At 41.8% G+C, this 288,358-nt stretch overlaps 6 protein-coding genes across 8 annotated transcripts; 2 read left to right on the forward strand and 4 right to left on the reverse strand.

Annotated features, from left to right (window-relative positions):
• Positions 1–29,343: 29,343 nt before the first annotated feature.
• adra2a (adrenoceptor alpha 2A) lies at positions 29,344–31,885 on the reverse strand. Its single transcript, XM_055646956.1, has one exon. It carries the CDS (start codon positions 31,594–31,596, stop codon positions 30,337–30,339), a length of 1,260 nt encoding a protein of 419 aa, XP_055502931.1. The 5' UTR covers positions 31,597–31,885; the 3' UTR covers positions 29,344–30,336.
• Positions 31,886–60,383: 28,498 nt separating this feature from the next.
• shoc2 (SHOC2 leucine rich repeat scaffold protein) lies at positions 60,384–136,720 on the reverse strand. Of its 2 annotated transcripts, none has more exons than XM_055646957.1 (9): positions 136,269–136,720; positions 104,547–105,478; positions 99,428–99,565; positions 80,786–80,916; positions 80,090–80,278; positions 78,612–78,734; positions 76,723–76,860; positions 69,167–69,284; positions 60,384–65,279 (listed from the first exon to the last, which is right to left on the reverse strand). In XM_055646957.1, exons 2-9 carry the CDS (start codon positions 105,232–105,234, stop codon positions 65,071–65,073), a joined length of 1,734 nt encoding a protein of 577 aa, XP_055502932.1. In that variant the 5' UTR covers positions 105,235–105,478; positions 136,269–136,720; the 3' UTR covers positions 60,384–65,070. The 2 variants fall into 2 exon arrangements, with proteins under 2 accessions (XP_055502932.1, XP_055502933.1); XM_055646958.1 differs by lacking the exon at positions 136,269–136,720 and adding an exon at positions 111,582–111,646.
• Positions 115,195–118,963, forward strand: timm8a (translocase of inner mitochondrial membrane 8 homolog A (yeast)). The gene is given in 1 exon segment (XM_055646959.1): positions 115,195–118,963. A coding segment is annotated over 1 exon segment (258 nt). The 5' UTR covers positions 115,195–117,217; the 3' UTR covers positions 117,476–118,963.
• A 12,161-nt stretch (positions 136,721–148,881) lies between the features above and the next one.
• bbip1 (BBSome interacting protein 1) lies at positions 148,882–152,762 on the forward strand. 2 transcript variants are annotated; one of them, XM_055646962.1, is made up of 3 exons: positions 148,882–149,027; positions 149,774–149,859; positions 152,497–152,762. In XM_055646962.1, exons 2-3 carry the CDS (start codon positions 149,814–149,816, stop codon positions 152,649–152,651), a joined length of 201 nt encoding a protein of 66 aa, XP_055502937.1. In that variant the 5' UTR covers positions 148,882–149,027; positions 149,774–149,813; the 3' UTR covers positions 152,652–152,762. The 2 variants fall into 2 exon arrangements, with proteins under 2 accessions (XP_055502937.1, XP_055502938.1); XM_055646963.1 differs by lacking the exon at positions 148,882–149,027 and adding an exon at positions 149,097–149,135.
• A 1,812-nt stretch (positions 152,763–154,574) lies between these two features.
• On the reverse strand, positions 154,575–183,699 carry pdcd4b (programmed cell death 4b). Its single transcript, XM_055646960.1, has 11 exons — positions 183,292–183,699; positions 175,164–175,460; positions 169,784–169,878; positions 166,393–166,506; positions 164,356–164,577; positions 161,937–162,034; positions 161,603–161,717; positions 158,893–159,000; positions 156,166–156,273; positions 155,626–155,765; positions 154,575–155,179 (listed from the first exon to the last, which is right to left on the reverse strand). Exons 1-11 carry the CDS (start codon positions 183,335–183,337, stop codon positions 155,131–155,133), a joined length of 1,392 nt encoding a protein of 463 aa, XP_055502935.1. The 5' UTR covers positions 183,338–183,699; the 3' UTR covers positions 154,575–155,130.
• Positions 183,700–201,169: 17,470 nt separating this feature from the next.
• rbm20 (RNA binding motif protein 20) lies at positions 201,170–258,499 on the reverse strand. The gene is made up of 14 exons (XM_055647464.1): positions 258,321–258,499; positions 248,977–250,174; positions 245,034–245,095; positions 243,033–243,118; positions 241,400–241,476; positions 234,647–234,793; positions 233,165–233,296; positions 230,018–230,097; positions 226,247–226,931; positions 223,186–223,284; positions 221,093–221,738; positions 215,754–215,873; positions 214,042–214,163; positions 201,170–201,787 (listed from the first exon to the last, which is right to left on the reverse strand). The coding sequence occupies exons 1-14, from the start codon at positions 258,497–258,499 to the stop codon at positions 201,665–201,667; spliced, it is 3,756 nt and encodes a 1,251-aa protein (XP_055503439.1). The 3' UTR covers positions 201,170–201,664.
• Between the last annotated feature and the right edge of the window lie 29,859 nt (positions 258,500–288,358).

Genomic DNA, 288,358 nt, shown 5'->3' on the forward strand with positions numbered 1-288,358 from the left:
TCCCAAAGACGTGCAGGTCTGTAAGTTAATAAGCCCCTGTAAATTGCCCCTAATGTGTGGTCAGTGGATGTGAAAATGTGGTATTGTAGAATTAGTGTGAATGTGTGATCAATGGCCGGCATGGACTCGGCGGGCCGAAGGGCCTGTTCCAGGTTGTATGGCTCTATGACTCTATAAGAACCAAAGTTTTCTTGATTTCAAATGTCATTCAGGACAGGCTCAAGTTTGGGATCCATCACAAGAGCTGTGAAATTTCAGTCAGTCAAATAAATTTAGCATACATATGTAGTGTTGGGTGTGATGACCAGGAAATGAACAAATCATTGATAAACCCCAGCTGGTACGATAATCTCCTTTAGGGAATTAAATTTTCCCGCTCAACCTGGTGTGGCCTGATATACTATTCAAACGCCATTGGAATGTAGTTAACACTAAACTGCCCCTGAAATGACCCACTAGTAACACAATTTGAGGGTAATAGGAATGGGCAGAACATGTCACATACTGTTTGTCTCTTTAGACTTAAGAGATACAGTGTGGAAACAGGCCCTTCGACACAAGAGGTCTGCACCGACCAGTGATCACCCCATATACACTAGCACTATCTTACACATTAGGGGTAATTTACAATTCAATGGAAGCCAAAAACCCTACAAACCTGTATGTCTTTGTAGTGTGTGAGGAAACCGGAGGAGCACCTGGAGAAAACTGTGACCCGTAGTCGCAGGGAGAACGTACAAACTCCGTACAGACAGCACCCATAGTCAGAATCAAATCCAGTTCTCTGGCGCAATAAGGCAGCAACTCTACCGCTGCGTCACCATGCCGCCCAATGAGGTGGATGAATAATTTCACAAATTAATATAAATAGTCCTTAAGAAAATTGTTCCACATTGTCCCTAAAAGACATTACTTTTTAAATATGGAAGAATATTCTTGCATGTATTATTTTTTTATTTTTAAACAAGTGAAACAACACAGCTCTCTGAGGCTTAGCATCACATTAACCATGGGCAATGAGACCGAGGCTGGGTTATAACAAAAGAATTTACATTAATGCCACTTAATCTCACCAGTAAGTAGTGGAAAAAGAATTGTTCCATTTTGTTAAACTAGATTACAACATATCGGCAACAAGTGCCACACTATATATGGAGTTGTGAAGCAGAGATAATAATAAACTTTATTACGGACTCGAGGTCCAGACAAGGGGCAAATTACATAAAAAATGCGTTGCATATTAAAATATATATCATAAAGTACATATAAATCTTAGTATATGACTTACAAAAGCATCATAAATTTTATTTAAAAATAACACAATACATGAGTTAAAAATCCAGATTAAAATAAGATAGGCCAGCCAGCTCTTCAATTGTGCTGTGCCATTCAATGGTTTATCCATTCTTGGTCTCAACACCACTTTTCAGTTCTCTCTATCTCTCTCTCTTTCCTTATCCCGTGATTTCCGCTGCTATTCACTTCCTAGGAGTTTAGTTTGGAGATACAGGGTGGAAACAGGCCCTTCAGACCACTGAGTCCACGCCGACCAATGATCACCACATATATTAGCACTATCCTCCACACTATGGACAATTTACAATTTTACCAAAGCCAATTAGCCTACAAACCTGTACATCTTCGGAATGTGGGATGAAACTGGAGCACCCTGAAAAAATCCACAGAGAAAACATACAAACTCTGTACAGACTGCACCCGTAGCCAGAATCAAACCCAGGTCTCTGGCGCTGTAAGGCAGCAACTCTATCACTAGGCCACTATGCCGCCCCTACCTTGAATATATACAGTTATCTCACCACAGCTTTCTGGAATAGAAAATTACAGTCCTGGCACTCTGAAGAATAAATTTCTCCTAATATCAACTTTAACTGGGTTCGGAAATGTTTCGGAAATATGACCTTTAGTTCTAAATACCCCTAATAATCTCCCACATCCTTCTTGTCAGTAACCCTCAGAAACTTTGTGTTAAAATAAGAATACCTGTAGTTTTTCTGAACCCCACTGGGTTTAGTCTAAGTTGGTTTATCTCACTTTAAAAAGCAACCCCTTGACCCCATAGACACACCTCACAAACCTTCTCTGCGCTCCCTCCTTTGCAAGCACATCTATGTAACTAAAAGTCTCATCTTGACCACTTCCTGTCTGTGCTGTATATTGATTTTAGAAAAAACGTTACCCTGTATCGCTGTGAATATTTGGCCATCTTACTCACAGTCCTCCTCCATTGAGGCAGCCCTATGGATTTTCCCCATCGATGTAAAATAAAAAAGTTATGAGTGTTTAAAAAACATTGAGATCAGCGGATTGGTCCTCTCTCCTGTTAATCACCATGATATGGTAACATCCCTTCCAGGGGGCAGAACTATAAAACCCCAGATGCCTGGATGTGAGTCAGTCACTTTGGAAGATTGCGAGGGAGAAGCCACGACTGTCATTCTAAACTGTGAATCAACTGAACTGTGAGTCTCTGCAATGTACTTTTCCCATGAGTTATTTGGCCTGCTGCCCTGCCTGTGCTTGAAACTGCAATGCTTAAGTGGAAATGAAATGAAATGACAATGCCATTAGTTGTTTGGTCTGCTGCCCTGCCTGTGTTTGAAACTGCAATGCTTAATTGGAAATGAAATGAAATGACAGTGCCACAAGTTGTTTGGCCTGCTGCCCTGCCTGTGCTTGAAACTGCAATGCTTTGTTAGGTTTGACTGTGTTTGGAAGGAATAAATGCTTTATTAGGTCCGACTGTGTTTGGAAGGAATAAATGCTTTATTAGGTCTGACTGTGTTTGGAAGGAATACATGCTTTATTAGATCTGACTGTGTTTGGAAGGAATAAATGCTTTATTAGATATGACTGTGTTTGGAAGAAATAAATGCTTTATTAAGTCTGACTATGTTTGGAAGGAATACATGCTTTATTAGGTCCGACTGTGTTTAGTCCAAAAGTCCCGCTCATTCCGCAACTTCCGCTTAGTGGACAGGCCGCGCTGATTGCGTAATTTCCGGTGAGTGCAGAGGTCGCATGCGTGCGTGTGTGCGTGTGTGCGCGCTGGCCTGTACTCTGCTTGAAATGCTGTGAGATTGGATTTGCTGACCTGCACTCCGCTTGAAGTGCGGTGTGATTGGATTTGCTGTCCTGCACTCTACTTGAAATGCTGTGAGATTGGATTTGCTGGCCTGCACTCCGCTTGAAGTGCTGTGAGATTGGATTTGCTGGCCTGCACTCCACTTGAAGTGCTGTGAGATTGGATTTGCTGTCCTGAACTCCGCTTGAAATGCTGTGAAATTGAATTTCGGGCCTGCACTGAATGATGACTTTTGAGGTAAATTCTCAGATTTTCTTTGTTAAAATTTGACCGCTCAATCTCTCTATATTAAAATTGTCTCTTATTTTTTATCAACAGCAAAGAGGCATCAAAAGGCAGTATGCAGCAGAACACAACAAGAGACACAACAAGAAAGAACTGAACTTAATAAATCTCATCTTTAAGATTTAAATTGTTGTTATATTTTAAGAGTCATTCACATATTTTAAGTCATTCAAACTTTAATAAATCCTTTTTACACTTGCCATGCCTGTGTGTTCTTCATCACAATGGGAACCTAATAGGCAGGAATGGCTGCGCTGTCGGAGAGCCACTAATAGTGCTAAGGGGGAGAGGTTGAGGAGAGATGGACAGAATGCGTAAGGAGAGGGGAATGGCAAGGAGTGGGGGGTGTAGGGAGGAGGGGTGACTGAGCGAACTGCCACCACACCAACCGTGAGTGACTGGCATGCCAGCCCACCAGCCATGAGTGAGTGTGAACTGCCAGCCCACCAGCCATGGCTCACTGCACTGCAAGTCCAAGAATCCCCAATGTCCATACTAACCCTCTGGAAACCAGTCCCTTCCGCCCACAACACCCATGACTTAGTCCAGAGACTGCCACGCAAGGATAGACCATCCTTCTTCATTGCTGATCTGCAAGGAAAGAGAAAATCTAAAATGGTCCACTATCCCTCCCCTCTCTCACAAAGTCCTGTCCCTGTTTTGGGCAGAATTTCGACAGTTTCTGAGCTACTAGCGCTCCAGAGATCCACGCCAGGATAGACTATGCCTCCTTCATTGCTGTGATCTGCAAGGAAAGATGAAAATGGCTAAAATTGGTTCTCCACTATCCCTCCCTTCTCTCTCACAGAGTCTGGTACCTGTTTTGTGCAGAATTTTGAGCAGTTTCTGAGCTGCCAGTCCACCAGGCCTGAGTTACTCAACTGCCAGCCTGCCAGGCCTGAGTGACTGAGCTGCCAGGCCTCAGAGATTGAGCTGCTTGCCCAAGAATCCATTCGGCCCACAATGTCCATACTAACCCTCTGGAAACCAGTCCCATTGGCCCACAACACCCATGCTAATGCTCCAGAAAGCCCCCCCCCCCCCCTCCCCCCCACTGGCCAGCAATATTGGAATTGGTGGAGAGGTAGAATATGCGTTGGGGAACCTGACCTCTCACGTAACGCTGGGACACAACGGGTCCTGCTTAGTCTAATCCTTCCATAGATGTGTGGACCTGAATTGTGTTGATTCTTCATGTATCATCTCACCAGCATCCTTAAATTTGGATGAAAACTTTCCTACTTTTATATTTCATGCCACTTGCAATAAAGACCAATATTTCATTAGCCTTTCTAATTACTTGCTGTATCTTCAATTACCAACCCTCATGTTTCAGATGCTGCCTGGCCTACTGTGTTCCTCCAGCACTTTGCGTTTGACTGAAGATTCCAGCATCTGCAGATCCTTGTATCTACATACTTAGCTTGCTAAACTAGACAAATGACTACAGGTAAACTTTGTAGATTGCATGCCTGTACATTGTCAATCAGCCTAACATCGTAAACGAACATAAAATGCTGGAGAAACTTAGCGGGTCAGGCACCATCTCTGGAGAACATGGACAGGTGGCACAGTAGGTAGAACTGTTGCTTCACAGCGATGGAGACCCGGGTTCGATCATAGCCTCCTGAGCTGTCAGTGTGGAGTTTTTACGTTCTCCCTGTGACCAGCATCTGCAGTTCCTTGTATCTACAGCCTAACATCATGGCTCGCGTACAATACATGTAACTATAGGTTGCATTTCCAGGTCCTACAAGCCAGCTACCTTTGTAGTGTAACATTTTACAGACTCGCACCATTTAAGTAATACATTTCTTCTTCATTTGTCCTTACAATATATGGATAACCTCACATTGTAAGGACGAATGAACAAGAAAATTAATACTTAAATGGGTAACCTAATGTTGTATCCCCAGGAGTCAAGTTCATGCTCACCTAATCTATCCACATCCTTCTTGCAGTATTAAAGTGTCCTTCTCACAACCTGCTAACTCAGCTACGATTAGTATCGTCAGCACATACCGTCTCTTCATCCAAGTCATCAGTATAGGTTACAAATAGCTGCGGCCCCAGCATTGATCTCAGTGGCACCCACACTAGTCACTGTCTGCCAACCCAGCCTGCAGGTGCAACCAAAGCCAAATTCATTACATTTATCGATCGGAGAATGGTGATGGTGGCAACACTAATGTCACTGAATTATAGGATTGGAGAATATTACTGAACAGAAACATTTTTATTTGCCCCATTATGTTTGTGTCAGCTCCTCAAACCAGTTCCACTCCCCTGCTCGCTATCTGTAGAACTGGCAATGTTATTTTTCCTTTTCAGGTCTGGATTAACTTTCCCCTTGGATAGTTCTAGCTGAAAATTTCTCTCCACAACACAACACAAATCATTACAAGTTGGTCAAGGAAATAAAATTCCCCTTACCCTCCTACTGGTTCCTTAAATCCACACCTTCTGCTTTGCAACCTGTTCATCATCATTTTTTAATTTTAAAAGGAAAATTACTTGCTATTCTCCTGAAGCACGGGCATTAAATAGATTCTCTGAAAACTGAACAAACATGTTTTAGACATTCTGAAAACTTTCCAATTCATTAAGAATGGCTTTCCTAAGTTTCCACTAAATCAGCAGCTTCTCATTTCCATTGAACACTGGCCAAAATTTGCAATTTTTTTTTTACAAAGTTAATTTCAACAAATGGATATAATTGTTCTTGGGAAGAGTGGTGAATTTGTTAAGATAAAAGCACAATGACTTAATGTAGAAACAAAGAACTGCAGATGCAGGTCTACAAAAAAGGACACAAATGCTGGAGTAACAGCAGGTCAGGCAGCATCTCTGGAGAACATGGATGAATGACGTTTCGGGTCAGGAGCTTTCACCACACTACGATTTAATGTGGTGTTATCCTGGACAAAACAATTCTCTTTCTTCATTAATGCCATAGATACCAGCATTAAATAACATTGATTTCAATCGTCCAGCTTAATTTGGGTATAATTGTGCATACTTGCTGCTTATTTGTAGTTTAGTTTAGTTTAGGTTAGTTTAGTTTAGTTTAGTTAAGAGATACAATGTGGAAATGGACCCTTCGGCCCAATGAAACCAAGTTGACAATGGATCACCTGTTGACACTAGTTCTATGTTATCCCACTTTCGCATCCTACATTATACTGTGTGCAGTGTACTGTAGGTATACATAGTACATGTAGTTCCACGTATTATGGGAAGTGATTGATATTCAGATCCTCTGCTTGGTGATTTGAATAAACTTGAAAGGTACGTTTCCATTTGTAAATAGAGTTTGGGGAAGATGGATACAGGTTATGTATGCTAACTCCTCAAGTTGTTTAACAAGGCAGCTCGAAACAAAGGCAATGATTACCCACGGGCTTGTAGATTATGGATCAATTTTCTTCTAAATAGCATCTCTCAGAAAACTGCAACACTGTTCCACGAACAGCCTCCAGAAATCACCACAAGGAGATCAACTCAGAATTTATTCAATCTCAGGATTTGCGCATTGCTGGGAGGCAATGTTTTAGCTTCTGTCGCTAATAGAACTTGAACTGATTGGCTTGCCCGGTCATTTGTGCAGGCAATTAAAAGTTAATTTAATGAATCGAGGTCACCTACAGACCAACTAGAAAAGGACAACAGATTTCCTTATCAAAAGGGCATTAATGAACGGAATGGTTTGTATGTCAATTTAGTTTAATTTAGTCTGGTTTAGTTAAATTAAGTTTAGAGATACGGCGTGGAAACTATCCCTTTGGTGATCACACCGTACGTTAGATCTATCCTACTGACTGGAATCAATTTATAGAAGCCAATTAACTTACAAACCTGCACGTCTTTGGAGTGTGGGAGTAAACCGGAACACCTGGAGATAACCCATGCAGTCACAGGGAGAACGTACAAACTCCGTACAGACGCACCTGTGGTCAGGATCGAGCACGGTTCTCTGGCACTGTAAGGCAGCAACTCTACCGCTATGCCTCATTACTGCCCTAATCTTGCTCAATGTTTGTTACTGAATAGCTTTCTTTTAATTCTAGCATTTATTTAATTAACTGAAAGCAAATTTTTAAGATGGAGTTTGAACCATGTTGTTCGCTGGATCATGTCTAGGCTTGCTACGTTTCCAATCCTAAAACGATATTCCACCATAACTTTCTTATCTGGTTTCAACTCAAAATGTAATTGATTCTGAGAAAATCATTTTTTTCAGCTTGTACTGGGGACGAGACACTCAGTAGAAAAGTACAAATTAGACTTCAACCTTCCTGCAGAGAGGAACATCATGAATGAAATCAGCTCCCTCAATAAAATATCTAGTGAGCTACAGCAAGTGTATTTGCATGAGGGGAATGGAACTATTTAATTTCACTTTCAGCCTAGATATTCTGTATTTATCTGAATACTAACTATCTCAGTGGATTAAGCTCCATTCATCCTCATATTAGGTGCTGCAACACAGCGTGAAGTTTGCTCAGATCCCAAATCATCACAGTTTGTCATTTTAGCTTTATACATTTCAATAGTAAGTTCAGTCACTTTAGTTTAGTTTAGTTTGAGTTTGGTCTCCAATGAGGTAAACTATCTCCATGGAGACCCTCGGACTATCTTTGATCGGACTTTACTGGCTTTAACTTGCACTAAACATTATTCACATTATTCCCTGTGTCATGCATCTGTACACTGTGGCTGGCTCGATTGTAATCCAGTATTGCCTTTCTGCTGACTGGTTGGCACGCAACACAAGCTTTTCACTGTACCTCGGTACACGTGACGATAAACTAAACTCAAACTCAGTTTGGCGATACAGGATGGAAATGGGGCCCTTCAGCCCACCAAGTCCACACCCACCAGCGATCCCCGTACACTAACACTATCCTACACACTAGGGACAATTGACAATTTTACCGAAGCCAATTAATCTACAACCTACATGTCTTTGGAGTGTGGGAGGAGGCCGGAGTACCCGGGAAAAACGTACACAGGTCATGGGGAGAATGTTCAAACTCCTTACAGCACCCATAGTCAGGTTTGGACCCGAGTCTCTGGCTCTGTAAGGCAGCAACTCTACCTCTGTGCCACTGTGCCGCCTCACTGCCATTTAAGCTATTGGGGTAAATATGAATCCAGTTTACATCCAGATTTACAGCCAAAGGGACGGAACTTACATTTATATTCACCGTGGGAATGTATAAAGCTAATATAACAAACTGAATTGGGTTGATTTGGGATTTGTTCAAACTTCACACTGTGTTGCATTACTATGGGGATGGATGTGGGGAGAATAAATTGGGATTCATGCATATGGTTACTTCATGGTACCCATTGACTGGGTGGAACAAAGAGCTTGCTTCCAAAAATAAAACACAAGGAGCTGGAGTAACTCAGCGGGTCAGGCACCATCTGTGAAGGGAATGGGTAGGTGACATATTGGTTGGGGTGCTTCTTCTGACTGATCCTATCTCCATGCTCTATGTGTCTATAATTCTCTGACCTGCAAAACAAGTAAGCAAGCCGCTGAGGACAATGGTCTTTTGGTTGAATGTCATGGGTCAAATAAACTTTAATGCAATGATGAGGTTAGGTTCGTTTTTATCATTTAAAAATAAATTGGATAGTTATATGGACGGGAAAGGAATGGAAGGGTATGGTCTGAGCGCAGGTATATGGGACAAGGGGAGAATAAGTGTTCGGCACGGACTAGAAGGGTCGAGATGGCTTGTTTCCATGCTGTAATTGTTACATGGTTATATGGTTATATATGGTTATATGGTTATGTGAAGCCTGCAGTTGAAATATTAAATTGAATAACAAGAGCTATTCAACTGCGGCACAGTGGTGCAACTGATAGTCACTGCCTCACAACACCAGAGACCCAGGTTTGACCCTGACCTTAGGTGCTGTCTGTGCAGAATTTGCACGTTCTCCCTGGGACCATGTGGGTTTCCTCCCGGTGCTCCGGTTTCCTCCCACATCCCATAGACGTACAGGTTTGTAGATGGCGCAATTTGTAGACGGCATGGTGGGGCAGCGGAAGAGTTGCTGCCTTACAGCAAATACAGCGCCAGAGCCCCGAGATCGATCCTGACTACGGATGCTATCTGTACGGAGTTTGTACATTCTCCCCACATGATCTGCGTGGGTTTTCTCCGAGATCTTCGGTTTCCTCCCACACTCCAAAGATCAGGTTTGTAGGTTAATTGGCTTGGTAAATGTAAAAGATTGGCCCCAGTGGGTGTAGGATAGTGTTAATGTGCAGGGATTGCTAGTTGACGCGGACACGGTGGGTCGAAGGGCCTGTTTCCACGCTGTATCTCTAAACTAAACTAAACTAAAAATTAATTGGCTTTGATAAAAATTATAAATTGGTGTAGGATAGTGTTAGTGTATGGGTGATTGCTGGTTGGCGTGGACTCAATGGACCGAAAGGTTTGTTTCCACATAATATTTCTAAGGGCTAAAGTCTAAAAAGCTAGTGTGAACAGGTGATGAATGGTCGTTGAGGACTCGATGAATTGAAGGGCCTGTTTCCATGCTGTATCTCTAAACTGTATCTCTAAACTAAATTGGTTGCAATCTTGTATTTGAGTTGGTAGGATGTGGGTTGAAATCTCACTCCAGAGACTCTATGTGTAGGAAGGAACTGCAGATGCTGGTTTAAATCAAAGGTAGACACAAAAAGCTGGAGTAACTCAGCGGGTCAGGCAGCATCTCTGGAAAAAGGAATGGGTGACATTTCGGGTCGAGATCCTTTTTCAGACCCGAAACGTCACCTATTAATTTTCTCTAGAGATGCTGCCTGACCCACTGAGATTCTCCAGCTTTTTGTATCTATCTTCCAGAGACTCTATGCTGACTCTCCACCTAGGTAAAGAGGGAGAGTTGTGCAGGTGATGGTTCTGCTGTTTGGGTGAAACATTAAATTGAAGCCTTGTCGATTCTCACAGATGATGGTACAGACTCGATAGCTGTGTTTCAAAGTAAACCGGGAGCAGTTACTCCCAGACCCCTTGTCAGTGCTTATCTCTCAACTAGCATGTTTTGCAGAAAGATTGTTCCCGATGTTAGGGAAGTCCAGGACAAGGGGTCACAGCTTAAGGATAAGGGGGAAATCCTTTAAAACCGAGATGAGAAGAACTTTTTTCACACAGAGAGTGCTGAATCTCTGGAACTCTCTGCCACAGAGGGTAGTTGAGGCCAGTTCATTGGCTATATTTAAGAGGGAGTTAGATGTGGCCCTTGTGGCTAAGGGGATTAGGGGGTATGGAGAGAAGGCAGGTACGGGATACTGAGTTGGATGATCAGCCTTGATCATATTGAATGGCGGTGCAGGCTCGAAGGGCCGAATGGCCTACTCCTGCACCTAATTTCTATGTTTCTATGTAGCATCACTGGAGGAGAATATCAAATCATTGCTGCTTGTGCAAAATGAGTGATGAAGATTGGCTTCTGTATCTCCTCCTGTTAGGCTGTCCTGAGGTTGTAAGAGATGCTACATAAATACAGATCTCCCTTTGGATGATGCATTCTTGCTCCTATTCAACACTCAATATTGAAGCCATTTAATCATAGCAGTTAAGTTTAGTTTAGAGATATCGTGCAGAAGCAGGCCCTTCGGCCCACCGAGTCCACTCCACACCAACCGGCGATCCCCGTACATCAGCACTATTGTGGCGCGGCGATGAGCCCGAAATGAAGGCAAGGAGCCGGGTATTTCGGGAGGAATTTTATTAGTTGTTGTTCTCTTGTCCAGTCGGGTCTGCAAGAGAGTGGTCGCGTCTAAACCCCTGCCCTTTTTCCCTGTAGCTAAGGGCCGCCCCGGGACTAATCCATTCCCGTGCCAAGAGGTTCGATAGTGGAATGGCCCGACCCTTGGGAGTCACCACACTATCCTACAATCTAGAGACAATTTACTATTTTTATCGAAACCGACAAACCTGTACGTATTTTGGGGTGTGGGAGGAAACCAGAGCTCACACTGTCACATGGAGAACTTACAAACTCCGTGTAGACAGCACCTGTAGTCAGGATTGAACCCGGGTCGCTGGCGCTGTAAGGCAGCAACTCTATCGCTGCGCCACTGTGTCACTCTAAAGTAAGTAATACTACTTTGATCACCAATGGTTAAAGAAAATGAGAGTAGAATATACAGCATTGAATCCTAATTACTTTTTGATAAGCAACGTTCTAAATGTGGATATTTCACCTCGCTGGTAAATGCCCTACATTCATGATAGCTTCACTCGCCTTACAGTGGCTTATCATTCTCTATCCACAGATGTTTACATGGACAGGATCAGAGGGCACCAGTAAAGCACTGACAGACTGCAACAATGACAATGAATATTCATAGTCAGAAATAACAGATTCAGTTCTGCATTTATCTGAGTTTCATCACAGCTGGGTATCAACTCCAGTGCTAAGCTTCCCCTGTTAAAATGGGACCTGCTGCGAGGAAATGCTCCCTTATTGTCCCTCTGATGTGCAATAAAATGGTCCTGTTTCTGATTCCAACGTGTCCGGGATGTGAAAACAACTTATGATTTATGAAATGACAGATCATGATTAGTAACTGTAGTCAGGGGTTTTGGGGAGAAGGCAGGAGTATGGGGTTCGAGAGGGAAAGATAGATCTGCCATGATTGAACGGGCCGAATGGCCCAAATCTGCTCCTATAACATATGAACATGAAATAAAATGCAATACGAATGAGGTTCAAGATCAGCTGTTCAACAGGATGGAAGAGAAAGTCAGAACAAGACCCCTCTCCCATCACAATATTACATCCAATTTTTATCCATCCACTCATTCAACATTATTTAGTTTTGTTTTACTTTAGTTTTAGTTTAGAGATACAGCTTGGATTCTGGCCTTACAGCCCACCAAGTGCACGCCGACCCTAATCACCTGTTTACTGAGGGTCTATGTACCTCCTCCCTCGCCTCCATCCTGGGACCCCAGTGTTCCCACCAGGTGAGACAGAGGTTCAGGTGCACCTCTGTTAACTTTTACTACTCCACGTGGTGTTCCCGATGTAACCCCTGTACATCGGCAAGACCAAGCGAGCGTTTCACCCAGAACGTGCACTCAGTCTGCCAAGGCCAACTAGATCTCCTGCTGCTCACCATTTTAACTCCCCTTCACATTCCCATACTGGCCTTTCTGTCATAGGCCTCCTCTATCACCAGAGTGAAGCCACATGCAAACTGAAGGAACAGCACCTCATATTCTGCTCGGGTAGCCTATGGTATGAATATTGAATTCTCAAATTTCAGGTAACCTCTAACAACCCCTACTCTCCCTTCCCTTTCTTCCCCACCACCCCTCCTCCCCAGTACCCCACCTGACCCCCTCATTCACCCACATTCCTTTCCTCTTGTTTTGCAATTCGTAACTTCAATCATTTTGTCTCACACCTACACTGTTTTAATCTCTGGTCTTTGTTCCATCCATCTGCCCCTCAAAACTAAATCTTCACCTGTGTTCTCCTATTACCTGCCATGCTTTGTGCTGCCTCTTCTCTCTCCCAGCTTTCTTTCCCCTCCCTCAGTCTGAAGAAGGGTCTCAACCTGAAACGTTGCCTATCCACGTTCTGCGGAGTTGCTACCTGAACCATTGAGTGCCATTTTGAAACTGGGAACAATATATATCCTACACCCAGCATTACCAAAGAACATGATATTTGGTCCTAATCACCTTGCTGTTGGCTATTATGTTTCCTTGCATCTTCACATGTAGTTATTTAGCAGCAAAGTGCTGTGTAAAGTGCAGGAGGGTGATTATTGTCTGGGTTGACTGGTTGCCTCTGGATTTTACAGTCTTCTGTCAAGTGCACAGCTGCCAGCGCCTCCCCATGGCTAAAAGCTCTATAGCAGGTGTCTGACAATGGATCTGACAGCCATCAAGACCATGCCTTACTGCTCACCAGCTGACAACGCTGTCACAGAGATTAAACAGAGACACTGATTGCAAACACCGTCTGTGCAGAAGTTCTAGTCAAAATACTTGTGAGAATAACTAGCTGCCTATATTTCCCAGCAAATTCCGTTCCTCTGTCCACACTTGGATGCTACTCTGCGTTCCATTGTTAGAGGGGAAGACAGCACAGCAGCAATCTCGCACCTTGCCTTCTCACTCTGAAACTTCTGCCATTGATTCAAAAATATAACAAATTATTTCGAGATGGAAATGTGCGCTGCACAATACCCACCAAAAACAAAGAAAAGATCTGAATTAGACCAGTGACAAGCCCAAACAGTGAGCTGCGTCTGAAGAAGGGTCATAATTCAGAAGTGAAAGGAGCAGAATTAGGACATTCAGCCCATCAAGTCTACTCTGCCATTCAATCACGGCTGATCTATCTTTCCCTCTCAACCCAATTCTCCTGCCTTTGCCCCATTATCCCTTACACCCATACTCATCAAAGATCTGTCAATCCTGACTGGGTCGGAGGATCTGTTCCCACACAGTCTCTCTAAACTAAACTAAACTAAACTAAAATAAGAAAGAACTGTAGGGTGTTTAATTATCATATGGATCAGTACCAAAACAATGAAATCCTTTAGGACAGCTTTAAGGACTTGTCCCACTTTCACGACCTAATTCACGATCTTTTTTACTCGTGGACATTTTTCATCATGCTGGAAAAACGCCCCGACCTACTTGATGCCACGAGAACCTACGATTAGCATCACGGCCTGCTACGACCTACCTACAACCTCCTACGCCCTCCTACGACCTTGTGCGATCATGCTGCGATTATGAGTCAAGGGCAAACTCGGCAGAGGTCGTGAATTAGGTTGTGAAAGTAGGACAGGCCCTTTACAGACATATTAATAGTGCAGACTGAAGAACGTAGAGCAAACTAAACAAAGTCCATTGTAGATCGTAGCTGAGGTGAGTTTGTTGTTAGGGCTGTGCAGGGTGGTTCCATTGATGATGGGAAGAAGCTGTTCTTCAACACAGAGATCACTGTTCTCAGGCTCCCTCACCTTATTCCTGATGGTAGCCACGAGATGAGAACATGACCAGGAAGTTGTGGGTTATTGATGACATTGGCTACGTCCAGTGGTTCCTATAGCATTTTGTTTTTTTCTGGACAAAACTATCCTCTTCCGACACTGATTTCAATATGCCACATATACCAGCATAAAATAAATTTGATTTCAAACATCCAGCTTAATTCAAGTATAATAGAAACATAGAAACATAGACAAATATTTGCAGGAGTAGGCCATTCGGCCTTCAAGCCAGCACTGCCATTGAATATGATCATAGCTGATCATCTAAAATCAGTTCCTGCTTTTTCCCCATATCCCTTGATTCCTTTTGCCCTTAGAGCTAAATCTAACTCTCTCTTGAAAACATCTAGTGAATTCCACAGATTCACAACTCTCTTGGTGAAGAAGTTTTTCCTCATCTCAGTCCTAAATGGCCTACCCCTTATTCTTAAAGTGTGACCACTGGTTCTGGACTCCGCCAACATCGGGAACATTTTTCATGCATCTAGCCTGTCCAATCCTTTAAGAATTTTATATGTTTCTATGAGATCCTCTCATCCTTCTAAATTCCAATGAATACAAACATAGTCGACCCATTCTTTCATCATATGTCAGTCCCGCCATCCCGGGAATTAACCTGGTGAACCTACGTTGCACTCCCTCAATAGCAAGAATGTCCTTCCTCATATTAGGAGACTACATTGCACACAATACTCCAGGTGCAGTCTCACCAGGGCCATGTACAACTGCAGTAGGACCTCTTTGCTCCTAAACTCAAATCGTGTCCACATTTAATTCCCTTGTCTAAATCGTTAATATATATTGTAAATAACTGTGCGGCACTTGCTACTTCTTTGACTTCAGTCTGAAGAAGGGTCTCTACCCGAAACGTCATCCATTCCCTCTCGCAAGAGATCTTCCCGTCCCGCTGAGTTACTTTAGCATTTTGTGTCTATCTTCAGTGTAAACAGCATATGCAGTTTCTTCCTACACATTATTCATAGTTTAGTTTCATTCAGAGATACAGCGTGGAAACAGGTCTTTAGGCCCATCATGTCCAAGCTTATTGACATTAGTTCTATGTTATCCCACTTTCGCATCCTACACTGTACTGTATGTAGTGTAGTGTATATGTATACATAGTACATGTTGTCCCATGTATGATGGGAAGTGATTGATGTTCAGATCAGCTCCTTGGTGAATCCACTAAACTTGAAAGGTACTTGTCACTTTGTATATAAAGCTTAGGTAAGATGGAGGCACAGAGTCTGAAAAAGTGTCAGCCATTCCTTCTCTCCAGCTGCCTGTGCTGCTGAGTTACTCCACAGCATTTTGTGTCTGTCTTAAGTCAGATGGATACAGGTTGTGTTTTCCCCAAACTGTAAACAGTTACATACTGTAAGTACATCACATCTACATGAAGAAGTTTACAATCCAGCATAACTTTGCTAAAACCTTATTGGCCACAAGTACTGCTACATTGATGGTTTCCGTAAACCTCTTAAATTTGGAAAACAATTCTGCTTTTTGAAAAATTAACTCCCTCGCCAACGTTTCCCTTTAACCTTATTCTATTCGCACAAGGTTCCCGTGCTTTAGATATGGTCATTTATAATGAAGAACAGTGAGTTGACCAGTATTAATATATTTCATTATTAAAACGTTCTTCATTTGCAAAGCTGTGAAAACACGATGACAAAATGTCAAGCAGCCAATGCTGACTGGAAAGCAAATATCAATTGTATCTGAAGCCTGGAGTCAATAACTGACTGTAAGGCATCACAATAGAGAGAGTTTGCTGGTCAGTGAAAAGGAAAATTGGACAGAGAGTATTCTGGGCACTTGATCAAATATTGCTTGTACTATACCACCACCAGGGCTTAAAATAGCTATATTTTCAATCAGAGTAATTATTGTTCCCACGTCAGCAGAAGCAGGCACGGGATGTAGACAGTATGCACCACCAGGAATGTGGAACTCAGCATCTCCTCCCTCCTTCATCGGAAATCTCCAATCCTTAATGGGAAACGTAACAAAGGTGCTAACAACTTCGATATCTTGTTCTAACAGCTGCCGTTTGTAAATGGAATATTCATTGTGAAGCCACAAAATGCTGAGGTAAGCAGCACAGTCAAACAAGAGCGGAAGGAATATTATTTTTCACTTTGGTCCAATTTATTCCCATGAAGCTTTCACCCAACTTTAAGCAAAATATTTGATCATTTCCACTAAAATAAATAAAGATGATCTTTTAAGCTTCTGGGTCAGGAACATGCACAGAATCTTTTGCATGGAGTAGGGGAATCAAGAACCAAAAAACATAGGTTTAAGGTGAGGAGGGAAAGATTTAATGGGATCCTGAGGGGTAACTTTTTTACACAAAGGGTGGTGGTTATATGGAATGAGCTGTTTACAGAAGACAATTAACCTACAAACCAGCATGTCTTTTGAATGTGGGAGGAAATCAGAGCACCCAGGAAAAAAACGCATCTGTTCCCAGGATGAGACGTTCCACACCAGGGCATCGGAAATGTCCTCGCTCTTCAGGGAATGGGGATTCCCCTCCTCCACCATAGATGAGGCTCGCACCAGGGTCTCGTCCATACCCCGCAACACTGCTCTCTCTCCCCATCCCCGCACTCGCAACAAGGGCAGAGTCCCCCTAGTCCTCACCTTTCACCTCACCAGCCAGCAAATACAACAAATAATCCTCCACCATTTCCGCCACCTCCAACATGACCCCACCACTCGCCACATCCTCCAACCTCATCTACTGCATCCGCTGCTCTAGATGTCAGCTGATTTACATCAGTGAGACTAAGCGGAGGTTGGGCGATCGTTTCGCCGAACACCTCCGCTCAGTCCGCAATAACCTACCTGAACTCCCGGTGGCTCAGCACTTCAACTCCCCCTCCCATTCCCAATCCGACCTGTCTGTCCTGGGTCTACTCCATTGCCAGAGTGAGCAACACCAGAAATTGGAGGAACAGCACCTCATATTCCGCCTGGGTTGCTTGCGCCCGATGGCATGAACATTGAATTCTCCCAATTTTGCTAGCCCTTGCTGTCTCCTCCCCTTCCTTAACCCTCGAGCTGTCCCCTCCCATCCCCTCGCCCTCGGGTTCCTCCTCCTCACTTTTTCCTTCCTTCTCCCCCCCCCACCCACCATCAGTCTGAAGAAGGGTTTTGGCCCGAAACGTCACCTATTTCTTTCGCTCCATAGATGCTGCTGCACCCGCTGAGTTTCTCCAGCATTTTTGTGTACCTTCGATCTTCCAGCAACTGCAGTTCCTTCTTTAACACAATGTCTGTGCCCAACCTGATGCACATGATCTATATATTCATCCATGCCCTAAATATCCATTCATGTGACTAACTGCCTCAAAAACATCACTAGTGTTCCTACCTCCAGCTAGGTGTTCTAGGCACTCACCACCCTCTGTGTAAAGAACTTGTCTCTCATATTGCTCATATTTCCTTCCAATTTTGCCCCTCTCACCTTAAAGCTATGCCCTCTAGTCTATGGGGAAAGTTTCTGATTGTTCACTCTATCAATGTTTCTCAGGCCTGATGGACCTGGACAACATTCAAGCATGGAAAGAAGGGTGGCAACTATCACCTATTTGCCACCATAGAACAGTAGCAATATCATAGAAGCATTTTTGTTGGATGTAGGACACTACCTAGAAAATCATCTGGGCTCCTCTGACTGCACTTTCCACAACCACTATAAAGTCCAATGCTGTAGGCACACGGAAACATCACCACCTGCAGGTTCTCCAAATAGTCAAAGACTTGGGCGGCACGGTGGCATAACGTAGAGATGCTGCCTTACAGCACCAGACACATGGGTTTGATCAAGACTACGGGTGCTGTCTGTATGGAGTTTGTATACTCTCTCTGTGACTGCGTGGGGTTTTTCCTGGGTGCTCTGATTTCCTCCCACATTCAAAAGACATGCTGTTTGTAGGTTAATTGTCTTCTGTAAATTGCCCCTGGTGTGCAGGATGTGAAACTGTGATAACATACAACCAGTGTACCGGTCGGTGATCATTGGTCGACGTGGACTTGGTTGGCCAAAGGGCCTGTTTCCATGCTGTATCTCTAAACTAAATAATGCCAAATCTCCCACTATCAAAGTCCAGACATCATGGGGACAGCATTGTCCTATGGATTGTTGGGCCAACCAGACTAACAATATAGCACCATCAGCATGGCAGAGTCAGCATATTTGGTGGCAGGCGTTTCACCTCCTGGCCCTGCTCCAGAAGGTCACGATTCACCACCTGAAAGTTACAAACTCGCATGAGTGGACCCAAACAATGCTCAAGAACATTTTGCGTCGTCTGTCACCCAGGGTAGGGGAAACAAAAGCTAGAGAATATATGTTTAAGGTGAGAGGAGCAAGAATTAATGCGAATCTGAAAGTCAACGTTTTCACTCAGCAGGATGCGGGTATATGGGAACACAGAGGAGGTAGTTGGGGCAGATACTTTAACAGCATTTAAAAGACACTTAGACAGCACATAGATAGGAAGGTTTTGATAGAGCATCTTGGTTGGCATGGGAAAGTCAGGCTGAAAGGCCTGTTTCCATGGTTAATGACTCTGTGATTCTGTGACTATGACAATCACAGGATGATAACATTATCACTTCTAAGTTTTCATTCAAGTCTCACATTGGCCTGACACCAGCATACATCAACATTTTACATTTTTCTCTGTACTGGGTCCTGGAATTCCCCACCCAGCTTCGTGAAACCACAATAATTAATGAACCACAACATTTCAAGAAGAAAATCCATCTCCATAAAGTTCTCAGGCTTCTGCCATTTTCTGTATGTGTTTTTTATTGTACATCACATCATACCCAGAGTCAGACCTGTGCAGAGATGTTTCAATCTGCCTACTTTTGGACACTTCAAAAATATACACATTGGATACAAGTGTCCTTCATGTGAATGGTGTTTAATGGGGGGGGAGGTCTCCCTCTCCTTCCAGGTGTCTTGCATTGGATACCTTCAACCAAGCATACACTAAACCCCAAGAAAATTCATGGCCTTGCAGAAGTTAAACCGATCAGTCTTCACCATCCTTCCAAGCAATCAATCAGATTACACTGATATCATTTTTGATCATGATTACATTTCTGCAAGCATGATTATGAACTGTCTTGGATGCACTAAGGACTTTGGGCTTTAGCAGTAATATTGGGGTTTTTTAAATATATTTTTCATTTAATATATGTAGAGAATGCTATGTGTTACTGGCTTGTTATGCTGCTGTAAATAAGAATGTCATTGTTCTGTTGCCCATCCATAAGACAATCAAACACTAGTGATATTTCAAAACCATCCCGTATTCACCTACAAATAAAAGTTTGGATCAGAATAAACAAACAGAACAAATTAAAAATCCCACCTTGTTTTTCAGTCAGTCTGATATAAACGGAAGGGCATGTTACAGTCGTAATCGAAGTGCATGTTATTTTACGATTATTCAGTGGCCACACTTTGAAACTTCAATTACCACTTCGCACCACAGTGGTAATTGAGTGAGGGTTTAAGCCTTGATAAACATATTATGAGTTTGTGGACAGGCTAACTGCTTTCCCTCGTGTTCATTCCTTAAACTACTCCATCCCCTAAACCCTCAAGGAATCCCACAAAACTTTCAAATTTTCGAACTTTCCAAATGATTCCTAATCCGTGCCCAATCCTCAGCCACATAGTACCTTTCAACCTTTGGTTGCATTGTCTGCTTTACTTTAGACTTTAGAGATACAACATGGAAATAGGCCCTTCGGCTCATCGGGTCCTCATCGATCAGTCCTCACCCCATACACTAACACTATTCTGCATACTAGGGGCAATTTACACTTTTTTTAACCAAAACCGATTAACCTACAAACCTGTACGTCTATGGAGTTTGGGAGGAAACCGGAGCACCCGGAGAAAACCCACGTGGTCACAGGGAGAACATATAAACTCCGTACAGCCCTTTGTGCTGATTGATTCAATGGCACTAAGGCTCATTAATAAATGTCAGAGTAACACTGAAAGGGGAATATTATTTCTAAGTAATGACAGTAACATGCTACTGGGATGAATGACAGAAAGATGATGTGATTAGTGCCACGGAACTTCAAAGGCTCTGGATAATTTATAATCTTGAAAATTGGCAAAGGAAATGTACAACAGAAAAATATTCAATGTTTAATTTGTCACAGTCATTCCGGAAGTAAGATAATAGCATTGTAAATCCCAAACCAATTCTGAAGCTTCGAACCAAACAAAATACATCAACTGAAAAGTTCCCCAAAATCCTCATCTTCAGAGCTTAAATCTTTTGTTTTAACTGCAAAAACACCCTGATGTTATATAAAAGTGTGCATGAGTCATTCGGAGCAAAACAGAAGATAGATAGGAAAGCAGTGAGTGAGATACCTGGTCACAATAAGGAGAGGAAACACACAAGATAAACATTCAGTTGTTTTGAGCAATACAGGAGGTTTTCATGACCAACAAAATTATTTTTTAACAATTAATGGGGCGTTCCTCAAATCTTCATTGACCTCTGTAATTGTGTCCATCCTTTGTAGATGTCCTCTCTTCATTCTCTACTGTGCTTCTCTGTGTGGATTCATTGTTGAACCATTGTTGTCCATTCCAAGGTAACCCAAAGGAGTCAGCTAACTGACTTGTGCACTATTTTTGCTGTAAAGCCAATGACATGTTCGGCTCCAATGAATGATTTGTAACCAAGTATTTAACATCCAAAAATATCGTCATTGCTAAACAAGCTTACTGGTCCCAAAAGACAAACTTAATGTGTAGGGAGGAACTGCAAATGCTGGTTTATACCAAAGATAGCAACAAAATGCTGGGGTAACTCCGTGGGTCCAGTAGCATCTCTGGAGAAAAAAGGACAGCTGTATCTCTAAGGTAAACTAAACTAAAAGGAACACAAAGTGCTGAAGTAACTCAGCAGGTCAGGAAGCATCTCTGAAGAAAGGTCCGTACCCAAAACGTCACCTATCCATGTTCTCCAGCGAAGCTGTCTGACACGCTGAGTTACTTCCAGTCCTTTTGTGTAATCCAGCATCTGCAGTTCCTTGTCTCTAAACTAAACTAAATTTTGCATTGGTTTTTAGTTTAGTTTAAAGATACAACACGGAAATAGGCCCCTCGGCCCGATCTGCGATCCCCACACATTAGCACCATCCTACACACACTAGCGACAATTTACATTTATACAATGCCAATTAGCCTACAAACATGTACGTCTTTGAAATGTGGGAGGAAACCGAAGATCTCGGAGAAAACCCACGCAGGTCACGGGAAGACGTACAAACACCGTACAGACAGCACCCGTAGTCGGGATCGCACCCGGGTCTCTGGCACTGCAAGCGCTGTAAGGCAGCAACTCTACCACTGCGCCACCGTACTGCCAAGGATCTTGTTATGTTGGATTGCATTTTTCCCACCTCTTAGGTCATTGGAAAGCAATAGGTTCAAAAGACACTTGTTCCAAAATGAAGAAAGTTACATTTGGCCCAAAAATAAAATTCCGAGGACTATAAACAATTTTTTTTAAACCATTTATTTGTGATAATCCCATATCATCCCCACAATTAGCTCATAATAGCAGCGGACAAGGCAATGGAGCTTTATTGGTTGGTGAAAACATGCATACACAGAGCTACATTCCCACTATACCTTCCTGATATTAGCAGGAAGTTTTCCTGTATTATAATATTTAGTTCCTTATAGACACAGCGGTAGAGTTGCTGTTTTACAGCGCCGGAGACACAGGTTCGATCCTGACTACAGGTGCTGTCTGTATGGAGTTTATACCTTTCCCCTGTGACCACGTGGGTTTTCTCCGGATGCTCCGGTTTCCTCCCACACTCCAAAGACGTACAGCTTTGTGGGTTTATTGGCTTCTGTAAATTGTCTCTTGTGTATACTGGGTGATCGCTGGCCGGCATGGGCTCGGTGGGCCGAAAGGCCTGTTTCCACGCTGTATCTCTAAACTAAACTAAATTTTAGTTTACAATGAAAACACTCTGATGAAAACATTCTAGAACAGAAGAATGTTGCGTCCCTCAAACAAATGAAGAAATACATGAGGCTGGCACCTTAGATCTGGCTCCATTACTCTGCTTTCCTGTTAGTTACTATACACAGGGACACCAACTTTACCAGGTGTTTTTCATCAATCATTGTCTATCGAAGTCGCCCAGCTTCTAACATCTTTTCATCGCCCAACATGCCTCAGTTACGATACCTATCAGGGATCTCTGTGTAGCGTGTAGCTCCTGTGGAATACATCACACATATCTTTCACATTTGTTCACACAGACTATTACACACAGTGCAGAAAAAAAACAAACCTTAACAAATAATTCAAGAGCTTGTAAATCAAATCTCACACGTTTAGTCAGGGAAAGATAAGACAAGAGGGAAAGAAATAATTCATCTGGATGAAATAGAATAGGCCAGGTTACATCTGCTAGAGAGGCAAACTACACTGTGTAGATCATAAGAAATGACAATGGTATTATCATTGCACACATCTATTAGCAAAACCATTTCAGTATACGATTGAAAAACCAAGAAAAGCCTATGTTACAGCCATCTGCAGATAAAAGGTTGGCAAGAATATGTTTTTGGAATAAGATTGGAATAAGACTGGATAAAGACTGTGCACAGTTCCAAATAGGGATATTTGATGAATGGTTAAAAATTGTCTGTCTATAAACATTCTTGTCTCTTTGCCTCATCGGGCTTTATGTAAAATGCCTCCCAATCTATTGTTAAATCTGGTTTCAAGCAGCTTCTCTTTCCTGCCAAACAGCTTAGTCTATTTCTGATCAGTTACCTTCCACAATGTTTCATCTCCCAGCAAAGCCAAAGTTTAGTTTAGTTTAGAGATACAGCGCGGAAACAGGCCCTTCAGCCCTCCGAGTCCGCACCGACCAGCAATCCCCGCAAATTAACACTATCCTACACTCACGATAGTTTTTACATTTATACTAAGCCAATGAACCTACAAACCTGTGCGTCTTTGGAGTGTGGGAGGAAACCAACGTTCTCAGAGAAAACCCACGCAGGTCACGGGAAGATCATACAAACGCTGTACATACAGCACCCATAGCCAGGATTGAACCCGGGTCTCTGGCACTGTAAGCGCTGTAAGGCAGCAACTCTACTGCTGCGCCACCGTGCCACCCACAAAGTAGGTTCTCCCCGTGACTGTGTGGGTTTTCTCCGGGTGCTCCGGTTTCCTCCTACACTCGAAAGACGTACAGATTTGTAGGTTAATTGGCTTTGGTAAAAATTGTAAATTGTCACTAATGTGTAGGGTCGTGTTAGTGTGTGGGGATTATTGGTCGGCGTAAACTCGTTGGGCCGAAGCGTCTGTTTCCGCGCTATCTATCATACTAAACTAAACTAAACTAAACATGGTTGATCTCTCATCTACACCCTCTAACATCTGCTCCTCTTTGCTGCAATCTTTTGATTTACGCTTGAAATTTACAGCACAAAGAACGACCATTCAGCCCATTGACTCTATGCAAGTCCAAAACGTATTTATGGTCTCTACACTATTTCTACTCTGGTATCTATGCCAGTTCTACTTCTCAGTTTCTGTCGATAGCCCTGTAGATTAAGCTAAGTGGTTCATTGCTGACAAGGGCCTTTTGTTCTGGAACTGCTGAAAATCTATATTCTGCATTCTGATATTTTTCTTTTCACCCTACCTGTTGCATGGTTTGATTGTTTTCCAACATAATATTATCGGGTTTGATTGAATAGCACGCAAACAAAAGGTTTTCACTGTTGCTCGGTACACGTGACAGTAAAGCAAACCAACCCAAAGGTGATGTTTTAAATGTGATAATGGCTTTTAGTTTCCACTGCATTTTGTGTGAATTCCCATCCTCACCATTGTTTTGGTGATAACAATCTTGTCCATTCCCCCTTCACCCCCAATCTGTAACCGGATCAAATCTCAATTTTAATTCTCTACCTGGTGAAATATGCTTTCCTAATCAACCTGTCCTAATAAATGCTTTGCCCTTTAAACCCATTCATTGCAAAGTAAACATTCACAGCCCAACTAATCTCTTCTCATAAATACGAATCAACAGCCTAGCATCTACATCATGAAATTTTGACTGCACCTTCTCAGATAGAATCACAGATAGAATCACTCTGATGTGGCCTAACTAATGTTTTACACAGTTCCACATTCCCTCTGTTTTTGTATTGGTAAAGAGACAAGAAATACAGAGAGTTCCACATTCCCTCTCTGTTTTTGTATTGGTAAAGAGTTTTCCTCTCACTTTTTTACCATTTATCCTGCTACCCTCAGGGATGTGCTGCATAATCACCGTGTTTCTATAAATACAATGAACCGTTTCTCTCTATTTGTACCCCAGCGGTATGAAAATTTACTTCTCTAACTTCAAGTAACTCTTGCTTTCCCTCTCTCTCCATCCCTCCCCTTCCCAGTTCTCTAACCAGCCTTACTATCTCCGACTACATTTTATCTCTGCTTTGTTGTTACCTCCTTCCAACAATGATCCTTGATCTCATTCCCTTTGTCCTGTTTTCACACCTTACACTTCCTTATCTATGTACCTCACTCTCCCCTGACATCAGTCTGAGACATCACCCATTCCTTTTCTCCAGAGATGCTGCTTGTCCCGCTGAGTTACTCCAGCATTTTGCATCTATCCGATTTAAACCAGCAACTGCAGTTCCTTCCTACACATCTGACTATTGGTTTGCTCACTTTTCCCAAGTGCATTCCCTTCGTTCAAGTGGGTGGAACAGTGCCACAGCTGGTAGAGCTGCTGCCATAGCACCAGACAAGGTTCGATCCTGACCTCGAGCACTGTCTGTGCGGAGGTTGCACGTTCTCCCTGGGACTGCATGGGGTTTCTCCGGATGTTCCAGTTCCCTCCCACAACCCAAAGACATGCAGGTTTGTAAGTCAATTGGTCTCTGTAATTTGCCCCTAGTCTTTAGGGAGCGGATGAGAAAGAGGGATAACATAAGTAATCGATGGTCAGTAGGGACTCGATGGGCTGATAGGCCTGTTTCCGTGCTGTATCTCAAAACCAAACACTTCTCTGAAATGAACACTACTTGCCACCTGTTTGCCCCATGTAACCAATCTATTGATTCTGTGTGCAGCCTACAACATTCGTCCTTATTGTCACTGCACTGCCAATTGTTTAACTACTTGCACACATTTGCACACATCTTAATCATAGCTCCTGAATTTAGATCCAATTTGTTGAGTTCGCCACAGCTCCACAGAAAGCAAGATATTTTGTATTCAGCTCTTTGGAACTGAAGCCACCATCAATCGTTGCTGTTAGAGTCATACAACATAGAAACAGGCCCTTCTTCCTGCTAACTCAAAGGCCTGCTTTTATGCTTCACGAATCTAAAACAGGCCCTCCATCAGGCTAACACATCCACGCCGACCAAGATTCCCCCATCTAAGGTGGCAGCGCAGTGCAGCAGTAGAGTTGCTGCCTTACAGAGCCAGAGACCCGGGTTCAATCCCGACTACTGGTGCAGTGTGTATGGAGTTTGTACATTCTCCCTGTGACTGCATGGGGTTTCTCCACTTTTATGTTTATTCAGTCACATGGGTCCTCATCACAAAGCCTTGTTAAACTAAATCAAATGTACCACAGTGTGACCCGTCATTTGTAAGTCAGGCACAACGTTCTTTTAACAAATCAATTTATCTTCCACTTAGAGGTGGCATTGATTGATTGATTGTAAGATACAGTATAGAAATAGGCCCTTCAGCGCACAGAGTCCATGTTGACCATTAATCACTCGTTCACATGAGTTCTATGTTATCCTACTTTCTCACCCACTTCTACGTACGGGGGACAAGTTACAGAGGCCAATTAACTTGAATGGTGTCAGGTTAGGAAAAGGGGAAGTACAACGAGACCTGGGTGTCCTTGTACATCAGTCACTGAAAGTAAGCATGGAAGTACAACCGGCAGTGAAGAAACATAATGGCATGTTGGCCTACTTAACGAGAGATATTGAGTACAGGAGCAAAGAGGTACTTCTGCAGTTGTACAGAGCCCTGGTGAGACCACACCTGGAGTATTGTGTACAGTTTTGATCTCCTAATTTGAGGAAGGATATTCTTGCTATTGAGGGAGTGCAGCGTAGTTTCATGAGGTTAATTCCCGGGATGGCGGGACTGCCATATGATGAAAGAATGGAGGGACTGGGTTTGTATTCACTGGAATTTAGGATGAGATGGGGATCTTATAGAAACATATAAAATTATTAAGGGATTGGACACGCTAGATGCAGGACACATTTTCCCGATGTTGGGAGAGTCCAGAACTAGGGGCCGCAGTTTAAGAATAAGGGGTAGGTTATTTAGAACTGAGATGAGGAAAAGCTTTTTCACACAGAGAGTTGTGACTTTGTGGAATTCTCTGCCTTAGAAGGCAGTGAAGGTCGATTCACTGGATTCATTCAAAAGAGAGTTAGATAGAACACTTAGAGAGTTAGATAGAGCCTGGAGGGCCCATTCCTGCTCTCCAGAGACGCTGCCTGTCCCGCTGAGTTACGCCAGCATTTTGTGTCTGTCTTTGGTATAAACCACCATCTGCAGTTCCTTCCTGTACAAGACAGACATTTCCACTGGTTCTGCTTAAGTAACAGCAGGGAATCCTTCATTTGGTCTCCTTCATTTGCCATCACCCCACATATATAAAATAGTAATTCACCTCTTTGATAGGATCTTGGTATTCACAAGTAGCTTCGTGTTTTTAGTTTTAATACAACTAATTGAATTGGAATGAATAAGTGCTTGAATAAACTTTCAAGAACACGGTGCATCAAAATACAAACAGGGCTCCTCTTGAGTGCTCAGTCTAAACTTGTATATATAACATTAAAACACTGCTTCCAAATTGAAGCTACTTTTTTGTACAATTCGCACACATTTAAAAAACACAAAGTGCTGGAGTAACTCAGCGGATCAGGCAGAATCTCTGGAGGACATGGATAGGTGACGTTTCAGGCTGGGACAATCCGAAACGCCGCCAATCCATGTTGCCCACAAGATGCTGCCTAACTCACTGAGCTACTCCAGCATTGCGAGTTCTATACAAAAAGGGTGCCGACCCAAATCATCGTCTGTCAATGTTGTTCAGAAAAGCTGCCTGACCTAGAGTTACTCCAGCACTTTCAGTTTTAATCTTAATATTACAGCTGCTTGGGAGCAAACAGAACTATTTTATTACATTAAAGTAGGGGAGAAATCTCAAACTCTCTGCAAAGGCAATGGATGTTATGCCTATTGTAGCTTTCAAGGCTAGGGTCAATGGATCAATAGGCAGGACATCACTAAGATCAGGTAATGGTCTGTCATAGAGGTCAGTCTTGATCTAATAGGTTGATGGGCTGAATGACCAGGTTGGGAACATTTGAACAGGTCAGCAGAGTAGTGCAGCAGTAGAGTTACTGCCTTACAGTGCAAGAAACCAGAGTTTGATCCCAACTACGGGTGCTGTCTGTATGGAATTTGTACATTCTCCCTGTGACTGTGTGTGTCTATATGGAGTTTGCACATTCTCCATGGGACTGCGTGGGTTTCCTCCAGGTGCTCTAGTTTCCTCCCACACTCAAAAGACGTGCAGGTTTGTAGGTTAATTGGCTAATGTAAATGTTCCCCCTTATGTAGGATAGAACTAATATATGAATTACCATGGGTTGGCATGGACAAAGGGCCTGTTCCATGCTGAATGTCTAAACTAAACTAAACTATACACGTGGACACAAAGGACTGGAGTTAGCACTCAGGCAGGTCAGCAGGTCATGCAGGGTGACGTTTTGGGTCTGGACCCTTCTTCTGACATACTTTGTTTCTATCTTCGGCATGAACCAGCATCTGCAGTTAGTTTCTAAACATGTGGACATTTCTACCCTCTGTTACAAGGTTAATTCTCATCACCACTCTGATTCATCATCACATTTTTCCATCTTTAGCCACATTGTACATCTTCAGTCGTTCAAGGTACTGGGTGTCACAGGCAAGGCCATCCCCAAGTCCTCAGCACCTCCCCTGTCACCTACCTGCCTGGCCTGCAAATCCTCCTCAAGACTGTATTCACTCTAGCATCTTGGCTAGCTGTCCATTCCACCAGCAGACCTACAAATGTTCAGACCTGTCTGTCTGTGTGTGAGGGAGACTTGAGAAAATGTAAACTTGTTTGTTAATCTCAGATGAAAGGCAGGGTTGAACTCAATTCTTATTTCGCAGGTCACAACAAAATGTCAGAATGAAAGACATAGAGGGACGTAACTACATTTGCAACCAAGATAGATACAAAATGTTGGAGTAACTCAGCGAGGCAGACAGCATTTTTGGAGAAAAGGAATAGTGACATTTTGTGTCAAGACTCTCAGTCTGAAGAAGGGTCTTGACCTGTCAAGTCACTTGTTCCTTTTCTTCAGCGATGCCGCCTGACCCGTTGAGTTACACCAGGATTTTGTGTCTATCTTCGGTGTAAATCAGCATCTGCAGTTCCTTACAACACAACAAAATGTTCAACATTGATCTCTCAAAGCAGGGCAGTGTCCAAATTCAAAGATAGACACAAAATGCTGGAGTAACTTAGCAGGTCAGGCAGCATCTCTGGAGAAAGGGAATAGGTCATGATTTGGGTTGGAACCCTTTTCCAGATTGAAAGATAGAGTGTGGGGAGGGGGGGCAGGGGGTGATGCTGGATGTGAGAAAAGACCCAGAACTTGGGTATCTTCAGCATTTTGTGTCTATCTTCGGAATAAACTCGTATCTGCAGTTCCTACCAACGCACAATGTCTTAATTCAGTTATTTCATAGCATGGGTGACAAAACACGTTACATTGATACCAGTTGGTTTAATTCCATATAAGAGCAAGATTAAATCACATCATCAGCTGTTAAATGAACACCTGGGTTTTACAATTGTGCTCTGGTTGCAGATCTTTGAACACCCTCCCTCTTCCGGCTGTGAAACACTCCATGAAGCCAGCCTCGCGAAACCACTTAGTCTCATAGCTCCTTTTGCGACGGGGTCCAACCGATAACACCATTTCCCTCTGAGGTGCCAATGGTTAGAGGCGCGAGGTCGATCAAGCTAGTCTGGTGACTAATGATGATATAAGCATTAACGCTGTTCGATTTCCAAATAACTATCGTCTTGTGCGTGTTTGAATCTGACAAGTCGCCAAAAACAATCAATGCGACACCGCCGCTTCTGGTCGGGACTTTGCAGGGGATAAAATATTGGCCAGGTTTTAAGCAGAATTTGTCAGAATCTACCGCTAAATGGATAAAGTTTGTTGATCGTCTAAAGCGGATGCGGATGCATTTTTAGACGGCGAGGTATGTTTTAACCAACATTAATCAACAAGTTGGCTTATCTTGTGCATATAAGCCTGTAATCAGAAGTCCTCGCTACGGCTTTTACATTGATAGCAATTTTGATAGCAAAAGTTCGGCGAATTAAAGCGTCGATTCTGTTTCCTATCGCCAGAGTGACTGGCTGTCCTGAGTCACCTTGCGACAAGGGAAACAGTGAAGCTGAGAAGGGTGGGTTCAGAAGGGAGAAAACGGGGGTGACATTTACAGATAATCCAATTCCCAAACTTGGCCGGAGCTCCGAGATCACTTGTCTAATTCTATCTGGCCAAACAAGTCTCGCACGCAGTGAACTTCCCACACCCCCAGCAACACCCACTGGGATGATAGAGACTTTAATGCAAAAATAACAAAAAAAACAACATTCCTTTTTATTCTTTGCATTCATAAATATACAAAGTTAAACGTGGGCGGCAGGGTGCAAAAAATAAGACCCTCAATCTCCGCTTCACTCTTCAGACTTTCTGCGCCTTCCTTGTCCTGCACAAGATCTTTTTGAAAGCCTTCCTGAAGTCGTGGTTGAAGATGGTGTAGATGAGCGGGTTGAGAGAACTGTTACAGTACCCAAACCAGAAGAAGAATTTGAAGAGCGTCTTGGGCGGGCGGCAGCTGTCGGGGCAGATGGCGGTGAGGGAGTAGGTAAAGAAGAAAGGGAACCAGCACATGACGAACACCCCGATCACCACGGACAGCACGAAGGTGAACCTCTTCTCGCGGTTGTGTCTGCCCTTCCAGCGGCCCGCCTTGGGACTACTACCGTCCTCCAGCTTGTGCAGACCGCTCACCACCTTGCCCTGCACCGTGTGCGCCACTCCCGTAGCCTTGGGCCGGACCTCCAGCTTGGACTTGGCTGGGCAGTGGTGGTCGGAGGACGAGGATTCATCGTGCTCCAGCCCGTTGGCTTCTGCCGCTTGGCTGGGACACGCTCTGCTGGTGCCGTTCCTCCTGTCGCAGTTGGGCGAGGGTGAGGGACGGAGCCCGTTGTGCCTGGCGTTCTTGCCGGGCTGTTTCTGCCTGGTCCTCGACTTGGCGATCTGGTAGATCCTCACGTACACCAGGATCATGATAACGCAAGGGGCGAAGAAGGAACCGATGCAAGAGGAGATGATGTACCATTCATCGTCGTTGATCTCACACTGGGGGTTGTCCCGGAGGCCTGTCTCCTTGCCGATGGAGATAAGCGGGGGGAAGGAGATGACGGCGGCGATCACCCACACCGTGACGATGATGCATTTGATCCTCCTGGGGGTGCGCTTCAGGTTGTACTCGATGGCTTGGGTGATGGACCAGTATCTGTCCAGGCTGATGGCGCACAGGTGCACGATAGACGAGGTGCAGAACAACACGTCCAAGGCCAAGTAGATCTCGCACCAAACTCTGCCAAAGTACCAGAAATCCATCAGCTCCTTGGCCAGAGAGAAAGGCATGACCAGAGTGGCGACCAGGATGTCGGCGGACGCCAGTGACACCAGGAAGAGGTTCTGCGGAGCCCTCAGTCCTCTGCTGGTGAACACGGCGATCACGACCAGCACGTTGCCGAAGATGGTGGCCATGATGATGAAGGCGACCACCGAGGTCAGGGTGACTGCCGCCTGCACCGAGTAGGAGTGGACATCGTGGGGAGTGGTGTCGTTGCAGCTCCAATTACACGGGGTGACTACCGGCCCCGCCATCGCAGCCTTCACCGACCCATGCACTCCCTGTAACTTCAGCATCAATCACAGCGGCGGCGCCTTGGACTCGCAAGGCGACTTAGCCCCGTGCATCGTCGGCGGCTTTACCTGCAAAGCGGGCGGGCGGGCAGTCCCCAGCGAAAAGGTGCGCTTGGAGTGTGAGCACAGGACAGGTAGAGTCGGAGCTGGAAGACAGAGGGGGACAGCGAGCGCCAGCAACAGGGAGCAGCTGAGCCGAGCACAAACACAAGATAAGAGAGCAAGCCCTTCGCCTGAGCAGCCGTCCGCCTTCCCTTTATATAAACCAAGCGGCGTGAGGCGGTGCAGGACACTTCATCGTCAGGGCACCACGTGGGCTCTGTGTCGGCTTCAAAGGCGGAAAGTTGGGCGGAGGGGGGGGCGAATCTTCCGCTGGTACTTGGAGTCCCTCAGTCAGTGAGTCAGTTATCGATTGAGAGAGAGCGGGGGGGGGGAGGGGGGGGGGGGGAGGGGGGGGGGGGGTGGGGGGGGGGGGGGGGGGGGGGGGGGGAGGAGAGGATGAGAGGCAGAGAGAGAGAGATGGAGAAGAGAGAGGAGGGAACCGAGAATTAAGGGGAGAAAAGGGAAATAAAGGGCGAAACAGTAGTGGCCCCGCTGCCAACTCTTAGGCAACTCGCTAATCCCCGAGACGACCTCAAAGTTACAGCAGCCTCCCAGTCCCCTTAATTTCATCAGAGTTTTGTTGAATAACGTCAAGTGCGAAACTGTCGCCTATAACTCCGTCCATGGTTACTCGCACCCAACTATATGTGGAAACAAATAACCGCAGAAGCTAGTGGACAAGCTTCACAAAAGGACACAAAGTGCCGGAGTAACTCAGCAGGCCAGGCAGCTTCACTGGAGAACATGGATACGTTTCAGGAGAACGCCTGAAATGTCGTTGTATGTATTTACAATGACAATAAAGTGTATTATTATTATTATTATTATTATTATTATTATTAGTGATGTTTCGGGGTCGGGGGCTTTCTTCAGCAGCCGTGTGTTGGCACAGAGGACGCTTACAGCAAATCGGGAGTAGCAGAGTAACCGGGAGAAAGGCAATCGCTTCTATTTATCAAGATTAAAATAGTGGAGCTGTAACAACATTAGCGTGTATTGACACGGCAGGAAGTCTGTGGTCTCGGCAGCGCTACAATAAACCACTGTGCCCGTTCCCTCCGAGAAATTATAATGTGGGCCCGCGATTGTAAACGATAGCAAAACCTAATTTTGGTTTGAGAAGGCTAATTTATATCCTGCAAATATTCTGAACCACGGAAGATGGACACACAATGATGGAGTAACACAGCAGGTGAGGCAGCATCTCTGGAGAAAAGGAATAGATGACGTTTCGGGTCGAGACCCATCTTCAGACTGAAGAAGGGTCTCGACCCGAGACGTCACCTATCCATGTTCTCCGGAGATGCTGCCTGATGCGCTGAATTACTGCAGCTTCCTGTGTCCATCTTCGGTTTAAACCAGCATCTACAGTTCCTTCTTACACAAATATTCTGAACCAGTCTGAAGAAGGGTCCCGACCCGGAACGTGACCTATCCATGCTCCCCAGAAATGCTGCCGGACCCGCTGAGTTACTCCAACACTTTGTGCCTTTCATTTGTAAACCAGCACCTACAGTTCTTTGTTATTGTAATATTATCTGTCAGAGCGGCAGCTTGCATTGTGTGTCTGTAATAATGTAGAGGGGGGCGCATTGTTAACCCGGTGTTTCATTAGAATGGATAGGCGAGGATAGTTAGCTGAGTTAGAAAAATAGAAAATAGGTGCAGGAGGAGGCCATTCGGCCCTTCGATCCAACACCGCTATTCATTGTGATCATGGCTGATCGTCCCCAATCAATAATCCGTGCCTGCCTTCTCCCCATATCCCTTGATTCCACTAGCCCCTAGAGCTCTATCTAACTCTCTCTTAAATCCATCCAGTGATTTGGCCTCCACTGCCCTCTGTGACAGGGAATTCCACAAATTCACAACTCTCTGGGTGAAAACGTTTTTTCTCATCTCAGTCTTAAATGGCCTCCCCTTTATTATAAGACTGGCCCCTGGTTCTGGACTCGCCCAACATTGGGAACATTTTTCCTGCATCTAGCTTGTCCAGTCCTTTTATAATTTTATATGTTTCTATAAGATCCTCTTAGTTGTGCGGGGCAATTTTTTTTAACACACACAGGGGGTGGTGGGTGCCTGGTTCGCGCTGCCAGGGGGTGGTGGTGGAGGCAGATACGATAGTGGCGTTTAAGAGGCTATGGATCATGTGTAAGCAGAGGAGATAAGTTTAACTTGGCATCATATTGGGCACCGACATTGTGGGCCGAAGGGCCTGGTCCAGTGCTGCACGGTTCTATGTTTCACACAACCTGATTATAGTGCAACTTGCGACTATAAATGGACACGTCCTAACGACAACTGAGCAAATGTTCCATCGATTTCCAGCTAGTTGTCTATTTATCCGTATCCCAGGAAAGCAGGCGGAAACTAAGCTGTGATAAACCACGAGGAAATGACTGGCGTTCTTCTCTTCTTGGGAATGTGTAGGAAGGAACTGCAGATGCTGATTCAAACCGGAGATAGGCACAAAAAGTTGGAGTAAATCAGCGGGTCAGGCAGCATCTCTGGAGAAATGGAATGCGTAAACGTTTCGGGTGGAGACCCTTCTTCAGACTGTGTTCACGGACGCAGGGTGAAGACGTTTTTGCCCCCCCCCCCCCCCCCCCCCCCCCTCCCCCCCCCCCCTCCCCCTTTGTAAGGCGCTAGTTCGTCGCTGGAGATCGACTCTTCGGATTTACAGCGAACGCACGTTTTCAGGCGACTCGAGTCTGTTCAATGAGAAACGTCATTCAGGTCTCATGCTAAACAAACCACTCAATCCAGATGCCGGAGCGACTCAGCAGGTCGGGCAGCATCTCTGGAGGGAGTGCGATGGAGGGCGTTTCGAACATGTCTAAACCCCGAACATTGCCCCCATAGATGTCGCTTGATCCGCTGAGTTCCTCCAGCAGGGTTTTAATTGCTCGGGATCCCAGCGTCTGCAGTCCCAGAAATACGTCCTGTCCACATTTTATATTTATACTGGAAATAATTGCATTTGAAATCCCCCAAGTCTGCATTAGCAGCCTCCCATCCGCGGCGCAGCCCCAGTGGTAAAACGTTGCAATGACAACACATCAAAATGTGTCAATTTATCTATAGCCACTTCAACGATTAAACTGCCAACCAAAGTATCTTTGTTGCCAACCGCTTAGATGGAAGGGCGCACCGTTTGGCGGCGGCTACAAGGTAGGTGGCGCAGCAAGTAGTGTAGAAGAGGGGGGGTTACAAAATCAGACTGGGCAGGTCTGTGGCAGATGACGTTCAGTGAGGATAAAAGTGAAGTACTCCCATCTGGACTTTTAAACTATGGAAAGCACGGCAGATGATGTGGAGATGTTGAGAGGTTCTTCTACAGAAATTAAAGAAAGTGAATGGACAGTTATATAAATTGATATTTTAATGGCGGGGATTGAAATATTCTTGATTAGTGAGGTTGTCGGGGGTATGCGGAGATGGCAGGAGAATGGGGTTAAGGAGGAAAGATAGAGCAGCCACGATTGAATGGCGAATTAGGCTTGATGGGCCGAATAGCCTAATTCTGCTCCTAGAATTTATGAACTTATACCACCATCCCTAAGACCCCAGAAATGAAACTTAAGTTCAGGAGGGCTGGAATGTAAGGATGGGCTTTATCGAATAGTTGATCAAGTGTCTGGATGAATCGGAATTTCATCAGTTCTTGGCCCTGCTTGGATATTCATGACAGTTCCAATTGAAAGAGTTGAGCTTTGAGAATAACTTGCATTGACAGGATACACCCTTCTAATGCGAAAATTGAGATTCTGTAATTTAGATGAATAAAAGATTTATCAAAAGGTGGATAGAGGTTTCATTGAATAAACAGGGGCGGCACAGTAGCGCAGCTGTGGAGTTGCTGCCTTGCAGCACCACAGACATGGGTTCGATCCAGACTACGAGTGCAATCTGTAGGGCGTATGTACGTTCTCCCCGTGACCTCGTGGGTTCTTTCCCGGGTGCTCCGGTTTCCTCCCACACTCCAAATACCTACAGGTTTGTGGGTTATTGGCTTCAGTAAGTAGTAAAAATTGTGTGTAGGACCGTGTTAATGTACAGGGTGATCGCTGGTCAGCACGGAATGGTTGGGCCGAAGATGCTGTTTCCCTGCTGTATCGCTAAAATCTAAAGGGGGCAAATCCTTAACGTTAGACCGAAGGCAGCAGTGAATTGAACTGCATCTTCAAAAGAAATGGGGTAGAGGACGCTTTGAAAACAATTAGAAAATGCTGGATACAGTATTTTTTTTATTTTTTATTTCCGTGACCCAACATCAGCAGTTTCAATAAAATCATTTCCAGAGAAAACCTTGAGTTCACTTCCTCAAACAGTGGCATTAATTGAAAGTTCCAAAAGCGAGACTGAGATTTTTCTTATGATTTTCTGGGCAATTATTTCCTAGAGATTGACTAACATAATACAATTTGAGGCAGATGACAGTAGCATGGACACAAGGTTATCCATTCACCTATGAATGGATAACCCCCAAAAAATGCAGATCCAACAACTCTTAAAATTAAAGCAGGAAATGCTGGGAATATCAAACAGGTCAAGCAGCATCCGTGGAGGGAGAAATGGAACGTTTTGGTTGGGGGGGGGGGGGGGGGGGGGGGTGTGTGTGTGTGTGTGTGTGTGGGTGGTGTGTGTGTGTGTGGTGTGTTGTGTGTGTGTGTGTGTGTGTGTGTGTGTGTGTGTGTGTGTGTGTGTGTGTATATATATATATATACAGACTGGACTTTTTTCTCGTTTATCATATTGTTTACAGTGTACTATGTTTAAATTTTCTGTTGTGCTGCAGCAAGTAAGAATGTCATTGTTCTATCTGGGATATCTATTATTATATTAAAGTCTGTGGCTGCCGGCGTCCGTCCGGCTGCCTGTCTGCCTTTTGATTCGTTTCCATCGTGTGATGTCACAATGCCCAATGCTCACATTTGTCCAATCGGGATGGATCATTTACATATGCCTTTGCACCAGCCCCAGCCCCAGCCAGATTCCCACCCCGCAACCGTGCTTTGGAGGAACAGACCCAATAGACCCAGGTGGTTAGTGTGACGTGTGACACCACAGACCCCCCCCACCCCGCAAACTTGCATTAGGGAAACAGACCCAACGGGTCTGCACTTGGTCTAGTATGACAATAAAACTCTCTTGACTTGACTCTTGTAATGAGCAGTTATTGACCTGAAATGTTAACTCTGCTGCCTGACCTGCTGAGAGTTTCCAGCATTGTCTACTTTCATTACAGTTTGGCCCTGACACTGGAGAAAGACAGGGCATCCTTGCAGGGTTGGATGGCCTGTTCTTGACCATTGATTCCAACAATAACAAGTGTTAATAAGAACACTATGGAAAATGCATGTAGTAAATTGACAATATTTGCCCGCAGAAGGCGCACAGTGAATCTGCAAGTATGCTTTTTGGGAATGATTTTCTGTATCGTGGTTAGACCAAACCTGTTGCGGATTTGTATGCACCAGAAAATGCAGCCACATTCTTTACCAAGGTATAATGCTCAATTTTTGGGCCACATTCAGCAAACAATGCTGCACTCTTGCACTTTCTTACATAGAGAGCATAACATTAAGAAAAAAGGGGAAAAGTTTAAAGTGCAGGGCAAGATTTTTTTTTATACGGAGGATGGAATGTGCTGCCAGGGGTGGTGGTGGAGTCAGATACGATTGCAGTATTTAAGAGGCTGTTCATGGCTAAATGGATATGTGATGATGGAGGGTTATAGATCATGTTGAAGTGGAGGAGATTAGTTCAATGGATAGTGGTACTTCATTGCATGTATACCTAGGTACAGTGACATTCATTTTTTGCATACAATTCAGTAAAAGAAAATCTCATTGTACATAAGTACAATCATATATAATTACAAGAGAACAAGAATAGTAGATTACATTGAAGTAGTGCACAAGAATCACCATGTTTCTGGTGCCATCTTGCATCCGTCAAGTTTAACATAACGTCATGTTTGGCACACATTGTGGGCCAAAGGGCATGTTTCTGTGCTATGCTGCTCTATGTCCTATGTTCAGTTTATTTTTTTAAATTTCACTAGACCTTAAAGTCTGATCTCAGAATAAATGTTTCATTATGAGGTGCAACCATCCTAATTCATTCAGTGTTTCATACCAAGGTTATTACATTCTTAAGAACCATACAACCTTGTAATAACTGAATTAATAATCCCACACACCAGTAGTATTACTGCTTCACTGCTACATCTATCAACCGTATTTGCAAACTTCTAATTATCTGCAACATACTGCAAAGCTAATATCATTGCTACCTTTGGATTTTGTAATTCAGAAGGATTATAGATTTTATTGGTAATAATATGAGTTTTATATCAGGCACTACTTTCTTCCTATAAGGAAAATAACCAATCGTAGCATTACGGCCAAATGTGCAGAAATCTGACACATAAACAGAAAGTGTTAGAAATAATAGATCTCACAGCATTCACACAGAGCAAATCAGCATTAAAATTTCTGATCAAAATTGAGTTGACAGAACTGTTAAAAACAAGGAACTTAAGATGCTGGTTTACAAGCTTCTTCAGACTCAACGACTGTAGATGTTAAGTCTAAGATGGGTCCTGACCAGAAACGTCACCCATCCATGTTCACCAGAGATGCTGCTGCCCGCTGAGTTACTCCCACACTTTCTGTCTTTTTTTTTTAACATAATTCTTGTTTATCTTTGTATAAATGCTACATGACCTATTGCATCCACTGCTCTAGGTGTCAGCTGCTTTACATTGGTGAGACCAAGCGTAGGCTTGGCGATCGCTTCCCCAACACCTCCACTCGGTTCGCAATAACCAACCTGATCTTCCAGTGGTTCAGCACTTCAACTCCCCCTCCCATTCCGAATCCGACCTTTCTGTCCTGGGCTTCCTCCATGGCCAGGGTGAGGCCCACTGTAAATTGGAGGAACAGCGCCTCATATTGTGTTAAATAGTTTACATGTGGTATAAACATCCACTTCTCCAATTTCAGGTAGTCCCTGCTTCTCCTTCCTTCCCCTCCCAAGCTCTCCCACAGGCTGTCTCGCTTCTTCCCCCAACACCTCCACTCCCCCCGCAATAACCAACCTGATCTTCCAGTGGTTCAGCACTTCAACTCGCCATTTCCCATTCCATAATGCGACCCGCTGAATTTCTACAGCATTTTTATCTACCTTCGATTTTCCAGCATCTGTAGTTCCTTCTTAAACATGTTGAGTATTTCCGGTATTTTTTGTTTTTAGTCCAATCAAGATCTGGCTCTAATACATGCACTCGTCAATATATTCCTATAGAATCTTAGGATAACTCTTGGTATGGAAAGGCTCAATTGAATCTATAATGTTGGGGCAGCACAATGGCAAAGCTGCTGCCTCACAGTGCCACAGATCTGGATTCAATTCTGACCAAGGGTGCTGTCTGTGTGGAGCTCACACATTCTTCCTGTGGCCACGTGGGTTTCCTCCAGCTGCTCTGGTTTCCTTCCACTTCCAAAAAACACGCAGGTTTGTAAACATAGAAACATAGAAATTAGGTGCAGGAGTAGGCCATTCGGCCCTTCGAGCCTGCACCGCCATTCAATATGATCATGGTTGATCATCCACTCAGTATCCCGTACCTGCTCTCCATACCCCCTGATCCCCTTAGCCACAACGGCCACATCTAACTCCCTCTTAAATATAGCCAATGAACTGGCCTCAACTACCCTCTGTGGCAGAGAGTTCCAGAGATTCACCACTCTCTGTGTGAAAAAAGTTCTTCTCATCTCGGGTTTAAAGGAGTTTCCCCTTTATCCTTAAGCTGTGACCCCTTGTCCTGGACTTCCCTAAAATCGGGAACAATCTTCCTTCATCTTGCCTGTCCAACCCCTTAAGAATTTTGTAAGTTTCTATAAGATCCCCTCTCAATCTTCTAAATTCTAGAGAGTATAAACCAAGTCTATCCAGTCTTGACATCCCAGGAATCAGTCTGGTGAACCGTCTCTGCACTAGCCTCTATGGCAATAATGTCCTTCCTCAGATTTGGAGCCAAAAACTGTACGCAATACTCCAGGTGTGGTCTCACCAAGACCCTGTACAACTGCAGTAGAACCTCTCTGCTCCTATACTCAAATCCTTTTGCAATGAAAGCTAACATACCATTCGCTTTCTTTGTAGGTTGATAGGCCTCTGTAAATTTCCCTGTGTATGTAGGCAGCGGATATGAAAGTGGGATAACATAGACTAGTATTTGATGGTCGTCGTAGACTCGGTGGAATGAAGGGCATTTTCCATGCTGTGTCGTTCAATCAATTATCTCCCAATATACATATCCCATCTGGTCAATGGTCCTGCAAATGGTTCTCTCAGAATCTTGCCTGATTCCCTTTTGAAGGCATTCACTGATCCTTTATTCCACTATGAATCACCAGTGCTAAGAACTCAAGATAAAAATCACCATCATAGAACTTTGGAATCAATACTCACACAACTGCACGGTTTCTGTATGACCTCCAATAAAGTGTTTTGCGGCATTGAACTGCATAGTAGCAGAATACCACAAAGGCCTGTGAAGCCAGTAAAATTAACTAAACTGAAAGTCAAATATTCACCAATTCGCTGGGGAAAATTTCAAATGTAAATGTGTGGAAATCACAGAATAATAAAGTCAGCTTTAGGTCAAGGCATTTGTGTGAAAAATGGACCGTGATTCTTCAAAGGACACTTGTTCCTAAGCACCATTCTAGCCTCGCCGCTACCATGTGAAAATGAACTCGGCGTCACAGAATGTAGAAGGGTGCAGCACTGGAACAGGCCCTTCAGCCCACAATGTTGATGCTGTGCATGATGCCCAATTCAACTCATCTCCTCTGCCTGCACATAGAAACATAGAAAATAGGTGCAGGAGTAGGCCATTCGGCCCTTAGAGCCTGCACCGCCATTCAATATGATCATGGCTGATCATGATCCATATTCCTCCATTCCCTGCATATCCATATGACTATCTAAAAGCCACTTAAACGCCACTATCGTATCTTCCTTCACAGCCACCGTCCCTGGTAGTGTGTTCCAGCCACCCACGACCTTCTGTGTAAAATAAACTTGCCAAGCCCATCTCCGTTAAACTTTGCCCCTCTCATCTTAAAGCAACAATCGTTGCCATCTCAATGGGTAGTAGCAGGAGACAGCCAAGTGGTGCATCTGAAATGCTGGCAGTTTATTACAACAATTCACATTTTATGTGGCGAGTCTTTAATGGCCTGATGAGCCTACTTGGAGAACATGGGCATGGTGAGAGTAAACTCATGCACTTATGTTCATAAGCTTCTCCCCCCCCCCCACCCCCCATCAGTCTGAAGAAGGGTTTTGGCCCGAAACATTGCCTATTTCCTTCGCTTCATAGATGCTGCTGCACCCGCTGAGTTTCTCCAGCAATTTTGTGTACCTTCGATCTTCCAGCATCTGCAGTTCCTTCTTGAACACTTATGTTCATGCCTGTTTAAATGTGCTCCATTTGGTCACTGCTGTACTCGATGAAGCATTGAATTGTGGGCTGACTGTATAAGATACAGAAAGGATGATGGAAAATCATGTATTAAAACAGTGAAGACTGCGTTAAACACACCTGACATCATGGAAACCATTTAGAAATCTCAGGCTCTGCTTTGAAGTGAACAGTACAAGTGACGGGTATTAAAAGTGAACATTAAAATTGCAAGTGGTGGATATCTGAAGTTCAAAAAGAAATTGCGAAGAATACTCAGCAGGTCAGACGCCTCTGTGGAGACAGAAGCAAAATCAAAGAATCAATGTTTCAGGTTGACCATTGGCCAGGTCTTCACTAACCCAGTTTACCGTGCTACGTATGCTGCCATATTTCTGCATAGCAAACTCACTGAAAAGTAAAAACAATCTAGAAAACAGAAATAGACATAAAGTGCCAGAGTAACTCAGCAGGTCTGCAGCATTTCTCGAGGAACAGGATAGGTGATGTTTTGGGTAGGGATCTTACCTCAGACTGAAAGTAGCATGAGGGGGAGGGGGAGGGGGAGGGGGAGGGGAGAGATGGAGGTGAGAATAGACCAGGACTAATCAGGGCTGGTAGCAAATGACCACGGGCAGGGAGGTGCTCTGGTAGGCCCAATGTTGGCTAGGGAAGGTGTGATCGGTAGTTAGGTCAAGACTTAGGTAGTTATTTAGTTAGTTTAGTTTATTGTCACGTGTACCGGGGTACAATTAAAAGCTTTATGTTGCATGCGATCCAGTCAGTGGAAAGACTATACGTAATTATAATCGAGCTGCCTGCAGTATACAGATACAGGATAAAGTGAATAATGTTTAATGCAAGATACAGTCCAGTAACATCCGATTAATGATAGTCCGAGGATCTCCAATGAGGGAGATGGTAGCTCAGGGCCGCTATCTATTTGGTGATAGGGTGGTTAAGTTTCGTTTAATTTTAGTTTAGAGATACAGCGCAGAAACAGACCCTTCAGCCCATCGAGTCCGCACCGACCAGCACATTAACACTACCCTACACACACACTAGGGACAATTTTACATTTTTACCAAGCCAATTAACCCATGTCTTTGGAGTGTGGAAGGAAACCGAAGACTGCGGATAAAACCCACGCAGGTCACGGCAGAACATACAAACTCCGTACACACAGCACCTGTAATCAGGGTCGATCCCAGGTCTGGCGCTGTAAGGTAATGGCTCTATCGCTGCGCCACCGTGCCGCACAAGAGATAACAGCTGGGAAGAAACTGCCCCTGAATCTGGAGGTGTGCAGAATTAGAGGGATATAATGTGTTGAACTGTGGAACTGGTTAAAGGGGCAAGGGGGAGGGGAGGAGATTGTTAGGAGAAGTTACTTACAATTAGAGAATTCAACGTTGGGTTGTAAACTAGTGGAAATGTATATTAAAAAAACACAGGCAATGTTAGAAGTACTCAGCAGTTCAGGCCGTCTCTGGCGCTGTGAGGCAGCAACTCTACCGCGGCACCACCGTGCCGCCCTAGTCTTCTTTTCTGTTCTGGAGAAGGGTCTCCGTTCTGAACCGTTGACTCTGTTCCTCTTCCCCCAGGTGCAGCCTGGCCTGCTGAGCATATCCAGCATTTGCTGCAAGCGTCAATTTGTCCGGGGATTTCAGCACCGCGGACAGAGCGAGCCCATGCTGCCCCCTGGTGACAGGCGGCGCCAGTGCAATCACGGCCGGGTGCGCCCTTGTGCCATCCAGCGGCCACAGCCTCGCACACCCATCACTCGCTTCGACCTTATCGAAGAGATTGAGTTACTGACAACTCAATTGTCACTCATTGTCGCCTTCTCAATACAAAAAAAAACAGTGGTCGGAAGTGCCCGTTAGGCTCCAAGCACAATGAAAATAACAAAATGGGATAATGTGTGCACATCCTGTGAATTAAAAGGCCATTTGTTTAAATCTGTAAAATTAACTGGATTGTTTTACCTAGTGGGATAAATTAGATTTCGTCTTAAGGAGGATGGATGGATGTTTTATTTTCGGGGTCATTCCATCACCGCTTCCTTTAAAATGCTCGGCTACCTGGAAAACATATTTAATTCAACTAGTCACATCACCCAGTACAAACACTGACCTGAGAAGACGTCATTTGTTTGAATTAAGAGACCTGCCGTCTCCTGTTATTAGCTTTCTTTTAAATCTGTTTTATTAAACAAAAACAAACAGCTCTTACAATATCCAGAGGCCGCGCATTGTCTCCGATTCACAGTTGAGAGAGTTGCGGAAGTGCATTCTCTCGCAGTTCAGGAAACAAGAGAGTGGACGATGATGTATAGATCAGAACATTATCTGGTACCTGGTATCGGTTTATTATCTTCACGTGTACCGAGATACAGTGAAAAACGTGTTTTCCAGATAAATTATACTGTACGTGAGTACAATCTAGCCATACATCAGTAAAAGTCAAGTATGCTTAATTGTCATATGTACCGACAACGGAACAATGAAGTTCTTACTTGTAGTAAGTAGCATGACAATCCAATAAACACACTACTCATAGTTAATATAATAAACAACACAATACATTAAGCCCCCCAATAATAGTGCACGAAGCCCGTCGTCCCTAGTGCAACCAACACAGTTTATAATTCATTGTTTACTTAGTAAGTAGAACAGGTAACGCAAAGTGAAAAATACCAGATTGTAGAATACAGTGTTGCAGCATTATAGCGTTAGGTGGAACAAATGTACCGACTCCCAGCTTAAATGTGTCATTTTCCACATTTGCAAGCAACGTGGAATGAGGCAATTCGGCCCATCGCGTCGATACCACCTCCTTTGGAAAATAGCCCTGACCCGAAATGTTGTCTGCCCATTCCCTCCAAGGGGGCTGTCTGACCCGCTGAGTTCCACTAGCAGTTTGTGTGTGTGTGTGGGGGGGGGGGGGTTAATTCAAAATTCCAGTATCTACAGTCCCTTATTTCCTTGTTACTTTGCCATTTATTCCACCCACTATCCACATCCAGAGAAGGCGGGCTCAAGTGTAGGAATAAAGAACTGCAATTGCTGGTTTATACACAAAATGCTAGAGTGATGACAATATCACCTCCCTTCAACCCCAACACAAGACAGCTGCAAAAAACAAAGCGCTGGAGGATCTCAGCGGGTCAGACAGCACATGTGGAGGGAAATGGACAGAACCTTTGGGTCGAGACCATTCTGAAAGAGGAGAGCGGAGTTGATCAGTATAAGCAGATGACGGTGGGGTGGGGAAGGAGCTGGCATGTTAAAGGTGGATCCATGTGAGGAAGGGTCAGTTGCGGGTGGATGGGGGAAGAGGGGTAAAGACAATAGAAGGAGGGACATGGTCGACAGCAGTAACTAGGAGCTGTGGGTGGAGAGGGAGGAAGATTTGGAGACCAGATACAAGAGGTGGGATGGGTAGATGGGAACAGTGGGGAGGAGATACGATGGGAGAAATGTGTGGGAGATGGGCAGATGGAGTGAGTGGGGAAGAATCAATGTGGATAGAGGGACAAAGAAGAAATAGGGTGACCCAAAATTAGAACATTCAATGTTTGTGCCACCAGGTTGAAGACTACTCAGATGGTTAACCAGCATCTGCAGTTTTTTTTTTCTACTTCCACAACTGATTGAATGTGCTGCAGCTGGTGAAGTAGCAGGAGTGGTGCCACTTACACAATTACAGGATATCTTTGAGATAATGAGGATAAGTTCAGTATGTCAGATCCTTTATTGCAAAATTAAAAATATATATCCAGGACCCCAGATACCTTGCATGCACTTCCGTAGTATAGATTTAGGTTTTGAGATACAGCGCGGAAATAGGCCCTTCGACCCACCAAATTCACACCAACCAGCGATCCCCGTACACTAGCACTATCCTGCACACAAGGGACAATTTACAAACCTCTTTGCCTTTGGAGTGTGGAAGGAAATGGAAGAAAACCCACGCAGTCACGGGGAAAACATAAAAACTCCGTACAGACAGCACCCGTAGTCAGGATCGAATCCAGGTCTCTGGAGCTGCAAGGCAGAAATTCTCCCACTGCACTACTGTGCTGGCCCATAGTTCCAAGGATTTTTTTCTGCAGCCATTTGGAGAGGGCTTCACTTCAGTTGAAAACCTCGTGAAAGACTGAACCTCTGACAAGTGTCCCCTCATTGTTGCGTTAAACTTCACTCTGAATCTTTGCGCTCGTGTCTGGATTTAACCACAATCTTTTGAGTCAGAAGCAAGCAATCAATGTCCATCACAAGGCCAACCTGTTTTCTGAGACCAATACTAACTGTCCATGTTAATTGAATTATGATATCACAACTTTTATCATTAACATGAATATTGGAACTTTTAAAGGATGCCATTCAGCACGGACACGGGTCCTTCAGCCCAACATGCCTATGCCAATCAAGATGCCTCATTTATGCTTGTCCCACCTACTTGCGTTTGGCCCACACACCTCCAAACCTTTCCTCTCTGTATTACTATGCAAAACCTTTATGTAAATATGATACAATGTGTAAAAAAGTGTCAGAGTTTATATAATGTGTAGATATTAGGTATTTAAAATAAGACAAGTGTAATATCTCATTAATATGATACAAATGTACAAATTGTTTATACTTTTTTATTTTGACAGACTGAACATTTTCCCATGTACCTCAGCATATCCTGCAATTGTGTAAATGGTGTGTTCTCCTGCTTTGACATTAGCTGGAGAGTAGGTGTCACACGTTGCTTTGTACAAGCATCGATACATTGGGTATTTTCATAGAAATAGAAAAGAGGTGCAGGAGTAGGCCATTCGGCCCTTCGAGCCAGCACCGCCATTCAATACGATCATGGCTGATCATCCAAAATCAGTACCCCATTCATGCATTTCCCCCCATAATCCCTTGATTCGGTTAGCCTTAAGAGCTAACTCTAACTCTCTCTTGAAAACATCCAGTGAATTAGCCTCCACTGCTTTCTGTGGTAGAGAATTCTGCAGATTCACAACTTCCTTCACTGTTCAGTAAAACAGCTCGTCCCCCGGAGACCAAAGGCTGGGAGGATGGAGCCGGCGAAGACCGATGCAACTGGCGAGCAACAAGGCCAGTAGGAGAGGAGAGAGAACCAGGGTCTGGCCTACTCTACCCTGGAGGTTGGCTGTAGGATGCACCCCGCAGGGAACAAAGGTGAACAGGATGAGGAGAGGGACGTGGCGTCCAAGGAAGGAGATGGTTGGAGGGCCACAACAGCCTGGGATTTGCCTGGAACATGCACAGGTCATAAGAACTAGAGCGTAGACTTTGAAAATTATGCCAAAACATGACGCCTCTTACACGCAGGCTCAGTAGACTATTTCTGTACAGTTGCTTATTGGGAAACAGGAATATGACAATACTCTATTTTATGAAAAAGAAAATCATTGTTTTAGCACTTTGCACGTGACAATAAAAGCTCTGTTGAGATGCAGTAATGGTGTCTATTATTATCCTCAGTGAAACAAAAATGATCACATCCCCAAACCGTATCAGTCTGCCACCATTTAATGCCATTGAGAGATACAAGAACTGTCAGCCATCAAGTAACCAACTACTGGCAGGAAACCTCAACACAGACGATAGAAACAAGCCATTAATTTGTCCTTCATGGATCCAAGGGATTCTGAGGGAGAGGGAGGAATGTAATGGGAACAGGCTGGTGTCAAAAGAACAATTAAAGGAATGATGAGGGTGAATGTCTTCCTATTACCATTCTCCGAAAATTAGCACACTCACTGAGTTTGAGCAAGTTTAGTTTATTGTCGCGTGTACCGGGGTACAATGAAAAGCTTTTTGTGGCGTGCTAATCAGTGAGCAGAAAGGCAATACATGATTACAATCGAGCCACCCACAGCGTACTGATACACGACAAAGGGAACAAAGTGAATAATGTTTAGTGCAAGGCACCAAGACCAGATGGCATTAATACTGATTGAAAAGAAATAATTATGACTCCGGCAAATGATCAAAACGACATCCATCAGATTCTGAATTTCACATTTGGTAGAAATGCTATCCACATTCAAGAATGTTCAAGTCAGTGAAAATGTCCATTTCTGAATGGATCCCAAAGGGTGAATACCGTACTCTCCCTGATTGCTCCCAAAGATTTATGGGCTTAATGACATTTGACGTAAGGCTCCTAGTAAATGGTGATCCTTAAACTCTTAAGGAAAATGACGGCAGGATAGAGATATATTTTCTTCCCCAACATGCCAAGTGTTATAGGACAATTAAATGCAGGTGATTTAAGAGAAATGTTTTCACTGATTGCTCTCAGGCTGTGGTATGCACGAGTGGAGTTACTGACTGAATCATCTCCATTTAGAAGCACGTTTGGAAATAATTAATGGGATATGGGATTATGGTGTCTAAGTACCATGGTTACATATCTGTTGTGCTGCTGCAAGAACAAATTAATTTTGTTTCATTTCAGGACATATGATAATAAAACACACTTGACTTACTTACCGAATAGTGAAAGGCCTGGATAGAGTGGATGTGGAGAGGGTGTTTCTACTAGTGGAAGCATCTAGGATCAGAGGCCATACCCTCAGAATAAAAGGATGCACCTTTAGAAAGGTGATAAGGAGGGATTTCTTTAATCAGAGGGTGGTGAACCTGTGGAATTAATTGCCACAGACGGCTGTGGAGGCCAAGTCAATGGGTATTTTTAAGGCGGAGATTGACAGATTCTTGATTGGTGCTGGTGTTAGGGGTTATAGGGAGAATGCAGGAGCATTAGAGGGAAAGATATTTCAGCCATGAATGAATGGCAGAGTAGAATTGATGGGCCGAGTGGCCTAATTCTGCTCCGATAACCTGGCTCTCAAGGCCACAAGCAATTACCTGCATAAACAGATATAGTTTCTCTGTAAAATTATACATAGTCGTCTAGAATTTTGAAGACAGTTGATTACGTACACACAAGATGTGAAAGAAAATGAAAGTATGTGTTTGAAAATCATTGCCCAGCAATGCACGGCCTCAAATCCATCTCACCCTCTGCCCCACTGCTTTTCAATTCTGGCTACATTGCTCTCGGTGTCCAAAATGGCTTCAGTTCAGCAGTGCAATACTTCACAAGGTAATTATGGATGAGGCAGCTGTTCTGCCAATTATGGTTCATCCACCCAGAAGCCCTAATAGTAAGTAATAGTCAATTTATTCTCAAAAGATTTAAGGTTGTCCAGTTCCACGGCTCTATCTGTGAGTCTGTTCCATACATTTACCATTCATTAGAAAATCTTCCTGTTATGTGCTTGAATATTTGACCTCTCCAAATGAAAGGTCAGTCTAAAGTGATTTTGCCAATTCCTCAAAAGATTGGAATCTCCATTCAGAATTGATGGATAGGTCATCGTTGTGGATTCTTTGCAACCACCTCCTTAATGATTTACTCCTTTCTCATTACGAGTTTATCACCAATCTTAAGAAGGGTCGTGATCCGAAACATCATCTATCCATGTCCCCCACAGAAGCTCCAGCATTTGGTGTTTTACTCAAGATTCCAGCATCTGCAGTTTCTTGTATCCATATCTCCTTAAAATTTGATGATGCCTGACCAAAGTCTATAGATTTGATGGCAACTTCCTTGGACTTTCTGTCCTCTGCTTTAGCCTCACAATACACTATGTTTTGGCAACATATTGGTTTCACTAATTGCTGCATTGTGTGATATAACCTACTGTACACAACATGGAAATAACCCATAAACCCAAACATCTTTGGGATGTGGGAGGAAACCGGAGCATCCAGAAGAAACCTCACACAGTCACAGGGGGAATAGGCAAACTCCACACAGACAGCACCTGAGATAAGGGTCGAACCCGGGCGTCTGGTGCTGAGGCACCAGCTGTGAAGCTGTGAGGTGAGTTAAAGGATTAATAGTAAAAATTCTATTAACTGCAGACGTATCATCAGCCGACTCCTCATGCACTCTTTCTAATTAAATTCCAGTGCAAAAAATCCTCAGAGGCAGTACATTTCGAGAATAGAAAACTGGAAATATCTAGAGCTTTAAAAGAAACCTTTAAAATAAAGTTTAGTTTTAGTTGAATTTAGAGATACAGCGCAGAAACAGGCCCTTCAGCCCACCAAGTTCGCAGTGACCAGCGATCCCCACACACAAACACTATCCTACACACTCTAGGGACAATTTACAATTTTACCAAGACAATAAGCCTACAAACCTGTACGTCTTTGGAGTATGGGAGCTGGGAGAAAACCGGTGCACCCGGAGAAAACCCACCCGATCACGGGGAGAACGTACCAACTCTGTACAGACAATCCGCAGTCAGGATCAAATCCGCTCGTGCCGTAAGGCAGCAACTCTACAGGGCCTCTCCCACTTATGTGTCCTTGGCACGCAAATTCCACGACCTTGTGGTCGCATTGAGGTGCACGGGCATCGTATGGCAGCGCGGGGCCAGTCCAACTGAGAAGCGCGGAGGGGTATGGAGTTGTGCGCGACATCGTGTGTGCCCTCCGAAATTTTTGTAGCGAACGAAATCTTCGCGCGCCAACGGCCTGTCGCGGAACTGACGGCCAAAGTGGGACAGGCCCAAGACTCTGGCCCGACGCAACGTCTCACTTTCAACAGCAGCAGAAGCAGGCAATCACCAAACTCAGCCTGGGGCTCACGGCCGTTACGGTCCGGATCCGCCCCCACTTCTACTCCCAGAGCAGTGCCAAGAAAATTGAAGATGGGCACAAAATGTTGGAGTAACTCAGCGGGACCGGCAGCATCTCTGGAGAGAATCAATGGGTGACGTTTCGGGTAAAGACCCTTCTTTTCAAACTGAAGAAGAGTCTCGACATGAAACGTCACCCATTGCTTCTCTCCAGAGATGCTGCCCGTCCCACTGAGTTACTCCAGTTTTGTGTGCATCTTCAAATGACGTCACGCGCTCCAGACGACTGTGCGTACCAAAGGCGTACGCATGAAATCGCGCGCGACCTTTGTGGGACCGTCGCGGCTCAACATGACCACGAGGTCGCGTAATTTGCGTGCCAAGGACACGCAAGTGGGACAGGCCCTTACTGCTGCACCACCGTGCCACCCTAAGTAGTCTTCTTACTTGCTGTAAAACACTGCCTGGCTTATTATATTTTTCCATTCAATTTGCATTTAATGATTTTTTAAATATTCATGTTTTCGCGGTGAAATAATATATTTTGAACAAAATCAAAGGAGTTTTGCTTTGCATCTGTATTACTGGACTGCAGGAGCAGGACATCTGCTTGAACAGAAAGAATGATGCAAGTCACGTTCATCATATCTCTCAGGCTCTAATGACTTACTCGATTCTATCTACAAGCTTCTCACCACAGGAACTTCCCTTGTGGAACCTGCAAGGAAAATTAGTTTGGATCACATGTAAACCCTTTTGGGTATCATTAGGAACTGCATCACTTCTGCTTAACATGATCGCCAAAACAGTCAATACCCTTGGTAGATAATAAACATGCCACTCATCTCAGCTGGCTCATACATTAAAAATAACTTAATCCAGAGAACATACCATAGCTTCCTCTGAAATGTTGGAAAATTTGCAGTTAATTGCTCTGTGGGGAGATTAATAAAACACCTATAGATTAATAAAAACATTAGTTAAATTTGATTTGTATAAGAAGGAACTGCAGATGCTGGTTTACACCGAAGATAGACACAAAATGTTGGAGTAACTCAGCGGGTCAGACAGCAACTCTGTAGAAAAGGAATAGGTGACATTTCTGGTCAGAACCCTTCTCGACCCAAAACATCACATATTTACTGTATTTTCTCCAGAGATGCTGCCTGAACTGCTGAGTTAAGTTTGATTGTTGCTCTTACGGGTGAAGATTTGAGTTAACCTGTGAATATTACTAATTTATTCTTTGCTATGTAATGTTTTACAATTTACATTTGTAATTTCTTACGAATTCTGTTAAGTTTTACCTTGACAGAAAAAAAGTCCACCATCTGTAACTAACACTGTAGCTGTATCTAAAATCTAAGCAAACATAAATTATATATTGAATTAATAGAAATATTCATTTCAATGATTCAGTGATACATTGTCACATGTACCTAGGAACAGTGAAATTCTTTGTTTTTGCATACAACACACAAAGTACACGGCAAGTATCTGGCACCAACAAAGTTATGAAAGTACTCATGAGTCCGGGTGGTCTGTCTTTGTTCTAGGCGAATCTGCCGGGTTCCTCTGTTCTTGGAGGCCCGATCGCCTCTCCATGGCCCGTCCTCAGCCCTCTCATGGTTCACCAGCGAACCATCCCTCTCTTCTCCGGTCCTTCAGCCTTCATGCCCCGGGGGACACGTCCCGCAGCCAACCTTGTATATCATCTAATAGTCAAGATCTGCCAGTCAGCACCAACACACTGAATGCCGGAATAACAGAATTCTACTGGACTTAAATTTGGCTGTTGAAACTAAACTTCACAGAATGCTGAATTAATCCTTTTTTTCCCCCCATCAACCCTCTCATAATTCCATTCTTGATCTCATTCAATGTTTCTCCCACTGATAACTATTAACTAAGCATTACAGCCCTAGTGTATACGATTGCTTGCTGTTGCTTTAATACTGGTCGTACAGCCTGAATGAGAACTAGGTAGACATGGGCAACTAATCTTTGGGCAACATGGTGGCACAGCTGGTATAGCCTCAGCACCAGAGACCCAGGCCTGATCCTGATCCTGATCTTGGCTGCTGTCTGTGCAGTGCTTGCACATTTTTCCTGAAACCGCGTGGGTTCCATCCGCATGCTCCGGTTTCTTCCCACATGCCAAAGACATTTGGGTTTGTAAGTTACTTGGCCTCTGTAAATTGCCCCTGGTGTGCAGGGAGTGAAATGACAAAATGGGGTAACAGAACTAGTGTGAGTGGGTGATCGGTGGTCAGTGTGGACCGAACAGCCTGCTTCCATGCTCTATATCTAAAGGGTAAAATCATACAACACAGCAATTAATTAGTGCATTATAAAAACCAAGCAAAGGACTGCAAATCCATGGAAGTTGTCATAAAACATAGGATTTGGTCAGACGTCATCAACACTTGTGAAAAGATTAAAGAGGCAGAGACCCAAGGAACTGCAGTTGCTGGAATCTTGAGCAAAACAAAGTGCTGGAGTATCTCAGCAAGTCAGGCAGCATCTATGGAGATTTCAGAGAGGTGCAGGTGATGTTGCAGGTCACCATCCATCCCAAAGATGTGCAGATTTGTAGGTTAATTAGTTTCCGTTTAAAAAAACAGAGACTAATTAAACAGAAACTGTCCATAGTTTGTACGGGATATGAGATGACAGTACTTCTGTGAACGAGTGAACCATGGTCAGCGTGGACTCGATAGGCCAAAGGGCCCAATTCCATGCTGCATCTTTAAACTAAACAACAGATGAACAGAGAGTAAGCAAGCAGCTTTGACCTTGTGATTTACATGGGCTACAACTTGTTGCCCCATTTCTCAGATCATTGGACAGCATCACACCTTCCACAATTTCTCCCATCACCTTACTCAACAATTATAACTGTGCCAGTTGTGTTCCTGGGTAAGGGTCCTCATCCGTGGTATAAAAAAAAAAACCCATCCACCAATGTAGGGAAAGCCATTATTTTCTTACCTTGCATCTTGGGGGCCTATATTTAGTATTTGCCATGACTAGAATCTCTTTAAATGGTGCATGTATATTTTTCATGATGTAACATGCAATGTTGTAAACACTAACACTAATGATTTAAGCACGATAGGAACAATCCTGGGGATACGTTCCAGCTTTGCGTGATGACAAAGATAGTTAAACAGACAAGAAAATCAATCTATTTCCAAGAAAGGGAGCAATTGCTAAATCAGATTAGTTTCTCATCGATCCAGCTTCCATGCCTTGTTTTGAAGTGCGTCTATGTTCTAAAAGAATAATTTTATTTTACAAAAGGCAAGTTTATTATTTTAAGACATATGTTTATTTCTTATCCCAAGATTGTGAATAAAGTTTGTGAAGCCTATCACTTTGCTTTTACAAAATTCAGGTTAGTCTGTGTGGAGTTTACATGGTCTCCCAATGACTGCATAATGCCCCACAACCTCAACCCCCCATGCGCAGTTTCCTCTCCCTTTAGCTCTGATGTGCTGATTTGTGGATGTACATTCCCCCAAATGTACATAAGAGGCAGGAGAGTGTTGATGCGAATGGCCCACAGGTAAATAAGTGAAAGCCAGCATGGACTTGATGAACTGAATGGCCTCATACATCACAAGGAAATATTAAGTATTTCAATGAGATGAGTTTTGATAAATTTTGTTCCATTCCCCAAACAATTCTTGATAAATTTCATTTTCCTCTTACCCGTTTGATTACAGTTTGGTTTCCCGCAGGATTTTGTGTTCCCATTTGATGCACTTGAATCACTTTGCTTCTGGAAATGCTATTTGCTTTAAAAATCTCAGCTGAAATGTAAATACCTCTGTGATACAACTGACTCAATCATTCTGCTCGACTGCTCATGATCAAAGTGTGAAGTAGGTCAGAGTTACAAGGCATAAGGATGTGGCAGGCAGAACTATAAACAGATTCATCAAACGTGCAGATTAGGAGGTTTTTATGTCTTTGAAATACAAGTGAACACAATATCAAATATTTTCCCTTTGTACTCAAATCCTCATGCAATAAAGGCCAATAATATTGTTAGCTTTTCACATTACTTGCTATACCTCCACATTAGCTTTCCACGATGCATGAACAAGGAGATCAAAATGACTCTGAATTCCAAAAGCTTTCAATCACTCACCATTATTTAAAAAAAACATTTACCATATTTTTAATCAAAATGTCTAATTATTCTCCATTATATTCCACGTACTTGCCCATTCTCTTAACATATCTATGTCCTCCTGAAACCTCCATAGTCTCACACTCCACACTGCCATCTAAATTTGAATCATTAGCAAACTTCCTGAAATTTAAATTTTGTTGGTACAGAAAGAGGCCGATCTATTCCGAAATGGAGGAGAGTGATAAATGCCAGGGAATAGACCAGCTGCTTCAAGACATGGTACCTCTGTAATACTGGCAAGACAGATTTGAACACATTCTAGCTGAGGCTTTACAGCACCCATTAACTATCCAAACCTTCAATACAACATCAAAAAAGGTTTCATATTGCATCCATATTGTGACTGCAAATTCATCCAAGCACACGCCAACACTGGAAAATAATTAACCATCAATTACACCTAGTTTACCCCGATATTATCCTTGACCCGAGACTGACGACACAAAGATCAAGATATGCAACAGCCATCTCTGGAAAGTGGCATACTTCTTGTGAGTTTGATGTGCTTAAGGTCTTTGAATTTCATTTCACCATAGTTTAGTTTGTTGTAACATGTACCGAGATAGTGTAAAGGTTTTGTTTGCATGCTGCCCAATCAAAAAAAGATTATACGTAAATATAATCAAACAACCACAATGCAAAGGTAAAGAGTAAAACATTTAGTGCAAAGATGTAACATTGAAGTCCGATAATGTCCGACTAAAAAAAGCTCAAAGGTCTCCAATACGGTACTGCACTTCAGCATATGAGCAGATCGTTCAGTTGCCCGAATCCAACTGGGAAGGAACTGTTCCCGAATCTGGAGGCACGTGTTTTAAACCTTTGTACCTGATGCCTGATGGGAGAGGGTTAAAGTGGGAGTGATCGGTGTGAGACTAGTCCCGGATTATGCTGGTGGCCCTGCAGAGGTGTGGATGGAGTCGATGGAGGGAGATTAGTTTGTGAAGGCTGTGCACCTGGATGGAATAATTCAGCATACACCAGACTCACAGATGCCTCATTAACAATGCACATCTCCACTGAAGCTCTCCAATCGACTAGTTTTCCATTGGGAGAGTTATATGGCTAGTAAGACTTGCTCATTATTTTATTTTAAAGCATTGTTTGAACATGATGTACTGATATTTATCTCATAAAGTTGTACATAGAACAGTACAGGACAAGAACTTTATCCCACAATGTTTGTGTCAAACATGACGCCAAGACCATAATTTACCTCCTGCACATAACCCATATTCCTCCATATTCATGCTTATCAGTCTTTTAAATGCCACTAACGCATCTGCTTCACCCACCACCCCTGACAGTGCATCCTAGGCACTCACCACCCTCTGTAAAAAAAACACATCTCCTTTAAACTTTGCCGCTAGAAGTTAACAACAATTAGCATACCCATTTAGTTATTGTTAAATATCAACCAGGATAGATGAAAGTCGTAATTAGCGAGAGGCAGTTTGAATGCAAAGATGAATACCTTTTAGTATTTTTAGCATTTTAGTGGGATATGTTTCTTGTTTCAATTTTGCTAAATCAATGATGAACTGTTGCATCTTTAGTTTGTGAGATACTAATCTCACTCTACCCATACTAATCTAATTTCTACCCATTTGTGCGAGTTTATGAATCAACTATCAGATAAAGCTAAATCATGTTAGTTTAGTTTTTAGAGATACAGCACAGAAACGGACCCAATGGTATAGTCTACACCGACCAGCGATCCCGTACACACTATCACTATCCTACACACTAGGGACAATTTAATTTTTTTAATCCAAAGCCAAATTAATCTACGAACCTGTACACTTTTGCAATATGGGAGGAAACTTGAGCATCCTATGCGGTCACAGGGAGAGCGTACAAACTCCGTACAGACAGCACACGTGGTCAGGATCAAACCTGGGTCTCTGACATTGTAAGGCAACACCTCTACCGCAGTGCCAGTGTGCTGCCGGTGTCAGGTAAGGTAATGGGGCTGACTCAGTTTTTACATTTTTCTAGGTTAAATGAAATATTTGCCTCAGGACAAAAAAAGTGATTTTCATATTATTAGAGCTTGATGGTTTTTCAGTTAATTCAATCAATTTCACACTTGCTAAAATAATAACTCCAGGCATGATCAACTCCTAGGTTCTACAATTATATTTGGTTTAAGGAATATGATCTGGCAATGCGATTACATACTTCAACAGAAATTCAAGCCAGTTCTTATAAAAGCATGGCGTTAGTAAGCCAGAGAAACATCAAGTGTATCAACCCAAAACATCATGCATTCCTTCTCTCCAGAGATGCTGCCTGTCCCGCTGAGTAACTCCAGCATTTTGTGTCTATCTTCAGTGTAAACCAGCATCTGCAGTTCTTTGCTACACAAACATCCGCAACACAGGTTGGTTACTAGTCTACTTCACTGGTGGAGATTTCATCACTCCAATCAGTCACAGTCTCAGTAATTTTATGAAGGATCAAAAAGATATTCTGAAGTGCCAGATTTTTATCCAGGTTTACAAAGGAGCGCCGAGATTACGTTTTTTAAATTCTTGGAGAAATCATGACATCTTTGGAGGTAACACCTCAAACACTCTGGATTAATAAAAAATAGCACTTTCCATGTTGCCCTGACAAAGTGTTTTAACTCATCTTGCAAAATAAATCAAGTCAGCCCACTTCCATCTGTCAGCATCTTGCCATAAGCTCTTAACGCTGACACTCAACAAGCAATATCAAACCTGCGCAAATTTTGCAATTCTTAACCACTGGGAACCATCTTAATATATTTTACAAGAATATAAACCTAATTAACCAGGAAGGAGAATTGTATCTCATGTGTTATACATGTACTCGGGTTTAAACAGATATTCTAAACCAAATGGGCCCTTACAACAAAGATAGACACAAAGTCTATCTCGGCGGGTCAGGCAGCATCTCTGGCGAAAAAGGATGGGTCATGTTTTAGGTTCTTCAGGCCCTTCCAACTATTGTTTATAAGCGAGAGTTTCTGTGATTTACAAATTCAAAGCATTTCTTGCACAAATGCTTGAAGACCTACAATTCATGATCAAAATAAACATTTCATTAGTCAGGGCAGGCTTAATTAAAATACAAATAGTTGTAGTTACAATATGGAAAATGTAAAGCAGCCTTTAATGTTTAATATCATCAGAATTAATGTGTGTGTGTGTACATATATGTGGGTGTGCGTGCACATCTGTCAATCACTATTGTGTGCCGTGTACAATTGTGCATGTGGTTTGCGGTTTTTGTGAGACATTTTGTGCAACATTTATTGCCCATCCCCAATTGCTCTCCAGGTGGTGGTAGTGAGTCAACACCTTGAAATGCTACATTACAGTACACCCACGGTGCTGTTAAGCAGGAATCCCAGGATTTCTATCCATCAATGAAGGAAGACCAAAGATATATCCCAGTCAGGATGGTGCGTGACCTAGTGGTGACTTTACCATGTGTCTGCAAGGTTTGTTCTCTTGACGGTAGAGTGTACAAGTTTGCAATGCTATCAGAAAAGCGTGGGTAAGTAACTGCAATAGATTTTGCAGCTCTATATACTGCTAGTGGAAGGAATGTCATGAGAAAATAACCTTCCTAATCTACACTCACAAACATTTGAGCTATAATCAAGATCAATGATAATAATCAAGAAATATTTAGAATGTGAAAATGTCAAGTTAATTTATAAATGGTACCACTCTTATCTGATACGCGGGTGGGGGAGGGGAGTTGAATCACATGGGGGATTGGATTGGCGAGAGTTCACCAATGAGATAGTGAAATGTTTTGTTTGAATTTAAAATGTTCACATTACAACCATGAAAAAATATATTTTTGTACATTAAATGATTTTCATGTGCAGAGGTTTTAGCTACATGCCACAATTTTGCTAAATGCCTTTAAAATCTTGTTAACACTTACATCTACTGCTTTGGAGCTGCATTTAAAAAAAAATAAAGTGAAGTTACTTGATAGCTTCATTGAAAATAAAAATGTCCCAAACCCGTGAGCTGTGATCTGTCCAAAGATCTGGGAGACTAAACATAGTAAAGGCCATCAGATTAGTTTCAAGGGAGGAATGAAAAGAATGTAGTAAATTGGCCAGATCCCCAATTTATAACAGCAGCTGGCAAAGGAATAATAATTTTTTTTAAAGGAAAAAAATCTAAATTACTTCTGCAAGGTATGTAACTTAACAATTTAAAAGGTACTTCCATATGCAAGGAATAAATCAATACAAATCATTGTTACCAAATTGAAATGATTTCCATGTGCGTTGCAAAATTATGTCCTTGTGCATTTGAGGTGGCTTGGATGGGACAGTGGCACAGCAGTATATTGCCTTCCAGCTCCAGAGATCTGGGTGCCCTAGTGAGACCACACCTGGAGTATTGTGTGCAGTTTTGGTCTCCAAATTTGAGGAAGGACATTCTTGCTATTGGGGGAGTGCAGTGTAGGTTCAGGAGGTTAATTCCCAATATGTTGATAGAATGGAGCGACTGGGCTTGTATACACTGGAATTTAGAAGGATGAGCAAGGATCTTATTGAAACATAAGATTATTAAGGGATTGGACATGCTAGAGGCAGGAAACGTGTTCCCAATGTTGGGGGAAGTCCAGAAACAGGGGCCAGAGTTTAGGAATAAGGGGTAGTCCATTTTAAACGGAGATGAGGAAAAACTTTTTCACCCAGTCGTGAATCTGTGGAATTCTCTGCCTCAGAAGGCAATGGAGGCCAATTCTCTGGATGCTTTCAAGAGAGTTAGATAGAGCTCTTAAAGATAGCAGAGTCAAGGTATATGGGGAGAAGGCAGGACCGGGATACTGATTGTGGATGATCAGTCATGATAACAGTGAATGGCGGTGCTGTCTCGAAGGGCCGAATGACCTACTCCTGCACCTATTGTCTAATTGACCTCCGTAAATTGCCCTAGTGTGTTGAATGCTAAACTGGGAATAAGTGGTCGGTACAGATTTGGTGGGTTGGCCGACCTGTTTCCAAGCTGTATCACTAAACACAAACTGACTTGCTATTTCCTTGCTATAAATTAAATCTAAAGGCATGATTTTTTTGATATATTGCATGTTATGTAAATATTTTAGCTGCACAGCATAGATGTCATCAACAAAATATTCACCAGGAATTCTTTGGTTTGGTGACTGGAGTCCATGATCAAATTTTATTTCAACATTCAACAGGATGAGGTTACCATTAGCATTTGTAGTTTATCCATGAATTGGATATGCACTTGAGTCAATCATTACACAAGGTTGTGATGAGGATTATGTTTGCAGCAGGTCTTCTATTCTTAAACATTGAAGAGAAATTATACACATCTCTCACGCAGACTCGCATTGAGGTTTTTAACCCAAGGCTAGTGAATTGTATACGTGGTCATGTTTTCCAAAATTAATGTCACATCTTTTTAGCTATTTCCGATTATCCCATCCATTTTGATGGCAGTCAAGCAGATACAAACACAAATATTGTTTAGTTACGAAATAACTAAACTGGGGCTTGTAAGTTAATTGGCCTCTGTAAATTGCCTTAGTGTGCAGGGGGTGGATGAGAAACTGTGATATTATCCAACTAAAGTGAATGGGTGATCAGCGTGGGCTTGTTGGACCTAAGGGCCTGGTTCCATACTTTATCTCTGAACTAAACATTAATCACTTGCGAGGGGAGGGTGTTGGGTTAAGCCATATTCTGAAAGTGAATCTTTCAAAAGATTTGTAAGAGATCTGGCCAGATAAGTGCAAGTAGTCATTAAACATGATCTATATTTTGAAACTAACTTCAATGATCCTTCACAAAGTCATATTGAAGCACATTAAACCAATGATGCACAGAGGGCACACATTTGCATGTAGCCTCACCATAGCAACATTCTGTTCCACATGAGCACGATGATATGTGCAATAGAATCGGCCTTCTACATTCAAAAGTGCACAAAGGCTTTACTTCAAGTAGCTGCACCTTAACAGGAATTCAGGTAGGTCACATTCTAAAAGATAGAGAGGGGAAAATTAATCAGGATTTTTAGGAGCATGTTCAGTAATTAAGTTTTAATTAAATTCATTTATAGAATGCGTAAAACACTACTGCATGAAAATAATTTCTTGGCTGCTGTCTTTAAATGGGAATGTTTATGTTTTAATATTTAGTTAAAGTGGTAGAGTTGGGAAAAATAAAAGTTAACCCTCTTTTTTTTAAACTGAGAAAAGTGAATGAATTTATAGAATTAGGAAACAGTATGCAGCATTTCAAATATTCAGAATGTTCCCATTTTTTCAGAACACTTAACACATTGTAGAATAAGTGAAGTTTCAGTAAATAGTTTAATATTGTTTACACCTGAAACAATGGCAACACATTTAAATGTCAATTGCTGTGTGCAAAATGAAATAGCAAATCAGATACACAATTATCACCTGTGATACTTGTCTTAATATTCTTACCTGAACAGAAATATTAACGGTCTTACGTTACAATGGAAGTGAACGCTCCTTCCAAAAACAGCAGCCAAAAGTCACCCCCTTCCCACACCCATGGGTCAAAGTTAATTGTACAGTTAAGCCTTTAAAAAGTCATGCAACAGTTGCAAAAGACTCAACAACAGCTAATTTACAAATTTACTATTTATAATGAATGCACGGATACACTGAATGACTTTTATAAAAACAAAACAAAAGGCAATTTTTTTTAATATATATATATAGACATAAATGACAATTGTTTTAAAAATATTTGTTAACCGGTTTGTACATTCGTTATTTTGGTGAGTGGATCTAATGGTCTGATTGCACTGCCAAATAAAATATTTGTGCTATCTGGTAAATGGCTGCCATAGAAGATTGGCAAAAAAATAAACAAACCATTATTTAAAGACTTACTGGTTAAATTAGCCAATTTAGTTTCTCCAGAACCTACAAGGGCTGACGCAGAAGAATTGAAAATAAGCTATTTGCTGCCACCAGTGATATGCATGTATAAAATTATTGATATAAATTGCAATTAAATTCAAAATGCATCTTGGATGATCTTTGACTTTGCAACAATACAAGTCCAAATGTTGTAATTTAGAAAGTACAGATAGAGCTTTAAAGGGCCTGCCCCACTGTACTAGATAATTCAAGAGTTCTCCCGAGTTTAAAAAAATCAAACTAGGGGTAAGTACGTAGAATGTAAGTAGCGGCTACGTTGGAGCTCGTGAATGTCTTGTAGCTGCTCGTAATGCTAACGGCAGGTACTCGGGAAACGTGGTAACTCGTGAAGTTTTTTCAGCACTGTGAAAAATGTCCACGAGAGCCCAGAGTACCTACGAACGGCTATTACCGTAATTCTCTGAGTTTGAATCAGGGGAAACTCAGGTGAACTCTAGAATTACCTCGTACAGTGGGACAGGCCCTTAAGTAGTGCACGAGTGATAAAGCTGTAGTAGATAACAGTTACTTCCAAGGAAGCAACAATTCAATGTGATGATGACTTACTTAAGGAAAAAAAAAATCCAATCTTTTCAGATGGCTGGATATGACTCACTAAATTAGAGTTTTTCATCAGTCTAACCTAAAATCTGAGTGAAATAATGAATTTTGCAACTAATCCAATTAAATGACTGTATGAATACTTTTGTAGCTTAATTTAGCAACATTTTAAAAACATTCAGGTAATGGCATAAGGTACAAAAATAATTGCCACTTTAGCTTTCAGTAATGCTTTCAATAGTTCAGTAACTATATTAAGATTAATGATTGCACTGCTCCTCAATGCATTTCCTCACTGAAATCCCCAAATTAGCTTTTTTTATTGATCTGTAGCCAAAATGCAAATTAGAAGGGAATTTCCAAATCTAATTTACAGTACCAGTGAATACAATAAAGTGAATACTGCAAATTTAAAACACCACTCTAAGGCTGAAAACCTGGAGTTATGTTGTTATTTAAAACAGAAGAACAGCGAGTTTTAGACTTCACTATGCATTTGAAAACATAGATACAAAGGCTATTTTTTTTGTAACTTCTAATCAATGTGTAAAAGCCGATTATGCTCTATACCTAGACAAATATAAAGTCAGACACAGCATTGGAGAAAAATGAAACCGGAGACATTACAGAAACACCTCAGAATTTAGATAAAAACTGACATTTAGCACATGAACCGAGTTTTGTTGTGGTATATATTAATACAATTAGCAGTGCCATATATTAATACAGTTAGCACCCCACAGTTGTTGGAATAACCACATTCACACCTAATTTTGAAGTTTTGCTATTCAATACAGTTGAATGCACTTTGCTTTGATGTCTGCTTTTTACTTTTCCTCACGTTTTAATTACAAGAACTTTATATTTTAACATACCTTGAATACCAAGATTTGATACGCAGAATAGATAGGATCAAAGTTAAAATTTGGTTACATCAGGAAGTGGCCTTGATCACATTCAAAGTACAAATCAGTGATTGTAAAAAATGTTTGCACTGCAAAACAGATTGCACAATGCAGCCCAGTCAACACATGCTGGAGAGTACGGATTATGTCAAAATAACTGGTTATTAAAGGTTACACTGGCAGCAAAGTGCAATCATCTAAAGAATGCTGCTTCAATATCATTTTGCGACCTGGATTTCTTTATCACTAATTTAGGATATGTTTGAGTTGCAGGTTAAAAAAGTAATCGCAGATAATCAGGCAATATATCACTGCAAAAGACAAGTTTTTCAACAGATTACTTGTTGGATAGGTTTACAAGCTTCACAATTAAGCGTAAAGTTTATTCCATGGTTGCTACAGTGCCGAATAACCATAATACATCCATCCCTTGGTTTACAGACTTCAATTTCTACTTTGTAAATTTGCAGGAAATGGAAACCAGTTGAAAGAGATATAACAACACAAATTCCGCCGATGTGCAGAATAAGCTCATGGTGGTTTTGTGCAAGGCTCCGAGCAAGTATTCTCCAACAAAGGACCAGGACCAATCACAAAAACAGCAAAATGTAGACAAATGACAATTTGTTATTAACGTGCACTATCGTACGGCTAGGAGATATAGAAGTGGTTTCATTTCAGTGCAGGTTCTGAGTTTTGTCATCTTTTGAGAGGGAACTGAAAAATTCCATTATTTTTACTTCAGTAATTAAATTTAAACCTTAAAAATACAGTATTATGAGAGATGAGTGCAATCAGATGATGTAATAGCCTTCATGTAATCAAAAAGATCCTGATCCTGATTTGGGGATGATCAGCCATGATCACATTGAATGGCGGTGCTGGCTCAAAGGGCCGAATGGCCTACTCCTGCACCTATTGTCTATTACATGCAGTGATATGTACCTGCACCAGCCTGTAAAAGCAACTGGCAATAGACTGAACAAAGACTGAATCAACTGTGTCCAACTGGGGAGCATTCCTCAAGTGAATACTGAACAGATTGACTGGCTTATATCAATACTATGTGCATCTCATTCATAGGATGGTTCCTACAAACAATGACATTTTTGGTGGATTTACTGCACTCGCATTCACATTGATAAACTAACAATAAACTGCCTGGACTCAATCAGCCCATGCATACAGTTTGGAAAAATACATGCAGCAGCAAAAAAGTACTCTTATAGCCCTCCGCACACAGGTTCATGTGCAGATACAACATGAAGGACACATTCAAAACAATACTGAACCTTGGATTGCCTGAACAAACTTTACACTGATCACTATCTGCTTGAAAGCTGTAAAGATATAGGATGCAAGGTGGTTTGGTCACAGGGTTTGGGAAATAAAATATAATATATATTGCCCGTCTATGGTCCAATATGTTTCAGATTGTATATGGGGAAAAATTTACTCTACGAGTCATTCCCATGGATGATTTAAGAAAACATGAGCAATGTCTGGGATCATCCCTATGCTTTACTCTTAAGCTATTTGCACCATCATTGGAAGAAAATGAAATAATGGGCAACAGACTTTAAAAAGCCATAATCCTGTGCATTCTACATAGACTACAGTATGGGCAAGCTATGAAGCAATGCAGTGTTCGACCAGAGTATCTGTATTGTACAAATATTGCCTGTCAGCTTCATACCATTGCTCAAAGCAACTGGAAAACCCGGACACTATGAAGGAACTAATCAAGAATATACAGAATTTAAGGACAATATTTTACTCCCAGAAAAATCATTTAAGTAGTCTCTTACATATATACAAAACATCTGCGTGGGGAGAAAAGATATTTAAACCTTCTCTGCATTTTTGTCTCTCTTTGGTTTAATTGTTCTTCCCACCATTGGCTTTTGCATGCTATCTCGTGTTCTCTAACTTTTATGTTCTAGAATACCTTGCAATTTTCTTCCCTTTTAAAAAAAAAAAAAAAAACACCTTTTCTAACTTTTTCAAATCTTCCCTTCAACCCCAATATTTTCACGTCTTTGCTTTCAATCAAAAATAGACTTGGACACACTGGAGAATGACAGGCCTGAAGCACTTACAGGCTTTTGCAATTATGACCATCGTTTACCCTCTGGTGACAAAAATCAAAGATGCAAGATAAAACAAGAATGTAATTGGCACCTACACACTCAGAGGAGAATTCCTGAGGGCTTATGCCTGCCATTTTGAGTATGGTAATTGTAAAGAAAATAATATACTGTGTATTAAATACCCAGAATAGCATCTCAATAATATACTGTGTATTAAATACCCAGAATAGCATCTCAATAATATACTGTGTATTAAATACCCAGAGTAGCATCTTCAATGCATACTTTTAAAATTATTTATGATTTTGCAAGATCCACTCCCACCCCCACCCACAAAAAAAAACGGTACTTCTCACCTGAAACCTCAGCCCAGCACGGTAAATTTTTACAGGTTTTTTAAAAATTCTAAATGGCTACAATTCCTCTATTACCAGAAACACATACTGCAGTCTTAGTAAAATTGCTTTACATATAGTGACAATAACGCAATTTATATTTTGTACAGTGTATTAAACATTTTGATTCGGTCAAACCATGGCACGATAGGGGCCCTGCATCTTCAAGAACTGGATGATGAAGGACGGGCCGCCAGCTACAATCTGTGGTGGGAGATGGCTGAGTGGGCAGTTCTCAATGCTCATGATGGACAACTTGCTGCAGAGTGCCAGCTCAAAGGGAAGGCTGTGTAAGTTCGGATTATCATTTAAATACAATTCTTCCAGATTTTCCAGTGTACCTACAAAAATATCCAAAGGTTCAATTAATAGAATATTTAGCATTGGATGAGCAACTTATACAATTGTTATATTGTACAGACTTGTAAACAATTACCCTCATGTGCTCTAGACCCAGGTTGTCAGAGAAAATTAACCAGGCTTCAGCTCTTCACCTGAAAAATCACCTATCCATGTTCTTCAGAGATACTGCCTGACTTGCTGAGTTACTCCGGCATTTTGTCTTTCTTTGGTAAACCAGCATCTACAGTTCCTTGTTATTACATTTCAGTTCTTTATCATTTGTTTCAGTCACAATGTTATTATTACCAGCAAATTTAAACAATGTTAAGATACATCTTCACAGTATGCATGAACGAATTCGTAGGAATAACTAAAATAAAGGCTTTATGTTACTATGTTAAAGTGAATGGAGTATCAGAAACAAATTTCTATAAATGCAGAGAAATGTAAAATACATAATCTAACAAAATATTAGTATGTTTTCCACTTATCACATAGTCATAGTTCATATTTGGCAAGTTTAATCCAAAATGGCTTATCTATTATTGGCCGGTGATCATTACAGAGAGGATTCTCTTGAACTACGAAAGGTGTACAGTAGAGAGCATATTGACTGGTTGCATCGGCCTGGTTTGGCAACTTGAACGATCAGGAGCAAAGAAGACTGCAAAGAGTTGTGAGCACTGCCCAGTCCATCACAGGTTCTGGCCTACCACCATCAAAAGGATTTACCGGAGTCGCTGCCTCTAAAAGGCAGCTAGCATCCGAAACTCACACCACCCTGGCCACACCCTGGCCACACACTCATTTCACCCCTTGCCATCAGGAAGACAGTACAGGAGCCCGTAAACTAATGTCCAGGTTCAGGAACAGCTTCTTCCCTACAGCGATCAATCTATTAAACACTAAAACCTCAAATAAGCTCTGAACTACATAGACTATTATTGTTATTATTGCACTATTATTGTATTTGTTTTTTTATATGTACTCTGCTTTGTTTTTTTATACACCTGCGTGCATATGTGAGTATGTGATATACATATATATACACTTGGAATATCATGTACAGTTCTGGTCGCCACACCAGAAACGACGTGGAGGTTTTGGAGAGCGTGCAGAAGGGGTTTACTTGGATGTTGTGCGGAATGGGGTGTTCAATGGTTCTTTATTGTATACACTGTACAGTGAAATTCTTGCACGAGGAGTCGAACAAACTTAGATTGTTTTCTCTGGAGCATCAGAGGCTGCGAGGTGACCCATTGGAAGTATATAAAGTATACAAAATTATGAGGGATATAGATTGAGGGAAAAAAGACTGTTTATCTACCCAGAGTGAAAATGTCAAATACTAGAGAGCACAGGTTTAAAGTGAGAGGAGTAAAGTTGAACAGATATGGGAGGTGATTTATTTTTTAAACAGGCTGATGGGTGCCTCGAATGCACTGCCAGGGAGATATAGCTGCAACATTAACAGTCAAGCCACAGAGAGATACAGATCAAGTGCTGGCAGCTAGAATTAGTTTACATTGGCATAATTGTCGCTGTACATGTGGTGGGCCTTAGACCTGTTCCTCTTTCTATTTAAAATATATATTTTTTTAATTTAGACAAAATCAGTACTTAATGCAGGTTTGCTGTTGTCCTATGCATTTTTTTTTTTTTAATCATTGGCCAAGGCAACAAAAAAGTAATTGGGTTAACGAAACCAAAACTTTCACATACGTGTCTCGGGATTTTAAACTAAACAAATAAATGCTGATAACATCTGCAGCCTGCAGCTTGCACAGTCAGAAGTGTGGAGGCACAAGAGATCGGAGATGGTGAAAGAGCAAAAAACAAAATCAGGGGAGGAACTCAACAGGCCAGGCAGCATCTATGGAGGAAAATGGGAAAGGGCCAGAGTATGTTTCTGGTCAGACCAAGGGTCCAGTAGGGGACAGAGTTGGGTGATGAGCAAGAGGCAGCTCCAAATTTCCAATTTCCACACCCGCCATTCCTATCTACCTACCATCTTCTCCTAGTCTGGTTCTTCTGGCATGTGTTCTGGTTTCACATTTACACATCTACTTTTCTTATGCCATCCCTACTACCTGCCGAGGGAATTCATCTCAGCTATCTGACGGGAGTCTCCATCTCTCCCCATGCAGATGTCAAGCTCACTCCGAATGAACTGTACTCCTCCCCCCCCAAATAGCCTGGAGACAAAACACCCCAAAGCCCCTTGTTCATCATAGCTGGGGACTTCAATTAAGCCAACATCATGAGGGTACTACCAAAATACCATCAGCATGTTTCTTGTCCCGCCAGGGGCCAGAACACCCTCAACCACCGCTGCACATCCGTAAAGACCTCTACCGTTCCATACCCCAGCCACATTTCGAGAAATCTGGCCATCTAGCTGTGCTTCACTGGCTGCCTACAAACAAAAAACTGAACAGGAAGATCTGGTACAGAGAGTTGTTCAGTACTGGTCTGAGGAGACGGATGACATTCCACACGACTGTTTTGTGTCAGTGGACCAGGCCAACCTGAATGAGTATTTCACTGCCTTGACTGACTTTATCTGCAAATGGGTAGAGTATGTGACGAAGACAATAATCCAAGTGTTCCCCAACCGGAAACCATAGATGAGCCATGAGGTACACGCCCAGGTGAAGGCTAAGTACACTGTAGACGGCTTGATTGTAATCATTTTTTGTTGATTGGATAGCATGCAACAAAAAGCTTTTCACTGTACCTCAGTCCACACGACAATAATAAAATAACAAATTAGATTTCACCATCTGCTTTTTATCTTCTCCACATCACCACCAACCTTTGCAAACTACTTCCTTACATGGATGAACCTTCGTGCCAGCTCTTACCCCACCCTTTCCCCTCAACTCTTCTTGAGCAAGGATCCTGACCCAAAACATTGTCTATTTCCCTCCAACTGCCAAGCGTGGTTAGATGAGGTAGATTGTCTGTATATTGGTATAATGCAGCAGTAGAGTTGCTGCCTTACAGCGCCAGAGACCTAGGTTCAATCCTGACTATATGTCCCGTCCGTACAGAGTTTGTATTTTCTCCCCGTGACTACGTATTTTTCCCCCAGTGCTCTGGTTTCCTCTCACACTCCAAAGACACATAGGTTTGTACGTTAATTTGGCTTTGGTAAACATTGTAAATTGTCCCTAGTGTGTCGGATAGTGTTAGTGTACGGGGATCGCTGGCCGGCGTGGACTCCATGGGCCGAAGGGCCCATTTCCGCACTGTATCTCTAAACTAAACTAACATGGCAAGCTCTGACCTGCCATAAACTCGTACGAGAAATTTGGGAGGTGTAATCTCTGTAGCTTGGATTCTGATAATCCCAGAGTCCAAAGCTATCTGCTGGCTACAGTGATGCTGCGATATGTGGCTTCCTCTGGGAAAGTGCCATTAATTACATTCCCCAACTACCCAGGGTGAATTATAAAGAAATGAAAAAATAAAATCACTTTAGGGCAACAAATCTGGAAGGCGAGAAATTATTGGGGCAGAATAAAGCCGATGGTATGATGCATCATACCAACATTGCACACTGCTGACTGAGATGATCAGTAGTGGGAAATTAGCTCTCTGGTAGCACATTTTGGAAGCTTAAGGTCAACATTTAAAACAGACCAAAATGAAATGCATTATGGTTATATTTCTACTTGCTAACCCAGGGTTCAAGCAACATCTCCGGAGAGAAGGAATGAGTGATGTTTCGGGTCGAGACCCTTCTTCAGGTTTCAGACCCTTCAGATTCAGACAAAACCCATTCCTTCTCTCCAGCGATGCTGCCTGTCCTGCTGAGTTGCTCCGGCATTCTGTGTCCATCTTCAAGATTATGGAGATGTGCACCATAGGTTGAAAAACTTACCGATCTCTTCAGGTAAATGAGTAAGCAAGTTCTCCCCTAGGCCCAGGTGAGTCAGACTGGTTAGGTGACCAATTCCCCTGGGGAGGGTAGTCAGCTGATTGTTGGTTAAAACCAGTTTCTGTAGGGAAAGAAAGGTTTAATATATGTATATAAAACCAAAATGAACACTCAGATCAAATACATCAGGAACAGCAAGTACAAAGGTAAAAACCTCTCCACAATGCAAGGCATCTTACCCCAATATTGATAGTTAGTGTCAGTCACACACCACACAAACAGGCCTTTGACCCAACTGGAGACCTCTCCCATCCTTGTAGTGGTCCAAATATCTTTTAAATGTTTCTATTGCACCTGCCTAAACCGCTTCATCTGGTAGATCATTCGATACATACAGCCTTCAGAGTGAAAAGGTGGCCATTCAGATTTCTATTAATCTTTTACCCTATCACTTTAAACCTATGCCCTCTAGTTCTTGATTCCACAATACTGGGATGATGACATATTTAAGCTCATCGTGATTTTGTGCACCTCTGTAAGATAATCCCTCAGTCCTACACTCCAGTGAACAAAGTTCGAGAATACCCTGCCTCTCCCGATAACTCAGTTCCTTGAGTCCTAACAAAATCCTCTTAAATCTTTCCTGCAATCGTCAGAGCTTAATGACATTGTTCCAATAACAGAGTGACCAACACTGACCACAATACTCTAAGTATGGCCTAACCAATGTCTTGTACAACAGTGATATCCCAGCTTTTATACTCAATGCCTTGAATGAAGGCTAATGTCCAAAAGCCTTCTTCACCTCCTTGGCTACCTGAGAATCACACTAAGAGCCTCAATGTCTCTTGATTATTATTGATTTACATTCGTAGATTCGTAATTGGTTGTGATGCAAACAAAAATGGAAAGGACCATAGGCAAATTAAAATAAACTTGTGCTAAAATCACCCTACCATAAATACTTTGAAGTAAATCTGAACTTAAGTGGTATCAACCTTTTACACAAAATGCTGCCATATACAGTGCCCTCCATAATGTTTGGGACAAAGACCCGCCATTTATTTATTTGCCTCTGTACTTCACAATTTGAGATTTGTCATAGAAAAAAATTACATGTGGTTAAAGTGCACATTGTCGGATTTTATTAAAGGCCATTTTTAAACATTTTGGTTTCACCATTTGGAAATTACAGCAGTGTTTATACATAGTCCCCTCATTTCAGCGCACCATAATGTTTGGGACACGTGGCCTCACAGGTGTTTGTAATTGCTCAGGTGTGTTTAATTGCCACTTTAATGCAGGTATAAGAGAGCTCTCAGCACCTCGTCTTTCCTCCAGTCTTTCCACCACCTTTAGAAACTTTAATTGCTGTTTATCAACACAAGGACCAAAGTTGTGCCAATCAAAGAATCATATGAGACTAAGAAACAATGTCAGTTATAACAATTAAATCATTATGAAACTGAGAAAAATCAATGAAGCCATTATGAGACTGAGAAACAAGAATAAAACTGTTATAGACATCAGCCAAACCTTCAGCTTACCAAAATCATTGGTTTGGATTGGAACATCATTAAGAAGAAAGCGAGCACTGGTGAGCTTACTAATCACAAAGGGACTGGCAGGCCAAGGAAGACCTCCACAGCTGATGAAAGAAGAATTCTCTCTTTAATAAAGAAAAATCCTCCAAACACCTGTCCGACAGATCAGAAACACTCTTCAGGAGTCAGGTGTGGATTTGCCAATGACCAATGTCCGCAGAGGACTTAATGAACAGAAATACAAAGGCTACACTGTAAGATGCAAACCACAGGTTAGCTGCAAAAATAGTATGACCGGGTTACAGTTTGCAAAGAAGTACTTAAAAGAGTAACCACAGTTCTGGCAAAAGGTCTTGTGGATAGATGAGACGAAGATTAACTGGTATCAGAGTGATGGCAAGAGCAAAGTATGGAGGAGAGAAGGAACTGCCCAAGATCCAAAGCATACCACCTCATCTGTGAAACACAGTGGTAGCGGTGTTAAGGCCTGGCATGTATGGCTCACTTATCTTCATTGATGATACAACTGCTGATGGTAGTAACAGAATTAATTTTTAAGTGTATAGACACATCCCATCTGCTCAAGTTCAAACAAATGCCTCAAAACTCATTAGCCAGCAGTTCATTCTATAGCAAGACATGATCCCAAACATACTGCTAAAGGAACAAAGGAGTTGTTCAAAGCTAAAAAATGGTCAATTCTTGTGTGGCCAAGTCAATCACCCAATCCAAACCCAATTGAGCATGCCTTTTAATGCTGAAGAGAAAACCGAAGGGGACTAGCCCCCAAAACAAGCACAAGCTAAAGATGGCTGCAATACAGGCCTGGCAGAGCATCACCAGAAAAGACACCCAGCAACTGGTGATGTCCATGAATCAGACTTCAAGCAGTCATTGCATGCAAAGGATATGCAACAAAATACTAAGCATGACTACTTTCATTTACATTTACATTGCTGTCCCAAACATCATGGTGCCCTGAAATGGGGGGGCTATGTATAAACAATGTTGTAATTTCTACATGGTGAAACCAAAATCTATAAAAATGACTTTTATTAAAATCTGACAATGTGATTTTTCTGTTACAAATCTCAAATTGTGGAGTACAGAGGCAAATAAATAAATGATGGATCTTTGTCACAAACATTATGGGGGGGGCACTGTATGACTATGACTCTTTACGTAAAAGGAGAAATGCTCACATTTTTTAAAACTACCTTCAACTACAAGGAAAGGGGCAGAGAAGGGGCAGTGCTGGACCTCCTGTTAGGAAATGAGACGGGTCAGGTGGCAGAGGTATGCGTTGGGGAACAATTCGGGACCAGTGATCACAATACCATTAGTTTCAATATAATTATGGAGAGGGTCAGAACTGGACCTAGGGTTGAGATTTTTGATTGGAGAAAGGCTAACTTTGATGAGATGCGAAAGGATTTAAAAGGAGTAAATTGGGACAGTTTGTTTTATGGGAAAGATGTGGAAGAGAAATGGAGGACATTTAAAGGTGAAATTTTAAGAGTACAGAATCTTTATGTCCCTGTTCAGTTGAAAGGAAATAGTAAAAATTGGAAAGAGCCATGGTTTTCAAGGGAAATTGGACACTTGGTTCGGAAAAAGAGAGAGATCTACAATAATTATAGGCAGCATGGAGTAAATGAGGTGCTTGAGGAGTATAAAGAATGCAAAAAGAATCTCAAGAAAGAAATTAGAAAAGCTAAAAGAAGATATGAGGTTGCTTTGGCAAGTAAGGTGAAAGTAAATCCAAAGGGTTTCTACAGCTATATTAATAGCAAAAGGATAACGAGGGCTAAAGTTCATCCATTAGAGAGTCAGAGTGGACAGCTATCTGCAGAGTCAAAAGAGATGGGGGAGATATTGAACAATTTATTTTCTTCGGTATTCACTAAGGAGAAGGATATCGAATTATGTGAGGCAAGGGAAACAAGTAGAGTAGCTATGGAAACTATGAGGATCAAAGAAGAGGCAGTACTGACACTTTTGAGAAATATAAAAGTGGATAAGTCTCCAGGTCCGGGCAGGATATTCCCTAGGACATTGAGGGAAGTTAGTGCAGAAATAGCAGGGGCTATGACAGAAATATTTCAAATGTCATTAGAATCGGGAATAGTGCCGGAGGATTGGCGTACTGCGCATGTTGTTCCATTGTTTAAAAAGGGGTCTAAGAGTAAACCTAGCAATTATAGACCTGTTAGTTTGACGTCAGTGGTGGGCAAATTAATGGAAAGGATACTTAGAGATAATATATATAAGCATCTGGATAAACAGGGTCTGATTAGGAACAGTCAACATGGATTTGTGCCTGGAAGGTCATGTTTGACTAATCTTCTTGAATATTTTGAAGAGGTTACTCGGGAAATTGATGAGGGTAAAGCAGTGGATGTTGTATATATGGACTTCAGTAAGGCCTTTGACAAGGTTCCTCACGGAAGGTTGGTTAAGAAGGTTCAATGGTTGGGGATTAATGGAGGAGTAGCAAGATGGATTCAACAGTGGCTGAATGGGAGATGCCAGAGAGTAATGGTGGATGGTTGTTTGTCAGGTTGGAGGCCAGTGACTAGTGGGGTGCCACAGGGATCTGTGTTGGGTCCACTGTTGTTTGTCATGTACATCAATGATCTGGATGATGGTGTGGTAAATTGGATTAGTAAGTATGCAGATGATACTAAGATAGGTGGGGTTGTGGATAATGAAGTAGATTTTCAAAGTCTACAGAGAGATTTATGCCAGTTGGAAGAGTGGGCTGAAAGATGGCAGATGGAGTTTAATGCTGATAAGTGTGAGGTGCTACATCTTGGCAGGACAAATCAAAATAGGACGTACATGGTAAATGGTAGGGAATTGAAGAATGCAGGTGAACAGAGGGATCTGGGAATAACTGTGCACAGTTCCCTGAAAGTGGAATCTCATGTAGATAGGGTAAAGAAAGCTTTTGGTGTGCTGGCCTTTATAAATCAGAGCATTGAGTATAGAAGTTGGGATGTAATATTAAAATTGTACAAGGCATTGGTGAGGCCAATTTTGGAGTATGGTGTACAATTTTGGTCGCCTAATTATAGGAAGGATGTCAACAAAATAGAGAGTACAGAGGAGATTTACTAGAATGTTGCCTGGGTTTCAGCAACTAAGTTACAGAGAAAGGTTGAACAAGTTAGGGCTTTATTCTTTGGAGCGCAGAAGGTTAAGGGGGGGGGGACTTGTAGAGGTCTTTAAAATGATGAGAGGGATAGACAGAGTTGACGTGGATAAGCTTTTCCCACTGACTGTAGGGAAGATTCAAACAAGGGGACATGACTTGAGAATTAAGGGACAGAAGTTTAGGGGTAACATGAGGGGGAACTTCTTTACTCAGAGTGGGGGCTGTGTGGACTGAGCTTCCAGTGAAGGTGGTGGAGGCAGGTTCGTTTTTATCATTTAAAAATAAATTGGATAGTTATATGGACGGGAAAGGAATGGAGGGTTATGGTCTGAACGCAGGTGTATGGGACTAGGGGAGAATACGTGTTCGGCACGGACTAGAAGGGTCGAGATGGCCTGTTTCCATGCTGTAATTGTTATATGGTTATATGGAAAGGGACTAAGAGTTGGAAAATGGGATTATTCCAACCAACTTCTACAGGGCTGGCATAAAAACGTTTGTTTCAAAAGGGAGACTCCTGCACAGTAAATTTGAGACTTTTGCAAATCTGGAGTATTTGCAAACTTCTGAAACAAGTTTTGCAGGCCGAGTAACTACACTGTTGTGTTTCTGTATGATTGTACGTTTAACCACACTGCACTTTGACACAATTCTTTAGGGAAAAAGCCAAACCCAATTGATATGTCACAAGTTGTGAAAAAACCCAGCATTACTTGAGCAATAGCGCAGGGTTTTGTTTGAGGTCAGAAACTAGAACACTGCAAGGAATAGGGAACCATCTTCTTCTATGCAAACATTCTGATGATATATGCTACATGCATAAAATAAATTATCTAAAGCTTCAGACCCTAAAGTTCTGTTGCCTTTATACTGCAAGTGAAAAAAGCATAATATTGCTGCAACAAATCCTTGTTTATTGCCACAGAATCTCACAAATTACAACGCAAAGAGAATGTCCAAACCACGACGTGTTGGTATTAACCACCACAAAAGCAGTCTAATTCTATAAAGTCCCCTTTCATCATTTCTCTTCCTTAAAGTTAGCTGGCTAACCTAGTTTCAAATGTAGGCACCAACTAAAGTAAATATATTCCATAACATGGCAGCTTTATCTTCTGCTTTTCATTGTAACCTCTTCTTTATTTGGCGGCTTGTTGGTAACACTGGCATTTGATCAAGGAGGCTGTGAGCTCAAATCCAGATTTAGAAACTCTCAATCAATCTAGTCTAGTGCTTCAGAGTAATAATACTCAAGGTGCACTGCAGAGGGAAAAGATAGCCATTTGGTCTTGTTAAAAATTCTGCCCTTTGTTGCTGGTGTATCACATACAGCTTGTTAAATATGGATGGATGTATTTTCTAGTGACCATGTCCTTTTTTTCATCTGTTTTGGGACTATGTCGTCCGGTATATGAACATGGTTTTCCAACTACATAAAAAACGGCCTCCACTACAAAAATGTCTTATGCAGTTAGACACCAAAATAAACTCCTGCTGTAAAAAGATTATTCACTTTAATTTAATTTACTTAAGGCCAATAGGGCAAATTTTAATGCATAAAGGAACGTTCCTGTGACAATCACACGTTTAAAGTGCTGGGACAATGCTTAAATGACCCAAATTCTGTAAATTTAGTGCAGATAAGATGGAACTTCTAAATGTATTACAAACATTTATCACAATCCTCACGAGGATAAAAGAGAGTTGTTAATTTAAAATTCAGCTTATTTGGTGAAGGATATCTTTACGCCATTTGCAACATTCAAGTAGAAAGGAATCAAGGAAGAAAGGATGTTTTCAGCATCAAGGCTGTGGCATTTTGTTCTCCACCATGCCTGTATAGCAACCATTGAACTGAATTCTCTTAATATACTTCAAACGATTGCAACTTCAAACAGCTCACCCTTTAAGTAAATGCATTTAGATTATAAACTCAGCTTTGAATTGATATTTTCATGATTCTCAGGTCTTACCAACCTGATTCATCCCGACACTAGGTGAGGTGAGCCACACAATAGAATTGAACAATCGCTAAGGATTTTGTACGATATTTTTTGCAATTTTTTAACTATGCTTTTATTAAAGATAACAACATTAACCAGTGTCCGTATAGCATTTAAATAATTCAGCTGTTACCTATGTGACCTATCAATCATTTTAAAAGTTAACTCACGTTTATTAACTTTATTTTAAATCATTGATTTTTTTTTAATGCATTTATCAACTGTCTTCATTTTTGATTACATTTATACATTGTTTTCTATTAATACATGTATTCTATAATGAGCAAAGTTAAAAAAAACAAATGTTCTAAATTTACATATAACGCAGCAGACTGATCAAGGATTATATACACTTTTAAAGTCATCAGATAATTGAATTTTCTTTGCATTTATCAACTGTACTCAATTTACTTTGCACGATAGATGTAAATGAATTAAACCATGCAAAATAGTGCAGAAACGCTATTATTGTTCACTCTAAATTGTAGCAAGGGATGACAAAAAATATTATTGCCATGCGCTTCAAATAGGATGGGAGAAAAATTGGCATTTGGTGGTGGGAGAGGGTGTGTCACCTGAAAATTCCAATACCAACTGCAGCAAAAGCAACATTGGAAAATCCAGAAGTAATACTTAATGTGGCTTGCTAGTCAATTAGACAATTATGTGCATGCAATTTATTTATTTTTTAAACACCATTGGTTCCCATCTGTAATTCTCCAAGGACCGAAGATATAAAACAAACTTAAGATAGCCTGTGCATTTTATTATAACTTGAGAATACAATACAAACAAAATATTAATGGAAGACAGCCTAGTTTATATTGGATTAAAGATCAAATTCAAATCACTTACTTGCAGATCCTTAAGATAAGCAATTTCATTTGGAAGAGATTCAAGTTTATTTTCTTCCAAGTCCAACTCTCTGAGTTTTCGTAGGTGTCCAATGCCATGAGGCAGTTTTCGAAGGAGGTTATTTGATAAAATAAGAACCTAAATGGAAATCAGTATGATGGTAAATTTATTCCCCTAAATATCTAATGGCTTTCATATTTGATTATTAAAAATGCACCAAATCTTGAGCAAACCTCAAGTCAGAGAATAAATACAATTTGGCAGATTCAACTCTACACAAAGTCACTTTCTGGGGAAAGGAGATTGATTAGGATAGAAGTAACAAACTAATAGCATGAGAAGGGCATGCCACATTAGAATGCAGGGGCAATGATGAGACAATAGCAGAATACAGCAATAGAGCTGGAAACCTAGTTGTGAAGACAGAATCATTTAGAGTTTTAAACAGCTTTTAGGGAACCCAGAAATTGAACAATAGGATTGATAAGAGTTGGGAAAAGAGTCAGCTTTCTTTCAAATTTTTATGCTTTTATGTTCCATTCTATTCACAAAAATAATTCACTGTACTAAATATCTCTACACGCTGATAATTTAATACAAGGATCCAAGGTCTTTGTCACATTTAGCAATGTTTGATTTTTCATCACATTAAGGATTTTGGATGTGACCTAAGGATTGAGCAGTAAATTCATACATTCATGTCGGGAAAGATATGGTTTGCTTGTGTGTATAGAAACCAAACAAAACAGGCTGTGGACTTCACAGTTTAGTTCACTTCTCTTCAAGTTGGTTCAGTGTCAAACTCTCACCCTAGGCCAAATTTGTTAACTATTCCTACTTTCTCATTGGCAAAGGATTAAAAAAAAATGCTATATTTTACTTCCAGGAAACAGATAGATACAACAAAACAAAATCCCACATGTTAACCTTTATAAAATTGAAATAGAGGCTCGACGTTTACTAAATTTGATGAAAGAATGGAGCAACTGGGCTTGTATACGCTGGAATTTAGGATGAGAGGGGATCTTATGGAAACATACAAAATTATTAAGGGACCACAGTTTTAAGAATAAGGGGTAGGTCATTTAGAACTGAGATGAGGAAAAACATTTTCACACAGAGAGATGTGCATTTATGGAATTCTCTGCCTCAGAAGGCAGTGGAGGCCGATTCACTGGATGAATTCAAAAGAGAGTTAGATAGAGCTCTTAGGGCTAGCAGAATCAAGGGATATGGGGAGAAAACAGGAACGGAGTACTGATTGTGGATGATCAGTATGATCACATTGAATAGCTGTGCTGGCTTGAAGGGTCGAATGGCCTACGCCTGCACCTTTTGTCTATGTATATTACGTATATGACATGCTTAGGTGTTTTTCGTTTTCATTTCACAACCAAACTCCTCAAATTCTATTTTTCTTGAGCAAGTGAATTGCCTGAAATCCTGGATAACTATTTAAAACTATTTATTGTATACACCAAGTCACTCCTTACAGGAAAAAAAGTTTAAACTTACAAATTTCCCAGCGTATAAGCCGCAAGGCAGGTTTGAAAGATTTAAGAATAATTTAAAAAATAATTTGTTTAGATTTCCTTACATACCAGCAAACCACAACGTTCGTCTCCATGAATGTATAAATTTAGCGTAAAACCCAGTTGGTATCTCAGTTCCAAACAAAATCCTTTCTTTGTGTAGCTAATGAACTGAGAACTACACTTCGAAAGCAATAATCATGAGAAATAAAACACTCATTATTTACTGTTCTCCTGCAATAAACCCCATCAATTAATTTGTATGCCTCTGTAGGTGTGCAGAATGAACAAATGGGCATGTGAGCTTTTGCAATCAAAACCAGAAAACTAACAGGGTTGTATGGTCAGGTTTCTTACCTCCAGTGAAACCAGGCCTAAAACATCTTCTGGAATTTTTGTGAGTTGGTTAGTGGCAAGGTTCAGCTCCACCATACTTATCCATGTTCCAAAATCCAATGGAAGTGAAGTTAGCTGATTGTCCTATAGCGTATAGAAAATGAGTTAGTTCTTCAATTATCGCTTGGTTGTTTTAGATCTGAAATCCCATTTCTTCCTTTCTGTAATTACTGGTTAAAAATTGAGCATTTTCCCATTGCCTACAACTGTGATTATATGTGCCAATTAGTAATTAAATTAGGACAGTAGAAAAGTGATCACTCCACTATTCAATAAATCACTATTAAATAAATTTTCATTTGCATCCCAGAATTGAAAAATACTGCAGAATTATTTTAAAAATTATTACTAAAAACGTATCTGCCTCCAATGGCAATATTTCAACACGATTCGAGACATGACTATGTCCTGAACAAGTTTCCTGCCAATTATTTAAGTGAGATTGACCAATTGCAAAATGCATAAATGGAACAATGGAAGGACACAGAAACTTGCTTTAACACCTAAAGTAGGTATTTCCATAATTACATTGAAAACTCTTACCTGCTGACAAAATGATATGTAGTTGAATATCACCTATCAGCATCAATTAGTAGAAACCACATCATTGATGATAAATCAATTACCTTAATTTATGTGCATAAAACACATCATCAAGATCCCTAAAAGTAGTGTGCAAGGTGATTAATTAACAGGGTATAATGATGGGAAAAGGAAATCTTGCTTCAGGCAAATTTAAAAGTCAGAGCATTAAGAATTTCTTACATTAGTGAGAAGGCCTAAAATGATGCTGAACTATAAATTGTTGTCAAAGAACTAGCACAAGGCTAGCCACCAGCCAATTTTCAACAACCATAGAATACATTGTACACGTCACCTAATTTTTAAAAGTTCTACAATAAGTCTGTAAATTTTTAAAACCTATTTAAGAAACTATTTCCATAATATGAAACTCCTAAATAAAAGGTGATCTATTATGAACTGCAATAATTATAGAGTGTGGAAACAGGCCCGTTGGCACAACTTTCCCACACTGACCAACATGTCCCATCTGCACCTCTCCCACCTGCCTGTGTTTGTCCCATATCCCTCTAAACATGTCCTATCAATGTACCTGGATAATTGTTTCTAAAACATTGCAATTGTCCCCGCCTCAACCACCAGCTCATTCCATATACCCACCATCCTTTGTGTGGAAAAAAATACCTCTCAGGTTCTCGATTCCCCTGCTCTGAAGACTCTGTGCGTCTACCCGCTCTATTCCCCTCATGATTTAATTCTGCATAAGGAAGCCTCAACATGAATATGGCAGCAACTGTAAGTTTTTAAAATCAAAATGCCAGGCAACATTTCTCAGAGCAAATGTACTGAACTCTGACAGAATCCAGTCGTAGAAATTGTTTGAGCTTCATCCTGTAACTAAAAACGTTACCACCTACCTTCATATTCAGCTTACTCAACACTTTAGCTCTAGAGAAGATCCCAAAAGGTATTTTGTTGATGCGATTATGTTCCATGTTGAGAGAATAGATAGTTGAAAACTGTAACGGTCCACCAACCGGATATGACTGGAAGCAATTCCTTGCTAATGTTAAACTGGTCAAGTTTGCAAGGCTTGAAAGAAGACCCTGTGTGAGAGTGGGAACATTTAAATCCTCCATTTCTAAAATTAATATATACATATAGGATATTAAATATTAATGACAATTAATCATTCATTATAGTCAAGAAAAAAATCATTTTAATAACACTTTGCAATTATAGATTTCTTAAGTGAAGTTCATGGAATTGAAGCCAACAGACCAATTAACGCAAAAGATCAAATAAATTAATGATACAAATATTTAATGTCAGATAGTGTGTCAGGAGCACATGCAGCTAACTGGTTTAAGGATACTGAGAATCTCTGTAGTATAAAACAAAATTAACAAGATCAGAACCGCAAAAACATTTTATTTTTTTATTTGCTACAGAAGTATCAGCCTCAAGGCGACCGTAACCATTTGCAGAGCCAGCTTCTATTTAAGAAAAAAACCCATCTGGACCTATTTAAGTGCCCAATTTTTATAAGGTTTATCAGCCAACTGCACTTAAATTTTAGACAAAAGGCAGCAACTCTTAGCAAGACAACTTACCTCAGGTAATGTTGAAATATTATTGTTCTCCAAGTTAAGCTCATCCAGTTCACTACACCTTGCCAAAGATCTGGGTACAGCTGACAGTCTGTTGTACCTCAGTCCCAAACGACTCAAACTAGACAGATTACCTGCAGAGAATATTGAATAATGAACATTACTGAGGGGAAACAACAGTTTACAATATTTAGCGTCTTTAAAATGTTTAAAATTTACGTACTGAATTCAAATTACAATATTACTATACCAGTTTGAACTATGCTCCTTGTAATCACATCAATTCAGAAGTTATTCACTGTAGCACTTGTATTTATTTAGTACTTTCACAAAATAGTATCCACAATCTGGTAGAACACTCATTCGTTATTGGTCCTGGAGGCTGACACTCACGGGTAAACCTATAAATGACATTCATTTATACAGCATAATGCTATACTGGGAACTTGCCACAAATCCACACCCTCCCCATGGCTGCACCTGCTACAGGGCATTAATCCCAGCTTTCCCTTTTATCATGGCTGGAATGTGGCATGGATTCCTGCTCTTGCTGCTGCATCTAGTAGCTAACATGAATCCCTGTCTTCCTCTTTGTTGCACACTCCTGTACCTGTCCCTGGGACAAATCACTGCCTTACCCACTTTCTCTCATGCAGTAAAAATAAAGTGTTTCTGGCTCTGAAGCGGAAGACAGTCTGCGAGGGTCGTATAGTTTAAAGCAACTGTTTAGCAAGATAATAGGACTTTGCGCTATACTCCAGCAACCAATCACTAAGAGTTGAGGCATTTCTGGGGACCCTCAGCATCTGCTCTGTGAGATAACAGACCACATGGTTACTTTGTTCTCTCTCATTGCCTCCTGCTGGAAATGTTGGATGCTGCTCTCTCCAGCCTGGAGACATCTCTATGATGGCTTTTGGCCATTGAGCTTGTTACCACGGTAAAATCTCTAGTCTGGGGAAGGGATGCAGAACCTAACGAAGAGGGGGTAACAGCAGTCTTTGCGTCAGTATTCCACACTGAGCAATTCATTGTTGAGAAACTATCGGGTGAAAGGACGGGGATCTGCATCAGGTTCATGGCACAGCTGCTGACAGGGCAGGAATTCTTGCTAGGTTTCCAGCACAGCAGTATTATCAGTAATCACTCTCTATATAATTCAATAATGACCCCTTAACCACTGTTCCAATCAGCACTTTAATTCCCGGGAATACATCTGGAGTACTCTGCAAGATACCAGTGTCTGCCAATATCGATCTAACATTTGTCTTGCAGAATCTGTGCTTTAAAATAACTCTCCAAGATTTCTCCTTACAAGCTCAACAGTTCACTCATCCTTAGACATGAAACGATCTATGTTTTAAAGATTTACAATCTTATTCATCTATATTGCTTAATATGCAGCAATTTCTCACGAGTCACTCAACAAGAATACTCAGTGCCAAAACCAAGTATATATGCAAACCAATTTCAAAAACTTCGTTTTCTAACTTCAACGTTACAAACATCTAATTTATTACATGATTCTTCAACAAACCCAACAATTCACTGACTAAAATGCTGGAGTAACTCAGCGGGTCAGACAACATCTCTGGAGAAAAGGATTCTCCTTTTGGGTTCTGATCCGAAACGTCACCCATACCTTTTCTCCATCCTGAGGACAACTGTGGACGGCCCTATTTAGTTCTGGCCTTTTCTCACCACCCGTTTCCGCCCACCTCTATCTTTCAGTATGAAAGGTTCAGACCCAAAATGTTACCTATGCCTTTTCTCCAGAGATCCTGCCTGATCTGCTGAGTTACTCCAGCATAGTGTCAATCTTTGATGTAAAGCAGCATCTACAGATGATTCCTACACAATTCACTGACCAAGGTGGTTGAAAGACTGTGAAAGACCAGCACTTTCCACACTCCAAAATTCCCCACATTTTCAAAGCTGCCGCCACTTCCTATGATTGTGTATCCCAAAAAACACACTATATGCAATTTCACATTCCAACCAGTACAGTCATGCACCGAGTCCCAACACAATTCCCTATAAGCGAGTTCGGTATTCCGAAAAACGCAAGGAATCATGGGATTTGTCAAAGGTCGTCAGTTATAATGGTAAATAGATCTCAGCGCTACAGATAAAGTGAGCATACCTTTGGTCCGATTTTTTGTCTTTTTTCAGTGGGAGACCGGGCTAGACCTGCAAGCGCTCACTGGTCAACACCCCCCCCCCACCCACTCGAGACGTCCGGACCAATGGGACACCTGCCAGCAGCCCCAGACCCACAGATCCTCAGCCAGCGCCAACTCCAGCCCAACCCTGCTCCAGCTCCAGAGAAAGCCGTTCCCCAATTGGCCGCTACGGCAAAAAGTGCCAGTTCACCCACGGCCTCAGCCGCTACCCCAAGTACAAGCCGTACCTTGCACACCACCGGCTTCTGCCCCTACAGTACCCGCTGCCACTTCATCCAGAACCCCGAGGAGGAGCGAGGGCTCCGGCCTCTGCTGCGCCAGAGCGCCAGCCTGGGCTCAACCTCCTTGGAGTTGGAGCTGGCCCGGACTCTTGGCTTGGGGCTGGGCAAGAGAGGGGGAGGAGGTTGCTGCTGCCGTCAGCACCACCATCACCAACAGTACCCACAGCTCCAGCGGGCGCCCGGCCTTCCTTGGCCGGCAGGAGCCCGTCCGCAGACTCTCTCTCCGACCAGGACGACCCCTGCAGCAGCAGCGGCTCCAAGTTGCCCATCTTCAGCAGGATCCCAGTGTTGGACTGAGGGGAGGGGGGGGGGGTGGAGGGCTGTGGAGGGCTGCCGAGGCCAACCAGGCAGGATATGCAGAGCCGAGCTGGAGCCAGCGGCTGCAAGTCCGGGGCCGGACAGGGACGGGACACCAGGGAGGGGGACGGGAACGGCCCAACAGCAACTCAACAGCGACGGAGAGCCGACCCCGACTACGGACGAAACGCAAGCCTGCACACAATGCAGCACCACCGTTGCCAAGACTGTTTTATAGCTAGTGACCTATGACTTGAGCATGCGCAGTCAGAAAACCCAACTCGCTTATTCACAAATGCACGGTAATTAAATAATTTTAAATGGTTTAAGCTTAACCTAAAGAGCTTAAGGCGTGGATGACTAACCCAGGCAATGCAAACATGTTCTGTTTCTACAAGACCAAATCTAACCAACAGTTAAAAACAGCACCAGAAACTAAACCTCACAGATGGATTCTGATATAAACCAAAAAATGTTCTATTGGCATCTGCATAATTGCTGAGCTAGATTTTGCAACAATGGCAGCAATATTTGATTATTTTGATGTACTTGAATGCACCACTCTCTTTGATAATGACTCAAGCTCAAATGACACAAAATGAAGGCACAAGGATAATATGATTACGATGGGTCCAAATATTTAATTGGCCACTGCCAATCCAGTCAATATTAAACACACATCAATAAACTATTCATATCCATTTAAAAATACATATATTCAAGGAAGAAAGTTAAGCCATAATGAATATATTACTTGAGACAGGAATAAATTAAACTTTAAATAGTAAAGGCCCACAGCACTGAAGATCTTTTAAATTAAAAATGAAAATGGTATGACCTTCAATTTTTTGTCAACATTCAAGTTCCAAACACTAATGCTTTGGCAGATTACCAGATAGATAAGAAATAGGATCAGAAGTTTTGTCCCCTACCGATTACAGGCTAACTCTAAAGCCAACTATTATGATCACTGCCCATTTAAAGTTTGTTATTTGGCAGAGCTGAAAATGAACCCGATAATAAAAATGTTAAGTGGTTTTAAAACAGAATATGTTGGGCATTCATTAAAATGCTATTTATTATAGCAATGACTATTGGTAGAGCAACTGGTAGTTCTGTTATATCAAACTATCCATGCAAGAGTGTAAATGGAGTTTTACTATTGTACATACTTCGTTCTATTTTCCAGATTTTTTACAACTGCACTATTTTTATATGTACTTACAACCTAGAGCAGTGATAGAGGTGCTTAGTTGCGGATATATCAACCAAAATTAGATTTTAGATATCTGTGAAAGAGTACATTTGACCATTTCCTGTTTACACAATGTTTTAAATTGTTGTAGAAACATTCTCCTCTCTCCCCCCCCCCCTCCTTCCACAGATGACGCCTAACCCATTGAGTTACTTCAGCATTTAAGGTTACACAAAAAAGCTGGAGAAACTCAGCGGGTGCAGCAGCATCTATGGAGCGAAGGAAATAGGCAACGTTTCGGGCCGAAACCCTTCTTCAGACGGAATTACTTCAGCATTTGTGCTTTGCTCAAGATTCCAGCATCCTTTTGTCAAGCATTTCTGACACATTCATTTATGTAGCATGACACTTCAATGCAAGCATTTAACCCACATTTCTATCTACCTCTGAACCAAGGTGTCAGTTAAGAGTCAACCACATTGCTGTGTTTTGAGTAGTTAACAGACCTTCCCTGAAGAATACGCAAATCAGTAGAGTTTGCAAATCTAGAAGTTTCACAATTGCAAATAGAGGTAGACTGCTTGCTTAATTGCCCCCCCCGCCCGCCCCCGTAGTCAGGATCAAACCCGGGTCTCTGGCGCTGAAATGCAGCAACTCTACTGCTGCACCACTGTGCTGCCCTTGAGGCCCAATCTCCAGCTACTAATTCATTAATTTAACCAAGCTATTGATTAAATTCCACCAGTCAAAGTCAATTATAGACTGACATACCAGGCAGAAATTAGGGAGTTCCACTTTGCAAGTGCAATCTTTCAGGTAAGGTAGTAACTTAAGGCTCTGATCCTCCTACTGTTGAATCAACTTGTATGTCATTGAAAGTCAGTTACCCGAGTTATTATACAGGAAACAAATGTCTTGCCATTTTGTACACAAATACTTAGGTTTTGGATTTGGATGATCAAATGGTGTTGCACATTCTATCGAATCAGAGATGCGAGGGAAACACTGCACAATAGGATCACCAGCACCATGTGGTAAAAATGCTTATTGTACACCAGGCACTTCATCAAACACCAGCAGGCACAAAGGATACAGGAACCACTCGAGAAAACAATGTGTTTACTAATAATGCCTTCTTTCTGTGAAACCATTTCAAATGTTCAAAGAAAGCCACATCTCATCAGTGTTGGTGAAAAACAGTTCAGTATGGAGTCCAAGAACAGAAAATCCCAACAGGTCATTTATGTATGATCTAGTTTGCAAAACACAGTGAAAGAATATTTGGGAAGAATTTAGTAGACCATGACTCTATTAATTTATTTCATTGACAGTAATGGCCACAGCGTCCACGGCATAATCCTTGGGGCCTTGGGTGCATCTTCATACCATCTTTATCATACTACCAACATATTGAATTTGATAATCACAATAGATTGAAATCTGAACGTCCATAAAACAGCGAAATCTTAATCCCCCATTCTTGCTTGGTCACATAGGCCAGTGCTTCTTAAACTGGTGAATGGTTAACCCAAGGGCAAATGAAATTGTTTTGGGGTGAATGAAACTAGAGCGGTGAATGAAGGGTGAATGACTTAATTTATTCAGATATTTATATATTTTTTTCTATACTTCAAAAGGGTATTGCCATTAAAGTGGTTAGTAGGCTCTTATTGGTTTTAATGGCAGCGGAGCTGGAAATTTAATGTTTTTTTCTCTCTACCCATGGTTTTTTACATATTTTTAGGATGTTGAAAACGTTGAATAAAATAAACACTTAAGAAATGAGTTAACTCATGTTCTTTGCGCATGTGACAGAATAAATTATATATAAAATTATACACAAGTGAGAATAAGACGAAAATTACCAAAAAAACATAAGAAAATTTAGTCGAGGGTGAATGAAATTTTGTGAGAAAGACGCAAGGGTGAATGACACTGAAATAGTTTAAGAAGCACTGACAGAGGCTAGCATATCCCAAATTTAAAATTACTCTGAAGACAGTGAGCCTATCCTGCAGTAATCCGATTGGATTAAAATCCAGGCATGAAATCAATGAAAGTGCAGAATTAAACAATCATCAGGAGTCATCATCTTCAGCCTCCATGGTGGCAAAGACTTGCTTGCATGTGCAAAAGACAATGTTGAGGCGTTTTAGTTTAGTTCAGAGATATAGCGTGGAAACATACCCTTCCGCCCATCGGATCCACACCAACCAATGATGACCTGATTACACTAGTTCTATCCTATACACTAGGGATAATTTACAGAGGCTAATTAACCTAGAAACCGGCATGTCTTTTGAGTGTGTGAGGAAACTGGAGCACCCAGAGAAAACCCACGTGGTCACAGGGAGAACATACAAAATCTGTACAGACAGCACCCGAAGTCAGGATCAAACCTGGGTCTCTGCGGCCTTAAGCAGGAACTCTACTCCTGCACCGCTGTGAGCATTTATGACTATCTACAGTTGGAAATGCCCTTGGTCTCCACAATCGCAGAATGAAAAAAATAAAAAAAATAAAAAATCATTTAATTTGAATCACTCGGCTTGATATCAAAGCTGAGGTCAGTGGAAAGCCAAGGCCTTGAACACCACCCTGCCAACCAAGCTGTTCGTGTACAGGTATTTCAAGCAAAAAATTATGCCCAATCAAGTGGAGGGACGCAGTCCTAAAAAACAGGAAAACCACAAATTTGCCAATTCCCACCAGTTCTCTAGTTTAGAGGAACACGAGGGGTCGTAAATCTACTAAGTTATAACAGGACTGGAATAATTTTAGGAAGGAGGCTCACAACGACAATGGATTCCTGGACCATGGTTTACAGCAAAAAGACATTTCAAACATAGAACAGAACAGCAATAGCCTCTTCAGCCCACAATGTCTGTGATGCCAAGACCAACCTATTTGTCTGTGCGCAATCCATATCCCTCTATTCCCTGCACTAAGTCTCTTAAATGCTACTATCACATCTGCTGTAACCTCCACACCAGGCAGCACGTTCGAGCCACTCATTACCCGGTGTAAAGGTAAACTTGCCCCACATATCTCCTTTAAACTTTGTCCCTCTTGCCTTAAAAGCTATGCCCTCTAGCATTTGATATTTCCAACCTGAGAAAAAGGTTCTGACTGCCTACCCCATCAGTGCGTAATTTTTATACACTTCTATCAGGTCTCTCTTCAACCTCCAGATAAAACAATCAAAATCTGGCCAAACTCTCCTTGTTGCTCATACCCCCAGTCCAAGCATAATTCTGGTAAACCACCTCAGCACCCGTTTCAAAGCCTCCACATCCTTCCTGTATTGAGACAACCAGAATTACACACAATACTCCACATGTAGCCTAACCAAAGTCCTACAAAGCTGCATTTTTAAACACAGCGATGACAAAAAAAAACTTACGAGTGGTATACTTCTGGAATTCTCTACCATTAAAAAAACAAATTGATGTTTAATATTTAATGAGTTAGTAATGGTTCTTAGAGGTTACAGCGACCAAGGAACAGGATATTAAATTTGTATGATTGGTTTTAACCATAACGAATGATGGAGCAAACGTGAAGAGCCGAAAACAACTGCTTCTGTGCTATGTAATTTAATTCCCATTCAGTATCAATTTGAAAACAAAATCGTAAATTTGAAATAAAAATAGAAATGGTGGAAGTACCCAACAAAGTTAGGCAGCACAAGTAGAAAGAGAAGTACTTAAAATTTCCAGACCACGAGCTTTCATCAGATTAGTAGCAATGTAAAGTTAGATTTACACATTAACCATTCCTCTCTACAGCACTCACTAGAAACAAATAAATTGCATTTCATGTAGGGCTCTTGAACTTATACCACCAACCATTCTGTTCAAAGATGGTTTCAAGGTGAAATGCAATATACTAACTCAGTAATCCAATGTTTATTATAAATATAAATCAAAATCAGAGGATATTTTACTTTTAACCGGTAATCTATTCCAAAAAACTGAACATCTGAAAATAAACGTTTACATTTCAATTCCCCTCGCCTCGTACCCAAGCCAATTTTAGATAATTTCAATTAACCGTTTGTATAGTTTGCCCTCAAATTGAGATTTCAGAGACAACACAAACTAGCTGACAGATTGAATAATGTCAAGTACGCAGGTGATCTCAATACTGGCAGCCGGTTGCACTCAAAAGCACCTAATAAAAGGAGTGATAATCAAGGCCTGTTAAATGAATCCAAAGCTTAAGTCGATAAATTGTAGCGTCATAAAGTGAAAATGTGGAAACAGGCCCTTCGGCGCAACTCGCCCACACCGGCCAACAATGTCCCAGCTACACTAGTCCCACTTGCCTGCGCTTGGTCCATATGCCTCCAAACCGGTCCTATCCATGTACCTGTCTAATTGTTTACAAACGTTGGGATAGTCCCAGCCTTAATTACCTCCTCTGGCAGCTTGTTCCATACACCCACTACCCCTTGTGTGAAAAAGTTACCTTTAGGATTCCTACTAAATCTTTTTCCCTTCACCTTGAACCTATGTCCTCTGGTCCTCGATTCCCCTACTCTCGGCAAAAGTGTGCATCTACCCGATCTATTCTCATGATTTTGTACACCTCCATAAGATCGCCCCTCATCCTCCTGCGCTCAATGGAATAGACCTAGCTTACTCAACCTCTCCATATAGCTCACACCCTCTACTCCTGGCAACATCCTCGTAAATCTTTTCTGAACCCTTTCAAGCTTGATAATATCTTTCCTATAACATGGTGCCCAGAACTGAACACAATATTCTAAATTTGGTCTCACCAACATCTTATACAACTGCAACATGACTTCCCAACTTCTATACACAATACTCTGGCTGATGAAGCCCAAAATGCTGAAAGCCTTTTTGACCACCTTATCTACCTGCGACTCAATCTTCAAGGAATCATGCACTCGTACTCCTAGATCCCTCTGCTCTACAAAACTACCCAGAGGTCTATAATTTACTGTGTAGGTCCTGCCCTTGTTCGACCAAAATGCAACACCTCACACTTTTCTGTATTAAATTCCATCAACCATTCCTCCGCCCACCTGGCCAATCGATCCAGATCCTGCTACAATCGTTCACAACCATCTTCACTATCTGCAAAACCACTAACTTTTATATAATCAGCAAATTGATAGCAATAGTAATCCTCTTTTGAACGTCAGTTGGCTCTCATTTCAACAACCTATTCATATCAATTTAAAAGCAAACTATAGCCTACAAGCGTAGATGTTTAAATCCTAGAGTGTGGAATAATTTCCAAACTAAATCTATGTAAAATCTAAGTAGTTTCAAATATTGAATACCATATTATAGAATTTTAGAAGAATGGAAATCAAAATGACTTTGTGTTTGTCATTTGATGAAAACTGCCCACAATTCATCTTGAAATAATAACTTCGGGGTAATTTGTAAAAAAATGTTTTTATTAAATTAAATCAATTTAAGTTGTGTACAGAAAGCTTAAATTTTGGTGGCATTCAAAATTCAGGCAATTATTGTTAATCTCTTTCAATGCCAATAATTGAACAACAAACTGCAATATTGTCAGTATATTCCTACATAACACTGCAGTTGAGAAAAGCTACAATACAATGAGAGCAAGGGCAAAAAAGTCCTATCATAATGTGGCAAGTAATTCTAGGATAAATATGCTAGTAAATATGCTGGTTGCCTTGCCAACAGTCTGTCTGTCCTTTCTTCTTTCTGGTATTTTTTAGTATGTGTTAAAAAGTATGTTTTAGTGTTCTTTAGTTTGTTTCTATGTGTGGGGGGGTGGGGATTGGGGGGAAACCTTTTTTTAAACCTCTTACCTCGATGGAGATGCGATTTTTTTTCCGTAGCATATCTCCGTCCCCACTGCGGCCTAACATCATGGAGTGACGCAGCCTTTCCGGGCGCTCCAAGCCGCAGGAGTCTGCAGGACTTGCGGAGCTTGCAATCCCTTTGCCGGGGATCGAAGTTCCAACCGCAGGTCCTGTGGACTAACATCGTGAAGCCCGTGGTCTCGGGTAAGAAGTGGCCGACTCTGGAGCTCCATGATGCGGAGTATCAACCACCCCGACGCGGGAGTTTCGATCGTCGGCTGCGGGGGCTTTGGTCCCGATTGCGGATGGTTTGACTGCCCCGACAGCGGGAGAACAAGAGGAAGAATTTTGAACTTTATTGCCTTCCATCACAGAGGAATGTGAAATCCACTGTGATGGATGTTTATGTGAACTTTTATATGGCTGTGTTTCTCGTTGCTTTTCAGTTAGTATGACTGTATGGTAACTCAAATTTCACTGTACCTTAATTGGTACATGTGACAATAAACTGACCTTGAAACCTTGTAATGCAGGTGGATATGTTATACAAGCCTAGGCGGTTATGTGAAAACATGCCTACTCTGTCATCTGCAAAAAATGTTAGAAACACTTTTACAAAGTCCCTCCGCCCTATTGGAACTGGCTGATATTATGCAGCAAAGCTGCTGATTTAGAAATGCAAGGCAAAGTAGATATAGCTTTGTATAAATTAATTCACTACTTAGATTGCTTATTTTGGCACGAGATATATTAATTCAATGATTAGATATGTTAAGGCACGCCCTTCAATTAGAAGTGTCTAATTTTTATCTGTCTAACATATACTTTTTTTTATCTTGCTTCACACTGTATGTTATATATTTATATGTCTATCTATCTACCTATCTATAATATATATAGCATTTCCACACATACCCATTTAGAATGGCAATCAAAATATACCCGATTTATACACAAGCAATGACCTTTTCTCACTGCCACCATTGGGTGCGAGCAGGCACATGCCATGAGTAATTACTCAGGTATAGGCACTGGGCAATCAGTCCACCTTTAAAAAAGTTTTTTTTTTTTTAAAACACGCATGCACAGAAAATCGTAAAACCGCGCATGCGCAGATCGGTCGTGTTGGCAGTCAGATGACTTAAAAAAAAATCTTTTAAAAACACGCATGCACAGATTGGTCTCCTCTCCTGTGGGAATGCGCAGCACTTTGCACGCAGTCAGGATTACAGCTGCCTTTATTGCCTGTTGTAAGTGAAAGCTTAAAGCAGCGCCCACGGCACACGAGTTGAACATAGTTACGGGTATGGCGGATGCAAGGCACGGGAGAATTAAGTGCCTGTCCAACTTACGCGACCTTTGGTAGATCACCCATCTATGCCAACTTCTTTTCTGCTGATCCCTCGATTCCACTTAAGATTAAACTCACATCTGCATTGATGATTTCCCACTCCTTGCTGTTAGACTTTGGCCATTTCACCAACGGCTTACGTCCTTGCATGTTCTCCACTTTACAATGTGCCTGGTTGCGTCTTGGACTGTTGCCTGAAACTTCTGCCACATCCCGTAGGGTGCTGATGCTCTGCGGACTGTGGATTTCTTCCTGCCGCTGAGTTTCATCCGACTGATTTGACCTTCCTCTTGGTCAATGCAGGGCCCTTGGTTGGGGATTTTCATGCATTTCTTCCGTCCCTAATGAATTTTGAGACCACAAGTTGATGTTACTTTAGTCCAGCCACACCTGCAGGTCTGAAGAACATGTCCAGCTGCTCGTTTTTCAAGAGTTTTGCCACTTACCTGATTCAATGTCGTGTACATTCCAAGGTTTGTTACCGGGTGGTCAGTCGATGAGTCATCTCGCAGACTCTGGGGGTATTCTTCTCTTTGAACTTTTTGTAGCCAAGTGAGGGGATCTCTTGTGCCCTAACAAGGTGACGGAGCCAGCTGTTAAGGGTAGCTAGCCCATAACAGCCCAGTTGGGGTCTATTTGCTCCGGTCAGCTGTCTCTCCAAGCTGTCACACGGTCTTTCCCTTGTCGCCAGCTGCACTTTCACAGCAGTCACTGGCTTTTCCTCCAGAAGGTCAGTAGAGCTAATAGGACTTCATGTTTCAATCCCTTTAATAAGTCGGCACTCTTGCTATTTGCAGTGGAATTGGAGTGGTGAAAGGTAGGGTAGGTACGTCATCGGGGTCATCAGGTGGGCACCCTCTTACTTTGACGTTTCATTGATAAACCCACAACATCTCCAGAGGGCTCAACGGTGATACCTGGCGTACCAGTTACACCTACCTCAATTCCATACCCTCCTGTCTTGAAAATTCAGCGGCGACTAAAAGAAGGCTCTTTGGGTGACTAGGAGACCTCTCACAACCATACAGGCGACCCCTGGCGACATGTCGCAGGGTGTCATAAGGGGGCATGTTGCCAGGGGTCGCCTGTATGGTCGTGACATGTCACCAGGGGGTTGCCTGTATGGCCGTGAGAGGTCTACTAGTCACCCAAATAGTCGTAGCGTCTTTCTGGTCGCTGCTGAAATTTCACCATGTTGAATAGTTTCAGCGACCTATGACGAGTGCCGGCAGTTGCCGGAAAGGTCGCGCAAGTGGGACAGGCCCTTTATGCCTACCTAAGATCGATTATTCAAAATAATAACCGTTTAATAATAAATATTTATTAAACTTCATGTCCGTTATTTGACTTTTCGGCAGAGCGGCCTTTCAGAGAGTTGGCGTTTCGGCATAGCGGCCTTTCGGTGAGTTTGCTTTTCATCGTCCCACCCTTTGTTTCGTACGCTTTCAGTTATTTGGCTTTTCGGCTTCCTTTTCGTTCGGTTATTTGGCTTCCATTTCTTTGCTTCGGCTTCTCGTCCTTCGACATCACGTCCGCACACGCTCCGGCCCACTGGGTCTACGCCGACCAGCAATCCCTGCACATTAACACTTTCCTGCACCCACTAGGGAGAATTTTTAATGTGAGAATGAGAATTTTTACATTTACCAAGCCAATTAACCTACAAGCCTGTATGTCTTTGGAGTGTGGGAGGAAACTGAAGTTCTCGGAGAAAACCCACGCAGGTCACCGAGAGAACGTACAAATTCCGTACAGACAGCACCCGTAGTCGGGAACGAACATGGGTCTCCAGCGCTGCATTCGCTGTAAGGCAGCAAATCTACCGCTGCACCACTGTGACTGCCCTTTATTAAACCAAATAAGAGTAGAAATATAATTTGTTATTGTTCCTGCTGTTCCTGCACACTTTCTCTAGCAAAGAGACTATTTTTAGATAGATTCAAATTAAAGCTTATTTAATAGGGTTAATTTCACTTGACTATTATAACAAAGAGGAATTGTTCTTCTATGCAAATTTGCAAGGGCCTCTTAACTATTTGAAAATGCACCCAGGTAATGGGAAAGGTTTTTGATGAAAAGGAAGCCTATTTAAAAAAAATATATTGTGCACTACTTCTGAAAAAGATAAGACAGCTTGTCAAGAAATGGGAAGCAATATCTATCCCGTTGGAAACAACTCCAGGCCGGAGCTGTAACACATTGAGATAGAAGATATTACCTGTATTTGTCATTTTGTACAAGTGTGTCAGGAACACCAACACATTTATTATAATTACCAGACACAGGAGGCTGACATCTGGTTCATCAGCTCCCATGGGATTACATCTTTGCGATGTGGGAGGGAATCGGAGCACACTGAGGAAATACTTGCGATGATGCGGAGTATGCAAGTTGTGCATGCAGTACCTGAATGTAGTATTGAGCCCAAATTCCTGAAGCCGTTAGGCAGCACCAACATCTGCAGCACTGTTTGAGCAACAACTTGCAATGATATAGCAGCTTTTGAACAAGTCCCAATTGTCTTCAAAGGAGTATTAGCAGGAGCACACTAAAGCACCAAATAAGACATTAAGAATGGCAACAAAACACTTGGACCGTAAGAAATATTGTGGAACACTAATGCACTGGAGTGAGATTAACCAAGGCTAATGTAGAATTCAAAACACGTCAAGGCTTGTAGATTAGCCGAAATACTGCATCGCCGTAGCAATAAGGGCCTGTCCCACTGACGCGGCTGTCTTCGACCTTCAAGCTCGAGGGCACTCGCCTGGAAAACCATCAGCGATGAAACCACGAGCTAGATCAACCGACTGCACACACAAACAAACACATCGCAAAGGCGGGGGCCAGGGAAAGCGGGGGAGCCCCGTCTGAAATTCGCACCCGCGATGAACACGAAGGTAAAAGACAGCCACTTTGCAAGTTTGAGTCGAGGGCAAACTCTTTGTTGCAGTGGGGCAGCCCCTTTAGTTGTGTTTAGTTTTGAGATACAGCATGGAAAAAGGCTCTTCGGCCCAAGCCGACCATCTGTTTACACTAGTTCTATGTTATCCCACTTTCTAATCCATGCCGCACACTGTCTGGGGGAAATTTACAGAGGCCAATTAACTTACAAACCTGCAATCCTTTGGGATGTGGAAGGAAACCCACAGTCACAGGGAGAATGTGTAAACCCCACACAGACAACTGTCGAGGTCCGAAATGAACCTGGGTCTCTGAAACTGCGAGGCAGTAGCTCTACCAGCTTCACCCTCTTTGCCTGTGTGTAAAGAATTATTAATGCTAAAAAAAAAAAAAAAACCTGTGGCTGTTGATTACCAGTAATTATGAAAAACCCTCGTAAATTAATCAGGTGGTATCAATAGCAGCAAATAAATACTGCGGGGGGGGGGGGGGGGGGGGGGGGGCGGGGGGGGGGGGGGGGGGGGGGGGGGGGGGGGGGGGGGTGGGGGTGTCAGTGCTCTCAAAAACACCTAGAAATTCTCTATCAACATAGGTACTACTGCCAGTAATGCAGTCTCAGCAATTATGCTAACAGATCTGAATATTGAATTAAATGCAAAGCTCTGAAAATAGAGTCTCTGGGAATGAAATTGTGCGTTGATTTAACATGTCTTATGATCAATTATGGTCATGGATTAATTTATATTACAAGGCAAGGCATTTCACTGCCAGGGATAGAAATTCTTCTCAATACACAATGAAAAAATTCTAGCAAAGCTACAATAAACTCTTCCTCTGTAGTCTCTCTTATTTTTATATTACAGATGTTCTGAAATGAATTTAACAAAGGTTAAAGGATGGTAGTCAGACAAGTTGATTAAATTAGTTTCCATTTAAGAGCCAGTCATCAACGCAGATTACAGGCTTTTATCCCATCTGTCAGTGCTGGATTTGAACACAAGTCCCAGAGGTGAAAAGGTAAGTGATCGACTGTAATACCACAGCAACATATGCTGAATTGGAGCATGAACAAAGAAGAAAAAACTGCAGGTTGATTTTCCACAAGCTTGGCCCAGGACTGCATTCAAAAGCAAAATGCTGGAAATACATTGCAAGTCACATAGAATCTGCAAAGGGAAAGGAATTCTACATTAGCCTTGGTTAATCTCACTTCAGTGCATTAATGCACATTTGCACTACAAATCAGATTAGAAATCAGAGAAATAAAGAAAAATTTGAAAATAAGTGGGTGAAAATATGGTAATGATAAGAATGAAAGCACATTGCTGGGGAAAACAAAACTAAAGGAATTCACAATTGGAACGTTAAATAATGCTTTACACTAAAGATTTTTTTTTTTAATTAAATTTTTATCATTAACAGAGTATGGATATCATCAGCCATACCAGCATTTAATATCCATCCCTACTTTGTCCACAATTCAGGGCACAGTTAAGTAATACTTTGATAGGCATGATTAGTCACATATTTACCAGATTGGACAGGGATGGCTCATTTCCTTTCGTAAAGCAAATCAGAGAAACAAAAGATTCGTAATGATCATCAATTACTTTTATAGTTAGCAGAATGGAGACCAATTTCATAATGTTTTCAATTCATTACTCAATTTTAAATTGCCTGGCAGACAGTAGAATTCAAGCTCAAGTTTTTCAACCAAATCGTCCAGAAATCTTCCAGCTATTCCAATAATATAACAGACACACCACAGCACCCAACCAAGTGTCATATTAGTAATCCTGGCACAGTTATGTGCTTTGCTACTTTATAAATCTTTTGCAAAAAAAATCACCATGAAATGCACCAGGAAACAAAATCCTTAAATTAGTTCTTTGTAAATAACTTAAGTTACTTCAAAAGCTACAAATTTTTAAAACAATTACTAAACAGCCAAGCACAATTTACATTGATCAAGTACACCAAAATTAATGTTAAATCTGGTATTCTGAAACATGCAGTCTTTTACTAAACCTATAGAAATCTACTTATTTGCAAGTTATTTTCATTTTTACACACAAGGTTTTGGAAATCAAACAATGAATGAAATCTGTGGGATTTATCACTAGAGTTATAAAAAAAAAAGTGGCAGAATTTAAAACCATGTATAGATCTTGAACCAGGAGATCTTCAAACTTAATCTTAATCGAGAGCAGAATATGGGAATTGCAGAAGCTCAATTCCCATTTCAGTCAAACCAATGAAAGATATCATGATCAACATTTGGCAAAGTTATGACAAATTATCACATCCACTAACGTTGGACAATCTAATGCAGAATGTAATTTGCATAATAATAATTTTCTTAACTCAAAGACTAAGCTTTAGCTGAAAATACATTTGGTATTAATTCCACTCAATTACATTATTACAAAAATATTTGGTCTATAATCCCGACATCAAATCAGGTTTGAAACCAACTATATGAGGGATGTCCTGTATTGTAATATGCCTAGTACATAAAGCTTAATCTTTTTTCATGAAAACACATTTACCCCAATATTTTTGCAGAATGCTACTGAGACAAAGTTCCTGGAAGCCATCTTTTGCCATGTTCAGACACAAGAGATTGGCACACAAGAAAATCTAGAGCAAGAATGCTAAGAGCATCAATTTGCAAGGATAGCAGCATTTTCTGAAAGTTGTTTTCACTGCTAAATAACGTGTGCCACCCAGTCTCCAGGCTGCTACTATTAACTAATAAGTATTATTTAACCTGCTTGAAAGTAAAGCACAAGAAGATAGAAACTCAAACACAGAATTTCACATGGAACTGAAGCCAGGTATACGGTTTCTAATTCAGGCAAGATGCTGTCAGAGCATATATTATCATCCTGGAGGAATATATCAAGTCATTAAAGAATCCAAGGTAAAATTAGCCAAATTATAATGTTGGTAAAATACTCAACTAAAATGAAAAACTTCAAAAAGAGTTTTAAATGTGGCCTTAATGACTAAGTATCAAGCATTTAGATGAGTCAATGAGTCAAAGGTAATAGTTTAATGTTTTTAGTAAGCAAATAAAGTTTGCAGATTTGTGGTGGAGGACCATGCAATTTTATAAAATGACACTGGCTAAATTGCAAAGCTCTTTCAGGCTGAATAATGCTCCTAAAGCTTTTACTGTGCATATAGTCATGAATTAGCATTGGAATGTGTTTAACTTCAAGATATTTCAATAACCTAAATTTCAATATTTCAATAACCGGATTACAATCCAGATACAGAAATGATTTGATTTGAAAGAGAAGTTAGACAAAAATGCTGGAGAAACTCAGTGGGTGAGGCAGCATCTATGGAGCGAAGGAATAGGTGACGTTGTGGGTCGAGACCCTTCTTCAGACTGATGTGGGGGTGGAGGGAAGAGGCGGAGACAGTAGGCTGTGTGATTTGAAAGAGACATTGTTGTTCAATAAGGGTTTGAGTAAGGCATATTATTTCAGTTTCACTACCATTTTGAGACAGTGCCATTATTAAGGACAGAAATCTAAGAACCAAGACATCCCAACCGTCTTTTCCTTGCTGTAACTTACAATGTTCCCCAGCAGTTTCTGAGAAATGCATAGGCTAAACAAAAATGTCCACATTTCAAACAAATTGCAAACTAGTGGGACGATAATAATAAAAAACTCTTTAGGCTTCTTGCATCCATAGTTTAGGGTAGCACTCCCAGCAAACATGATCATCAATTTTCCACTTCATCAAATAATTTGTATTCAGGGATTCCAAGTGGAAAGCCAAATACGTTAAAATAAGTGCTAGGGACTTAAAATGATAGAAGACTAATTTGTTTTTTTTTTTAAATATTATTAGACTCCAGGCTTTTCAGACATCATTTTCGAAGTGTATTGTATATTTCCATCCGTTTTTTTATCCATCCGTTTTTACTATTGGGCTAGTTCAAACTGGCAAAGAAACACCAGCATTCTGCCACTTGCAATGATCCCGAAATGTGACTCCTTTCCATTGCTGAATTCTACATGGAGTCCTGACAGCAGAGCCTGAAGTTATTGGCAATGAAATTAGCTCAACAATCCTACAGCCGCAAAACTTGCCAAAGAGCAGTAACCTTATTCCACATTTAGACTGGAGTAAGAAACAAACGTTCAGTTACTTGATTTATTTTAATGCTTTTAACATGCATTTTAATTTTATTTAAGAAAATTTTGGGTTTAGACAATTAGACAAAATAGTTTTCATAATTTAATAGAAACTGGTAGTTTCCCTACATTTCACTGTTCAACTCTGGATTGAGTGGTGTGGCTGTAGACAATTGGAACTGTGTATCCATACAAAGTTAGCATGAGCATGAGGAAGGCAATGTGAAGAGTTTAGATAACAATCCAAAATACTTCAGTAGTTTTAGGGAATGAATGACCACTGCAGTACAGCCCAATTTTCTGTGAAATCGACTGAATAGTTCATCTCAGATATGCAGAATTCAACAAATTATTGGAATCTAAACAGTACGTTTTGAAAGCCTTCAGGATTTTATATCTTAAAATTATTTAACTGTGGAGGAAAATAAGTCTGCAGAGCAATGGAAACGATTCCCAACTCCTTACCTATAGTTTCAGGCAGATCAAGCAGTTCATTGTGTTGCAAGTCAAGATTTGTGATTTGTGTGCAATTGCCGATCTCCGTCGGCAGGTGTTCAAGCTGATTGTGAGCCACATCCAGTGTTATGAGGTTACAGAGCTCACCTGTCAAAAAAAAGATGGTCAAATATTTTATTACAAACAGATTCACCATGATCAATAAAACCAGACCAAGACTTAGACCACCAGGTAGACTATTGCCCAAGGTAATTTTGAGATCATCCTGGGCATTTTGTCCTTATGGAATATCTAGCCATGAAGAGGTTCAGAGCAGAGTGTTTGTTCGGAAATCTGATATCAAATAAAGTGTCTTACTCGGGGCAGATTGAAGTTAGTTCATCTATCCTGCCAAAAGGAGGTTATACTGGAGGAGGCCAACATAATATTGGATCTATTTTTTATGAGGATAATTATGACACATTGATAATACTGTTCCTGCAGTGCTAATGGGTAGTTCTTTTAATGAACCTCTTTGCAAAAACAAAATAGCTGCCACATTTCCCTGTGTTGCTGTTAGCAGCCCATCTACTTACATCAGTGTGGTTAGAAAAGAAAGTTCTGTTGAGTCCAATCAATACGTTAATCATTTACAGTGTGATCCAACATCGGATGTGGAAAATGATATAATTAATCCTCAAGGTAGAACGCAAAGTGCTGGAGTAATTCAGTGGGTCAGGCACCGTTACTGGAGGACATAGATAGGTGACATTTCGGGTCGAGACCCTTTTTCAGATGGTTATCCATGTCATGACGCAAATACAATAAACGCCAAAGTATATACCGAGGCCTCAATGGAGTCTAACCCAGCCCAATCGTCCTAACTTTTGTTACGAGATCTGATCAGCTGGGATTGTTCTCTCCGTACTGTAAGAGGCTGAAGGGTAACTTTAGATTATTATAAAATTAAGGGAATGCACAGTGTAGATAGTCAGTTTTTTTTCCCCAAGAAGAGGCGAATCTAAAACTGGGGGACAAATTTAAGGTTAGAGCGAAAATATTTAAAGATGATCTGAGGGGCAAGGTTTTCATACAAAAGATGTTGGGTATGTGGAACTAGGTGCTTCCGGTGGTGGTAGAAATAGGTACAATCTCAGCATTTAAAAAGGATTTGGACAGCTAAATTGATTGAAAAAGAGAACAAAAATGGGACAAATGTGGAAAAGTAGAATTAGCGTAGATAGACATCTCGCTCAGCACAAACCAGTTGGCCAATGGGTCTGTTTTCATGCTGCACAACTGTGAATATTTTCAATCTAACTTCAAATCCTCCCTAAATACCACTTTTACCATGTCTTCAGCCACCTATTATTTATGCTCCGTATTTTCTCCTCCACCATACATTCTAAACAAGTCACTCTTAGACATCTTGCTGATAATGGCAGTCAATTCTTAGCATAAGCCTATTCCCCACTGAAGTCATTTTTTTTCTGTATTAGGAGTCAGAGGCTTAAATGTAAAATACTTATAGCAGTCATCAAAAAGTTAATGCCTCAAGGGCAGTCCCACATTGAATCATTTCACCCAACTGCCTTTGTTTTTGTTAATGTGGACAGCACGGGTGTTACATTGGAATCTCCCATGTCTGTGTGTGCTCTGTCCAATATCAGTGTAGTTGTACGAAAGTATCAATGAACGAATTAATAGTCCACATTTACTTGACTGAAGAACATGTGATACTCTACGGTTATAATTGACAAAGTTTATTCTAATGTCCAATCTCAAAGACTTCCATCAAATCAGTGATCTCAAGTTAAAGAAATTCAAACACCCTCCTGTGTCCAGATCACATGCATGGTGTAGCGCAAGTCACAGAAAGTAAATAAAAAGGGTGAAAGCTTAAATTCAGTTCACAGACAACCCCCACCGTCAACTTCCTTAGAAGATCACTGCAATTATCAGCAAATTTTGTGATGCCCCTAAGAAAGGAATCATTGCTGAATCTGGTTCAGAGGACTGTGATATTGGGGCATAGAGTTCATAGTAGTATAATGATTAGATTGTTCTTTCCCCTTAAATTGACCAATCTGGAATGGGAGTTATCTGAATAAGATATGAGGGGTCTCAAAGGTATGAGGGGTGATCGAGCCTGGGTTAATTGGAACCCAAGTTAGCAGTCAATGCTGTAATGGAAGCATTTCAAGCAGAGACTTGAGAAATAATCAGGTATATTCCCAGGTAGACACAAAATGCTGGAGTAACTCAGTGGGACAAGAAGCATCTCTGGAGAAAAGGAATGGGTGACGTTTCAGGTCGAGACCCTTCTTCCTGTCGAGCAAGCTTGCGATCCTTTGTGGAGTCCATGTAGGAAAGGAAGCGTTTGTTGAGGGCGTGGATCTGGCGTTGAATGAAGTGCAATTGGAGTCGGTTGCAGGTGTGGTTGAGTGATGCCTGGAGTAGTGGGAGAGTCATAGCGAGGGCCCGCTGGTGCCAGTGCATTGCAGCCAGTGTAGAACCCAGGGCACGGAATGAGAACTTGTGAAAAATGGCAGATCGACTACCGGAACCTGTAGTTCATGTTGGGTCCGAACCAAGAAGAATGGTCTCAACCCAAAACGTCAACCATCCTTCTCTCCAGAGATGTTGCCTGTCCCGCTGAGTTACTCCAGCATTTTGTGTCTACCTTCAATTTATCTGCAGTTCTTTCCTACAAAAAAAAGTATATTCCCCTGCAGAATAAAGTTGGACAACCCATCGCCTGACACAAAAAAAACAGCAGAAGGCGAGGCGTGACATGTTGCAGTCACATTTAGGAAAGGAACCTCTCCAAATCGTTGGACAACTTTCCCATAATAATAACCTATAATAAACAACAAGATGTTCAGTGTATTTAAAAAAACAAAGTTGAGATGGGAACTGGCGCAAATTTTCTTGAGGAAAATGAACCACAGTGGATATCAAAGACTAAGAGTGTTTAACATCGGGCAAAGGTCGACAAATAGCTCACTGTCCTTGGTCTCTGGATGCTTGCAGACATCCATCATGTCTTAGTCTGCTTTTAGTTTTTTATGCAATGCTCAAATCTGTGTGAATCCTTCTTTGACAAAACTTAACCCCCCCTTCCCCCCACCAAGCTCAGACGATAATCACTTATTCAATATTTAGTCTTTAACAGAGTCCACGAGCTCTTGTGATCAGAAATGGCACTCCCATTTAAGATCGCAAGTGACATCCGAGTTCCACCCAGGTCTGTTCCTCGTGGTAATTCAGACGTTATTTGGCATTACCTTCCTCAGATAATCCGGACCCCATTTTTCAGGCTTATCTGACCCTTTGAACAACCCCTTGTAAATCTGTAATTCCACTAACTATTGATCATATAGATTTATCCAGACAAATCATTGCTCTCGATCTTTCTGAATAGACAGCACAGTGCTTTGAGGCAGACATGCATAAGCTCAGTTCTGTAGATTCCCCTTAGATGACTACAAAACCCACCATCTTTTTGTAGTGAAGCATCAGCACACAACTTACATATTCGTTATAGCACTGTTATCATAAAATGTGGGAGGCAAAGTTAAGGGATATTTAACTTACCTTGATAAATCTCATTGTTAAGAATACAATACACAACAATTCACAAATAACATTACAAATTGTTACATTAGAGAGAAAATATTTACATTTAACAAACCCTTAGAAGGTGCATGATCAATTAATCAGCATCTCTCCCAGAGATTCCCAGACCTGAATGCAATATGGCTTGTTTTGAACGGTGATTGGCCCGAAATATAAATGTGTCACAGGTGCTGCTTTGCCTGCTGAGTATTTCCAATGTTCCCCATTATTTAATCTGTAGCTCTGCAAATTATTGTAAACCACCATAACTTGTAAATATTCACTAATAACTGAGGTGTAGTATTCACTAATGACTGATAGGTGACAGGGTGTGATAAGTTGACAGATTAGAAAATAAAGCACCTGTCAAGAAAGTGAGATCAAAATGAGATAAACCAAGGAACTGCAAATGCTGGTTAACGAAAAAGACAAAGTGCTGCAATAACACTTTAAACAATTCCTTGTAAATCCGTATTTCAGGCAGGCAGCATCTCTGGAGATCATGGATATCCATGTTCAGTGGTCTCCGTGGATGGTGAATATCCATGTTCTTCAGACATTCTGACTGACTACAGCACTATCTTTTTTTAAGCTGCTAAAACATACTTAAGTAATTATATTACTTTGATCTATTAACAGATATAGTATGCCAACATTGCAAAGTTTCATTAATTATGCTGTTTAATCAGAAGTAGTCCTAATTTGCTATGCAATGATCAAATAAATCCTGCCACAAAAGCTATCACAGATTGGTAATAAAATTATAATTGCCCAATCTCTAGGAAGAGAGCATAATGGAATTAAAGTAGCGATTAGTGTTTTACAATCCCATTTCATTATCAATCGTCTGTGAATCTATCAAAAAGCACCCATCATATTTTTAATGTAATGGGGATAATTGAAGAATCTTGCTGATATTGCTCTTTCCTTTCTCACAACAATTCTAAGAATACATATGAATATAGTACTGAATGAATGAGGCATTAACTTACCTCAGGATCATAAAGGGATACCACAAATTTAGTGGTATCCAAAGCAACGGCTTCATTAAGACAGTAAAGCAAAATAATATTGGACATCTGGTAGCATTTACAAGCATTTGTCCATTTGCGAGATCCAGGCGATGAATGTCTCGATTTTCATTTCATTTGAAACCTTATTTACTACACTGTGGTCAAACACCAGCCCGTTCAACATTATTTGTTGTCAAAGAATTGCATTACAGTCTATCCAGATCTGCACAATTTGGCATGTTTGCAATCAGAAGCGCATTGCAATCAGAAGCGCATTACAATGAACATCCCAGAACGCTGCTTAGAATGAAAAATTGAATTTGCATTGATTTTCAAAATGTCACCATAACATCTATAGCTAATATGCATTAAAAATGTTACTCTAATTTGTATGTGTAATCTAAACATAAAAACGCACCAATAAAGTATGAAACAGAAAATATTGAAATGTCACTAACATTTTCAGTGAACCTTCAAGAAAATGATGCTCAATTGTACTGGATGTGCATTAGACTTACCTATTTCTGCAGGGAGCTGTTTAATTTTGTTCTCTCGGATACTCAGCATTGTAAGTTTGGATAGGTTTTTAATGTCCTTCTCCACAGTAGTTATGCGATTAAACCGTAGGTAAAGAGTGGTAAGGGAAACCAGCTTGTACACTACTGCAGGGATTTCTCGAAGTTTGTTATGCCGCAAATCAAGCATTCGTAGCTCCTTCAAATTATCAAGAGAGTCAGGCAAACTTGTAAGCGAATTTTCACTCAGTGCCAGGGTGACCAAGTTCACAAGACATCCCAGTTCGACTGGCAAACACTGCAACTTGTTACTATACAAATAAAGCTCAGTTAATTGGGTCAATTCTTTGACTGATGTTGGAAGCACGTGAATTGATCTTTTAGCCAAGTCCAAACGCATTGCATTCTCCTCACGACACTTGTTTAACTCTTTAACCACTTCAGCATTGGTAGATTTTTTACGTCCCGGTGCTGGATTTGGCCGTTTTATTGTATTGTCCACTTGGAATTGCACACCTGGTTGCCCTCCACTAGATTCCTTCTTTCCTTCTTTGGCATCTTTCCCTTTGGTTTTGGACTCTCTCTCTTTCCCATCTTTTCCAAAGCCACCAGAAGCTTTTCCATCCTTTCCCAATGAAACTTTAGGGTCCTTTTCTTTGCTGTCCTTTTCTTTTCCTAATGTACTACTCATAATGGCTGCAAAATCAGTAGCCAAGTTGATAATATTTTTGAAAACAAACGGTGGAACAATTTCTCTTCTTCAAAGGTTAAAGGTTATGTTCTAGGACACAAAGTAAAACGAAGAAAGTCTGATATGACACCAAACTGCACATCTGTCATTAAAGGACATATCCAGTTTTAATCAGGAATGGAGATGCAGTCCACTTGTTCAACATCCTTACTCTGTTGTATCATTTACGTCAGCAGAAATATTCCTGCAAAAAAAGATAAAATATTGTTAAAATTACATCCAGTAAATTAACTGCCTATGAAGCAATTTCTTAAATCCTTCCAACCAGGAATACCCAAACCAAAATATTATTTTCATTACAAATCAGGATTCAAAGACTAGAATTGCTCAATGACCAACTACAAATCAATGGTTTTAGGTTTAACCATCTGCAGCATCACATGTACTAGCTGAAATCAGTACAAATGAACACGAGAGGTTTATTTGTTTTTTTTTTTTACACACAAAGGATGGTGGGCATATGAAACAAGCTGCCAGAGGAGGTAGTTGTGGCAGGTACTATTGCAACGTTTTAAGAAACATTCGGACATACATGGATAGAATAGGTTTACAGGGATATGGGCCAAACGCAGGCAGGTGGGATTAGTGTAAATGGGACATATTGGTCTGTTTCAGCAAGTTGGGCCAAAGAGCCTGTTTCCATTCCGTATAACTTTGAATCAGAGAAAGTGAGTGGAGAAGATGGGACAGAGGCTGGGAGTTAGAGAAAAATCGTTGAGATAGTGGCAGGCCAATTTTCTCCCTTTACTGTGTCGCAAATAAAACTAGCTCTAAATGAGATTTTGGGTCGAGGGCGTAGTTAAAAACACATAAATGCAAGCAGATGATAGGCTTAATGAATTAATCACCCAAGGTGGAATATAGTAGCTTTTGACATTGTATTCTTTAGCTTTTGCAACTAAAAAAAAAAAAGTAAGAATACGTGCCACGTATTCTTACTCTTTCCCTCATTCAGTTATTCTATTATTGCACTATTCCTTTTGCATTACTTCAGGTGGCACGACAATCTTTGGATCATTCTACTGTTTGCATTAATTGTTGTATCTATCATTACCGTGTATAATGTCTACTATAGAAACTTCATGTTAACAAATAATTTTCTGGGGGTTCTTTCATACGCTGGTTGTCCATATGCCAGAAGCTGGAGAACCTGAGAATGGACTGCATCAGGGCAGAAAAGCTTGCGATTTATATTGGAATAGCAGGAAGTTTGTTACTGTTATACGAAAAGTTGGTAATTTTCCAATTCGTAGCTGTGTAAAAAACAGCATCATGGTCAGATCTGTTTACAGCACAACATGTGGACATGCATTTTTGCCATTAATTTTCTCCATGATTGCAAGAGGAATAAATGTTGTTAGCCTGAGTTAGAGATTCTGGGATTTTATTCCTCCGCTTCCAAGCAAGGTGACGTGTAATACTGCTTTCAATTTTTTTACAATTCAAAACTTCACCTAGGGTGATTTAATTGCATCATCAATCTACATAATATACTTTCAGGCAATTAAAAAATACCAGTTACCAGGTCCTGAATTGGTATAAAAATAATTAATTCCTAAAATCAAAAATAAATGCACAGGTTGACGAGTCCAATAGTTTAAAAAATTGCAGGACTTTTCCTTCCCAGGAAGCATTAATGGTAAAACGTTAGCATTTGATTATACCTCAAGACATACAAATCCAGCTGAACATGTTATTTCATGTTCAAAACAGCCTACCTTATCAAACTTTTAACACCAATTGAAACCAGTCTGACTGAATGCACATTCAGGTGCCACAACTATAAATTTGAACACTGCAAATTTTGCAGATTTTCATCACAGACTATGATTAATTCCATTATATCGCTATGCACTACTGTGAGCAGAGCTTGCCATTCTAGGAGGCATTCCATCCCCCGCTTCCTTTTCCCAGCTTCGGGGATAATTTCATCAAATACCAAAAAACAAAAATAAACACTCTGAATGTCAGAGAAGCCAAGGAAGCAGTGGAATTTACAAATACTGCAAACAATCCAAATATCGCAGAGTTTGCTTGCCATTTGTTAAATCAGAATCCATTGACAAAAATGTCTCATATATACTTACCTTGGTGAGGATATATATACACAACAGATAATCCTCCAACATTTTCGTCACCTCCAACGGGATCCCACCACTGGCCACATCTTCCAATCTCCTCCCCTTTCGGCTTTCCGCAGAGAACGCTCCCTCCATAACTTCCTGGTCAATTCATCCCTTCCCACCCAAACCACTCCCACCCCTGGCACCTTCCCTTGCAACCGCAGGAAATGCTACACTTGTCGCCTTACCTCCCCCCTTCAACAACATCCAAGCACCCAAGCAGTCTTTCCAGGTGAGGCAGAGGTTCACCTGCACCTCCTCCAAACTCAACTCCCCCTCCCATTCCATATCCGACCTTTCTGTCCTGAGCCTCCTCCATGGTCAGAGCAAGTCCCACCGCAAATTGGAGAAGCAGCACCTCATATTTTGCTTGGGTAGTTTACACCCCAGCGGTATGAACATTGACTTCTCCAATTTCAGGTAGTCCTTGCTTTCTTCCTCCTTTCCCTCCCCAGCTCTCCCACAACCCACTGTCTCCACCTCTTCCTTTCTTCTTTCTGCCCCCCCCCCCCCACATCAGTCCGAGGAAGGATCTCAACCCAAAACGTCACCTATTTCCTTCGCTCCATAGATGCCGCCTCACCCGCTGAGTTTCTCCAGCATTTTTGTCTATCTTCGATTTTTCCAGCATCTGCAGTTCTACTTGCCTTGGTCACTTTACGTGACAGTAATAGTAAATCTGTTGGTCACCGATCCTATAAACTTAATCCATGTCCTTACCAACCTTGGTTCACTTACATGATATTAAATCAACTGAATGCACTGCACTAGTCAAATCAAATGCATGGCAATTTTGCATGCCAACTCAACACAAAATCATTTATCATTCAGTTGCCTGCAGAATGAAATGTCTGCAAGAGTAACTCCAGCTGTTAGTGTTTAACAGCCGTCAGGTAGCAGCTAGAGAACTCAACTAAGGACACCAATATAAATGTTGCTCAGTGCAAAATAGTTTAAAGTTACTGCTTAAAAATACCACAGTTGAGGATTTACTGAGAGACGTTATCTAAATATACAAAGGTACACGAATATACCTTTGTATATTTAGATAACATCTTTCAGTAAATCCTATATTAAAACAGCAGTGTCACATTTCATTTTTAAAACATTGAATGTGAGGGGTGGGGTAGGTTAGAAGATACTAGACAAGATATAACCAGTTGTTGCGGCAGAGGGAAGTATTAGAGTGATACAGTGTGGAAACAGGCCCTTCGGCCCAACTTGCCCACACCAGCCAACAATGTCCCAGCCACACTAGTCATCTTGCTTGGTTCATATCCCTCCAATCCCATCCTATCCATGTATCATCTAACTGTTTCTTAAACAATGGGATAGTCCCAGCCTCAACTACCTCCTCTTGCAGCTTGTTCCATACACCCACCACACTTTGTGTGAAAAGGTTATCCCTCAGATTCCTATTACATTTTTTCCCCTTCACTTTGAACCTATATCCTCTGGTCCTCGATTCCCCTACTCTGGGCAAGAATCTGTGCATCTACCCGATCTATTCCTCTCATGATTTTGTACACCTCATCCTTCTACGCTCCATGGAATAGAGACATAGAAACATAGAAAATAGGTGCAGGAGTAGGCCATTCGGCCCTTCGAGCCTGCACCGCCATTCAATATGATCATGGCTGATCATCGAACTCAGTATCCTGTACCTGCCTTCTCTCCATACCACCTGATCCCTTTAGCTACAATGGCCACATCTAACTTCCTCTTAAATATAGCCAATGAACTGGCCTCTCCCTATAGCTCACACCCTCTAGTCCTCGTAAAGCTTGGGGAAAGAGTAGAAAGTGACAAGAGAAGGAAGAAGAGGGCACTCTCTCGACAATGTCACTATGTTTAGGTTACCAATGATATCAAGCAGAGATGGAAGAACAGAGACCACGCAAAACTTAACATCACGCTTTAATAACTGCAGTGCCACCTCAAAACTTTTTGAAGAGCAGCATTCTAACCAAATCTCATTTCAGGTCAAGCATTCACTCAGCAGTAACGACTTACAAACCAGATTCACCAAAAGTTATTGAAACAAAGGATGAGGATATATTATGAAATTAATCATAATGGAAGATTTAAGACTTGAAACAACTCCTTAGTTAAAAAAAAAGTGAAAAGTGCTACATTGTTTCCTTTTCAAATTATAACGCACTTTTATAGACTGCTAGATTAAAATCAGAATTGTATCTCATGTGTATTATTTGCTTATATAAGGTACTGCAGATGCTAGTTTACAAAAAAAACTCCACAAAATAGACGGATAGGCGACTTGTGTTAGGACCCTTCTTCAGAGATACAAGGAAGTGCAGAATTTCTCAAGAAGGGTCCCAGCCAAAAATGTCACCTATCTATATTTTGCAAAGATGCTGCCTGATCTGCTGAGTGACTCTGGAATTTTGTCCTCTTTGCTGATGACCAAGGAGGACAGGCATAATATATAAAAACAAAATTATTTTAATAACACTCAGTGATATTACCAGGATTTTTTAGAGCATGTATATGTCCACAAAGCAGGTAACTATTCTGGAAGGTTAAAGCGCATGGAATCCAAGGAGAACTAGCAACTGGGTGGAAAATTGGCTTAACGGAAGGAAGTAGAGGGTAATCAGACTTTACCTGCACTATACATTACTCCCTTTATCCTGTATGTACATTGTGGACGGCTAGATTGTAATCAAGTATAGTTTTTCTGCTGACTGGAAAGCACGCAACAAAAAGCTTGTCACTGTTCCTCAGTACATGCATCAAAACACTAAACCAGTGGTACCCAACCTTTTTAAGCTCATGGCCCCCTTGGGATCTTTTAATTTTTCTGTGGTCCCCCCCCCTGACATTATTAGCGGAAAAAAAGTATTTCAATATTATAATACCTTCCATAAAAACATCAGTGTCTATTAATTGCACATATATTCTCTTTTATTCTATTCCACAAACATCAAAAATATTTAAACTACATAGATTTAAATTTATTAGAACTGAAATTTAGGAGCCAACAGGGTGGTAGCTCTGTGGCCCCCTTCATTGAACCTGTGGACCCCTAAATCCCAATATTTTTCTGTGGCCCCCCCTGAAATTTGCCATGGCTCCATATGGCCCCATGTTGAGAATCACTGCACTAAACTAACCAAATAGAACAAGTTAAACTAGAATTTGAAGCTGCTACTCTCTCCACCGCTGACCCACAAAAGAAAAATGACATGTGGCACCCAGACTTCCCCTTTCTAAACTCAAGTTGCTTGGTCTTGTTAACTTTGAGCAAGAGGTTGTTGTTTTAGCACCACTCAACCAGGTGTTCCATCTCTTTCCTGTATACCAACTCAACACAACCCATGATTTGGCCAAGCACAGCGATGTCATCGAGTTTATAAATGGCATTGGAGCAGTGTTTAGCCATACAGTCATATGTTTAAAGAGATGAGAGCAGGTGGCTAAGCCCTGAAGTGCTTCTGTGTAGATGGCCAGCAAGGAGGGGATGCTACTGATACTCACTGATTCCGGTCTGCCGATGAGCAAGTGAACGATCCAGTTGCTAAAGTTGCCCACATTCATTTTGAATGGAAGAAAGTTTTACAGAATGCCAAAGGTAGACAAAAATGCTGGAGACTCAGCGGGTGAGACAGCAACTATGGAGCGAAGGAATAGGTGACATTTCGAGTCGAGACCCTTCTTCTGCATGATGTGTGGGGGGGGGGGGGGGGGGGGTGGGCGGGAAGAAGAAAGGAAGAGCCGGTGACAGTAGGCTGTGGGAGAGCTGGGAAGGGGAGCGGAAGGAGGGAGAAAGCAAGGACTAGCTGAAATTGGAGAAGTCAATGTTCATACCTGGGTGTTTCATTTATTTTTAAGCCAATGGCGGGGTCTGCGTGTATTCAGTGTTATTGAAAGAGAATATGCTTATTACCACATCAGAACAGTTAAAAGGTCATTACCACAGAGCTGAAACTTTCCCGGCATTCTTCAAAGCTTTAACTGCTCACAAGCATTCAGTCAGTGCGGCAAATTATACCAATACAATCAGAGCCATTACTATGTTCCGTGTTTTAATTAAAGTGTAAAATGTTAATTTACATCTTTCTAAAATGCACAAACTGCTTAAAATCTTACATTCTTCACACAAATTAGTAAATCAAATAAATAGTGCTGATAGATCAGAAGTACCTTTGATGTTACAATGTTTAAACAGCAACTTTTCCATTTCAGCCTGGGTCCATTTTTAGGACATCTGTTTATCAAGGGAGCAATTAGTAATTATTTATTAATTAAAATATTTACATAACCATTGCTATAAACCAAAATAGAAAAAGCAATAAATAGCCCCTGAACAACATGAATGAAAAAAACATTACATTGGAGGAGGGGGAGACTGATGCCATCATTCAAATAAAAACCAAGCACTTACAGTAATACGGTTCAAGATATTACACTTCATGGTCCTATCTGTCCAAAGACAAGATGCAAATACAGCAGCTTTTATCTGGACATACTGACTCAAATCCAAAGTGTGAAACTAGAACTGAAATGCAACAAGGATAATGCTACTTTTCTGTAAAGCCATTAGGGTTGTACTTAAATGTTGAGCAAACTAATAAATGTATCAGCATAACAGAAATGCATAACATAGGTTTTAAGTACAATTATATTTTTGGTTATTCATGAAATATTGGAATCAGCAAGTCATAGAGGAAAATGTCATAATCATTTTGGTCCGAGGCTTTTAAAGCATAGTATGCTGCTAAGAGCTTTGTGATGGGCCCCCAACTGAAAACTTAACTTTTTAGCCTCCGAACAACACTGCATGTGCAGCTGGTGGCATTGCCACTGGTATTCAAAATTATACCCCGCAACATGAAGGGGGGAATCAAGAGCACTGGACAATGCTCTAATCTCCTACCTTATTATTCATTCTGCACACCAGTTTATAAGATTGACGCCACCATTAATCATCTCCAAGACTCAGGAAGTTATCACTGGTTATGCAAGGAATTGCTTCCTTGCAATGCAATGCTCTGAAGAGCAAATCAAGTGCACCATAACAGAATACATACATTTTCCTGCCCATTTCTGTGCTGTACATCCAATGCAATTCCATGCATTATGTGCTTCCCCCAGCATTCTGCAGATTTTCTGCACAAAAATGGTTGAGCAAAAGCTTTCATCTTTATTCGAAATTCACTAATGTTAAAAAAAAACACATGCAGATCTACAACTTTAACACAAAAACGTTGAAGTCAATTAATGCCGATTTATAAGCATCAAGATCCTTTACTTCTATCACTGAACCTTGGGATTATATGTGTTTAAAGCATATTTTCAAAATTCATCAAACATTATGCAGGCAGGATTATTTTCTCCCCCACTTTTCAATTTAAGCCACGAAATGTAGTTGGAACTCTGAAGTCATGGAAAGTTATAAAACCCCTGAAGGAATGAACATGCCCAATTATTGGAACAGACTAGAGAAGACCTTGAACACAGTACAGACCTTTAGGAATACCTATGTTCATGCTCCTGTCTCTGATAATTGGATCTAATAGATCAGATGCCCTCGTGTTGACACGAGAACCTACTGAGAGATTTATTTCAATGTATGACATAGCTGGCCTGCAAATACGAAAACTATTTTCTAAATATGGCAAAGGTGCAAGTTGTTTGACCTCAACACTACAAACATCAAATATTTCTCTTTCCTCGCCTGATACCATATAACCATATAACAATTACAGCACGGGAACAGGCCATCTCAGCCCTACAAGTCCGCGCCAAACAACTTTTTTTTCCCTTAGTCCCACCTGCCTGCACTCATACCATAACCCTCCATTCCCTTCTCATCCATATGCCTATCCAATTTATCTTTAAATGATACCAATGAACCTGCCTACACCACTTCCACTGGAAGCTCATTCCACACCACTACCACTCTCTGAGTAAAGAAGTTCCCCCTCATGTTACCCCTAAACTTCTGTCCCTTAATTCTGAAGTCATGTCCTCTTGTTTGAATCTTCCCCATTCTCAAAGGGAAAAGCTTGTCCACATTGACTCTGTCTATCCCTCTCATCATTTTAAAGACCTCTATCAAGTCCCCCCTTAACCTTCTGCGCTCCAGAGAATAAAGACCTAACTTATTCAACCTATCTCTGTAACTTAGTTGTTGAAACCCAGGCAACATTCTAGTAAATCTCCTCTGTACCCTCTCTATTTTGTTGACATCCTTCCTATAATTGGGCGACCAAAATTGTACACCATACTCCAGATTTGGTCTCACCAATGCCTTGTACAATTTTAACATTACATCCCAGCTTCTATACTCAATGCTCTGATTTATAAAGGCTAGCATACCAAAAGCTTTCTTTACCATCCTATCTATATGAGATTCCACCTTCAAGGAACTATGCACGATACCCTTTGGTTCTTTTCACCTCTAGACTTTGTTACTATCTCTACCCATCGACCAAGCACCTCCCTCGCGTGCATACTCCTATCACTTACCAGGTTGTGGCCTACTCCTGCAGCTCATGTTGTAGATACTGCACTGGCGCCTCCTCATCCTCCCCAGACCCCACCTTGGAAGTTGTTGGCGACACAGGGGAGGTCGAGACATCCGCGAAGGGGACAAGGCGATGGCCGACAGGAAGAAGCGATAGCTAGTGAGAGGGGAGGGAGCCCCACGGTGACCGTGCACATCCAGTCGGTGGCAGAGCCCTGAAGAAAGTGCTGTCAGCCAGGGGCTACAACGAGTCACAACAACAGCCGTTGTGTTGGGGAAGGGCTCGCTGGTGCACCAGAAGTTGTTCCCCACATCTCCCTCATTCTCATCCACCTTCCTTCCCAGTGTTGCACCAACCATGGCAATAGGGGGAAAAGCATAGAGAACAAGCAATACTTTCATATCCATGAAGCAGACGGGAAGCCCCCCCCACCCACCTGTTGCAATAACACGGGTCATTCAGGAAACAGGACCATCAGTTTTGAAATATTTACTTAAGCGCAAGCTTACGTAACTCACGTATTACACAAGTCAGGGAGCGCCTGTTGTGCTGCTCCTGAGATGTTGGTATTAGAATCACCACTGACATGTTGAACAGGTACAAATGTCAACTCAAAATAAACAGTAGACAGTACTAGCGATAATAATTAGTTACAAGGTGGAGTGCGGGAGATACATAAGGAAGATCCAATTTAATGCAGACAAATGAGATGCGATTCATTTATATTAAGAAAGCAAACAAACCATCCTCTCAGCAGTCCCCAGTTTCAAGGATCACTGATTTCAAAGGTATCAAAGGTATTTTATTGGTCACATTCACATATACCCAGGTGTAATGAAGTGAAATGCTTTTTGCCATTTTGCAGCACACAAAAAAAAACAGACGTAACACTAATGAGAGTCTTAAACAATTTTCAGTGCATCTGTGCATTCTGATGTGTCTTTTGTGGAATCTGCAGACTGCCACAGGGTTGGTCAGATGTACAAAATATTTCTTAAGTCTTCAACATTAAAGTAGGTGCAGGAGAGAAGAGACTCAAGAGTGAAAAAACACATTTATGAAGATAGACACAAAAAGCTGGAGTAACTCAGCAGGACAGGCAGCATCTCTAGAGAGAAGGAACACATTGATGAAGTTGGCAGAACAAGTTGAGAAGGCGTTTTTTCTTTAAAAAGCACCAGAGTCTGAAGAAGGTTCCAACCCGAAACATCGCCCATCCATTTCTTCCAAAGATGCCATCTGACCCACTGAGTTACTCCAGTAGTCTTTTTTTAAATTTTTTTTAAACAGCATCTGGACCAACATTAAGGTGGTACAGTTGCCAGCACCAGAGATCTGGGTTTGATCCTGATTATAGGTACTGTCTGTACAGAGTTTACACATTCTCCGTGTGACTACGTGGGCTTTCTCTGGATGCTCCCGTTTCCTCCCACATTTCAGAGACGTGCAGTTTTTAGGTTAATTGGCTTCTGTAAATTGCCCCTAATGTGTAGGATGCAAAATTGGGATAACATAGAACTAGTGCATGGGTGATCATTGGTTGGCACAGACTCAGTGGACAGAAGGCCCTGTTAAAATTGCTTTATCTCTAAAACTAAAACAAGTTCCTTGTGTCTACCAAAGGAAAATTATCTCATTAACAAAGTCATATAGAACAAAAGCCAGCTGAAACTTTATAAACAAGTACTTAGGCTGCAGCTTCTGTACCCTACATGAACGATGTTAGTGCCTTCACTAGATGTAAAGAAAGCTTTCCGGATTGGTAGATGGGAAACATGATTTTAATTCCATGGTGGAGCTTCAATGGTCACTCAAAAACTACAGGAAAATTTGGTAACTACATTTTTAAAATCTAAGATATTAAAACAATTCTCCAATAATTTATATTTGGATGTAACATTCTTTAATTCCAAATGTCAAGGCTGTAGGAAAGTATATACTCATGCTCATGAGATTTGGTATCGGGATCACCACTCCTGACACGAGACTTGAACAAGTATAGAGGACATAACTTCAAGGCACTTACCCAAAATAAATAACATTTATATATTTCAAAATGAATCCTCAATTACACTGATTATAATTAAACTCAGGGAAGTTTCTTTCCGAGGTGTAAGCTGCCCAAGCGAAATACGAGTTGCTGTTCCTTCAATTTGTGCTGGGCCTCACTGGACAATGGAGGTGGCCCAAGACAGAAAGGTCAGTGTGGGAATGGGAGGGGGAGTTAAAGTGTTTAGCAACCGGGAGATCAGGTAGGTTTAGGTGAACATGGGTTTGGGAGGGGTAGACAAAATAATCTACGTGTATGAATACCAAGAGGTAACAACTGTAGTCAATATGCACAGATGAAAGAGGAAATGGATGTGGCGGGTTGAGGATTGCATACCAATAACAGAAGGCTGCTTTATTGTGGATGGTTTCAAGCTTGGAACATTATTAGAGCTACACTCAACAAACTAAGCAGAGAGTATTCAATCACACTCCTAACTTATGCCTAGAAGTTAATTACTCACTGCAGGATACCCAGCCTCCAACCTGTACTTGGCATAACTGTATTTACATGATTAGCCCACAGTTCTTATAAAATATTAAGTAAAGAAAAAAGGCAACAAATAACCTCGGAAAATTATGAGAGGAAGCAGTTCGAAGAATTTTGAAATCACCAATTGCATCACAATTCCTGACCCAATCTACTGGCAAAATTGCATTCAACTTTCAGGTTATTTTTTATCACAATGCAATTTGAACAAATGGCCTCTTTACTTCAAGAACATGACAATGGAAAGAGTGAACAGGAGATTTACAAGGCTGTTGTCTAGAGGATTTAAATTATGGGGAGAGTTTGGATTGGCTGTACTTGTTTTCCATGGAGTACAAAAAAAACACTAACCTGATAGAGGTGAACAAAGTCATGACAAGCTTATATAGCTCACATAGTTGGAATCTATTTTACAACGGTAGAGGTAACAAAAGCAAGAGGATATATGTTCAAGGTGAGAGGAAGAAGTTTGAGATTTGATAGAGATCCAAGGAGAAAGTTTTGGTTGACATTTAAAAAGCATTCCTAGCAGACATTGTGGAACTAGATAAAATTACTAGGTTTAGAAGATATTGATTTAGTCGGATACTTAAATAGGCAAGGAAAGGACACAGAGCTAGTCTTAGTGTAGGTGTACTGTTAGTGTAGCTAGTATTTCCTCACAACCACCCATCAACCTTGCTTTATGCAACTGCAGAATTAGATTTAACAGGTCATAGCCGCGGCAGAGAGTGGGAGCAGGGCCAGAGCGGCGGCGGGAGAGAGCAGGGATGGAGGCCCCGGGGATGGCGGCCGACCCGCACCTGCAGCAGTTCATCAAGGTGGAGAGTCAGAAACACAAGTTCCAGCAGATGATGCACAGACTGACCGAGCTGTGCTGAGACAAACCAGGCCCACGTCTAGACAGCAAGACGGAGACCTGTCTGGTCAACTGTGTGGAGCGCTTCATCGACAGCAGCAAGTTCATCCTCAACTGCCTGGAGCATACCCAGAAGAGCAAGATGCCTTCAAAGAGCTTGAGCGACTGATGTAGGGCATGTAGAGGCACAGCTGGCAAGGCCAGATGTTGGCACTGCCCTCTAGCACGGAGCGGGGCAGGCAGTGGCGAGACAGATGTGGTAGCAGCTGCCGGAGCTCTGCCATGGACTGGGCAGCAAGAACCATTACACTGCTTACACACGCGTAATGGGGACATGACTGGACAAGTGTCCTGCCGTTCAGCATGTGGACCTTGTGAATAAAATCGTGCACAGATCATGTCAATGGAAAAAAAAAGAAAAAAAGTTTGCAATCAATGCATTGGTGTGACAGATGCACACCGATGCCACAGAAAGCATAGCTTGGTTTGGGAACAGCTCTACCCAAGTTGGCTAGAAATTGCAGAAAGTTGTAGAATTAACCAGTCAATCAGATGAGACTTCCCACCATTGACTCCATCTACACTTCACTCTGCCTCAGAAAAGCAGCCAACATAAATTGTTGGCCCATCCCAGCCATTCCTCCTTCTCAATGCAGATGCAGAAGCTTGAAAGCTCTCATCGCTAGGCTCAGGAACAGCTTCTTCTCCTCTATTGATCAGCCATGATCATATTGAATGGCGGTGCAGGCTCGAAGGGCCGAATGGCCTACTCCTGCACCTAATTTCTATGTTTCTATTATCACACCTGAACAATCTTTCCATAAGCTAAGGTACTGTCGATTCACCTCAACCATATTGAAGCCATTGGACTTTGTCTAAGGAACTGATGTGCTACAATGCTGCACACTGTATCTTCTATTTTATATATTCTACACTCTGTACCTTCCCCTTTGCTCTATCTATTGTATTTGAGTTTGAATGGATTGAATCTATGTATGGTATATCTGATATAACATATCTGATGGCAAGCACAACAAGGCTTTTCACAGTACCTCATTACATGTAACAATAATAAGCCTAACAAATGCTGCACTGTGGCACAGCGGTAGACTTGCTGTCTTACAGCACCGGAGATCCGAGGTAGATCCCAACTACGGGTGCTGTCTGTACGGAGATTGTACGTTCTCCCCGTGACTGCGTGGGTTTTCTACGAGATCTACGGTTTCCTCCCAAACTGCAAAGACGTACAGGTATGTAGGTTAATTGGCTTGGTGTATGTGTAAATTGTCCCTAGTGTATGTAAGATACTGTTAATGTGAGGGGATCGCTGGTCTTGCACACTCGGTTGGCTGAAGGGCCAGTTTCTGCACCGTATCTCTAAAACTAAATTCCTTCACTCATTACAAACAGAAATAACATGCATGATAAGTTGTGATTCGTTCTGTGGCATTGTGTATCTTCTGTGGAAACCGAGCAATTTGCTATTGCAAGATAAAAGTTGTAGTAAATCCTACAAATAGGCTTAGTAAAATTCATATATCTTTTATAGATTTCCAAAAAAGCCCATAATTTAAAATAATGAAGCAACAAATATACTCTTCCAACAAAATTTGTGATTCATGAACAAAGTAAATTGTGCTTAAGTATTAAAAAATTTTTGAATCCTAAATATACTGTTTGCCATTTCCATCTTGAACTAGATGGTTTCAACTTATTTGGTGTAGAAACAACATACCAGTAGACCAACAACTAATTGGCAATATTTCAACTATTCAAACCTATTTATAATTTGATCTTAACATGACAGAGTCTGCAGAAACTCATTACAAAAATGTTAACCATTCCTTGTAATTCTTGGCCTTTGCAAATCTATGTCACCCAACATCCTACCAACCTTTTAGAAAAATCACTTATGAAATGAAACAAGATGCTTCAAAGAACATTGTGCAAAGCATGTTCATTGAATAAAATCACCCTCAGTCAAGTTTATCAATTTGTTACACCGATGGCAGATCCACTTTTTCAACTTTCATTTCATTAGGCACAATCATCACAAACCAGGCGAGATGTCAATACTCAAGTCCCCACTATGGCTGAAATGGCTGAATGAAAAGAATGCTCACAAGCGGTCCAAAACTGCAAACATTAAGGACCCGCCTACCAACTGGATTGGCGCAGCCTTTCCAACTGGGGACTGGCCAGAGCTTCAGTGGCGGCGCAGCGCTGAATTACCATCGCGGAGCAGGACGATGCCTTGCTGGGGATCGCCTGTGTTGGAGTTCCGGAGTGTTGGGCCTGCTAACTTTAACACCGTGGAGCTGTGGTTTGCGGAGCTTCTAGCCGCTGACTTTAACATCGCGGAGGCCTGGGACCCATTGCCGGGGGTCGCCAGTGTTGAATCTCCGCCTAGCTCGGCCTATAGACTTTGGAAACTCCACGCCGCTGAGTGTGTTCCGATCCGTTCCGACGCCGGAGCTCCGATCATCCCGTCGAGAGGGCCTGAACATCGGGCCGTCCATAGCGGCGACTGCGGAGGGTTCAAAGGCCCCGACCACGGGTGAACAGAGAGGAAGATGACTGAACTTTATTGCCTTCCCTCACAGTGGGAAACGTTGATTCCGCTGTGGGGGATGTTCATGTTAAACTCTTTTACGTATTGTGTTCTTTTTATCTGTATGGCTGTATGGTAACTCAAATCTCACTGTACCAATTGATGCATGTGACAATAAATGTAACGAACTTGAACTAAAAATTGTTTATGAATGTTAAAATGTTAAACGGATTGCTTTGCTTCAAAACAACCTGCATTCAATTTTATTCCAGATGTATAGAAAGGCCTTACTGAATCAAATTTTAAATACGCTTTTCCAAATCTTTATTTTGCTAATCAAGGAACAACCCAAAAAGCAATTTTGCCCAAGGTTAAGATTCTGCAATATTAGGTTTCTACTCCACTTCTTGGCATTGGCCATCAGTGCTGTGGCCGTACCTGCTTCATCACATACTAAATCTGACTGTTCCAATCACCAGGTACAGAAGGGGGAGCAAAACAGGAGGATATACGGCAGCAGCTACTGCTATCGGAAGACCATTATTGTGGGACCTAGACTGGGGTCAGTAAGCATCTTAAGTAAGAGTGAATGCAATGGATTTGAGGTATTTGCCATCTCCACCCCCCAACAAAGCCAGTTAAAGCACTGATAGGACTACACCTGAATGTTGGGGCCATGTTCCACCCCGCCAGAAACATGGATCCACACCATTACCTTGCTTTGTCTATCCTTGGAGAATGGTGGCTGACAGGTGAGGGAGGACAGGAGCTTCCACTCAATGGAAGCCACAAGGTCTCAACACAAAAAGTCACCTATCCCTTTTCTTCAGAGATGCTGTCTGACCCACTGAGTTACTCCAGGTTTTTGTGTCTATCATTCTTAGAAAGAATGAAATATAGTACAAATATATAAAAAGAGTTGATGTTGCTTACGCTATTTCTCCCTGAAACAAATATACCCGATGACTATGAAGCAGGGCTCTCACTTAACTTTTTTTCCCTGTTGCCAGCCAGGCAACCTAGGCAGCTTTTTAGGTTGCCAAATGACAGTTTAGGTGGTCATTGAAGATTGCTTGCATTTAAGACGGCTTGCACCGAGTGCAATAATATGCTCGGACGAAGGGCGGGGTTACGTCGGAATTATGCTCAATGAAGCATTCACATATTACTTCTGCTTGAAATAAAGTCACAAACTAAACATATTCTCCAATCAAGACATGATATATACCACAATGACATGCAGCAAAATTATAATACAGTATCTCAACTCTTTTTACACATTGCAATTAATGCAATTTCTATTATTTCTTTCCACTTCCAAACAAAAATGTGGTTGGAATATTCAGCGTATAATCAACCTGTGTCAATAAAACCTGGACCATGGTAACATAAATGTTTAACCATGCACACTACAGATTGACGCAAGCATGTTTTCTGTGAATGACCGAAAATTATCATGTCATGGCCATAGCATGGGTCGTTATTGCTATTGTACAGAAACACTCACTTCTCACATAATTTATCCACAACAAAATATACAGGCTGCAAGGAAATTTCTAAGGGCATATTATGATAATAGCTGTCAAAACCAACTATACCGATCTGACAGGTTAAACATTATACTAATTGGCAAGAGATGGTCAAAGGACATAACTGCAGCAAATGTTCTTTTGGGAATATGTTTAAAGGTCAAAACACCACATTACCGGGCATTCAGATTAGATGTATGTGCTGTGAACAGCAATGAAGAAACCCAGTTTATATGCACCAGATTTAAAAAAATTTTTGATAAAGGCTGTTTCCATCATTCCCACTTCAGAATTAACATTAAAATTTCAACTGAAATATCTCCTGACCACATTTGTGATGTATATGACCGACTATAGAAGTAAAACCTGGATAAATCCAACGTATAGTTGTGAATGTTGCTCATTAAATATCTACAGTACTGATACTCCATATTAAGAGCATTGATTTGCCGTTAAAATGAATTCTGTAATAACATGTCAACAGTAGCAGTGACAATCGAACACTGCGGTTTTAATGTTTCAAGAGCACAATTTAATTAGTCCATCTTTATGGATTAAAATAAATAATAACATTGGGAATTATAACATATTTGATTGCATTCCGTTATCAAACATAGTCAATGTTCGCTCTGAAGACATTTTCAGCAGAACAGGGTCGGGAGGTGGGGGGGTGGTGGTGTGAATCAGTGTGGGATGGATGGATTGGTTGGGGGGGGGGGGGGGGGGGGGTTGAAAAGGCAATTTGGGAATTAGAGCAGCCTCATTATGGATTGAGGCAGGGGAAGTAGGGCGTGTTGGTTGGAGTAGGTAAAATTGTGAGGGGAGAGCGTGGGGGATGTCAGAGGAGTTGAATGGGGTGATCAGTACGGGATGGACGGAGGGGGGATCTGTGCAGGATGTATGGTGGGATCAATACAGGATGGATGGGGTGGATAAGTATAGAATGAATGGGGGGGGGGAAATCAGAACAGGATGAATGGAGGTAGACAAAAATGCTGGAGAATCTCAGCGGGTGAGGCAGCATCTATGGAGCGAAGGAAATAGGCAATGTTTCGGGTCGAGACCCTTCTTCAGATTGATTCCCCCATTCTTCGTGTTGAAAACTTTGCAGCGACCATAATGAGGCTGCAACTAATTCGCAGAATGCGGGAACTCCTCACAACCATGAAGGCAACTCCTCGCGAACATATGGTGACCATGTGGCGACTGCATAGTCTCCTGCAGTCGCGTAAAAGGGACAGGCCCATAAAGGTCCCTCAGAGTTGATAATTGTCTCTCAAGGAATTTTACATGTGGGTGCAAAGATGGCTGATCCGATTGATCGGGACTTACAGACTTCACTGCACGAGAGAACATATTTTCAAATAGGACGTTCATCCAGTCCATAAATGTGTTTTACTGTTACTGCTTTTCCGTTTGCCATTCCCATTGTACAAGTCCTTGCAATGGGCTTTAGATCTATCTTGTATATCATTCACCCACAAGGTGGCGGCGACACTGTTGATAGTTTGCCTTCAATGTCACATCTGCGAATTGCACATGCACAGTGAAATTATTTTCTTACAAACATATCCGGTCGAATATCACCATACTACCCTCGATTAGCAATTGTTCAGAAAAAGCCTACTGAGCCTGCATGCAAGAGGCGCCATGCTTGGCGCTATTTTACAAATCCAATCCTCACTCAATTGTTATGAGCGGTGCCAGATTCCAGCAAAGCCCAGGGTTCTGTGGGCCTCCAGCCATCGCTGTCCCTGAAGAAGTCCTCAAGATGCTTCCTTTGCATGCCTGGATCATATGCTGCAGCAAAGCTTGGAGAAGTAGGTTTGTTTTGGTAATTTGGAATGTGGCACAAGATAATTAATTCAAAGTTGTTGAAGGATCGCCTCTGTAATGCTTGTCATATCTTCTTGCAGAGGATGCTGCTGGATTTTGTTCTGTTATGCTCAAGGATTTTTTCCATGAAGCATGGTTGATACTTCTCCTGTACCTTGAGGCACTTCCTATGATATCATCCACATCACAGCTCCATGGCTTGGGACTGCCTCCAGACAACTGGATTACCCAACATATGGCACTGAACTGTTAATGACAGATTTGGAAAAAGGGGCTAAAAATCAAAGTTTATTTAATTTATATTTTAGTAATGGAAACATTATCAGAAATAAAAATTTTGGTGCATTGTAAATCCAATAACCATTAATGCTCAAAACATCCTACTTCCACATTCAATCCACTTACACAGATTGCATTATGTGTCAATTTTCGTGAAAGGCATTCAAATCAAATTTGAGTTCCTTTTACACAAATTTATTCATGACCAGCTTTTAAAGCAAGCCTGTTGAGTTAATTTCTTGAACCGTAGCAGTTCTTGTTGCAAAAGTACTCCCAAATAGTACCAGACAGACGGGAGTTCCAGAAATTTGCCTTAGCAACAAAAGAACAGCATTTATGTTCACTCTCAGGATAGTCCGAGATTATGCAAGAAATTTGGAGAGGTGACACTCCCATGAAACTGCTTCCCTTGTATTTTAGGCTATGGAAATTGCAACTTTAGAAAATGAAGTTGAAGCAGCTTTGTCAAGTTCTTGCAATGGTACCTCGGTATTTCAAGGTGCTGGCTATGAATCCAACAGACCAAGCTGCTGGGTTTTGTATAGTGCCAAGTTCTTTGTTGGAGCTGCAATCTTCTGCACTCGGTCAACTGGAGTTGATGCAAAGGTTTTGAAAAGTTACTTGTTACAGAAGATCCAGTCACTGGTCTACTCTTACTACCTAAATATGATGTTCTTCCATTAAAAGAAAACTATTAAATGCCTTCCTTCTTCCCTTTAATCCCATCCAAATATCTCCAGGGTGTAAATGTACTGGATTAGACAATGTTAATGTCACTTAACCAACTAATAAGTTTCTGTTAAACATTGCATAATAACTTGCCTTTTATCCCCGACCCATTTTCTGCCAAGGTCATGCTGCACAAAGAGAAACTACATTTTCTGAAGAATGTCTTTAAGTATTAAGGGCCTGTCCCACTTAGGCGATTTTTTCGGCGACTGTCAGTCGTAGCAGGTGGCTGAAAAAGCGGTGACTGGACCCACCCACGACAAGCTACCACCTAGTTGTCATCAAGCTACGGGAAGCTACCAACAACTGGCAACCCATTAGGGTGTCCACCTACGACCACACAGACGACAACCTATGACAACCAAAGTCAACCTATGTCCACCCGCGACAAGCTACGACCCTGTCGGCGACAACTAAAGATAATTCAGTCGCTGGTACCTGTCGCCGGTTGACGTAGGTAGTCGCCAATGGAATTCACTGAAGTCAGCACCCGGCGACAACCAACATCACCTGGCGACAGCCTGCATCAACCTGGTGACAACCTACAACAGGAGAAGACAAACTACCTCAAGCCCACAGTCGCCGAAAAGTTTTGAACATTTCAAAATCCAGTGGAAACCAGAAATATGTTACAACTCTTTAGGCAACTTGAGGAGACTACCCACAACCATACAGGCATCACACCGCGACCATATGGCGATAGCCTACTAACCTGTAGTCGCCGAAGGAATCGCGTAAGTGGTACAGGCCCTTTAGGCACCATTTTTGACCTCTTGATGAATGAAGGGCTTTTCGATGAAACAACCAAGGTTAGTTACTTAGGATGTAATAGGAAAGAACTACAGATGTTGGTGTATACCAAAGATAGACAAAGTGCTGGAGCAACTCAGTGGGTCAGACCGCATCGCTGGAGAAAACGGATAGCATTTTCAGTCTGAAGAAGGGTCCCAACCCAAAATGTCACCTATCCTTTTTCTCCAGAGATGTTGCCTGACCCACTGAGTTATTCCAGCACTGTGCCTATCGTTAGTTGCTTAGGAAATTGACCGTGAGGCCAAGGTGATTAGCCTCCAAAGATATGACAGCCAGTTGCATTATATTTCGTGGTTGTTCAATAATACTGTTTTGTATATTTTAAAAGAAACATATCCTAGAAGGGTATAAATAACGTGGTTGTGAACTGCAGAAAATAAATTACTATTTCAACTTCCAAACAACGTACAACTGCATATACTCTGTTTTTATTTTACATCTCAATTTACTTCAACTAAATGATAAAGTTTGACATAGAACTACACCATAGATATGAACAGATTTTCAAAAAAATTTGTCAAAGTGGCTTTAAGAAGCATCTCAATAGGAGAAAAGGAGGGAGAGAGTAAAGAGGTTTAGGGAAGGAATTCAAAAATTATAGGCAAAATTACATATGGAGTAAAAATGTAATTCAGTGTTGACCAAAAAGTCATAAATTGAGATGCCACGGCATCTTGCAAGGTTACAAAGGTGCAGGAGTGTAAAGAGTTAAGGTCGACCATCAAGAGATTTGAATCAGGGTGAAAATTATATCTTTCTCAACCAGGAACCAAATGTAGGCCACCAAACACAGACATGAAGAGTGAACGGGAAAGTACAAGTTAGGGCATGAGCCACAGAGTTTTGTATAACCTCGAGCATTAGGGTGGAATGTCAGCCAAAAGTGCATTAGAATACAAGTGCATTAAAATGAAGGTAGCAAAAATGTTGGGTGAGTATTACCACGAGCCAGAGTGAAGCCAAGAGATTTTAGGAAGGCACGTCTTGGTTCTATCAAGGATGTGTGGTCTGCAGCTCTTCTCATGAAGGCACACATCTAATAACCAACGTCTTAAAAAAAGTGTTACATTCTTCTCTTTGGATGCTTGCCATGCTTAAATTGATTACCAAGCCTCCTGCAGCACACCAATATACAGGCTACAAAAATCAAGTCAAGTCAAGAGAGTTTATTGTCATGTGTCCCAGATGGGACAATGAAATTCTTGCATCACAGTCAATTAAGTACTTTTACAGCGTTGAAGATGAGAGAGACTATCAATGTAAAATCCCCCCTCGGTGTACAGGGAGAAAAACACAGGCTCCAGTTTATTAAAAGCATCCACGCCCAAGCTGTTTACAAATGCAACATTTAATCTTATATTTAGAGATTTCCACAATCATACATATATACTGATTTCCTGCCATGCTGACAAAACCCCACTGCAAACTAAAATTTCTGGGTCAATTTGTGATAACATCTTTTGAGACTTTCCTCGGTAAAGCATTTGAGGTCAAATGCCAATTTATCTAGCAAAGTTTTACTCTAAATACTTGTTAACACTAGGATGGATCAGCATGTCAGCATATAACATTTCATCATTTTATAAAGAAAGGATTTTGCTGCACTGTGATCATTAAAATTAAGCCCCAAGGTTAGAGAGGTAAAAGGATACTTAACAAATATTAGCGGGATCAGATACTACAATAAGGGCATCTAGTTATACAAATGGTTTATTTCATTGTAATACATGCACAATGCATGTCTGAAGAAGGGTCTCGACCCGAAACGTCATCCATTCCTTCTTTCCAGAGATGCTGCTTATCCCGCTGAGTTACTCCAGCATTTTTGTCTACCTTCGATTTCAAGCAGCATCTGCAGTTCTTTCATACACATCTGACCCGTGTCATTTTCCCCAATGACAACAAATTTGTGACAAATTAGACTTCTACATGACCTTAAAGGCTTGGATCCTATTCTACTGGTCACCAGTGTCAGATTGTTACTGTACTTAGAAAACCAAAACAGAGTTAACAAACAGTTTTATGTAGACAATGCCATTCCCACAAAAATATAGTTGCAGTATTCATGCAGTTACAATTATTTCGAATTACATCCTCGATTTTATGGATTTTTACAAATTTACAGCTACTCAAAATTAAATCTTCACAGCATTAAGTCAGATTTTTGTACATTTTCTACACATTTTTAATTATCCATGAATACATTGCCCAAGTAACTCCACTTGGAATTAGATTACAATCAATTATGATCAAACCGAACAGCAGTGGTAACAGGGGACTGTGGCCTACATTAATTCAGTAAAAATGCTAAAGGAACTCAGCAGGTCAGGCAGCATCTGTGGAGATGTCTGGAGGATTGGAGTGGCAGGCTAACCTGAGATTAGATGAGTCAATGTCCATGCCATTGGGTTGTTCGCTACTCAAGCAGAACATAAGGTGCTGGCAGGTGGTCTCACTCCAACAACAGAGACTGGGGAAAGAAAGTTTGGTATGGGATTGGGAAAATATATTAAAATGGCTAACAACTGGGAACTCCAGCAGGCCCAGGCATAGTGGTCTACACTTGGTATCAATGATGTAGAGGAGGCCACAAGATGGACACAAGATTTTCTTGTGGACTTTGTATATGAACCTAATATTGCTGGACTATTGTACTGGCATGCTCTACATCAAACCCAATAAATTTTAGCGTCGGGCTAAACACTTCCTGGATGAGTTTCCACTCTGCACCTCATTATTTTTACCAGAAACAACAGATCTGCACTTCATACCAGTTCAAATAATACAATACAAAATGGTGCAAATAGCAGAATACAAAATTGTATTTTGCTGAGTGGTTTACACATTTCTAATGGGCAGGAATAATAATAAACATTTCACACACCTACTATTATAGTTCACCAAAATCGTAATGACAACACAGAAAAGCACTTTCAACTTACAAATATGTTTTGGATGTTTAAAGCATTAGCACATTACTGAAAGCTCAATTTGTGTAATACATTACACAGAAACGTGCACTTCAAAAGCTTTAAGTTGAAAGGTTTTGTTAATCAATACTGTTCCAGTACAATACATTTTCCATCAAGCCACAATCAGATAATGACAGAAAGTTACTTTAGAACCATTTTAAATCTTCACCTGCTTATATGCACTAGCAAGCCAAACTGTAGTTCAAGGAAAACGTTTGTATTTTAACCTCTCACCTCAAATCAGTACCTTTATGAAATGTCCAGACGGCCTAGACCATTAGACTTCTACAAAAAAACTGTTACAAATCAACTCTGAGGCAGCCTGACAATGCAACGTAAATCTTCCAATTTGTTTCAAATAGCAATCTCAACCGACCAAGAACATTGTGATGGATGGTGTAAGCAGAGAAAAACTTACATTGTTAAGACATTAAAAAAATGTAGACTTTGCTCTGAAAATCAGTTATGTTGAACATAATCTACGTGTGATTGATTGCTGGCACTAAACTGAAAAAGTGTTCCACTCGCCAAGACTGATAACATTCAATGAACAAAAAAAAAACACCCAATGTTTTTAAATGCGATAGACAAAATGTTTGGACGAACATTTCAGGAGCATATTACATTGGTTAGGAAATATTGTAGGTCCCAACTTACTGTAGTCAATTCCTTTTAAATTCTGGTAATAATTATTTGCCAGCACACAAGTGCATGCAACAAATTCACCTGCTCACAATGGCAATGCTTGCATTATATGCAGATTACACATTTTAGATATTTTTGCTCACAAGCACAAATACACAATGCATTTAGGTTATAAATTCTGGAGTTTGTAGATATACTCTTTAATACTGCAGGAAAATGTAGACATATCTAATAAGATTGATAGCCAATATAGAAGTGGTTGGCCTAAATTCAAAGATATCAGGAAACCACATCTTTAACACTAAAAACTGTCCAACAACTAGAATGAATTGACATTTTTAATTGAATAGTTTGCATATTCTACACCAAATTGTTTTCCAGGGATATTCCTTAAAATAATCTAATTTCACCAGGTAGACAAAAAAGCTGGAGAAACTCAGCGGGTGAAGCAGCATCTATGGAGCGAAGGAAATAGGCAACGTTTCGGGTCGAGACCCTTCTTCAGACTCACCAGGATCACTCTACATCCTACCACAACTAGGTTCCAAACCCGAGTCAACAAGCTGCTCTTGAAGCAAGGAGAGGGAGACTCCATAGAAATCATGGCAACATTTGACCAAATAAACATAAGAAACCATTGTAAAACTAGTTAATGGTCAAAAAGGAAAACACTTCAGTGGTTAAAGTCATACCTCAAAGGAAGAGGATTGCAGGTACTAGAGGTCAACTCTCACACCTTCAAACCATCAACACAGAAGCTACTCAGGGCAGTGGCTTTACTCCTTTTATGATCAAAGTGAGATGCTTACTGCTAATGGAACAATGTTAAATTTCATTTGCAACTCCTCAGTAAACGAAGCAGCTTTTACCTGCACACAGCAAGACCTAAACACGTTCAGACATGATAAACAAGTAAAACTTGTGCCATGAAATTAATCCGGGCAAGTGAGATGTTTGAACTTTGGCAGGTTATGGGGGATATAAGTACAGAGTTTATGGCAGGACTCTGAAGAGCATTGATGTAGAGAAGAATCTTGGGGTCTCAGATTCAGATTCAGATTAAGATTCAATTTTAATTGTCATTGTCAGTGTACAGTACAGAGACAACGAAATGCATTTAGCATCTCCCTGGAAGAGCGACATAGCAAACGATTTGAATAAATAATAATAAGTGTCCGGGGGGAGGGGTGGTGATTGGCAGTCACCGAGGTACGTTGTTGAGTAGAGTGACAGCCGCCGGAAAGAAGCTGTTCCTCGACCTGCTGGTTCGGCAACGGAGAGACCTGTAGCACCTCCCGGATGGTAGGAGGGTAAACAGTCCATGGTTGGGGTGTCTAAGTCATTACTTACCAAAAGTAGCAACACCAGTAGATAGAGTGGTAAAGAAGGCATATGATATGCTTGCCTTCATTACTCAGGGCATTGCATACAAGCTGCAGGATGTAATGCTGCAGTTTTATACAATCTATCTTTATTATTACGGACCTCTTTATAACAGATTTTGGTTATAGCGGACAGCGTACTCACAGTAATCAGACACCACAGTCTCTTTAATAACATATCCTCTGGTAACACTATGGAGAGGCATTTAATTGACAAGCCATTACTTTGATCAACACTTGTGCAATGATGCAATTAAACAATGTTTAGCATCTTTATCAGTAACAAAAATATATTTTTAGCTGTTAAAAAGAACTTTGTATTTGAAAACAAGTAATTTCGCAGAGTGACTGCTAGATGATTGGAGCAAATTCCTTACTCAGTTATAGTGGACAATTGACAATAACGGGCATGGTGCGTGCCTGGAACATGCTGCCAGGGATAGTGATGGAAGCAGATGTGTTAGTGGCATTTAAGCTATGAGATGAGTACATGAATATGCAAGGTATGGAGGGATATGAATCATGTGCAGTCAGAAGAGATTCCCATTCCTGTGCTGTATTCTTCCATCTTCTAAAAATGCTTGTCAATGACATCCCCAACAAGATGATATCTAACCAGCCACTCTCGACATTCAATGACCCATTCTATCAGCACACTTGGAGTGACCACTGGCTAGAACCAGACACGCAAATGTCATGGCTAAATAAGCAGGTCAGAGGCAGTTGTCCTACAACATGAGAATTATCACCAGGACTATCCACCATCTACAAGGCTCAAGTCAGATCCAAGATGGAATATTCTCCCTTTGCTTGGATGAGTGCAGCTCCTAAAAATCTCAGGAAGCTGAATATCATCTAGGACAACGCAACCTGCTTCACTGACACACCATCACATCAATAAATATTTGTTTTCTCCATGTGCAAGAAGCAATTTGCCAGGTCAGGAGGAAAAAGGACATTTTAAGTAAAAACTCTTGATTAGACTGATGAAGGGTATCCCAATCATTATTACCAAATCATATTTACCCACAATTATTTTACAAATATGCCCTGTAAATTACAAATTTACAATTACAAAAATGCCCTGTCACTGTATGTCATGTTGTCACTTGCAGGCGGAGCACAAAGGTAAATTCCTTGTATGTGAATAATTGGCCAATAAACTTATTCATTCAATAAAACATTAGTGGCATAGCACATAGAGGTTCAATGTAAACTATTTAGCATACTGCTATAGACATGAAACATTTCTTCTTTAACGCAAATTGACCAATTTCCCAAAAGTCGGATTTCTAGGTGTCTCTCTCCCCCTCCATCCTAATGTGGGAACTAGTGAAAAAATCTGTCATTAGCTGCAAACATGAATAACAGCGGTGATATTCTGAATAGGGTGTTTGATGTCCATGCACATCATTTTGGCTACCAAACAAGTATTGAGTTTCAAAGCATCAACCACGAGAAAAAGAGTTTCACAGAGTTATTTGAATACAAGACTTCACATACATTTGGAACCTTTTACACAAGTAAACAACCAATATTTCAGGGGAATGATCAGGCAAGCAGCTATTGGAGAGATACCCAAATGTTTAGTTAATGTGCCAACTTTTAAGCAGTGTCTTAAAGGAAAGGAATGCAGAGGTGCTTGGTTTAAAGAAAGGAATTCCAAAGTATTACATTATGTTGCCTGATGGAATTACCATCAATAGTCAGAAAAATACAATGATTCAAGGACATTTCAGGATCAGGTAGGGGACAATACACGAGACAAGTTAAACAGATTCAAAGAGTTTGTTGAACTATCTGCCTACCAAGATCAGCAAGAAAAGATGCAATGGGTGATAAGCTGGTTTGTATGGGATAACAGGAGGCAGGCTTAAAAATCACAGAGGATGAGAAATTCATCAACAGAGCATTCAAAGTCAATCAGATCTCAAGGCAACAATGCCAGGTTTGCAATTTTAGCAGCAGGGTGTTGGGTAGAGAATGTGTAGGTGAGTACAAAAATAACAACCAGCGCCAGCATTTAATATGTTGGAAAATAAACTACAGTCTAACCTTGGCTAAACAGAAAACAAACATTCAGATACTGCAAGACCACAGCAAAATGAAAATGAACAGCATACACATACAAGTCCCAAAGGGAAGAGAGGTTTCAGATACCCTGGAATATTGGTGATGCTCATTTACATTTGCCCATGTTAAGCTTGTATCCCTCGACTTCCTTCCAATCCAAGTGCTTGTCCAAATGCCTTTTACACATTGTCATTGCATCTGCCTTCACCATCTCATTTCACAGCTTGTTCCAAATATTCACTACCCAGTGAAAATTTTAACCACGGGGCTCCTTTAAATTTCTCCCCTCTCACATCAAATCTGGGCTCTCAGGTTCCATACTTCTCTTGGAAAATAGATTAAGGACTATCTAACCCCCTTAATTTTGTAATCCTCGTGATCACCCCTCTGCTTTCTACATTCCAGTGAGAATATTCCCTCCAATCCTACCACTCCTTCTAACTCAAGTGTTTCATTCCAGGCAATGGTCTGGTGAATCCTTTCTGCTCTCATTGCTACCATTTCCTTCCGCTCGTGTGGAAAACAAAACTGTACACAATACACTCTAACCAACGTTTTGTACAACTGCAACATGTTCCAATGCTTTTACTCAATGCCTGGGTCTAGGAAAGGATGTATACCAAATGCCTTTCTCATATCCTCATCAACTGATCATCACTTTCAGGGAAAATATGAACATGCACCCCAAACTTTTTCTGCACATCAATGCTCCCAAGGTCCATGCCAATTACTCTTTATGCCGTAACAAAATTTGACCTCCCAACGTTCATTATCTCACACTTGTCTGGATTAAATTCCATCTGCCATTACTCCAACCAATCTTTCTACTAATCAATGTCCTACTGTATCTTTAAACAACTTTCTTTATCTAATTTTTGCATCATTTGCAAACTTAGTCGTCATACTCCCTCTATCTCCTAGCTCCAATCCGTTTTCCACTTTTAACAAATATCCAGTCAGGAAAAAACACTCATCCATCATTACCCCCTGCCACCTATCAATTTTGGATCCAGTTCAATACATCTCAGATCCCTGTGCCTTTACCTTCTCAACCAATGTGCATAAGTAGAGCATTGTCAAAAGCTTAAAGTCCACACGGACAACATCTATCGCTCTACCTTCACCAGTTTCCTTGTTTTTCTCCTCCGAAAACGCATGGTTGACCTGCTACAGTCCCAGCTCCGGTTGTTACTGTTTAGGACTTTGGACAGGGTCAGTTGGGTACAGAAGCTGGATCAAATCTAATTAACCAAACACGAGTTGAGTACAGTGAAAAGAGCAATTTGAGATATTGCTGGCAAAGGAGTGCTGGCAATAACTGAGATACCTTGAGAAAGACCATGGTCAAGTAGAGTTTTGGCAAGAGTGCAGGGCTTGATGGATAACAGACAGATCTGATGACAGATGGTTAAATCTGCTGTGCATCGGATATGCTCAAAGCTTCACCACATTTAATGAGAGAAAATGGGGTAAATTCCTAGGGAATTAACAGGCCTGAAAAGTAAAAATCTCATTGTATGTTTTGAAGGCAAGGCAATGAATGGAAGAGACCAGCAGTTGCAGAAATAATATGGCAAATAGGTGAAAGACAAAGTAGGTGGCACATTTAAAAAATGCAATCATAATTATTTACACAAATTAAGTTCGAGAGGTCTAACGACAGACACAAATTGCTGGAGTAACTCAGCGGGTCAGGCAGCATCTCTGGAGAAAAAGGATCAGTGACGTTGCGGGTCGGAGCCCTTCTTCAGACTGAAGGTCTGGCAGACCACCTCAGACAAAGGAGGTCTGCCAGAATCAAGTGATAAAGGATACAAGGAAGTGAAAAGTGTCATAGAGACCATGGAAGCATAAAGACTATGTAACTTGTCAAAATAGAAGAATGTATCTCATTACAAATACAAGAGTTTAAAGAAAGGTAGTTCAGAAATAACTGTAGCAATGAAAGAAAACAAGGCAAATTGAGAGAGATTGAAACTGTATTGGGTAAGAAATGAAAGTATATTAGTATATAGCAGGAAGAAAAATGAGATCAAGCAGGGAAAGGACTGTGAGATGCATGGAGGTCACTTGAATGTGCAAGAGCAATATATACTTGAGAGCTTGTTGGGAGGCATAGTGAAATTGAATACTAATGACATAATTTGGCAACCTGCAGACTAAACTAGTTTCAAAGATGCAAAGTCAATCCAATCATCCGTCTGAAGAAGGGTTTTGGCCCGAAACGTTACCTATTTCCTTCGCTCCATAGATGCTGCTGCACCCGCTGAGTTACTCCAGCATTTTTGTGTACCTCCAATCATCCAGGATAAGGCTATAGATGACAACTATTGTTTGCCCATGGAAAATACTTTATGTATTTATGGCAGGTGGGACTAAGGGAAAATAATTGTTCGACATGGACTTGTAGGGCCGAGATGGCCTGTTTCCGTGCTGTAATTGTTATATGGTTATATGTAGGGAAATGCATAAGTGGTCGTCATTGTACATCTGCTGCAGTCATGGATGGGTAGAGTGAATGATATTGCATTGGATTATTATTTCCAACCAACTAATTTTCAACCAGTAATACTATGATGACAAAAGTCCAGTGTTATGTACATTGCCCAAAATATTTTGTACAAATCAAATGAAGGGCACACGCAACTTCACTGAACACGCAATTAAAATGAAATGTTCTCCTCTTCCAGCTTACCATATAAAATTAAATGTTTTACAATTATCTTCCAAATATCTGATATAATTAATAAATTATAGCATTCTTATTTTAAATTTCTGTATGTTTTTAAAAAATAAAAGTGCTTGGCAATTTATTAAACATAAAACGAATTCTGGCACTTTACAAACCCTGAACTTTGCAAGTCATTCTGTCCTTGAATTCACCATGATCATGCAAAGGTAGGTAGGACCACCTGGATTCCCACAAGCAGTCCTTCCAGAACTACAACACTGAAAAAAAAAACCTCACTATGTCAGACTACATCTCTGCATAAAGGAATAGTTAATGCCTCTTGCAAAGAGATCAGACACAAGAACTGTTACTTTCGATTTTCCAGCATCTGCAGTTCCTGCTTAAACAAGAACTGTTAGCACTGTTTCGCCCTCCATAGATGCAGGCTACCTTACCCAAGTATATCCCGCATTTACTACTATTTCACACATTGAGCACGTGTATTACTTTGCTTTCGCAGATTCTAAAACTATTTTTAAAAGACAGCAGCAGTTCACTATTACAATAATGCACAGAATATGGGGGGGGGGGGGATGACTATAACATGTAGACATAAAATGCTGAAGCAACTCAGCGGGTCAGGCATATGGGTTGTTCATTTGAAATATATATCTCAAAACACAATTATCTTAGTGTTACACGTTGCATTTTAACCAGCCTTAATACATGCTCCAAATAAGTCCGATTATTTAATAGATTTAGTTCCATAATTATTTATATATGTAGTTCTGCCTGCTAGATCTCGACAATAGTATAGAAACAAACATATTTCAACATTTCTGTCCACCCAAGTCTGCATTGGTATTATTAGTCACGTATATTAAATGGTCTAGTGAAAAGTGTAGCGCAATTTACAATGCCTTCCAGACCTTCAGATTTACAAAATAAATCATGTTTTCTCTCTAGTATATCTGATTAAAAAATTATCCTCATTCGAAAAACCCTAACCCCTCCTCCTCCCAAACCAAAATGCTTCACGTTTAAACAATGCTTACACGCTAACATTTAAGAGCCTTCTTGTTTACAAATACAGTTTCAAAACTCTTAAAAATACGTCTTCAAAAATAGTCTCACTTCTTTCGTCGTTCACGGCTAGGGAGTAGGGAGGAGACTTTAGTTCTTGTATTTCTCCCCCGCCCCCTTTTTCCCTTTTGCTGCTGAATAAACACATTACAAAATGCCCTGCCAAACGAGTTACCTCAGTGCCTGCAGAATCTGCGCAGACTTGACGCGAAAAGGGAAACCCATCGTATTTTTTTCCCCCAAAATAAATATATATTACAACAATGTGCATTTCCGCTTTTTTACGGTTCCCACAACAGAGTCGCCCTCACACCAAACAACGCCCATCGCAGCCAGCTGGCCATCCCGCCCCGACCGACCGACCGGCCATCCCGCAGTGGGTGCATTCGCTGCCTTTACCTGCTCCAAGCGAGTGGCGAGCTTTTCTCTCTCTCTGTCTCTCGCTCCCCCACTCGCCGGCTGCTCCCTCGTCCCTCTTGCTCTTCTTCCCCGAGGTCCAGGCCCCGTTGACAGCCCGGGCAGCCGTAGGACAACAACGGCCCCCTATCAGCCTCCCCGCCGCCGCCGCCGCCGCCGCCGCCCAGCTCCCTCTCGCTCCGGTCTATTCCGGCCCGGTCTGGTCCGCTCCGCTCTACCCAACGCTAAAGTCTCGGCTTCGACGGCCGCCCGTAAACAGGAGTCTGTGTATTGATGATATATTTGTATTGTAACAACGAGGCCCTGGCGGAGGCAGTGTCCGTGTGAGTGAGTGAAAGTGAGACACAGACCCAACCAGCCAGCGCCCGGCCCTGTGCCGCCTCTCGCACTGCGCTGCGCTGAGGGGCGACGCGGCGACACTCAGACGCTGCACCTCCCCAGCCCTCCGCACCGCCGCCATGGCGTCACCGATCCCCATTAGCTCATCGCGCACCGAGCGCGCCCCCGCCCGCCCGCCCGCCACAGCGTCGGGGTCGCGCTTTGGGAGATTTCTCGTGTCTGCCCTTCTGTTGTTACAGAAAACCTCAGCTATGGAGGTTCGCTTGGGCAGCTTACATCCCGGGTCTCGACTCGAAACGCCACCCATTCCTTCTCTCCAGAGATGCTGCCTGTCCTGCTGAGTTACTCCAGCATTTTGTGTCTATCTTAAACCCCAAGCAATAAGAATATTGACTTCTCTAACTTCAAGTAACCCTTGCCTTCCCTCACTCTCCACCTTCCCCTATGCCCGTTCTCCGACCAGTCTGAATGTCCCCCCATCACATTTTATCTCCGTTTGCTTTGTTGTCAACTTTTCCTAGCTAACAATGATCTATTCTACAATTTCCTTGACCTCTATCCCTTTTGATGTCTCGTTTTCACGCCTTACCCTTATCTCTGTGTCTCCCTCTACCCTCAATCTGAAGGGTCAAGACCCAAAACTTCACCCATTCCTTCTATCCATGGATGCTGCATGTCCCGCTGAGTTACTCCAGCATTTTGTGTCTATGGGTAACCTTGGTTCTGTAATGTGGATGCCATGGATTGAATAGTTTCGTATCAGTTTTGAAAAATTGGATCCACTCCCATAAGAATTTTGTTAAAGGTGAGGTGGAGCATAGCCTGAAGAAAGAACAAGAAAAGTGTTGGGTTTAGGAGAAGCTTGCTTTTCAGTAAGTATTTCTGAATCCAATGCTTCCTTTATCAGTTCTGATATTATGCGCTTGCAATTATTGAAAGATGTATTGTATGCAGTGGTACTGAACCTTACTGACCCAAACAGCATCTCAGTTTTGTTTTTTTAGTTTAGTTTTAGAGACATAGTGTGGAAACAGGCCCTTCGTCACACCACGTCCACACCAACCATCGATCACCCCATACACTGGTTCTACCCTACACATGAAGGAGAATTTACAGAAGCCAATTAATCTACTGACCTGCACATCTTTGGAGTGTGGGAGGAAACCAGAGCACCTGGAGAAAACCCACGTGGTCACAGGGCAAACGCGCAAACTCTCTACAGACAGCATATGTAGTCAGGATTGAATCCTGGTCTGCGGCACTGTAAGGCAGCAAATCTACTGCTGAGCCACTGTGCCACCCTGTGTAATTCCCTCTCATATATGCTAACCTGGCAAAAGGTGATCAACAGCTTTAAAGGAAAGGGTTGGCAAAGATCCAGATAAGCAAAAAACTCAAGGACTTCCCTGACTGTAAACCTGTGCTGTATCTGGGGCCAGTTACAAAAATGCTCTATTTTAACATTAAGAAATGATGTATTCTAACTAACTTTAAGCATTTTTGTTCCTCACAATTTCATATTGTGATTAAAAATCAGCAAAGTAGCATTTGGATTTTCAGTCGATCATTCTTCCAAAAGTATCTCCAAGGTGAAAAACTCACCCAAAACTGTTCCCATGGACATTAATCTGACATGCACTGTGGTGAAGCAGTTGATGGTGCTGCTTCATATCCTCGGGGTCCTGGGTCCAGTGCTGACCTTGGCTGCTCTCTTGGTGGTTTACATATTCTCCCCTTGAGCATGTGGGTTTCTGATGAGTGCCCAGGTATTCCCTCACATCCCAAGAATAAGTGGATAGGGGAATGGGATTGCACCGCTGGAGGTCAGCATGCACTCAATGTGCCAAAAAGCAATTAAAAAAACAAATAAAGAAATAAGCTTTATTCAGAATAATAAATATATACAAAACAAGAACTGGTCAAAAATCTTCTGACCTTCCCAGACACTATACTTACATTCATCATCGTCGTATCATAGTGTTCACAGAAATATAATTATATCCATCACCTTTGGCACACATGTGGCCCCCTGAGGTGATATCCCTTCCCTCGTTTGAGGGGCAACTCCACTATGCCTGTCCCCCAAAGTCCAAAGTGGAAGAACCCTAAACTGTGGTCCACCCACACAGAGCCTTGGCGTTGGCTGCACCAGGCTTCAGTGAGTCCCTCAGCATGTATTCCCGCAGACTGGAGCAGGCCAGTCAGCAACATTTTGACAGTGTTGTACTGAGTAAGCAGCACAGAGGGTGATGAGTCTGGAATAAGCTTTAGACTTTGCTTTACTTTAGAGATACATAAATTGCACACCAACCAGCTTTACACCAACATTATCCTACACACTAGGGACAATTTACAGTTTTACCAAAACCAATTAACCTACAAACCAGTGCGTCTTTGGATTGTGGGGGTGTAGAAGAAATTAATTTAGAGGGAAATTAATGGAAAATGAAAAGCAGAAACTTTACAGATTTGCTTCGAGATTTTATTGCATAACATCATGTAGAGATGGCTGCAGTAAAACTGCTCACCAGTTCTCACTGAGCATGTCTTCCCAGTAATGGGAGAGGTCCTGTTCTAGAGATTATAAAAATATCTGTAAGGGGCCTGACACCCTCCCTTTCCATGTTCACAAGAGCTGTTATCACATTTTCCCATGACTTATTTTGCCATTCTAGATTAACCAATTTAAATGCTTGAGCCTGTCGGGGCAGCAAACAATTTACTAAAGTTTGACCAGCTAGAGGCCAATTTTCAGCTACGGCCACTCTGACATGTTCCTCCCACTTACTCTTAAATCGGGCTATAAAATCAGGGATCGTCTCGTCTTTGTGTTGCAAGCATCGCACCACCTTCCCAATGTCACTATGTTTTCTCACTCCCCTCATTATAGCCTCCTTTCCTCTGTGGGCTAACCAGTGAGTGAGGGACTCATTTCCCTGAGCCTGTTGATCATCATATTGCTGCCACTTGCTTTGGTATTATAGGCACAAGTCCCTTGTTTCCCTCTTTCTGCTTAATACCTTTCTCCTGCTCTGGGGGCTGGTGTCTTTTCTCCATCCCTGCTATTTCCTTATTATCTCCATCAATTTTAAAGTTATACACAGCACTCCAACCATCACTAATAACACTACCATTGCAAATATTAATTGTGCTCCCATCTCGCCAAATCATTTATTTTTTAGTGTTAAGTATGACAGAGCTAGCTTATACCTTCCCCCATCCAGCCAATCTCCATTTAAGTGATCAGCTAGATTACCATAAAGATTTACAGGACATTGGTCATCATCTCCGTTCTTTTTTATTACCACATCTGCTGCCGATCCCAGTGGAACAATGGGATCTCCTACCTAAAAGTATTTTAGTCTTTTTTATCACCTTAGCAATATTCTTTCTTATCTGCATCTTTCCCTCCTGGACCACCTATTTCTTTTCCTCAGGCCTCCCTCCATCAGTAGGATCAGATTTTTCCGATCGACTACTGTTGTCTCCCATATTCTTCTCTCAAGTCTGTAAAAAAGTTAGGTTTACACAGACAATATCTTGTAATATTCTATTCACAGTTTGCGCGCACCGCTCCATTCGCAAATCTTGAAGTCACCTATCAATTTTGATAGCGTTGTCTAGCACCTGCTTCAATTTATCCTACGTCCAGCGTAAGTTAATTATCTTCTCCACTATTTGCCTCACCCCACAGGCCTCGTTGCTAAGCGCGAGTCACCAGCCAATTAAGCTAGGTGGCCTGGGGGTTCTCCCTTCTTTCTGGGAAACCCCCCTGTCCCTCTTTCTGTAGGGACTATTTTATTATTCCCTTTTATTTCCCCTAGTATTTGTTCAAATCCCGTTACAATTGCAATCCTGCCGACTACGGCAAATTCTGTGGAAGATATTAATTTAGAGGGAAATTAATGGAAAATGAAAAGCGGAGACGTTGCAGATTTGCTTTGAGATTTTATTGCATGATATTATGGAGAGATGGCTGCAGTGAAACTGCTCACCAGTTCTCTGACTTCACAGCAGAATTAGCCGACCGTTATACTGTGCAGTAAACAACTTTTGGTTTTCGTTAGATACAGCTATACGAAAATATATAATCTACTACATGGGTACCAATTATTTCACGTCATAACATACTTTTCACTTAAGTTAATCTTATTCAACAACAGATGGTTAATACAAGTCAAACACAATACAAGGGCATTTTGACATTATTCTGTCTCAACTTTCAGGTGGCCCATGCCACCACCCCCTCTCCGAGCCAATCATAAGCCTCCCATCTACTGTGGTAGGGGGCATGGGTGATTTACTATAACTCCTCACAGAAAATTAAAACAAGCTTTGTTATCTCCCCTACTATTTCATGTTTACATTTACCATCCACACTTCAACACATTCCCAGACAAGAGGTAAAACGCCTAATCTTAAGGGCCTGTCCCACTTGGGCGTCATTTACATGATATCATTTACGCGTCACGATGCACGACATGGTGTGCATAATGCGCGGATGGCGTGTGGTGACGCGCGGTCGCGCGCGGTGCCCCAGGATTTTGGGATTCACAAAATCTTTGCGCGCCACCTGCGCAAATGACTCCCAAGTGGGACAGGCCCTTTACTTTGCCGATTCCCACAAACTTCTTCTGCACCTGGTCAGGCGAGAGCTTCCAATTGTCACATCAAAAACACCCTTTCGTTACCTTGTTCAATTCCAATCAAAATTAAATAAGGAAGGATATTAATTTTTCTTCCACAGAGAGGAAACCAGAGCACCTGGAAAAACCCACACAGATCATGGGAGGAACATACAAATTCCATACCAACTGACAGCATCTGAGATCAGGATTGAATCTGGATCTCTGGCACTGTACGGCAGCAACTCCACCGCTGTGCCACTGTGTCACTGCTGATGGAGAAAGTGGTGACAGCAGACACCATTACAATATTTAAAAGGCGTTGGATGGGTACATGTGTGGAGAGATATGGAACTAACACAGACAAATGGGATTAGCCAAGATATGCATCATGGTCAGGCTGGGCAAGGTAGACAGAAAAGGTCTAATCCACTGTTTTATGATTCTATAATAAAATCTCTCACCATTTCACAGGCATATTATCCTCTCCCACCAACCCCATCCCTCCCACACAAACTTTTCAAACTCGAGTGCTTTTCCCTCCTTACCTTCCAACCTACTCTCCTTCCAATATCCATCCCTTTTCTTGCCACCAGCCATTGTTCCCACCATCCCCTTAATTTATCCTGGCACCTGTTTCCTGTAGCTGTCGTTCTTCAAACCAGAACACTTCCTACCCTCCGCATCTACCATCTCAGGTTACAGAAGGCAAGCATCTTCTCCCACCACCCTCTCCCCCAAGTCAATCATCAGAATTGGTTTAATTTGGTTTAAAGATACAGCGCAGAAATAGGCCCTTCGGCCCACCAAGCCAGCGCCGACCAATGATCCCTGTACATGAGCACTATCCTACACACTATAGACAATTTACAATTCTTACTGAAGCCAATTAACCTACAAACCTGTAGGTCTTGGGAGTTTCGGAGGAAACTGGAGATCCAGGAAAAAAAACCCACGCAGTCAAGGGCAGAATTCCCTGCCACAGAGGGCAGTGGAGGCCAAGTCACTGGATGAATTTAAGAGAGAGTTAGATAGAGCACTAGGGGCTAGTGGAGTCAAGCGATATGGGAAGAAGGCAGGCACAGGTTATTGATAGGGGACGATCATCTATGATCACAATGAATGGCAGTGCTGGCTCGAAGGGCCGAATGGCCTCCTATTTTCTATGTTTCTAGAATGTACAAACTCCACACAGATAAGCAGCCGTAGCAGCTCCTGTGTTTCTAAATTCTAAACCCTCATTGTTTTCTGAAGCCATCAACTGTAGTTGCACTTTATGACAAATTAACGATGAAGTTTTCCCTTCCTGGGGACAAGCCAGGCAGAGGACAGGTGCTGCTCAGGTGATGTTAATGGGTTAGGCTGCAGACAGGGAGCAAATAATGGCTCATTCCTATTTGCAACTGGCTAACACCCACCACTATCCATTCAGATCTAAACTACACCTAGAAGGAAAACTATCAGACTGTCTATGTTCACATGTAAATAAAGTGGTGCTGACAGATTGCCAGTGTGGTGCTTTACATGGGACTCGAAATGAAAAGAAACTCAGAAAGGAAAAAGCAAACAAAAATCAGAGAAAGAAGCATTTCTGAGTCCAAACAACTTTTGTCCCAGGTGATGGCTCAGAAATAAAACCAATTTTAAAAAGGTACTTATCTAACCCACACAACTCTTCAAGACAGACACAAAGTACTGGAGTAACTCAATTGGTCTAGCATCTCTACCCGACCCGCTGAGTTACTCCAGCACTTTTTGTCTATCATTGGTATAAACCAGCATTTGCAGTTCCTTTCTTCACAATTCTTCAATCCTTTTGTCTCACACCTTCTGTCTTTTCATCTCTGGTCTTTTCTGCCTATCGAATAAACCTCCTCACCTGTATCAGCCTACTACCTGCCATGCTTTGTCCTACCCCTCCACTCTTCCAGCTTTTCATCCCCCTTACAATCAGTCTGAAGAAGGAGTCCCTACCCGAAATGACACTTATTCATGCCAGCAACTGTCCATTAATTGTCACCCACTATATTGTATTCCCAAAATATCTTAAAACAAATTTTCTTTTTTGGTAACACCCATTTCACTCAATATTGCTATTTTCAAAAATAATGTAAAAGAAGAGCAACTACAACATCAGGAGTAAGGATGGAGTGCATGTTGAAAGAAGTCTGTCCTATATTTTTGAAGTGCATTGTTGGTACCACTTTTTGCAATCTTGCTTTTGCTCCATTGCCCTATGCTGGGAATCATTGCCAAGGAGTTAAGAATTTGAAGAAATATTTGTATTTATGCTTTTTTAATGTACCATCCCTCTTGCTCCTATTTTGAGGTGACATCAAGTGACAGGAACATGATTGATATGTGTAGAAAGGAACAGCAGATGCTGGTTTAAACCAAAGATAGACACAAAAAGCTGGAGTAACTCAGCGGGTCAGCCAACATCTCTGGAGAAAAATAACGTGCGTTTTGGGTCGAGACCTTCTTCAAAAGGGCCTGAACAAGGATCTCGACCTGAAAGGTCACCTATTCCTTTTCTCCAGAGATGCTGTCTGACCCGCTGAGTTACTCCAGCTTTTTGTGTCTATCTTAGAGACATGATTGATATACCACCTAGAGGATAAGGACAACATTCATACCTAAAGCTCAACTCAGCTATCAATGGCATTTTAGATTTAATAATGATTCAAGCGACGAGAATGATTCTGCTTGAAATTCAGATGCTAAAATGATTCATTTATTGTGTTAGTTGTATGCATAGTATTAACTGCTAGCAGCGAATTATGCCAAAATCTCTATGTAGTTTCATAAAAACAGATAGCTCGAGAAGAGAGTTAATGTTTCATATTAATTCTAGAAGAATAAACACTTAATAATGAACAGTTTTCAGAAAGGCATGGGAGGTGATGGGAGGGGGTCGGTTAGAAAAATAAAGCTTTACAATTGAGTGGAAAACAAGAATGATTAAATGTCATAATGGAGGTAAATGGAGGTAAATAATAATGGATGATTAATAGGGAAAGTAATGAAACATTATATTGATCCATTAAAGCTGTAAATGCAAACACAAGAAATACCAATTTCTGCTGTTGCAAAAGTGCAGACAATCCATTTGGTACTTTAAAACTCCATTTGACAACTAGATTCTTTCTTTATCGTGAATCATATTTATTTTATTAGAGAAAGAAATCTCATGCGAGAGCAAATTGTATGATTGAATGTAAATGGGCCTTATTAAAAGTTCATAAAATAGCTACATTTACAGACTGAAAAGAGGTCAGGAGCTCCCCCTGCTGGCAATGATACTTTGCAGCGTTGTGCTCTGTGTACTGGTAAAGTTAAGTTTCATTTCAATGCCTAAATTATGCAAGCCAGACTTTCTGCCAGAATTTTTTAAATGTGCCAAAAATGGGTAAAATGGACAAAACTAAGCAGCATTTAGCAGATTATCTAAATTTTATTTTAGAAGCAACCGGTAGAGTTGCTGCCTTAACGCTTGGTACCCGGGTTCGACCCTGACCACGGGTGTTTGGGTATGCGGAGTTTGCACGTTCTCCCTGTGATCGCATGGGTTTCCTCCCACATCCCAAAGGCATGCAGGTTTGTAGGTTGACACAAAGTGCTGGAGTAACTCAGTGTGATGTAGACGGTACTTAGGAAATGCAAAAATCAACGATATCAAGGAAATATGGGGCACACAATAGGCCATTGTTGGGTGTGGGATAGGTGTTGTTTCAGGTCGGTTCCCTTCTTCAGACAATTTCAATGCAGCATCGGTTGAAACATTGTAGGAAACATGAAAAAACCAAGAGCTCGATGAGGTCAGTGTGGCGGTGGACAGTCAGTGTTGAAATCGAGAAGCCAGCTTAACTATACTGCTGAGTTCCCTCAGGTTGCAAGATCTTGGAAGTAATCTGTCTATAAATAGATAAATCTCTTATTCTATAGAGCGAAGGGGGAGAATTACATGGTGGTTATTATAACTGCTGGAGTTAAACAGTGATGCATTCAGCAAAGCTAAGCCCAATTTGCAAGAGCTGCAGTGTGGAGTAATATTATAGAACTGCACAGCACAGAAATAGGCCCTTTGAACCACCTTGTCCATGCCAACCAAATTGGCACATTCATATTTGCTTGCCTTTAGCTCACAGTCTCCAAACCTTTCTTAATATCTCCAAATGTGTTTTAAAAGTCATAACTGTATTGAGGTTCTACAGCTTCCTCTGTCAGCTCATTCCAATTACGGACTGTCCTCTGAGGTCCCTTTTAAATATCTCCCCTCTTACCTGAAGCATGCGCTCTCTAGTTTTAGAATCCTCTGCACGCAGAAAAGTCCTGTGAGCCTTCACTTTATCTATGCCCCACATTATATTGTATACCTCAGGTAAGGCCACCCTTCAGCCTCCGAAGAAGAAAAAGCCCAGCCTATCCAACATCTCCCTTTAACAAGCCTGCAAGTGAATGTTTTATCAATGTTTTATTGTCATATGTCCAGAAATGGAACAATGTAAAGATTTCTGCTTGCAGCAGCACAACAGATATGTAAACAAAGTACTCTGTAAACACTATAAACAAAAAAAACTTTTCTCTTATATGATATATATCCAGATGCACACACATGCACATGTGTATATACACACCCACACACACAAACACACACGTACACATAACTTATAATGACGTCCTTCCTCCAGCTGGACAACCAGAACTGCAGAATTGATCTAATTGCTTCTCCAGTTATCAAAGATATCAAAGGGTTAATGCCACACAATTCTGGTTGTAACAAGAATTTCTGTTGAAGGAGCAGCCAAGTTGGCAACAAGATTGATAAAATAAACAGTGATTATGGGAACCTATGTGGTTGAACAGGTCCTTCTATTCATGGGCTGGACTGGCTCTGGCTTGTAATTTTAAAATAACTGCCTTTAAAAACACACTCACATAGTTTCACAAGATTCCAAAGCACGATGCTCCTGTGGGATCATGCCAGACGTGCCTGAAGGCTCAATTTCAGCATAGACAGGGAGAGGCTATGGGAGAGAGTGTGGGAAGCAGAGAGTGTGGTGAAATGGTGAAGAGGGGAGTGATTCTAGGAGGGAGGATGGGAGTGGTGGAAGGAGTGGGAGAGTGCATTCAATTTTAAAGTGCAGATTCTTGGCGTATAAATTGTCCAACAATTTGGGATGAGCATAGAGTGATACAGTGTGGAAACAGGTTTTTCGGCCCAACTTGCCCACACCGGCCAACATATCCCAGCTACATTAGCCCCACCTGCCTGTGCTTGGTCCATATCCATCAAATCTGTCCTATCCATGTACCTGTCTAACTGGTTCTTCAACGTTGGGATAGTCCCTGCCTCAACTACCTCATCTGGCAGTTTGTTCCATACACCCACCACCCTTTGTGTGAAAGAGTTACCCCTCGATTCCTATTTAATATTTTCCCCTTCACCTTGAACCTATGCCCTCTGGTCCTCGATTCCCCTACTCTGGGCAAGAGACTCTGTGCAACTACCTGATCTATTCCTCTCATGATTTTGTACACAAAAGCAGAAAAGATATCCTGTGGGTTGCAAAAGACCATCACCATTAGGAACACAAGGGATAGACACAAAGTGATGGAGTAACTCAGCGGGTCAGGCAGGATCTCTGGAGCACCTGAGGTAAACCCACATAATCACTGGGAGAACTTACAGGTCGTACACAAACATCAACCATGGTCAGGATCAAACCCAAGTCACTGGAGCTGTGAGGCTACACAACTGTTGTCACTGAGTTACGCAAATTTCCTTTATTTATTCATTCATCTAAACTGTTTTTTCCCCTCTTTTATTTATTTCAGTTTATAACCTTACTCTAATGTCACTGTAGTGTCTTTCTGTTAAAGCTCTTTCTTTCACAGTATTTAAATCTCATCTGTGGATGACCAAGATCCCAAAAAACATTAATTGCCGTTAAATTCCAGACTCTTCTTTATTCCAAAGGAAACAAGCGACAGCCAAGATAATATTTCCTTGCAACAATTATTCTTAAACCCTCTGCATCCTCTCCAATGCTATCACATTAAAAAAAATAGGATAATGACTAGAATCATTCACGTCGCTCAGTTATGATCTATAACAATAAAAGTGGGAACAGCACATCTGTGTTCTTAACTACCTTGTCTGTCTACAATGCACTGCAATCAGCACTTAGTTTAAGTGGGATAATTAATACAGGCCATAAACTAGGTATGTTACAATACTTACCTTCAGCGGCGCTGCAATTCTGCCACTGGCCATGTGCGCGATTTTGGCGCGTTTGAGGGGGGGAGGGGGGTTAAAACGCGTTTTTTTTTCCGACCTGGTTCTGAATTATATTTGTTGGAGTGCAAGATGTTGCTAAAGAATCGTTCCGACGGCAGTTCTGTGTGCCTATAAAAAAAAAATTTGCACGACAAGTTAATCGCTGGAGTGATTTTAAAATCAGCTTCTGAAGCCGTCAATGCCGATAACGGGGACGGATTTTATGTAGGGGACAGGTAAAAGAAAGTAGTTTATTTTTATGTATTAAAGTGTTTCTTAAGATGTATTTAATTCACATTTTAAGTTGTGAAACGGTGATTTAGTCCCCGAACGAACCGGCAGTGTATTTGCTGCCGATATGGGGACTAAATCAATGCAACCTCAACGTTCCAAATGGTCCCGTACCAGAAAATCCCACTCGCAAGCTGATTGAAATGGCCATTAATTTACAGGTATTAAACATTAAATTCCTTCCATTTGGCCTATAAACCCATGACAATGAAATTTAAAAATTATGTTATATTCTGAATGTTATTTGGACACTTAGGCTATTTAAAAATGTTAATCTATTCTTAAGAAATGGATAGATGTTTAGATCTAGTAATTGAATTTTGTAATTAGCTACACTTAGGTAACTAACTAACTATATGCTTTAATTTCAAGTCATCTAAGTAAGATTGTTTCATATTTGTTTCAGAATGCTTCAATCTATAATAACTGAAAATTTATTTCAGTTCTCTTAAATTTTAAGAAAGTTATGGGCTTTTAAATGTTCTCGATCACAGCTTTTGTGTTAAGGCAATGAAAAAGCAATAGGGAACAAGATGCCAATTTCCGAGTATGAAAATGGCCATAACTTTTTTAATACTGAAGATATGAAAGTGAATTAGATGTCAAATTAAACTTCTTTTTATGCGTTATCTGATGGGATAAATTAAAGACTTGATTTTTAAAATCTCAAAATTTTGTAACATTGCTACATAAACACTGAGGCAATACAGAACAACAGAACATACACGGATCACACATACTATAAAACTACAAAGAAAGAAGGGGCAGACAGACTGTTGGCGAGGCAGCCACCCGGTGGGTTATTTATTTATTTAAGTATAATTTATCAACTGAATTAAAGGTGCCTAATATGGTTCAAGAATTCCTTTAGTTGAGACTCCAGGACCACCCTGGATGGGTCACGGTGGGTCCCCGGACATAAAGTGAAACAAGGAGCAGGCTCCGGATGACGTAATGCCTCGCCGTCACGTACAAAGATCGCTAATAGCTGTAAGATCTTTGGACACGTATTTTGTGACGCTGCCCGCGGCGTTACGTATGGCGGAACGCGATGAGGTCACGGTTGACGCAGCGGGAGCGCTCTGGTGCTCCGCGCGTCATCAGTGGTGACATCACCAGGGGCCGCGCGGCCACTGCCGGCCTCGTCCGTCTGTCCGCACGCGCGCACTCGGGGCCAAAGATCATAGTTGGAGACGGCAGCCTCGGGTAAAACGTGCTGGCTGCAACACTCTCGTCATGGCGGCAGACTTTCTCCATGGCAACCGTTGCTGCCTCTCCCATATTATGTCTTCAGCTGCCTTTCGGATTCCATAGGTTCCCCTGCAACCTCTCCATACTCTATCCTCTTGCAGCCTATCCCCCTCTCCATGATGTGTCCTCCTGCAGCCTCCCCCCCCCCCCCCTCCCCTTCATACTGTGTCCTGCAGTCTCTAACGCCCTATATTATGTCCTCCTGCAGTCTTCCTTCCCCACATTATCCTCCCGTCGCCACTCCCTCCCCTCATTATATCAACCTACTGCCTCTTCCCCCTCATCAGGTCTTCCTACAGCTTCTCCTTTCCTTTCTCATGATATTTCTAATTATATTCTCTCTTTATATCCTGTAAAGTTCTTCCCCATTATGATCTCCCACAAACTCTCCCCACTCTCCTCTTCAGCCTGTCCTCACACAGCATCTCCCCATTCCCCTCACATTATATCCTCCCATAACCTCTCCCCACATTATCTTCTGTTTTGTCCTCACAGACTGTCCATTCTCCTCTCCACATTATCTTTCTCCATTCCCCATTATCTCAGTTCCCTGTTTTGTTCGCCCACAGCCTTTCCCCTCCCCACATTGTCTCCCCATTCTCCGTTCCACATTGTTCTACCACTTCTCCCTTCCCTATGGCAATTTAAGCTGTTACAGTAAATAAGACATAAATATTTGTGTTATGTTTTTGTATTTTCAGGAAATTAAACATTGTAGATAAATTGTGAACGGGGTTAACAATGCCTGAAGTAAAGTCCATATTTCGAGAAGTCCTTCCTAAACAAGGTACATCTTTGTTTAACTTTACTATGTACTTGTTTTGGATTGATACTTTGTTAGCTGAAAATCCACAGTACTGACAACTTCCATCTTAAGATCAAAATCTAGAGGGAACTTAGTAAATCATGCACATTTTTGTTATGCAGAATGTTGTGCAAAAATGTTAGTAAACCAGCTTCTTCTTCTTATCGTGTCCACACACAAGATTAGTTGTTTAGCCAGAGCTGAATACATTTCTCAGCATCTGCATACAATGGTGTCTGCCTTGCGCTTCTTGTGCGTGGTGGTGGAAAGATTGGTAAAATCAGAGCCGCGACGTGAACTCTCTTTCCTTGACCTCAGTAAACCAGCTGATAGAGATCAAAAACGTTTTAACAGATAGGGTAGTTACTGAAGGCCAAATCTGAAAAACCCTAAACCAGTTGGAACTAACTTACGTTGTTTGAATAAATTTTTTAAAACTGGCTGAGAATTGCTGTTTTGGATGGTGCGCAGATCCAAAAAAAAGTAAATGGTCTACTTGTATTGACATTTTAGAGGAGAATAACTTGCTACTTCATCCCTACTTTTTTTCCTCCCCCATTTGGGGATGTATTGGGATGCACGTGCCATGAGTGGTTCTTCTAGTCAGAGTGATACAGTGTGGAAACAGACCATTCGGCCCAACTTGCACACACCCGCCAATGTGTCCCAGCTACACTAGTCCCACATGCCCAAGTTTGGTCCATATCCCTCCAAACCTGTCCTACTCATGACCCTGTCTGTTTGTTAAATTTTGGGATAGTCCCAGCCTCAACTACCTCCTCTGGCAGCTTGTTCCATACACCCACTACCCATTTGTGTGAAAAAGCTACCCCTCAGATTCCTATTAAATCTTTTCCCTCATGTCCTCGATTCACCTACTCTGGGCTTAGAAATCAGGTTTCTGTAGATTGTGTAAAGTGAGTTTCAGCAATGTGCATTCTGTTCTCGTCTAATTACGTTTTCCAGAACGTTAAATTACTGATCATTTGGAGGATATAGTTGACTCGGGCAGGGAACGGCAAGAGTTGTTCGGACATGGAAATTCTAGGGCATATGTATGGGGAAGAAATAGGACCTGTCAGTAGGAAGCACAGATAATATAAATTATGGCTTTTAATATCAGGTCCTGCCAATTATAAATTTACTCTTAAGCAAACCTGATTATATTATCTTAATGTGTAACTGGGCTATCTTTTGGGTTACTATTATTCTCACTACACCAGAGCAGTCTCCACCTGACTAATCTTCTGAATAGTGTTGCAGTTCATATTTCACTGTAGGTTAAAGATCAGTTTTCAAATATAGTTTGTTTATAAACAACCACCAAGGAATTATAGTCATAAGGAAAATTCTTCAAAATGGGCTGAATTGGAGTCAATTTCTAAAAAAAACTCTTGATAAAGTTTAATAAATATATCATAGCAAACAGAATGATTATTACTCTAAGGTTATTCTCAGTCAAAGCTTTAGTGCTGCAAATCAAAATGTAGAAATATGATTGCATGTATTTTTAATTTATTTTGTAGAAATGTATTCTATAGCTTCTGTAATTTATATTGGCGTTCAAAGTGATCATTTACATTGTGATTGATTTGAGATTATAATTGTAGGCTATTGATTTTTTTTGCAGGCAGGCAAATCAAACATTTGTTGACTATGTCAAATTATTTGGACAAAATTAGCTTGGATGAGGGATGAAACATGTAAAAACTAGCACAAGTAGCAAGTAACAGAACATTTTAGACATTCATCATTTAGATTTTCCAATGACCCAGTGGCATGTTATTATTTATTTTAATATTTTAGAAAATATTAACAATGCCTGCTCTGGGCTGCTCAGTTTGTACTGAGTATTCATTTCCAGCCAGAACAGTGCTGGGGTAATGAATGCACTGCTATGGTACAAGAATGATTTAGTACGATGGGTGCAAGGACAAACAACCCAATTTATGGTAATACAACGCATAAACTGGGGTGGTTGAGGACTGGTAATACAACCACAGGTTGTCCTTAAAGATCTCCACTGTCAAGAGTGAGACCACAGATAAACTGGAGGAACAGCACTCATTCCACTTGGGTAGCTTACAACCCAAATGGTATGAACATTGATTTCTCCAGTTTTAGGTAACCAACAATGACCCATTCACTTTCTACTATATACCTTTCTTTTGACTTCACATTTTGTACCCGTTCTGTTTATCTCACAGACTTTTATAATCTTCCCATCTCCGGCCTTTGTCCATCTATCTATCTGCCGAACAAACCCTCTTACTTATTCACCCATCACTTCCAAGAATCTCCCGATCCAAACCATTATATATCTATGTCCTCCAGAGATGCTCACAAAATGCTTGAGTAACTCAATGGGATAGAGAGCATACCTTTTTGAAAACCAGCATCTACAATTTATCTACGTAAACTGGGGATGTTCTCAGAGAAGGTGTTTCCACTGTTGTACAACCAGGGAACCGATTTTTAATGTGATTGCAAGACAATTAAGAACATTCTGAAAAGCAAATGACAATAAGATGTCAGTTGCAGATTCAGTTGTCTTAAGAATAATGCAAAATGACAGCAGCAATACAGCATTTTTTATGTTCCTTAATGTATTTATGTTAGGTCAACTCTCCTTTGAGGATACCCCAACTATGGTACTCTGCAAACCAAAACTGCTGCCACTTAAATCAGTAACATTGGAGAAGATGGAGAAAATGCAAAGGGAAGCAGAGGCTACCATACGGCAACAGGAGCTGGCACAAAGACAACAGCAGTAGGATGACTTCACAGCGCTGAATTATATCTGTAAAACCACCCACAAAGGCATTCCTAATAAACCTGTAATAAAATTAAATGTTTCTTTAAATAAAGGATAATTCCTCATTTTATATTGGGCTCAATTGTACTTTTTTTTAAATGTCAGGGGCCTGTTATTCATGTTTTAAAAACAAATCCGTCTTTTTACTTGGGTGATGTACAGCATAGAAGATTATTGAGCCCTGTACTTAGACTGTGTATCATAATAGCACATGCCAGTCAACAGTACATGTGGAAAAACATACCTGAACAGCAAAACTCAAGACCAGAAGCAATAAGATATTTGCCCTGCGTGTAGTTCAGTAATGTGGGATTAATATTGGCATAAAGGGTCATGAACTCAGAGGAATTTGGGTCAGGTCTCAAATGCGACTAGCATAGAGGGCATCTTGGTCAGCATGGCTGAGTGATTAGTTCTATTTAACTCTATATTATTAGTTCTATATTATTATTAATATATTAGAATTGAAGCAAGTATTAGAAAAACATGACCAAGTAAAAGAGTATGCTTATTGTAGTATTCCGATCTAATTAAATAAGTTACTTTCATTCGAAGAATATCAGTATTTAACTCCTAGTTGTTCAAATGGTGTAGCCAGCATTCTCATTTGTGTCCGTAAGTTAAGGGTTCAACCGTCAGTTCAAGATAGCAGCTCTAATTCGATATTTAGAGGACATACTGCATTGACAAAAATAAGAAGCTACACTCCCAGTTGTGATGGTTCAAAGTGACATTGTGTTGCCAATAGTTAACGTCCTGGCATTCTCCATCACAGCAGATTAACTTATTTATATAGATCAGGGGTCGGCAACCTTGTTCTGCATAGAGGCCAGGACGCACGTCTGTGAGCGGATGGCAGGCCACATCTATCACGTATACACATGAATCCCACCCCGGGTGGCAGACATCAAATCACGTGTTCCCATAGATCCCGCCCCTTCGGGGATGCCACCTGGAGCACTGGCCCCTAGTTACGGGCGCTCACGAACATGGTGCACCTACGGACCATTGCCTTGGCTCTGTCCTGGAGACGGTGGCTCAAATACTCATACTCACTCGTCCATGGCCTTCTGACAACCCCGATACCGACAGTGAAGCCCAGACACAGAAAGTGCGCGGCCATGCCGGTGGCTTTAAGCAGGATGCGGTACAACCAGAACTCAGCGCTCGTCGGCTCCGCCATTGCAGGCCTCCTTGCGTCACCTGTCCCGGGAGGTACTGAAGATGAAGGAAGTCTGCGGGCTGGACCATCACGGGAAAAAAAAAACGCCTGCGGGGCGGATGATTTCGGCATTCGGCCCGGAGGCCATAGTTTGCTGATATAGATGATACTATTGGGATCGTTCTATGTGCATTTGTCTCTGCTCACCTTAAAGAACCTTGTTGAATGCAAGGATGTAATTAGAGTTCTTTAAATACTTGTTTCTTATTAGAAATAGCTCAGAACGGTGGTGCCTTCAATTTCCAACTTTACTCCATACTTTGTAAGAAACCACATTAGAGTTTAGTTTAGAGATATAGCGCAGAAACAGGCCCTTCGGCCCAGAGCCGCGCCGATCAGCAATCCCTGCACATTAAAACTATCCTACACACTAGGGACAATTTTACATTTCTACCAAACCAATTAATCTACAATCCTGTACATCTTTGGGGGTGTGGGAGGAAACCCACGCAGGTCAAGGGGAGAACGTACAAACTTCATACAGAGAGCACCCTTAGTCAGGATCGAACCTGGGTCCCTGGCAGCAACTCTGACCGCTGCGCCACCCCTGCACTCCATTATAACACTAGTGGAAAAATATTGGCCATGGGGAAGATATAAAATGTATTAAATGTTTGATTTTTATATTATGCAAGGAAGAAAAACACATCCACTGCCATATTCCATCTTCAGAATCAATTTTTAATGCAAGTCAAAAGGACATTTTATACATTCTGCTGGAACTTGTACAGAAAGGTAGAGTCCAGCTTTTAAACTGCTTGAAGCATATATTTTTAGCATTAGCAGCCAAGAAGAGATCTGTTACACACAGCATGTGTAACCCATTCATACAGATTTCAGTACTTAAACCAGTCCTTTTGAAGACCTTGGCATTCAGAAAGGCGTGGCAGTGATGTTTGCACAACACTATGGAATGATCAGATTACTTCAACCCTTAAGTAGCTTATTTTCAATTACCACAAGCATGCGGCACTGTTGTAAATTCGATTCCAACACCACCCCCATCCCTGGAAAAAGAAAATCTATACCCTACATGTTAAGTGCTTTTTGGTTCTGTTTTCGCAGTGAATGCACTCAAATATTTAATGAGGTTTAACCCATCCCCAAAGTTCACAAGTAATATGAACTGTGTGGACTGAAAAGCTATAATCAAAATATGACTGCACAAATTTTTTTTTAAATGAAGGAACACGTGCCATTCATCTGACAACTTTTTTCACTTGAAGCGTCCGCCATCTCCTTCACTTACGAAGCGTTTGCGTCCCCTTAAAGAAACATTAAATAAAAGTAAGTTCAGGTAACGTAAACAAAAATTCGTGTGACATTAGCACAGAAATAGCCTTGAATTAGACATGGGGCAGAGTGAAATACATTAAAATATGGGTTGAGATTAGGTTACCATTAATAGCAAATAACACATTTTATATACATTTACAGTTTTATAACAAATGGAAGAGAAGAAACATCACAGCAAAATCGTATATGAGGCATTGTAATAATATTTAGGGAGTCAGAGGTTTTAGCTGCAGAAAAGGTTTCACGAGATGTAGGTTTACAGCATAGTCATCTTTTCAAAATCTGTTGCAGTTCTGGTTATACCGCACCAACCTGGTACACCCCACTAACTTGAAAGATATTTATGAAATAACATTTTGAATTGATATTCACACAGTGACCTGGGTAATGAGTGTTCCCCTACAATGTTACTCACCTAGAGGGACAAAGATCTCTCAGCTCTTTCACTATGATCCCCATTTGATGGCACTGTTCCACAAACTGTTCCATTACCGTGTAAGCCTGCGGCACATCTAAATGGATGTCTGGAATTTCTTTGTATACACGCTCAAACCCCTGCAATTTGAGAAACTGATTTTTAGAATTAAACAGCACATTTTTTTTTGAAGCAGGAGAATCTTTCACCACATCTTGTAATAAAAATGCTATCAGAGAGGTTTCAATATCCATGCATGCCAGCATGGATAATGCTGATCGAAAACAAATTAGAGTATATTCAACCCAAAACTAATTTCTCCCTCCAGGGAAGCGTTTTCTGTTTCTGTTAACATTGTTCTCTTCTCCCTCACATGCCACTTTGCAATCCCACTTCTACATCTTATTTAGAGGAGGCAAAGTTAATTTTCTGACATCCAGTCTTCAACCGGTCTGTGAAGCTTAAAAGCACAATAAATAAACTAAACTGAGCTGGAAGCATCAGCATACACTTGTGTTGCCCAGTAGGTGGCACACTTACTCTGTTCATTTGGTCCACAGTGATGATAGATTCCCACAAGGATTTCAGCATCTTTAGTATCATTTTAACGGTGGTTTCCCCAGTTGATTCAAGAACCATCACTATAGCCTAAACATTAAAAAAAAAGTATTGGTTAAAGAACAAGTTACTTAAACATTGCAATATTACCCAATCTAATTCAAAGGCTTTCCGAACCAAAATGCAAAGGAGTAATTAATGTTTTATCCATTCTGTGAAAATATTTAAATGCTACGAACTTCAGCTCTCAATGACATGGCAATTAGTCCCGAGACTGATTTTTCAGAATTGAAAAATTCAAAATATACGTTTAAACATTTAAAACATTTAGACAGGTACACGAAAAGGATAGGTTAGAGGGTCATGGACCAAATGCAGGCAGGTGGGACTAGTATAGATGGGACACTTTGGTCAGCGTGGGCATGTTCAGCGGTAGGGTCTGTTTATTCATTGAGGAGGATGGGAAGCTCAGTCAATTGATAATTATTTTGGATATTAAGGAAGTGAAAGGATTGGAGGTTAACACTGCGAAAGCAAGGTAGAGGATCAGCCTGTGAAGGAAGGAACTGCAGATGCTGGTTTATATTAAAGATAGATCGTTTTGGTCCTGCCCTAGCCACCCGAAGGAAATTACTATCCCTTTGTCTCCTTGCTAACTATAGTATAAGGTGAAGGAATTCAAATTAATTTTCTATAATCTCAAACAGCCATGGATAAATAATAATAAAGATGGTTCTCATCCATAAACACACGATCAAAAATAAGCCGCAAAATGCTGGAGTAACTCAGCAAGTCAGGCAGCATCCCTGGAGAAAAGGAATGGGTGATGTTTCAGGTCAGAACCTTTCTTGAGTCTGCTGAAGGTCGTCTGAAAGACTCCGACCCAAAACGTCACCCACTCCTTTGGTCCCGGGGTGCTGCCTGACCCGCTGAGTTATTCCAGCATTTTGTGTTTATCTAAAGGATCAGCCTTGATCTCATTAGATGGCTGAGCAGGCACAAGGGTTTGTATTCTACTTACATTCTTAAAAACTGCTTACATTCTTAACAACTAAATACATACAGGCATCCTCAAAACACATTCTCACTGATGGCCCCAGATAATTGGGATTGATACGCATTTTGATTATGAATTAAGAAATCTACACCTCACCATCCATTCACAGCTTACAATAAGGCATGCAACTTAGTGCTTGGGAATAGCAACTGATTGAAAACTTGGGTAATAACAATTGCATTATTCAGTGGCAGATAACCAGAACTATCTCTGGGACAATGGGTGCTCTGTTGCCACGGACACGTGTATTGAAGACATCACCATCCAAAGTCGGAAACTGGTTGAAGGTAGATGGTGGCCCGAGGGGAGTTAAGCTGTCCCCGTTTCCCTGCTTTCAATTTCAACTTGATATGTTGATATCTTCAATCAATTCTAGCCTCAAACAAAATGAATTACTTTTAAATCATCCAAATCTATGTAAAACAAACCATTGCCGTAGTTTTTGATTATCGATATTGAACTTTTAACAATCCATTTTCTTGATAGTATTATCACGATGCTTGGAATTCAACAAATGATTGCTGCTGGTATAAAATCAGCCAATGGAAAGGTAAATTAATCTAATAATAATTGTGGATGTAATTTGGTTAGAACATGTGATCAAACCTTCGAGATAGCAAACAGTAGAGTTGACAGCCCAGACATCAGCCCTGCAGAGTTACAGCTTGCAGCTAGAGTTCACATATGAAATCTGCAGAAGTGTGAAATCTGCAGAACTGTATCAACTGCAATGGGCTTTGAATAATCACCATTTGCTTGATTGAAAGATACAGCAAGGAAACAGGCCCTTCAGCTCACTGTCCATACCAGCCATTTATCACACTAGGTCTATGTTATACCACTTTGGCATTCACTCCTTATAAATTGGGGTCAATTGAACTACAAACCTGCACATCTTTGGGATGTGGAAGGAAACGGGAGAACCCAGAGGAAACGCTGCAGTCACAGGGAGCACGTGAAACTCCAGACAGCACCCAAGGACAAGATCGAGCCCAGGTCTCTGTATTGTGAGGCAGCAGCTCTACTGATTGCACCACTGCTTGATTAAGTGTTGTTCAACCATTTTAATTACCAAAGCCATTTATGTATTCATTGTCTTTATCCATCAACTGTTTTTAATCAGATGCATAATGGCCGTCGTCGCTAAATAGCATATTATCAAACTTCTAAAAACTTTTAGAATCAAAATGCTTTTAATATGGTCCCTCATTTGTTTCCTTGTAGTGTATCTTCAAACCAGCATATATCCTCATACAAAAATCTTATTATAATTATCTTTCTTAATTGTTTCCTCCTTGTTGCATTATGCTGTTCGAATACATAGTAAATATGCCTTTCCTTGCACTCAATTTCTCCTGCAACTTAACTCATCCATAGTGTGTTTTTAATGGGGTTATTTTTTTAAATGGATGTTTTTTCCTCCAAGGCTCAGTTAAATATTTCCTGCTGCTCTTCCAGATCATAGTTTACCAGTACTGTTGTCCATTTTATTATGCCCCAGTACTACTTTCATCTTCTAAAAAATAGCCTTTTGCTATTACTCTATAGACTTTGACATGCCGATGTTCATCTCAACTCTATTGTACTCTATTGTATTGTGAACACTATTGCCATATTTGCCTAATGTGAAGAAGACTTCATCCATTGGGTACCTTGTACACAAGCTCGTGGTGAAAGTGTGGCACTTCAAGTTCCCGCAGACAACGTTCAGCTTCTCCTACATCTCCAGACACTTGGTATTCCTTCAGCAACATGTCAATCTGGCAAAGGAATTATGTAAATGATGCAAGGGGTGTATATAGTTACTATAAAACACACTACTGCAACAAATAGAGTTGAATAATCTGTCTAATCAGCTCTCAAATCAGCAGTCTTAAGTAGATATTTGATGCATGTAAACTTTGGTTAGCCGTTTCCTGCATCAGTCTTTAGCTGGCTTCAATACAACATAAAGACTGATACAGGAAACAGCTAACCAAAGTTTACTTGCATCTAAAGTCTACTTATGTTGAGAAGTATAGGCATTGAAATCACATTTTACAGTGGATTTCCTCAATCCATAGTCAACAGAACAGAACTAACAATCCAAAAACATTACCAACTTATATTGTGCGTTTAATGTAGTAAGGCATCCAAGGTGCTCATCAAGTTACCAAACAAGAATCAAAACTAAAAATGCTGGGGAAAATGACAAAGAGTTATTGGCAGAGTAATAGCCCTGTCCCATGGTACGCGTTCATTCCAAGAGTTCTCCCGAGTTTGCCCCGATTCGAACTCGGAGATTTACGGTAATGGCCACTCGTCGGTACTCGGGGCTCTCGTGGACATTTTTCATCATGTTGAAAAATCTTCACGAGTCTTCCCGTGCTTACCTGCCGTTAGCGAGTCTTCCCGAGTACCTGCCGTTAGCACTAAGAGACGTCCCGAGCTCCGACGTACCCACTACGTTCATTCTCCGTGCTTACCGGGAGTTTGATAAATTTTTAAACTCGGGAGAGCTCTTGGAATGAACTCGTACCGTGGGACAGGGGTTTTAGACTTTAAGGCACAGACTTAAAGTAGGAAAGCAAAGATTCAGGTAGACAAGGTTAGTTAGGGAATCACAGTGATTGACAGATTGAACGTGGTGATTTTCAAAAGACCAGGTGGGGAGGAGCACTGCCACGGCAATAATAAATGGTTTGTCATTAAATGGCATGAAGCCAGGCAGGACCAACAAAAAGGAATCAAATCTAATGGCAAAAATGAAAGTTGCAAACATGAAAATGCTTTAATTTTGGGTTTAAATTCAAATTCCACATCGATCTCAGTAGAAATCACACAAATTTCCTCTTAGTATTCCCATTTTCTCACACATAAATGGATTAGTAGATTACTTGGCCACTGTAAATTTCCCTTTATTGTAGGTGGGATGGGATGCTGGGTGTAGCAATGTTACAAAATTTTGAGATTTAAAAAATCAAGTCTGCAATTTATCCCATCAGATAAAGCATAACAATAAGTTTAATTTGACACCTAATTCACTTTCATATCTCAAGTAATAAAAAAGTTATGGCCATTTTCATACTCGGAAATTAGCATCTTGTTCCCTATTGATTTTCTATGGACATAACAAAAAAGCTGTGATCGTGGACAGTCAAAAGCCCATAACCTTCTTAAAAATTAAGAGAACTGAATGAAATTTTCAGTTATCATAGATTGAAGCATTCTGAAACAAATATAAAATAATCTTACTTGGATGACCTGAAATTAAAGCATATAATTAGTTAGTTACCCAATTGTAGCTAATTTCAAACTTCAATTACTAGATCTAAACATCTATCCATTTCTTAATAAATGATTAACATTTTTAAATAGCCCAAGTGTCCAAATAATATTCACAAATAATTCACAATAAAACATGATTTTTAAATCTCATTTGCATCAATTTATAGGCCAAATGGAAGGAATTTAGTGTTCAATTGCTGTAAATTAAAGTCCATTTAAATCGGCTTTCTAGTGGGTTCCTGTGAACGCACTGGTTTAGAACGTTCACATTGCGCTGGATTTGTGCCCTCAAATGCCCAGAAAAATACTGCGGGATATAAAGAGCCCAAAATGAGCTACTCGCTATAGAAAACATTATATGCAGGGTTATATACAAGCCCCATTTAATGTAAAAATAAGGTACATACCTTTAATTGTTTGCTTTATAAAACCCTGGGGCTGCGAGAGGTTGCGAGTTGAGAGAGTGATTTTTAAACTACTATAAATATTATACAAGGCCATAAAAACTAATAATACCTTTTGCGACGGGGTCTTTCAGCGATTTTCCGTTAATGATTTACTAGGCTGAACATTTTCGATTGGAACAGCCTAGTAAAAATCGCGTTAGAAACGAGCCCCCTCTAAACAGCGCCAAAATCGCGCACACGGGGTAGGGCAGATGCTCAGCCACGATTCAGGTAGGTTTTGTAACATACCTACTGGGTGTGTAGGTTGCAGGGAAAATTAGTGGGGAAATGAGATTGCTCTGAGCTGTAACAGACTCATCGCTTCTTTCTAGGGCAGAAGAAATATGGAAAAAATATGTACAGAACTTTTACGTAGTTGAGTCAGACAACTTTCCTTTTGATCATCAAATCCACTTTATACTTTTACAATATTTAGCTTCAAGACTGTAGTCAATGTCTTAAATGGCACAGAATGTCCTTTCTCTTTAAATCTTAAGAGGAACATTGACGAAGTACAACAATTGATTTACCGCAATCTATTTTAGACTGTGAAAATCTAATGCCAGTTTTGTACGTACAATTACACAAGCAATCATGCTTTCATTTGCATTACACTGCAGAACCTCTACAAAATAACTTTCCAATGTACCTCTTGGACAAGCTGTTCAACGGGCCTTTGTCCACCTCCCGTTCCCCATACATTGTCCAAACGCAGACCACCCCTCTTCATACTGAGCAGCACGGTTGCTCTACCTAAAGCAGCTCTATGGAAATGGGAAACAAAATGGTGTTAACCTCAATTAACGTTGGCCTCAATTAAAATAGATGACATTTAAAATCATCCAAATCTGAACAAGTGAAACTGTTATCAATGTTTTTCATTATAGATATTGAAAGTCAACTATTCATTTTCTTAATGCTATATGCATCTCTGTATCTAATAATGGACTAAGCGCACAATATGCGTGTCCTATAATACCTACCTGGCATTCTCGCAGTCCACCTTTCCTTTATAGCTTTCAATATAGGTTTTTGACAGGATTTCATCTGCCACAGCCCTTGCGATGAACTGACCTACCAGCTGGAAAAACAAACAAAACCACATTACTCATTCTATCATGCCTTTTCATTAAACTGGAAGACACAAATACTAGTTTTAAAAAGGTGTTTTTTGCTGCTTTCACTACAATGGAAAGAATAAGTACAGCAACAACAAAATTCAGAAAGTTCCTATGCTGTACCTTGCGTTAAAATCAGACCAACCTAAAGATAAACTTTTGAATGACGACTTTTTTTTGTATTAAATTGAAAAAGTAGAGATAAAATTGTATCACAAAACCTATTTGATATCACAAACCTTCATCCATCACAAAGTCCTTGATTAATTTCAATTGATTGTCTTTTGTGATGGTAACATTAAATGCAGGAATATTGAGAAATAGTCTTGCTTGTACCTGTGTCTTCTTTAACACCAAAAATATTTATAAATTAAAGAAAAATGAAACTGAGCCAAGAAGAAACTAATACAGATTGTAACGGTCAGTTTACAAGAATGGGGTGTGGTGCAGTTTAGGAAGGGAAATCCAAAGTTAGCCACTTTATTACACCTCCCCTTCCTACCATCCAATACAATGCAGATAAATTCTTCTGCAAAAAATATCATAGAATCAAAGTAACTACTCCTGAATTTCTGTCATCATCTTCATCACATATGGAAACTACAGAATTGCGAGAGCTTTTAATTCACTCTTGCTTGGCCTCCGACCATGTTTACCCAATCTGGCTTGAATTTAAGCCTGCAACAATACTCTGATCAGGTTAAATTTCATTAGTCTCTCTGCTTCAGGAACAGACAACCCTATAGACTTGTAGGATAGTACAAGTAGTTCTGCTATAACACACATCTCCATTATATATAACATAACTGATGGATATGGGAACACTATATCTATTGCTGAATTGGTTAAAATGTGATTTCCACAAAGAACTAGAGAACCACTTTACTTTGGAAATTGATAAGCAGGGGAAAAAAAGCTGTTGTGCAAAAAACAGTCTGGGGGTAACAACTGTTTCCATGTAACTTCCCCACAGTAGTCATAGATAGCGTGATACATTGTGGAAACAGGCCCTTCGGCCCAACTTGCCCCATACCGGCCAACAATTTCCCACTTACACTAGTCCCACATGCCTGCGCTTGGTCCATATCTCTCCAAACCTGTCCTATCCATGTACCTGTCTAACTGTTTCTTAAACGATGAGTTAGTCCCAGCCTCAACTACCTCCTCTGGCAGCTTGTTCCATACACTCATCACCCTTTGTGTGAAAAATTTACCCTTCAGATTCCTATTAAATTTGTTCCCCTTCACCTTGAACTTATGTCCTCTGGTACTCGATTCCCCTACTATGGGCAAAAGACTGTGCATCTACCCAAACTATTCCTCTCATGATTTTGTATACCTCTACAAGATCTCTCATCCACCTGTGCTCCATGGAATAGAGACCCTGCCTACTCAATCTCTCCCTATAGCTCACACCCTCTAATCCTGGCAACATCCTTGTAAATCTTTTCTGAACAGTTTCAAGCTTGACAATATCTTTCCTATAACATGGTGACCAGAACTGAACACAATGCTCTGAATGTGGTCTCACCAACATCTTATACAACTGCAACATGATCTCCCAACTTCTATACTCAATACTCACATGATTATAGCCAAAGTGCCAAAAGCCTTTTTCACCAGCTTATCTACCTGCAACTCAACCTTCACAGAACCATGCACCTGTACTCCTAGATCCCTCTGCTCTACAACACTATCCAGAGGCCTACCATTTACTGTGTAGGTCCTGCCCTTGATCGACATCCCAAAATGCAACACCTCACACTTCCGTATTAAATTCCATCAACCATCGCTCCGCCCACCTGGCCAATCGATCCAGATCCTACTGCAATCGTTCACAACCATATGAGCCTTACCCGTCAGGCCCCTTGCATTAAAATAACAGAACATCACAGTCTCTTCAGAAGATGGTCTGTCAGTTATTGACATTGACAAGCAATTACTTCTAAACACACTTGTGTGATGCTACTCTACTAAGTAATAATTTTAGTATTTTTAGCTTACAATAACAAAAGTAAAGTTCTAGCTATTAAGGAGACCTTTATTTTTGAACAATCCTGCGGGGAAAAAAAGTTATATACTGGTGCAACTATAAATATTCTGCAACTTATAGTGGAGGAATATTGTTTCAAAGAAGTTAGGAGCTTTAATTTGTTTTGTTCCCATCTAATGTTGACATGCCTCATGCTGGTGTCACGTACTTGCAAAGGAAAACATTCCATTCTCAATAATAAATGTAACACAAGATGCACAAACAAGTTTATGTGGTAGTTCATGCACTAACATGTGGTGCTCCAGGAGTGTCCAAGGCTAGTTCTGGCAACTCCTTCAGCAGCATATCAAACGATTTTTCCACATCATTTGTAGTGAGCACTTTCCCACACAAGTCAGACAGAAGTCTGGAGGTAAGCTCTCGGTGGCTGGCCTTCCCCTCTAAAGCCAACGATACCGCTAACACTGGCACTGTACATTTCATTTCTCCAAGATTCAAGTTCTTCAGCAGTTCCTATGCAAAGAAAAAGCAGTGCATTTTTTATTGGAAAACCAACTTGAGACAAAGCAAACTTTACATTATTGCAAAAGTGAACAAATAAATAATTTGGAGTAGTTTGGTAACAAAAATATCATAATATCTCAGTTGGGTGTCAGTCTCATGCCATTAGGGACAGTAGAGTTATTTTTTGCAGAACACCAGAGTTCTTCGGTCATTTAGCGTTATGATGCTATGCTCAGGAAGCTAATGATTGTTCTATATTCCTGACTCAACCAGAGCTAATGGAGAACTCTGGAAGAACCAGACTCAAAAATAGTTTTTTTCTTCATTTCTATAAATGAAACATTACTATGTACTAATTAATTATTTTATATGCTCACACTGACCTGCTGTAAATTTCAAATTCACTGGTTGAAAATTACTGAGGGGCTGAGCATATCTAACTATTGCATTTTATATTGTCTTTGATTTGTTGATACAATCGTGGAACTTACATATAGGAGTGTTTTCATACAAAAGTTGAAATCAAGCTACACTAGGAGATATTAGGCAGATGACATAGTCAAAAGAGGCTGTGTTAAGGAGCATACTAAGTATTTTTAGTAGCAGAAGTTCAGAAGGAATTAGAAATCCCAGGGTAGAAATAGCTGAGGAATCTTGGCTAACAGCAGAAAAAACAAAAATTCTCAATTTACAAGAGGTCAAAGTTAGAGAATGTAAAACATTGAGTGATGTAATAAAGATAGAGGAAATTGCAGGAAATAGAGGGGAGAATTTTATGGAGGGATACGAACGCCAGGCTGACAATTTTGAATCCAAGGGTTTGCCGAGCTTTAGAATACATGCAAGTTGACAAGAACTTGTTGGTGAAACCAAAATGTATAAAAATGGCCTTTATTAAAATCTGCCAATGTGCACTTTAACCACATGTGATCTTTTTTCTATTAGTAATCTCAAACTGTGGAGTGCAGAGGCAAATAAATAAATGATGGGTCTTTTCCCCCAAACATTATGGAGGGCACTGTAACTGAGAAATATCTATGATACATCAAATAAGTACAGTAAAGGTAAAAGCGATTGAAATAGTGAAATTCAAATGATAATTGACCTTAATATTCTGTTGAGTTCCCGCATCTCCTAATTAATGGAATGGTTGAAGTTTAATACCATAATGTTGGTCTGTACTATAGAATAATGCAAAGGGTTATGAGTCGCAAGAAATTGTACGTTTTTTATTTTCAAAGCGGCCAATTTGAGAAAACCATCAACTTTGAACAATTGAAAAGATATTAATCTCCCAGGTGATGCAACAGATGTGCACCATAAATGTCAAATAATCTAATCTTCTGTAAAAAATCCGTAGCTACCGAAGACTGCTATTGATTGGAAGCGTGGGTTGGGGTAGTGCTTATATGCTATATCTCTGAGACCAATGCCTTCAGTTCGTGAATATTGATATTTTTCAGATTTTCAAAACCATCCATGAATTAATTATTTAACATGTTCTATGAATGAATTTTACTTATTTAGAATATCAATTTAAAAAATGGTAAGACATAAACAAGCCAATATTATCAATTTAAACACTGCACACTTTTTTCAGTTTTTATAAATATGGACTGAAATAAATGTTTTATATCTGGAAGTATATGTTTATAAATTAAGCAGAACGTCAATCTCCTGTGCTCCCACCCTAAATAATTACCACACTATTTTTTTTTTGTTTAAAGGATCAAATATATTAATCCATTATTAATCACCTTAAAAAAAACCCACAAAGAATCTTAACAGTCACATACTTTAAATTAAATAAGTTTTAATACATACCATAACCTCATTAGTGTCACCATGTTCAAAGTATTCTTGTACAATTGGAGTCACCGTTTTCTGAAAAACGCCTTCATCTAAAGGCAGAACCACCGTTTCATATACACAGTTCTCCTGTTGGGATGCACAAAAACATTAAGATCTTATTTTGCTGTTATATTTTAAACTAAAACAAGTTTACTGAAGCAAAATGTTTTTATGCACAGCGTTGATGGTAGAGGGGACTCAGTGACCCGTTTATTAATGAAATAACATTAGTCAAAGAACAAAACAGATTGTTTTTAATTGGTGACTTTTTGAATGCTTGGATTGTCCTGATTTCTTGAAGGCAGTGATTTGTAGAAATCGTTTCCTCAAAAATGTATCATAAATGTCAAATGATTATCTGACATTTATGGTGCAAAAATGTATATGATGGTATGCAAGCCGTGATTTAAATCAATCCAACCATAGACTCAATCCTGGTTTGTACTGGGATTGGGATTGGGTCTTCCCCCCCCCCTAAAATTTCAGGGCACCATAATGTCTGGGATAAAACAATGTCATGTAAATGAAACTAGTCATGCCTAATATTTTATTGCATATCCTTTGCATGCTATGGATTGCTTGAAGTCTGCAATTCAAGGACATCACCAGTTGTTGGGTGTATTCTCTGGTGATGCTCTGCCAGGCCTGTATTGCAGCCATCTTTAGCTTATGCTTGTTTTGGGGGCTAGTCCCCTTCAGTTTTCTCTTCAGCATATAAAAGACGTGCTCAATAGGGCTCAGATCAGGCGATTGATTTGGCCACTCAAGAATTGACCATTTTTTAGGTTTGAAAAACTCCTTTGTTGCTTTAGCAGTATGTTTGGGATCATTGTCTTGCTGTAGAATGAACCGTCGGACAATGAGTTTTGAGGCATTTGTTTGAACCCGAGCAGATAGGATGCGTCTATACACTTCAGAAATCATTATGCTACTACCATCAGCAGTTGTATCATCAATGAAGATAAGTGAGCCAATGCCTTCAGCAGCTATACATGCCCAGGCCATAACATCCCACCACCGTGTTTCACAGATGAGGTGGTATGCTTTGGTTCTTGGGCAGTTCCTTTTCTCCTCCATACTTTGCTCTTGCCCTCACTCTGATATAAGTTCATCTTTATCTCATCTGTCCACAAGGCCTTTTTCCAGAACTGTGGTTGCTCCTTTAAGTACTTCTTGGCAAACTGTAACCTGCCCATCCTATTTTTGCAGTTAATCAGTGGTTTGCATCTTGCCGAGTTGCCTCTGAATTCCCGTTCATGAAGTCTTCTGCGGACAGTGGTCATTGACAAATCCACAACTGACTCCTGGAGAGTCTTTCTGATCTTTCGGACAGGCGTTTGGGGATTTTTCTTTATTATATAGAGAATATAGAGAATTCTTCTGTTGATTTTGGCCGATGTCTCAAACTCTTTTATTCATGTTTCTCAGTCTCATAATGGCTTCTGTGACTTTCATTGGCACAACTTTGGTCCTCATGTTAATAAATAGCAATAAAAGTTTCCAAAGGTGATGGAAAGACTGGAGGAAAGACTAGATGCTGAGAGCTCTCTTAAACCTGCATAAAGGAGGCAATTAAACACACCTGAGCATTTACAAACACCTGTGAAGCTATATGTTGCAAACATTATGGTGCCCTGAAATGGGGAGGGGGGGGACGGCCTATGTATAAACATAACTGTAATTTCTACATGGTGAAACCAAAATGTATAAAAATGGCCTTCATTGAAATTTGATAATGTGCACTTTATTCCACATGTGATTTTTTTTCTATTACAGATCTCAAATTGTGGAGTACAGAGGCAAATAAATAAATGATGTGTCTTTGTCTCAAACATTATGGTGGGCACTGTATTGCTCAGACTCAATGTATAGCTCAGTCTATGGGGCTGCAGTGACCCCTGTGCTGCCGAACACTTCTAACACATGGACTTCAGTAGTCACCTCAAACCACTGCAGAGCTTCCATCAACACCATCTTTCCAAAATCCTCCAAAGTTAACAGTAGGTCAAGCTGTTGGTGTTTTCACCCAGGTCAACATTACCAGCACGGTGGCTATAATTTTATTCAACCACTTTGATGGCTGGGGAATGGGAAGGATGGAGAGAGGATCACATCATCTGCAGCCCATCACAATTCTCAAAACAGACCTGTTTGTCATTCAACATGGAAAGAGCTTACCAGGGCAAACAAGTCAAGGATATCCTCAAAGCCTCCTAAGACAAAAGAATGAATTCCCTCACCAATGTGTAAGATTCCCTGGTTCATGAACATTCAAATTGAAAAGAGCACCCAGGATGCAGCCAAAAGCTTCAAATCCCTTCATCGGTATATAGAAGGAACTCAGCACACCCCTAACTCACTCAAGTTCGTGAGTCATATATTGATCTTTTGAGCCATCTCAGAGCACACGGAACTATAGTGAAAACAGGTCATCCTCAATCCTAAGGGAATAGCTAAGAAAGCAGATTCATACATGTTGAAACCCTTCAAATGTTTCACATGTGAATATTTGCTAAGCATGTGCCCTGCATTATAATGTGGAGTGAAGGAGGAGGGGGCGGAAGGGGGAGAATGGAGAGGGAGGGATAAACAAATCTCAATTAACACCTTCCTGTGGGTTTTGATTTCAAAGATTTTGTGAACAGAGTTCAAGAAATAGAAAATTCTCCTTTAACCCTGACCACAAGTCATCCCTCAACTAACACCCCCCTGAAAAAAAATACTTTGAGAAATGCAAGTCCCAGCCCTTTTGGAGGGTGTGCAGGGAGTGCAAGACTTTTGACACAGAAATTATGAGAACATCACAAAGCAATTCACTACATGCCAAAAAAAATCTGGGGTCTTTAAATCTGATAAATGCAAGTTGTTTCCTTCTTGCAAGTATCAGTCAGAAAATATACCTGAGGCATGGTGATCTACCACTTAACTATGGTGAACTGGTTGACACATAGCAGGGACTGCGTAGCTCAGTAATACTCGCATTTACTAAGTATTTAGAGCATTCAAAAGGACAGGATTACAACTAAACAATGCAATCACATTCAGTAATCAATGAGTTCAATATAAACCACTGTTTTGAATAGTCACCCATTAAGCATCATTTGGCCAGATTAAACATGAATGGCTGCAATGGGAAAAATACAAACAATAACACTTTGAGGCAGGAAGGTGTGTTCCTAAAGATCTACTTCAATCTGACCAATCACAGTATGTTCCATTCATTGGTATATAAAATTCATTATTTCCTTTATTCACCATTAGAAAATAGAAAAGGTTGTAAAACAATAGGAAGAACTATGATTTGTAGAATAGATTTTTTAACAATCAAAGAGGCTGAACAAAAGTTAATCTGATGCTCACTCACCTGATCCTCATCATAATTGGGATCTCGGACATCCACTTCTTCCACATCATACACTTCACCAGGTGTGCCCCAGACACCTTTACCTCCTGCTCCACCTACCAATAGAATTGTATGATTAAAAATGAGAAATAAACATACGTATCAATTTTGTAAAACCGTATCATGTTTATTCAAATATTCTGGGAAGAGAGACTCCGACTGGAAACAATCTAAAGATTATTTAAAAATAAGTCTAGTCCAAGAAACTACTGAGTGCTAACCAAAGTTACATTTTGTATCTAAAAATTCCTAGTAGTTAAGGGCCTGTCCCACTTACGTGACCTTTACAGGCGACTGCCTGTACACGTCATAGGTCGCCGAACTTTTCAACACGTTGAAAATTCAGCATCGACCAGAACGATGCTACGACTCTTTGGAGACCTCTCACGACCATAGGCTGTAGGTTTGAGAGGTCTCCTATGGTCGTGAGAGGTCATCCGCAACATGTCACCAGGGGTCGCCTGTATGGTCGTGAGAGGTCTCCAAGGGTTGCGTAAGTGGGACAGGCCCTTTACCAGCCAATCTGAACATACTATTCTAACCCAATATTCTTAATTCTACACAATTACAAATATTTAACTCAAATTTGTACCTATTTGTATTAAAAAAAAAACATACCAAGGCAATGTGCATCAAGTTATATATAGTACAAAGGTGTTTATGAAGGGCTTTCTGTTAACCTCAATTCACAAAAAACATGACTAACACGCTCCATCACACTACTCTCGTTAAATTACCTTTGATTGGTAATACTATGCCAAATTATTTTACCAGCTTACCTTCCTGATATTTTCTGGACACTTGTAGTAAGGGCAGTGGTGGTGGAGGAGAGGTCTAGCAGAGCGGTTGGATTGAGGCAGCAGGGAGCTTGGACAAGGATTGAGGCAGCAGGGAGCCTGGACGGAAAAGTCACATGGACTGAGTTCTGGCAGGCTGAACCTCACCGCATCAAGTTCCTGGTCCAGGCAGTGTATGATGTCCTGCCCAGCCCATCAAACCTCTTCATCTGGGGCAAAGCTGAATTTCCGGATTGCCCGCAATGCTCAGGCAAGGGGACGTTGGAACACATCCTGAGCTACTGCCCAAAGGCTCTTGGGCAGGGCCGGTACACCTGGCGTCACAACCAGGTTCGTAAACCCATTGCAGAAGCCATCAGCATGGGAATCAATAGCTGCAGATGAGCACCGCCCACCACCCAGATGTTCACCTTCGTGAAGGCCGGAGTGCAGCTGTCAAGAACCACAGCAGCCAGGAATCCGTCAGGAATCCTGGCGACTGCGCAGGACTGGCAGCTTTCTGTAGACCTGGTGAAACAGCTGAAGTTCCCACAGCACATTGCCACAACCACCCTGAGGCCAGACATCCCCCTGGTCTCAGAGGCGACCAAAAACATTGTCTTGTTGGAACTGACAGTACCATGGGGGGACCGACTGGAGGAGGCCCACAAGAGGAAGATGACCAAGTACGAAGAGCTGGTCATAGACTGCTATAAGCAGGGCTAGAAGGCAAGGTGTATGCCCATTGAGGTTGGCCGCAGAGGTTTTGCAGGGCAATCGTTCTACAAAGCCTTGAGTGCACTGGGCATCAACGGAGTGGCGAGGAGAAGAGCCATCAAGAACAGAGGCAGCGGAGAATGCCTCGAGATGGCTCTGGATCAGGAGAGAAGGTCCATGGGGAGGAGCGAATGCCACCTGAACACAAGTCGTGGTCTGATCAACCACGGCTGGGTCGCCTGGGTGAGGGTGGCTGATGTTGAAAGAACTGAAACAACCAATGACCTCAAGTTACATCACTAATGATGTATTCAGGAGCATCAATAGATGTATTTTTATCAAAGGATATAATGCATTCCAGAAATTGTTGCTAAACAAGTAGTGGATCTTGGCTTCACCTGTTCACACTTATATTTCACCTTCACAAACAGCAGCTAACTTATACTCATTTCAACTGAATGAAAATCAGATGCAAATCCAGTCACATAAACATAAGCAACATCAATGACTCTTTATACCTTTTTCTTCTTCACATGCCACTGCTCCCTCAACAATGCTTAGTGAACAGTCTGTGCAAGATCATTCCCACCCAAAATCCTGAACGAGCACATGTGATCCACAACATGTGATCCCTCAGCCCTCGGGCTCCTCCTCCTCCTTTTTCCTTTTTTCTCCCCGCCATCCCCCATCAGTCTGAAGAAGGGTTTCGGCCCGAAACGTTGCCTATTTCCTTCGCTCCATAGATGCTGCTACACCTGCTGTTTCTCCAGCTTTGCATACCTGTGATCCACAACAACCTAGTTCTGAATCGGTTTAAAATACATTAAGATATAGAAAATTGTTAAGCATTAAATTACAAACTCGAAAGGACTGACTGGCATGAAAAGCCGCATTCTACGGTTAAAACTAAGATATCAAGGTTTAGTCAGAGTAAAGAACTAATGCTTCACTGCAGCTACCCAGTGTACAAAATAAATACTTAAACATAAAACAATGGACATACAGAAGATCAAGGAGCATTTGTGGGTAAATAAATAGTTTTGGGTGTGAAGTCAGTGGTGCAGCACCTGGGTTCAATCCTGACCACGGATTATGTCTGTACGGAGTTTGTATGTTCTCCCTGTGACCGCATGGGTTTTCTCCGGTGCTCCGGTTTCCTCCCACTCCAAGGATGGACATGTTTGTAGTCAATTAGCTTTGGTAAAATTGTAAATCATCCTTAGTATGTACGATAGTGCTGGTCGACACAGACTCGGTGGACCGAAGGGCCAGTTATCACGCTGTATCTCTAAAGTCATCAACCAATGGCTTTAACACTGTTCCTCACGCTACAGATGCTGCATGACATGCTGAGTATTTACTGCGTTTTTTGCTGTTTTCCTGCCAAATTATAGTGTAGCCAAATTAGTTTAAAATAATTGTCTAAGGAAATGGCACCAAAATGAAAACGAGGTGCTGCAAATGACAAACACGGTATCTGTCAGGAGTTAAAAATGAACCTCATCTGGCTCTGCAACCACTTAAAATTGGATGGGCAAGCCACTAATCTTGCAGAAAGCCGGGTAAACTCACAGCTGTTGTACTAGTCAAGTTCTCCAGTTCTGAGAAGTAAGATTCTCTGTACTTCTGTACAAGGTGTTCTGGTGTTTCCAGATCCATTATGCAGCATAAAACGAATCCAATAAAATTCAATATGGCATTTCTGTGCTGGCTATTTACAAAACAAACTGTCCCCCAATGCTTTAAGGAAAAGTATTACAAAATGCCACAATTTCCTGTATATATAATCCATTCCATTTGACAACAATGACATCAGTTTTAGCCACCCATTTAATAGCAGACCAAGGAAAGCCAATGACCACATCATTTAATTAGCTGTAATTTGATCCAAAATAAGTTGGAATAAGGAACCAAAGTCATCTTAAAAATGTGCTGTAATTGGTTGTAGTATTGAATTTTTAAACTATGGTCACATCCAGGATCAGTTATTCCTTTGTCTACATATTAACCCACTCTTTTCCCATCTCAGCCTTTGCCAACTTTCATTCATTTTCGATTCCCCAGCGCTTTGATTTCAAAGTCCCTTTGCTTTTGTCATATTCTCCCTGCATACATGTTTGCAATTCTTGGTGTTTCCTACTAAAGGGTTTAAGTAGTACACTGCACAGTTAGATTAAAAACAGATCCTTGAAAGAAATTGGGACAGTTCCAAATTATTTAATCAATTAAGGATACCCTCGGCAATAGAAGTGTAATATTTAGAAATGGACGAAAATCTGTTGTGAAATTGATAATGAGAAGGGTAATACTAGGCTACAAGATGTTGTTGATCAGTTGGCAAGATGGAGAGAGCAATGGTAGGTAACATTTAATTCTTAAGGAATAATGCATGTAGGGAGAACTGAGAAGGCCATGACATACAATAAATTAAATCCATAGGGAATATTGAGGAATAAGGAAGCTTGTATATGTCCACGGATCCCTGAAGATGGCAGCACTGGTTAAAAAAAGATGATCAAGAACACACTTGAGATACTTGCCTTCATTAACCATGGCATAGAATAAGAGGAAAATTATAGTATGGCATTAATTAGGCTCCAACCTGTGTCTACATTGTGTCAAGTTCCAGTCACACCCCACAGGAAGTATAGGATTACACTGGAAAGGGTGCAAAGGAGATTGACCAGGATGTTGTCTAGGCTGGAACTTTTCAGTATTGATGAGAGCCTGCATTGGCAGTGTTTGTTTCCCTTGGGGTGGACCTGAGTTTTACAAAATTATGAGGGGCATAGGTAGCATAGATGGTGAGAAATACTTCCCTGTAGCAATGATTTTGAAAAATAAAATATGTAACAGTAAGAGGCTCAGAGCCAAGGAAGAACTGCACCAATCCCATTCATATCCCCAAGGGGTGGTTGGAAGCTGTGATTGTTCGCAGATTCTTACATCATTTAAGAAGTATCTAGATGAGTGTTTAAAAATTGCAGAGGTATTAGAGGCTAGGTACTATGTGCAAGTTCTCAAAAATGAAATTAGTACTTGACAGTCATCATGGGACACGGTGAGCAAAATGACTCATTTCTGTACAAGAATGACTGTTACATGATGTGCAAGATTTACAAAACCAAACAAAATCACATCTGTAAACACTATCCCATTAATCAGAGAAAATCTCCAAGAATGAAGCTGGATTTTAAGTTAAATGTATCAACACAGATTTAAAGATGCCAATACTAATCTAAACATTAGAGAAACAAACCTTGCTCCACAATCAGCACACCATTACTTTAGTTTAGTAAAATGGTAAATACCAAAAGAATAGAATACAACATTACAGAGTTTATATTGTCAGTAAACAAGACATTTACCAAATGTTCAGATGTCATCCAGCTATTGAGAAGATATTTTGCTCTCAACATGTTCTAAACACACCTCATCAAGACAATAAGGTAAAGTTCTCTTTCAAAAAGCTGACAGTAATGACATTTCCAAGATCGTGATTTTTCAAAAAAGCTGGCTCACACAAATTATTCAATGTGATGTTAGTCTTAAATAGTAAGTTAAAACAGTGAGAAGTGAAGACATGCAAAACTAAGGTAACAGAATTCTGGTTACCAATGAAGTGCATTGAATAAATAACAAATGGTGAGTGCGGACTGCAAGATATCATGGTATCAAAAGACACCATTAGATTTAATTGCCTGTTAAGATCCTATAAATTATTGTTCCCAAGTAGCATGTTGCAAGACTTTACCTGTTTTTCCTACATGTTCCTCTTCAAAATGTTTTCTATAGAAAGTACATCCATGAAAGTTAATCAGTTCCAAAGTAAATCCTCAAATACTTGCCTTTCTTAGGCAGTCCTCTTCCTTTCCCCATCCGTGATTTCCTGTCCAACATTTTTCCCTTTGGGCTATTGGGAATAACATTTCGGCTACTCTCCCCATTATCACTGAGAGAATCTCCTCGCCCAGAATCCCGAGACGAGTTCTTCCTCAAACGTCTCTTGGCTTTGGCTTTGAGCCGAGCTTCATGAATGGACGTCTCTCGTGATATCCAGTTCCCATTGATTTCATTTGGCAGTATAATGGCTTCAGTTTGATCTTCATCTCCAGACAACATGTTACTAGTACTGTTGTCAAGTTCTGAAAGAGCAAGTTGAGCCATTAAGTCAACAATGGTATTCACAATTACCCGTAGTAAAAGTACAATATAGAGTGTACTTTTCAAGGTGGAAACAAGCAACAGAAAAACAAATAACAGCAGTAGCAGCTGACAATTTCACCTGCAACATCTGTGCCACCAGTGGTGAATCCCAACATGGAAAAATAATACACCCTACTTTTACTGGCCGCAATTGCAGATCACCTGAAACCAAGATCATAAATTCAGAGCTATTGTCTACAAAGCATACAAGCTGGTCACCTTCAGTCAGTCTAAAGAAATTATAAAGCACCTGAAAGGGAAAAATGTACCCAAAAAACAACGTGCAGACAGCTTAACCTGCACAATATTACTTGTCCTGAATTTTTTTTACCAATGTCTGTGAATATGCATTATCTACAAATAGTACTTAGAACGATACTAAGTACTAGATTATAGCTTTAGCTATATAGATCTTGACTCATTCATTTCTCCACTTCAAGTGAGAATATGCACCAATGTTTTATAAACTTTGCTACCCTACATCTTGCTGGATATCCCACACGTGAGAAAGTTTATAACTTACCTCCAACTAGTGTGCTCACCTTCCACTTCCCTAAAGAACCATGTGACACGTTCCAAAATCAAAGACATTTCTTGTTGATACATACCTTTCCTTAAAGGTGAATGGTTAGGCAGACTAATACTGAAGGTAAGTACAGTAATCTATCATATGCCCTCGGTATCCCAATGGTGCAATCTTTTATACACTTGCAATATTTAATTTTTTTAATTAACATGTTGAAAAATTTTCGGCGACAGTGGCAACAATTTTTGCTGTCGTAGGTGCTGTTGTAGGTTGTCGTTAGGTGTCATTGGTGAATTCCATTAAAACTAGTCCCTCGCAGTCGCCTAAAGAGTCGCCAAAGTGGGACAGGCCCTTTACTATGCTCAACGCTTCTGACTTTTCTCTCATTCTTTTTATATTCAACTAAGCATTCCTTACTTCATCTTTTTGCATGCCTACTCTTAAAAAGAAACATCACACAATCTATCCATTCAATCACTGCAGAAAACCTAAAAGTAAAACTCATCTCTGTCATTCCTTCTTCCAGCATCAGATCTATTAACTTGGGGTCCACTTCAATCTTGGTAGCATTCCAAAGTGTCTTCAACCTTTTACTTAATTTTCTCCAAAACACATCAGCCAAATGCAAGGCAGAAATATTACCTCATTTTTTCATCTAGAACTTGGTGCCAATGGATAATTTGTCATACATATATGTTCATCTAATCCACACACATTACAGTTAAACCAGCAGCATGAATACATTTAATGATGACATTGCTACTAGTTCCATGTTGCACCTTTCAAAAAGCAAATTATCCCCAGAACCAGATGAGCCTACATGTAATCTGCTAATCATTTCAGTTTAAAACTGATAAATACTATATTTCTGGTATTAATAGGACAAACTGATATAAATAGGATAGAAAAATATAGGCCACTACAACACTTTATCAAGTGTTAAGCAACACTTCATCAAGAAAACTTAAAAATATTAAGTCAGCATAATTTGTTTTAATAATTTTAAGAAATGGTGGTGTACATATTTGCTTTGAGTAATGGATATAGAAGAAGCAAATGGTGAAAAATTAAGGAACAAATGCAATGACAAGAAAGATAGCTTGAAAATAAGAGACACAATAAACAATAAAAGTTCTTGAAGCCAGATGTACCATAGAGAAAAGCAAATTGCTCCATTCTACTTCTAATTCAAAGCAGTAAGATCAAGTGAATTGCATTTGAGAAAGATACATGCACACATTAGCACAATTTTGCTCCTATTCAAAACAAAACAATTTATATACACTAAAACGACTGGCTGGAATCTTAAATTTTCATGAATATATTTATGGTGAACTTGATCCTGGAATTAGCTCCATTGCCAATCACCAAGGCATTGGAACAACAAATAATTTGAATGGCTATGCAAACTAAAACTCTGCAATTAACTTTTTATATGAAAAAGACAACAGTGAGAGTCCTTGATTGAATGCTGTTAACAGCTGAACAATGAATCACAAATCATGATGGTCACAGTAAGCCCATTTTTGTTAATGAACGTCAGTGTTAAACACCATGCAAATTGATTTCAATTAAACTCCATATCATGAACTTACCTGAAATCTCAATTACAGAATGTATCCCTGGGAAGAGGGAGGTTTGGACAATTGGAAAGATGGAAGGAATGGGAGAGAGGACATGGATAGCTGGTCTCAGCAGGAGAAAGTGAAACAAAAATGCTGTGCTATTTTTCCAACTAGATGGCTAAAGGTGATATTACTCAGTATGTTAACCAATGATCCATGTCAACATACAAGAAGAGTGGAACTACCGCAGACCCCGCATCTTCTGAGATTGGTCTTCAACTACAGGCAGTTCTGCTATGATGCAATAGGTGTGCTCCTCAGAAACCTTGCATTATAGAAAATCCTGTTATAAAAACAATTGCGTCAATGGGAAAAAAGGGGATTAGGGCCAAGAGGGTTTCAGATTCACAGTCACAACGTTTTTATGCAAGATTTTCAAATATAAATGCCTTTTTAATATTACAAGTTTATTTTTGCTATTGTATCCAAAAAATATTAAAGAATGTATGATACATCACAACATAGGGTATCACTGCAAAAGTGTCAATAGAAGTGATTGCTTGTCAATATCAATAGTTAACTGCAGTGAAAGAGATCAACTGCGTTCCAGATACAATGACGTCTGATTGTTGCGGGGAGGTTACATTGAAAGATTCTTTTCCTCAAGACTATGTTTTATCCAAGAGAGCTTTTTTGTCTTCTTATAACTTCCAAAGTAACTTTTAAGTGGTAACTTTATGATCAAAATTGCATTATAAGTTATTTAATAACTTAACAATATTACTTTTGAAATTTTTAAGTAGAAAAATAGGTTGGCTTGGAAAAAATTCAAGAGAAAAATAGATCTTTCTTTACAACCTCCCTGCAATAATTCAGCCTGTATAATACAAGTAGTATTCCCCAATTCATCAATCACATATTCAATCCATATTATGGAAACATGCATTATAGCAGAATTACCTGTATTGAGAGAAAGATGAACTACTTTTGAAAAATTTTAATTTGGAACTTTTTAGATTTGGATTTGGATTTAGATCAACCCAAATTACTCTAAAAATAATTTGGTAATATTTAGAATCATACCATAAAAATACCTATTCCCCAACAAACTGTTAACTAAAATGCAATTCCTCAAAGTTAATTTAGTTAAAACCACGGGTTTTTCAAAACAAAGTCCTTGAATCTATTCATTACAATTTATGGGGAAATTGTAATATTTGCCAATTAGGAATCAAGCTGGGTTATTTGGACAATTCGGGATAGTTATAAAAATACAAAATAATTCATGTACAGTGCCTCCATAATGTTTGGGACAAATATCCATTGTTTATTTATTTGCCACTGTACTCCACAATTTGAGATTTGTAATAGAGAGAAGAAAAAAATCACATGTGGTTGAAGTGCACATTGTCAGATTTTAATAAAGGGCATTTTTATACTTGATTTCACCATGTAGAAATTATAGTAGAGTTTATACCCCCCCCCCCCCCCCCCCCCCCCCCCCCCCCCCCCATTTTAGCGCACCATAATGTTTGGGACACAGCAATGTCATGTAAATGAAAGTAGTCATGTTTAGTATTTTGTTACATATCCTTTGCATGCAATGACTGCTTGAAGTCTGCGATTCAAGGACATCACCAGTTGCTGGGTGTCTTCTCCGGTGATGCTCTGCCAGGCCTGTATTGCAGCCATCTTTAGCTTATGCTTGTTTTGGGGGCAAATTCCCTTCAGTTTTCTCTTCAGCATATAAAAGGCATGCTCAATTGGGTTCAGTTCAGGTGATTGACTTGGCCACTGAAGAATTTATCATTTTTTAACTTTGAAAAACTCCTTTGATGCTTTAGCACTATGTTTTGGGATCATTGTCTTGCTGTAGAATGAACCACCGGCCAATGAGTTTTGAGGCATTTGTTTGAACTTGAGCAGATAGGATGTGTATACACTTCAGAATTCATTATGCTACTACCATCAGCAGTTGTATCTTCAATGAAGATAAGTGAGCCAATGCCTTCAGCAGCCATACATGCCCAGGCCATAACATCCGGCACCACCGTGTTTCACTGATGAGGTGGTATGCTTTGGATCTTGGGCAGTTCCTTCTCTCCTCCATACTTTGCTCTTGCCATCACCCTGATATAAGGTAATCTTCGCCTCACCTGTCCACAAGAACCTTTTCCAGAACTGTGGTTGCTCTTTTAAGTACTTATTGGTAAAGTGTAATCTGGCCATCCTATTTTTGTGGCTAACTAGTAGTTTGCATCTTGCAGTGTAGCCTCTGTATTTCTGTTCATGGGTCTTCGACAAATCGACACCTGACTCCTGCAGAATGTTTCTGATAGGTGTTTGGGGATTTTTCTTTATTATAGAGATTCTTCTGTCATCAGCTGTGGAGGTTTTCCTTGGCCAGCTAGTCCCTTTGCTATTAGTAAGTTCACCAGTGCTCTCTTTCTTCTTAATGATGTTCCAAACAGTTCATTTCAGTAAGCCTAAAGTTTGGCTGATGTCTCGAACAGTTTTATTCTTGATATGGCTTCTTTGACTTTCATTGGCGCATCTTTGGTCCTCATGTTGATAAACAGCAATAAATGTTTCCAAAGGTGATGGAAAGACTGGGTGTTGAGAGCTCTCTTATACCTGCAGTAAGGAGGCATTTAAACACCCCTGAGCAATTACAAACACGTGTGAGGCCTTGTGTCCCGAACATTATGGTGTCCTGAAGTGGGGGGGACTATGTATAAACACAGCTGTAATTTCTACATGGTGAAACCAAAATGTGCAAAAAATACCCTTAATAAAATCTGACAATGTGCACTTTAACCACATGTGCTTTTTTTCTATTACAAATCTTAAATTGTGGAGTACAGAGGCAAACAAATAAATGATGGGTCTTTGTCCCAAACCTTATGGAGGCCACTGTATAACAACCAATATAGAACAACAACCAAAAATGTGTAAATTGTTGAAAAGAATTGGTAAAATTTTGATCTGAACATCAACATCATTAGATTCTCAACCAAAGACCATTGAAAATACCCACGAGGGGGGACAGGAATCAACCAATCCAAAACAATTATATAAACAAAGAATTTGCCTTAGTTGTTCCATGATAGTTTAAAACAAGAGAAAACATTTAACCCTAATTTGAATTAGGGTTCTTGTTAATTAATAACTTTTCAAGTGTTGACATGCCACAGGCTAAGAGCTTTTGTGAAATTATTACGTCAATTACGAGAGATCTGACCAACAACTGGGAGATGACATGGCTTGATTCGACAGCTATTACAAGAAATTCACTGCCTATCTTTTAAAATAAAGGTCCTGTAATATAAATGATCATGATTTTGACTGGGTGAATCATGAATTATAATGCTGATTGGCAAAAACATACCATAAAAACATACAAAAACATAGAAAACTTAAAGGGGGGGGGGGGGGGGGGGGGGGTTTGAGGAGAAATTATATAAGGGAAACATTAACTGAAGTATGAGAAACCTATACCTTACATACTACAAAAATACAAGTTTTAACAACACATCAACTCACAAAACAAAATACTCAAGGTTTCCTAAAGAATAAACTAAAGAAAGGGTGCGTCAGAACTTTGGACTAAGGCCATCCCTTTGGCACCACAGATGCTGTTTGACTGCCGAGCTCTGCCAGTTGTTTACTTATTGCAACCAAAAGCTGTCGGTGAAGGCAGGAGTTCAAGAGGAATGTAGATTTCACGGAAAGATACAGCACAATGCTGACAGGAACAAGGTCACAAAGATTTAAATAAAGGGGGCGAGACGTTTAACGAGGTCTTAATGAACCAACACAACAATGACGACTAATGAGATCTGTGTAGTGTTATGCAAGCACTTAAATTTATGCATTATGAAAGTTGAGAGGTTGTCCAGAAAAACATTGAAAGACTTACTGTGTAATAAGGAACTGCAGATGCTGGTTTAAACTTACAAACAACTTACTTTTGAATGTGCTAAAATGAGAGATGATCTTATAGAAATATATAAGACTATTAAGGGATTGGACACGCTAGAGGCAAGAAACATATTTCCGATGCTGGGGGAGTCCAGAACCAGGGGCCACAGTTTAAGAATAAGGGGTAGGCCATTTAGAACGGAAATTAGGAAAAACCTTTTCACTTGGAGAGTTGTGAATCTGTTGAATTCTCTTGTCTCAGAAGGCAGTGGAGGCCCATTCTCTGGATGCTTTCAAGAGAGAGTTAGATTGTGGATGATCAACCATGATCAGTGAATGTCGGTGCTGGCTCGAAGGCCCGAATGGCCTACTCCTACAACTATTGTCTGGCTACTGTTAAGATTACTGATAGTGACACATCCTGAAGGAAAACAAGACCCTTTCTGCACAAAGTGCATGGCAATCAGACTGAAAATGTACAGAAAGTGGCAAAGGAAAATTACCCCAAAACAAGAATCAAATGACAGATTTACTGCTTTGGTCTGTCTCGCATTTTAAAAATGGCTGTATTATCAAACCTCAATACCAGTTAGTCTTCACTTTTTCTTCAGTAACATCACTATCATATTTACTGAAAAACAAGAATTGCAGGTACACATCATGGATAGCCACCCACACCCAAACTGCATCAAAAATGTTACAAGCTAAGCATTTAAATTTACTTCTAATTACATTTTTACTTAACAGATTTACAGTTTAGTTGAATAATCCTACTGATGCAAATGGCAGCCTGCGTTAGATGGGTTCTGAAGCATAATTCCAAGATTTAATCTGACAAATCGTACCACGTACCGAGACATGATGCACTCTTGAAAGCAAGTCACAAGGGATGGTAAATTATGCTTCAGTTTACCTGTTTCCATAACTCAAGCATGTATAATACCTGCGAGCCGATCCAAAAAAAATCTCATGGCCTGAAAAGCTATCTCAAGCATCACAAAATTAAACAGAGATCTGATTTATTCATAACTGTCTGCATGAAACTGCTACTGCATTCATTTAATTAACAATCAAACACAAAAACAATTATTTGTTAACATGTTACTGGCAGAAGTATTACAAAGCAACAGGATATAAATATAAATAAATATTTACAACCCCAAAGGCAGTAAATAAAACCCAAAATACCAAGATTGCCTGGAGAGAATAATTAAGGTTGCTTTATTTTAAACTAATTTAAAAGGCAATGATTGATCGTGGTAAGGAGCCCCTAGCTTTGTCACAGATTTAAATGATTCCCATTAGTTTAACTAAAAACAAAAGGAGGCGACAAGAAACCTAACAACAGACAAAATAAAGAGATAAAGCCCAGAATGTTTAGAATAAAAAGCCTTTATTATAATGTGACCAAAGTAGTTGTTGGGGAAGGAAGTCAAATTAACCCAGTGGCTCGACCACAGCACGTGGTGTCTGCAACGTGCTGCCTTTAAAAGTTATTTAACTTTAAAGTATTTACTTTTGAAGGCAGCAACATGTGAAAACAATGTTTTTTTTTTATTTTAAACGTCCTTTTTTAATGATCGAAATATGCAAATAGAAAGTGGAATGCAAAATAAAGATTTAAATCCTAAACCAGTTTACCTTGCACGTACTGAACAAAATTTTGCATGTATACATGTTTGTACTAAGGGTCCTGCAGATACCACTGAGTCTGTCATCGTTGGCACATTCTCTCTCTCACACACACACACACAGTACCTGCTGCTGGAGGATTGCTGAATTTCGGCTCTGCCTCTGTTGCCATATTTGCAAAGAAATCGGGATCGGTTCGAAGGGCTGTTTATGTTGCCGGGGGTGGGGGTAATTCGCTGCTCCCTCTCACCCCACTTTCCCTTTCCCCTTCCCCTCCAACCCAGCGCCTGCAGCGCCTCGAACTTAAATGAAAACAAATCCGTTCCTCTCAGACCCAGTCTCTGGGAGCAGAAGGCTTCGGGGATTCGGCACAGATGTATGATTACGATGGGAGAGTGTTAAGGGTGCAGGTTGCCGTGGTTTGTTGCTGTCGAGAGCTATGATTTCATTGACAACGAGCTACTGCTGCCTACGACCCCCCTCTCAACGCTTGGCTTCCAGTCGCTTCTGTTTGTTTTCCTCCCGCGACCTCGCCTCACGTGGGTAGCAACAACGTCGTCCATTCGTCGCCAAGCCGCCGACACGTCCAATCGCCGGAGCGCTTGCACCGATGTTGGTGCTTCGCTGCCGCGACCAATCAAAAATGACGTATCTTCCCCCCCTTCCCTCACCCACGGGGAGGCAGCAGCCTGAGGGGCTGAATGGCCGCAGCCAGCTCGCTCGACTATGAGCCACGTGAAGGCCCTAAGGCAGGGGTTCCCAACCCTTTTTCGACCCATGGCAACTTTAATAGTACATAACAATGTTATTTCACTTATTTATGTACCAAATATGATGAACAGATACCAGTATACCAGAAGCAAACACAGTCAGTCAATGAGAAAATGTTTTTACAAATATGTCCAAATCCAGAATCAACAGTAAATTTACCCCAGGTTGGGAACCCTGGCCCTAAGGCATAGGAGCATAATTAGGCCTTTCAGCCGTAGAGTCACACAGCGTGGAAACGAACCCTTCAGTCCAACTCATCCATGCCAACCATGTTGTCCCATCTACACCAGTCCGACCTGCCTGCATTTGACCCATATCCCTCTAAAATTCAACAGGGAAACGCTTAAATAGAAAGCAGGACTTGTATTTCATATCCCTTTCAGAATGCCCCAAAATGAATTGCGTTTGAATATTTATCTGTTATAATGCAAATAATATGCAGTAAGGTTGGGCTCCCATATGCACCAATGACCGGATATTTTTTTTAATTGTTTTGGTTGAGGAAATACTGTCCAGGACATGGAATATGAAATGCCTGAGGTAAAACAATGATAAAAGTGGAGAAATTGAATAACTCTATGATATTAATGCACTGCAATGATGGATTCAATTGTCTCTTTCTTTAGAGCATAATTCTTTAATATACTTGGATTATATAAAACTGGCATTTGTTGTTTTAAAATTGTGAAATATTGATATAATTACCATTTTGAGGCTGTATTTCCAGGTTTAATGGGACTCAGAAAATGGGATCAAGCACCATTCTTCATTGGAACATATCTTGTGAAATGTCATTCTTCAAACTAATTAGATTGGTCATACATATGGGTTTCAACAAATGCTTGTACTAATTTACTTACATGTAGAACATGGCAATTCTGCTGTTGAGATGACATTTGAGGATTTGTTGATTAAAAGTGTGGGAAGGTCTTGGTCCCAAACACTGAGGAACATTTATCCTTCCAGGTTAGGTTGAAGAGACTAGGGGTAACAGCTGAAGTCCTGAAATTCAAACCCTATTCACTTCCACTATGTCGTGTTCGTGTTTTAATGGAATTATCATCTTTGGAGACAATGACGAATGTATTCTCAAATACAGGTCCCATGTGAGGTTGGAAAAAATAGAAACTTCAAATATAATCATAGTTTCACTTTAACCCACTTACACTCGGATTCCCTGGGCTTATGCAACCCAAACCAAGAAGGGCTGGAAGTGCCTGGTAAATGCGTTTACAGTGCTGATGGTAGGCTAAGAGGAATGGAGTACTCCCCAACTCCTAATTCTCTGGTTTGCTTGCATCCCTGTGATCTACTGAGCCATATATTCCAATCCCATCTCTGCTGTGCTGCATCCTAAAGGGCCTGTCCCACGAGCATGCGACTCCATGCGGCAAGCGCGACCTAAAGGGCCGGTCCCACCAGCATGCACCTGCATGCGGCAAGCGCAACCTAACGTGGTCGCTTGAGCGGTACGGCTTCGCGGGGCCGGTCCCACTTTGATTGCTGGAGCCGTATGGAGTTGTGCGGAGCTGGTCCTGACATCGCGCGGGGCTCCGAAAAACTGACCATGTTTAAAAATTCCGCAAGGCATCGGCCTGCCGGTCCGCAGCCGCCTCGACGCCGTACGCACCATCGAACGGGCGTGCGCAGCCGCCTCGACGCCGTGTCACTCACTCGACCTCCGCTCGGCTCCCGCTTCTGGTTTGGTCGTGCTTGCCGCATGCAGGCGCATGCTGGTGGGACCGGCCCTTTAGGTCGCGCTTGCCGCATACAGGTCGCATGCTCATGGGACAGGCTCTTCACGATCTCTGTAGTGTCCAAATGGCCTCCAGCTTCCCGCGAACCCAGTCTTCAGTTGCCTTGTAAATATAAGGATCTTTCTTTATCAACAAATAAACAACTTCTTGACCACTGATTGTTTAGTTTAGTCAACTATTGTCATGTGCACCGAGGTACAGTGAAAAGTTTTTTTTGTTGCATGCTATCCAGTCAGCGAAATTACTATACATAATTACAATTGAGGCGTTCACCGTGTGCAGATACAGCATAAAGGTTATAACGTTTAGTGGAAGATAAAATCCAGTAAAGTGTTAATAAAGACAGTTTGAAGGTCTCCAATGAGGTAGATGGAAGGTCATAACAGCTCTCTAGTTGGTGGGAGGATCATCCAGTTGCCTGATAACAGCTGGGAAGAAACTGTCCCAACCTGTCATTTTCTTTTTTCAAGTTACCTGCCTTCATGGTGTTTATCTTTAGTTTTTTTAGGAGTTTCACCTACTGGGTGTGCATATTTTTGTGCAGGTTTCTGTTGGCTCTCTCTTATTAGAGAGATCCATGTGGTCTTCAGCAAAGATCTTATAGCAAGCAAGATAGATCACCTTCTAAATGCAATGGGCTGATGTGCAGTACGCAACAGAGCGGAACGTGGGTCTTGTTTTCATCCATTCCAGTAACCCGACCCGACCCGACCCGAGCCGATCCGACTCGCAGTGTAATCAGCGTTGCGGGGAAACAGTTTGTGCTAATAAATTATAATTCTGAAAATGAGGAGAAGATTTTACCCAAATAACTTTTATTTTTACGAGGATGTTTCCGTAACCGGCTTCCGTCTCCGCACTAGTAACCTATGGGACCTTTAGTGCAGAGACGGAAGCCGGTTATGGAAATGGGGCCAAAAATTACCCATGAATCTGCCCATGACCGTACTACGTCTTTTTCGTCAAGAGATCTATCTTGCTTTGCTGTAGGATCTTTGGACTTCAGTGTCAAGTTAGTTTGTATTTTTACCCAGTCAACAACGAATTCTCATTTAGCATAAAACCTGAAAGGCAGCAAAGACAACCACTCAATTGGATTCAATTTAAATCCAAGGTTCAACGAGAAAGTGCTCTGCTGATGAAAGTCTGTTTCAAAACCATGCCAAAGTAGGTTCTGCAAAATATTGGGGATGTATGAAACTTTAAGAGCAATATGTACCATGTGCTATGACTTAATTTGTAGGATATTACAGTTAATTGGCTGTTGTTAGTGATCAATAAAGGGTGTTTGGCTGGAAGGTCAATAATGTTTTACTTGTCTTTCTAAACAGTAAAGTAGAGAAGAACCTACAGACACTTCAGTTCCCATATTGGTTCTATGAAGAGGTGCTACATGAGTTAAAAGTGCTGGTGAATTGTATTAAAAAACTCTGATGATAGGTCAATTTCAAATTGGTATCTATGACCCATGAAACAAAAATGCTCAAAGTTGTAAGATTTCGTCCAATCAAAAATTCAGGATTTTTTTCTCCTTGTTCCAAAAATCACTATGAATCACTATTGGCCTATTATATTTCCTTTAATTGCACAAATAGTTAACTATCATCCCTTCTTCTCACCCCCTCAAACTTATCTCAGACCGTCAACATAGGCTGAAATGTGTTAGGCCCTGCCAGACACCAGGCATCAAAATAAATTGCTGGTGTTTACATCTTATCTATTTTATTCAGGTGACTCAAGGCCAAACTTATTTATGTTCAGGTCTTTGTTTCTGCATATTTTGACTAAATTCTCACTATTAAGCTAAAGTATCTAATGATGTTTTTTCATTCAAATCAGAAATAATTACTGAATAAGTTAGGCTTAACCTGGCCATGGTTTTTACAGTTATTTCCTACCTTTGGTTACTTTTAGTCATTACCTGTCATAGATCATTAAATGTTAGCATTGCATGTTGCCAGGTTTCTGCATCATGCTTCACATCTTCAGAGAAAGGATTTTATATCAGGAATTGTTACATTTATTGGCAATGAAGTGGAAACTGTAAAATATGCAAATTTGAAATAGAGCACGATACGTCTGCTGACATTCAAAAAGGAATAAATATTAAGAGAGAAAATTTGCATTCAGAATCCTTGTTTCCCAGTTTTCAGTTATGATTATTTAAATAAGCAGGAAACAACGTACATGAAAAACCATCAGACTTCTTATATGCTTTCATAAATTAATGCCATATGACAGAATCGGATATTTTGCCCATCGAGTCTACTCCACCATTCAATCATGGTTGATCTATCTTTCCCTCTCAACCCCATTCACCTGCATTCTCCCCATAACCTTTGACAACCTTACCAATCAAGAATCTGTCATTCTCCACTTTGTAAATACGCATTGACTTAGCCTCCATTGCCGTCCGTGACAATGAATTCCACAGATTCGCCACCTTCAGGCCGTACCGTGAGAAAATGGCGACTTTATGTCCTGATCAATATCCATTCCTTAGCTAGAATTGCTGAAAAAGATTATCTGGTGTTTGTTAGGCCTTGCATTGTGCTAAGTGGCAGCCATTAATATATCACCTCTTCAAGTAGAAATAAGACTTTTGGTTCATGACAAACATTGACAATGTACTAAAGTTCTGTATTTGTTTAGTTCCTGATAGAGGAGCATTAGTGCCATTTGAAATTCTCAAACATTTGAATTCTCAAATTAAAGACTAAATTTTAACAGCTGGTGGGAAACCTTGTTGCTGAGTTAATCCTCTGTCTGCTGATATCAGAAGCTAGTCCATCTGATTGTATTGCCCATGTAGGATTTGAAATGAAACATTGCTTCTTTTTAGTGGGTTAAAAATCATATTTTAAGTTTTTGTAAACATCTGGTCTGTAACCTAAGATGAAGCACCATCATAAAAAAAAATCTATAATCTTTTCACTATTTCATTGGGGATTGCAAACCAGGCACAAGAATGCTGTTTGTGGGTTATGAAAGTGAATATCCACACATTATCTTCATAATTAACTCAACATTTCATAATAGTCTTTTTGTCATCTATGTACAAGGCTGTGCTTGAATATTGTTAGGGAATTTTAACCTTGCATGTTCAGACTTGTTTTGGTACTGCCCTAGCCACCTGAAGGAAGTTACTATCCCTTTGTCTCTTTGCTAACTAAATGTTGTGTAAGGTAAAGTAATTCAAACTAGTTTTCTATTATCTCAAACACAGCCATGGGTGAATAATTGAAGGAAAAGATGGTTCTCATCTACTTACATAAGATCAAAAAAAGACACAGCGCTAGAGTACCGGTAACTCAGCAGGTCAGGCAGCATCTCTGGAGAACATGAATAGGTCTTCTTCAGACTGATAGGCAGATGGGGGGACAAAAGCCAGAGATGAAAGGACAAAAGCAGTGAAGTGAAGATAGAAGTGCAAATTGTGAGGCCAGGAATTTAGGTGGAAGGGGAGCGAGATGGGAGAAATGGGTGCGCATCGAGGTGGGCAGAGGGTAGATGAGGGTGGCGGTGGAGGGGGGGGGGGGGGGGGGGGGGGGTAGGGAAAGCGAGATGGAGAGGGAGAGGGAATGGTAGGTTATTTACCTAAAATTGGGTCATTCAATGTTCATAACGTTAGGTTATATCTACCCAAGCGGAATATGAGGCCCTGTTCCTCATGTTTGTGTGTGGTAATGGGGGAGGCCCAGGACAGAAAGGTCAGTGTGGCAATGGGAAGGGGAGTTAATATAATTAATAACTGTAGACTTAGGCAGACTAAGCATAAGCGTTCAGTGAAACGGTCGCTGAGTCTAAGTTTGGTCTCGTCGATGTACAGGAGGCCACATTGGGAATACTGGGTATAGCAGATGAGATTAGAGGAAGTGCATTTGAACCTCAATCTCCTCTGGATGGGCGGCTCGGGTCTCTGGATGGATGTGAGGGAGGAGGTATAAGGACATGTGCCACATCTCCTGAGGTTGCAGGGGAAAGTATCTGTGTAGGGAGTGGTTTGGGTGGGAGCGGATGAGTGGACGATGTGGTTGTGGAAGGAGTGGTCTCTGTGGAAGGTGGAAAGAGGTGGAAATGGAAAGATGTGACTGGTGGTGCGATCACTTTGAAGGTGGCAGAAATGTCAGAGAATGATGTGTTGGATGTGCAGGCAGGTGGGTGTGAAAGGTGAGGACCAGATAAACTTAGCCTTGTTCCGTCTGAAAGGAGGGCGAGTGAGAGTAGAACTAAGCCTCATTTAGGGAGCAGATACGGCAGAGGCAGAGAATTTGAGAGAAGGTTTTTGCAAGAGGCAGGGCTGGGGGAGCTGTAGTCCAGATATGCGAGTCAATAGCTTTTTAGTAGCTGTCGATCGATAATCTGTTCTCTGTGATGGGGACAGAGAGATCGAGAAAGAGGCCAGTATAATCCAAGTGAATTTGAGGGCAGGGTGGAAGTTGCCTGAATACAGCTGGAAATAAACTGTCTTTGAGTCTGGAGGTATGCGTTTTCACAATTCTGTACCTCTTGCCTGATGGGAGAGAGGAGAAGAGGGTGTCTGGGGTGTGACTCGTCCTTGATCATGCTGGTGGGGTTGCTGAGGCAGGATGGTGTAGATGGAATCAATGGATGGGATATTGGTTTGTGTGATGATCTGGGCTGCGTCCACAATTCTCTGCAATTTCTTACGATCTTGGATGGAGCTGTTCCCGAACCATGCTGTGATGAAATGTTTTCTACAGCACATCTGTAGAAGTTGCTGAGGAGTTGTTGGTGGCAGGCCAAACTTATTAAACATTCTAAGGAAGTAGAGGCGTTGGTGTGCTTTCTTTGCCATGGCTTTGATATGGCTTGTCCAGTACAAGTTGATATATACTCCTAGGAACTTGAAGCTTTCTACCATCTCTACTTTGGCACCATCAATGCATACCAGGGCATGTTTACCGCTTTGCTTCCTGTAGTCAATCACAATCTCTTTTGCCATGCCAACATTAAGGGAAAGGTCATTGGTGCCAGGATACGAGGTTCTCAATCTTGTTCCTGTACTCCATCTCGTTGTTATTTGATATATAGCCCACTACGGTGGTGACCTGCGATTTTGTAAATTGAGTTGGATTTGTATTTGGCTGCACAGTCGTGGGTATACAGGGAGTCTGTAGAACGCATCCTTGTGGGGTACCAGTGTTGAGGATGAGATTATCTTAGAGGATGATTTGTCACCTATCCTCACTGATTGTGGTCCATTGATCCAGTTGCAGAGGTGAGTGCTGACTCCAAGTTCCATGAGTTTGGAGATGAGCTGGAATGGGGTAATGGTATTGAAAACAGAGCAGCAGCCTATGAATAAAAGTCTGACATAGGTGTTTCACTTATCCAGGTGTTCCAAGGATGAGTGCAGGATCAGGGAGATGGCATCAGCCGTGGGAAAACTACCATGGACCAAGTTTGCTTGGTAGACTGGATTTAATGTGTTCCATAATTAGCCCCTCAAGCACTTTATGTTGGTGGATATCAAGGCCATTGGATGGTAGTCATTAAGGCATGATTCTTTAGACTTCCTTCATTGTCTAATTATCTGGATCTATGGGTTAGCATTGGTGGCTAAGGAAAATACCTAGTCTCTACCACATTTTAAGTTTGGAATAAATTCAAAATGTTCCAAATTTCCATTATCCTGCTAAAAGCATATATGGAAAATATGGGTGTCCTCTATACTTGACATTCTGATTGTTTAGAAATTGGCAGTTGTACCCAGTTTGTAACCAAAATTTTGATCGATGCTGCTGGCAAGGCAGGCTCTTAGTGGAAGGAACACTCAAACCAATAATTATCCACAATCTTCACACTTTTGCAAACAATGCCATATCCCAGAGGTTAAGAAAATGAACTTAAGGTGATAAAAGAAACCGATGACATTTGCTTCTGCTCAAATACTTGGAAAATATTCCATAGAAGGATCAACTAGGACTCCTCCAACAGACAGTTGCTTTAATTGTACAGTTGGATGAGTACGCACATTCTTTGGAGCTCTTGGCAGCCCTGATAACAGCTAGTCATCCATCCAAATGTCATGTCTGAGTGATAAGGAATGAAGTAATTGCTCAAAAGTGTTCTCACTGAACCTACTTCAACGTAAAACTGAATGATTATACTTAGCCAGAAAGAGGCAGTGAAAGTGTAGTGGCTAATGGCTCGATATGTTGAAAGAATGAAAAATATATATCTGTGAATGGTTTGGAACATATAGTGCATAAATTGTATCTTGATTTATTGCTTGTCAATATATAAATTGAGGTTCTGCATGATCTCCCCACAAGCTCCCCCCCCACCCCACCCCCATCCCCATCATCCAAATTGTTCTGGAGACCACAACAGAGAAAATATTTTTTCTTTATCTACTCTGTCAATTCAAACGGTAATAGTGAATATGTGGCTTAGAAATAAAAAAAATATCGGAATCAAGACACTGTTTAGGGTTGAGTAACAAGAAACTGCAGATTTCTGGCTTACAACATAAAAGACACAAAATATTGGAGTAACTCAGCATGTCAGTCAGCATCTCCAAAGAGCGTGGATAGGTGATATTTCGGGTAGGAGACATAGACGACACCAAGCGACCGCAGGCGAGACTTGGCGACCATTTCGTTGAACATGTGCTTGGTCCAACAAAGTCCACTGGATCTCCCGGCTGCTAACCATTTTAACTCGCCTTCTCATTCCAACACTGACCCTTCTCTCCTGTGCCTCCTCCATTGCCAGAATGAGGCCATACACATACTGGAGGTACAGCACCTCATATTCCACTTGGGTAGCTTCCTCGGACATTATAACCATATAACCATATAACAATTACAGCACGGAAACAGGCCATCTCGGCCCTACAAGTCCGTGCCGAACAACTTTTTTCCCTTAGTCCCACCTGCTTGCACTCATACCATAACCCTCCATTCCCTTCTCACCCATATGCATATCCAATTTATTTTTAAATGATACCAACGAACCTGCCTCCACCACTTCCACTGGAAGCTCATTCCACACCGCTACCACTCTCTGAGTAAAGAAGTTCCCCCTCATGTTACCCCTAAACCTCTGTCCCTTAATTCTGAAGTCATGTCCTCTTGTTTGAATCTTCCCTATTCTCAAAGGGAAAAGCTGATTCACATCAACTCTGTCTATCCCTCTCATCATTTTAAAGACCTCTATCAAGTCCCCCCCTTAACCTTCTGCGCTCCAGAGAATAAAGACCTAACTTATTCAACCTTTCTCTGTAACTTAGTTGTTGAAACCCAGGCAACATTCTAGTAAATCTCCTCTGTACTCTCTCTATTTTGTTGACATCCTTCCTATAATTGGGCAACCAAAATTGTACACCATACTCCAGATTTGGTCTCACCAATGCCTTGTACAATTTTAACATTACATCCCAGCTTCTATACTCAATGCTCTGATTTATAAAGGCTAGCATATCAAAAGCTTTCTTTACCACCCTATCTATATGAGATTCCACCTTCAAGGAACTATGCACTGTTATTCCCAGATCCCTCTGTTCAACTGTATTCTTCAATTCCCTACCATTTACCATGTACGTCCTATTTTGATTTGTCCTGCCAAGGTGTAGCACCTCACATTTATCAGCATTAAACTCCATCTGCCATCTTTCAGCCCATTCTTCCAAATGGCCTAAATCACTCTGTAGACTTTGGAAATCCTCTTCATTATCCACAACACCCCCTATCTTGATATCATCTGCATACTTACTAATCCAATTTACCACACCTTCATCCAGATCATTGATGTACATGACAAACAACAAAGGACCCAACACCAATCCCTGAGGCACTCCACTAGTCACCTGCCTCCAACCCGACAAACAACCATCCACCATTACCCTCTGGCTTCTCCCATTCAGCCACTGTTGAATCCATCTTGCTGCTCCTGCATTTATACCCAACAGTTGAACCTTCTTAACCAACCTTGAGGAACCATGAGTAGAACCTATGCCTGTCATCCTTGTTCAATAACCAGGGCCCCCCCCCAACCTCCCTATCGAACTGCTTTTGGTGCCACCTCCTGCACCCGCACACAACTGACTGACTTCATCCACTTCACCACTAACTTCCATCCGGCACTCAAATACACCTGGACCATTTCCGACACTTCCCTACCATTCCTTTACCCTAACCGAAACCCACTGACTATGGCTATTGAATTCCACCCTGCTTTTAGATCCCCTACTCCCACTCTAATCTGCTCCACAATTACGTTCCACAGACATCTGAAATGTCCTCACTAACCCTCCTCCACCATAAATGACGCACCAGGGTCTCCTCCGTACCCCGCAAATGCTTCTCTCCCCAATATTACCAACAGGGCCAGTCCCCCTAGTCCTCAACCCCACCTACATACCTGTACGTGTGCGTGGAAGGAAACCAGAGCACCTGGGCTCCGCTCCCTCCATAAAACCCTTTTGGTCTCTCGGTCCACCCCCTCCCCGCGTACTTTCCCTTGCAACCGCAAGAGAAACACTCCATACTGACTCCTTTCAAGGACATGCATAGTCAGGTGCGACGAGGTTTTACCTGCATCCTTCCAACCTCATCTATTGTCACTGTCTAGATGCTGCAGCTATATCTACCGCTACGTTTCGCCGAACATTGTGCAATAACCAGCCCTAGCCTTTGGCCTGTGTCTAACCATCTGCCTATCAAAAAAATCCCTCACCTATATCGACCAGGTTTAGTTCTGCTCTGCCTCTTGTGCTGTCTCCTCCCACCCTCCCCTTCCCCCCCCCCCCCCCCCCCCCAACCCACCCCAGTTTATTTCTTCGCTCCATAGAGCTGCTGAGTTTCAGCTTTTCTGTGTAACCAGAGCACTATTTGATAGCAAAAAAAACTTACAATTACTAGATAACTAACTACATACCTGTACGTGTGCGTGGAAGGAAACCAGAGCACCTGGGGAAAACCCATTTTGTATAAACTCCATGACACATTGACTGAAACATGAAAGAAGGTGTGTTTTGTGGTTTGACCCCCCCCCCCCCCCCCCCCCCCCCCCCCCCCCCCCCCAAACCCACCCCAGTTTTGAGTTTCCTTTCTACTATTTTTGCTGCAGTTGATCAGCTACTTCGACTTGTTCAGCTACCTCGTGCAACCAGCACGTTTTACTGTTTTCTGACTTTGCTGCTGTTCTATTGAAAACCTATTAAAAAAGGAACGGCTATTTAAAATTATCTGTCATTCGCCACATCCTGCTAAGAAGACTTTTTACAATAATTTGAGAAATACAAGATACAAAATACAAACAATACACTGAATTAGGATAACAATTCTTCAAGTGTGGAAGCTAATTTAAAATATGAGAAGTAAGAAATAAGAGCAAGAATATGACCCAGCAAGTATACTCTGTCTTACAATATGGTTCAATGGTTCAATGGTTCTTTTATTATCTCGTGTACCAAAGTACAGTGATATTCTTTTTTTTGCAAACTGATCAGTAAGATTATTGGCATACAAGTACCATACCTGTTGGTATGGGGTTGGGCAGGCTAGATACAGGAAGATTATTCCCGATGTTGGGGAAGTCCAGAACAAGGGGTCACAGTTTAAGGATAAGAGGGAAGTCTTTTAGGACCGAAATGAGAAAATCATTTTTTGCACAGAGAGTGGTGAATCTGTGGAATTCTCTGCCACAGAAGGTAGTTGAGGCCAGTTCATTGGCTAGATTTAAGAGGGAGTTAGATGTGGCCCTTGTGGCTAAAGGGATCAGGGGGTATGGAGAGGTCAGGTATGGGATATTGATTTGGATGATCAGCCATGATCATATTGAATGGCGGTGCAGGCTCGAAGGGCCGAATGGCCTATTCCTGCACCTATTTTCTATGTTTCTATGTTTACCTGATTAAGTACTGAATGCATAGAAACAGTCCACTGAGTCCATATGCAGCTGGCCATAAAGGCCTGTTGCAGCCGTCACCTCTACCTTCCATCCGGATCGCCAGTGAACCATCGTTCCTCTCTCACCTGGCCTTCAGCCTTTGTGCCCCAGGGAGGAGCCTCTAGCAGCTGACCTTGATGGCACAGAAGGCAAGACCTTCGGGTGTCCTTACTGGCCCTTTGTCCAACGTCCATCGCGGTTGCCAACACCCCCACCTTCTGGATCGCAGTCTTCAGGAGTGAGCAGCACATGAGCTTTGTACGAGGCTCCTACTCCAGATGGGTTTCCCAGTTCCGCGGCGGATGAGCCAGGCCTGCTGGTATGGTATGGTATGGTATGGTAGCGGCCTGCGGCCCGTTGCGACTTCTTCTGCCATGTCATCATGAATTTATCGCTCAATGGACAAGAACATGGCTGATGTGATTTTGGCTTCACCTCCATTTTCTTGCCAGTTCTCCATGAACCTCAATTCCCCACAAACTCAAAAACCTCTCAGCATTGCTTTGTACTGTGTTTACAAACCTGTAAGGAAGAATTTCATTGTTTCAATTCGGTGCAAATGCCAATTAAACACTCCCGACTCTTGTTAATCTACACAATTGTGTTCTTGTTAATCAACAATTCAATCTACACAATTTTTTGCTGTAAAGAATTCCAAAGACTCATTCATGTGAGACGTTTCTCATCATTGTACTAAATTGGTTTTGTATGTTGGTTTATTATTGTCACATGTACCAAGATACAATGAAAAACTTTGTGTGTAATTCAGACATATCATACTATAGATAAATATGTTACATAGTGCAAAAGAGAAAATAAACAGAGTGTAGAATATAGTGTTACAGTTACAAAGAAAGTGCAGATAAATAAAAAGTGCAAGGGCTGCAATGAGGAGGAGTGGAAGATCGGGAATTCATCTTTAGCATTCTGGGCGAGTCCAGAACCAGGGGCCACAGTTTAAGAATAAGGGGTAGGCCATTTATGGCTGAGATGAGGTAAAATCTTTTCACTCAGAGAGTTGTGAATCTGTGGAATTCTCTGCCACAGACGGCAGTGGAGGCCAATTCACTGGATGTATTCAAGAGAGAGTTAGATATAGCTCTTAGGGCTAATGGAATCAAGGGATATGGGGGAAGAGAAAGCAGGAACCAGGTACCGATTTTGGATGATCAGCCATGATGGTATTGAATGGCGGTGTTGGCTCGATATGCCGAATGGCCTACTCCTGCAATTATTTTCTATGTTTCTATGTTTCTTCCGCACTAGCTCTATAATCCACTATGGCATTTCCTTTCAAAGAGGCTGGTGCATTAGGATGCACTGAGTGGTAGATAGGATGAGAATTAATGAGCCTAATGCTCATGTCAAGAGATTTGCAAGTAAAATTTGACACCTGGCTTTGAAAAACCATCTTAGCACAGGTAACTAAAAACTAGTGGTAAAATTAAGAAACATTTTAGGTTAATAGGGATATTAACTCTGTCAATTGGAAATGTTAACCGTCCATTTCCCTGCACAAATGCTGTCTGACCCACTGAGGGATGGAGTGGAAGAAAGCTTACAAGGAATTCTCCACAGTTTAAAGCAATGAAAGGAGAGCATCTGGAGAAACTCAGCGGGACAAGCCATATCTGTGGAGGGAAATGGACAGTCAATATTTTGGGTCAAGACCCTTCATTTTGACTGAAAGAGTAGAGAGAAGTAACCAGTATAAAAAAAAGTGGTGGAAGGGGAGGGGCTAGATACAACAAGTAGATACAGCGAGGACGGGTTGTTCAGCAGGTTAGAGACAGATAGGGGAGGGAAGGGTGGATTTGGCAACAGAGGCTGGGCGGTGATAAGTGGAGGACAAATGTCTTCAGCTTCTGCAATCTGATAGGAAAGGAAGGTGAAGAATAGAACTGAATGAAGGGTGGCAGAGTGATGGGTAATAGCTGATAGCAACAACAGGAGGGGAGGGGTAAAGGAATTTTAATAGGAACTAGACCAAGTGGGATCCATTGGGTCCCGTCCCCTCAAAGCGCGGTTGGGAGGGCAGGGGGCGTCCTGCGGCATCACACACACATTAGCCACCCCTCACACACACTAACCACCCCAACCTCCCACACACACTATCCACCCCCATTGATATTATACAAATATTATTAATTCACTCCTTTTACACCATCCCCCGCCCTATCCACTCACGTATAGCCCCCAACTCGCAGGCACGGCTAGAGAAGGAGAGGGAGGGGGATAGAGAGAGGGACACAGAGGGACACAGAGAGGGGTACACAGAGGGGTGCACATAGGGCGACACAGAGAGCGACACTGAGAGGGACACAGAGAGGGACACAGAGAGGGACACAGAAAGGGACACAGAGGCACAGAGGGGCACAGAGAGGGACACAGAGGCACCGAGAGGGACACAGAGGCACCGAGAGGGACACAGAGGCAAAGAGAGGGACACAGGCACAGAGAGGGACACAGAGTCACAGAGATGGACACAGAGGCACTGAGAGGGACGCAGAGGCACAGAGAAGGGACACAGAGAGAGGGGAGAGGAGGGGGAGAGAGGGGAGGGGAGAGAGGGGGACAGCGAGGGGGGGAGAGAGAGACAGAGAGGGGGGAGAGAGAGAGAGGGGGGGAGGGAGAGAGAGGTGGAGGGAGAGAGAGTGGAGGGAGAGAAGGGGGGGAGGGGGAGAGAGGGAAGTGGATAGAGGGGGGGGGAGAGGGGAGGGAGGGAGAGAAGGGGAAGGGGGGGGAGGCCGGAGAGGAGAGGAGAGGGGGATAGGAGGGGGGGGGAGGAGGAGGGGGGGAGAAGAGGAGTTGAGAGGGGGGGGGGGGGGGGGGGGAGAGGAGGAGGAGGAGGGGGAAGAGGGAGGACCAGAGTGGACCTGATCAGAGTGCTCCAGAGGGCCGACTTGGGGGAGTTCTTGAAGGGGGGGGGGGGAGAGAGCCCGGGGGGTAGAGAGAGGAGGGGGGGGAGAGAGTCCTGAAAAGAGAGATCCCGAGGGGGAGAGAGAGAGAGAATGCGAGTGAGGAGCCGAGCAAAAGCCCCGAGAGAAAGCGATGCCCGAGCATCTTTTGGAGTGGATGGAGGAGGGAGAGGTGGGGAGTGACGTCACTCGCAGCACAAGGAAGACAATCGCAGCGCAAGTAAGACGGCAGGAAGCAGAGGGGGGGGGGGGGGGGGGGGGGGGGGGGGGGGGGGGGGGGGGGGGGAGGAGAGGAGGAGGAAGGGGTAGAGGGACCCGACCCAAGATGGTTCTGACCCGATACGGACCCGACCCGAGACAAACCCGAGAGCTCTAGTACAGGGCCCGACTTGCTCATTCTTCACATAGAAATATAGAAAATAGGTGCAGGAGGAGGCCATTTGGCCCTTCACAGCACGCCATTCATTGTGATCATGGCTGATCGTCCCCAATCAATAACCCGTGCCTGCCTTTTCCCCATATCCCTTGATTCCACTAGCCCCTAGGTTCTGGACTCGCCCAATATTGGGAACATTTTTCCTGCATCTAAGTCTCGCAGCGCAGTCTTCAGCTCTGATCTTTGGTATTCAGTCTACGGGCCGACTGTGGAATAACGGGGGGAGGAGGGAGGGGTGGGGGAGGGGCTGACGTCACTCGCAGCGCGAGCAGACGCTGGCAGGCAGATCCATTCTGACGTCATCAAGGAATAAGCAGTTATTTTTTTCCAAGTTTCTTCAGATTTGTGAACATTTTGATTAATAACTCGAGAAATAATGCTCGTGAGAAAAAGACACATAAGCTATCTCTTTATGCAGATGATCAGTTATTATTTATTTCTAACCCAGAGAAATCTATCCCTGCAATAGTAGCATTACATAATCAATTTAGTCGTTTTTCTGGTTATAAACTAAATCTTAGTAAGAGTGAGCTTTTTCCATTAAACAATCAAATTTCGAATTATGGACAGTTTCCATTTAGATTGACTACCGTTTTACTTATTTAGGTATTAAGATACCAAGAAACACAAGGATCTATTTAAAGCCAATTTTATGCCCCTAATTGACCACTTCAGACAACACTTTACTAAATGGTCACTAATGTCCTTATCTTTAATTAGCCGAATCAATGTTATTAAAATGTTTATCCTACCTACATTTTTGAATTTATTTCCAACTATACCAATTTTTACTGCTAAATCTTTCTTTGATATTATTGACTCAAATATTTCTTCATATATATGGCAGAATAAAAACCCTAGAATAAGTAAAAAATACTTACAGAAATCAAAAAAAGACGGTGGTTTGGCACTGCCAAACTTTAGATTCTACTATTGGGCAGTTCATGCTCATTATTTAACGTTTTGGACAAAAGATTTTGAAGATACCCAATGCCCAGGATGGATAAATCTTGAACATGATTGTATGCAAGGGTTATCATTGGCTTCTATCCTAGAGGCCTCGTTACCTTTCACAATTACGAGATTGACTAAATATACAATTAACCCAATAATAAGACATACATTCCGAATATGGTTTCATTTTCGTAAGTTTTTTGGATTGAATGATTTTATCTTATCGAGTCCTATCATATCTAACTTTTTCTTCCAACCTTCTAGTACTGATCAAGCCTTTCTGTTATGTTTATCATTACTTTATTTTTGTTTGTTTTGTTTTTGCTTTGGAAAAAAAAATTAATAAAAGGATTTAAAAATAAATAATGCATGAATTTTTCAGATAAGGCGATTTTTGATTTCCCAGGATAAATCTCTACCGGAATATGTAAAAATGTTACTGTTAGTGCGTCGTTTCTTCGAGTAGATGTGATTGCACACAAACAAATAAATACACACACGCACACACACACACACATCCAAGATCAGAGTTTTATAGTCATAAGGATGTTAATTTTATATCTGACCTATTGCTGCAGCATATTTAACACAGATAAGGGGGAGCACATGGGGATTGGAAAAGTCACCTATCCATGTGAATGAGGAGCGGATGAGCAGGAGAGGCCATAGCTGTAGAATAAAATAAACTACCTTTTAGAAAGGAGGTGAGGAAGAATTTCCTTAGTCAGAGGGTGGTGAATGTGTGAAATTCATTGCCACAGATGGCTGCGGAGGCCATGTCAATGGATATTTTTAAGGCAAAGATTGACAGATTCTTGATTAGTAAAGGTGTCAGGGATTATGGAGAGAAGGAAGGAGAATGGGGTTGATTGGGAAAGATAGATAAGCCATGATTGAATGGCAGAGTAGACTTGATGGGCCAAAATGCCAAATTCTGCTCCTTGGAACTTATGAACTTGTGAGATGCAGCCCAACCTACTGAGTTGCTCAAGCCCTTTGTGTCTTTTTATGATTGGTGAATGTCTTGGTTTAAATGACTAGATCTGGTGAGCCAGTGATGGTACATATGGTGAAATGACCTATAAACCTATAGACAGTACCTATAGTTAAGTCCCACAAATGAAGGAAGACCCGTGAACGAGGTAAAAGGGGTTACGGACATTTTCATATTAAGGAAAGAGAAAAAACAGAACAATAATCCTCTAAGCTTAGTGGGCAAACAAATGACATTAATCATTACATCATTGTAATCATTAAATAAAATGTTTATTAAACTCATATCTGTCTGCCTGATACAATTTCTAAACTATAATTTTGTCATGTGTTTCCAGTGTTTTCAAAGAGTTTCTGCTGCTTCTAATAAATAACACAGAAATGTAAAATAAACTAATCAATAATCTCCCCTCGAATCGAACAATATGTTACCCAGACATAAATTAATTATCCATATGAAATGGTCCAAATAAAATGTCTTCATCAAACCAATACATTTAATCATAATCTCAGTTACAATTAGAAACTAGAAATTCCCTGAATATGATTGGCCTGGTCAGTGAAGATTAAGGATAAAGGCATCTTTCCAAAATATCACAACAAATGGGAGGATCCATCTTCTTTCCTTTCTCGCTTTTTTTTCCATCACTTCCTTGGCCTGGTGTATTCCAGCTCCACATCTTGAAGCAATCCCTAAGAATTAGGCCTTGGTTTCACTGATATTGGAGACTCCAGAGCATAATCTTAACGTTTCAGGACGTATTGGGCTTTTTCATGTCAAACTGCGGTATGATCCCAACTTCCTCCTCAGTTCCGGGATTTCCATCTCTCTCACCTTCCTTCAAGCTTTCATCTGCCAACTGTGATAGGTATTTCTGTGATGAAAAGAAACTAACTTTATAAATGTGAATAAATTGTTGTTCAAGACCCACAAATTGTTTAATAACCATTTTTATTATGATTTAACCTTTTCCAACTTTGATGCAAAAGTCAAAAAAATGATTATGCAGGAATTCAAAGCGTAATTCATTTAAAATGTGTTTCAGGCATTTAAAATGCTGTTATAGTCCTTCATTCAAAGATAATATTTAAATGTTTAAAAAAATATGTTTTGCATTCCATCCTCTGATGATGTGATTTGAACGTAAACTCGATCTGTATTTGAAGCTGCCAAAAACAAACACTGCTAAATGAAAAATGGTATGCAGAACAGAGTAGCATTTTCACTTTGAAAACTAATCTTAAAATATATTTTAAGGATTTCAGAAGAAAAACACATGCATTTATACCACAAAAGGTCATTGAACTGCAATATTAATTCTGATTTTATCCCCACAGCTGCTACCTGAACTTAGTATTTTAGCAACAACTGCTTTTTATTTGATTTCCAGTGTCTGCAGTATTTTATATTAGAATTGCATTTATTAATGACTTTCTGATGTTCTGAAGAGTTTTACAACAATTGATATTATTCTATTGGATGTCCACAAAGCACTTTTGAGTTTAGCAGTACCATATGGATGCTAATCATAAAATAAAAATTATAGAATTATTTTGCATACATTGGGCACTTTGGAAAGTCTAATTTCTGGAGTGTCGGAGACTGAGGAGAGACATGATGGACGTTTTTGAAACGATGTCATAGATAGGGTAGACACTCCAAACTTTTTTGTCAGTATGGAAATATCAAATAGTTGGGGTATAGCTTTAAAGTGAAAGTTTGATTGATATGTGCAGGGAAAGTTTGTTTTTGCACAGTGAACGGTAGATGACTGGAATGTACTGCCAGAGCCAGGGATGGTGGTGGAAGCAGAAGTGATAGTGGTGTTTAGGAGGCCTTTAGAGAGGCACATGAATATACTGAGAATAGAGGAATATGGATCATGTGCGGGAAAAATGAATTAGGTTAATTTGGCATCATGCTTGGCACTGACATCATAGGCCAAAGGGTCTGGTGTTGTGCTGTACTGTTCTATATTCCACGTAGGACAACAATACAACCTAAAAACTCTGCAATCCCATTCTTCCATAGAGGACAATGTTCTAAAACAAGTATAGGTAACCCGGTTAATAAAACATGAAACAAAAATAAAGGTGAATAAAATAAATATAATCAAAAGCATACTATTCTACTCAGCAACATTAATGTACATTACAGGCACACACAAAGTGCTGCAATTGAGAAACTGGGTCCACAATGTTGTGACCAGCAAATGAGAGATAGGTACGGTTGTTGTGCTACTCAAGGGTTAACTGTAAGCTCATGGAATGTTACTTATAAATTTAGTTTCCACAATATGTCTCCATCAAGATTCCAAGAGTCAAACTTAACCAGCCCAACAGCTTCTTCAGAAGCATCTTCAAAAGGGTCGCGACCTGAGACATCGCCTATTCCTTTTCTCCACAGATGCTGCCTGAGTTACTCCAGCATTTTGTGCCTATCTTCATTATAAACCAGCATCTGCAGTTCCTTACTACTTAGGTGGAAATATATTGTGGATTAAAACAAGGACTTGCAACCACCCATAATACTTTTGCTCTCCACCACAGCAATATGCTGTAGCTTGACATCAGATGCCTTGGACTGGCAAGTTGAGTTTTGTTTAGCAGCCGCTTGCTTGGAAATACTGTATCAAGGAATCTAGGTCACAAATAAAAATGATATTTAGGACACAGGGGGAAAGCATTCAACAAATTTCCATCGTGTTTTAAATTGGTCAATTTGAGTGGTCTGTTAATGATGTTGGAAGGATTGACCTAAGCCACCTTATCTTCTTATGTTCTTACATTACTGAATCAAGAAAGAATGAATAGATTGGATCTTTTTTTTTTACTTCCTCAGAAAAGGCAGCAGATGGGTGACTCAATAGAGGCCTTGAAAATACTGGAAGGTTTTGATACATACAGAACATTTCCATGTGTGGGGATGAGACCAAGAATGCAAGGCATTTGCCAAGAAATCCATCCGTGTTATCAAAATAAATATCTTTCCCCGAGGAGCAATGTGAATCTGTGCCATGTTACTATGGAGAGCGGTTAAAACAAATAGTATGCATGCAGTAGAGGCTGGGTGAGCATTTGTCAGAGTCAGAGTCAGAGTCAATTTAATTGTCATTTGGACCCCTGGAGGTCCAAACGAAATGCCGTTTCTGCAGCCATACATTACACACAAATAGACCCCAGACACATACTAATTACATTTAACATAAACATCCATCACATAGCTGTGATGGAAGGCCAAATAAACTTATCTCTCTCCCCCCCCCCCCCCCCGATGTCAGAGTCAAAGTCATAGTCCCCGGCTGGCGATGGCGATTGTCCCGCGGCCATTAAAGCCACGCCGGGCAGTGGTGTCAGGTCGCACACCGGGTCTTGGTGTTAGAGCCCCCGGTGTGCGCTCGCAGAGTCCGCGGCCATTCCAGCCGCGCGGGGCAGTGGTGTCAGGCCCCGCTCCAGGAGCTCTTCGACCCCGCAACTCGGGCGGGAGAAGTCGCCGTTGCAGGAGCCCTGAGAAAGTGGTCTCCCTCCAGGGAGCCGTGGGCTCCCGGTGCCGTCGTCCACAGACCCGTCGTTGGAGCCTCCGACTCTCCGGTAGCAGCAGCAACGACAGCAGCGGCAGCGGCAACGCTCCTCCACCGCTCCACCCGCACCGGACTCGGCCAGCTCCGCGACGGCAACGGTGAGTCGACACCTGAGTCCCCGGCTTCTTCCTGTTGGAGGCCGCTCCTCGTTGCGGCCTCAACGACACCTGAGACCCGACGAGAAAAGGTCGGGTCTCCAGTGCAGGGAGAGATTCAGGAGGCGAATGAAAGAGATGGTTATTGTAAATATGCATACTGTACAATCTGGAGTTCAAGATCATCTTTAATTGGTACTCATATATAGCGGTACAGCAGGTTGGTAGTTGTTAGGTCATCGTTACCGCCTCCAAGACTGACCAGTATAGGAAGTGGGTGTTAGTATGAATCATACAGTAAGATGGGGTTAGTGATGCTATTCTGCTATGATTGGTTCACATGCAATAACCAATCTACAGTTATGATTCAGATGATGAAAGAAGAGAGGAATCTTACGCAGAGCATCAGGAACAGCAGCATGAACTTGGGCTGAGCAGCATGTTTCAGAGCTGCATCTCCTGTTTAATCCTTTATTTTGTTCCTTCCGAGATTAAAATTACTTTTACAAAATGCTGCATCCAGTTACACCCTGTTGACCAGCAGAACCAAACCAGGGTGGCATAGTGGATCAACAGGCGGTGCTGCTGTCTCACAACTCCAGCGACCCAGATCTAAACTGGAAGTCTAGTTGCTGTCTGTGTAGAGTGTGCATGGTTTCCCTAGGCAGCTCCGGTTTCCTCACATATCCTAAAGGCATGCTGGTTTGCAGGTTGCAATAAAAAGGAACTGAAAATGTTGGTTTATACTAAACCAAACTTATACCGCTGAGTTACTCCACAAAATGTTGGAGTAACTCAGCGGGACAGGCAGCATCTCTGGAAAAAATGGACAGGTAACGTTTTGGGTCTGGATCCTTCTTCAAATGAAAGAAAGGTGCAGTATTGTAGGATGATTGGTGACTGCAAATTGCTTCTAATGAAAGAAGGTGGTGGAGGATTGGCGGAGTTGATAGGAATTTGTAAGTGTATTTTACATGGGAAATAAGTCGTAAAATGAGATTGAAGAGATCCCTCCAAGTATTGGCAAGAACTTGAATAGGCTGATTTATCTCCATACATTCGATGAACAAATTCTGTAAAAAATGTATAAACACACCCAATGGGAGGGTCAAAGTAAGTCAACCTTCCAAATGTAAATTCTATCCAGCTCTTTTAATTACAAGTTATATTTTAATATATATTGCAAGACAAATTGTATGCAAGGAGAGGACATACTAAAGTCAGCAATCTTCCATCTGCTGGTGTGTTGATTTTATGCATCCTGTGGATATCCTCATGAGGATCAAGCCTTTAATTTGACCCTTTATTGCACCAACTGGTTTTGTATTTCCTATACTGGGCGGCACCATGGTGCAGTGGTAGAGTTGCTGCCTTACAGCACCTGAGATCCAAGTTCGAGGCTGACTATGGAGCATATACGTTTTCCCCAAGTATGCGTAGATTTTCCCCGGGTTCTCTGGTTTCATCCCACATCCCAAAGACATACAGGTTCGTAGATTAATTGGCTTTGGTAAAGATTGTAAATTGTCCCAAGTGTGTAGGATAGTGCTAGTTTACGGATATTGCTGGTCTGTGTGAAATCTGTGGGTAGAAGTGCCTGTTTCTGCATTGTATCTCTAAACTAAACTACTGGACATTTATCAACTAACTCATCTTGATACTCTTCTCCGTGACATTTGAATTTGTTGCAGCCTTTCTGTGCTCCAGTTATAGAATTAACACATTTCAGACTTAACCAGTAATTGAATAAACCTTCCAATACTTTCAAGCTGGTTCATCTCATGTCTGAATGCACAAACTTGCTGGGGATTTCCAGTCCGACTAAAGTGCCATAGGCATTATGAAAGCAGCTAAAAATTCCTAATCTTTTTAAAGCACAACTGAGTGCCAAACTCACAAATAGCAGAACCTATTCTTAATTAAATTCACCTAATAACGTTACAGTCTGTTGAATTACTGCTCATCAGCATAATTTCTGTGGATTGTGTTAACTTGTTTATCGTGGATGCATTTGCCTGCAATTACCACCTATTTGGGGTCTTGAATGCTTTAAGGGTTTTAAAACAAAATATCTGAAGTACAATTCAAGTTTATTGGTTTCATAGTTGAACAAAATTCTTGCATAACCTGGTTAAACCGAATTCCCTTCTTCCACCTTCACAATTCACAACATTGCTATCCCCGAGCTTCACAATTTGCAACGTTAATCTTTTAGGCTCACACCTGTCTTTTCAACTCTGGTTTTTGTATAACAATCTGCCTAACAAACCCCCCCTTGACACTGTTCACCAATTACCAGCCTTGCTTTGTCTTGCCCAACCTCTCTCCCAGTTTTCTTTTCCATTCCCCCCTGTAATCAGCCTGGAGAAGGGTCCTGACCTGAAATATCACCTATCCAGGTTCTCCAGAGATGCTGCCTGACCCGCTGAGTTACTCCAGCACTTTGTGTCTTTCTTTGGTAAACCAGCATCTGCACTTTCTTGTTACCACAAACTGATATCCCTGTTATTGTGAGACAGATACAATTAAAAAATCCCAGTCAAAGTAGTAAAATCATTTTAGTTTCAAATTTTCGATGTTTGACTGTTGTGATGGTGCTGTGGTAGAATTGTTGTCTTACAATGCCAGAGACCTGGGTTCAATCCTGACCAGGGGTGCTGTCTGTACGGAATTTGCATATTCTCTCAGCGACCATGCGGGTTTTCCCCTACTACTCCAGTTTCTTCCCACACTCCAAAGACACGCAGGTTTGTAGGTTAATTGGCTTCTGTTAAAATTGTAAATTGTCTATAGTGTGTAAGATAGTGCTAGTGTATGGGGATCGCCGGTTGGCACGGACTCGTTGGTCCGAAGGGCCTGTTTCTGTGCTGTACCTCTAAACTAAGCTAAACTAGATGGTGAGATTTAAAACCTTATCCAACTTGAACGGATTAAAAAACCAACATTTAAAATATATAATTTAGTGAGATCATATGTAATCAATTAGCAATATGTTTAACTCTGGACTGCAAAAAGGGCCCAGGACAGGGTCCCATTTAATGTATGTAATTGGAGTGGGGGTTAGGGTTGATACTATTCATAGAAAATTTTAGTTCAAAATTGCCTTAATACCAAGAAATCACAAAGATAATATAAACCTGGGGAATGGATACATAGAAACATAGAAAATAGGTGCAGGAGGAGGCCATTCGGCCCTTCGAGCCAGCACCACCATTCATTGTGAACATGGCTAATCGTCCCCAATCAATAACCCGTACCTGTCTTTTCCTCATATCCCTTGATACCACTAGCCCCTAGAGCTCTATCTAACTCTCTCTTAAATCCATCCAGTGACTTGGCCTCCACTGTGGCAGGGAATTCCACAAATTCACAACTCTCTGGGTGAAAACGTTTTTTCTCACCTCAGTCTTAAATTGCTTCCCCTTTATTCTAATAGGTGTGGTAAGGGAGCCTGGTAAGGGTGGCTTCTGGGTAAAGTACATACAGGCAGTGTTTATTTATAGACAAAAAAGTGCCAGTATGCATGATTAATAAACATACGTGTCACATTGCCAGAAAAATAAATATTGATGTCTGGCTTTGTAAAAGCGCCATTTTGCTGTGGTGGCACACGCCGTCACAAATAAAGCATTGCATACACTTAAATCTCCCCAGAAAAGCAAAGTGGATATTTTCAGCACCTGGAATTCTTTTGTAATTACTCATATCCTCAGTTCCCCAAAGTGGACTTCTTTGTTTCTGAAATAAAGGCAATCGATTCCTGGGTCCTTTTGCAATGTACCTTATCACAATCCAGCTTCCTGTTGGATTCCAAGTCTTTCCTCTGGTCCCAGCATATCATGAAGCCTATTTTCAGGGCTGATATCAGCGGCATGTGCAGCTCTATTCAAAGCAATTGCTCACTATTTGCTAGGTCGGCATGTATGTCTAATGGATTAACCTAACACAAGTAAATTGTTTGTTACTAAATCCCAGTAAATGGTTTCCTGGTGAAAGATTTATTTCAGGGGTATAAGAAATGAATAGCTGGATTGGTGTTTATGTCTTTTGAACATCGCTTCCAAGCAGATGGATTTCAGCGGTCTATTCTGGTATTGCTTATTTCCTTGTTCTTATGATTGAAGGCTAGTTCACCAAATCAAACAAATGTTGGCAAAAGAAACAAACATTTACAACTTTCATCTTAGTTTCGTCCCTCCCGTCTGGTCAGGCTGCAACTCAGAAGCCAAACAGCTATTTTGTCATTTGAACCTCAATGAGGCTCAAACGAAACTCTGTTTCTACAGCTATACAAAAAGGAACAACTTCTACAAGACACACAAACAAGCCAATTCACACAAACAAACATCCATCACAGTGAATCTCCTCCTCACTGTGATGGAAGGCAAAGTATTTTCTCAATTACAATTACAACAGAAGTCATTACAATTGACTTCTACCTTCTATGTACTCACTGAAGCCTAAGTTTACCAGGAAAATCCTCCCTTTATCATGTTTTTAAAAAATAAATTATTTTAACGATACAGCATGAGAACAGGACTTTCTGCCCACTGAGTCCATGCCAACCATCAATTACCCCTTCACACAAGGTCTGTTATCCCATTTCTCATCCACTCCCTGCACATTAGGGACAATTTTATAGAGGCGATCCACTTTGGTTTCCACACTGTATCTTTAAATTCTAAAGTAAAGTCTAAAGTCTAAATATCTTTCACTAATTGTATTAGGTGATAATTGCAAGGAAGTACGCACCTATCTTTCCAGCCAGTGCTTTTAGTGAGGACAGAATTACATAATTATCCTATGGTTTGAGGCAAAAACTTTGTTCAAGGATTGCAAGTGCAAGTGATTTCTGTGGAGAGGGGATTTCTCTGGATATGGTAGATATTGAGTTCCGTACCCGACGTATCCAGAAGATATCTGGTCTATAATGAGTTCAGGTGATGTTGGATAACATGCTCTCCAGGGATGCTGCTTGACCCGCAAAGTTACTTCAGCACTTTTTGTCCTTTTCTGTAAAACTATGTTCTTACAAAAGAAGATTATGCCATATATGTTGATATTAAATAAATAGAATATGGCCTCCTTATGTTTAGGCAGGGTTCCATTAAAAAAAAACTGTTTGTAACCCAACAGGGGTGCAGCGGTAGAGTTGCTGCCTTACAGGACTTACAGTGTTGGAGACCCGGGTTCGATCCTGACTACGGGTGCTTGTCTGTACGGAGTTTGTACATGCTCCCTGTGACCGCATGGGTTTTCTCCTTGGTTTCCTCCCACGCTCCAAAGACATACAAGTTTGTAGGATAATTGGCTTGGTATAAATGTAAATTGTCCCTAGTGTGTTTAGGATAGTGTTAATGTGCTGGGGATCGCTGGTCAGTGCGAACTCGGTGGGCCGAAGTGCTTGTTTCTGGACTATATCTCTAAACTAATTTAAACTAAAAAGTTTGCTAATTGGAAATGCAACATTGAACTAAGTTCCCACATGGCAGAACACGCCTGTTGCCTTGCGATGGCCACTGATCCATTCTGCCAGTTTCCCAAATGGTCGTTCGTAAGTACAGGCTGATCAAAAGGAAGGCATTCGTAAGCTGGAGATGTTCTGTAAGCAATAGATGGCAGGCTGAAAAAGGCACAAAGTGCTGGAGTAACTCAGCAGGACAGACAACATCCCTGGTGAACATGGATCGTTGACGTTTCGGGTCGGGACTTTTCTTCAGATTGATGCTTGAGAGCTCTTTACACAGCAGATTACACAGAGGAAAGCCTAAAGTCATCAAAATCAGAAACAAACTAGGGACATTTTAATTTACACACCAAACAGCTGAAAGACCCAATGCCACCGCAAAAACTCTTGAGCATGCATATATAGATACAAAATGCCTGGGTGCTGGGTAAGAAAGGCATAGAACCGTAAGACAATGTAGAAACAAAGAACTATAGATGCTGGTTAATACAGAGTTCATTGCTTCAGATTAAATAAGAGCATTGTCTTACGGAAAATTACACAAAGTGCTGGAGTAACTCAACAGGTCAGGCAACATCCCTGGAGAACATAAATAGGTGACGTTTTCCATGCTCTCCAGGGATGCTGTTTAACCTGCTGAGTTACTCCAGCACTTTGTGTCGTTTTCCGTAACACTATGCTCTTACTTAATCGGAAGCAATAAATTGTTACATTAACTGAATGTGAACATGAACATGAACTCTTAATCTTTCTGTGATACTTTGTGCTATTTTTATTATAGGCTTTCTTCAACCAAAGGCACAGTTGAGTAAAGCACTGAGCTGGATTTGAAAACTCTACCATATAAGCAAATATCTACAGGCATGGTAGATTACCAGTTTAAATCACACTCGAGAGACTAGACAGAAATGGAAACTGATGCCTCAGTATGCTATTGAGGAAGTACAAAGATGTTCATTACATTCAACGTAAGGAAACCTTATATATATACACAATAAACCACTTTATACTCTCCAGTTAATTATCATATTTTATGATGAAAGTCACCGTTATGCAACAAAAAAAGAATGCTGAACTACTGTATCATGCAGTGTTTGTGAAAAGAGAAAGCGAGTTAAGGGCCTGTCCCACTTACGTGTCCTTAGCTCGCAAATTACGCGACCTCGTGGTCGTGTTGAGCCACGATGGCCCCGCGAAGGTCGGGCGCGATTTCATGCGTACGGATAGCCTTCTGGAGCGCGTGACGTCATTTGAAGATGGACACAAAATGTTGGAGTAACTCAGTGGGACCGGCAGCATCTCTGGAGAGAAGCAATGGATGATGTTTTGTGTCGAGACTTCTTCAGTCTGAAAAGAAGGGTCTTGACCCGAAACGTCACCCATTGCTTCTCTCCAGAGATGCTGCCGTTTGGTTTTCACCACCCGTTGTAGTGCCTTCCTATCTGCTTCGGTGCAACTGCTGTACCATACCGTGAAGCAGGTGGTCAGGATGCTTTCGATGGTACAGCAGTAAACGTTGGTCAGGATCTGGGGGGACAGGTGAGCTTTCTTGAGCCTCCTCAGGAAGTATAGGCGCTGCTGCGCCTTTTTGATCAGCTTGGAGGTATTGAGGGACCAGGACAGATCCTCCGAGATGTGTACCCCGAGGAATTTGTAGTTGGAGACGCGCTCCACCTCAGTCCCGTTTATATGGGTGGGGGTTTGTCTGCCCCCTCTGTTCTTCCTGAAGTCAACAATAATTTCCTTCATCTTCTTGGAGTTGAGGACGAGGTTATTGTCGGCACACCAGGCTGCCAGGTGCTGGACCTCCTCCCTGTAGGCTGACTCGTCGTTGTCACTGATCAGCCCTACCACCGTGGTGTCGTCGGCAAATTTAATGATGGTGTTGGAGCCATACTTAGGGATGCAGTCATGGGTAAAGAGGGGGTAGAGGAGAGGGCTGAGCACACAGCCCTGTGGCACGCCGGTGTTCAGTGTTATAGTGGAGGAGGTGAGGTTGTTGACCCTAACAGACTGTGGTCTGTTGGTGAGGAAATCCAGTGTCCAGTTGCAGAGGGAGGTGGAGATGCCAAGTCCACTGAGTTTGGTGATCAAGCTGACGAGGATGACAGTGTTAAAGGCGGAGCTGAAATCAATGAACAGCAGCCTGATGTAGGTGTTATTGCTGTCCAGGTGGGTCAGGGCTGAGTGTAGGGCCGCCGATATGGCGTCCTCTGTAGACCTGTTGGTCCGGTATGATGGGGGTCCAGTGTGGGGGGAAGGCTGGCTTTGAGGTGAGCCAAGATCAGCCGCTCAAAGCACTTTGCGATGACAGGGGTGAGTGCCACTGGGCGGAAGTCGTTGAGACTCCCTGAAGCTGATTGTTTGGGCACTGGATCAATGGTTGAGGTCTTGAGGCAAGTGGGGACGACACCCTGGGCCAGTGACAGATTGAAAATGTCAGTGAGGACCAGGGATAGTTGTCCAGCACATGCCCTGAGCACCCGCCCGGGGATGCCATCGGGGCCGGCAGCTTTGTGCTCATTCACCTTGCTCAGTGCACCTTGTACAGCAGAGGTGGAGAGACTGAGGGGTTGTTCGTTCGGGGGTGGGGCAGCTTTGATGGCTGGAGTTTTGTTGTCCCGGTCAAAACGAGCACAGAAGTGGTTTAGCTCGTCAGGAAGGGAGGCGTTGTCTGGGGAGGGGGGGGGTGTTAACTTTATGGTAATCGGCAATGGATTTGATTCCTTGCCACATGCGCCTGGGGTCGTAGTTGTTTTGGAAATGCTCCTCGATCTGCTGTTTGTGATTGAGTTTAGCATTCCTAATTCCCTTTTTCAGATTGGCCCTGGATGAGCTGTATCCCTCAGCGTCGCCAGATTTAAAAACGGCATCGTGAGCCTTCAGCAGGAGTCTGACCTCCCTGCTCATCCACGGCTTCTGGTTAGGGAAGGTCTTTATCTGTTTGTGGGTAGTGACGTTGTCAGTGCAGAATTTTATATAGTCCAAAATGGTTGAGATGTATGAGTTAATGTCCACTTGGCAGTTAAAGGTGGCCTGGGTGGCGAACAGACTGCAGTCTGTTTGCTGAAACTGTTCCTGTAATACAGAGACAGCCCCCTCAGGCCAAACCTTCACTGTCCTCACGGTTGGTTTCACACATCTGATCAGAGGTGTGTATTTGGGGAGCACGAACAGATATTCCTCTATATTTCCCTACCTTCCTCACCTATTTTTCTGCCTTAAAACTTCCAAGTTTTGAGAAAAAAACAACAATCTGAAACCTTCATTGTTTTTCACTCTTGACAAAAGATAAATGACCTGTTAAGCATTTTCACTTCACTTTATTTTCACTTCAGATTTCTAGTGTGCATTTAGAAGGAATTGCTGCATCTCAGCTGGGAGGATCTGCATTGACTTTCATCATCAGCCACTTTCTTCTTGTAACACCGACCCTTTTATCTCTTTCCTCTTACCCAGGGACTCAGTTAATCCACCCAATTGAAAAAACGTCCACTAAAATCCCATTTTAGTATACAGGTCCACCACCGATTTTCTGGCAACACCCCCAGAAGTCCCCTTGAAAATGTGCCTCGGCTGGGTGTGGCGGCTGATCTCGATGTCATTGGGACTTCCGCTGCAGACCAGCAGGTTGAATTTGCCCCCTGTGTCTGGAACTCTGGCCCGGCCGTAGCCAGCAGATCCATTCCATAGCCGATTTCCGAGGCTGACTTTGCGGCTCCTTGGCGGCCTAGGTGGACCGTTCTGGTACCATTGGACTCCTCTCAGAGACCGTGTCCTCTGCTCGTCTGGAAAAATGGATATTCCAGAAAAGCTCTGGGACTAAGGATGACGGAAAATCGGTGGTGGACCTGTACTAGGAGGGATTACTGGAAAGCAGCCGAGAAACACCGTGTCCACTGGGCCCACAACAATCGTCTCAGCGTTGAGCCTTTACTACAACTTCCATGCCCTGGACAAAGTCAAGCAACTCTTGTCTCCCTTACCTGCAGGTTCTTATAATGCACAGAACTCCGACAATGACTGGTTTTTGCAGCATCCTCCGTAATGTAAAATAAACCACAAAGCTTGCAGTAAAATCCAGTTCTAGCTTCTACAAATTCAACACCTGAAAAATAAGAGCCTGCTGGTTACCAAAGGTTCTGTTAAAGATACACAGATTTCCAGGAATTTGGATGACAAAAGAACAAGAATCTGTATTCCCACATTTTCTCTCTTTGAAGGATCGGTTGGATTTTTGGCTTTGCTGCCATCCAATTCATTCCATCCAAGTTAATTTTCCATATTGGCATGAAAAATATTTTGAAATGTATCTTTTCAAAATGTTCTGTCAGGAAATGGGGGCCTTCATGCAGAGTCTTGATTCATTTCTAGTTTAGTATGGTTGATCTCAGTCAACATAACAGATGGGGATTCTGCATTAGGCCTTTCACACTCCTGATCTATGGAGAGAAGACTTCCAAGTAATGGAGGTGCATGGAAGGGTAATGGAGGGTATGGATTCTGTTTTGACTTCATCTTATAAACTTGGATTCAACATAATGATTATTTGGATGAGCTTCCCATTGAAACCCATCCCACAAAGCAGGAGGAAGAAGACACAGAGTCCGGGAGCAGCAGAACATGGACAGGTAACTTGTAGGAATGAACTGCAGATTAAACCGGAGATAGCCACAAAATGCTGGAGTAACTCAGCGGGACTGGCAGCATCTCTGGAGAGAAGAAATGGGTGACATTTCAGGTCGAGACCCTTATTCGGACTCAAAATTCTTCTTCAGTCTGAAGTAGGGTCTCGACCTGAAATGTCACCCATTCCTTCTCTCCAGAGCTGTTGCCTGTCCGCTGAGTTACTCCAGCTTTTTGTGTCGATATATGGACAGGTAACATTTCAGATTACTGAAGAAGAAGGGTCTCGTTATGAAACATCTTTAACCGTGTTCTCCTGAGATGCTACCTGGCCTGCTGAGCTACTCCAGCAGACTATGTTTTCTTCTACACTCAAACAAAGGCTGGGATAAAGAGCTGTAGTGAATTTCAAATAGAATCTGATAATCCAGAATGTCCAATAGTAATGACCTACATAAACAGAATTAATGCCATTCCAATTAAATTTCTAGTGGTGTAGAAAATGCAGTGCAAGTTTATTCCATAATTTGGCACAAAGAATTAGGGGAGGCAAATGGATGCTGTCAAAAGAAAATGACAAATACATGCGTGAAAAGGGAATGGTGAGAAATGCTGAAGATGAGGTAGATGGAATGGGAGGAGACTCGTATAAAGTCTTAATGGTGGCACAGACTAATTTGGCTCAATGGCTTCTTTTTGCACAGTTTACATCAAATGCAATTGTACATCAATGGATATAAGTTTGTTGAACCCATTTATAAAGCCTGACAGGAAAATATTAAAATATATGCATAGACTGGTCACACATAAATTTATTATTATTCTGTCCTGACATGTAATTTATTTGGATTTAGATTTATAACTTCATAAATTCTAGGAGGAGAATTAGGCCATCTGGCCCATTACGTCTACTGTGCCATTCAATCATGGCTGATCTATCTTTTCCTCTCAACCCCATTCTACTGCCTTCTCCCCGTAACCCCATTATCCAACATTAACAATTCTACTAAATTCTACATAATAAACCTACTATAAAAATGCGTTATTTTGAAAGTTTCATACCAGTACTTACCTAGAGGAATACTAAGGTTAGAGAAGACGTCATGGTGCTGCCATGGCAACACAGGTTGTTGTATGTGAGGGAGTTGTTGATTGCTTCCTGCTGATTCTTGCAATGGCTGGCTTGTGTTTTCTGCATTTAAAAAATATTTAGAATCAGCACAGACATTCCTCGGGGATTCTGTTCCCTCACTGTTCAGCGGCTCAGTGGTTGGGGCTGAGCAACTAACGGTCCAGCAGGTGGCAGAGGCCAGAACTCTGAAAAAACTAGGCACAATAATGACCAACCCCACTCACCCACTCCACGCCCTGAAGGTGATCAAGTGCAGCATCTTCAGTCAGAGACTGATTGCACCAATGTGCAAAACGGAGAGACATAGGAAGTCTTGTATACCAGCTGCTATAAGGTTTTATAATGCACAAAAATTTTAACTTATTAAGTATTGAAGATATCTGTGGAAATGTGTGGTGTTATGTCTGTCTTGAAGCTGTTGTGGCACTGTAATTTCCTGTAAAGGATTATTAAAGGTTATTCTTCTTCTTCTCTTACCAGGTAGCACAACCATTACCAGGTAGTAAGTCCTGGCATTCAGAAATTATTCAGACCCCTTCACTTTTTCCACATTTTGTTACATTGCAGCCTTATTCTAAAATTGATTAAATTATTTTTCCTTTATCGTCAATCTATACACAATACTCCATAATAAAAACGCAAAAACAGGTGTTTGGAAATTTTTGCAAAGTAATTAAAAATAAATAACTGAAATATCACATTTACATAAGTATTCGGACCCTTTACTCAGTACTTTGTTGAGGCACCTTTGGCAGGGATTACAGCCTCAAGTCTTCTTGGGTATGACACTACAAGCTTGGCACACCTGCATTTGGGTAATTTCGTCCATTCTTCTCTGCAGATTCTCTCAAGCTCTGTCAGGATGGATGGGGAGCGTCGATGCACAGCTATTTTCAGGTCCCTCCAGAGATATTCGATCAGGTTCAAGACTGGGCCACTCAATGACGTTCACAGACTTGTCACAAAGCCACTCCTGCGTTGTCTTGGCTGTGTGCTTAGGGTCGTTGTCATGTTGGAAGGTTAACCTCTGCTCCAGTCTGAGTTCCAGAATGCTCTGGAGCAGGTTTTCTTCAAGGATCTCTCTATACTTTGCTCTGTTCATCTTTCCCTCGATCCTGACTAGTCTCTCAGTTCCTGCCGCTGAAAAACATCCCCACAGCATGATGCTGCTGCCACCATGCTTCACCGTAGGTATGGTATTGGTCAGGTGATGAGCGGTGCCTGGTTTCCTCCAGACGTGAAACTTGGCATTCAGGCCAAAACGTTCAATCTTGGTTTCATCAGACCAGAGATTCTTATTTAGGTGCCTTTTGGCAAACTCCAAGCGGGCTGTCATGTGCCTTTTACTGAGGAGTGGCTTCCGTCTGGCCACTCTACCATAAATGCCTGATTGGTTATTGTGCTGCAGATATAGTTATCCTTCTGGACGTTTTTCCCATCTCCATAAAGGAAATCTGGAGCTCTGTCAGAGTGACCATCGGGTTCTTGGTCACCTCCCTGACCAAGGCCCTACTCCCCCAATTGCTCAGTTTGGCCTGGCGGCCAGCTCTACGAAGAGTCCTGGTGGTTTCAAAGTTCTTCCATTTAAGAATGACGGCCATTGTGCTCTTCAGGACCTGCAATGCTGCAGAAATTGTTTTGTACCCTTCCCCAGATCTGTGCCTCAACACAATCCTGTCTCAGAGGTCTACAGACAATTCCTTCATCTTCATGGCTTGGTTTTTGCTCTGACATGCACTGTCAACTGCAGGACCTTATATAGACAGGTGTGTGCCTTTCAAATCATGTACAATCAATTTAATTTACCACTGGTGGACTCCAATCAAGTTGTAGAAACATCTCAAGGATAATCAATGGAAATAGGATGCACCGAAGCTCAATTTTGAGTGTCATAGCAAAGGGTCTGAATATTTATGTAAATGCGATATTTCAATTATTTCTTCTTAATTACTTTGCAAAAATTTCTAAACACCTGTTTTCCCTTTTTTATTATGAGGTATTGTATGTAGATTGACGATAAGAAAAATGAATTTAATCCATTTTAGAATAAGGTTGTAACGTAACAAAATGTGGAAAAAGTGAAGGGGTCTGAATACTCTCTGAATGCACTGTACATAGAGCTGCTTGAAACAAGTGGCGATGCATTTTAATTAAGATAGACACAAAATGCTGGAGTAACTCAGCAGGTCAGGCAGCATCTCTGGAGAAAAGGAATAGGCGACGTTTCGGGTCGAGACCCTTCTCAATAGGTGGCGTTTTCCTTCTCCAAAACAAGATGCTGCCTGACCCTTTGAGATACTTCAGCATTTTGAGTCTATTTTCGGTGTAAACCAGCACCTGTAGTATCTTCCTATGCATTTCAATTAACTTCTGTTCATGAATTTTAACCATTATTTTTGTCAAGTTAAAATGATTTGTTAATATATGCTGAAAATAGTAGGATTCACTTCATATGATGGCTCACAGCATAGTCTCAGAATTCATTGATACCACATATTGGTATCCAAATAGATCAATTGAACAATCAGATTTTATTTTTAATCTCATGTTAAAATCACTGCTCAGGACAATTACGTTATTTCCACAAAAGTATTTTGGAAATTTTACAAGATATCATCAGGGCGGCACAGTGATGCAGCTGGTGGAGCTGCCGCATCACAACGCTCGAGAACCGGGTGCGATCCTGATCTTGGGTGCTGTCAGTGTGGAGTTTGCAAGTTCTCCCTGTAACTGCATAGGTTTCCTCCAAGTGCTCCGGGTTCCTCCCACTACCCAAAGGCATGTAGCTTTGTAGGTTAATTGGCCTCTGTAAATTGCTCCTAGTGCGTAGGGTGCAGATGCGAAAGAGGGATAACGGAAATTGTGTGGCTGGGTAATCGATGGTCGGTGTGGATTTGATGGGCAAAAGGGCCATTTCCATGCTGTATCTCTCCATCAATACACCAAGCTCAATTGACCTCAAATGTGAGATTAAGTGAATGGAAGATGCCAAATGTGCAAATACCAATGAGATTTCAAAGACTCATCCAATAATTGAGAAAAGGACAGTTTTCTGAGTAGACATTTTGAGGGAGCATATTCTTAAGATGAATTGGATTTGAAGTTGATTAAAATTATCATGATTTAAAATACTGTAACACAATTAATGTTATGTATAAATAACACGTACATTAACAGTTAGGTAGACACAAAATACTGGAGTAACTCCGCGATTTAAACCAGCACCTGCAGTTCTTTCTTACACATCTTCTATTCTATTCTATTCTATTCTATTCTATCTATCTATCTATCTCTTCTATCTATCTCTTCTATCTATCTCTTCTATCTATCTCTTCTATCTATCCATATCTATCCATATCTATCCATATCTATCCATATCTATCTATCTATCTATCTATCTATCTATCTATCTATCTCTCTATCTATCTATCTATCTATCTCTCTATCTATCTATCTATCTATCTATCTATCTGTCTATCCTATTACTAAAACTCTCATCTTGTCCTTTTCCGGTTAAATGGTACCCTATATTTTCATCTTTTTTTACAGGTGCAAAAGGCCCACAGTTGCAAAAGGCACACAGTTGCAAAAGGCACACAGTTGCAAAAGGCACAGTTTAAAAACACATAAAGGGCACTCACAGGTCAGTATTCTCGGTGTTCTGTTGATTTCTAGCTCAGACTGAGAGTCGTGACCCTCTCCCTCCCCCATCTTGCAGAGACTGAGCCACGCCCACACATCCGGGTTTATAGCTCCTCCCCCTCCCAAGGAAGGGGAGTGGCCTTCATGGCATGATTGACAGGAGAGAGAATCTCAACATTTTTAAAACATTAGTAAGTCTTTTATTTTTCATCGATAGGAAAAATCCTCTGACCCTGACAGCTGGAGCGGGATTCTGAGGAAGGTGGCCAAAAATCACAGCCGTAAGTGGTCACGTTTTTTCTAAAATCAATATACAGTGCAAACAGTTAAGACTTTTAATTATATAGATAAATTAATCTGCTTGTGATCACTGTTTCCAATCAGTGGGACAAGACGGAAGTAGAGTGACTACAAAAGAACCAGAAACAACAAAAATAAAGACATTTTAAGTAATGAGTTGTTTAGATTTTGTTTCCTAGGTTTTAGTTTTAGTTTTACAAATACAGTGTGGAAACAGGCCCTTCAGCCCATTGAATCCACACTGACCAGCGATTACCCGTACACTAATTCTATTCGAGACACCGGGGACAATTTCTAGAAGCCAATCAACCTACAAACCTGCATGTCTTTGGATAGTAGAGGAAATCGGAGCACCTGAAGAAAACCCACGAGGTCACAGGGAAAACATACAATTTCCATACAGACAGCACCCATAGTCAATATTGAACCCGGGTCTCTAGTATTGTAAGGCTAGGTCTTTTCTAGGTCCTTTAGATGGCTGAGGTTGTGAATGGCCTGGGTTAGCCTGAGACCATAAAAGGAATGGTGACAATGGAATGGTGCTTGAGGCAAAGGTTAAACAATTTAGGATTTCTGTATGTTTATTGAACAAAGGTGCAATGAATCCAAAACTAGATCCCAGAGATTGCTTTATCACGTTTTAATTATATAAAATCACATGGTGTTTCACCTAATGCTACGTGTGAAAGTTTCATTAAGATTAAGATCTTAAGTTCAAAGTACACAAAAACAACCTTTGTTGGGTGCACTACCTCAGTTTCAGCTTTGCATTTTTTATTGGTCTCGGGCATGTTCCTGCTGCTGCCAACATTTAGCCTAACAGGTGTGGTCGTTCGAGAAACATGCTCTGAAAGATACATGCTACAATGGATGTGGCGCTCTTCCAGCTACTGGGGAGTGTTACGACTGAATGAGTGGACACTGCAATGGTGAGTGTATGTGAGACTACTCCCAGGGATTTAGAAGACTTTGAACAACTTGGAAAGAAAAACGTAATAAAAAGGAAGTGCAGATGCTGGTTTATACCAAAGGGAGGCACAAAATGATGGAGTAACTCAGTGGGGCAGGCAGCATCTCTGAAGAAAATGGACAGGTGAATGAAGAAGAAATTAATGAAAAGATTCTACCTGACCTGTTGTGTTACTCCAGCATTTTGTGTCTGTCTTTGGGTAAGAATAATGCCTGAAGGATATGTGTCCTTTGTGCAAAAGGGCAACAGAGAACCTTCAAGCATTCCCGACATATGTATTTATATGGAAAATGCTTTCGTGCAGTTCAGAATGCAATAATCAAAAATTATATCCCAAATGTTAAGAGAGGAGATTAGCATCATGTACCTCTACTGATTCCTTCTGGAGACTCTTTCTTAATTTCAGCTGCTTCAGGACTTCCTATGCTGGAGCTTGCCACGGACTGATCTGTTCTTGGTGGTTCTACCACTTCCTTTGAAGAATGTTCCTGCGGTTGTTTCTCATCATTTTCACAAGACCCAATAGGTCCGCGCAAATTTTCTGAATCCAGATGCTCAATGGATACACTTTCAGTTAACAGTTTGCTCATTTCACAGCTTTGACAATCCACAGGACTCTGTAGATCTTTCACAGTAGTCTGTTCAATCTCATTCAGTGAATTGGCCGTTAATAGAGAGTGGTTCTCAGATTCCATGCTAACATGGTCACTGCTTAAAGAAGGAGTTGGACCCGTTAGTCCTGGATCTCTGGGTGAAGAGCTATGAGGGTTGTCATCGCGATGTCCACAGTCAGTAACCATCTCTTTTGCTATTTGATCATTGTTGCTTATTTCCATATTTCCATCCTGTTCCGTTTGAATACAGGCGCTCTCCTGGATCTCAGGAACCTCTGGTTGTACCTCCATCAAATGTTCATCCTCACCTCCCACCTCATCCACAGTCACAAACTCCTCCAAGCTGCCTATATAACACTCTTCATCTTCGATCTCACTTCCGCTTTCAGAAGATGTGCTCTATTTGCAAATAATGAGAAAGATATTGTTAAAGGTCAGGCCAAACAGCAGGCTGTGTAAGAACAGTAAGAGTTGGTGGGCTGAGAAGAGCTTTCATTGTTTCTGCATTGAGTTGCTGATCCTGGTTTTACTCCGCACTCTGTGGAGGTCAATTAATTCCTCAGCTTCCTGACTAATCATTCTCATGTAGCAATCTCATTCCATTGAAGGTTTACGACTGAACGTGGGTGGTGGCCTGGCAGAGGTTAACTACAAATCTACTTAAACCAGTTATAGACCATTGAACTGTTCAGCACGTCAACAAGAATGGACCCTTTGGCCCACAATGTTTGTGCCCAACACAATGCCAAGTTCAACTGATCTCATCTGCCTGTAGATGATCCACACCCATCTATTCCTTGCACTTCCAGGCACCCATTCAAAACCCTCTTAAATGTCACTATCATATCTGCCACCACCACCACCCCAGGCAGTGTGATCCAAGCACTCATCATTCTCTGTAAAACAAATTGCCCCGCACATGTCCAATAAATTTTCCTCCTCTCACTTTATAACTATGCCCTCTGGTGTTGGACATTTCCACCCAATGAAAAGGGTGTATCTGCCTTATCTATGTCTCTTATAATTTTATATACTTCTGTCAAGTTTCCCTCAAGCTCTGATATTCCAGAGAATCCAAGTTTATCCAACCTCTCCCTGTAGCTGAAACCCCTTAATCCAGGCGTCATTCCGGTAAACCTCTGCCTCCTTTCCAAAACAAGGTAGTGCCTTGTGGTACTGGTCATCTCCATCCAAGAAGAAAATAAACAATGCGTCATTTTATATTCCCTTCCCACTCACGTTCCAGTTTAGTTTAGAGGAACAGCGCGAAAACAGGCCCTTTGGCCCACCGAGCCCGCACGGACCAGCGATCCCCGCACGTTAGCACTATCCTACAGACAATTTACATATACACTAAGCCAATTAACCTGTAAATCTGTACATCTTTGGAGTGCGTGAGGAAACCGAAGATCTCGGAGAAAACCCACGCAGTCACGGGGAAAACGTACAAACTCCGTTCAAACAGCACCCATAGTCGGGTTCGAACCTGGGTCTCTGATGCTGCAAGTGCTGTAAGGCAGCAACTCTACCGCTAGGCCACCATACCACCCTACTCCATAACTGTTTCCTGAGCTAAGATGTAAAGAAGCCAGCAGTTATCCACATCTGCTCAAGGTGATTTTAGACCACAACGCCAGCCTTATCTACTTGGTCTCTAATTTATTTGGATGTGGACATGCCCTGGACACTTTCCATTCCTTCCCAAAGAAGAACAGAAATGGCAAATGAGGAATCAACCCTCATCCCGATAATGCCATGCCAACATACTACCACAGCAAGCCACATCTTAGTACATTAGATCATTTTGCAATAAAGGCTAAATATTGAAGCTATCACTAAATTGTACCTGTTCTTTTGTGCTTCTTTCTGACTCTGATTCTGGTAACCTGCTGCTCCTGCGGGATGAATTTTTTTTTGTAGAACATACACTGTCTTCTTCGCCAACCTGCAATCATAGCAAGAACGGTTTTGCAATATTGAGCCTGTCCTGAACAGGAATAAACTGTAATGTAAACGTAACTGGGGCTCAGGGTTAGACCTCTCGCCTTAATCAGCAGTTTGTGGGTACAAACTTCCCACCAGACCCCAGTACAGAAACATCTGGGGTGGTGCTGGAGTGCAGTGCTGAAAGAGATGCTTGCTGTTCCTTTGAAGGAGACATTTAATCAAGTCCTAGCCTGTTGGTAAGTGTTAAATATCACATAGCACTGTCTTAAAGAGGAACACAGGGGCTTTGGCCAATATTTATCCCTCAAATATCACTAATATAAAACATTATCTGGTCATTATTCCAGTGATACAGCTGTTTGAGCCACTGCCTCACAGCACCAGAGGCCCAGGTTCGATCTTGACTTCTGGTAGAGTTTGCTTGTTCTCCCTGTGACCGCGTGAGTTTCCTCTGGGTGCTCCGGATTCCTCCCGCATTCCAAAGACGTGAGGATTTGTAGGTTTTCTGGCCTCTGTAACATTGCCCCAGTATGTAGGGAGTGGATGCGTATTGGGATAACAGAGAACTGGTGTGAACGGGTAATCGATGGTCAGCATGAATTCAGTGAACCAATTTATATGCTTTCAATTTAAAAACAATTATCACATTATTCTTGTGGTTCCTTTGCTTTGTGCTTATTGGCTGCTGAGATTCCTACATTGCACTTCAAAAGTAATTATTTGAGTCTAACATAGTTTGGGATGTACCACGGTTCAAGTATTTTATTAATTTAATAGTCTCTACTGTCATATTATTTGTTCAGTTTAGTTTAGAGACACAGGGCGGAAACAGGCCTTTTGGCCCACTGAGTATGCGCCGACCAGCGATTCCTGCATAGAAGCTCTATTCTACACACTAGGGACAATTTGTAATTTTTACCAAAGCCAATTAACCAACAAACCTGTATGTCTGTGGTATGTAGGAGGAAATCGGAATACCTGGGGATAACCCACGGAGTCATGTGGAGAACATACAAACTCCGCACCAACAACACCTGAAGGCAGAATCAAACCCAGGTCTCTGGTGCTGTAAGGCAGCAACTCTACCGTGCTACCGCTAATAACCGCATACAATGAGTTTAGGGCATTTCAGCGTTGATTCCTATTGCACAAAATGGCTCAGAGTGACTGATACGGAAATGTAAAATAAGCATATTTCTGAAGCACGGCTCAACGGGTATTATTGGGGAACTGAAAGATGAGTTTTTGTTCTACATCTGATTACATTATTTTTTATAAGAATGCTTGAAAGAGCAATTGTTTCCATTACCTCATTTGCCACCCACACAATCCAATGGGCACATGATCAGAAACATTTACATGCTTTATATGATATGTTTTCAGAAAATATGAAAGAAAGCACTGTGCACAGAATCGATCAACACTGCAATTCTAAAATATGGAATGAACTCAGTCAGTCTTATTTGTAGAACCCCTTGGTATATGAGGTTAAGAATAATGTTCAGAGCATTTTTGAAATGTCATAATCATGTGGCTTTTGCATTTGAATCACTCACCAGATGAGCAGAGACAGAGAACTATTGAAGAGGATACATTAAAAGCAATGAAATAAGTATAAATTCAAATCCTTTTTGCAGCATCTGGTATTCCAACTGTAGTGTCACCGCATCCCCTTAGAATAAAGACTATAACTCATCCATTGCTTTCTGAGCTATCCAGCTAATCTCCCCGTTGCCAAACATTGTAATGCCCCATCCCATTCCCATACTGGCCTCTCTGTCCCAACCTCCTCCACTGCCAAGGTGAGGCCATTTACAAATTGGAGGAACAGGACCTCATGTTTCACTTGGGCAGCTTACAACCCAGCAGTATGAACGTTGATTTCTCTAATTTCAAGGAGCCCTTACATTCCATCCCTACCCCCCTCCTAGTCATCTTACTACTTCCATTGTTCGCATCGCTGTATCCCTTCGTTATCACCTCTTTTCCAGCCAACAATGGGCCATTATGGGCTCCACCCTTCCTTGGTCATCTGTTGCTGGCCTTTACTTACCTCCAGCCCCTTTCCCTATAATTTCAGCCTGAAGAAGGGTCCTGACCCGAAAAGTCGCCCAGCCTTTTTCTCCAGAGATGCTGCCTGACCTGCTGAGTTACTTCAGAACTTTGTGCCTATGTCCAGTGTTAAGTGGTGCCCTGAGTTTGTGGCGATCATTATAAATACGCTGCATCCTTCTACTTTTCCTTAAAGGCCCTGACAGCAATCCCACCGTAATTAGGACTTCATAAGAAAAGTGACAGATGAATGTGACTGATTAAAAAAAAGTAAATCACTGCAGGTGGGACATTTATTGCCTATTCCTTATTGTACTTGAACCTAGTGACTTGCTAAGCCATATCAATTAAAAGTCAAGTTCATAAGTCATAAGGACAGAATTAGGCCACTCGGCACATCAAGTTTACTCTGCCATTCAATCATGGCTTATCTATCTTTCCCTCTCAACCTCATTCTTCTGCCTTCTCCCCATAACCCCTGACACCTCTACTAATCAAGAATCTGTGTACCTCTGCCTTAAAATTATCCACTGACTTGGCCTCCACAGCCTTCTGTGGCAATGAATTCCACAGATTCACCACCCCCTGACTAAAGAAATTACTCTTCATCTCCTTTCAAAAGTTACGTCCTTTTAGTTTGAGGCTGTGCCCTCTGGTCCTAGACTCTCCCACTAATGGAAGCATCCTCTCCACATCCACTCTATCCAGGGCTATCAAGCACATCATTTATTTGCGCAAGAGATTTAGTAACTGGCAGAATTTAGATACCTCCATTTGCAGTGTTTGAATTTGGACTCACATTTGGACCAGATCATTTGTCCTCCCTCTGTGTTGCTGGTCTTGTAACATAACCATGCCTTACCCCCTACCCCGTCACTGAATCTTCATTATAGCGACTGCATTCTCACCTCACTGTCGGAGGTTTCATTTTGTTCTCTCGTTCCCACCTCCTCTTGGGCTCGGTGGCAGACACCATCCATCCGAGCATTCTTATGACCATCCAATTCACCCTTGTGCTCAGCCTGATCTTGGCTGCCACAGCTTGTTCTCTTGCCCGACTGCTGGTGGGCGTCTCTAACTTTCTCTTTAGTCCGTGGTGAGTGGTGGCATCTTGCTGATTGATGCTTACGTTCTCTCTTGTAATCCTCTTCATTTTGCACCCTGTATTTAGAATGGGGCGGGATTAGGTTTTGGAGGCTGGATTTAGCGTATTTATCTTTGTAACCTTGGTAACCATCTCCGCCGTCCTCCAAGATCAGCGGACTGGAGCGTCCACTTGATTTTAAGTGCTGCTTTCTGTCATAACCCCACCTATCGGCTTCGACTCCGCCACAAATCTTCAGCATGAACTCACTCTTCTCCTCCTCCCTTCTCTTGTGGGAATGATGGCCCCGTGAAGATCTTCGCTCCGTCCCGTTGTTGTTGCTGCGTTCCCCCCGTGTGATCGCCATAGGGCTCAGGTTGCCCTTCCGGGGGCTGGAGGAGGAATGTTGGGACGAGCAGCAGGATGCCATGCTCGGGCTGTGAGACTCCACCCTGGGGCTGAGTGACTGCGCAAGAGGACTGCGCGACCGGGGCCTTTCCGATGGAAACCTACAAGAAACAAAGGGCCCAGCTGTAAGGGACAACATACAGCAACCTCCCCTCAAACTTTATTCTAAACGTTATTCAGCAACAGACAGGTTCCACCAAGATGCAGGACAGAATGCCACACGAGATCCTTCTTCCATGTGGCCATCAAACTGTACAACACCTCCCCCTTCTGTCATAGGGTAAACTAACTGAGACTCCCCCCTCCCCCCCCCCCCCCCCCCCCCCCCCCCCCCCCCCCCCCATCCTAATATTTGCAAATCCTCAATCCTTTCCACCCGTCATTTTAATTTCATGTTTCATATATTTTGTATTTTTGTGTTTTTATGGCCATTTTCAGATCAATTTCCCCCTTGGGATAAATAAAGTTCTATTGTATCGTATCATATCGTATTTTATCGTATTCCCTTATCATGTATCTTATACTGCAAATGGATTGATTTTAAACATCTATTAGTCGTAACAAAAAGCTTTTCACTGTACCTCGGTACACGTGACAATAAACTAAACTGAAACAGAAACTGAAACCAAACTCGTACGCAAGTAAGAATTTGCACATCGGCGAGACCAAACGTGGAGTCAGAGACCGTTTCGCTGAATACTTAGGCTCGGTCCGAATTGATTAATTTATGTATGATGAGCATTGGAAAGCTCTGGGCCTGTGCTCGCTGAGGATGAGGGGGAAACTCATTGAAACTTACTGCATAATGAAAGGCCTGGATAGAGTGGATGTGGAGAGGATGTTTCCAATGAGAGATTCTAGGAAGAGGGCACAGCCTCAGAATAAAATGATGTACCTCTACAAGGAGATAAGGAGGAATTTCTTAGCCAGAGGGTGGTGAATCTATCGAATTCATTGCCACAGACAGCTGTGGAAACCATGTATTTGGGTATTTTTAAAGGGGAGATTGACAGGTTCTTGATTAGTAAGAGGGTTAACGGTTACAGGGAGAAGGCAGGAGAATGGGGTTGAGAGGGAATGATAGATCAGCCATGATTGAATGGCGTAGTAGACTCGATGGGCGGAATTGCCTAATTCTGCTCCTATGACATGAACAACATTATTGAATTTTACATTCAGCTTGAAAGAAGAAAGAATAGGTCAAGGACGACTGCTTTAAACTTTCACAAGGGCAGTTATGAGGGCACAAAAGCAGAAATAGCTCAAGTGAACTGGCAAATGAGGTTGAGGGATCAGTCAGTCAAGATACAATAGTAGGCATTTAAAGGAATCTTTCACAATATGTCCCTTCCACTGAGAAAGAAAACTTCTAAGGGGAGGGCCACCATTTACGAGCAAAGAAACAAGTTAAAGCTAACATGGATTTTAAAGGAGGCTAAATGCATATTGGAGAAACGGCATCTCATATTTCACTTGGGTAGCTTAAAACCCAGGCTGAATGAATATTGATTTCTCTAAATTCAAGTAACCTTGGCATTCCCTCTCTCTCCATCCCTCCCCCACCCAAGTTGCACCAGCTTCTTGTTTTCACCCAACAAACAGCTAACAATTACCTGTTCCCTTTATCATCATTATTTTTTAGCATATCTTTCATTCATTGTTCTAAAGCATTGTTCTAAATCTCTCTACAGTCTGAAGAAGAGTCTTGACCCGAATCATCACCCATTGCTTCTCTCCAAAGATGCTGCCTGTCCCGCTGAGTTACTCCAGCTTTTTGTGTCTATCTATGGATTTTAAAGATATCCATGTGCCTATCTTTAGATGCAGAGAACAGAGATATATGGATTACGTGCAGACGGAGAAGATTAGTTTAACAGCATCATGTTCAGCATGGATTTTGTGAACTGAAATGCCTGTTCCTGTGCTGTACTATTCTATATTCTATGATTAAATAGCATGTGAAGTGTGTGAAGACTGGCAAAAGTTTGGAAGATTGGATAGCATATAATAATAAAAAAAATCCAAAGAATCACTGAAAGGGTAAGAATTAAATTCTGAAAAAAAATCTTATGAAGGAAAATGAGGAATTTAAGGGTTCAGGCCAGGCTGAATGATAACCAGAGGTAATCAATCCAGTTGATGATGTACCATGAACCAAAAACTAAATTTATTACTGATGAATGAATGTTGTTCCCACTGGGACGAGGCATTGAGCAGCTTTATAAAAGAAGCTTCAAAGCCAGATCTGCAGATAAATAAAATGTCACCATCACTAATGACATTTGCACATTTTATTGTCAATTTCCCCCCCCCCCCCCCCCCCCCCCCCCCCCCCCCCCCCCCCCCCCCCCCCCCCCCCCCCCCCCCCCCCCCCCCCCCCCCCCCCCCCCCCCCCCCCCCCCCCCCCCCCCATTTAACCCCACCCCCCCCCCCCCCACCCCCCCCCCCCCCCCCCCCCCCCCCCCCCCCCATTCCAGCTGAACTCCATGTAGCAGCTGCCAATTTCTCCTTTTCCAAACCATTTAAGATCACCACTCACAGTTCACTGATCAAATGAGTATTAGGGCCTGCTTTTATTCAATCTACACTCACGCTGCCTCAACAACCATAGTGAAAAGATGAGTCCCCCCCCCCCCCCCCCCCCCCCCCCCCCCCCCCCCCCCCCCCCCACCCCCTCCCTTCTTGCATCAGGCTAGAGGTAGAGAAGTGAGAAAATGCACACCTTCAGGGACAGTTTCTTCCCAGCTGTTATACGGCAACTAAACATTCCTATCACCAACTAGAGAGCGGTCCTGAGCTACAATCTACCTCAATGGAGGCACTCGGACTATCTTTACTGGATTTATCTTGCACTAAACATTATTCCCTTTATGTACAGTGTGGATGGCTCAATTGTAAACATGTATAGCCTTTCCGCTGACTAGTTAACATGCAATAAAAGCTTTTCACTGTACCTCGGTACATGTGACAATAAACTAAACTAAATTTTACAGCAGCAAGACCTTCTTACCAGGGACATCAGACAAGGAGCATAACGACATTGTCTGCTGTCTTTGCTATGATTATACACAGTGTACATCACCTCCATTTGCAGTTACTTTGCCATCATCTCTCTATTGTAAATAACATATTTGAACAGTCATTTAATCACGGTTACAAGTCTGTTAAGAAAAATATATTACAATACCTGTCCACATTTTTCTGCATCTCCCTTTCCTTTTGAGAATTAATATCATTGATGATTGAATCAACATTCTTCCCTGGTTTCTGAAGAGAATTCAAAGAACACAAATTCAATTGCTCTGCCTTTATGTGCTACTATATCATTCACCAATTTCCCCCGAGATCCCAGGCGGATCTAAGGGACAATAAGGTAATGGATTTATACACCAATGTACGCTCTGGTACTGTAGGTACATTCACTGCAAGGGAAGCTAACGAAGTAATTAGTTTCCCTGCAAGTGTCAAACTTGATCGACAGCATAACCTTTTTAATTGTATCACAGATGGTCAGTCGGCTCAAGGCTCAGTCGCAGTTGCTGTCAAATAAATAAGTATAATTAGTTTATTTTGCAACCATTAACAAATTACCACTCGGTGTAATATTATATGTGATGTTATCAGATCCATTTTAGCAGCAAGGGTTACAGATAACATGTCTGTTGCTACTGCGCATAGGGGTAGGAACAGGCTTTTCAATTCCTCAAATATACTTTGCTATAGAATTAAATCACAGATCTATATCTTATCTGCATTTACCCATGTTTAGAGCAATTTTCCCTTATTACTTGCTCAAGAAAAATCTAATGTTAACTCTCACCCTCTCTCCATAACTGAGTATTTCCTACGTTTCCTGCTTTTATTTTTTGAAAGATCCAACATTTTTTACTTTTTTTTCCATTGGACAAGAATATAAAAACAGGACTTAGACTTTAGAGATGCAGCGTGGAAACAGGCTCTTTGGCCCACTAGCAATCCCCACACGCTTGGGACAATTTACAGTTTACACGGAAGCCAATTATCCTAGAAATCTGCATGTCTTTGGAACATGGGTGGAAAACAGCACCCGGAGAAGCCCCACGTGGTCGCAGTGGCAACGTACAACCTCTGTGCAGACAGCACCCATAGTCAGGATCGAACCCGGGTCTCTGGCGCTGTAAGGCAGCAGCTCTATGACTGTGCCGCCGTAATGTTAACTCCCATTTTCTCTCCACTACTGAATATTTCCAACATTTCCTGCTTTTATTTCAGATTTACAGTTTTTTGAAAAATGTAACATTCATTGACTTAAAAAAAAAATCTCTGTATCTTTTTGTGAGATAGATTTCAAAATCCAAGTATTTCCAAACATTGTAAACCCAGTCAAAACAATTGTCCAGATTAATTGAACTATTTTTAATTCAGTATCACCTTTAGGAAACCTGTTGCACCAATTTATCCAGTTTTGTGGACATTCATACTCAGCCACAGTTTTACAGAAGGTTTTGAAATCATTACTTCAAAACTATACAAATGAAAACCAAGGAAGTGTACTGCGTTAATTTTTGCCTTAGCAAAGTTGCTTTTTAATTTACCACATCATCAGGCCAAAAATTAAAAAGTTGTGTTTATTGCCAGTGCATCACAGAAAAATCAATAGAACAAAACCAAAACACTGGATGCACTGCAAATGTGAAATAAAAACAGAGTCTGAAGTCTAGTGTAAAGTAAAATAACTTGTTTGTGCCTGTATTAACAAAAAACAACTGGGGCAACCAAGTAAAAGTTAACAGGATATCTTTATTTATTCTGGTAAATGTACTGCCAGTCTGTGAATGTTTTAACTGGATGAATAATATTAGTATTGCTGCCTCGGTTTCTGATTTGAGATGTTCATGCTATGAAGCCTTACAGCGCCACAGACCCAGGTTCGATCCTGACTATGGGTGCTGTCTGTACGGAGTTTGTACGTTCTCCCTGTGACCACGTGGGTTTTCTCTGGGTGCTCCGGTTTCCTCCCACATTCCAAAGACGTGCAGGTTTGTGGGTTTAATAGCTTCTGTAAATTGTTCTCAGTGTGTAGGATAGAGCAAGTGTACGGGTGATCATTGGACTCAGTGGGCCAAAGGGCCTGTTTCTACACTGCTCTAAAGTCTAAAGTAACATCTAAAGAGGGCAGCGGAATCAATCCTCTGGTTACAAAATTTCTCTGCAAACTAGATTAGATATTAAAGCAAGATGTGATCCAGCCCAACGCTCCCATAGCTGCTACTTGCCCAGTTGAAAACATTTCCTGTCTTCTCACCCATTAGGCAAAAGGTATATGAGTGTGAAAACACATACCTCCAGATTCAGGGACAGTTTCTTCCCAGCTGGCAGGCAACTAAAATATCCTACTAACAACTATAAAGCAGTCCTGAGGAACTATCTACCTCATTGGACACCCTCGGACTATCTTTTATTGGACTTTACTGGACTTAATTTGCACTAAACGTTATTCATGTTATTCCCTTTATCATGTATCTGTATACTGTGGATGGCTCGATGAATAAGCATATGTATATACAGGGAATGGAGGGATTTGCATTATGTGCAGGCAGATAAGAATTGGTCTTCAGCATCATGTTCAGCACAGACATTGTGTGTTGAAAGGCCTATTCTTGCGCTGTACTGGTCAATGTATTACCCCTTCATTCATTTCACTACAGCCTCTACACTTGCTGGTGTCCTTAAATATAAACCTTAACCCTTTTATTAAGATTGGTGAGAAAGAATGGAAACAGAGCAATCTATACCTCAGCTTCCCTTAAAACAAGTTGGTTCTTTCTACAAACCATGAGAGGTCAATAAGTGTTTCCCATGGGCGGCTCAGTGGCCCAGTTAGTGGCGCCTCTGCCTCACATCGCTAGGGATCTGGCTTCAATTCATCGGTGCTCTCTGCAAGGAGTTAGCATGTTCTCCCCTGTGCCACGGTGAACTAATGGAGGGTGTGAGTCGGCGGCAGACGCTGGACAAAGAGCCAATTTCAAGATAGCGGTGGAGAGAGGAGAGAATCGATGTTGCCAGGACAACGGGCCTTTAAGATCAAGATAGGACTGTATTCTTAACAACTTTGAAACTTTGTTGGTGCCAGGAATGTGGCGTTTATTTGTGTACTTCCTTGGTAAAGTCTGCTATTGCACTACAATTGTTGCACTTTTGTACTTTACCTATGATTCTGCGTATGATTTTACTAGATATTACTGAAAGAATTTCACTGTGTCTGGGTACGTGTGGCAATAAAATATCATCATCATCATCATCATCAAACTATCATCATCCTCAAGTACCTTCACATATTTTATTCTAACCTTACCTTCAACTTGAGTTCCTTATATTGTTTGGACATGCGAACAAGTAACTGTTGTTCATCTATGGCAGGGGGTTTCTGCTGATAGAACTGTACCATGGCCTGAGCTGCCTCAGGGTATGCCATTTCCAGAAATGCCTGCAAATAAAAAGATAAATCAGTCTCAACGTGATGTGCTGCTCGGCTTGGTCAAACTGACGCTTGTTAAATCTCCCATTGTCACTTGCCAGCCTTAACCACGCCAATACAAACATGTGTCAAGACACAGGTCAGGAAATGGCCAAATAGCCAGTCCAGGTCATCCCACACACCATGGGCAACAGTGTTCAAAATAAAGTCAAAAACAATTGGCTTTAAAAAAATAATTAAAACTGCAATTCTTAAAATAAAATGCAGGTGATAGTTCTGGGGAAAGGATACATTCATCAAATCATAGAGTTTATCTGGATCACATTTTTATTGAAGTGAATTGTTTAAAGAGGGAATAACATTAAAAGTATTTGACTCTGAACCATGGTTTCCAGTTAGACCCATCAACCTTGTGGTGTGCTTTAGGTAGGAAGTGGCCGATTCGGAAGTCCAAGCCGCTGAGAATGTTCTCCTGTTCCGACGTCGGATGGTGACCCCCAAATTTCATTGTACCAATGGCCATGAGGGGGTGTCCAAGAGGAGGGCTCTGAAACTTCAGCTTCATGGTTTTTATGCACGAGACCACTTCTCCCATCCATGTTTGGAAGAATTAAATGAAGATTATTGAAATGGAAATCTCTACACTGCTTTGCATAATTGCGTAGACTTTATTATTATGGATTTGACAGGGTGAAGATTTTTTTCCGCAGAATCCTCATTACCTAGAGGGTGATTACAATGTGAAAATCACTATCAAATACTCTGTTCCACATCACTACCTTTTGTCAAGACACTTTGCTGCCTGTGGAAATCGTTCTGCCTCCTGGCAGTGGGTTTCAGGAACCTACCATTCTCTGTGTAAAAAACTTGTCCCGTACATCTCCTTTAAACTTTGGTTTAAACCTCTCGCTTTAAAGGTATGCCCTCTAGTCTTTGACATTTTCTGGACTAACTCATTTCTCAATTCTGATGAAGGGTCTTCCATCTGTAGTATCTGTCTCCGTTTCCGTAGATAATGCCTGACCTGTATTCTCCGTTTTTATATCACATAGAATGTTGAAGGTGAACAGACGTTGCTCTCTAAGCATAAAGCTATAAAGGACATGAGGGAGAAAGGTACAGAAGAATCTGTTATTGGAGTCAGATTAAGAGGTTTGCCTGGAGCACAGTCATAGGCACAGACCAGTGTCTACCCTGTAACATCTATATTTCTTATTTTTAAATGAAAGTGGACCTGGCCCGTCACCTGGGGTTACTTTTGAACGAATTCTTGAAGATAAGCTCATTTAAAGGGGGTTATGCTATTAGAGTTTGCAAAGATAGTTTTGGAATGAGTAGTCGAGATCATGATTGTTCTACCTGTTTTGTGGCTCTCATGAGAATGTAGTTTGTGACTTTTCCAAATGGAAGACCAAGGTTAATGACGTCGCTCTCAGTGCAGTTTCCTTCGGGAAGATTACAGATGTGGACGACTCGGCTGGGTCCCGCCTTCCTCTGTGGAAACAGCTGCAACACAGAGTATTAGCTTCAAGGCAATGGGGAATTTACCTTTTTTTTTGTTAGAAAGCACACCCACCATCAAAATGTGCAACAAACCTAATGTGTTTGTTTCTTCATAGAATTTTTATACCAATTTGTCCATTGGTATTGGGGTTTTACACACTGTTAACCTGGCTAAAATCACAGCTTCATAATCAATTGTGTTTCACCTTGCACCGTCCTCTCCTTTTTCATTTCATCTCTGATTCCCATCGCTGTTTCAACTCAACAGTGAGACTGAAATGTTGCAGAATCATACTTTTAGTAAAAGGATATAATCATAGGATGGGCGGTCAGTCTAATAAATTAACCTGGCTTTATTCTTTTTTCACCTATTATACATCTCAAGCATAATTTAGTGTGTTCTATAAGTGAGTTAGTAGCTTACAATTCACTCTCTTTGGCTGCCTCTTGCCACAGTGGACAATGACACAGCCACAGTCAGATCAGCAACAATAGTTGTACAGAAGTTGCTTTGCCGCATTTCCAAATTTGTAACTGGAGGTGTGTTACTGCAATTCAAAATGTAGAATTCAAATAGGAAATATGGGTTGTGGGGAGAAGACAGGACAATGGGGTTGAGAGGGAAAGATAGATCTGTAGAATCCACTAAATCTCACGACCAAAAGTAAAGGACAAGCGACACCAAGCTTTGCCAAACACCTTGTGCCTCGTTTATTCCAGAACACTCTTTTAACATAAAATCTCCTCATTACTACTTGTGTGCAGATAAGGCCAATTAGTTTGTCTGACCTTGGAGTTGCTATTCAGCCCTTGTGTCTGGACTTTCACATGAGGCTGCTGGCTAGCCGCCAGTGGTAACAAGCTGTACGAAAAACCACGTGGGCATGAAGTCGCCACAGATCTGCCATGATTGAATGGTAGCGTAGGCCTGATAGGCCAAATGGCCAAATCTCTCACTCTCTCAGTCTGGTATGGCAGTTGCTCTGCTGCTGACCAGAAGGCACTACAGAGAGTGGTGAGGACAGCGGAGAAGATCACCAGATAACCCCAACCTGCAATCCAGGACATACCCATCTCGCTGTCGCAAGAGAGCAACCAATATCATCAAAGACACCACCCACCCAGCACACAAACTGTTCACTTCTACCATCTGGCAAGCGCTACCGCAGCATGCGGAGCAAAACCACCAGATTCAAAAACAGCTTTTTCTCTCAGGCCATCAGACTACTCAACACATTCAAGAAAATTCCATGAACATTTAACTTTAACTCAATGTCTACAGTATGCTATTTGCACTTTTCTATATTGCACCTTTATTATTGCACCTTAATAACATACCTCAAAATTTTACTACAGTCTGGCACACTGTGAATATTTTAAATAATGTATATTGTCTATCTTATTGGTATATTGTCTTGTCTGTGTTATAAATATTACTTGCACATTTGGAGTATGGGGAAACGCAATTTCAATCCAATTTATTTGAATTGACAATAAAGTTTACTTTGAACTTTGAAATTCTGCTCCTTTGACATGTACTTATCTATATTATTTACAGAGTACTATGTTTACATGTTCTATTCTGCTGCTGCAAGTAAGAATTTAATTGGGACATATGACAATAAACCATTCTTGACTCATGAGGAATTGTCATCATGTTAGGAGCTGTTATTGCAATCCTAACTATAAAACAGAGTGCACTTCTAGAAGGCTAACTGTAGAATTAGAGCATGTTTAATTGAAATGTTGTATAATAGGGACTCAATTGTTGCAATGTGTAATTGGAGTTGCATTACTGAAAATGAAATGTGAAACAGACGGCAAAACAAGGCCCGTTTTACTGGTGTTCTGTGGTGTAAAAGGAGCTGGCCTATTGCATTACTCACTGCACAATAGGAGCTTTATTGCCAAAAAACAATCATGGGATAAATGCTGTATTATTGCAATACTCTGCAATAGGTCTGGATTTCTGCAATAAGTTGTAGCAACTAGTATGTAACAGGGACAAGCCAGCACTTATGTAGTAGGATACAGCAGTATTACAGTACCTGCTTTAAAATCCCTTGTGATTGTATTTTAGCTTTATTGCTACTCTATTTACTGCATTCATACTTTTATTCCTTTTGTGCACAAAAATAATAGATTTGCATTATATCCATCCTTGTTGTCTTCATGTTCCAGTGATGAGTTTAGGGTCAGGTAGCTGGTGCCTGTTGTGGACTTGTTGCGACAGTAAACAAACTGCAGTGGATCAAGTTTGACTGGGAGATTGGATTAATGTGTACCTTCTACAATCTCACGAAGCACTTCATGATGTTGGATGTTAATAGCCACTGGAAAGTAGTCATTGAACGTGCCTTAGTTTTCTCTAGTTCCCAGAGTTTGGAAGGGATTATGGTGTTGAAGGCAATGCTCTAGTCAATAAATGGGCTATTCCAAATATAACTATTAATGACAGGAGCAACAAAACATTGCAGTTTTCCAGTGAAACCTGAGCATTTCAAAGTTCAAATGGAAAATAAACTGCAAACTTCTAATGAATACTGGAACTGGGCTTTTTCATTTAAAATCATGAACTTAGGAAATCATCAATTTTTATTGCATTTTGTAACATTTAAGCAACAGTCATAATTGGCTTAAATTGACTGAAGCATTTCTTAAATGTATTTCCAAAATTTGTGAAATTGCAGAACAGAACTTGACCGTCACAACGATCTTCATGACAAGCAATGAGTAATAAACTTGAATACAAAACTATAGAGTGCGTCAATTACTTCCGTTTGTTAAATATTGAATCTTATAAAAGTTTACAGTAACTATTAAAAAAAAAACTGTATAGCATAGGAATAGCATAGGAATCTGCAAACATTTTAGTTGGTGAACAGTGCAGGCAATTGGAATTACAAACAATGTTTGCACAATCTATTTAAGTGTGATTAAGTCATCTGTGTGGGCTCTATGTGACCACCCAGTTGTCATGTTGTACGTCAGAGATTTGGGTGGACTCAGTCCTTGCTTGTTGGTTTGGCTTAGTGGGTCACTCGCCTCGAACATGAAAGGTTCTTTGTTAAAGTCCCACTCCAAAGATTTAAGCTAAAAAAAAATCTAAACTGATATTTTGGTGCAGTGGTATTTTATTTTTGTAGCAGTCTTTTGGACGAATGTTAAAACCACAGCTTTATCAACGCATGTATACGATCATGTACTGTTATTTCAAAGAAAACCTACGATGTCTTCTTGGGCATCCTGCCGCTATTAATTATTTTCTTGCTGTCACTAAAGAAAATTAAATAATTGCTTTTATGTTTGTTTGAGTTTCATGTGCCAGCTGGTTCTAGTGTTTCCTTGACTGTGCTTTGGAAATATTTATTTGGTTATAAGCTCTGAAGTACATGATAAATCTATTAATGTTGATTCTCTTTTTGTTTCTTGTAAACTCTCTTAATGAATTACTTTGTCTATTTAGTTATTGAAATCAAACTTGTTTATGGTTAGCTATATTTTGCAAGTATGTATAAATTGGAATTTTCTGTTCCAGGTGTATCATGAGACCAAGTGCAGACTGGGCAATTGTTTCGCTGAACACCTCGCTCAGTCTGCCTTGGCCGATGTGATCTCCCTCTTGCCAAGCACTTTAACTCCACTCCCCATAGTGAGGCCAAACACAAAATGCAGGAACAGCACCTCATATTTCACTTGAGCAGCTCACAACCCAGCGGTATGAACATTGCCTCTCTACCTCCAAGTAACCCTTGCATCCCTCTCTCTCCTGCTCCCCACCCTAGACATCGTACTGTCATTCTGTTGATTTTCATTGTCTGTATAACTCATTATCACCTAACTCACAGCCAACAATGGACAATTTCCTTGATCACAGTTACTTGTTTGCATATCTTTCAATCATTTGTCTATACCTCTCTGTATCACGTCTATCTCTCATTTCCCTTTCCCCTAACTCTCAGACCAAAGAAGAGTCTTGACCCGAAACGTCATCTATTCCTTTTCTCCAGAGATGCTGCCCGACCCGCTGAGTTACTCCAGCTTTTTGTGTCTATTTTCGGTTTAAACCAGCATCTATAGTTCCTTCCTACACATAATGACTATTCAGGCAGGTTTTGAACTGAAAATGGTCTCTCTAGGTCAGATCATATTCCTAGCAGCAACAAGTGAAGGTTATTAGAGGGTTGGGTGTAAGCAAAGGACAGGTAGAGAATCAAACATGCTATTTCCAGTATATTTTACTATGACCGTTCTCTTCTAAATGTTGATCCTGTTTTTTTGGAAGATTCAGCTTCTTTCACTGAAAAATGATCATGCATACCTTTTAATAACTGTAATCCTCAATTCTCCTGACCGATAGAATTTCAACGAAATGTAGCCAGAAAATCAATATTTCTCCTGACATCCTGCTGTTCCCTTTTCAACATCCAACATTTCCATAATTCATGACTGACTCTCCTTGTGAGCAATGCTCAGGGAAGAAAGTCATAGAATTATAAAACATAGAATCAGGCCTTTTGGCCCAACCCGCCCGCACTGACCAACATACCCCACCTACACTAGTCCCACCTGCCTGGTTTTAGCCCATCTCCCTCTAAACCTAACCTATCCGTGTCGTCTGGTTTGCCTTCTCTGGGCAAAAGACTGTGCGTCTACCTGATCTATTCCTCTCATGATTTTATGCAGCTCCATAAGATCACACCTCATTTCATGTGCTCCAAGGAATAAAGTCCTCGCCTGCCCTACCTCTCCCTATAGCACAGTCCCTCGAGTCCTGGCAACATCCGGGTACATTTTCTCAGAACGCTTTCAAGCTTGACAACATCTATCCTATAAGATAGTGACCAAAACTGAACACAATACTCTAAATGCGGCCTCACTGACATTTTCCATATCTATACCATGACCTCCCAAATTCAACATTCATGTTCACTTTGCTGATACCCATTCTCACCTTTACTTTGAACAAATGAGTTACTGCTGACAGCAACAGCATTAAATGAATGTCCGAGTTTTAAGGCTTATGTATTGAAATATCTTAATGCACGCCTTTATTCATTGTCAAAAGAGCCATGGACGACGGTTATTACCTATTGAATATTAAGCTAAGTACTTAAGAGATCATGGCCCTTATAAAACAGGCACATTGTACAAGCACCTGCCTTTCTTTGTTTATGACTATCATAAAAGTTGATATGGTTATAAAAGGACCCGTTGTCCCTTTATATAACTGCAATCATAAATAACAGGTTGCACAATGAAAGCCTATATAAATAGGATAGTGATATAGTCCCTAATTATGTCAGCTCTTTTTGTCCTTGACAATAAATTGTTATATTTTAACTAAACAAGTTTAATATTAACATGAAGTGTGTTGAAGATGGTATAGACATTATTAGATTCTAAACAGAATAAATTAATTTGTAGATACACTTTATTTTTCACTTTTAAAGATGGTGGGGGTTTCAGAAAGTGCACACTATGTACACTATTGAGAGTTTTGGAAACAAGGGTGAGAAATTTAAAAGAAAGGGTGAGGCAGTGAAGGTCAGCATAAAGTCATAGAGTCAGAGAGCGTGGAAACAGGCCCTTCGGCCCAACTTGCCCACACCAGCCAACAGGTCACAAGTTGCTGTTGTTTTTGATTCCTCTGCTGTTTAAATCAACTTAGTTTTCTGAGTAAGTTGACTTTTTTTTAAGTGTTCAGTATATTACTGGCTTTGAATCATATACACACCCAATTCCAATTATTGGCTGATGTGAGGGATAAGAAATGGCTCTCAGTGGAGCAGCGATGAAGTTAATGTTGCATTACACTGAGAGTCTCGTTTTGTCTTTGATCTCTAGGCTGGTCTCTCACTCTTAAGATATGTTAGAGCATGAACTGGCCCTATGCCAAAGAGTTCCACTGAAGCCTCTTGTAAGAAGAAGAAACCAAAGAGAGCTTGTTTAGTTGGATCAAGTTCTACAAATACTACATACTTACTGTAAGTTGTTATACTTTAGATTTAAGTGACCTAGCACCGAAACAATCCCTTTGGCCCACCAAGTCCACGCCGACCAACGATCACTGCATATACTCGCACTATCCGACACACTAGAAACAATTTACAATTTTAACAAAGCCAATTAACCTACAAACTTATATGTCTTTGTAGTGTGGGAGGAAACTGGAGCACCAGGAGAAAACCCACATGGTCACAGGGAGAAAGTACAAACTCTGTGCAAACAGCACCCATAGGCAGGATTGAACCTGGGTCTCTGGCGCTGTAAGGCAGCAACTCTATCACTGTGTCACCGTGCCTTCCACTTTGAGGACCTGAGTTCTAATCTCACAATGGCAAGTCGAGACACCAAATATCGAAAGAAGCTGCCATCTTGAAAATGAGAATGAACACTGCGATATTGTCAAAGGCATGCACATGATCCTCTGGGAAGGGAAAATGTCATATCATACCCACTCAAGCTCTCCACTAAGCCACATCCTTTCGTTAGGGCAAAAATCATAGTCTGGTCACAAATGCACTGGTCATACACTCATACCAATGTTTCTTCCAAATGTAATGAGTAGGATGTGCTAAGGTGAATGGTATCCATGAATGCAACTACCTTTGACCCAGAAGAGAATCCGTGACTTGGTAGAGGAAATGTCCTCAAGTGAGATTGATTGTTGTCCAGTGAGAGGTCTGAAAGATAAAGGACACAAACACAATCAGGTTTGTGCAACAAGGTACTGCTCAGTTATACACAATAGTTTTGCATCTTGTAACGGTGCAGCGGTGAGCTTATGAACAACAAGGAACCATTTTTCACTCGCTGGTTAATTATCTACTGTGGTAAATACACTGCCTGTTATCTCACACTACTGGTTCACAATTCCCCACAACCACTCCATGACCGTGCTCAGCAGGAACTAATCCCTACTCTACTGGATGTGAGGGAGGAGGAGAAATGTTTGGAACCGGACAGATGCGATGGCACAGTGGCACAGCGGTAGAGTTGCTGCCTTACAGCGCCAGAGACCCAGGTTTGATCCTGACTATGGGTGATGTCTGTACAGAGTTTGTATGTTCTCCCCATGACCACACAGGTTTTCTCTGGGTGCTCCTGCCACACTCTAAAGATGTACACATTTGTAGGTTAATTGGCTTCAGTGAAAATTGTAAATTGTCCCTCGTATATAGGATAGTGCTAATGTACAGGGTGATCGCTGGTCGGCATGGACACGGTGGGCCGAACGGACTGTTTGCACACTGTATCTCTAAACTAAACTAAACTAAACTGAAAGATATATTCAAATAAATTCCAGGGTAGGTTTAAAATGTGTCTCGAGAATCCTTCCAGCGTCACACTCAAACAAATTACGTCTAGCCACTCATGAATTATTCACTGCATATCGAGAATGCATACATGTTTATTATACTTTTATATCCCTACTTATCTGCAGAACATTAGCTTACCATGTGTGTGGTTTATTGATGTAATGGGCTATGAAGATTATGTTGCTTCACTGAAATATCTAATTATAGATATTATGAAATGTTAAATATCACAGTTAATAAAGACGTTTTTCCTCCATTTTTCCCAAATAAAAACACTGATATCAAGGACTATTGTGAAAGCTACACTTGGATACAGCTTGGAAACAGGATCTTTGATCCACTGAATCCACACCGTTCAACGATCACCATGTGTTTGACTACGGTGCTGACTCGAAGGGCCGAATGGCCAACTCCTGCACCTATTGTATATTGTCTACACTAATTCTCTGTCATTCCAGTTTTACATCCTACGCACTAGGGGCAAGGTACAGAGGCTAATTAACCTGCAGACCTGCATGTCTTTGAAGTGTGGGAGGAAACCAGAGCACACGGGGAAAACCCACGCAGTCACAGGGAGAACGTACAAACTCCATACAGGGAGAACGTACAAACTCCGTACAGGCAGCACGCATAGTCATGATTGAACCTGGGTCTCTGGCGCTGTAAGACCGCAACTCTACCATTGCGCCATCGTGCCGCCCCTTATATTTAATTACTCCATCCAATCTATTATAGTTAATAAAAACATTTTCCCACAATTTATGTTTAGAACGTGTTGCAAATGCTGCATTTAGTATAAGCCAGCAAGGTCAAATAAAGTGACCTGCATCATAAACACCGTTTAACTTGATGATACACTGTTTATTTTATTCTGCACTCAAGAAGACCACATATATTTAAAACACATTCATATTGATTACCAGAAGGATTCAACATTGTACTGGCTCCACACGAGTTGACACCTCCATTTGTTGGTCTTGCAAAGTTATTTGACCCAATGCCAGAACTAGGAACAAAATCAGATCGTACAATCACAAGGATGGAACAACATCACAGCCATAATGGTAGAAAAGCATAAAAGGAGTGAAAATCTCGTCACCCGCCCAGCCATCCTGGAAACAAACGGAACTGCAGATGCTGGAACACTGAGTAAAATGGACGGTGCTGGCGTAACCTGTCGGGTCACTGTCTATCTCTGGACGAAATGAAGTTCTCCAGAGGGAGAAAAAGTGAAGGTGTCCCGAAGGACCTGAAGCAGGGTCCCAACCCAAAACGTTGCCTTCCATGTCCACCAGAGATGTTGCCTTACCCCTTGAGATACTCCAGCACTTTTTTACTCAGCTATCTTGGAAACCGTACAGACTCCAATGAATTTGCATATTGTAGTTACAGTTCCAACTGTTTGTGATCACAATAGTATTTCAAAAGTGCTTCATGAGTTTAGACTTTAGAGATACAGTGCGGAAACAGGCCCTTTGGCTCACCGAGTCCACACTGCTCGGCGATCACCCCATACACTAGCATGATCCCACACATGAGGGACAATTTACAGTTTTGCCAAAGCCAATTAACCTACAAACCTCTACGTCTTTGGAATGTGGGAGGAAACCGGAACACCCAGAGAAAACCCACGCGGTCAGATGGAGAATCCCAGCCCAGAGGCCAGAGGTGTCCCGAGGAAACCGGAGTACCTGGGAGAAACCTATAGAGTTATAGGGAGCACGTACAAGGTCCGTACCAACTGCACCCACAGTCAGGATTGAACCCAGGTCCTTGGCGCTGTAAGGCAGCAACTCTACTTCTCTGCTCCCCTGTTAGATAGGGACAGAATCGAGGAGCAGAAAGTTACTATCTAAATGCAAGGCTCCTTTCAACATAAACGTGAGCAAAATCCGATTTTCAGGAACTATTGTCATTTATAGAACATAAATGTTTTTTGTCATTTGGAGTGATGCTTTTATGTGACACTCGTTGCTTTATTTGAAAAGATGATCTACCAGCACCCAATGAAATCAAACCTCACAGATATAGACAGCAATTTAGGCAACAGTGGTATTAAAGGCATTTAAGTACCTTAAACCTTGCTGATGGGCACAGTTTGCAATGCTTTTCTCAAGAAAGGTTCATTGTCAAATTTAACATTTAGAAAGGTTCTCCCACCCTCTTCATACCTCCCCCACCCCGCACCACAGACACACACATACGGGATGTGATCAATGTGTTTTGGCATTTAGTGATGTTCCAGCTCTGTGTCAAAAATTCCCTACGGAATGAACTCTTCACCTTAAGGAAAGGAAGGATAATAAGAAGGAAATTAACCCATTGTCACTAGTGTGAGAGGCTCTGGGCTAGGAACACCAGTCTAAAGTAAAAGATAAATAATGGAAACATAAGGAACAAATATAGGACAAATGTAAGTCTGCGGCAACCTGGGAATAACATGATCTGGAAGAATCAGTTCAGTGTTCAAAGAATTAAAGTACTGTACATAATTTTCTGTTAACTCTGTTAACTCCAATGTGTCATTAGTGCAGAATGTTTAATGAAAGCATATTTAGTTTAGTTTAGTATAGTTTAGTTTAGTTTAGTTTAGTTTAGTTTAGTGATACAGTGTGGAAACAGGCCCTTCAGCGGAGTACGCACCGACCAGTGATCACCCCGTACACTAGCACTATCCTACACACTAGGGACATTTTACAATTTACAGAAGTCAATTAACCTACAAATGTGTACATCTTTAGGCAAACGTACAAACTCCATACAGACAGCACACGGGATCGAACCTCGATTTTTGTAAGGCAGCAACTGTGCAAGAATCAGATAATCACATTGTTTGTGATCTGAAGAATAGTTCAGTGTTTTATCCAGGATCATCCAGAAAGAATGACATAACCAGTTTGGCACACAGGAGCCATGCTTACTTTTCAGAGAAGGCGGTGCAGTTCTGGATGTGATGTTTTCCATTCACATGATGTTCCCAATCCTGCCAACATAAAGGAGAAGCAAGTACATGCATCAGATGATAGATTGGACTGGCTCTCTACTCCAAATACAGTCAGGGACAACATGAGTGGAGCGCACTAAGGGAGCAGCAAGGCACAACCAAGTGCCTGTATTGCACACTGCTGGCAACAATTGTACATGAACTTGGAACAGTACAGCACAGGAACGGGCTATTCAGCCCACAATGTTTGTACCGACCATGATGCCAAATTAAACTGACCTCATCTGCCTGTACATGATCCATGTCCCTCTATTCCCTGCACTTCCACGTGCCTAACTAAAAGGCTCTTAAACGCCACTATTGTACCTGCCTCCACCACCTCCCTCACAATGTGTTTCAGGACCTCACTACTCTGTGTGAAATACTTACCTCGAACATCTCCATTAAGCATTCCCTCACTCACCGAATAGCTACGTCCTCTAATGCTGGACATCTCCACCCTGGGAATATAGTTCTGACTGCTTACCCTCTCTATGCTTCTCATCATTTTATATACTTCTATCAAGTCTCCTCTCAACCTCCGACTGATAGGAGCCGGCCCACAGAACAGAGATATAATCCAAAGCACACAAACAGCACCACAGTTAGATGCAGGCAGCTTCCATTGCTGTGGTAAATGTATGATACTTAATGATTTGAGCACTGGGCATTCCTCATAGGAGTTAAACTTTCCAATGGCAACACAGGCGATGGGTGCAACAATAACACTGACAGATCTGGTTTTGGAGAAGTCATAGAGTCGTAGAGTCCTCTTGCCTGACTTGCCCATGCCGACCAATATGCCCCATCTACACTAGTCCTACCTGCCTGCATTTAGCCCATACCCCTCTAAACCTATCCAATCCATGTACCAACAGTTTTTAAACGTTGTGATAGTGCCTATCTCAACTACCTCCTCTGGCAGCTCTTTCCATTATACCTACATCCCTTTGTGTGAGAAAGTTGCTCCTCGGGTTACTATTAAATCTTCCCCCCCTCATCTTAAACCTATGCCCTCTGGTTCTAGATTCCCCTACTCTGGGTATACATTCCTCTCATGATCTTATTCCACTCATGATCTTATACGTCTCGGATCAGAAGCTGCAGTGATAATTCTGGAGTTTTACTGATCTGGAAACAGTAAAGTTAAAATGATCACTGTGTTTTTGGGAGAGTTGGATAGCAAGACGTAAGGGGTCTCAGGGTGGTGAGGCATGAGGAAGGAAAACAAGCAGACAACATTTCAGAGGTAGAAGCATATAAAACAAAATACTGCAGATACTGGAAGCTGAAATAAAACACAAAGTGAAATAACGGGTACTATGATGCCAGTATAAACTGTTTCAGGACAATACACGTCAACGGATATAGAGCTCTTCTCCCAAAGAAATGGAAGGGTAATTAGCAGGAAATTATTAAGAATGTATTGGAGTGATTCAAAGACTTGACCTGCAGTCCCTCTCTTTTTGTGTGCCATTCAGAACACATAGGGAAGGCAAGAGGGAATGGCACATTTGCCTTCTCTCTCTTTGGTTAAAACTCCTTTAATTTTTTCTATGTCTCTTATGGTTTTATGGAAATGGGAATCTATTTCTCCGAAGGGTTTTGGTTCTCGTTTCAAAACTGGATTACCTGTCCTGAGTAACGATAAACCTGGTGTGCCTTAACTCCACATATCTGCTCTTGATTCCATCTCCATCTCCTGGCATCCAAATCTAAACCAAAGAATATTATCATGGTCTTGCCAGTTTGGATGGTCTACAAATCTCAAGAGCTTTTCCAGAGTAGAGCATAGGCGTTTTGTTTAATTTAGAAATACAGTGCGGAAACAAGCCCTTCAGCCCGCTGAGTAAACGCTGACCAATGATCACCCACACACTAGTTCCATGTTAATCCACTTTTGCATCCTACATGTTAGGAACAATTTACAAAGGCCAATTAACCTATAAACTTGCATTTCTTTGGAATGTGAGAGGAAACCGGATCAGCACACGTGATCACAGGGAGAATGTACAAACTCCACAAAGGCAACACCCGCAGTGAGGATTGAAACCGGGTCTCCGGTGCTGTGAAGCAACAACTCTACCTCTGCGCCACTACGTTGCTCAAAGTGTTTGGATGGAAATACAAGAAATGCCAGATGTTGGAATCTGAAACAAAAAAACTAACTGCTGGAGGAAGTCAGCAGGTCAGACAGCATTTGTGGCATGCAATGAACAGATGAGGTTTCAGGTTGGGGCCTCTCTTCAGACAGAAGAAGGGTCCCGACCTGAAATATCATTTGTCCACAAGAGATCCTGTGGTGGCTTTACAGCTAAATCTAACAGCATGAAGTCAAGTACATATTTAACATATATCACTCTCAAGTAGTCCCCCTTCAATGCTAAAACAGTTCAAAATATCTATGGCGAGTCATCATAAACTGTGCACAAAGTGTTCTACGATTTGCTTTTATGTTAAGATTTGGTCTTCCATACATGCAAAGTACTTACATGCACTTTGTAGATACTTCAGAGAGTAGAAATACCATATTATAGAAACACAATTCTGCTTTGGAGTTCAATTAGTTATTATGGGAAGATACATAGTTCTTGAACCATAGATCGTGCCTGTTTGAAAACACTAAGTTTCAAGAGGTCCCATTAAATGTATGTCTTCCAATATCCATCTGTGATCTTTCCAGTTGCTATGTATATTTAATAAATACGATATAGCTCTCTCAGAAACCTGTACATTATTTATAAAACACCAGAGGTCGGAGTTCTCCAGCATATTTAATAAAATTAAATAAAAAGTCAAAATAGACCAAAAATAATATAAATCAATTGTTCACTTTATGAGATATTCACACAGATTAATTTCCAGTCATAGGGTTCCTTCAGATATTTTGGAACTGTTTCTTGTTTAAAAATAAATTTAACGAGACAACACTCTTTTTGGAGCAACTTGTTTATTGGTGGAATTGTATCAATCCATGAGGATCCTTTCAGTTTAGTTTGTCTTTGTTTAGAGATACAGCATGGAAACGGGCCCTTTGGCCCACTGAGTCCACGCTGACCATTGATCCTCCGTTCACACTAGTTACCCCACTTCCCCACTTTCCCATCCACTCGTTACACACGAGGAGCAGTTTACAGAGGCCAATTAACTTACAATCCCCCCACGGCTTTGGGATGTGGGATGAAACCGGATCACCCGGAGAAAACCCACGTGGCCACAGGGCGGCGTGTAAACTTTACACAGACAGACCCAAGGTCAGGGTCAAACCTGGGTCTCTGGCACTGTGGGGCAGCATCTCTACCAGCTGCATCACTGTGCCACTCAAGCTATTGATATGCACCACATATCTCTTTTAAGCTTTGTCCCCCTCACTTTAAAACTATGCCCTCAAGTCTTCCATCCTGGGGAAATGTTCAGGCAGCTTATCTTATCTCAGCCTTCAATGCTCCAGAGAAAACAATCTCTCCTTATAATCAACACCCTCTAATCCATGCAGCATTCTGGTAATCCCCTTCTGCACCCTCTCCGCAGCCTCCACATCTTTCTTGTAATGGGGTGACCAGAACTGCACACAATACTCCAAAGTCCTATAAAGCTGCATCATTATTTCCTGATCTTATACTCAATGCCATGACCATTGAAGGCTAGCATTCCATATGTCTTCTTTACCATGCTTTCTGCTTGTGTTACTTGAGAAAATTCAATAGCAAGAACATAAGGCAAGGCACCCTGTGAACAGTGAGGAGATGATCCCCAGAGAATGAATGGATGGTAATGGGAGCTGTTCATTTTAAACAAGCGTTGTTTAAACAACATTTGAGCTTGAGACCGTCTCACCCAGGCATCGTGGTTGATATGTCCCACCTCCGCTTCATACCCACCTTGAGGTTAAAGACTTTCTTGTCACATATTGAGCAAATGTGAGGCAGCTGAGACGGCACCAAACCATGGAAATCGTTGAGTTCCCGGGGCTGCATTTGTCTCTCTGGCAGGTGGGGATGAAAGGGGCCAAGGGGACTGAACTGCGGTCCGGAGAAGTTCTGGTTACAGTTGTTGGCTCTGTTGATGTGAGGGGGCCGCCCGACCATGGACTTCACTTCGGAAGTCGGCTCCTCGGGGTTGTAGAGCTCATTCCTCATCTGCAGCTGTTGGTTCTTTGAGGACCACACATCGTGGGCCTGAGCCCCATATTCGGGTCTTGTCGGGTGTAGGAGCTGAGGGGTATTTTGCCACTGATCGGCTGCCCATGTGCCCTGGTTCTGTGCATTGGCAGCCGGGTGGACCTGCTGAAATCTCTCTGGTTTCTGCGGGACGCCACCGGCACTCATTTCTCCTGGATAACCCAGTGCCTGCATTCTGGACGTCTGGCAATTCTGAAAATCCAGCTGGAATCCGGGATGAGGCTGGTTCAAAAGCTGCTGACCTTTAATTGTGCCGGGGTTAACAGGAAGCATGTTAGACATGTCTCCCCTGAATCCAAATGGATGAAAGCCATGGGTATTCAGAACCTCATCATGCATGTAGGTGTGGTTGCCGGTGACGCTGGTCTTGCAGGAGAAATCTGCCGGATATTCGGAGAAGCCAGCGGGAGGTTGTGACGAGGTAGGCTTGTTCAGATTCATAACTTGGGCGGCTGTGTGGGCAGGCAATTGCGAAGTCATGCCCACAAAAGGGTTCATTCTGTGGGAGTTGGTGTTCTGGGCCTGTAGGCTCCCGCCGTGGCCAATACCTCCGGCCAGCAGAGGGGGCAAGCCCGGCGTTTGTGGAGGATAAGCCAAGCCACCCGGCGGCATACCCGGGCCTGACATGCAAGCCGCGGCCTGCCCCGAAGTGGCGCTGATCAATGTGTTGAACAGAGGTTGGGACATGGCGACCTTGGTGAGCACCTGACTCAGGACACTGGCGGCTGCCGTGTTGCTGTTCACTGCTGACTGAGCAAACTTCAAGCGCTGAAGGGTGAGCTGGGCTTGGAGCTGAGCAAGCTGGATGCTGGCCGCGGAAGGCAGGATGGGGGTGGGAGTCCCTCCACTGAGTTGGGTGCTGATGGAATATGGATGCTTCTCCAAGGTCTTGGCAGCACTGCAACCAAAAGATGATTTGATTAGTTTTGTTTTTAGCTAAGTTTAGAGATACAGCATGGAAACTTGCTCTCCGGCCCTCCGAGTCCACACTGATCACCGATCACCCATTCACCATCCCTACACACTAATGGGCAATTTACAGAGAGCCAATTAACCTCCCTACCCCGCACGTCTTTGGGATGTGAGAGGAAACCAGAGCACCCAAAGGAAACCCACCTGGTCACAGGGAGAACGTGCAAACTCCACACAAACAACACCGAAAGTCATGATTTCATGATTGAACTCGGGTCTCTGGTGCTGCGAGGCAGTGGCTCTACCAGCTGTGCCTGTTTGTCACCGTTAGAAACAAAACAACAACCAGGGAGCACGTCCAGATCAGAGAGGTGAATGTCTCTATCTAAGCTAACATCACCATGTGTCATTAGTGGAATCTAGAGCCATAAGTGTCACATAAATCAATGACCTAGTGAAGGGCTGTCAAACTTTTGTATTACAGATAGTGAGGCCTTAGGGCACATAGAAATCTGCCAGGCATCAGAGGCTTTGCTCAACATCAAACTAACATGTTCGTCTGTGATGTGACTCTGGCATAATTTGGCTTTTGCTCTTCCCAACTATGCCAAGTCTGATGTTGACAGTCAGGGCAGCCAGGCTGAGTAATGGCATTCCGTGACCTTGAGAGCAGAGTTCTTCAATCTTGGAGCATTTCACAGTTCTGATCCACAGGGGCTTGGTGAAACAGATAAGGTTTCCAGGGCCCAAATCAACAAATTCACTCCATCTTTTCCAAATTTGGTGGTTCTGGGGCACATAAGCGATCGCTTTGGATTTAGAGATACAGCACAGAAACAGGCCCTTGGGCCCACTGAGACTGCTCTGACCAGCAATCACCCCGGAGACTAGCACTATTCTGTACACTAGGGATAATTTTTACTGAAGGCAATTAACTTTCAAGATTGGCTTCAGTAAAAATTGTAAATTGTCCCCGGTGTGTAGGATGATGCTAGTGTACGGGGATCGCTGGTCAGCACGGACTCAGTGGGCTGAAGTGTTTCTGCGCAGTATATCTTAACTAAACTAAATCTGATATTATTTGACAGCATGCAAACACGTTTGAATGTTTCGTAGAGTGTTAAATTTGTTCATGATATATGTATTTTTATTTCTATTTATTTTTAATGCACACTGAATGGACACTGGTTGAGCAACGTTTTTTTGTTTCCTCTGGGTATGTGAATACTCAGGAAATGACAATAAAGATATACAACACAATACAATACACCGCTTTTCACTGTACCTCGGTACATTTGACAATAATAAACCTAAACCTAAATGTGGGAGATAATGGTTTCTGGTGAGGGAAAATTGAGAATGTTACAGGGAAAGGATAAAGCAACAGGGCGGGATAGCAAAGATTGATAATAAAAACCTTTATGCTCCAGGCATAGTCACAAAAAGATGAACATCCAACTGTGGCTAGACTGGCAACAAGTAGTATTAATAGCAGTAAAACAAAATTGAAGACCATGTTTCTGAATGCAAATACATATGTCTTTGGATTAATGCAAAAATTGAATTAAAGGAGAATTATTCCGTGGTCATTGAAGACTACTCCAAGTTGCAAAGCTAATAAGTTTGAGGCCGAAATATTCCAGGATACTGTAACCATTCGATGAGATGAACAAAATGGAAATTAAGTGTAGGGCAGCCCTGATTTTAAAGAAGGGATAAAAGGCCTCAGATAAAAGAGCAGAAAATATTTGTGAGAGTTGTTTATAGGCCCTCAAACAGCAGGGATAATCCAGGGCACAGTATAAATCAGCAAATCAGAGATGCATATGACAGGTAACACAATAACCACTGGGGACATTTATCTACTTATAGACTACGCAAACTGAATGAGCGGCAAAGAATGGAGATCAGCTGTGAAGTCTCAATGACAACACTTTCATGACAAGGATGTATTGTGTTTAGATATTGAGGAAATCAAGGGAAACTGGGTTATTGTTGAGGTAAATAAGTTTAGTTTGGATTAGTTTAGTTGCATGGAAATAGGCCCTTCGACCCACCAAGTCTGCACCAACTACTGGTTCTATCCTAGATACTAGTTCTATCCTAGATACTAGGAATAATTTACAGAAGCCAATTAGCCTACAAACCTGCACGTCTTTGAAATGTGAGAGGAAACCGGGGCACTCAGAGAAAACCCAAGCGGTTACAAACTCCATACAGACACATAATCAGGATCAATCCCAAGTCTCTGATGCTGAAAGGCAGCAACTATGTACATTTCCAAATTCAGCCATGGTCTTCCTGAATGGATGAGTACGCATATGGTGTCGAATGGCCTGTTCAGCTTTTATTTGACCATGTTTATGCAATTTGTTCTGTAGCTCCTGAGTGCCTAGATATCTTCTTTGAGATTCAGATACTTGGAAGTATGGAAGTACATTTAATCCAACCTAGACTTTCCATTGTCTGAAAAAAAACCCTCTACAATCCTGTTCCAACCAAAATGATTCCCATTGCTTAAATTGCATTTTTATGGCCTTGTTTGCTTGGATCTGTATTGATATTGATTGGTTTATTATCATTGTCATGTGCACCGAGATACTGAGCAACTTTTGTTTGTGTGCTATAAAATTAAATCAGATAATACACGAGTACAATCAAGCCATACACAAGCACAACAGGGCGGCACAGTGGCACAGTAGTGGAGTTGCTGCCTTACAGAGCCTGAGACCCAGGTTCATCCTGACTACGGGTGCTGGCTGTACGGAGTTTGTACGTTCTCCCTGTGACCTGTATGGGTTTTCATTGCGGGTTCCACTTCAAAGACGTACATATACTTGTACTAAACTGTATATGAAAATTAATTCCACTGTACCTCAATACATGTGACAAATAAAGTACAACGGAAACCATTGGAAGATTGGCACTGCACCCTAGTTTATGGAAGGACAGTTCAGAAGTCGAACAACAAAGGGGCAGTGGAATCTCTACCTTTAATGATTTGTTAATCTGCCACCCTGTAAATATTTGCCAATCCATTCAGGGTCTAATTGATAGATGCCTTCCCTTACAACCACTGAAGAGATACTAAGCCTTACCTTGTCCTGCCTGTTTCTTCCCCTCCCCTACCCTACTAGAGTTGATCTCCCTGAAAACATAAAGCAATTTCCAAAGATGCTGCACAAAACATTGCACGGTTAGTTGGTTTCATTGTTGAACCGAACATAGATGCAAAAATGGGTTTTGGGTCGACCCAAAATGTCGCCCATTCCTTCTCTCCAGAGATGCTGCCTGTCCCGCTGAGTTACTCCAGCTTTTTGTGTCTATTTTCAGTTTAAACCAGCATCTGTAATTCTTTCCTACTCATTGTTAAACCCTCTGTACTATGGAATCTATTCTATTCCTGGTCTTGACTGGATTATGTCAATGCCATTTGCCTGCTGCATAACTCTCATAATGTTATGACAATTCCAGCTAAAGGAGGCATAGGTCACATTATCACAAATGTCACATTATCACTCACTGTGGCAAGGATTGGGGCTGACATTCAACTGTCAACAAAATGTGGAAGAAATGTATCTGTATCACAAAACAATGTTACTATTTATTTACAGCGGCATTCCTGTCTTCATTGCTGTCTCCTTCTGCCAGTAGGGCAGCCAGATCTGGCCTTCAGCCCAACGGTGAACAGGAGGGCTCTGTGAGAAGAAGGTTTCTTTCCCTGATCATCTTCTCTTTCAGCATCTCACACCAACAGAGTCAGAATGCCTCGCTGATGCTCAGCTTCCCGACAGGTTGGTCTCGGTGTGAATGGCTGTATGCATTAAGTCACAGTAGAGTTGCTGTCTTACACCAGAGACCCGGGTACGATCATGACTATGGGTGCTGTCTCTATGGAGGAAACCCACCTGGTCACATGGATAACATGAAAACTCCACATGGACACCCATTTTTGTGTCTATCTAACAATGGTAACTCAAATGTCACTGTACCTTAACTGGCACATGTGACAATAAACTGACCTTGAAACCTTGGCAGCATCGGAAAAAAACCCTCTTCATTTTTCTTTGCCACATTCACTTTATTTGTGAAGACATTATATCTACCAACCTACCCTAGCCAGAGATAGGAGACGTGCAAAGTTTGCGACTGCCCGGTTGTCAACAAGTTTAACCCCCCTTCCTATTCCCATACTGACCTTTCTGTCCTGGGTCTCCTCCTCTGTGAGGCCACATGCAAATTGGAGAAACAGCAACTCATATTTAACTTGGGTAGCTTATAACCCAGTAGTATGAACTCCTTCACTTCCTTCCCCCCTCATTTCCCCGAGTTGTTCTACTGGTTCCACTGTTCGCATCCCTGTGTCCGTTCATTATCACCTCTTCTGTAGCAATGGGTCAGTAATGGGCTCCACCCTTCCTTGGTCATGTGTTATCGGCCTTGAGTTGTTCTGTCCTTTCCCTATCTCCAGTTCCCCCACTTTCAGTCTGAAGAAAGGTTCCGACCCGAAACATCACCCATCCTGTTTCTCCAGAGATGCTGCCTGACCCGCCGAGTTACTCCAGCACTTTGTGTCTATCTCCAGCCAGAGATAGATTGTCTATGTTGCTTGGTTTAAAAAGAAAATATCTAGGTGCAACAAAGGCAATCGGACTGCTTCATAATTGTATAACACCTAAAGAATTACAAACAGTTCCATTGCATCTATAAGGAAATAAGGGAAAACCCAGATAAATGATCACCACTTTCGTTCCCAGAGAGACTAGCAGACGTCAACAATGAGCTGGATAGACACCAGGGTTGTTGCTTAGTTACCTTGTGTAAGAGCTATTTAATTAATGACCCTGTCCCACTTAGGAAACCTGAATGGAAACCTTTGGAGACTTTGCGTCCCACCCCACGTGTGGTTCCCGGAGGTTGCAGGTGGTTGCCGGAGGTTGCAGGTAGTGGAAGCAGGTAGGGAGACTGACAAAAACCTCCGGGAACTGCACGGATGGGTGGGGTGCAAAGTCTCCAGAGGTTTCCGTTCAGGTTTCCTAAGTGGGACAGGGGCATAACAATTCACCAGGTAGATCAGTTAATTCACAACAATAGACAATAGGTGCAATAGTAGGACATTCAGCCCCTCAAGCTAGCACCGCCATTCAATATGATCATGGCTTTTCATCCACAATCAGTACCCAGCAACAGAAGAGAGATAAAGAACAAACAAGGATGCCAAGTGAAGAGCAGCTGGAGGAATGTGGCAGCACACTGGCAGAGGGGTAGAGCTACTGGCTGACAGCGCCAGGGACCAGAGTTCAATCCTGACTACGCTTGTCTGTACTGAGTTTGTACATTCTCCCTGTGACCTGCGTGGGTTTCCTCTGAGATCTTCGGTTTCCTCCCACACTCCGGAGGCATACAGGTTTGTAGGTTAATTGGCTTGGTGTAAATGTAAAATTGTCCCTCGAGTGTGTAGGGTAGTGTTAACGTGTCAGGATTGCTGGTCGTTTTGGGCTCGGTGGGCCAAAGGGCCTGTTTCTGTGCTGTATCTCTAAACTAAACTAAACTAAAAAAAAATCAGCTGGTCAGGCAGCATCTGTGGAGGAAAGTGGACAGTCAACATTTTGGGTCAAAATCTTTCTTCTAAACTGGTCTGGATGAAGGGTCTTCATCCAAAATGGCAGTCGTTAGTTTCCCTCCATGGATCCTCCAGATGTTCGGCCTTTGTTTTGCTACAGATTCCATGGAGCCTGTGAAATCGCTAGTGCCTCTTTAACGCTAAGCGGATTCGACCACACCACCCTGATGACCCAGCGCAATTTCAAGTTGTCCTTCTGACACTTTGTAATTGCATCTATTCCTCCCATGGACGGCGGGGCAGGTGGTACTGTCCATCACAAGACACATCACAAAGTGCTAATTCGGCAATGATGCTGCAGTCACAAGCCCTGTCATCACTTTGGTCTTGGCCAATATTTTTCAGAGTCTGCAGCTGCTACCATTTTAGTATCACAGAGCATCTGATCCACTCACTCACCTCCCCAGCCCAGTTTTACCCTGATGCAGACAGTACGCAATTCCCAACTGTCTATTCCTCTTAAGTATACAAATAGGGGGGTCAATATAATCAAAACTCTGGGGTGCTGCCTGACAGCAGAACAATAAAGGCAAATTGTTGTAACAGGATACTTCCCACAGCTGGTTGATGCCTGCTCTGAGATATCTCCCATTCTTTGTGTTTATCTGAATCATCTTTTTCGGGATCGGGGATGACTTGCTGCCACTACAATGACTGATAATGAATCCTCAGCAGGATCCCTAGATTCTGCCATTCTACAGACAGATGGAGCTCGGCAGGGAGGTGGAAGGGCAGGCTGAGTAGACCATCGCCTGTGACTACAGCCTCTAGCTTTCACAATCCCCTGTGGTTTCGATACTCTTCCCTCCCTCCTCTTTGTCAGTTTGGGCTGTCTTGATTCAATGAACCAATGGTTCTTTATTGTCACGTACGCACAACACAGTAAAATTCTTTTGCACAACCCACAAATGCACCGTCACCATATTTTAGTGCCGTTTACAAAATAAAAATTAATCCAAAGTCCAGTGCACATGCTGGAAGTACTGGAGCTCCCCGATCCAGGTAAGCCCAGGTAAGCCCCAGGCTGCTGCAGGCCCATGACCTGGCGTCCCTCCTCTCAGCTGACCATCCATGTGTCCCAGGGAGGAGCCTCCTGCAACCGACCTTCCAGCAAACACCAGTAACGATTTACTAAGAGGAACCAGGATATCCAGAAGCTTCTTCTTCTTCTTCTCCTTGCGTCTGGCGTGCACAGCCTAAAGTTGTCTGGTATCTGGTTCCCAGACAAAATTACGATAGCACACTTAAATACCCCTCGGAAGTTTCCCCCAAAAATGTGACACCTAGACTGAGTGAGGCGGTCGATATCAACCTCAATGCGACTTCCATGGCCGATCAGCGGGTCAAATTTGCTCCCTGCAGCCGGGGGTCTGGAACTCTGGCCCAGCCGGAGCCATCAGATCCGTGCCTTTAGCTGACTTCCAATGCTAACCTTGCAGGCCGATACCTCGGCTCCTTACACAGACCGTTCCAGTACCGTTGGACTCTTCTCGGAGGTCGTGACCTCTGTCGGTCCGGCAAAACGGATAATCCAGAAAGTCTCTAGAACCAAGGGTGCCATAAACTGGATAGTAGATCTATATATCTCAGTACACATGACAATAATAAACCAATGTCAAGATCAATTCCTCAAACGTACACACAAACACTTGTACAAGACATCGGTTCCTCTTAAAGTAATGGACTATAAAAAACAATTATTTACAAGCATATGCAATAATGCAATTAATTACCTACAGATACAGTATATTGAAAATTATCTGTGTACACATATATATGCAAATTTAATATACTCATTCTTCCAGTGAAGAGCTTTGTAGACACAACAATTATGTGTGCTGCTTAACCAGAGATTCCAGTAAGCCATCTCTGCAGTGTATTCTGCATATTTGGTATGGCATTCAATTCTATGGCTCCATTAGCATACATAGATTCATAACTCTGCAATACATACTCTGGATCACCATTTTCTTAATGCCACCTTTATATCTCAATGCAAAGTGTTTAATGACTATAATTAATTACTTCAACAAATGCAATTGTGCATTATTCTTGGCACTGTGTTGAAACTATAAGTCCCATGGGTACAGTGGTTATTTTGGTTGTCCTTTATCTGCCTGCCTCTGTTCCTATGTTGTCGTGGACTTTAGTGATACAGTGCGGAAACACCTGGGACCCACCTGCAACCAGCGATCACCCCATACACTAGCACTATCCTACACATTAGGAACAATTTACAATTCTACCTAAACTAATAAACCTATAAACCTGCACGTATTTGGAATGTGGTTCTTTATTGTCACATATGCACAGCAAAATTCTTTTGCACAACCACAAAATGTAGTTGCCACAAAAAAAACAGACCACAAACAGTCTAAAGTGCAAAGTCCAGTCCATGTATTGGAAGTCCTGGAGGTAATCATGGGTAAGCCTGAGCTAACCGATCGTCTTGGGGGCGCCTCCTGCAGCCAGCCATGAAGGCGCTGCGGTCCCTCTCATATCATCCTACTCCTCACGTCCGTCATCATCAGCGGCTCCCTCCTCAACTCTCGCGTCTTCAGTGCTCCAAGCTTCCCCGTTTTTGGTCTCAGTGGCCACCCTTGTTCTTGGCGATCCTTGACCATCTTTGTATGGCTCATCCTCGTTCTGGGTGGTCACTTTGGCTGCTGGGCTCAAACTTAATCTCATTTCAGCCCCAAAGGTACACACACATTTTTAGCTGAAGCCAAGATCAGATCAGTCATGATGTGACAGAATGGCTTGAGCATTGAGCATCTACTCTTCCTTGTGTTCCTTATGTATGCTACTACTGAGACCTATTTGTTTTTCAGTTTAAAGTGCCAGTTGTTAACATAGTAGAGCAAGCGTTTTGTTAGCAATTGGCAGTGAGCCAGTTGTTAACTAATGTTTTGAAATGCATCACTTGTGAAACTAAAGGCTTCACCACACAAGGTCAATCCCAGTTGGTTTGTATGGTGCTCTGTTTATTCTTAATCTTTTTCAAGTGGCCATTTAGCTGGTTAGTAGATTCAAGTGTAAGACTGCTTAAACAGAAAACAATTAAACAAAAATAGATGGTGGTATTATGTTGAAGAGTAAAAGTGCAGTTAATTAAGCTAAATGAGACGTTAAAATCAATACTTGGTTAAAAATATTCAACTCTAACCATTCAAGGGATTTCTCTGACCTATTCATCTTTGACTTTAGACTTTAGAGATACAGTGTGGAAACAGGCTCTTCAGCCCACTAAGTCTGTGCCAGCCAGCGAACACCCCATACACTAAAACTATCCTACATACTAGGGACAATTTACAATTTTACTGAAGCCAATTAACCAACAAACCTGTCTGTCTTTGGAGTGTAGGAGAAAACCAGAACACCAGGAGAAAATCCACACAGTCACAGGGAGAATGTATATACTCCGTACAGACAGCACCTATACTCAGAATTGAACCTGGGTCTCCGGCACTACAAGGCAGCACCTCCACCGCTGCACTGCTGAGCTTAGGGTGTGGATAGGTACGAGCGACTGGGACGTTGTAGCCATGACTGAAACCTGGTTAAGGGAGGGGCAGGACTGGCAGCTCAATGTTGCGGAGTAGAGGAGCTTCAGGAGAGACAAGGGTGAGGAAAAAAGAGGAGGTGGAGTTGCATTGTTGGTTAAGGAGGATAAACAGAAAACAATTAAACAAAAATAGATGGTGGTATTATATTGAAGAATAAAAGTGTAGTTAATTGTACTACAGACACCCAAATAGTCAACGAGAATTAGAAGAGCAAAAGTGCTGGGAGATTGCAGACAAATAAGCTTGTTGTAGTAGGGGATTTCAAATTTCCCAATATAGACTAGGAAGATCATAGCGGAAAGTATTCAGGAGAGTTTTCTTAAACAGTATGTGGAGGCCCACACATGTGAGAGGGCAACGCTGGATCTAGTATTGGGAGAATGGGAAGGGCAAGTTAATGAAGTGTGTGTGGAGGGGCCTTTTGGGACCAGTGACCACAGTTCGATTAGGTTTGATAGTTATGGATCGGGACGGAGAGGATCCACGTGTTAAAATACTCAACCGGGGTAAGACCAACTTTGACAGCATGAGAGAAGCTCAAGTTGACTGGAGCAGGTTATTTGAGGGGAAAGGAACATCGGCCAAGTGGGACGTTTTTAAAAGTGTACTGAAGAGAGCTCAGGATGTGTATGTCCCCGTTAGAGTGAAGGGAAAAGCAGGCAAAAGTAAGGAAGCTTGGCTGATGATGGAAATTGGGATGTTAGTCAAAAACAAGAAGGATGCATGGAACAGGTACAGGCAGCTGGGATCAAGTGCAACCATGGAGGAGTTTTGAGAACAAAAGAGCAAACTAAAAAAGAAGATCAGAAGGGCAAAAAGGGGCCAGCAAATAGCTCTGGCGGGTAGCATAAAAGACAATCCCGAAAGATTTTATAAATACATAAGGGGGAAAAGGGCAACTAGAGAGAGAGAGAGAGAGTGGGACCTCTCAGGAATAAAAACAGTCACCTCTGTGTGGAGCCACAGGAGATGGGCAAGGTCCTCAATGAGTGTTTCTCCTCTGTATTTACGGAGGAGAAAGACAGTAGGACGGAGGAAATTGGAGCAGTCACTGGAAGTGTCATGAGAGCAGTCAGGGTTACCGTGGGGGAAGTACTGCAGGTACTGTCGTGTTTGAAGGTAGACAAATCTCTGGGGCCTGATCAGATATATCTGAGGACATTGCGGGAAACTAGAGAGGAAATTACGGGGGCCTTGGTTGAAATTTATGAATCGTCCTTAAATACAGGAGAGGTGCCAGAGGATTGGAGGGTGGCAAATGTTGTGCCTCTTTTCAATAAGGGCTGCAGAGAAAATGCTGGGAACTATAGGCCAGTGAGTTACTGGAGAGTAATCTGAGGGATTGGATATATAGGCATTCGGATGGGCAAGGGCCGATTAGGGATAGTCAGCATGGTTTTGTACACAGGAGGTCGTGTCTCACAAATCTGATTGATTTTTTTGAAGACGTGAGCAAAAAGGTTGATGAAGGCAGAGCTGTAGATGTGTACATGGACATGCAAGGTGCCGCATTGTAGGCTGCTATGGAAGGTTAGATCTCATGGGATCCAAGGAGAGATAGCTGAATTGGCTCCATGGAAGGAAGCAGAGGGTGATGGTGGAAGGTTCCTTCTCACAATGGAGGCCGGTGACTAGTGGTGTGCCACAGGGTTCGGTGCTGGGCCAGTTATTGTTTGTCATCTACATCAATGATTTGGATGAGAACATACAGAGCATGATTAGCAAGTTTCTTGATGATACAAAAGTTAGTGGTTTTGCAGATAGTGAAGATAGTTGTGAACGATTGCAGCAGGATCTGGATCAATTGGCCAGGTGGGCGGAGGAATGGTGATGGAATTTAATACAGAGAAGTATGAAATGTGGCATTTTGGGACGTCGAACAAGGGCAGGACCTACACAGTAAATGGCAGGCCTCTGGGTAGTGTAGATCGAGGAGTATGTGCATGGTTCCTTGAAGGTCGAGTCACAGGTAGATAAGGTGGTCAAAAGGCTTTTGGCAGTTTGGCCTTCATCAGTCAGAGTATTGAGTATAGAAGTTGGGAGGTCATGTTGCAGTTGTATAAGAAGTTGGTGAGACCGCATTTAGATTATTGTGTTCAGTTCTGAGCACCATGTTATAGGAACGATATTGTCAAGTTTGAAAGGGTTCAGAAAAGATTTACGAGGATGTTGCCAGGACTAGAGTGTATGAGCTATAGGGAGAGATTGAGTAGGCTGGGTCTCTATTCCAAGGAGCATAGGAGGATGAGGGGAGATCTTATAGAGGTATACAAAATCGTGAGAGGAATAGATCGGGAGATGCACAGAGTCTCTTGCCCAGAGTAGGGGAATTGAGGACCAGAGGACATAGGTTCAAGGTGAAGGGGAAAAGATTTAATAGGAATCCGAGGGGTAACTTTTTCACACAGATGTATGGAACATAGGAGGTTGTTGAGGCTGGGACTATCCCAATGTTTAAGAAACAGTTGGACAGGTACATGAATAGGACAGGTTTGGAGGGTTATCATGATCTATTACCCCAATTGTATAGTCGTTGTTCAATGTCTTTGCCCTCAAGGAGTTAAATCAATCTAGTTGCATGATTTGAATTGAACGGAAATGTTCACAGTTAGTTATGGTTAAAAGATTGTCAGACAGCTGTGTTGTTGAGTATTCACAGTTATATGTTCAATTGAGACCAATGGCTTAGCAAAGTTTGAATGACTTCTTAGTTTCTTCCTGACGAGTACCAATACTCCCCAAGCTTTCCTTTCTGAATCCACCTCCTTTCAGCCTTCACAAAATTATTCCTGGGGTAGAACTGCTGCCTCACAGCTCCAAAGACCCAGGTTCAAACCTGACCTCAGGTGTTGTCTGTGTGGAGTTTGCGCATTCTCCCTGTGATTGCATGGATATCCTCCGTGTGCTCCAGTTTCCACGTACATCCCTTGGACATGCGGGTTTGTAGGTTAATTGGCCTCTGTAAATCGCCCCTAGCATGTAGGGAGTGGATATGAGAGGTAACATGGAACTAATGTGATCAGGTGATCGATGGTCAGCATGGACTCGGTGGGCCAAAGGGCCTGTTTCCATATCTTTTTATCAATCAATTCCCAACATCAGTTTTTCATTGCACCCATCTACATCCAGAAGGTTAGGACAATACTGATGTTTCACCTAATACCCAAAGACAATTGTGTAGAAAGTAACTGCAGAAGCTGGTTTATACCGAAGATAGACACAAAGTGTCTGAAGAAGGGTTCGACCCAAAACGTCACCCATCCTTTTTCGCCAGAGACGATGCCTGACGCGCTCAGTTACTCCAGCACTTTGAGTCGACCCAAAGGCAATTAATTGAGCTTGTATCAAGTGCGTACAAATTGGCTGCACATCTTCTACATCTCAGCAATCACAACACTGTAAAAGCAATACAGTGTCTATGTATTCTTGTGAATAGGTTCATCTTTGTTAATTTCATCATCCAAATACCCAACGTCTCAATAGTATAATGGAATGCTCAGTATCTGATCAATCCAATGCTCAGAAACTAACTCAGATATGTGATTGTGAAGATAGGTATTTAAGTAGTAGATTCATTTACATCTGAATTGGATGGACACAATGGACTGAGATGATCACGAGTTTACAGGATCTGTGGGACAAACAGTGTCATAATTTTTATGTCAATTCTATGTCATTCTATCTGTGTCCATACTCCAAAGTCTGCTTGTTGCATTGCATATGAACAACAGTTGCCTCTTTATTTAACCATTGACATTTACAAAACACATAAGCTATGAAACTTGACCTTGTGTGCTTTCTGTAAGAGCTCATCGTGTTGGCAATGCTGGGGAATGTCAATTATGCTGCATCCATTATTACTGTCTATTAATCAGGACAAGAAGCTAACAAATGAACCAGTTTGCTTCTTTGCCTTTCTATCCTCCTCCTGTTTCCAATATCCCAGCATGTTCAGCAGCGTTATCATGAACAGTGACAGATCAAGGAATATACTAGGCTTTATTCCCTTTATCCTGTTCTGTGCATTGTGGACAGCTAGATTGTAACCATGCATGGTCGTTCCGCTGACTAGATAGCATGCAACTAAAAAGCTTTTCACTGTACCTTGATACACGTGACAATAAACCAAGCTAAACTAAAACAAAACTAAAATTAAATGATAAGCGTTAAATCTGAAATAAAAACAGAGAGTGCAGAGAATTCTCAACATGCCAGGCAGCATCTGTGGCGAGAGAAACAGAGTTAATGTTTCAAGTGGCACAGTGGCGCAGCAGTAGAGTTGCTGCCTTACAGCTCCATCGACCCAGGTTCGATCCTGACTACGGGTGCTGTCTGTACTGAGTTTGTTCGTTCTCCCTGTGACCATGTGGGGTTTCTCCGGGATGATTTCAGATACAGCCCATTGAAACACAGCTTCCACCCACCTGTATATGTGAATGGAGGCCTTGTAATTTAGTTCAGTTTATTATTATCACATGTACTGAGAGGCAGTGAAAAGCTTTTTTGTGTCCACTGTCCAGTCAGCAAAAAGACAACCTGATTACAATCAAACTGTCCACAGTGCACAGATACAGGATAATGTTAGTGCAAAATAAAATCCAGTAATGTCCGATTAAAAATAGTTTGAAGGTCTACAATTAGGTAAATGGGAGGTCAGGACTGCTCTCTAGATGGTGAGAGGATGCTTCAATTGCCTGATCACAGCTGATAAGGAATTACCCCTGACCCCGGGAGAATTTCACCTCTCCCGCCATGTAGATGTGCTTTGATACTGTCCTTTTGGTGTTGAAATGTGACTCACTCTCAAGGTTTCACCTGCCGCAAGAAATCTGGGGCTTTAACTGACAGAACACAGTGCTGACACACAGGGAGGAAGGCACCTGCCACTCACGGCCAACACTGTCAGGAGCTGACACTGAGAAAAATCTCAGCAATTTAAGACCCTCTGCGTCAAGGTCCCTCTGACAGTTTAAGCCAGTGGAAGTCTTGAGTTTCAGAATTCGCAGGAAAAAAAATTAGGACACATGCCACACTTTCTTCAACTCGTCATCACTGTCATCGCGCACACATACACACACATGGTCATTATGCGTGTACACAGACACACACGCATCCACTATGTACACACATTCATTCTGTATACACACACCTTCATTATGTACATACAAACACACGCACGTGTTCATTATGCACACTCACGCTCTGCATCTCCTTTTGCTGTTGTGGTGTTTCTGAGTACAATGTGAATGATCATCAACCCACATTATTATGTTGGAGTAACTCAGCGGGACAGACAGCATCTCTGGAGAGAAGGAATGGGTGAAGTTTCGAGTCGAGACCTTTCTTCAGACTGTTGTCAGGGGAGTGGATGGTACAGAGATAAAATATAGTCGGAAACAGTAAGACTGGTGGGAGAACTAGGAAGGGGGAGGGGATGGAGAGAGAGGGAAACCAAAGGCTACTTGAAGTTAGAGAAGTCAATGTTCATACTGGAGGATCATCCCAATGTTCATACTGTAAACTACCCAAGCAAAATATGAGGTGCTGTTCCTCCAATTTGCACTGGGCCTCAGTCTGACAATGGAGGAGGCCCAAGACATAAAGGTCAGATTGGGAATGGGAGGGGGAGTTAAAGTGCTGAGCAACCGGGAGGTCGGGTAAGTTTAGGCGGACTGAGCGGAGGTGTTCTGCGAAACGATTGCCAAGCCTGCCCTTGGTCTCGCCGATATACAGGAGTCGACACCTGGAATAGCAGATACAGTAGATCAGGTTTGAGGAGGTGCAAGTGAACCTCTGCTTTACCTGAATAGACTGTAGAGGTCCTTTAACCGAGTCGTGGAGGACGTAAAGGCACAGATGTTGCATCTCCTGCGGTTGCAGGGGAAAGTACCTGGGGAGGGGGTGGTTTGGGTGGGAAAGGACAAGTTGACCAGAGAGTTGCGGACGGTCTCTGCAGGAAGTAGAAATGGGGGGGGAGATGGGAAGACGTGGCCAGTAGTGGGATCCCGTTGGAGGTGGCGAAAATGTCGGAGGATTATGTGCTGTATGCGATGGCTGATGAGGTGGAAGGTGAGGACAAGGGGGACCCTGTCCTTGTTACGAATGGGATGAGGGGCAGCATGAGCGGAGCAGCGGGGTATCAAGGAGACCCTAGTGAGGGCCTCATCTATAATGGAAGAGGGGAACCCCCATTCCCTAAAGAATGAGGACCATTATAGATGAGGCTCTCACTAGGGTCTCCTTGATACCCCGCAGCTCTGCTCATGCTCCCCCTCCCCCCATTTGTAACAAGGACCCCATTCCACCCCATCAGCCATCGCATATAGCATATAATCCTCAGACATTTTCACCACCTCCAACGGGATCCCACTACTGGCCACATCTTCCCACCCCCACCCCTTTCTGCTTTCCACAGAGACCATTCCATGCGCAACTCCCTGGTCAATTCCTCCCTTCCCACCCATACCACCCCCTCCCAGGTATTTTCCCCTGCAACTGCAGGAGATGCAAACACCTGTCCCTTTGCCCCCCCCCCCCCCCTCCTCGACTCCGTCCAAGGACCCCAACAGTCTTTTCAGGTGAGCAGAGGTTCACTGGCACCACCTCCAACCTCATCTACTGAATCCACTGTTCAAGGTGTCAACTCCTGTATATCGGCGAGACCAAGGGCAGGCTCAGCGATCATTTTGCTGAACACCTCCACTCAGTCCGCCTAAACCTACCTGATCTCCTGGTTGCTCAGCACTTCAACTACCCCTCCCATTCCCAATCTGACCTTTCTGCCCTGGTCCTCCTCCATTGTGAGGAGTGAGGTCCAGCACAAATTGGAGGAACAGCACCTCATATTTCGCTTGGGTAGTTTACACCCCAACGGTATGAACATTGATTTCACTAACTTCACTAACCCTTGCTTTCCCTCTCTCTCCATCCCCTCCCCTTCCCAGTTCTCCCACAAGTCTTACTGTCTCTAACTACATTTTATCTCTGTACTGCCCATCCCCGACATCAGTCTGAAGAAGGTTCTCGGCCCGAAACGTCACCCATTCCTACTGTCCAGAGATGCTGCCTGTCCCGCTGAGTTACTCCAGCATTTTGTGTCTACCTTCAATTTAAAGCATCATCTGCAGTTCCTTCCTACACAACCCATGTCAATATAGTTCATAGAAGAGTACAGGAATAGGCCCTTCGACCCACAATATTTGTGGTAAACATGATGCCAAGACCATCTCTTATCTACCTGCACATAATCCATATCCTTCCATTCTCTGCATATCCATTTGCCTATCCAGAAGTCTCTTCAATGCCACCATCTGCCACAACCACCACCCACGGTAACAATCTCTAGGCGCTTGGGGAAGCAGCCAACATGATCAAGGACAACTCACACCCCAGTCATTTTCTCTTCTCTTCCATTGGGCAGAAGATACAAAAGCTTGAAAGCGTGTACCATAGAGATTCAAGAACAGCTTCTTCTACACTATTAGCAGACTTTTACATGGACCTCGCGAATGCTATACTGCAATCCCGATCTACCTTTTGCACTTTTTTAATCTGCACTTTCTCTGTAAGGACAGATGAGCTCCTAGCGAACCAAAGGCCATCCACACTTCAGTAGAAGTTGCGATCACAGTCACAGGTACCTAGCATTGTAAGGTACCGTGCCCGCTGATGTTTTCAACAATGATGATGATGATGATTCTCTGTAGCCGTAAAACCATATTCTCCACTCTGATTTCTTTCTTTTTTACATGACTTGTATGGTATGAAGAAGGGTCCCGACCCGAAGCTTCACCCATCCATGTTTTCCAGAGATGCTACCAGACTTGCTGAGCCACTCCAGCACATTATGTTTTTTTTTGTAAACCAGCATCTGTAGTTCTTTTGTGTTTAAGAAGGAACTGCAGATGCTGGAAAATCGAAGGTACACAAAAAAGCTGGAGAAACTCAGCGGGTGCGGCAGCATCTATGGAGTGAAGGAAAAAGGCAACGTTTCGGCCCGAAACGTTGCCTTTTTCCTTCTCTCCATAGATGCTGCTGCACCCGCTGAGTTTCTCCAGCTTTTTTGTGTACCTTCTGTAGTTCTTTTATCTGGTATGTTCAACTGGGATAGCCCCAAAATGAAGTTTTTGACTGTTCTAGGTACCAATATGAATACCGTGCCAAATATAACAATTATTAGGATTTGTTATTTAAGATCACAGGATTGTGTTCCCACAACTGGAGTTTAGCTTAGAGATACAGCGTGGAAACAGGCCATTTGACCCATCAAATCCGCACCGACTATTGATCACCTGTATACTAGTTCTGCCATACTCACGAGGGAAATCTACAGCAGTCAATTAACTTAAAAACCTGCATGTCTTTGGAACATGGGAGGTAACCGGAGCACCTGGAGAAAACCCACGTGGTCACAGGAAGAGCGCGCAAACACCGTAAAGACATCACCAATTCTTAGGATCAAACCCAGATTTCTGGCACCGTAAGACAGCAACTCTGCTGCTGCACCATTGCGGTGCCCCGCTCCCTGCCATGGATGCCCTCCACCGAAAACGGTGTCTGAGACGGGCCGGGAAGATCATCAAAGACCCCTCCCACCCTAACCATGGACTGTTTGCCCTCCTCCCATCAGGGAGGTGGTACAGGAGCCTCAGGTCTCGTACTAGTAGGATGAGGAACAGCTTCTACAACAACACTATCACATTGCTGAACTCGGAGTCCCGCCGATAGATTTCTCCAGTCTCTCCGTCCACATTGTTTGCTTATTCTGTATTTTTTATTTCTATATTGCACTATTACTGACGCTAAACTGCATTTCGTTGTACCCATACTTGTATCTGTGCAATGACAATAAAGTTGAATTGAATTGAATTGAATTGAATTGTGCTGCCATACATTCTAAACAAAGCTTTAGAAGGGGAGCTTTGGATAATGGTGTTAACACATGCCTGTTGTTAACACACGTTGTTCAGTTCTGTAAAGGCTCTTGTGACCACAGTAGGTTACTGCATTGAACTCAAGGTTCAACGAATCAGAATCCTATCCTGGAGCAAAAAAACAAACTACTGGAAGAACTTAGTGGGTAAAGCTGCATCTGTGGAGGAAAAGGGATGGACAACTTTTCAGGTCAATACCCTGCATCAGGACTAACAGTAAAAGGAAGATAGCCTGATTCAGTCGTTCTGCCAATGTGTCCCTGAGAATCCTTGTGTTACAATATATCACGTTATAAAGCCAATCATGTTAATGAGGGAAAGGAGGTTTGGGGGCTGGAGAGTTTCAGACTCACAAAACAAATTTATTTTTCCTGCAGAATTTTCCAAAATATTGGCCAAACAGTTTATTATTGTTAATGTAAGCTAAAAATACTAAAGGCAGTATATTGCACAGTTTACCAGAGTATCGTTGCATGGGTGTCAAGAAAAGCTATTGCTTGTCAATTTCACTGGCCAGTCGCAATTAAAGTCGCAGCTGTGTTCTTAAGAGACTGATTACTGCATGGAGATTACATGGAAACTGTTTTTTCCCTATACTGTTTAAATCCAAGATTACTTTTTCTCTCTGCTTGTCAATTTCCAAAATAATTTAAAAGTAATTCTCTAGTACCTGATCAAAATCATGTTAGAATCAATTCGGCTTGCATAAAGCAATACATAATATAATGTTCAGGTTTGAAAGTTAATATAATACACGTCCCTAATTCATTACTTGCATTATTTCCAAATCATGCTCTGGAAACACGTGTTATTGTAGGCTCAGCACTTCAACTCTCTCCCATTCCCAATCTGACCTTTCTGTCCTGGGCCTCCTCCATTGTCAGAGTGTGACCCAGTGCAAATTGGAGGAACTAGCACCTCATATTTTGCTTGGATAGTTTACACCCCAGTGGTATGAACATTGACTTCTCTAAATTCAGATAGCCCTTGCTTTCTTTCTCCATCCTGTCCCGTTCCCAGTTCTCCCATTAGTCCTACTGTCACCACCTACATTCTATCTTTGTCTAGCCCCTTCCCCTGACATCAGTCTGAAGAAGGGTCTCGACCCGAAACGTTACCCATTCCTTCTCTCCAGAGATGCTGCCTAACCCGCTGAATAACTCCAGTATTTTGTGTCTACCTGCGATTTAAACCAGTATCTGCAGTTCTTTCCTACACATACAGACAGCACGCTTAGTTACGATCGAACCCAAGGCTATGGTGCTATAAGGCAACAACTCTACCACTGTTCCATTGTTATAGTATTTAACTACAACATGCTTTTGGAAAGCAAAGAATAATATTCTGATATTTAAGTTATCTCTGCCATATTATGCTGAATTTTGCGGGTCATATCTGGAAAATAGTTGAAATAGTAGGAGGACCTAAAATTCTGGAGTGGTGCACATATCTTTGTTGCTTCTTGCTGGATATTCCTTATCAGAGAGAGGTCCATTTACACTGGCATTTGTTAAGTTTAGATTCCAACAGACTGACACATCAGATACCAGCCTTCAGTGCTTCAAGAGTGTGAGATATGAATCCTCTTCTCAATGCCAGAACCGTCAACACAGTTTATTGTGGTGTCATGATAAGTGTGCTGCATTTAGCAATGCAAAAGCAAGAAGATGTTTTACAGTTTCCAGTTCTCTAGAACTGGCACTAAAGTTGATGTTTCCACTGTGTACGCTATTGCTGAAGAAAGACACAGCGCCTGAGTCAATCACAGCATTTCAGTACATAAGTTCTATGGGTGGAATGTGGCCATTCGGTCCATCAGGTCTACGCCATTCAATCACGGTTGATTTATCTTTCCCTCTCATCCCCATTCTCCTGCCTTCTCCCCATAACACCTGACAGCCTTACTAATCATGAATCTAGGGGCAGAAATCGCTATTAAAACATGGGGGGGGGGGGGGGGACACAATTTCTTGGTGGCCACGTGCACCCACATACAATACACACATGTGCGCGCGAGCGCGAGGCTTCGGCCGTGGGGCCTGTGGACAGTAACATCGGGAGCTGATCTGGTTGGTGACCGACTCCGAACTCCAGCAATAGCAGCTTCCTCCGCCCTGAATCGTGAGCTTCAATCGGCCCGTTCGCGGGGCCTTTCATCGCCCGGCGCGGCTTAAAACCGGCCGCGGGACCTGCCATCGCCTGGCGCCTGCCTCGACGCAGCAGATTGATTGAAAGTCGCGCCGGGTGACTAAAAGCCCCGCGCTTGGGCCGATTGAAGCTCTGCTACAAAGATCTTATAGCTATATAGCTCTATGATCTTTGCGCCACCAGGAAGTCTAACTTAACAAATTTAAAAATCCGGATTACATAACATGCACGGATCTGTCAATCTCCACATTAAAAATATCCATTGATGACCTCCACGGCCGTCTGTGGCAATGAATTCCACAGATTCGCCACCATATGACTAAATAAATTCCTCCTCATCTCCTTTCTAAAGGTACGTCCTTTTATTCTGAGGCTCTGTTCCTTGACTCTCCCACTAGTGGAAACATTCTCTCCACATTCACTCGATACAAGCCTTTCAATATTCGTCAGGCAGCATCTCTGGAGAAAAGGGATACGTGGCGTTTCCAGTCGGAACCCTTCTTCAGACTGATTGAAACATGCGGGTTGGCAAGTGGGGTATCTGTGATGCAAGAAAAGGATGTTTCCACCATCTGGGTTGTCCAAAATCACAGGTCCTGTTTCAGTATCAAGGGTCAGTCATTCAGGACCGAGAAGGGTAAGGCAGCAACTCCACCGCTGCGCCACCGTGCCGTCGAGAGGGTGGCGAATCTTTGGAATTCTACCCCGGAGGGCTGTGGAGACACAGTTGCTCAATGTACTGCACAATGGAGGTATTAAGCAATATGGATTAGTGCACGAAGGTGGTGGGGTAAGGGATTATCTATTATTTATTAAACATGAGTGCTAGCATGATGGGGTGAATGGCCTGCGATATTCATATGTTCAGTTGTCCTCATTAAGCCTACATTAGTAAACAGGGCGAAGGCAATCCAGTTTGCACCCAAGATCCTGTAGCGATCTTTGGTTTACACCTCACAACAACAAAAACTGCAAAACACATTAACATTGAAAATCCATTGGATCAAATCCCATGGCGTCACAGCGATGCAGCTGATATAGCTGCTGCCTCACAGCGCTGGAGATCTGGATTCAATCCTAACCTCAGATGCTGTCTATGTTAAATTCGCGCGTTCTCCCTGTGATGGCGTAGGTTTCATCCGGGTGCGTTGGTTTACCTTCCCCACTTCTGAAAGACATGCAGAATTGTAGATTAATTGACCTCTGTAAATTTGCCTATCTAGAATCAGGCTGACTGGCTGCTCCTGGAACATTGTGGCCCAACCCGAGAGCGGAGAGAGAGAGGGGGGAGGGGGGCAGAGCAGTGGCACCAGAGCTCAATCCGGACTGCGGGTGCTGTCGATACGGAGTTTGTACAATCTCCCTGTGACCGCGTGGATTTTCTCCCACGCGCCAAAGACGTACACGATCAAGATTCAATTTAATTGTCACGTGTACCAATTAAGGTACAGTGAAATTTGAGTTAGTAGGTTAATTGGGTAGGTTGGTTGGCTTCGGGAAATGGTAAAAGTGTCCCTAGGGTGTGTAGGTTAGTGTACGGGTTGATTGCTGGTCGGTACCCACTCGGTGGGCTGAAGGACCTGTTTCCGCGCTGCATGATATGAAAGAGCAGAAGAAAACATTCTCAAAAACGCACCGGCACGCAAACACATGCAAAGCACCACACCTTGATATAGAAGTAGGAGTCAGCTGGGAGACTAGCAGAGATATGATGCAATGTACCCTGGAGAGAAAGGAGTCTCAAAGGTTCGAATATCACCATCAGGGCTAACACTTGAGCTTGTTTGGGATTACCACTCTGCATGAAATCTAATATTGGAAATATACACGTTAGTCTGTGTAAAAAGTAATGCGTTAAACAATACTGAAATAAACAGACACTGAGTTTAATCTGCAAGCTTGCTTTCTGGATCATTCGATCCAAAGGGGAATCAGCAGAGGTTTGGTAATGAGACTTGGCTGATGATAAATTACAAGATCCGAAATTTGAGTTTTGTGCCAGGAGAGAAGAAGGTGGTAGAGGATGTTGACAGTGGTTCATTTTACAAACATAACCATGCCATTGATCTAATAATATTCAATTAACACCTCGCGGCTTCGAAATTCCACTGTACCCACGTGGATTTATGGCGTCAAGACATCGGGCAAGAGTTATTCCTGAAAGGCACTGTGCAAATTTGGGTATTAACATGTCACCCGGCGTCAAAGAAAGTGGGCTCCGGATGGGCTGGTGTGGATTAAGGCGGGGAATGGGGGGAGTCTAGAGTTCAATCAGGCTTGAGACTTGGGTGAGCATTCGGCTGCATGATTGAATGGGCAACGGGGTGAAACAAATGGACTAATCTCAGCCCTATCTATGCCTCTCGTAATTTTATACACTTCTATCAAGTCTCCCCTTAACCTCCGGCTTTCCAGATAAAACAATCCAAATCAGCCCACCATCTCGTTGTAACTGGTACCCGTTGTAACTGGTACTGGTAACTAGTACTGAGGTAGCACGGATATGACAATGAATCTGTGACTTAATCTGCTGCCCTGGGCGAATGCGAAGACTCACAGCGCCAGAGCGTCGGGTTCGATCGGGTGCTGATTGTGTGGAGTCTGCACCTTCTCCCTGTGGCCGCATGGGTTTCTTCCCATATCCCAAGTGGGTGAGGGTTTGTTGGGTAATAGGCTTTTGTGAATTGCCCCGAGTGTGTAGGGAGTGGGGGAGTAAATTACATACAACTCGTGTGGACGGGCGATCAATAGTCGGCGTGGAATCCATGGGCTGAAGGGCGTGTTTCCGTGCTCTATTTCTAAACCAAAAACTCCGGTGTATTTTGTAGAAAACAAGGATCTGCAGATGCTGGGTTACCAAGGAAAGACAAAGTGCTGGAGTAGCTCAGCAGGCAAGGCAGCATCTCTGGAGAACATGGATGGGTAAAGTTTCGGGTCGGGATCCCTCCTCAAACTGTATTTGCTATGTTTCCCAGACGAAAATAGGGACCCTGCTTCTAAAGAACGCTACTGGGGCATTCAGGGACTGTGGGAGTTTGGTAGAAACACCAGTCTTGTGTTCACACTGAGAGCGCAGTCTAGGAATGTGGCCGCATTCCTTCACGTATTGAAGACCCGTCTGAAGAAGAGTTTCAAGCCCGAAACGTTGCCTATTTCCTTCGCTCCATAGATGCTGCTGCACCTGCTGAGTTTCTCCAGCATTTTTGTGTACCTTTGAAGACCCATCTGCGCTGTAACCCACTGGTACTGTTCTTAAAGGGTCTTGATATCCCCCACTAACATAAATATCTGGTCGTTATTGAATTGAATTGAATCTGAATCTGTTATCACGTTTCTCTTTATGAGAGATACCTGGGAGCCGATTGGCCGCCGGTTTCTTTCCGGTGAAATAGTAGTCTCAAGAAAGTCACAAAATGCTGGAGTAACTCAGCGGGTCAGGCAGCATCTCTGGAGAGAAGGAATGGGTGACGTTTCGGGTCGAGACCCAGCATCTGTAGTTCCTTCCAACACAGCCTCAAGAAAGTATTTGTTTTAAAAACATTGGGAAAGCTGCAATACCAATATGAAAACTTTCATTTACTCTTGGGGTTAAACAGTTGAATGTGTAAATTCCTCCTGTCAAGCGTTGCCCCGTTGGAAACTCTTTGCATTTGATTAACATTAAATAATTGATCCATACCGGCGAGACTAGAGCCACACTTGTTTACATAATGATCGGCACCGAACCTGCTCAGTTGCAAGTTGTGTGTTTCCTTCAACATTACCCCACGTGAAATGTTAACACAATGTAAACAAAGTTATGAGAAGTTATTTAAAAAATAGCAGAATCTTAAAGCTTGTCTTCAATCCGATCAATAACGAGGTAATAAATTATATTTTTCAAAGCAAATAAACGAAGGTTCTCCGATACTAGTTCCTACCCGCTGAAAGTCGACAAATTAAACCCCCCTCGACAACTTTAAAGGGAGTTTACTGAGCAGTCACAATATCAATTTTCTCACAAATCGGCCCAATCCGATCCGCCTTAAAAAGCTGCTTCGATTTAGCATAGAGTGAAAATTACAAACTGGATGGAATGTTATAAAGCCAGTTAGCAATAAGTCTGTCGTTGGGAAGTAACCAAAGAGGCGTTTTACGCGAAAAGGACGCTCTTCCATTCACTGCAAGATAGATAGTCTTACCGTGTTGGTGTGTAACGGACAAGATATATCACCTTTGCTGACTGGGTTCAAGGTTTAGATCCATTCGAATTTTGCAATGCGCCCACATCCTATCCTGTCCAACCCAACGCCCCACCCGCAGCCTCAATCAATTTGGGACTCGCGGCAATAAATCAGAAGCAGAAGACTTGGAGATCCTCACACACGCTGTTGCATTTGCCAATGCAAAACACTTCACTGACCGGCGAGGGGGTGACAGGAAACGGGAGCGGCGGGGACACGATTTAAATCCGATCACATGTCACCAGGAATCCGAAGCGATGCTTGCAGCATTACACAGCCTGCACTTATATGTCATGTAAGTGCCAGCTGAATGCTTTCGCCTTCTGTCCGCAGCATTCCCCTGGCGGCATAAGGTCAGAGCCAGGCATAACACTAGCCATCCCACCTCATAAACTGCATCTCACGTTTGTCCTCCGTCCTTGTGCATTGGAGTGAATGGGATTCTTCCCCCAACTGTTCATAATTCATAGGAGGAGAATTAGGCCATTCGGCCAATCGAGTCTGCTCCACCATTTAATCATGGCTGATCCATCTTTCCCTCTCAACCCTATTCTCCTGCCTTCTCCCTGTAGCCCATGATACCTTTACTAGACAAGAATCCAAATCGTTGATATACAACGTGAAGAGTAGCAGACCCAACATCGACCCCTGTGGAATATTACTAGTCATGGGTAACCAACCAGAAAAGGCCCCCTTTATTCCCACTCTTTGCCTTATCAATCAATCAATCAATCAATCAATCAATCAATCAATCAATCAAGTTTTATTCGTCTTGAAGTGAAATAAATTTGCCAGCAGCGGTACAATAAGAAAGAATACACAATAAAACATTTAACACAAATATCCACCACACCATTCATCACTATGGTGGAAGGCACAAAGTTTGGTCAGTCCTCCTCCGGTTTCCCCCGTGGTCGGGACCTCAACCCTCCGCAGTCGCCGCTACAGGCATCCAGATGTACAGACAGGGTAAGTCCAGGTAAGTCCTGATTCGATGCCCCCCCACCGGAGACCCAGCTTCAAGATGGTGTAGGCCGCAGGCCGGCGGTCGAAGATTTAAAGTCCTCACCGCGCCGCAGCCAGAAGCACCGCAGACCGCAGGGCCAGCGGTCAGAGCTCCTCTCCAGGGATCCCCGGTGAGGGACCCCGCTCCGGATGGTAAGTGATGCGCCCGCGATTAGAAGTAGGCCGCATGCCGGAGGTCTTCTCCGCCGATGGTCCCCAACGAGGGATCCCAGGCTGCGGACGCTGCACCAGCTGGAGCTCCGCAGACCGCCGCTTCAGGCTGCTGCGGGCCAGCGAATGGAGCGCTCCACTCCGACGACCCCCGGCAAGGGCTCGCCCGCTCCGCGACGATAGTCTGCGTTGCGCCCGCAGCCAAAACCGGGAAAGGCTGCACCCATCCTCGATGTTAGGCCACGGGTAGGTGACATGGAAAAAGTCGCCTCTCCGTGGAAGAGGCGATCAAAACGGTTTCCCCCTTACATCCTACACCACCCCCCACACAAGACACACCGATAAACATTAAAAACATGCATTGGGACATACTAAAAAAACAAAAAATGTAGAAAAAACGAATACGTTGCTGGCAGGGCTGCCGGCTTGCACCGCCCCATTGACTAATTTCAGCCTTCCGCCATTCAGCCAACCTTCAATACAGGCTAGTATGTTCCCTCTGATACCATGGGCTCTCATCTTGTTTAACTGCCTCACATGTAGCACCTTATCAAAGGCTTTCTGAAAATCCGGGCAAGCAACATCCATAGAATCAAAAAGTAGGATTAACTCAGGGGACGGGAGGAATGGGCGATGTTTCAAGTCGAGACCCTTCCAGCATTTGCAGTTCCTTCCTACACAAGCCTCCAATGAGTCTCCATTGTCTATCCTGCTATTTACTTCCTCAATAATTCCAACAGACCATGCTGTATATTTTTGGGGGAGTAAGAGGCAGGAGTTGAGGAGTATTGGCCACCATTTAATGGGATGGCAAAGCTGGTGAAGGATGGAAGGCTCATGACAGTGCTAACCTCACTCTAAAGTAAAATGTGCCTCATGCAAAAACTCACTGCACCAACAGGAAAACAAAACCCTGATCTCAGGGGCGGTACAGCGGTGCAGCAGGTAGAGCTGTTGCCTCACAGTACCAGAGACACAGGTTCGATCCTGACCTCAGGTGCTGTCTGTGTGGAGTTTGCGCATTCTTCTTGTGGCCCATATGGGTTTGCTCTGGGTGTTCCGGTTTCCGCCCATGTCACAAAGATGTGTGGGTTTGTAGATTAGTTAACCTTTGTAGATTGCCCCTAGTGTGTAGGGAATGGAGAGAAAGTGGGATAACATAGACCTAGTGTGAATGGGTGATCAATGGTCAGTGTGGACTCGGTGAGTTAAAGGGCCTGTTTTGGAATTGGAATTGGAATTAATTTATTAGCCAAGTATGTAAAAAAATAGAAGGAATTTGATTTGCCATACAGTCATACCAAAAAAGCAACAAGACGCACAACTACATAAAATTTAGCATAAACTGTACTGTACATGTCATGCCCTGTTTCAACTTCCCAAAATAAACAACTTCACACTTGTCTGATTTCATTTGTCATTCCTTTGCCCACTTTCCCAGTTGATCCAGGCCTTGTTGTAACCTTAGGCAATCTTCTTGATGCCCACCAATCTTTGTGACATCTGCAAACTTACTAATCATGCCATCCACATTCCCATCTAACATGTTAATATATCTGACAAACAACAAGGAACCTAACACCACTGGCCACAGGCCTCCATTCTGAAAAACAATCCCCCGCAACCACCCTCTGACTCCTTTCAATAAGCCAATGTTGTAACCAAATGGTTAGCTCACTCTGGATCCCATGCTATCTCACCTTCTTGAGCTGTCTACAATTTTGGACCTTGTCAAAAGCCTTGTTGAAGTCCACATAGACAATGACTACTGCCCTGCCTTTGGCTACCTCTTCAAAATACTCAGTCAAAATCAATTTCTCCCACACAAAACCATCCTGACTATTCCTGATCACTTATTGAGACTGAGTTACTCCAGCACATTGTGTCTTTCTTGTTGCTGAGTTACTCCCGTAATTTCTGTCTTTATTTTATCCCTAATCAGTCCTTGCCTTTATTTATTTATCTATCCATTTATTTATCTATTTATTTATTTATTTATTTATTTATCTGTTTATTTATTTATTTAATTTATTTAATTTATTCCGAACAAGTAGACATAAATAGGAATAAATAACAACAACAAAATCGAAGTAGTCAAACAATTGGACATTCCAGGCAATATTTGCAAAGCAATGAAAAGCATAAACCAAAATTTAAATGTCCAACACTTTTTCTTTACAAGCTCGAAAAGGAGTGAGAAGAAGAATAACTTATTTAATCTCACCCCTTCTCCCTAAACCCTTCTTCCATATTTAATAATTAATTAATTAATAATAATAATACCCTAGACAATTTTTAGAGATGCATACAGACATATATATATACATACAACTGATATACACATACAAGCAATATGTATGAAGTAACCAAAAAACATAAATAAATAATAAATAAACATTAACCCCTGTTTGTCAACCATCCCCTTCATCCCTGTACCTTGTGAAAAAAAGTTTTTTGTATGTCATTTTTGAACTGGTTCATATTTGGACATTGCTTTAACTCCACATTCAAACTGTTCCACAATCCTAATCCACAGACCGAAATACAAAAAGTTTTTCTGGTCGTGCGGACTCTTTGTACCTTAAAATTAAATATTCTTCTTAAATTATAACCCCCCACTCATTGAATAATTCCAGGTAAGTTTTTATTTTGGCCCTATACATTATCTGTGCTGTTTTAAATGCAACCAAATCTTCTAATTTTAATAATTTTGACTGTAAGAATAATGGATTAGTGTGACCCAGATACCTGACATTGTGAATAATACGTATTGCTCTTATTTGCAGAATAGTTAATGAATGTAGCGAACTTTTATAGTTATTGCCCCAGACTTCTGCACAGTAATTTAAATAGGGTAAGATTAGTGAACAGTAGAGAATGCGGAGTGATTTGTGATCCAGAACCTGCTTAACTTTGTCTAATACAGAAATGCTTTTTGACAGTTTGGATTGTACATGTTTAATGTGTGATTTCCAGCTGATTCTACCATCCATTATAACCCCAAGAAATTTATTTTCATGAACTCGTTCAATTTCAACCCCATTTATCTTTATATTTGCTTGTGTAATTGATCTGCATTTACCAAATAACATTATTTTGGTTTTGCTCAAGTTTAAAGATATTTTGTTCTTGTCAAACCATGTTTTCAGTTTGCCCATTTATTTTGTTATTTTGTCCAGTAGTTGTTTTAAATTGTCCCCAGAACAAAAAATATTTGTGTCGTCTGCAAACAAGACCAGCCTCAAGGCATTGGACACATTCAAATATCATGATTGATCGTATCAAATGCTTTCTTTATATCGATAAATATCCCAGCTGCATATAGTTTATTGTCAATAACGTTTGTATCTTCAATTGATTCTATTATTGCAAGTGATGTTGATCTATTTGATCTGAATCCATATTGACTTTCAGTGATTAATTTATGCTTTTCTACAAATATGCCTAAACTATTGTTAAACATTTTTTCTAGTATTTTGGAGAATTGAGGGAGTAAAGAAACAGGTGAAACAGTTTGTGAAATGATGCTTGTTCCCAGTTTTGTATATTGGTATGACTTTTGCTATTTTCATTTTGATTGGAAAAGTACCGGTTTGGAAAGATAAATTACAGATGAATGTTAGAGGTTTCCCATTGTAGATAGATCCAGTCTTTCAGAATCTCTTCAAATATCTTTCCCACTACTGATGTTAAGCTCCCCAGCCTGTAGTTCCTTGGTTTGTCTTTGCAACCGTTCTATTAAATAATAGCACAATATTGCACATCCTCCAGTCCTCCAGTACCTTATCCCTGGCTAAGAAAGAGTTTATTTCAGTTTATTGTCACGTGTACCGAGGTACAGTAAAAAAAAAAGCTTTTGTTGCGTGCTAACCAATTAGCGCAAAGACAATACATGATTACAAACAAGCCATCCACAGTGTAGGGAATAAAGAGAAGATAAAGGTAGGACAAAGATACAAAAATATCTGCCAGGGCCCCAGAAATTCTTTCCTTCAACATCGTAGCGAACACGTGGGCAGGCCTGCGGATTTATCCACTTTCATGCATCTCATGGCTGTCAACACTACTTACTTTGTGATACCGCTATGTTTCAGGATATTCATTACCTTCTCTTCCCTGAGTTCTCCAGAGAGCATCGTCAGAAGTTTAGGTGGAAACTGATGTGCTTTCCAATAACGTTGCTGAGAACAGCATGTGTATGAATAAGAATGAACGAAGGAGACAGTGTTAAAAAGCAGGACGAAAACTGCACAAATGACAAAGTACTGAAGCAACTCAGTCAGTGGGTCAGTCTGCATCTCTCTTGAGGACAGGGATAGGCAATGTTTTAGGTTGGGACCTTACCTCAGACTGATTGCAGTAGCAGGGAGAAAGCTGGAAAGGAGAGGTAGACCAGGGACAAAGCCTGGCTAGTGATACGTGGATGGGTCTTTGGCCACAGCTGGATATACAAGAACAAATCCAACTGATGACACTGCACCCAACCTCAAATACACAATATTTGAGTTGAGTTTGAGATTAGTTTATTGCCACGTGTACCGAGGTACAGTGAAATGCTTTTATTGCAATACATGACGGTACATGATTACATGTGTGATGTAGAATAACGTGAAGCCATTCTGCTAACCTTTCATTGACCTCTTGTCTTTCAACGTAAAGAACCGTAAGAACGAGTCATTATTAAGATGTAGACTCAAGGGAAAGGAAGATGCTGGCTTACAACAAAAGATGCAGTGCTGGAGTAACACGGGGAAATCGAGAAAATTGGCAATTTTCAAAGACTGTGCAAAGACTTTGTACAAATTACATTGTACAAATCTTGCCTCTGCACTAGATTTAACCTGCAAGACACAAAGTGCCGGAGTAACTCAACATCTCTGGAGGACATGGAGAGGTGACATTTCAAGACTGGACCATTCTTCAGTCATTATTAAGGCAAACATTGAAAAACCCATGGAGAGTAATGTCTATGATATACGGGCAGCTCTTGTGGCTACAAGGTAATAAATGCTATCACTAATTGAAGATGAATTACATGAACGATTGGCTTTTATTCTTTACAATAGGCCTCACAGATAGACTGCTCTTCCTTGTACCGACTGACTTTCTGCTGTACATGAAGTGTTATAACAGAAATCCCCTCTCTGGTTTCAGTGGCACTCTCTGGCAGCTTTGTGGTTTTATTTTGGGAACTCTGTCCACAGTGCTACATTCACAGCAGGCATGTGCTGCAGGAAGATTTACTACCGTACATCTGTTGGCAGCCCTGTGCATAGTGTAGCACTACCTTGGACTGCAATCTCCCCTTATTTAGTCAATGAATCTGTTGTAGAGACAGCAGTCCTTCATGTATTAAAATGTTTAACCAAATGCCCTTGGAACGAATCATTCCATAAATCTGTTCACCACCTTTTGTTTCTCATCGGGAGGCTAGTTTCTTGCCGCAATGTTTCTTTGAGATGAATAAAGGATTTAGCCTATCGTTCCCAGTGGAATACTAAGAGAATGCATCACTATCTGAGGTGCCAGTTTCCTGACGAGACTTTAAACATTTTTCCATCTGCCCACTCAGGTGGGAATAAAGGACACTGCAACAATTTTTTCACAGAACATAAAATAAAAAATAGTACAGCACAGAAGCTTTTTGGCCCACAATGTCTGTGCTGAATATGATGCCAAGAAAAACACTTACCTGCCTGTACATAATCTAGATCCACCATTTCCTGCATATCCATGTGCCTATCCAAAAGACTCTTAAAAGCTCCAATTGTATCTTTTTCAGCTACTACCTCCAGCAGTGTGTTCCAAGCACTTACCACCATCTATATAAAAAAACTGGCCCTGCACATGTTCATAAATTATAGGAGCAGAATTAGGCCATTCGGCCCATCAAATCTACTCTGCCATTCAATCATGGTTGATTATCTTTCCCTCTCAACTCCATTCTCCTGCCTTCTCCCCATAACCCCTGACACCTGTAATAATCAAGAAATGTGGAAAATCCATTCACCTTTATTCTTCATCTTCTTCAATTCATCTTCTTTACCCCTCTCACTTGAAAGCTATGGCCTCTTGTATTTGATAGTTCCATCCTGGATTAAAAAAGTTCAGTCTGTCTGCCCTCTCATAATTTGATAGACTTCTCTCAGGTCTCCCCTCAGGTCACAGGGTTCCTGAGAAAACAATCCAAGTCCTACCTCTCCTTGTAGCTAATACCTCCTAATCCAGGCATAAAAAAACAGTATAAACAGTTTTAAACAGTATAAACGCTTTACAATGCCTCCACATCCTGTAGTGGGGCAACCGGAACTGCACACATATCTCCAAGAAAATTAAAAAGTTCTCCGCAGGAAGTCCCAGTCAACATTCATCTGTCAAACAGTATAAAAAAGGACCAGATTGAACATAGGCAGTATTTCCCAGTTTGGAAACAGGCAGACACCTGGGCTGCAAACTGAGCTGAAAATTGCCTTGGTTTTCCGAATGCATTATCAATCAAGTTTTTGCTTAAAAACAATTGCAGATCGCTCAACAACAAATTCTACTTGAAGTGGAACAATTTGGCTATACTTCAGAACATAACTGTTTGCTCTCAGGTAACTTTGTTCTTAAATTTTGCTTGATATTTTTAGGAGCGGACTTAGTACAGATTTACCACAAACAAATATGCAATTTCTAATTTTATGTCCAATTCACTGCCTTTGAGTAATCCAAATTAAATCACAGTTATAAAGTCATACAGCATGGAAAAAGGCCCTTCAACACAACTCGACCATGCCAACCAAGATGCCCATCTAAGCTTGTCCTATTTTCCTGCATATGGCCCATATCCCTCTGCCTAAGTATCTTTAATCAGACATTATCAGACTATCTTGCACTAAATATAATTCACTTTATCCTTTATCTGTGCACTGTGGGTAGCTTGATTGTATTCATGTATATTCTTTCCTTTAACTGGGTAGCATGGAAACAAATGCTTTTCATTGAACGTCGGTACACGCGACAATAATAAACTAAACTAAACTTTTAAATGTTCATGTTATAGGAGCAGAATTAGGCCATTCGACCCATCAAGTCGACTACGCCATTTAATCATGGCTGATCTATCTTTCCCTCTCAACCCCATTCTGCCTTCTCCCCATAACCCCTGACACCCTTACTAATCAAGAATCTGTCAATCTCCACTTCAAAAATATCAATTGCCTTGGCCTCTACAGCCGTCTGTGGCAATGAATTCCATAGATTTGCCACCCGCTGACTAAATAAATTCTTCCTCATCTTATTTCTAAAGCTCCTTTCTAAATGTTGTATTTCTACCTCACTAGAAATGAATTAAGTATTTACAAAATATATCTTGTGTGCTTCATTAGCACACTGTACTCAGTTTGTTAGTTTATTAAATATTTGATAACATGTAAAAGCTTTTATTGGTATCTTTATGACTATAACATGCTAATATTTTAAAGGCCCACAGAATGGCAGAATTGAAAACTTGCCACCTTGATTAATTGCCTCAGAACTTTATGAATGGTATTGGACGCCAGTGCAACACTTTTAAAACCAAAGCAACTAGTCAGTAAGAAATTCTGGCCCTCCAACAGCCAAATATTACCCCCAAAACAGAGTGCTGCAGTTTTAAATAATTAGAATTATAAATGTACATTTTATCTGAAAGAGAGAAACAAACTACAGACAGCCACAGGTAAAATATAAAATGAAACTGGATTTAAAATACAAGGTACCACAAAAATGCTGGAGAAACTCAGCGGGTGCAGCAGCATCTATGGAGCGAAGGAAATAGGCGACGTTTCGGGCCGAAACCCTTCGTCAGACTGGTGGGGGGTGGGGGAGAGAAGGAAGGAAAAAGGGAGGAGGAGGAGCCCGAGGGTGGGGAGATGGGAGGAGACAGCTAGAGGGTTAAGGAAGGGGAGGAGACAGCAAGGGCTAGCAAAATTGGGAGAATTCAACGTTCATGCCATCCGGACGCAAGCAACCCAGGCGGAATATGAGATGCTGTTCCTCCAATTTCCGGTGTTGCTCACTCTGGCAATGGAGGAGACCCAGGACAGAGAGGTCCGATTGAGAATGGCAGGGGGAGTTGAAGTGCTGAGCCACCGGGAGTTCAGGTAGGTTATTGCGGACTGAGCGGAGGTGTTCGGCGAAACGATCGCCCAACCTCCGCTTAGTCTCCCCGATGTAAATCAGCTGACATCTAGAGCAGCGGATGCAGTAGATGAGGTTGGAGGAGATACAGGTGAACCTTTGTCGCACATGGAACCCACATGCTTGGGTCCTCGAATGGAGTCGAGGGGGGAGGTGAAGGGACAGGTGTTGCATTTCTTGCGGTTGCAATGGAAAGTGCCCAGGGAGGGGGTGGTACGGGAGGGAAGGGAAGAATTGACAAGGGAGTTTCGGAGGGAGCGGTCTTTGCGGAAGGCAGACATGGGGGAGATGGGAAGATGTGGCGAGTGGTGGGGTCACGTTGGAGGTGGTGGAAATGGCAGAGGATTATGTGTTGTATTTGCCGGCTGGTGGGGTGAAAGGTGAGGACCAGGGGGACTCTGCCCTTGTTGCGAGTGCGGGGATGGGGAGAGAGAGCAGTGTTGCGGGGTATGGATGAGACCCTGGTGTGAGCCTCATCTATGGTGGCGGAGGGGAATCCCCGTTCCCTGAAGAACGAGGACATTTCCGATGCCCTGGTGTGGAACGTCTCATCCTGGGAACAGATGCGGCATAGGCGGAGGAATTGGGAGTAGGGGATGGAGTCTTTACAGGGGGCAGGGTGGGAAGACGTGTAGTCCAGATAGCCATGTGAGTCAGTTGGTTTGTAGTGTATGTCGGTCAGAAGTCTGTCCCCTGCGATGGAGATGGTGAGGTCAAGGAATGGTAGGGAAGTGTCGGAAATGGTCCAGGTGTATTGGAGTGCCGGATGGAAGTTGGTGGTGAAGTGGATGAAGTCAGTGTCAGTTGTGTGCGGGTGCAGGAGGTGGCCCCAAAGCAGTCGTCAATGTAACGGAGGTAGAGGTCGGGGATGGGGCCCTGGTACGTATTGAACAAGGATTGTTCAACGTACCCGACAAAGAGGCAGGCGTAGCTGGGGCCCATGCGTGTGCCCATAGCTACGCCTTGTGTTTGGAGGAAATGGGAGGAGTCAAACGTAAAGTTGTTGAGGGTGAGGACCAACTCCGCTAGGCGGAGGAGAGTGTCAGTGGCTGGGTATAGGTTGCTCCTCTGGTCGAGGAAGAACCGGAGGGCTTTGAGGCCATCCTGGTGGGGGATGGAGGTGTAGAGTGACTGGACATCCATGGTGAAGATGAGGGGGTGAGGGCCTAAAGAGTGGAATGCGCAGAGGCGGCGGAGAGTGTCTGAGGTGTTTAGAACATAGGTGGGAAGGGATTTGACCAAGGGGTCAAGGTATATGGAGTCAAGGTATGTGGAGATTAGTATTTAAAATACAAGCCCTTGTTTCTGGGATTATTGCATTTATATAACCAGTGGATATTTTTAAGGCAGAGATAGATAGATTCTTGATTAATATGGGTGTCAGAGGTTATGGGGAGAAGGCAGGAGAATGGGATTAGGAGATCAGCCATGATTGGATGGCTGAGTAGACATGATGGGCTGAATGGCCTAATTCTACTCCTATTCCTTATGACATTTTCATGATCTCTGGTGTCTACAGACATGAAACACCTTTTGAAGTGTAGTCGCTGCTGTAATGGAATATAGCAGTGACTACACTTTAATCGGACATTATCAGACTCTATCTTGCAGACTCTGTACTGCTTTAGTACAATATGACAATGGATAGCTAATATGTTTCATTGATTCAAGCTTTAATATTGGCCAACAGTTGGGAGCTTGGTTTAGCTCCATCAAAAGATGTTACCTCCGAGAGTGAAGAGTTCCTTCAGTGCTAGATTGTTGTGTCAACCTAAATTTTTATGTTCTAATATCTATGTAAGACAGATTCAGACTTCAAATGGTCTTTATTTATTCAGTGGCATACAAAGCTGCTACTTAAAAATACAGCTGAAGCTTACTGGATTCAATGTAGCAGTGTCTTGGTTTAATCTAATTTACTTTAGAGATACAGCGTGGAAACAGGCCCTTCGGCCCACCGAGTCTGTGCTGAACAACGATCACGTGTACACTAGTTCCATGTTATCACAGTTTAGCAACCTACACACTACGGGTAATTTACAGAAACCAGAAACCAAACGTACACAACTTTGAATGTGGGAGGAAACCAAAGCACTCGAAGAAAACCCATACTGTCACCCTTGAGAACATATAGATTCCATACAGACAGCACCCATAGTCAGGGTCGAACCCGGGTCTCTGGCGCTGTCAGGCAGCAACTTGATATCTTATCACAATGGGACAGAATAGTTTTGATGGAACATTGTTTCTCTCTCCCCAGGTACTGTTTGATCATTGATAGTCAAAAGACAAGGACAGCCCTTCAGCCCATCATGTCCATGCCGACTTAGTTCAGTTCGTATCAATTTTCAACCAAGGTCGCATAATTGGTCATTTATCCATTTCCAGATGACTTTCAGCTTAAAGTATTTTTATCCCCGAGACTTTCTGCCTTTAACTTTCTAGTGGCTCTCACGAAGGTAAAATCTGAATGGAAAATAAAATGCATTTGCAGGATGTCTGAACTAAAAATAGAAAATGCTGAATCTCCCAGCAGGTGATTAATTGGACGTTCAGCTGGCTGGGTATCCACTCTTCTTAGATTGAGCATTAGCATTGAGCACCAATAATCTCCAATCAAACCTTTAGCCAATCACTTTCAATACGTTATAGGATCCTGGTTAAAGGATCAGAAGATAATCCTTTCCTTCCTTTGTATTTATAATTTAAATTCAAACCAGACCGGTGTAATGGATGTCTCTGCCATTGCGTAAAATTGCTTGAAGCTATCTAATCAGCAGCGCTCTACACTCAATAGAACATACAACAATATCGCACTGGAACAGGCCTTTTTGTTCACAATGTCCATGCCAAACATGGTCAAATTAAACCAATTTTGCCCGCTTGTGATCCATATCCCTCCATTCCCTATATATCCACATGCCAATCCAAAAGCCTCTTAAATGCCACTATCACATTTACATATCGTATCTAAGTCACTTCTACAGAGTTATAAGATGTGCGACCATGGATTGAGAATTAGGCAGCTCAGTCAATAACCTCCGAACTATTGTTCAGTCAATCACTTTCAACTGAAGTGTTTCCTCGATGCATGATCTCAGTTCCCAGATGAACTCTGCACATCTTCCACACAAGGCATCAGCATGCCAAATGAACTGTAATGCAATATGTTAGAAATTAATTTGGATGGACTCGTCCTGGGATTCATTCATAATTTTAGTTTTTAGTTTTAAAGAATCAGCATGGAAACAAGCCCTTTGGTCCACCGAGTCCACACGGACCATTATCAGAATGTTCTCTGGATTGGGGGTGTTAGTTACAGGGGGAGGTTGGACAGCCTTGGATTGTTTTTTGTGGATCAACTGGGATTGCGAGGAGACCTGAGAAGGGTCTCGACCCGAAACGTCGCCTATTTTCTTCACTCCATAGATGCTGCCTCACCCGCTGAGTTCCTCCAGCATTTTTGTCTACCATCAATCACCCGTCCATAACGCTGTTGGCTCCTGAAACACAGTGGCACTAGTGCACTGCCTACTGCCTTGTATGCAAAACAAAGCATTTCACTGTACCTGGGTACATGTGACAATAAAGTATAATTGAATTATTTAATTGGATACTGGTTCTATGTTTAGTTTAGTTTATTGTTACGTGTACCGAGGTACAGTGAAAAGCTTTTTGTTGCATGCTAACCAGTCAGCAGAAAGCCAACACATGATTAGATTATGTTATCCCCCTTTCTCATCCACTCCCTACACATCAGGACAATTTTTACATAGACCGATTAACCTGCAACCCCGCACATCTTTGGGAATTGAGAGGAAACTGGAACACCCGGAGGAAACCCACGTGGTCACAGGGAGCATGTGGAAACTCCACACAGACAGTATCTGAGATCAGGATCAATCCCATGTCTCTGGAGCTGTGAGGCAGCAGCTTTTTCAGTTGTGCCACTGTGCAGCCCTCAATTTCAAACATTATTTTCTCTATTTACGACCATCTAAGTAAGAGCCCTCACGAGTAGCTGTCCTTTAGGTTCCTCTTCATCCTATTGAGAAACCAATGGATTAAATCCCAATTCAATTGCTTCTTATGTCTCATTATGACTTCATAGCATTTGTACCTCACCAGCTCACTAATTTGTTGAAGTAAATAGTATCTAAGCGGGTCAAGCAACATCTCTGGAGAACATGGATAGGTGACAGAGCAGTCTGAAGAAGGGTCTCGACCTGAAACATCACATATCCATGTTCTCCAGAGATGCTGTCTGACCTGTTGAGTTACCCCCGCACTTTGTGACATTTTGTATATACCAGCATGTGCACTTCCTTGTGGCTAAAT

Source organism: Leucoraja erinacea, chromosome 15 (assembly GCF_028641065.1).
Source record: "Leucoraja erinacea ecotype New England chromosome 15, Leri_hhj_1, whole genome shotgun sequence".
Lineage (NCBI taxonomy): Eukaryota > Metazoa > Chordata > Chondrichthyes > Rajiformes > Rajidae > Leucoraja > Leucoraja erinaceus.

What these genes read in the sequence shown, in the direction of transcription:
- rbm20 (XM_055647464.1), bottom strand. Translation starts at nt 258,499, where the DNA reads ATGAGATTAAGTTTGAGCCCAGCAGCCAAAGTGACCACCCAGAACGAG. An exon ending in TCCAGAAGGAATCAGTAGAG is followed by an intron (nt 215,874 to 221,092) that starts GTACATGATGCT and finishes TTTTAAATGCAG; the next exon opens with AAAACACAAGCCAGCCATTG. An exon ending in TGCATTATAAGAACCTGCAG is followed by an intron (nt 201,788 to 214,041) that starts GTAAGGGAGACA and finishes TTTTCATCACAG; the next exon opens with AAATACCTATCACAGTTGGC.
- bbip1 (XM_055646962.1), top strand. Translation starts at nt 149,814, where the DNA reads ATGCCTGAAGTAAAGTCCATATTTCGAGAAGTCCTTCCTAAACAAG. An exon ending in AGAAGTCCTTCCTAAACAAG is followed by an intron (nt 149,860 to 152,496) that starts GTACATCTTTGT and finishes TATTTATGTTAG; the next exon opens with GTCAACTCTCCTTTGAGGAT.
- adra2a (XM_055646956.1), bottom strand. Translation starts at nt 31,596, where the DNA reads ATGCTGAAGTTACAGGGAGTGCATGGGTCGGTGAAGGCTGCGATGGCG.
- shoc2 (XM_055646957.1), bottom strand. Translation starts at nt 105,234, where the DNA reads ATGAGTAGTACATTAGGAAAAGAAAAGGACAGCAAAGAAAAGGACCCT. An exon ending in TGAGTAAGCTGAATATGAAG is followed by an intron (nt 78,735 to 80,089) that starts GTAGGTGGTAAC and finishes TATACGCTATAG; the next exon opens with GACAATCAGCTAACTTCACT. An exon ending in CTTATCTTAAGGATCTGCAA is followed by an intron (nt 69,285 to 76,722) that starts GTAAGTGATTTG and finishes CTTTCCCTACAG; the next exon opens with AAACTGGTTTTAACCAACAA.
- pdcd4b (XM_055646960.1), bottom strand. Translation starts at nt 183,337, where the DNA reads ATGGCAACAGAGGCAGAGCCGAAATTCAGCAATCCTCCAGCAGCAG. An exon ending in AAGAGGACTGCCTAAGAAAG is followed by an intron (nt 169,879 to 175,163) that starts GCAAGTATTTGA and finishes TTCTATTGGTAG; the next exon opens with GTGGAGCAGGAGGTAAAGGT. An exon ending in GTGACACTAATGAGGTTATG is followed by an intron (nt 164,578 to 166,392) that starts GTATGTATTAAA and finishes TTCTTTGCATAG; the next exon opens with GAACTGCTGAAGAACTTGAA.